Source organism: Pipra filicauda, unplaced genomic scaffold (genome assembly GCF_003945595.2).
Source record: "Pipra filicauda isolate LSUMZ 115617 unplaced genomic scaffold, ASM394559v2 scaffold124_size2119055_pilon, whole genome shotgun sequence".
Lineage (NCBI taxonomy): Eukaryota > Metazoa > Chordata > Aves > Passeriformes > Pipridae > Pipra > Pipra filicauda.
The window spans coordinates 482,105-733,476 of NW_024103707.1; the positions used below are offsets into that span (position 1 = coordinate 482,105).

The 251,372-nt window shown below is 41.1% G+C and overlaps 9 protein-coding genes and 1 long non-coding RNA gene across 26 annotated transcripts; 4 read left to right on the forward strand and 6 right to left on the reverse strand.

Annotated features, from left to right (window-relative positions):
- Nucleotides 1-2,935: 2,935 nt before the first annotated feature.
- Nucleotides 2,936-29,758, reverse strand: TMEM272 (transmembrane protein 272). 2 transcript variants are annotated; one of them, XM_027723189.2, is made up of 5 exons: nt 29,454-29,758; nt 25,762-25,841; nt 18,336-18,395; nt 12,163-12,245; nt 2,936-7,895 (listed from the first exon to the last, which is right to left on the reverse strand). In XM_027723189.2, exons 2-5 carry the CDS (start codon nt 25,817-25,819, stop codon nt 7,533-7,535), a joined length of 564 nt encoding a protein of 187 aa, XP_027578990.1. In that variant the 5' UTR covers nt 25,820-25,841; nt 29,454-29,758; the 3' UTR covers nt 2,936-7,532. The 2 variants fall into 2 exon arrangements, with proteins under 2 accessions (XP_027578990.1, XP_027578991.1); XM_027723190.2 differs by lacking the exons at nt 12,163-12,245; nt 29,454-29,758 and having other exon boundaries at nt 25,762-25,782.
- An 8,341-nt stretch (nt 29,759-38,099) lies between these two features.
- On the forward strand, nt 38,100-41,184 carry LOC120324799. Its single transcript, XR_005566397.1, has 2 exons — nt 38,100-38,237; nt 39,260-41,184. It is a non-coding gene; the product is annotated as an uncharacterized LOC120324799 (long non-coding RNA).
- A 24,307-nt stretch (nt 41,185-65,491) lies between these two features.
- On the reverse strand, nt 65,492-111,457 carry ATP7B (ATPase copper transporting beta). 4 transcript variants are annotated; one of them, XM_039389158.1, is made up of 22 exons: nt 96,913-96,996; nt 96,494-96,774; nt 89,117-90,344; nt 87,536-87,772; nt 86,249-86,412; nt 85,210-85,371; nt 83,389-83,465; nt 82,887-83,061; nt 82,084-82,317; nt 81,501-81,592; nt 81,254-81,381; nt 80,017-80,171; nt 79,705-79,839; nt 78,752-78,946; nt 77,078-77,260; nt 74,490-74,688; nt 73,229-73,375; nt 72,021-72,163; nt 70,682-70,885; nt 70,454-70,571; nt 69,602-69,704; nt 65,492-67,683 (listed from the first exon to the last, which is right to left on the reverse strand). In XM_039389158.1, the coding sequence occupies exons 3-22, from the start codon at nt 90,294-90,296 to the stop codon at nt 67,419-67,421; spliced, it is 4,296 nt and encodes a 1,431-aa protein (XP_039245092.1). In that variant the 5' UTR covers nt 90,297-90,344; nt 96,494-96,774; nt 96,913-96,996; the 3' UTR covers nt 65,492-67,418. The 4 variants fall into 4 exon arrangements, with proteins under 4 accessions (XP_039245092.1, XP_039245084.1, XP_027578957.1 ...); XM_039389150.1 differs by lacking the exons at nt 96,494-96,774; nt 96,913-96,996 and adding an exon at nt 109,918-111,457; XM_027723156.2 differs by lacking the exon at nt 96,494-96,774 and having other exon boundaries at nt 96,913-97,831.
- A 157-nt stretch (nt 111,458-111,614) lies between these two features.
- ALG11 (ALG11 alpha-1,2-mannosyltransferase) lies at nt 111,615-116,768 on the forward strand. The gene is made up of 4 exons (XM_027723159.2): nt 111,615-111,994; nt 112,975-113,208; nt 113,881-114,812; nt 116,374-116,768. Exons 1-4 carry the CDS (start codon nt 111,630-111,632, stop codon nt 116,643-116,645), a joined length of 1,803 nt encoding a protein of 600 aa, XP_027578960.2. The 5' UTR covers nt 111,615-111,629; the 3' UTR covers nt 116,646-116,768.
- A 3,245-nt stretch (nt 116,769-120,013) lies between these two features.
- On the reverse strand, nt 120,014-147,581 carry NEK5 (NIMA related kinase 5). 5 transcript variants are annotated; one of them, XM_027723133.2, is made up of 22 exons: nt 147,382-147,581; nt 146,214-146,354; nt 144,396-144,492; nt 143,278-143,375; nt 141,127-141,210; nt 140,954-141,024; nt 139,062-139,148; nt 137,969-138,023; nt 135,431-135,631; nt 135,263-135,344; nt 133,553-133,689; nt 130,123-130,322; nt 128,767-128,833; nt 128,311-128,430; nt 127,318-127,401; nt 126,320-126,400; nt 125,407-125,475; nt 124,448-124,571; nt 124,112-124,243; nt 122,929-123,066; nt 121,282-121,396; nt 120,014-120,863 (listed from the first exon to the last, which is right to left on the reverse strand). In XM_027723133.2, the coding sequence occupies exons 2-22, from the start codon at nt 146,328-146,330 to the stop codon at nt 120,665-120,667; spliced, it is 2,358 nt and encodes a 785-aa protein (XP_027578934.1). In that variant the 5' UTR covers nt 146,331-146,354; nt 147,382-147,581; the 3' UTR covers nt 120,014-120,664. The 5 variants fall into 5 exon arrangements, with proteins under 5 accessions (XP_027578934.1, XP_039245100.1, XP_027578933.1 ...); XM_039389166.1 differs by lacking the exon at nt 147,382-147,581 and adding an exon at nt 145,151-145,280 and having other exon boundaries at nt 146,214-146,288; XM_027723132.2 differs by lacking the exon at nt 147,382-147,581 and having other exon boundaries at nt 146,214-146,372.
- Nucleotides 147,582-149,155: 1,574 nt separating this feature from the next.
- On the reverse strand, nt 149,156-161,406 carry NEK3 (NIMA related kinase 3). 2 transcript variants are annotated; one of them, XM_027723141.2, is made up of 15 exons: nt 161,287-161,406; nt 160,390-160,483; nt 160,056-160,153; nt 158,955-159,038; nt 158,198-158,265; nt 157,992-158,078; nt 156,824-156,878; nt 154,835-155,035; nt 154,436-154,505; nt 153,796-153,842; nt 152,781-152,883; nt 152,228-152,350; nt 151,028-151,162; nt 150,270-150,396; nt 149,156-149,314 (listed from the first exon to the last, which is right to left on the reverse strand). In XM_027723141.2, exons 1-15 carry the CDS (start codon nt 161,401-161,403, stop codon nt 149,248-149,250), a joined length of 1,476 nt encoding a protein of 491 aa, XP_027578942.2. In that variant the 5' UTR covers nt 161,404-161,406; the 3' UTR covers nt 149,156-149,247. The 2 variants fall into 2 exon arrangements, with proteins under 2 accessions (XP_027578942.2, XP_039245125.1); XM_039389191.1 differs by lacking the exons at nt 149,156-149,314; nt 150,270-150,396 and adding an exon at nt 150,416-150,778.
- A 1,618-nt stretch (nt 161,407-163,024) lies between these two features.
- On the reverse strand, nt 163,025-173,446 carry CKAP2 (cytoskeleton associated protein 2). Of its 5 annotated transcripts, none has more exons than XM_039389205.1 (9): nt 173,344-173,446; nt 171,707-171,794; nt 170,881-170,950; nt 168,316-169,139; nt 167,138-167,324; nt 166,443-166,610; nt 165,816-165,888; nt 164,750-165,140; nt 163,025-163,873 (listed from the first exon to the last, which is right to left on the reverse strand). In XM_039389205.1, exons 1-9 carry the CDS (start codon nt 173,402-173,404, stop codon nt 163,636-163,638), a joined length of 2,100 nt encoding a protein of 699 aa, XP_039245139.1. In that variant the 5' UTR covers nt 173,405-173,446; the 3' UTR covers nt 163,025-163,635. The 5 variants fall into 5 exon arrangements, with proteins under 5 accessions (XP_039245139.1, XP_027578939.1, XP_027578941.1 ...); XM_027723138.2 differs by having other exon boundaries at nt 170,881-170,959; XM_027723140.2 differs by lacking the exon at nt 173,344-173,446 and adding an exon at nt 173,107-173,286 and having other exon boundaries at nt 170,881-170,959.
- Nucleotides 173,447-173,527: 81 nt separating this feature from the next.
- Nucleotides 173,528-194,603, forward strand: VPS36 (vacuolar protein sorting 36 homolog). 2 transcript variants are annotated; one of them, XM_027723142.2, is made up of 14 exons: nt 173,530-173,771; nt 175,486-175,554; nt 179,024-179,094; nt 180,943-181,057; nt 182,514-182,603; nt 183,910-183,996; nt 186,947-186,979; nt 187,094-187,171; nt 187,564-187,698; nt 188,585-188,650; nt 189,208-189,272; nt 189,742-189,826; nt 192,300-192,376; nt 192,460-194,603. In XM_027723142.2, exons 1-14 carry the CDS (start codon nt 173,676-173,678, stop codon nt 192,551-192,553), a joined length of 1,161 nt encoding a protein of 386 aa, XP_027578943.1. In that variant the 5' UTR covers nt 173,530-173,675; the 3' UTR covers nt 192,554-194,603. The 2 variants fall into 2 exon arrangements, with proteins under 2 accessions (XP_039245159.1, XP_027578943.1); XM_039389225.1 differs by lacking the exons at nt 192,300-192,376; nt 192,460-194,603 and adding an exon at nt 190,094-190,756 and having other exon boundaries at nt 173,528-173,771.
- Nucleotides 194,604-203,954: 9,351 nt separating this feature from the next.
- On the forward strand, nt 203,955-231,283 carry THSD1 (thrombospondin type 1 domain containing 1). Of its 2 annotated transcripts, none has more exons than XM_027723163.2 (5): nt 203,955-204,122; nt 209,936-210,074; nt 215,412-216,377; nt 224,428-224,586; nt 228,905-231,283. In XM_027723163.2, the coding sequence occupies exons 2-5, from the start codon at nt 210,017-210,019 to the stop codon at nt 230,278-230,280; spliced, it is 2,559 nt and encodes an 852-aa protein (XP_027578964.1). In that variant the 5' UTR covers nt 203,955-204,122; nt 209,936-210,016; the 3' UTR covers nt 230,281-231,283. The 2 variants fall into 2 exon arrangements, with proteins under 2 accessions (XP_027578964.1, XP_027578965.1); XM_027723164.2 differs by lacking the exon at nt 203,955-204,122 and adding an exon at nt 215,007-215,058 and having other exon boundaries at nt 210,024-210,074.
- A 2,937-nt stretch (nt 231,284-234,220) lies between these two features.
- Nucleotides 234,221-243,261, reverse strand: LOC113989008 (fibrinogen-like protein 1). Of its 2 annotated transcripts, XM_039389238.1 has the most exons (9): nt 243,210-243,261; nt 242,415-242,545; nt 241,866-241,950; nt 240,928-241,138; nt 239,705-239,864; nt 238,425-238,522; nt 238,256-238,344; nt 236,646-236,836; nt 234,221-235,673 (listed from the first exon to the last, which is right to left on the reverse strand). In XM_039389238.1, exons 3-9 carry the CDS (start codon nt 241,929-241,931, stop codon nt 235,484-235,486), a joined length of 1,005 nt encoding a protein of 334 aa, XP_039245172.1. In that variant the 5' UTR covers nt 241,932-241,950; nt 242,415-242,545; nt 243,210-243,261; the 3' UTR covers nt 234,221-235,483. The 2 variants fall into 2 exon arrangements, with proteins under 2 accessions (XP_039245172.1, XP_039245174.1); XM_039389240.1 differs by lacking the exons at nt 242,415-242,545; nt 243,210-243,261 and having other exon boundaries at nt 241,866-242,016.
- Between the last annotated feature and the right edge of the window lie 8,111 nt (nt 243,262-251,372).

A 251,372-nucleotide genomic window follows, 5' to 3' on the forward strand; every position in this document is an offset into this window, starting at 1 on the left:
TGGTGAAAAATAGCTCTCTGGCATTCAGCTGGACTAATATGAAAAATACACTTTGGACTTGATTCATCTTTGTACCTGTCAAAGAGCAAGGAGTTTTAAGCAAAGTGTTAATTATCTTGAACACAAAAGAAAAGTTGAAAATGCCTGTTGCTTTCAAGGGCTGTGTGTTTCAGAATGTTTCATATTTTCTTCCCAGGGGACAGATCTAAAAGGTAGACAGAGTACTCGAGAGCTGAAAACCAATTATATATTATACAAGATGTTTAAAGCAGCTTCAAGGCCATTTAGCCAATCTCTTTTATTATCCTCCCTTTTTTTTTTTTTTGAGGGTTTTTGTTGGGAGGCTAAAATCTCAGTCTGAAGAACAACTGGCTCCTTTGCTTGCTTCATGCCAGAGATCTGGCAGGCTGTTGTGCATTCTCTCCTTTCCTTGCAGCTACTAATTTTCTAATTAAGTCTCTGTGCCTGCCCCCATTAAATCAATCAGAACTGATTCGGTCGCCACTCACTGCAGTGGGAACAGGCACAGGCTTTAAGACCCAGATTTGCAGAAAAGTTCAGCATCTAGAATTGGGGCCAGGTTTCCAAAGAAGTGGCAACTGTGTGCAAGCCACTGTTGCTGTGGGAGCCACTCCCAACCGCGCTTTTGCCATGCTGGCCTCAGCTCTGGAGGCAGAACACTTGAGAACTCCTGCTTTAGAAACTAGCACTGCCCCAGTCAGTGTACCAGCAATTAAGAGCAGTTGGCAATTTGTGGAGAGGCAGTCGACACTTATCCCTTTACTTGGATGAAGCAGAGTTTGGTGAGTGCTTGAAGAGGAACATTCATGCCCTGAGGTCCCAGGGGCATGTCTGACGTGCTTATGGTAGTAGCAGGGTGAGAGAAGCAAAAGCTGCTCGTCCCGAATGCAGGGAGGGGTTAAGTTCTGGCCTGTGTGGTGTTTTTGTGTACAGTAGGGTGCTTGCTTTGTTATGTATCCCAGTCATCACCAAGATTGCCAGCTGCTGTCATCAAGTGTTGTTTCCAGTAAAGAGCTGGGCTTTCCCCAGACCAAATAGCCTTTTGTTACGGAGAAACAAATGTGGCAGTATGTCATCAGCTTAATCACTCCTTTTAGCTCAGGGGCCAGTAAAAGGAATCTCATACTGTGTCTTATCAGAAGTCTAGATTTGCTTAATGCCCTGGCCTCTGAGAGCCTGTAGGGCTTCCCAGGGTCAGATATGTCCTGGCAAGGAGAAGGGCTGCTGAGTGTCCTCCCAAAGTGAAAAAGAGTTGGCTGGGAAAAACAGCTAAACCTGCTGCCAACCTAATTAATCTCCAGTGTATCAAATTGTTTATGCGTGCTTAAGTATGTAATTTTTCTAAAAATAATACGAGCTCTCTAGTTGATATGCATCCTAGAAAATAATTTTTTAGTCAGTAAAATATAATTTTATTATTCCCATGACTGAAAAATTCTTTGTCGTTACAGTAAGCAACATACTTGAATGCATGTGTTTGTTGCTAGGGTGTGAAAGTGATTTTCTTCAGCTACCTGTTTTTTTCCTTACTACTCCTCTACTAGAACTTACTGCTCTTACTACCAGCTGTTGGACAGGAATGTTCATGGGCTTATTGACTCAGGTGACTTCTGCTACACTCCATTCTTTTATTTCTTATTCTTCTGCAAATCTTGCTTCTTATTAGCATTGATTATTCTATAGCAACTGTTACCAAGTTGCAGATGTTATCTAATAGTATGTATCCTCCGAGAGGTACTGAAAAGCAGGGTAACAATCACACCTCGGCTGACATGGTTGTTTTATGTTGTGCTCAAATACAAAAGGAATAGACTGAAGTTTTGTGTCTCCAAGCAGTCCACATACTGTTATAACAGAACCCGCAATGATGTGTGAAACTTACCCATGCAAAGCTGTGGAGCTAAGCCCTCACATGTAAAAAAGCACCACACTTGTTTAGTAAAAGTCTTATTTCACCTGTTGTACAGGACAATTTTTTTTTTTTTTTAAGTCCAGTAAAAATACTGAAGCAACTCGTTTTCTGATATATTCTGATAAATTATATTGATGAACTAGTATTGTAAAATCCATGCAGAAGTAGAATAGTGATACAAAAAGCAAAAGTAAGCAATGATAATAAAAAGGTGTTTTCTACAACAACTTGTGAATAAGTGTGCATAGTGGTTTTTTTTCCTCCACTGTTTGCACCCTGTGTATTCATTTTATATTGGTACTGAAAGGTTTGTTTGGGTTTTTTTCCAAAGGACTGAGAATCAAATCCACAAGAATCGTAGAATGCCTGGGTTGGAAAGGACCTTAGAGATTATATAGTTCCAACCCCCTTGTTGTGGACAGGGTCACCTTTCATTAGACCAGGTTGCTCAGAGCTCCATCCAACTTGTCCTTAAACACTTCCAGGGATGGGGCATCCACAACTTGTCTGGGCAACCTGTTCCGTGCCTCACCACCCTCACAGTAAAGAATTTCTTCCTAATAGCTAATCTAAACCTACTCTCTTTCAGTGTAAGTCCATTCCCCCTTGTCCTGTCACTTGTCCTGTCTTGTAAAAAGTCCCTCTTCATCTTTCTTGTACTCCCTTCAATATGCAGTTACCTAACTCATCTGGACATCAAGAGGACCTTGTTAAAAGAAAACTTTCATGTGTGTTGGCCTACAGGCCCACAGTTTGCATCTCAGAGGCCCTCTCACATTTGAGCTGCTGTACTGCAGGATGTGGAAAGGTATCACAGGTTCTTCCTTTGCTTGAGTGCTAATAATTGTACAGAAGAGTCACTATGGCTTAGATTCAAATCTGTGGGCAAAATCAGTCTCTGATATAACTATTCATCTAAGTGAAATTGCAGCAGGGTTGATTATAATTGGCATGACTGGTAAATGTAAAGTACCTTAATTTTTAGACTGCAGTCACATAGGCTCATGCACTTACACTTATTTTTATTCAAATAAGACATTTGGTAGAAATTCAGTATTACAAACACATATACATGATTTCTGAGTTTCATACAATTTGTTCAGAAACCTTGCAATATGACATTGTTCTTTTTAGCAGTTTCCTTCTACTTTGTTTTCTTGTACTATGCAATATTAGATGGCACTTGTCAGCCTTTTTTATTTTCCCTCAATATTGTACTTTCTAAAAATGTCTTCTATTTCCTCCCATGGGTAACACCTGTGGGACTTTCATCTACTTCAGTAGTAAACAGGAACCCGAAGAAACTTACACCAAGAAGCAACAGTTTAAAATTGCAGTCCTGATACAAAAATCCTTTCTATATCATATATAGAACATACATGGCTCCCCATTGTGATGAAAGGTCCCTACCAACTAAAATAAGGAGAAGATGAATACTCAGAGATAAGATTCAAGATAACTTATAGAAACTGATCTGGTTTAGAATGTTGTACAATATATACTAGTTATCACCGGTTTAACCTTCGTAGCCCTTTGCCTCTAAAGTCAAAGCATTTAGGGTCTTTTACACCAACTATTCACATTTCAGGATCTGAGACATTCAAAACAGCTCTTGGCACAGCTCAAAATAGCTTCTGCTTCTTTATTTTTTTTTTCTGCGCAGTCACCTTTTAGTTTTAAAGTCTGATGTCTTGGGATCTCATGAAGCTCATGAAGCAAGTGCTGTGTGAGAGATATCATCTTCTCTGACAGCACAACATTCCTATTTCCACTCCTGAAGAGATGAGGTCTTGATATGTCTGATGCTCTTCTTTTCTCTCTTCTTTGGGTCAGCAGGTAGAAGCCGTCTGTGTTCAACATTTGGAATGAAGGAACAAAACATTGCCTATCTGTCTGCAGCTTCTAAAATAGCTGTGGGAAGCTGCTCTCTTAGAGCTTTGGAATATTATGCTCATTGCTAAAGAAGGTGGAGTAGTGGGAGAACAAATATACTGTGGGCAATAAACTGTAATAAGTGCAACTTATTTAATGAGTACTATGATTGCATTTATGATATGTATAGAGTCAGTGTGTGCATACAGAATTGTCTTTGTATCTTTATATTATTAGATTTCTGTAGTACTCACAACTAGCAGTGAGCAGGCTATCTAATTCATTGAAATAATGTACATTTTTTCCTTTAAATGCTGGAAATAGACCTTTCTTTCTCAAGAAGGGGAGATGATTTAACTGAAACAGTTACAGCTGGTTTGAGTTCATAATAAGTAGCTTAAGGATATATTTTGTTCAATTTTCCTAAGAAATTTATATTACTGTGAAAAAAAAGCCAATGTTTTCAGTTTGTCATTTTAGTCTAGTGGCAAAATACTAAATATTTTAAGGTGTAGGCTGTATTTTCAGCCACTTGACCTTTGGGCTGTAATGACTTAATTCCTCCACACCTGCCTACTTCTCCAGGGACTGAGCATATGTCTGTAACACCATCAGTTTGTAGCAATTTAAAAAGCTGGTGCTTGCAAATTAACGTGCTGTGGCCCATGCACATGTTCCTGGCTTAACCCCAAAGTGAGATCAAGTGCCTCCAGCTAAACTAATAGGTTTAGGTTGCCATTGTGGCGACTCCAGAGAAACTATGCTGCCAATGGTATGTCAAGAGTGCTAACTTAGTAAGTCAGTGTAACTCAGTTGTGTGTAATCACATGCCCAAAACCAGGTGTCCCTGCTCCACATCTGCATGATTGTATAACTTCAAAGTATTTCACAAATACCTTTTGCCTCCTCTATAATTTTGCATTTGTACTGGCCAGGTACTGAACACTAGCACTGGGATTTGGCAGCACTTTTCCTAGATGTCAATGGATGCACTGGGTTCTCTTATCTATAGAATTAATCCTCCATGTCAGACTGTAGAGAATCAGTCAGTCTTAGCCTCCCATGAATTAAGCATAGTCCTCAGCCTTACGATTGTGTGGCTGAAGTTTGGTAAATCATTGCACATGTGCTGAGCTGCTGTAACTATGCTCACACAGGCACACAGCAAACACAAGGGAATGTGACTTAGCTTATGTCTCTTCTTCTCCGAGCTGAACTAAAATGATCTCATATTTGCTCAGCTAGGAGCACATCATCATTTTCTGTGGGATCACTGGATAAACAGTGACACGGGAATCAATTCAGACTTAAATCAAGAGTATTAGCTTTTAAATCCTTGTGATTAAGAATAATTCTAGCAGCATTTTGCAAGAACGAGGAAGTATGTACTGGAGTCCTGTGGGTGGAGTTACCTTCTTTTTAAATTTCTTTTGCATTATCAACTGAGTATAATTTTCTAGTTTTATGCCTGTTCCAAGCTTCTGGATAAAATTTATGTGTAATGATGAACAGCTGCTTTGCTGTGTTTGAGTGATGGATGGAGTTATGCCTGCTGATAGGCAATCTCTTAATCACTTTGGTATCTTAATGAATGAAAGATGCTCTCTGCTAAAGGTAAAATCCCTTAGATCAGTTCAGAACTGAAGACTGAAATCCAGGAGCTCAGTGCTGAGCCAGTGAAGTTTTTGGGGTGGAAAAGAGTTCTAGCATTTCACCATTGGCAGCAGTTATGTTTTAGAAAAGTAAGGTACCACTAGAGAGGCAGTCTAGAGAGCATGTAGTAGAGCAGCTCTTTGGGAAACAGAGCCAGTGATTTCTCCCAGATCCAATTTGAGGCTCACAAACAAAAGGAAAGTTTTCCATTGCTCATATCTCCTTACATACAACTGTGCATGGCCTAAGTCAGCCAGCAGTGTTAGTAATTCCTGTTCCATTGGTTTCAGAACAGGGGCAGCCTGACTGTGACTTCTCCTGAGGGGGAAGCAGAGCAGGGGAATGCTACACTGATGCTGCCCTCGTGTCAGATTGTTTCACCCTTTATTCTACCTTATTTCTAAGATTAGTTTTCTGGAAATAAACATTTCTTAAAGCCAGGGCCTGTATTAAAATCCTTAGGGACCAAATGCAGCCCTAGTTACCTATACAACAGCCCGTGAGATAAATGTTCATGGTTGAAGACAGGTGGTTCCCACTGTGTTCAGCCTCAGTCCCAGGAAGGATGGTTGAGCAGACCCTATTCATCTGTGGCATATTGTTGAGCTCTTTTACAGATCTCACCCTTCCACGGGCATTGTATAACCCTTTTAGGTTTCTCTAAAACATAGGCTTCAGCTATGTTTTAACAGAAAAAATACACAAAACGCACATCCACTTCCTGTGCCTGGGGCCACCCTTGTGCTCATCTAGAGGGGAGCCATTCCATTTTGACCATATTAACAGAAATGCATAAAAGCGAAAGCAGAAAGAGCACTTTTACACTGCATTCATCAACACATGAAAAAAACAGTCTACCAGAACCAGTTCTGGGCTTGTTCCATTGCATCCACAGACACAAAGCAGTTGTGTCTGTGCATGCTGGTGCTTTTAAAGCTGACGCTGCTGTTGACTCAAAAGCTGCTTGCGTTACATCTGTCCACTGAAGTATAGATTTCCACATGTACAGCACCAAGGTGAACAAATCAAATGTATGCTCCTGCCACAACCAGAGAAATGCTGTAGTGAACACATCCACCTGAAATTCTCACATCCCTGCCAATGTCTTACTTTTTATATATATATTTAAAATACCAGTATAACATCATGAGTTTTTCTATGGACTTGATCACAATGGTGTGACAGTCATCTTTGTGTTAGTGTGGTACTGACAAATTACTGCTTTAGAAAAAGTAGGAGGAAGAGTCTCCCCAGACTGAGAAATGCTGAGCCCTGGTTGAAGCACCAATCAGTAGAAGCAGACATTCAGTAGCTCAGTACCATATTCTACCAAAGACTTGCAAAGCAGCCTTGGCTCAGTTTGGATGTATTGGATGTATATAGATATATTCATGCTGCCTGTTTTAGCCACAAGTTAGATATAGATGCTTTCTAGGCCAAGTTTAGAAGAGACCTGAGGGCCATATTCAGGCTGCCTTTTATACATGTTTGTACTGCTATCATGGCTACTTCCTGGCTGATCTGACTGTGGCCTGAATTGCTCTCTAGCAAGCAGCTAACTTACTGTCAAAGTCCATGAACCATGCAAAGTGGCCTGAATACAGCCCTTTGTCTCCTTGTCTCACTCCCTCATCTGTATGTAATGCAGGGACAGAACAAATCTCAGCAAGGTTATGGAGATGCTCAGATTTCAATGAAGAGGACAATATGGCTACTTTTACAGGCAAAAATGTACTATGCTGTACTGTGCCGTATATACAACATAAGGAGACCTGGGTTTAGAGGAGTTCGCCATCTGCAGGAGCTTGCTCCAGATAGAACATCCAAAAGTTAAAAAAGGGATGTAAAAGTTAGCAAGAGTGCACCCTGGCATCTGTAGCAGCAATTTTACATAGACTATGCTGTATTCCAGCATAGCTATTTCCAGATGGCACTATATTTTACATTTTCCTCTTGCAGTTGACTGCTATCATACATACATATAGTAAAACAAAGATGTACATAAGGGTGTATTATTGCCTATTCTTTGTTGTACACTCTTGCCCGAACATCTAGAGCTTTATTTATGTGACATTTAGTCTTCCTCAGAAGAGAATCTTTGCCTGGAAAAACAATATATGCAGCAGCTACAAAAGATAAGGAGAAACAGAACAGTATGGCTAATAATGAGAACACCGACAGCAAAAATGTACAGGGTTTTGTCACAGTAATCCTGAGGCTGATGAAAAGGTGGGATGAAATTTGGCAGGTACACAGAAAAAACCCAGAAGTTCCCAAGAATGAACCAGAGAAAGAGGAAAAGGCTGAGGGTTAGATGGATGTAGTACTTGTGAGCATTCTGCCTCCAGGGATATTCGTCGTCATCATCATCATCAATCACAACAGACTTGGAAAGCAGCTGCCTCATCCTGGTTGAGTCATACAGCAGGAGAGTCACCTGGAGGCATTGGGGGAGAAAAGGGAATAGATAAATTGGCTGTAGAAAGTCTGAATGCCTTCTGGCCACTGCCAGTCTTTGGGCCAAATAAAATTCGGTGGGGGAAAATCATGTAAGAGAAAGCTAAGGAGCCACAAATGAGGCAGTTCCTGCTGGACAATAATGCATTTTTCCCTACAGTGTATTCACCAGTGAGATTTAGGTGAGACATTGGAAAAAACTTGCCAATGGTAAGGATGGAAAGGCATATGAGAACAGATTGTGTAGGGAGATGGCAGCAGCTCCCACACTGGAGACTTTTGAGAACAGATTAGAGTAACTGCTAAATGACTTAAGTAGTGTAGTTCCTGCCTTGTAGTGGGTGGATTTGTCTCTCCCAGCTCTGTTTTCCATGTCTATATAGGTAATTTATGAAGCATCTAGACTGTGACCTAAACCTCAAATAAATTGCTTCAGATACTGTTGTCAAGTTTTCTGCAATTAAGTGTCATTTTCTCAGATTGTTCCATTTCTGCTCTCAGTCAGAACTAACAGAGAAATAGGTGGAATACCACAATGCCGTGTGGTTAGGAAGGTCTGGTATACAGAGAAATGCAGTAGGACTCATCAGTGATGCTTAAATTTCTAGTTTAGTCTTGGCAATACGAAGAACATAGGTAGATTGCAGTGTAGAGAAGCTTTCATATTTCTGTCCCCTCAATGACCTTCTTAATTTCCGTAGATTTATAGGAGACGTATATACAGAGCCCAACAAGGATTTGGGCCAAATGTTGTGAAACTTGTGTTATTTCCTATACCTGACATGCTTGGCCCAGTCCTCAAGGTACTAGCTCTTGTAATTGCAACTCCCCTTTTTAGGTACTCAGGTTCCTGTGCAAGTCTCCTTGCAGTGAGCTGTGTCTTTGGGAAAGGGACTCCAAGAAACTAGCTGAGCAGGAAGCTGCCTTGGCCAACCAAGAATGAAATTTAGAGGTAAAGATAAAAGATGTGGTTATGGGGAGAAATGTACTGTCCAAACAGGGGTTCTCAGCCATGCTCTCTTTTACAGAATTATGATCTGTGCTCATTTTTCTGATTGAAATGAAAGAGAAAAGCATCCCTCATTTTACACTCTCCCTTCTCCAGAACACTGGCCAAGAGAAACCTGTTTGGGTATATGTTCTGTCTGGTTCAGATTTTAGTCCATGTGCCCCATTTTCAAGAGGCAAGGCTTAGCAAGAGAATCCAGGACATCCTGGGAAGAGTTTTCTCTTACTCTTCCCTGTAAAACTGTTTGATTATTTATAAATGATTAAATATTTGTCACAAACCCGACTGTTTTTCTAGCCCGGATGTTGCTACCATGTGAGAAACACAGATTAAAGTCCCCGCACCAAGACAGGCAAAAAAAAAGGTGTTTCCACTGGTTGTTTCACTTCCAGCTGAGCCCTCAAACCGATAGACTTGTTCAGACCAGCAGAGCATCTTCCTCTCAGGTGAACATTTAGCTCATGACACACAGGAGGGATAAACCTACTTGGCCAGTAGGTCTGCAGTTTCTGCATGGGGGGACCTGTAGGTCAACCTGAAGCCCCATGCAGCTCATTAGCTTTGAGATGAGCTCAGCACATAGGTAGCTGCCTGTACTCAAGTTTCACCAAGCTCAGCAATGGGAATGGGATTAAATGGCAGATGAGTATTCACTTTGAGGAAGTCAGAGAAACATCCCATGTAGATTTATGGATCTCAACTGCATCTAACCAGTTCACGGAAAGCACATTTAATTCTTATGGATATTGCCTTGCTAAGCTGTGATTGAAGCAATTTCTGTCAGTTGCTCACATTGTTACTAACTGCTGAATATACACTTATGGAGCAGCATGACCTGAATTCAACAGGCCTCTCTGGATGCCATAGAACGGTTCAGTTGCCTCGGTGAGCAGTTGTAGGTTGCCATTGCCTTTTGAAAGATTGGAGGTGGTAAAGAAGTAGATGAGGAGCCTATAAAACTGCACAGATCTGGGCCAGAATGACTTGCCATTAAATGATGTCCAACACAGGACAGCATTCATTCAGACTTCATCCTACACCCTTTCTCTGACCTTTTAACCTTCAGAGGTCAAGCGAATATATTGCTCAGTGAACTCGGTGCAGTCCAACGGACATAACAGAGGGCAGGGTTGAGACGGGAATTCAGCTTTGTTTGTTGTTCTTATTGTTCTGGTTGTACTGATCACTGTTACTTACTGCTGCTTACTGCTTTCCTTACTGTTCATATTGTTCTGGCCACTGCTTTGCTTGCTGCTCTTGTTGTTTTGATCACTCTTGGGCGAATCAGAAAGCATGTAAGGTGGTAAGACCAATTTGGGCTTGCTGCTAAGGGACCATGCAGCTGGGGGCAGGGAAACAACCTGATAGGTGGATGAGGACAACCAATGGACTGCACCAGAAAGCAAAGACTGCCTTTTAAGGAAGAAAAGAGCGAGGCCGGGAGTGGGAGGTGTGAGGGAGTGGTTATTTAAATCAAGAGACCTTAAAAAGGCTTGTCCCCTCGCAGTCAAGTGTGCTGGAATGAGGCCACGAGTTCGGTGCACCCGGCGCACTGTTAATAAAGTTCTTTGTTTCACTTTATTTGACCGTCTCCGTCTCCGAAATTTTAGAGATATTTCTCACATAATGAATACTAACTGACCCATTTACCACCTTACTTGGAGTGAGAAAAACTGTCTTTAAGCAAGAAATAGCTAAGAAATAGTCAACGTTTTTTGTGGAGACTTCAATCCATTAGCATCAAAATTTCCTTTAAGTTCTGCTGTAATCTTTTCTAAACCATTATTAAATGAACCTTGATTATATAGATAAGTCCACTGGTGTGATCGAATGACTAAGCATTTGTAAGTAGAAGTCACTTGTTACATTCCTTGTAACAAAATCAAGCACTTCCTTTGTTTCTCCATTTACTTATTTACTGACCAAAGGTCCTTGTGGGGATGATTCATATCCCAGTGAGGTACTGTGTTTTGGTTACCACTGTGAAAGTGTGCACGGAATGCAGAGACCTGCAGAGGAATATTCTTTCCCCATTCTTTCAATCCTGACATAGAAAAGAGGCTAGAATGTTATCAAAGGGGAACGTAGATAGCTCTTGTCTGCATTGTCTGCTGGCTGCAAGATGCAGTGCTGTCAAGTCAGACACTAGTACGTTCCCTTACAAGGGACAGGCTATGTGTACTGAAACATTAGGCCACAATTCATGAGGTCTACCCTGTCTGCTGGTGACAGGCTCCTGGCAATGTTGGCTGGGTGCCAGGTTGCTGCTGCCCTGGTCAACTCTGCAGAACAGCCAATGCTAGCAGTACAGATGGTCCTCCAGCAGCGCCGCTTGCTGCTCTTAGCCCTTCATGCCCCAGCGCTGCGGTTTCAAAGCTTCTCTTTCAGCTCTGACCCTCTTCCTTCCTTTTGTATGAACATCAATGGGACAGCAAAAACCAGTTGAGCAGCCTTAAAGAAGCTCTGCAGCTTGTTGTGACGAGGCTCTTCATGCTTCCTAGCAGCCAGTAAACACCGTCTGCAAAGTGACTGTCAGACCAGGGTGATCCTTCACCCTAGAGTCAATGCAGAGTTATAGCTTTATAGTGACCGGGGTGTAACATGGATATGAGGGTGTCTGTACTGGTCAAGCAGCTAGGCTCTGGCTCAGCAAAGATATAAGTGAGCACGGTCCACTAGAAGACAGGTAATTGTGGTTAGAAATTGCTGCTCCTAGATTGATAAGCCCTGCTGTGATGTAGGGATATGTTTACTCTGCTGCATAGTCATTACTTCTGGCCAGGTCAGAGTGGGAGTAAATTGAACTTGTGAAGGATTATGTACAAACACTTGTAGCTTTATAGTATTCCCAAAGCTAGGAGAGTAACTTAACTTTTTGTCCAGTCTGTGTGTGAAAATGAAGGCGAAAGGTTTGGCATGCTTGGAGGACTGCTTGTGGAAAAAGGACTCTATTTACCACAGGCATCCATGGTTAAGTAGTCATTTCCCTCAGTAGGGATGATAGCACAGATACTGTGATGTAGGAGAAAGTCACACCACAATGTGTGGGACAATGCTGAACTCATTAGCATCTCACTTGATTGAGGGGTGCTTTGGGTGCTGGAAAAAGCACAATTCAATCTCGATAGCTCTCTTCAGTACTGCATGCATGTGGCTGTCTGGAGCCATCATTATGTCTTAACTAGCAAGTCAAAGTCTAGTCACACAAAATATTTTTCGCACAAAGAAGGCACATTACCTTTAAGCTGCCAATCACGCCACCCACCAACAGATATAATGGAATTAGTGGCTGAACTGGGCAATCTTCCAAAAACTTCATTCCTGAACAGCAAAAATGAATGTTTGTTATCTCAAGTGATCAAATAGTGCAACAAGCTGTACAGTACAAACTATAGATGCTGTTAGTGAAGCATAGAGCTTACACCCAAGATTCGTATCCAGCATCTGTTGAAATGGGATCTGAATTAAAGGGGGTTTGCATCTCCCACTACAGGAGTGAGGGCCATGAACAAGCAAAAGGCAGTAGAAGGAGGAAAGAGAGCAAAGGTAACAACAGCATTACTGTTGTTCTGGCATTACTGATTGGAGCCACGTATCGAGGTCATTTAGCCTCTGCTCTTTGTTAAATGAACCATTGACTGAGCTGGACAGGAAATTTTCATCAGCAGTAGAAAATTCACTGAAAAAGAAAACTATGCATATAAGGAATTCTGATAAGCTTCTCCCAGGATTTTCCTGCTCATTAGCTCACGGGGGTGTGGCATGTCTCTGAGTGAGATGCCTCGGAGCTTGGGAGCCAGTGCCTGTGGGAGCACCTGGAACCATTTTAGCTTCCCAGGCAGCTGATAGGCAACTGCAGAAGCTCAAGTTTTCAGGCTGTTTGGGTTGCTGGAGGATAAAAGCATTGGTTGTTATGGAGGTGGGGATCCTGGCAACCCTCAGATCTGCTGCTAGAAAGAGAAAGCTGGATAAGTTTTAGAGGAGGGAGTGTATGGCTGCGTAAGGATGTTGCTGGCAGTAGAGACTGAAGCTTGTGATACAGGTCTGTGGCAGTGAAACTCATCTATCCAAATATAGATGTCTGCAATGCGGGCATCCATGTGTGAACTAGTTTCCTAGACTCTGTAGTCAATAGGGAGAAATAGATACTTGTAAAATTCAATTCATTTATCCTGAGATAGGCATTTGAAATGGGTCAGGCGAGTTGGGCCCTGAAAGAGTCTGTGTCTCTCCATGGCTATACAAAGAATCTAGACAGCCAGATGTAGGTATCTAAAGTTAGCTGGGATGAGTCCCCCTGCCCAAGTCTCTTACCTGGTGGCATCCTTAGAAATTTTAAACTGTTCATTACACTGTAATTTTACTGTTATTGTTCCCATGTTTCGGGGCTTTGACTGATCAGGTGCAGAGGGCAGGAAGGATTTTCTGTTTTCTTCTTGCTGTATAAGTAATTTTCAAGGAGATATTTTGACTTTTCTCTGAATAATTGGGGTTATCTCAGTGCAGGATACTGAAAGCAATGTGCTGGTCTTAGTGCAAAACATCTCTCATGCAGGAGATCTTGTCTGCATTTTCAAAACCACATTGAATAGGAGAAATCAGGAAAGAAGTACCAGGGTGTTTTGGTTTTGTTTGTTCCTTCGTTTGTGGGAGGTTTTTACCCCTTTCTACAGCTGTAATCCTCTTCAGCTTGTCAATTTGCCTACCAAATCCACTGGTATTGCTGGTCCAGAACATTGCTGATGTCCTGAATCTCTCCTGTGTTCTTTGCATAGCATAATACAAGGGTTCTGGATTGTGGTTGCTTGCTGTAAATCTATATTAGTCATAGGACACAGTGTTTTGTGATCTGCTGTGTGTGAGGGCTGTGGAGTCCAGTGAACTCTTCTGTACTAAGTATTTGTTAGCAGCCTTCTCATAATTGAAAATGGCTGGACTTAGATGGATTTGGACTCTTTCCCTTTTTGTCCCTACTACAAGGCTGTAATTTTTTGTCCATTTTGCCACTATGTACTGCTAAGACCTGCTCAGACTCCCAGCTTTACAGAGGTGGGCAGCAGGGAAATTGTCACAAAAATATCATTTTCAGAAAGCTGCTGTCAGGGTTTTCAGAGTCCTTGGACCTGTAATAGCCTGCCACAAAAGCAGCTGGCCAGGGATAACTGGGAATATATTTCAGTTTAAGAACCTAGGCAATTTCTGTTTCTAGTGTGTTGCTGAGATTTTGATTAGAGGCAAAAAAAAAAAAAATCAAGAAAAAAAGCCTTTTTTTTTTTTTTTGTCCTCATAGTTCTATGATTTTCTTTCCCAGACAAATCTATTATGGAGTCCTTTCATATATGTAACATGATGGCAGTCAGTCTTGGGAAGGATTTGAATGACAGGCAGTGGTACACTGTAGGTTTTGGGAGAATACTGCAGACAGATATGACAGCAAAAGAGTAGGTCAAAGCGAGTAATACAGTAGTAACTTTAAAAATACACCCCAAAGTGTGAAGAGGAAATATGGACCTACAGTTGACAAATGGGCACTGGTATTTGTTGCAGTGAAATCAGTGAATGTGCCATTCAGTTCTCACCCAGCATGTGTTTGATTTATCTGGAAACACCAAAACTAGTAGGAAAGCAGCTTCTTTCCCAGGAGCATCACAGAACAACACTTCAGCGAGATCCAGGACACAAAGTTCAGCAAGTGGAAAGAGCACTTGTGAGCAAACAGGATATGAGCTCTTTAAGGACACTATTTTGGGCAGTGTTGCGGTGTGGACCACAATGGATCACTACTAACCAAGTGTACCTGTGACTCATGATTATCCATGAGATGAGGGGTCAGGATGAATGAAAGTCAATGCAGCACTGGCCCCATTTTACCTGCTTTGCTCTTCTCAGCTGAAAATGGCTGAAGTGCACCTCACAGTAAAGGAGGGCTTCCATATAGCAAGGCTAATCTGGTGTTTGGTGCCTGCTCCCCACCTTTTCTTCCAATCGGAGGCAGAGGACACAACATGCCAGGCCATTTTCAGTTGTTTCTGGTGGGTGACTGCAGCTCTCATCATTTAGCACAGACCTCAGTCAAGCCTTGACTGTGAGCTTTACACTGGGATGCTGGTGCTGCATGGGTTTTATCTTAGGAATTGCTTTTGGGGACTGTTTTATCAGAAAGCATATCAGCAAATCAGAAGAAACAGAAATGGTGAGTGGCTGAAGGACTGAAACGCAAGGAGAGATTGTGTTAACAACTGCTAAAGCACAAGACTGGTTCCCACATGAAGGGACAGAGTATGAGAATAGGCTTCAGACAACTACTGGGAGCATTTGCGAGTTGAGGAATTATTTGGTGTAGATATGAGTGTGAGGAGTATTAGTAGGTTAAAATTGTACAGGGGGAAATTTAGACTGCTTATTGAGAAAATGATGTCATCAGCTTTCAAATGTGATTTAGCTACCATTGGGGAATACTGTGTATAAGGGTATTCTGGACAACATACAAGAATGTATTATTGGGAGCAATACTTTACTGTCCCAGAAACTAAAAAAACCAACCAAACAAAAAAACCCCCAAACTCTCTGTATTTTTGGAGTGTTTAGTGAAAAAAAGGAATCATCTCAGTAAGAGAGTTAGAAAGCTGCTAAACAATACATGGCTTAAATGATGTCACAAGTCTGGAAAATTTGCTGAGCTCCTTTTATATGTACTTGAATTGTACTGTGATTTACAGTATTATCAAATTTTAAGAGTATAATGTTAGTGTGTAATTATTACCAGAGCTGCCAGTCATTACTCTCTGAGTTTTAGCAAATATTATATCTCAGTTTTCCTCTGCAGAAAGCAGGACCCAAAATGAGTGGATGCACATCAGCAAGTTATTCTCTGAGATCATGGTAACAGAATATTATCAGAAAATCAGATTAATTTTGCCTAAATAATAAATATCTGCATTTTCCTTGATATTTCATTTTCCTAAAAATACTTTGCAGATATGTAGCTGCAGGAAACCAATATCCTCTGACAACACTATTACAGTGACATTATCTCTTAATTTCAGTAAGTTGTGAAAAAGAAAAAGGCTCTCTATCTGATTCAGGAGATACTGAGAGCTCCAGGCTAATATCTTACCATACACTTTCCACATCTCACTGATCTTAAAGATATTATGAAATATTCCTGAGAAATTATAAGTGGTCAGATTCCAGCCCTGAATTCATTTCCAGAAGTCTGGATGTCAATATGCATGGAAGTTGTGCCACATTTTGAATTATACCTTCCCACCCCTATTTCACAGCTCAGACATATTCAGCTTGGGGAAAAGCTAAAGCTAAAATCCTCTTAAGGGATAAATAGCAATCTTAAGTCATAGATAAGTATAAGAGCCAAAGTGTTGAGATGTAATAGTTCTGTCCATTTCCCTACTTCCTAATTGCTCCTTAATCCCTCATTAGAACTCCCTAATTCCTAATTAGGACATCCTAATCAGAATCCCATCATAGTTATCACTGATACCTGGAAGGCCCCAGATAAAGGGAACAACACTAACCTTAAGCTGAACATTTTTTGTGGGTTTGGCCAACTATACACACCAACAGATTAGGTCTCCTGACTGCCTTAGAAGTCACCTTGTCTCTATGCAGACATCTAAAAGGGTGTGGGACTCTCACTGTCAGGAGCACCCATTTCTTTTAGCAGCCTGCAAGGACGGCACATGGCACGCAGCTTGGTTACAGATGCATACAGTCCAAATCTAGGTGGGATGCATCTTGCCCACAGCATCTTCATGTAGAGTTTACTTGCACCATCTTTCATGAATAATGAGGCAGAAGGTGAACAACTTCTCAAGGACACCCATCTGGAAGGATTGTAAGTGCTCTTGAGGACGGAACTTAGAATTCGAAGTGATCTGGATACACTGGAAAAAGACATTCAAAATCTACACAATGACAGTCCACAAAGCTGAATGCTGCTTACAGGACAGAAAACTTCAATGCAAATAAAAAATGAGAAATGTCTGATAGAGAACAGCACTGCCAAAAACCATCTGGGCTTACAATGCACCATAAACTAAATTGGCACCAATGAGTTGGTGCAGGGAGAGCATCTTTCATTTTGAGGTGTGTTTACAGAAATCCTGCATGCTAAACAGAGGAGCTAATTATTCTGCACTGCTCATTTCTCAGGTCTCAGCTGGAGTCCTGTGTTCCATCTTTCATTTTTTTTTAATGGAAAAAAATAGTTACATTGGCCAGAGGCCAAAGGAAGGAGGCAAAAATAATAATAATAATAATAAAAACCAAAACAAACAAACAAACAAAAAACCACAAAAAAACCCAAATAAAAAACCTGTAGAAACAGTGACCTGTGAGGTCAGGATGAAAGAAATAGGGGTTTGAGATCTCTGGGGGAAAAAAAGAGAAGATGGAGAAGGGTTATAATAGCAGCCTTCAAACAGTTCAAAGGGTCTCTTGAGTAGGACAGTAACCAATCTGTCTTTGTGACTGCAGTGGGTAGGGCAGGCTGTAATCTGTTTAATTTGCCATAGGGAAGATTTAGGTTGGATAGGGGGGAAAATATTTTGTCTGTGAGAGCAATAAAATGTTGAAATAGGCTCCTTGGGAAGCTGTGGAATTTCCTTGAGCAAGGGCAAGTCAAACATCTGTCAGGGATGCCGTGAGCATGTGAGCCTGTCTGAAAGTGGAAGTGGACTGGTGTCTCTACTGATATTTCTCCAGTGGGGCTTGCAATCCATTGTAGAGGATGTGAAAGGCCCAAAAAGAGTAATGAAGTGTAAGAAAATACTCTATCAACAAAACATAAATGTCTATGTTAATGGTAAGGAAAAGGTGATGCTTAAGAAAGGAAGGGCCTTATGCAGTTTAAAAATATATAAAATTCTGCAGCTTAAAGGATTTTCCTTTCTTAAATATTTGATCTTGAAATGCTACTCACAAATCCAGCCTTTGAGGGGTTATACAGAGACAGATCAGCCAAAAACCAGGTCTGACTTTCAAAAAGGTTCAGAAATAGGAGCCTAGAGCACCTCTTTTTCCCTTTCAGCATTACGCTTCTAAGATTTTTACAAGGCAGTTAATACAGAGGGATCCTGATTAATGAAATCTTCTCATGTGTCAGATTCTGAACTTTCCCCCACAGACAGAACCCTGCTTTGAGGTAAGACACACTGGAGAGCTATTTAAGATAAACAGGCTCAGAATTCAAGTACTGCTTCCTCCCCGACATGCAGTGTAGGCTGGGATTCTGTCTGAAGCTAAAGTACCAACACACAGGTTTAACAGTTGGAAACTCTAGGTTTTCCAACTCCTTTCTTCCACCAGATGTGTTAACCTGCCATACAGTGCCAGGAAGTTTCTGTTTTCAAATTGTGTAGTTCCTACTTTCAAATTTAGAGGTCAACTTACCTACAAAAGTCATGGACAGAGGTAAGGCAAGGAAAGCAAGGAGCCCAAATATAAAGAATGCTGTGAATGAGAAAAGAAAGACAGTGTTATTTGAGCTGGTTCAAGTTTAGAGGCCAGCATTTCCATCCAGTTCTTTATAAATACTCTTTATCCATACAGTTGTGTAGCAAGAAATGCAGTGCACTTGATGGGGTGAGAATATTGTCTCTGTGGTGCAGCATTTGAGATGATGGGACCAGGACATGGTTTGTCACTCTCAGAGTGCAGTGAGAGATACAAACTGCTTTTGCAGCTATTACTCGTAGCTGTCTTATTGCAAGGGCAAGGACTTGGGCACTGATGCCTTTGCTTGCATCTGCTTCAGAGGCACTGCCAGGTGATTGTGCAGTAATAAGTAACTTTGCATCAGCTAATCCATGGCAATTGATGAGCTATATCTGTTTGCTAAGTAAATATCAGCTTTAATACCATTCCACTCAGTTTTCACTAATAGCTAAATAAACTGTCTTTATTGCAGATGTGAATAGTTTCTGGCTGGTCTAACTCCCTGACCCAACTTGGCTCATGAACACGAAGGCAGCAGCCCCGTTGCAAGGAGTGGGACTTGTCATTGGGATAGATCATCTTAAGCTGTGTGGAAAGATGCTCCTAGGGGTGCACATAGACTATTCCTGCAGATGAATGATCTGAGATGCTTAGTTACTCCCCAGAGAGCTGCTGGTGTATCTGAGCCCTGATATTTTCCCAGCACAGCCTGATGCTGCAGAGGAACAATGCTCACCTTTGCAGAAAGTGAGAGACAATAGCATCAATAACAGTATGAGCACTTGCACACAGCCTGTCTTACAAGAGTTGTCACCTCTATGCCTAATCATGAAGACTTGGCAATATTAAAGTGAAATGCTGCCCTGCAAAATGAGAGTAAAACATAATGAGGACATTCCGTGGCAAGTGTCCCTGCAGAGCGCTTTTACAAATGGCTCAGTCTGAAAGTGGATGCCTAAGGAAGCAGAAGGGCAGCTGGGCTTGGATTGCAGAGGGGTTGAGAAGAGCATGTACAAGAAAAGGAGTAGGATGTCTCCTCAGAGGCTTGTGGAAAAAAGTCTTGAAGCAAGCATTCAGGGTTGGTTTGGGACTAGCCCTTCCCCGGGCAAACTGTTATGTGCTTCCCCATGCCAGAGAACTGCAGCCTCTGCAAGGCGAATGGCATCTTCCTCACTGTGCAGGAGTGGGGACACTGCCAGCACCCTGCAGACAGTGCCACTCTTGGAAACTGCAGCACTGCCAAAACATCACCCTCAGGCTGCCTTAGAGAAAAAGGGAAGCATCATAGCCTCCATTTTACAGAAGGAGAAACTGAGACAGAGGACATAAGAGCAGTATCAAAATTCAGGGCAGATCCACCAGGCTTTCTGACTCGCAGACACTTTTCATGGGAACAAACCATCCCCCACACACTGCTCATGTTTTCTCTGCAGAAAATGAGGATCTTACACTTCAGTGCTTGAGAGACATCTTTCTCAGAAGCTTGTTATCTCTATGAATTGGTAGAGACTGAAGGTACTTTGAGCTGAAGAAAGCACTGCTGTTCCTTTGTGCAACCCCCTCCTCCTTTCCCTGTCAGCCAGTCTGCCTCTCTCTCTCACACACACACACACATACACACACATTTTTGCCCAGACTTTCCTATCTCTTGAATACTGCACAGTACAGAAATTCTTCCTCTGCTTGAATAGTGTCCCACACTTGACTAAGCTCTTTCAACTACTGACAGCCTCTCATTAGAACAACTCAGCCTAAAGCCTCCCTTTTCACCACGTCACATTTTGTGCTAGCTCCTTTTGCTGTTGCATTATCTAGACTATTCTTTCATATTCAGAAGCGATGATACTGTAGCTGAGTTGGGCTTCCAACAACACCTGCAAATTGTGCCCACAGCCTGGGCAGCTCATCTGTCTGGCACCCAAAGGAGTGCACTTCAGCTCTGCAGGCATTGCATCGACTGTCTGGCGTTGTCAGAAGTCCCGTCACTGCAGCGCAGCTCTCGGAGCGACGTCACTCCTCTGCCTGCAGTTTCTAGCTGCCTCCTGTTTCTGCCCTTGCTGCACGGGCAGGAGCCTGGGAGCAGGAGGCATCATGTAATTTCTCAGTTGTGCAGCACGTGGTCTGACTGACCCCCGGGGAGGGACGCTGCTGTAAGCTGTGTAAAAGGCTCAGGGGGGCCATGTATATGTGAGGCTCCGCATCTGGCACACAGGTGTCGGTGTTTGTTTGTGTCTAGCATCTACCCGATAGCTTGGTTTTGGAGGGGAGAAATGGGGGTAGGGACCACTCAGAGCTCAAGAGAAAAAGATAATGGTTCATTAATTCCCGTCCCAAAGGAGTCGCTGGGAATGTATTTACTCATTATCTCCTCATTCAGCTACAGTCTTTTAGGTCTCGAATTGGAGGGGCAGATGCATAGCCTGGGAAGGCTTCCAGATCCGTGTTTAACAAAGTGAGACTCTTCAACGATTGCCTACACAACTGGCAGGGCTCCGCAGCCGCTCTCAGTGCCGCTAGCAGCACTAAAGACTGTTTTCCTCTAAACGTGTGGGGTTTTCACAGAAATGCCGCTCAGCTGGGACACACACTCTCTGCCTGGATTTGTCTAGGCTGTGCTGCCCCATTCTGGTTCGAAGACAAATTGCTCAAGAAAATGGTACTTGCTGCAGGATAGCATAGCTCAGCAGAGAGGATGCTGCTGTCTAGGCAGTCCCACATGTGGGGCTTATGATATTTTTATGTCGGTGACATCGCCTCACAGGCTGGTCAGAGAAGCCCCTGGACCCATTTCTGGAAAAAGTAGCAAGAAAGTGCCGGTAGTCTCTTAAAACACAACAGGGTGTGAGGGAAGTGTTTCCGGGCATGTCTCAGAAGGGTATCTGCTCTGTGAAGCTGATGGCATGGCCTCAGGCAGGAGGACCCACTGCTCTGTACTACCAGGCAGCTGGGGCTCTGGTGAAGTCCTGCTGTGGAAGCCATTAGTGAGGAAGTCCTAACACACTGGGAAATGGGTGAGGGGAAGAGCTCATGTCTGGGATCACAACAGAGGAAGAGAAGAACAAGTGACTGTGTATCTTGCACATTCCTTGAAACCTGTGGTCACAAAAATCAGATTAGTGGGTGCAGATTTTGGTTCCTGCCCAGCAGGATTGTCAGCTTATATAAATCTGCTGTTTAGCTGAGCTGCTCCTGCCAGGGTCTTCCCACAGAAGTAAAGGCACTTGAAATTACTGTTAACATTATGGCTGTACTTCATGGTCTCTCTTCTATCTGATGCCTGAGCCTTTGCATCTTCCATAGCCATGCCCCTGCACTGCAGCTCTCCTCCCCGCCCTCTGCTACTCCCTTGTTTTCTGTCCCCAGTTACTATGTGCCTGGCCTCAGGGCACACAGCCTGTTGTCTTCTGTCATGTGGTTTGGATCTGGAGGCACTATTGCATGTGACACCAATTCACCTGTGGGCTCCTCAGGCTTTATTTTGCTGCCATGAGTTTTCCAAGAACTTGGAAGTTTCAGATCAGCTCAAGCTGTCCCTATTTACTTTGAAGAAAGAGAAAAGTTTCTTTTCTTTTTGGGTAAGTACAGTCTTCACATGATTTTCAGAAGTAAATTATGAGTGTAAATCTCTATCTACCTACTCTTCTTAGGTAGTATGCTAATACAGCTGTAGTGCAAGCTGCTCAGTAGAGTGTGTGGCAAGCTCTCTGATAATAAATACAGCAATAAATGAAGTTACACTACCATCACTTCCAAATGAGATTTGTTCTGTAGCTTGTCAGGTTCCTGATAAAAAAGGATTTCTTTTTTTAATGATATGTTACCAGCTTCCAAACAAATTCTGTGGTTACCCTGGGATTTATCTGCATGAGCAAAACTCTGGATGTAAACTCACAGTACACACTTCAGACATGCTGTGGAGACAATACTCTGAAGGGGGCTGACTCTCAGCAGTCTGGATGTTAGCAAATTCGTGTCAGTTGCCAGGGCCCCTGGCCTGATGATGCCCTGAGGTAGATGCAGATGGTAGTGCACTAGCTTAGCAAGCAGTGTCACAGGGTGCTGTACTGCAGCATGGATGGTGTAACAGGCTGGAATGCAGATGGGTGGCAAGTATTTTCATCCATGTTTTAGTCCTTCACAGTATCTACAGGCATTGCCTGCAGTATTGATAGGGACTTGGAGGAAAGAAAGAATGCAGCATGTTGGGGTGGCAAAGAAAGTCTCGATGGATCTTTCTGGGGAACCAGCTCCAACAGGGTCATATGTTTTACAAAACAAGAATATGTCTGCCTCTGGTTTTGGTAGCTGTGGATACTGGCCGTCTTTCTGTGCTTTCGAGTGACAGGAAAATGTCACTATCTCAGATGGGATATGCAGAAAAGACTTGAGCAAAATAATGTGAAGGAAAATAATTAAATCTTTTCAGCTTGGCCAACCAACAGCCAAAAGGGAGAAAATAACATCAGAGTCTGAGCACTCAAAACCAGACCTGTAAGTGATCCAAAGTATAGAGACATGAGATGAACTTGAGCATAAACAAAGATTGCTTTGTTTATGAGTCTAGATGCCGTAGCAAGGAGATATATTGATGGAATAGTCTCTTGGGACGAATGGTGGGAATCCCATCCCTGGGGTGATTTAATCATTTGACCAAACTAGATACTCAGCAGCTGGAGGATTCAGTGTAAGGAGCAGCCATTCCCATGAAGGTCTCTAGCCCCAGTGCAAAGCCACCATATGAGGCAGGGGAAGTGTGAAAAACCTGACTTGCAGACCAAAACCAAGCTCAGGGCCCTCTGCTGTTTGCTGTGTCCCATCACTGTTTGCATAGACAAGGTTGTCTTACTATGAAACAATAAACTTTGTTACCCAGATAATCTGTGCCACCATAACATCACCTAAAATTTATGTTCTAGATTCCAGCACTGACAACAGCAATGCTGCTCCCATCAGAAATGGTGTTGAATAACAAGATGCCCAAAATATGGGAACCTTCAAGAGGGGGAGGATATAGATGTAAATGCAGAGGTAAATGTAGATGTAGGTGTAGATATACATCTAGATGTAGGTGTGGTGCTTTGGGGGTTGGGCAATATTACAGAGTGTCTTGTCTGAATTTTATATTATGCCTCTAGCTACTGAACTACAGTTATGCCATGGTTCTAGATTTGTCCCCTTCTGATTAATTTGTTCCCTTCTGATTAATTTCCAGATGTAGAAGATAAAATAGGATTTTGGCTTTACATATAGAGCCACCAGTTTGCTTTACAGTAGACCTAGGGTAGTGGATTAGCCTTCTTCTTTTTGACCAGTTAATTAAAGACCACCCTAATGTTCTAAACTGAAATTGCTACACCAAGAATGAAAAGATGCTCTATAGGTGGGTTTACTCTTCAGAGTTATTTAAATATCAGGTACAAATGCGGGGTTGTGGTGAAACACTCTTTGAAAAATATATGCAAGGATGATGAGAAAAAGTGAAATTAAATGTCACTGCACTTTTGTGCAGGTTTTGTATTTTAATGAACAGAAAATCAATTGTGGATGCACTAGCTGATCCATAGCTATAGATGAGCTGATTTCGAACTTAAATGTGATGAAAACCTGAAGATAATTTTCTGGAATGGTGTTTATGAGTTGCCATACTCATGGGTAGCTTTTTGGGTACCTAAGAGGGTTCCTCTGGCATAGAAGAGCATAGGTGAGATCAGGACTAATCCCTATCTTTCAAAAAAATCATCAGAAGGATTAATTATTTTCTCTATCATCATTAAAGTCCCAGTGGTAATTTAATACTCACAGAGAATATTGGCATTTTGCTTGTAATCTCTAGGAACAAAAATCAGAGAAAATACCACTTTTGACTTTTTTAACTATGATATTCACCAATGGGTCCAGATTCCCCCTGCTTGTCCTTTCTGCTGGGTGCAAGGGATCCCACACCAGCTGGGTCCCAGTTCTGCTCCCAGGGGCTTGTCAGGGTGTAATGAGAGCACCACGTGCTCCACACCCCTTGTTCATCACTCCCCAGTCCTCCTTTCCCGTGGGGCAATGATCAGCATGAACAAGTGGACCAGAAAATGTCCTCCCCTACCCATGCCAGGTTTCTGCAGGGGAGCCTGGTTTGAGCTGTCTCTCCACCTAGCCTGATTTTCTCTGCAGGGTTGGAAGGCAGCAAGGAGTTAAGGGCCTTAATCATTAATAAAAGTTCATTCTGAACTTTGAGAGCCTTTCAAGCAAAGCAAAAAGCAGGAATGTAGAAAACTCCAAGGTAATACCTAGATGGGCAAATGCAGCACTTAGTGTGGGCAAAGTATCAATTATCATGAGTGGTCAAGGAGTTTGCTTCTCATATTTGAGTGGAATTAGAAATTGCTACTGCCTTGAAGTGAAAGCAAAAGGCACTTGCAACTCAGAGTGAAAAAGAGATGCAGTCAGCAGGAGTAAGCTACTTTAAAACCCTTGAATTTTAACCTCCTGCCAACAACACTTCTTCCCTGGTCCTACAAAAACCCACCCCAGGAGTGCATTTCTCCTGTGACTCTGTAGCTTGCCCAGCCCCAGCCCAGGTCAACTTTCTGCTGTGTTTCTTCTCAGAGAGCAAGAACCAGCCTGTTCACCCCAGCCTGGGAGCTGTTGTGTCATTACAGCCCTCTGCATCCTCCACCCTGGGTAGGAAGAGCCAGTTGCTTTAAAACCTGAGTGAGCCCAGCCTGTCATGTGAAAGACCCCTATACAGATAACTGATGCTTACAACCCACAACATGCTTACAGCCCACAATGTGTGGCTGCTTATGGGGGTTACCCATCCCTACAATGGCCATTGTGCCAGGGACCAGACAAGCAGAGGGAAGACCACCCTTTCCCAAATCTCACTGGGTGAAAGGGGGGCTGACCATACTCTGTCCCCAGCCTTGTGTCCCTGTGTCAGCACAGACGCTGGCAGCAGTTTTGCTTTGAGGAATTGCTCCTGGGAGAGTTTGTCCCCAGGCTGGCTGTGCTGCTCTTTACCAGATGATTTTCCCTGCAGATACTTCTGCTGGACTATGTGTAAGGTAACACTGGAAACAGAAGGCGAACACATTATATTGCTTAAGTTTTCTGCTGCAGCCCATATTAAAGTACATGGTGGTGTTTATGTTTGTTTGAAATTTTATGCTGGTCTGCTATACTTCAAATACTGTAGCAGGCAGCTGCTGTCGGGATAGAGTTACTATTGCTCACTCCACCAGCACTCAAAATTGTCTAGGAAAGGAAATATCTCAGAAAGGAGATTGGAAGATTCAGGTGAAACTTGGTACCATATTAGCTCCTTTATATACATGGCTTAGCAACAGGGCTGATTAAATACAGAAGGTGCTTACTACCAGAACTGCCTTACCATTGCTGGCAATTTTGGATATGCACCGATGGCAGGCTTTCTCCAGGCCAGCAGTCATCGTGATGAACCTTTCGGGGTGTCTGTGGAGACAGAGACATTAATATGGTTATGAGAAGTGTCTTTACCTTACTAAGTATCTTGACTCAGAGTACTCACACACCTTGGCAGGCTTTCACTACTCTCAAAAACTCAAAGCATTCACAAATGCAGACAGCAGCCATCAGTGTAGCATACCCAGAGGTAGGTATGCCTTCCAGCAGCTCTGGGCTTGCCTGCTCGTGATGGCAGAGCTCTGGGGTCACAGGGAGGCTGGAGGAGAAGTAAGTATTGATGACATCTTCCTGAAAAGTGTGAATGGTTCTGTCTCAACTTTGATTGGAGTTGGGGCAGAAGAAAGTCTGTTTAACTGCTATGAGAAAACCCAGTGAAATGGGTACGGTTCACTACATAAACCTCAACAAAAATTAATTAGTGAGCAAAAAATGAATTGAAGAAACAAGGAGGAGAGAGGATGAAAATAGTTTTAAGATCAAGGAAGATTCTGAAGAGGAATACAGAATAAAAACTTCAAACCACATGGAGCCGAGAACAAGATGCCTTTGATAGAAAAGTAGCTGAACTAGAAAGTAGCTCCTTGAAGAGAGGAATTTTTACAAGGTGAGGTGAGTGATGAGCAAGCAGCTAGGCATCTGAGGCTGGTCGTCAGAGAGCACCAGACAGTTAAATAGCATCCAATGTCAATGGGACCGTGGAAGGCTCACATGCACATACGCACACATGCACACGCGCGCACACACACACACACACTCTCCAAGCCTCAGCCTCTGGCCAGGATCACCACAAGTCTGCCACCAACAGCAGCTGTGTGATAGAAGAAGGTGTGTGTGGAGGAGGCTGGGAGGGGGAAGCTGCATTTCTGCACATACCTCAAAGTAGCCTCTTCAGATTTTCTAATGGTTAAGGACCAATATTTGAAGCTTAGCACTGTTCTATTCTGAGCAGACATGAAACCCACCCTGGCGATTTCTCATGTTATGCTGGGCACAGTCTGGCCCAGAGCCTACTAGAGACCACAGGGCCCCAGGCACGTGTTGAAGACAAAGACAGGCTTGTCTTACCAGCTAATATGTGGCCATACCCCTCTCCAAAGTCTGTCCAAGCCCTCCTAGTCATGACTCAGCAAAACTGGCTGTCTCCTGCGAGCCTGCTTTCTCCTGCAAGCCCAGATAGCAGCACAGGACTCTCTGCTGCCATGGGGAATGGGATGGGGTTTGCTCCTTGCACAATGGCATTGCAGTTTGTATTTCCTGGCAGTAACAGAGGCAGGTCTGTCTTTACCTGTTGGCAACCAAGCAAGTAGTAGAGGCTGAGGCTTTCACAGATGTCCCGCTATTTCAATAACCCTTACACATTGCAACCAGCTACCAAAATAGATATATCCATGTTTCTAGTGTGCATCAGGTGTCTCATGAATTTTAGCTCTCCTTCTCCAGCCCTCATCTTCGTACTATGCCACAAGCCTCATTTGATAGGTGTTACCGCTGTAATAAGCCTTGCAAATCCCAGAGGACATCTCAATCAGTACTGAATGGTGGACTGGAATGGAAATTACATATGAGTGCCTGACTTGTTGGGGCAACATAATTCTCATACTGGCCACCAAACCTTCTTCAGTAGAGCAAATACTGTGCCTTTGGACTGCAACTATTGATGAGTATTTCAAGGAAGGAAATAAGCACTGTTGCATGCTCAGGGAAAGCAGGAAGGAGGAAGGGAAACTGGTAGTTTCCACAATAAAATGACACATTAATTTTAAACTTCAAAATCTTTGAGGCAGATTTTGTTCCTAGAAAGTGCATAAAATGGGCATTTATTTTGAGTATGCTAATGACTGCCGACAAAGATGTTCTAAATTATGCAGAGATCAGGAATATTAGTCTTTTTATAAATGTTCATGATTAGAATTACTTTTATTGCAGTAATTCTTACAGAAATCATGTTAACCAAACCAACAGTGTATTAAAAATCACTTAAATATGAAATTATCTTGACCAGAACTGCGTGTGGCTGGGAATGCTGTATTTCCATAGGCAAAGGCTAAAACGCATGTTTTGTCTTTATTTACTGCTATTTTACACCAGAATGAAAAAGACAAACTGAAGGAGGATTTGGTATCTGGAAGCATATCACCATCTAGCGATGGAGCCCAGAAGTGACTGTGAATCAGAGCTCTGTGTGTGCAGTTTTAACAGGTGAGATAAAGAAAGCAAGTTCATAATGGCTGCACACAAAACGTGTTCACACAAGGACACAACACACATAACTACCAGGTGATGATTTCAATCCTTCCTCAGACATTGGCTTTGTCTCCTACAGGACTGACAAACCCCTCAGAGAAGTCATTATATGGTGCTGGATTGTTGCCCTCTACACCAGAGCTTTGGTGATTCTGCAGAAGCTGCTCTGGGTGTTATAGACAACTATTTTTCTGCATGCCAGTGCATGGGGGTGCTAAAGTGCAATTCAACATCCAGGCAGCTGCAGAACAGTTTTGTTTCCCAGCTGAAACAGGGAAACCATCACAGAAACTCACAGGAGACTGCAGGTGGTACAGTATGAAGACTGGTGGCATGCAAAGGCAAGGGGGTGTCTTGCCCCACTGTGAGTACTCCCAGTTTACTAGTGACTTGGGAAGGTCACAAAACAGAAACCTCAGCTACAACTAGGAAGAATTCAAAGACCAAAGCCAACTTCTGGATCTCCTCCCATCAGTCCTTCCCTGGACTTCCCTAGATTCATTTCCCTAAGCTAAAGGGACTGCTCTTGTTTTAGAAAGACCAGCAAGTGATGGGGACAAGCTTCTGAGCCCCTTGCAGGATGCTAGAACCTCTCCTTACAGCTGCTTTCCTGGGTAACAGGTTGCAACTGAGCCACAGCAGAGCCACAGCATCCCAATGCCTCCTCCAGGCTTTCCAGTACCTCCTCACTGAGTGCCCTCCCCACTGGTAGTCAGTGGCCAGGTTTGCCCACATGGCACACAGGCTGTGTCCAACACTGGTGCCTCTTGTAACTCACTTCCTTGTCCCTGAGAAGCAGTTGTGATAAATCTCTGTAGCACAGACCCTCCATCCTGTTTCCTTTGTTCGTTCAATTAGTTTTAGCTTTAACTATTTTTCTGATCATTATTGTCATCCTAAGTGTTTAGGTAATACAAGTCAAAAGAAGATGAGCACTTACTGACTGATGCGTCCCCGACCCACAGCAAAGCCAAAAGGCAACGTCATGCTGGTCCCACCATATGTCAGCCCAAACAAGAACCACCTCCACACTTGTCCTATGGTGTTCAGACTTCTAAATCTGAGCTCTGCCCTCTCCCATCTGCAACTGCCTCACTCTGTGCTGATGGACACATCAATCAGAATTTCTGGGACTTCCTAAGACCCCGTTTCCTACTCAATGGCTCCTGACTGCCACAGGATCCCTGCTGGGACACAGGAGGTGCACGCGGGCCAGCAAACCCCTCCAGAACAAGGTATCTTCTCTAAGTACTGCTAGAGGTAATGGTTTCTTTTTGTTTGTCTAAAATATTCAGTGCAAAGTCCTTCTCCAGAGCCAGTTTCCTAATGAACCACAAAGCCCCACACTGGCTTTTATGCCAGCACAATATCCACTTCCCAGCAAACCCCTCTTACCTGAGAGTGTCGTGGGTGCCAAATCTGTTCACCTGTGCATGAGGAGACCAGGCAGAGGAACAGCAAAATCCTTCAGTGAAAGCCTGCTGGGGGAGTCCTCTCCAGTGGGACCCCAGAGCTGTGCTCAGCTCCTTGGGACCCTGCCTGTGGAGGCACGGGGGGACTTAATGGCTTTTATTCCTCCTGGCTGTCGCTCTCACAGCTCTCCACAGCAGCACCGTGGGAGCTGTGGGATGCAGAAGTGATTGCTGGCAGAGCCCATCCTCATTAGTTTTCCCACTCCCACAGCTGGCTGGAGCCACAGCCCACCCTGTGCCTTTTCAGGGTGACAGCAGGGGGAAGCAAAGGGCCCCACACAATTGTGACTGTACTGGGGGAAGAAAAAAAAAATAAACGAAATGTCTTTAACTAAGTCTTCTATTTTAGAGGAAAAAATTTTTACATTTATTCACGAATCAGCATTGAGCAGTAAGTACTTAGTTCGTTCTTCGTGCAATTCGCCCACTTCCCTATTGATGCAAATGATAGAGCTCTTGGCAAACATATATCACCTTACTGTTGGCTCGTTTATATGTCTTGTGTCACACTAGCAGAGGTCCATTCCTTAGGTGGTTACTTGCTAGGTTGCCTTCCCATGAGCAAGTGACAATTTGATATCTCAGGTCTAATTATAGGTATTGATAATTTTCCAGAAAGCCCTCGTTTCTGTATGAGAAAAACTGGGTTTGAGGGAGCGCACCTCTGTGGGAGGAGTGACAACATTAATAAAGATTGATGTGTATTTTGAATCCTTTCGGAAAGGCTCCACAAGGAAGAAAAGGTTACCTGCTGCATTAGTCATTGGCAAGGAGCTAGCAAAGTGCCTGCTCTGGCTCAAGAGGAACAATTCTGCCTTCAGCTGTCAGGTTTGCACAGTTCATCACCAGTATAACTCCCAGTGCTAAGTGTTTTGCATTAAGAAAAGGGCATCCACACTGGGGTCAGCCAAGGGAAGGAAAATGATGGTATTTGAAGGCTAACTGTGCTTGCTGCTGGGTCAGCATGTGCACAAACACAAGCACACACTGGTTCTTATACTCTCCATGCTTGTCCCTGCTGCATGGTCACATGTGCTGGGAAAAGCACTGATCACATAGTGATGTGACTGCCTGATTCCCACAGCCTCACAGAGTGACAGAGATGAAACACTGAGCTCTTCTCCATTGCTTCATCTCGTGGATGCTCCTATTCTGAGCACAGGTAAGACTAGGAGGCAGAGAAGCTTCTACTGTGCTTGCAGCACTGCTTGCCCCATGCCTGCTCAGCCCGAATTAAGGTTTTAACATATAAAATGTAGTGCAAGCAAAACCTTTGTTTTTCCAGTTTGGCTGTTTAGGTCACATCTTTCACGTACATTGTGAAGTCTCAGAGAGACTTGTGTGGCTCAAGGAGACCCACTGCAGGTCATAGCACTGTGGAAAGACCACCAAATATTGTTAGATCTTTTTGATAAAATGGTGAGAAGTATCAACACTGAAAGCAATGGATCAAAAAAGAGGTCCAGCCTCCCAAACCTACAACTTGGCACTTTCATGAACTGTCAGCTCCATGTGAAGAGGTAGCAGCAACTCCTAGGAAGTGTTAGATGCAGAATGTGGGGTAGCAGCAAAAGCAAAATGAGGTACAATCGCAACTAAAACTGAATCTGCAGCTATAAAGCAAGATAATTTCAGAGAGAAAAAGATGAATTTTGCTGGTGTGTCTTCAGTTCCAAGGCTGAAAACCTGGAAAATTTTGGTTGACGAAGTTTGGCAGTGCAGCAAAAGGTGAGAGTATGATTTTCCATTGCACTGAAGGAAGGCTTTATTTGAGCACTTAAAGAGGGACCCCAGCTCCTCTGTATAGTCAATGAAGATAGCAAGGAGACACTTCTGAAGACTGTGGTGCTCTCCACTGGTGCTGGAGGAGACACAGCAGGAACAGACTGAGACACGCTGACTGAATGGCCAAACTGGACAGCTTGGCTTTCTGTACTTCTAGTTCTTCTTTCCTACGGTGTAATAAAGCTCCTTCTTCCAGCAGAGAAAGCTGCTCTTCCCATGGGTGTTCCCAGGCCAGTGCCTGGCATGAGACATTAACAAGGAGTTCAGTTATCTCCAGTATCACTACCCTCTTTTGATGTGCTTTTTCTCACCCTCAACAAAATTCTAAGGCAAGTGTTGGGTTACCTGTGCCTGATGAAGTGATGCCACAGGGTTACACATTCTAAGCTGTGGCCTTCCAGTTAGTGTGCTGATATCCTTGTGACTGCTGAAGTCCTGGGCTGAGCTGAGCAAAGGGACTCTGCAGCACTGCCACCAAAAGCACAAGCCAGAACATGCTCTCCTCAAACATAGCCCCCTCTCAGATCAAAAGGGACTTTTACATGCCCACATAACATGTATTCGGGAATCTTTCACCAGGTGCCTTTTTGGAAGCTGTTGCACCTCTCCATGGATTTTCCTGGCTAGGAGAATCGTTAGTGTGGAGAGGGAAAGGGCTATGCAGAGATGCTGTCTTTCCTTTCCGGTTTGTGTTTATTTTCAGCTTATTTTTCCCCCTCCATATAGGATGAGCACTTTCGCCACAGGGCCTTCTCCTAACTTGATGACTCAGAAGTCAAAATCATTTCTACATTATTTTGTTCTTTTCAAATTGGAAGAGTTTGACTGTTTTCTTAAATGCTGCAATCAGGAATGTTATATTTTCTTGTATAAATTATCCTTGTATATTGAAATATAAACAGCCCATGGGAAAGGAATTCAGTGTATATTTCATTTCTTCCGCTGTTCAAGGCAAAAAATATGTACTTATCTGCTGAGAAATACTCTGCTTGTGCAGCAGAAACCAATCATAAATACCAACTTACCAGCATTTTAATGGCTGCCTGTAGGGATCCCAGAAATTATAACATTCAATCATTACAAGAAGATCATGGCAAAAAATAACAGGGACAAAGAGTTTCTGTGGCAAGTGCAGGCGATGTTGACAGTGACACTTTAAACTACCATTAAACTTCTTGATTCTGGTGTTTCTGAAGGAAAATTTTAGGCATCTTTAGGAAGATAATGGGACTAGAAGTGCTATCAGTGCAGCAAGTCACTGTGTGCCCAGTCCAAAGTCCCGTGGGCTCTGAGAGCAAGGAGACGACCATCTCCATCCCCTGGAATGGTCTCGAGGCTGCAGAGCTCAGCGCAGGGCAGATACTGTGAAAAACTTTAGCCTACCAATACACACAAGTTGAGACCAGGTCCTTTCCTCTCACATGCATCACTGAGACAATGCTTTGTGTGGCTATCACAATAAATTACAGAGCCAGGTGAAGCCTGCTGTTGTGGATGTTTCAGTTCCATGGCTTCTTCCCACAAGACTGTCTTGGGGAAAGGATGTTTATGTGCCAGACTCCATGGCAGTTTACTTGGCAATGCCCAAGAGGTAAGATAGAAAATGAGAAAATATTAGACTGTCTGCTTCATGCTTCTCCTTACTCAGGATAATTTATCATAATGTAATCAAGGCCTAAGGAATAGAGAGACAAAAGGCAAACTGTACTGGATAACCTATGGGGAGAATAACTTTATTAAAGTCTAGTACAGGATAAGTGCTCATGGTGCAGCTTTCATTTAGTCAGGTTATTTAGAAGGTCTCATTTTGTACTTCAAATATTCATCACACAAGCAGAATAGGATGAGATTTTCCTTGCTTCTGTAGGAAAGATTACAAGATACAAAGGCATCAGCTGTGGCTTGGGACACCTGTGAGCTTCCAGCCCCAGATGCTGGAGGATAATCCTGGGAAAGTAATAGGAGTTGTTCCCTGGGTCCATAGCCATTGTCCATCCAAGGCAGAGTAATGGGCCAGATGTCCTCACCTCGTTTACTTGTACCTCTGAGCCTCCAATTACTCTATCAAATTCAGTCAAAATGAACAAATAGATACACAAGTTATTAGAGGCAACAACCAGACAGCAGAACCAAAAGCAATGAATACACGTGATATGTTTCCATAGGAAGCCAGGCTAAAGCAAAACACTAGTGTTTGAAAATGAAATTACTTCTTTAGGAATGTTTGCTGATTTCCTATAGGGGGGGAAACAAGCTTTATTTAATTTTTATTGAATGGTATTCTTCAGAGATTGTCTTCCACTGCTAATTCAGGAGGTCAACCTGTGTGTTGTTCTGTGTAAAGAAAATTTTCCTTGAAATAATAAATACATTTCTTTAAAAAAATCCAATCCTCTTTTCCCCTGCTTACCCACCAAAGTAACAAAATGTCCAAATTATTGTGAGCAAAATTTACCCACAAGCCCAGAATATTAACTGAGAAATTCCAGTGCTCTTGAAACTTACAATAAGAGAAAGTGGAATTACTAAAAGTATAAAAGCCAAAGCCCCCATTGAGGTCCATGTATTCTCTGTTTATGCTACTACAGAGTGTGCTAGACAAATGTGTAGGGTTTGCAAAATCCTTTGGGAATCCCTGAAAAATGAAGTGGGGAGAAAAAAAGATTAGCTCCTCACACAAGGGCATAATAAAGCTACTGAACATTTCTGTCTTAATTGTGCTTCATACTAGAGTATAAGAGAGAGTTACCTCAGCTGAATAAAATGCTAAACTCTCCTGGCAGCAAAATGCCTCCTTTAATATAACAACAGGAATAAACCTCTCACTTATAAAATACAGTTGACAAAAAAAGGCTAATAACTCATACAGATTTTACATACAATAGAAAAAAAAAGCCTCTAGAGTTACTATGCATGAAATATAACAATCTAAATCAGCAGTTTAATTTGCATTTCTGCATATCAGACTTAATATTCCCATTGCATACAGCCATAATAAAAAGTGCTGTTTCATTGACCACAGAAGATAACATTGTGTGGTTTTCTTTTTTTATTTCATTTTCTCTCTCCTAAAATATGCCTTTTACCACCTGTCAGTGCATTTGTCCTCCTCAGCGGGAGGATAGTAAACGATACTTGACACAGTATCTGGTCAACAGAATTGAAAATTTTAACCTTCAAAAAGGGGGGACCACAATTCCTACTTGGAGCCTTCTACTCATAGAAAACAGAACCATATGTTTACTGTAGAGTAACTATGGTCAATGATAATGAGAAAAAGCAAGAATACCACAGAACACACAAATGAGTTAGGATGGAGTTCGATGCAATATCGACATGTGTGGAGTGAAGAGTCTTCATTGGAGTTGCCTGATTCTGTGATTTTTGGGGAAAAAAAAGAAAAAAAAAGAAAAAAAAAGAGAAAGAAAGAAGACTGCTATGCAGCTGAACTGAAAAACAGGACTTTGTTCACTCTCACTAATGGATCAACTGACAGTCAAATAGAGGTGTCTAACTGAGAACTTCCATTAGGGTCTGTGGAGAGTGATGACTTGATGTAGTTGACCAAAAGCATCCCACTTGGACTGCTCTACATATCCCGCCTGGCCCACAATGTCTCATATCTGCCAGCCCTGGATAGATGGATAATTGAGGGCACCTCAAACAGTTCTAGAAGCCTATATTTATCTATGGTTTCATCTGCACTGTCATGTGGGGCTGGACACCAGTGTCATGTGTAGATGTCCGTATCTCTGACAGCCTCGTTTAGTTATCCCAAAGTCACCCCTGTGGTCTGTGCAGATGGGAAAGACAGGAGTTGGTTAAGTTTGTTTTCTTCTTCTGTAGGGTTGTGTTGGGAGCAGGAGAGGGGGTGGTATACTGGAACTCCCTGCACAACCCTCCCCACTCTGCATCTGGACATGTGTATATTTGGGTAATGCATTAAAATCTCTGAGATTACTGGGAGATAAAATGGGACCCTTCCAAGTCCCATAGACTAGGAATCACCCCCCTGACTCCTGATCATCATTGTCTGCCCACAAGGCTTGGTCTCAGGCTGCAGCTGAGAGATCCAAGGTGGGTGTTTGTGCTCATGGGATGCTTGTGAGAAAGGTCTTTCAGTGACAACCAGCTCACAGCCATGACTTCTCACAGCCATGTGTTTCCAGGCACAGAGCATCTTCTCATGGTTGCAGAAGGCGGCACCTAGAGCAGACCCTAAGAGCTTTGTAAAGAAATTACTTTCTTTAACAGTGACATTTCCTTCCAGGCCAGTTTCTATTTAAGCAAGAGCCAAAGGAAATTCCCTGGGGACCCCAAGATTTTCCTCCACAAAGGGGAGTTTTGTGGAAGAAGCTCTCCAGGCAGCTAATGCAGCATTGTCACAGCATAACAAATCTAATGTTGTGGGGTTCCTTTGGGTCTGTTCAAAAACTCTCCGTATCCTGGGCTTCAGGTTCCAAAGGACTCAATTTTAGACCTAGTTGCAGTGGATGAAGGCTAGGTTAGGAGCCTATCTTGAGGTTATAGGAAATCAAGCCTCTGGCTGATATCTGAACAAACAAACTCACTCATGCAAATGAGCCATTTTTTGTGAAATTACAGGCCTATCTTTGCTTCTCATGATGAAATTATGTTTCAGAGGTGTGCTGGGATTTAAGCTCAGTTTTAGATTTCACTGTCCAAAGCAGTTTGTGAGTGAGAGGTGAGGTTGTTTCTTTGGGCTGCACGGGTGTTTCACCAGATGGCACTGTGCTCAAGGACTGACTCTGGACAGAAACAGGGGTGGACAAGGTGTCCAAGCAGGAGGCGTGGAGGTATATGGCATGTAGATACACTAGCAAGTTCCCAGAATCTGGCTGGTGAGCTGCACAACATTAGCATGTCCCAAATGAGACTCCTCTCAAAAGTGGGGATGATGTTGAAACTATCCTGCTCCCTTGCACATTGAGTGTGCTCCAAGTGCCTCCAGCACAGCCCTTGGGGGAGGCACCATGTCCTGTTGAGCACACCAGATGGCAACACCATTCAGAAGGTGTCTTGTGTTCTCCTTGAGGCAGCATTTCACTAAGTCCTCTGACTGAAATGAGCAGTAAGACTCACAGAGGCAGCATGAGACTTAGTGCTGTCAGAGCAGAGCCTGCCACAGAGCTCTCCTCAAGACTGTGTCTCATGGAGTGCTCTGTGTTCTTTTTGGAATCTGCTTGGCTCAAACCCTGCCTCTGTGTAACAAGTACCTATATGTAGGTACCTCAACCTAAAACACAGGAAAAGGGTAGTTTTTTTTGTTTTAAATCTTACCATTCTGTGTGTTCCCCTTTGAGGTGTTTGAGTCAAACAACTGCATTGGAAGACATTCACAAGTTCCCTGATAACTTTAGGTTACTTGCAGCCTTTATTTCCAGGGAAGTTTGCCCATCCTTTTCCTGGTAAATCTGCTATTCAAGAACATCGGATCCACAGGAGATGTAATATCTATTAATTTTTTCCTTAATGCACCAAAGGTTTTGCTGTCCGTCTTGCGTGGTCATTTAATAGCTGTTAAGGTACTTAACTGATATTTGGTTTTGAGCCGTGACATAGAGGTGATAATGCACTTTTCCCCCCTCTACTGAATGTTTGTTTAGTCTGTTTTGGCTATATTCTCCAGGGTCGTCACTGTCCCATTTTGTACAAGTAACATGCAGCCTGAGTGCCAAGGCTGGTGGGACCACTGTGGATTAATTAATGAATAATAATAATAAAAACATATGATGAGTCATTTTAATTGACACTGTCAACTTTAATCATTTAGGAAAATGCCAATATTCATATTTGCTAAAAATTGTAACATATTTTTGTTAAAAATTAAAACAACAGTAGAGAAGAAGAAATTAAAAAACAAACAAAAAATTTAAAAAGGAAATAAATAAATTAAAAAAAAGAGAAAAGCCATTAAAAAAGACAGAGGTGTGGAGAATCTGCTTTTTCAGATGAATCTACAGGGTTCAGCTAGCTTAGCCTACTAAGACAAAGGCTAAGGGTATAGACTTAATCTTTGTAAATATAGGATAAAGGATTGCTTATACAAAATAATAATAAAAAATATTTAGAACAAGTGAGTATAAATGGGCCATTAAATAGGAGCTGATTTCTAACCATCAGAGCAGCAAGGGTCAGAAACAGCTTCTCACTGCCTATAGAAAATGTCTTTTTTTAGGCTGAGAGGACTACAAGTTGCATAGGCTCTTCATCTGGTCTGAAACAAACTGGTCTGAAACTTCAGATCATCTATAGTTGCTCTGAGTTTAAATTCATTAAATTAACCAACTGAAGGTCTTATTTTGGGGCTTGATGTTTGGTGGGGTTTTTTGGGGTTTTTTGGGTCTTTTTCTGGTATTGATGTGTTTGGGATAGGTTTGTTTAGACAATTTCTCATTATTTTTGGAGATGTGTGGCTGTACAGTGTGAGGAGGGTTATGTGCAGTGGTCAGAAGGCTGCCATGGAAAGGCCTCTCTCCATCATATTACTGCTTTTGTAAGGTGATGATGTGATGAAGCATCTGTGAGGGAAGGTCACTGAACCTGAGAACTCAAGAGGTCTTTTGCTAAAGCTGAGTCTTACTAAATGGAGTTGTAACTAAAAGTTGGCTTGTTTAACTACTGGAAAGTACCTGAAGTTCATTTCACAAAACATGTGGTATATATGGCATATGCAGGGCTTTGCCTAAAGTCAATGAACGTATTTTGGGATTTTGTATCTCCTGCCATCTTGTTTTCTCTCTAAAAATACCTCCTTCTCAGGTCCAAGGATACCTTTGCTGCAAGAGCACTTGCAGCAACAACAGATGGTCCCTCCTGTGCACAGAAACTTTACCAGGAACACAGATGCCTCCTTGAATGATTTAGCTCATCATGGGCAGAAATTAAAGCCTTTGGACAGGTGAGGAAATCTTTCGAACAGGTACATACATTGGTCAGAAAGTGATTGCTACTATTTTAGTGATAGATGAAGGATCACTGATGTAGAGCTGTCACCCACCCACTTTGAAGTTCCTGCCCATTGGTATGTAGTGGAAGTGGCAGAGTCACCAAAAAGCAAAGCCTTTCCTCCCTGCACAGACTCCTTTCTGGGAGAAATGAAGCAGCAAATGAAGACATACACACGTGTGCACATACAAAGGTAAGTGTTGCCATCAAATGGGTGGCATCTAATGATCTAGATATGGCATGCACTCAAGTCCACTTCTACTGGACTCCTGCCTGGGAATCAGGTCCAAATTGCAGACATGGAAATGTTGCTGTTGAGATGTCCTCTTAGCTGTCCTTGAGGCCAGTGGAGATCTGCTCTATACAGCCAGTGGGTCTGTGGTGGGATTCAAGAGGTGAAAATGGTTCTAGAAATGCTCATCCATACATAGAATCCATCCAAATATCCAAGTTCCTGTTATACTTTCCTCCCAACAAAGGCTGTTGAGAGCTTTCCTTATGATAGAGGTTTTTTACCGATGTGCCAGAGAGCAAAGTTTTATCCATCTAGTCCTTCCCAGGAAGTTTGTTACTGTTAGCAGTGATGTTGAAAGCACTTTTGAGTGAAATTCATCGCACATTACCACAAAATTTGTGTTGAAATGGGAAAGAATGAAGAGTTAAAAGCTGAAAGGCCCTTTCTGTCCTGTTTGGTAACAGAATTTATTTTGTGAGGAAGAAAGAAATTATTGAAGAAAACCAGAAGGGAAAGAAATAATATATCCTGCTGCTGCAACTTTACAAATTAATGGCAGGAGCTCAAATATAAAAAATTTATACCCAAAGTTTTTACCATGTCACTGCCACACACAGTGTTTATTGTGCTGTTTGCTGCGTTTGCATCACCAAAACCTCTTGTATAGGAAAACAATGTTTTGCTAAAAATTCAAAAAGTATTTGAGTAACAGTATTCTTCCCATCATTGGTGTTTTCCAGCTATAGTGTCAAACAGGGAGTTATAATGGGAACATGAAATCATTCTGGAAAGAAGAAACAGCTCCTGGAGGAAGGGAAGAAGCAAATTGAGAGAAGAAGGAAAAACCTTACCACAATGAAAGGCAATCCATTTGCAAAGAGGTAAATACCTCACTTGGGAAGAAGAATAACAAGAGGCTGGCCCAGGAAGCAAGACTTTCTTAATGAACAGGATTATACCTGTCTGAACTATTCCCATGTAAAACAAGTATTTTCTGAACTTCAGATGAGGAAAACATCAGAGACATCCCACAGGAAAAAGTATTTTGGTGAAAGCTGCTTCTCGCTCAAGTACTGGGACATTTGAAGGTCTGAAAAAGCCTTGAAACAGAAGAAGCTGGAACAGATTTCCAAGGGTTATCTCCCAGAAATCATGATGCTTTTTAATCCTGATTTCTACTACAGTCCTCTTGAAACATCTCATTCTTCATTCCTGTCCTCAGTTTCTGGCCGGATGATTGATTTTGTCATCAAAGAAGCTGGATCACTGAGATGAGTTTGGCTCAAGGTCTCACAGAGAGGTTGCTGTAACTCCGTGAAAGATTCTACAACCAAACCAAACCAAAACAGCCATCTCTAAATTTTAATACAATTTCAATAGAAAAATAGACACAACTTCTCTCAGTAAAGTGCCTCTCACATCCTGTAGGATGAGGGACTGAGTTGCACTAAATGTATTTACAAGGCATATAATTAAAATATTTGGCACTTACACAGAGAAGGTGTTCAAATGACCAAAATTTCAAAGACTAGGAATGCAAATCCAGTTTAAAATACCTACTCTAAAGACAGACCTGATTTTCTAACCCACTTATCCATCACTTCTTCCAAACACCTTTGGTGAGACCAACCCATTTAAAAAAGTCAGGATACTCTTCTAAAGCAAGCTTTCAGGTAGATTTACGATCACAGATTTTGTTTTGAAAACCATCTAGTCTTGGCTGTATCCGTGCTCAGCTTTAGCTCCATCAATTGTTTTGTTTCAAATAACACAAGGTACAGTAGCACTTACACTGGCTGACAAATTTAGTCATAGAACTGTAATGACATAATCTGAGAATGTGTCTAACATTTAGTGTAAGTACTATACATGTCTTCCAGATGGTTTCCCTAAGCCAGGAGGGGAGCTAGCGTGGGTAGTAAAACCTTTGGATGGGTTTTATTATGCTTGAGAAGCAACCAGCATGAAAATGAAGGAAAGTACCAGTTATGGCTCATACTCTGCCAGCAGCCCAGTGACTCCTTCCAGCTCCACCCAGCATCACCGGACTTTCAGCTAATGGTTCCAAACTTTGTGAAATTCTGTCACTGTAGGTGAACAATGGATCACAGTCACCACTGGGCATCAGAGACTCAGCTGTCATAAGGACTGCACTTCTCTAAGTGTTGTATCTCTGCTATAGAGTTTTAAAAATGCTAAGTTTTCTAGTAGCATGACCACAATTGCTGGATATCTTTGGAGATTTAATTTTTTGATGGTAATAGATGGTAACAGAGAAGAATAACGAGAGTCTCAACAAGTAAAGAAATATTTTTTTTCAAATTGATTTGAAACGGATCTACACCAGCTTCTGACTTGTTAGCCATTAGTTCTGCACTCTTAGAGATGTCTGCAGAAAACTATTTTGATGACAACCGAGAGTGTTTGCAGGCTTGTGGAACAAAATGATATAATTTAGAAATTTTCTGTGAGATAATAATGACGTTCTAATTGAAAAATGTACTCTAATTACCCTACATCTTTATAAGCCCGCCTCAGGAGCACAGTAAAAGAACAAGTGGCAATATTTTTACTGTACTATATGAGAAAAGGCTCTCAAACTTTTATTTGTATCACTTGATGCATGTTCAGGAGGTGGAAGTCTCATAAAAGCAAAATAATTTCCTGCTTTTGTCTGAGCCAAAGTGAACTTAAGCCACGTAAATTAGAGACAGACTTTGAGGTGGGACTCACGCACACACCTGGGTGCCCTGTGTCCTGGTATGCATTGGGATATCATCACTGACACCCATCATTCTCCTCTCTGTCAAGCCCCAGGATATGAGTAGAGGAGCTGGGCTGGGTCTCTGCCAATCTATCACTAATGAGCAGTGAACCAAAGCTGCAGTTGCGAGCTGGTGTCCTGCACTCCTGACTGCACCTCTGCAGCGGGTTGACCCTGGCCAGATGACAGGTACTCACTAAAGCCACTCTCTCTCTCCCCTCTGCAACTGGACAGAGGAGAGAAAAAAAAACAGCTAAGGGTCCATGAGTAGAGATAAGAGCTGGGAGAGGTGAGTTACTGATCTTCTTCACAGGCAAAACAGACTCACAGTGGGGATATTACTTAAATTTATTACTAACAGGATCAGAACAAAAGAGTGAGAAGTAAAATAATCTTGAAAACACCTTCCCCCTATCCTCTTTCTTTTCATGTTCTCCCTCGTACCCCGCCAGCGGTGCGGGGGGACGGGAAGTGGGGGTTACGGTCAGTTGTTGTTTCTGCCGCTGCTCAGGGAGAGGAGTCCTTCCCCTGCTCCCATGGGGTCTGTCCCACGGGAGACAGTCCTTGATGGACCTCTCCAGCGTGAGTCCATCCCTCGGGCAACAGTTCTTCACAAACTGCTGTCCCGTGGGTCACTCCTCCATGTGGTGCAGTCCTTCACAAATAAACTGTACCAGTGTGGGTCCCCCACAGGGGCCACAAGTCCTTCCCAGGAAAAGCCTGCTCTGGCATGGGCTCCTTTCTCTGTGGGCTGCAGGCCCCTGGCAAGACCCTGCTCCAGCCTGGGCCTCCCACGGGGTCACAGCCTCCTTCAGATATCCACCTGCTCCAGCGTGGGCTCCTCCATGGGCTGCAGGTGGGTCTCTGCACCCCAATGATCCTCCATGGGCTGCAGGGGCACAGCTGCTCCACCATGGTCTGCACCACGGGCTGCAGGGGCCACAGCTCTGGCACCTGGAGCGTCTCCTGCTCCTCCTGCACTGACCTTGGTGTCTACTTTGTTGTTCCCATGTTCTCACTCTGCTCTTCCCTGGCTGGAATTCTTTCTGTGCAACAACCTTCTGTTCTTAAATACGTTATCCCAGAGGCGTTACTATCACTCCTGATTGGCTCAGCCTTGGCCAACGGCAGGAAGCCTGTCCTGGAGCCGGCTGGCATTGGCTCCAACAGACAGGGGAAACTTCTAGCAGCTTCTAACAGAAACCACCCCTGTAGCCCCCTGGCTGCCAAAACCCAGTCACAGAAACCCACTACAACCTCCCACCAGCATGATCTCATCAAGAAGCTGCAGGCTGAGACAACCTCTCAGGAGATTCAGTTTTTCAGGACACAATGAAGACCTTTTGGGAGCAGATTCAGGGTTTTGGGGAAAAATTAGAGTCTTCAAGGTAGCAATCCAAGCTTTCTAGGTAGAAGAAAAGTCCATCTGGGAGGGGGAGGCTGCCTTGTAGGAGGAAGAAAAGGCTATTCAGGAGGACACAGAAGCCTTCTGGAGGATGTATCATGACTTCTGGAAGGACCATAATGCTTTCTGGAAGAGGGATAAGAAAAATCAGCTCCTCTGGGAGAAAGACAGGGTCTTTCTGGATGAGAACAACGTTTTCTATGGGAAGAAGAATCTCTGTGGGCAGATGAAACAGCTCTCCTGGAGAAGAGAAGCAGGCCCTTCAGGAAAATTAAAAAGCCTTTAGGAGGATAAAATATTGATCTGTGTGGAGGCCTTTGGTCCTGAGAGAAGATATCTCCAGGGATTCTACTGTCCACAGAGGAAAAGAATAAATTTTTCTCCTAGGCTCAGAAACGTGGAAAGACACACATACTGAAGTGGATACTTTATTTAAGTAGTGCTACATTTCAACCAGTTCTCTGAAATGACATCTGTTGTCCTTGGTATAAATTAGAGGAGGATTTTTAATGTGATTTGCTTTAAAGCCATTGCACTTATGTTTTCAAGCCATTATTTATTCTTTTGAGGTTCTGTAGCCTGAAGAATGGGGTACACCTCTGGTTTCCTAGCATTTCACCAGGACACATTTGGGAGGGTAAAGCCACAAGAAGGTTAGATCTTAATGCCTGAGATCATCTTCTGGAGCTCAGAGCAGCTCACCTAACTCAACGCAGTATATATCAGCTAAATAAGACATAATGGATAATAGATAAATGGTAGCCATCAGATCCCCCATATTTAAGAGTCACAGTTAACACTTGGGTCCTAATAAGACAACTTGTGCTGTTCCACCAGGTTAGGTGAAACATTTAACTTCCTGCTGCTCTTGGGACCGTAATGGGAACGCTGACCTGCTTGGGCGAGCCCTCCTACATCTGCTGTCTGACAGCAGCTTTGGCATCAGCCTTGCTGACATGAATAGAGGGCAGGGAAGAAGTGGGAAGGATTACAAAAGTCAGCATGGGAAGAGATGCAAGCCGAAGAGAAAGTTGGCAGCAAGTCCCTCAGCAAGAGGGAAATAAATTTATCAGTGTGCATATGCATCTGTGTGTGTAAGAGCGGGAGAGGGTGCACACAGGGACTGGAATTATTATTCACCTGCTGAGCTCCTACTGCCAGTGCGGGTACAGGATCCTCTAACAGAAAATCCTCAACAACTGCAGTGCAATGTGTGGTCAATATTTAGCAATATTTCATAGAGTCATAGAATAGTTTGGGCTAGAAGGGACCTTTAAAGGTCACCTAGTCCAATCCCCCTGCAATGAGCAGGGACATCTTCATGCAGATCAGGTTTCTCAGAGCCCTGTCCAACCTGACCTTAACCACTTGCAGGGATGGGGCACCTACCACCTCTCTGGGCAATCTGTTCCAGTGCCTGACCACCCTGATTTTATATGCTATAAGTACAGAACCAGCATCTTCTGCCACAGCTTGGCACAGGAACTGCAGTTTTCCTCTTGAGAAACCCAGTCAAATGCTTTATATTTTCAAAGGCTGAGCTGTAAAGGCTGTTCTAGAGACAAATCTACATTTGACCATCCGTACCTCTGAGAACACAGGGGACAAGAGCAACAGTGAAAAGTATGAGGCATTGAATTTTTCTCTGGAATGGCAGCATTAGTAACTCATTCTCCTTCTATATAGGATTTTAACACTGAATAGACTCAAGGACAAAATGTAAGAAGCCTTTACAATTGCTGTTGAAGAATCTGATGACTTCTGCAACTGTCAGGCATTCTTAGGCTGTCGCTCAAGCCTGTCACTCAAGTTCAGTCCTTTGTGATGAGCTGAAGGATAAGGCTGCCTGTCCTGTTTAATTTTGTTCAGGTTAAATTATGCCCTGTATCTTTCCTGACAAATCCATGAATATTTATTGTTCAATGAATAACCAGCCCATACAAAAAAAGGCCAGCTGTTTCAGATAAGGTAGGAATGTTTTGCAACCTTTGCCTTACATGGCAACAATAGATTAATAATAACAGAGATGAAAATGACCTATTAGACCATTCAGTGCAACTTCCTGCAAATTCAGGGCTCTTACACATTAGAGCTTTATCATTAGATGCTATAGAGAGAAAGAACCTTTCAGAAAATAACAGCATTCAAAAAGCGCTTGTCACTTAATAAATTTTAATGTCAAAAAGCCAAGAATTATCTCAGTTATTCAAATCCACACATCAAATTAACATCCATTTAAACTAAAATTAGGTATGCTCTTTCTTGCAAAGAACTTGAAACACATGAAATGCCATTAGGAGAGTTCCTAGTCACTTCTTCTTTCATGGTAGAGCAGAACAGTGTTTCTCTGGTGAGAGTGCTGTCAGTGACAATACAACTGTTGAGAAGTTTAAGGCATTACACAGTGCAGAACAGAGGAACCAGAAGCTTAGCCATAGAAAACCATATACCAATATGGTTTTAGATTGCTGGTAGCTCCCCCAAAAATACTCCATCCTACCTGGTAGCTTCAGAGTGGCCTTTGATTAGGTGGCAATGATGGAGAAAGACCATATGCTTTCCGGATCTGGGTATTCGAAGTGAGAAGTTAGATGCCACCTGCTCTGTGTCCTGCAGCTCTGGACTGAGGATGAATTTCAGTCATGAAGGAAATCTCTGCTAACTCTCTGGAGTTGTAAAGTAATGAAGGGAACAAATAAAATAATTTTTATAACAAAAAGCACAGTTACATTTATCACCTCTGCAATATGCATGTGGAGGCTGTCAAAATGTGACACTCAGAGTGAAAAAAATACACCTCCCTTAGAAGTTCAAGTCTGCTGATCTGGCACAGGTTGGCTATAGGGACCAGGAAAGAATTGTACATGTCTAAAGACCTGAAGATATTTGAAGCATGAACTCACCTAGAGTGGAAGGACCTACAGAAGCTTCCAAGCCTACCTGTGCCTCAAAAGCAGCCATACCTGTAGGGCTCTGTGCAACCACTTCTCTAAGCTGTTTTTCTTGTTTAATTCCCAGCACTAGTGTTGCACAACCATCACTTTCTCTCTAGGACTTTACTTGCATTGATTTTTTTCATGATGTCTGAGGTGAATCTCCCTAATTGCAGTTTTGACTTCTTATCTGTAGTCCTATCCAGTGTCTGAAGCCCAGTATTGTCTTCTCTATCCAAGTCTCCCTAGATTAACCCACCCCATCTGCTGTCCTCCTTCACTGACCAGGTGCTTTGGGTAACTGCAAGGCTTCTGTCCTCCCTTCTTCACCACCTCCCCTCTCCAAAAGACTGAAAAAACAAGGTAATTTGCAGCATCCAGACACCAAACCTGAAGATGTCAAAAGTCCAGGTCACAATGCATGTTTTGCAGAAGGGATTCAGCCAGGAGTGATACAGCTGAGCCCTTCAGATACCAAACATCAGTGCTGAGCTGCACTGCTGCTGGTGGGTCCTTCTACAGAGCGATGCCACTGCATCGAGTCTTGTCCTGCACCTCAGCATGTCTCAGCCCCTGTGAAAGCAAACCTGGGACTTACTCAGCAGCACAGAGTCAGGCAGAACAGCCACTGATGAAACTTCAGGCCATAACCAATCTTCCTGTTGTCGCTGAAATAAAGGGCTATTAAAGACAAAAGTGGAACAATTAGGGTAATTTCAAAGAAACCCAGAGATAAAAGCCAAATACAGGGAAACGTGGTGAATCCAAACAACCAATATATGTTGCCAATGTAATTAATTTAAGGTCAATGAGCTGTGCGCACTCAGGAAAGGTTTGAAGCCTTAGCAGGTCTGCACAGACTGATCTGACAATGAGATACAGAAATTTGACGGACTAACGGGGTTGCATGCCCAGAGATCACCTGCTTTCTGGTGCATGTGATGCAGTTCTTGCTTTCCTTCACTGGAAAAAAATATGGAAATACTATAGAAAATATCACAGAAAATATATGTCGCGGCAGGAAGGTCCCACTTTATCCACACTGAAAGGCAGCCCTGCCTCAGTCACAAGCCGGTGAAGATGCTGATTAATCTGATATACATATTTCGAGGTGATATTCAGGAGCCTTTTCTTTTAAAGTTTATGCTCAAGCAATTCACAGCAGATTATTTTCTGTTCAAGGCCACAAAAAAGGTGGAAGTTATGGACTGCAGCTTTGTGCCTCTAAAACCACAGAACCCAAAGTCTTACAGAGGGATGACAACTCCCACACAAAGCAATAAAGAGATTGAGTCAGTAGTGCTAAATTAGCTTAAATATTTGAATGAGAGAAGGAAATAGCTCCTGAGCTCACCTGCACAATTTTGAAAAGAAGCATTGTCATCAGAAAACATTTCTGACACAGCTGTGGAGCTAAATTGTGGGAGAAGCAGAACATGAAAAATGGCAAAGTGTTATTTAACTCTACTGACACGTCCAGATGCATCATAAACCAGAACTGTAAGAGTGACAGCTCTAATTTTCAACTCTGTGTGACAGTTATTGCATAGGAAAAATGTAGAAAAACTGGGAGGCAAGACTGTGAATAATGGGAAATTGGAGGTATGGATACCATCCAGGCACATATATAAATTCTACTGCTGTTCTGCCAAGAAGTCTGGCTGAATTGTTGAAAAGTCAGTGCAGAGGGTTTCCACAGAAATTGAAGGAAGAGATAAAGTACTGTGACTGAAAATACCAGATGGGAAAAAATAACTACACTTGCATCCTTCAGAAATTAACTTCTAATGTGGGTTAAAGAGATGAAACACAAAGAAACTGTATTTTTAAAACAACTGTATAATGCTGAAAATCTCTCTGTTTCTCCCTTTCTCTCTGTTTCTCCCCTCTTTTCTTCTTTTTAAAATATTTTATTTATTGAGTGAACTAAGAGCACGACCTACAGAGAGAGAGGGAATTCCAGATTCTTGACATTTGGGGATTTTTGGGAAGTTTTTGGTCTTGATCCAGCAATTCACTCAATCTATGTGGTCTCTCAGACCGTCTGAAATGTTCCAAAGTCCCATATAAATCCATATTCACAATTAAGACTGGGATTCTGCTATTGCTGGTTCACAGGTGGGGTGATGAATTTGAGCACAAGCACACATCCTTGATGATGTGGGCTTTTATCAAAATAAAAGACAATACAGATTTGTACCCAGGATCTTCAAAAACCACTGTGGCAGCCCTGGAGTTGTAAAGATAAGCACAGATTGTGGCTTGGATCTTCAGGTTTGCAATACATGAAACAGAACCACCGAACAAACAACAGTTTCCCTGGGCTGCAAGTTGTCCCCTTCTTATTTGTGATTTTCGTGTGTGTGCTGGTATGTGTGTGTGTACATACAGACACATACTAAGGAGGAAAAAGTGGCCAGGAACCAGTCAGTGTGTGCAGTACAGACAAAACACTGTGCTCCTGCCCTGTCACCTCCCTGCACTGCCTCTGTTATCAGAAGTGTTGTGTGAATGACTAAGAGCAGGAGCTGTGCAGCTGCAGACTTAACAAATGTCAGCGTTAAGGCTGTGGAAACAGGTGACCTCAGTGAAGGACCATGATGACACACCTTTCATGCCATCATCACCTTCATGAGCAAGAACTGCTCAAGAACAGTAAAAAAAAAATTAATTAAGGATGGTATTTCTTCAGTCCAAATGGAAGCACGACTGTTCATCCTCCACATTTTTAATGTGAGTTATAGCATCATGATTTTGTTATCCCACAGCGCAGCTTTCTGAGTGTTTTGGCATGGGAGCTTTTCAAGCAGAATTACTGTTATTCTTCTTCTTCTTCACATGAATGCTACATTTCCAGAGCTCTGCTACGCTAGCATGAGAACACCTAAATGGAAATTGCATTGAAAAGCTGTTATTTGGCTGCTCACACTGCCAGTAGATTTCCAATTCATGTATGGATTTTCTTTCCTGTTCTTCAAGATTTGTGGCTTGACTGCTGTACCGCAGGAGGGAGGAAAGAAGCATGAACCAAAGTAAAGTCTCACTGGGAGCACATTGTGAACATGCTCTCTCTCTCTGCTGATGTATGAAGAAAAAAAAAAGCAGCTCTCCCTGCATACTCCATTGTGATTTCAAGCTGCAGCCCAAACACATCAAGTTCCACTTGAGAAAGCTACACATCCCACGATTGCTTCATAGCTGTCATATGGACACTTAATGTACATATAAAGTAACATACCCTGGCTTTACATCATATCAAGATACACAATATTTTCTTCTTTTCAGAGGCACTGAGATTTGCATCTGTGGAATTAACAGCTATGTTTAATCTAAAAAGCCAGCCCAAGCAGCAGCCTGATGGAAAGTCGTTAATACTGTGAAATCAGGAGATGAAATTCTGTGACCTGATCTTTTGCACTGATGAGCTGCAGAGCAGAGATGCATTTGAGGGCTGATAAGAGGTGGAACTGATTAACAGGGCAGATACCACCTGAAGCATCCATCCTTTCCAAGGACGGGAAGAGGGAATTTGTGTCAACTGATATTCTTTTTAATGAAGGCATAAATAACAAAGCCTGCAATGATCCCTCCACAGGGAACCATCAGCCCTGCATCAGCCTGCTGAAAAGCAGCAGCAGCATGAAGCACGGTACTTTGCACTTGTAAGGCTCCTGCCATACATATCTCTGTGATAGATAAAAATGTGATGCTTTTTGCTTTTAACCCATCCTATTACTAGACATTTATCAATTGTGAACTTACAGTATATTGCAGATGAGCATGTTCCACCTCCTTAGTCTCCTGTTTAGACCATTAGTTTTGGTATATCCTTATTTTGCATTTAAACAGGTCAGTTTCTACCACTGATTAAAAATATAGCCTTTTCATGAGACTGAATCAATTTTTCAACATCTAGAATTTTCTTTTGCCAGTCCAAGGATGAGAGCTGATGGCAGTCTGCACTGGAGTTATGGTCCATGGCTTTCCCTGAGGAGTCTTCTCAAGATCCCTGATTTTCTGAGCATGGCTTTCTTGACTCTCAGTGAGTAAAGACACTTTTCTCCCGCAGCCTCAGCTCTGGAGAGGACCATAAGGTTCATGTGCATCCTTGGCTTTGTGGGTTGGGGCTGGCAAGGAGCAGCTTGTGGTGCTCTGTCTCAGGTCCCCACACCTAACTAGCACTACATAACATGCAAGGAATTTAGCACCCTCCTTTTGAGTTGTCTTCAGTATGATCTAAATTGTCATTTCAAGATCTCAGCCCCTACATTGAATATGCCCCCAACTACGTGCTGGCTGGAAATGTCCTGCCTTTGTCCATACTGAGTACTGTCCACTCAGGATCACACGTTTCTATGCAACCATTGCCTTCCAATCCCATGATTAACTAAGCCTTATCAGCCCTGTGTGAAGCCCAGCATTGGGTGCAATACATGTCATCATGCAGAGGAAGTCAGCACCTCCAGCAGGCACAGGTCCACAGCCCTGGTGCACTTAACAGGGATGGTGGAGGACCCCATCCATGGGCAGCATCATGCTGCAAATGGCACAGGTCTTGCGTGGGCAGACACAAGCGGAGTCAGCCTTATCCAGAAGTCAGGGCATGGCCATGACTCTGTATGAACAGATGGGATGGACTAACCCCAGATTTTAATGCCAGAAATGGATTCACCTGCTATTTTTATCATCTAACTCAAGAATCATATGGAACAGCACTTATAGACTACTCCAAAGAGAAGCTACCTTGTAGAAGGGCAAACAGATTTGGCTGCAGGACTGCAAACAAAGGGGTACCTGCAGCACCTGCATATTACCACAGGCTGCTCTCTTTGTATTGCCTCTCTAAAAAACATGTGATTCAGTTCCCATCACAAGAACTTTCTACTAGTGAACATCTGACATCTTCCAGTTTTACCCCACAACTCTTCTGTGTGGTCAGGACACATACTGTGTCAGTGTAACCGACTGGAAATGCAGGCACAGGGTCTGTGCTACCAGTGTGCATGGCCTGGGTGCATCCCAATGCCATACTGGGAGACTGTGCCCTTGCCCAGTGCCCTGATTTACGTGGGAAGGAAACAGAAGCAGACATGAGAGATACAGATGAGTCTGGATGTCAGAGGTAGAACTGCAGTCACACTATAAACCTTAGGGCTGGAATAAGATTCAGAGCTTTAAATGTTGATATTCAGAAACCAAATATGATTAATGTCACTGTGCATGAAAGTCCAGGGGCCTGGGCTCAGGTAGCCTGTCTGACAGCAGAAAGATGGCTCTCAGAGGGCTGATCCTGGGGCTTTTTCAGGCATTTCACAGATCACAGCTGCCTTCTCTGTTCCTTGCCTGCAGCCACGGTAGATGTCACAGAAACAGCAGCAAGAACAAGACAGTACTGTATAAAACTCATAAGTGCAGCACACTGATTTCCAGGCTCATGTTTGACCAAGCAATAAGATAACCCCCGACTTCAGACACTTCCAAAGCATTTAATTGTACACTTAACACCTCTGCAGCTTGTTCACAAGTTACATGCTCGAAGTCTTACTGTCATCCATGGGACAAATGTCTCCCATGACAACTGTAATAAGAGGAATTCTATTTTTAACCCAACTACAGATAGCACACCACAGATATTACAGAAAACCTGTGGGTTAGATTTCCTAATGAATAGCTCAGGCACCAGAGAACAGTGCTCACAGCGGTAGGTTATGCCACCCTCACCCCTCTGAGACCCACCTTGGCAGGGGGAGCCACCAGCCTCACCCTCCCACACCCCCTGCTACACTTTGTCTCTTGTTTCTGCACCATCTCTATCCCTTGCTGGAGCAGCGAGCCCTGCTCAACCCTAGCCCTTCCTCCTCCACACAGGATTTCCTGATGCATGACAGCCTACCTGGAGGCAAGCGGCAGATTATGATATAACCCATAGCTAGATGCTTTGAGGAAAGAGAAAATAAACCAAAATAAAGCATGCAGAAGTGCTGGCTGGAAAGAGAGGACATGGCCAGAAAATCCAAGTGAGTGGCAGCTATGGCCAGGACAACCCTCCTCATGATGTGCCAATTTCCCACTGAACAGCAAATAACTGTGACGAATACATGTAATGTTTCATTGCTAAAATTATTTGTATTTGGAGCAGAGATGCTGGACTCTTCAATTTAATGCTGGCATATGAAATTATCAGTTTGCAGCCTCAAGCACAGAGACAATAACTGGTGTTGCACACATTGTCAGTGCTGCATATTTTTAGACTCCTGTAGGCGTTTACAATCGTTTCAAAGTGCCTTGATGATTTTTTTTTCACATGTTTTTTCAGCAGGAATGAAGATGGTTTCCTGAGCTGGGATATAATGACCAGTGCGAAAAAAATGACTAAGTGTTTTCACTTCAGGGCAAATTTTGGGGCAACAAGAGCAATTCTGAGGCTGCACAGACATTCCTTCTGTTTCCTATGTGAAGGACTTTGTGATGCTAGCCAGAAATATTTTTCATTACTCTTCCCATTTCACCATGCTCTCAAGCAGGGACATGCTGCTCAGGGGTTGCAGGACAATTTCTCTCGCAGGCAGGGGCTCGTCTTCTCCCTTGCACTCCCTAAAGACATGCTGTCCTTGGGACCATGCCAATGCACCAATTTGCATTAATTTCATTGTGAAAGAAAACCTGTGAAAATTGTATTTTAGAGGGATAGCAGGCTCACAATTCCTATGAGATCAGCGCTGAGTCCTTTAAGAAATAACAGTTTTTCCACAAGACTCTGGCAAGGCTGATCTGAGCCCTGCAAGGACCTGGGTCCAAACTGCTGCAGGAGAGCTGGAGGGCAGCAGCTGGGTCCTTGCAACTCACCCATTGCAAGGATGCTCACATCCAACAGCTTCCTTGGGGCTGGAGATATGACTCTAAAATGATATTCCGATTACAGTTCAGATCTGATCAAATTAAGGTTTGTTGGGAGAGCAAGGCAGCGAGAGCAAGGGGTGACTCCATTATACATGAAGTGTTTGTCAATGCAGAGAAGCCTTTCAGCACCTTCCACCAAAAATCTTCATCTCCAGATTAAACAGTAACTGCATCAATCTAATTGTTACGTATTGATGACTTTTAATATCTATAAATATATGTATGTCTGTGCACTGACGTGTACAAATGTATATGTGCCAACAGGTGTCTCTGAGTGTATAATCACAACCACAATCAGATTCAGACCTGCCTGAGGCCACATACACTTTAAAAAGTGCTTTTTCCTAAAAGATTTACAAAGGTCTCTAACAGGTGGATGAAATTTCTAACACCTCTTCTGGCAGTGTTTGGATGCTTCTCATGGTCTAAATTTGGACTTCTTTGACAGGGAGAGAGATAAAGAGAGGAGCAAAACCAAACATTTTTCTAATAAAGTCAACCGATTCTTAAAACAGTCATGCATGCCTGGGTGTGCATGCAAATTGCAGGACTCCACTGCCCTCGACAAATTGTCCACATTTACTGTTGGCTAGTGCACAGGGAGACATGGACTTTAGGGAAGTGGTGTTGGAAGACAGTACAGGAAGATTTCAGCTCTCTAAGATGGTCTGTACAGAGTAGCTGGTACCACCAAGTTGGAAACATGGATGTGCACTGGGTTACAAGCACTGCACACTGCATTATAACTAGATGGGTCCAAAAGGCGCAGTGAGATCATTAAACTTAAACCTTCACTCCCCAGCCTGTTGGTTCATCTCATCCTTGGCTGTCCTGGGAGAGATGGCTGCCAGCAGTATGGTTCTGCTCACTTCTGCCAAGGAGACATTACTGACATGAGGGAAATGTGCCCTGTGAGGTTTGGAAAGAGCTTAAAATGTTCTCTTGAAAATAGCACATTGTCCCTGTTGGATAGGTTCCAGGATACATTTCTGGTTTTCCATTTGAGAGTTGTAATGATAATTCAGATGCATTTATAGTCAGTTTTCTGTGATTTAGCAATGAGGAATGGGAATGTAAAAGGCAGAGTCATGTAATTGTGCTTCAGAAACAATGAGTATGTGTGAGCTTAATGTCAAGGTGTTCCTCACATTTTCAGATGTCTATCCCTTTTTTTGGAGGATATCACTGGAAGATAAGAGTAAAGGCAGTGGGCAGTGAATTCCAGGGGCAGCTGGAACAGGGAGAGGGGCTGAGGTGCAAGGTGGGGCCAAGAAGAGGTGGGAAAGCCCCAGCCAGGGAACTGGGGAGTCATGGGTGGACAGAGCAGGAGTGCTCAGACCAATCAGCCAGGAAGCAGAAAATGTGGGACAGGTCCTGTACAGCTCAGCCTGAAAAAGAGGGGAGTGGAGACAGAAATGAAAAAGGTCTGTAAAGTCCTGAGAGGCACAGATGAAGCTACTAGTCTCCACTACTACAAAATTCAGGAGACATTGAAAGAAGCTAGCTGGGTTTGCATGAACAATATTCCCTGTTTTAAGCATTCAGCATTTCCTGGTTTCCAGAAATTTCCTTTCCAAGTCTTCAGAGGTTTGAAGTATGTGACCTTGAGTATCATGTACCAGAGGCAACTTTAACCAAGGTCTGCTGCAGGGTTTTGTGCTGAGTACCAGTCAACCAGCCATTTCCAAGGGACTAGAAGTATTTTAGCACCTGCAAATCCATCAGAGAGGTCCTGAATGATTTTTGAGTCACTGTACTGTGAAAATCCTCTCTTGCCAAAGGATAATTTATGTAATGGCAAGGGACATCAACACACAACCAGCTCCACTGTATGTCCAAAAAACAAAAGCCAGTGCAAAGCAGGTGAAGAAGGGACCATCCACGCAACATGATGCTGCTGCAGTGCACTGCCATGTCCTGCTCTCAGGAGCTCTTTCTAGCCTTGTTGCATTACTCCCAGGGCTGGCATGAAGCATGGCTGCACAAAGACAGTGAACACAAAAATATAAGAAACTCTTGGCAGTAGCCTGATGGTGTCTGCCCCAGGCCCTTCCTGGCAGCTTGGGTATATAGCAATCTCAGTTTCTCACAGCTACACTGCTAGACAGGCTTTTATTAGAGCCTTGTAGGAGCTTAGGTAAACCCATTTATTATTTTTATTATTGCCTCAGCAAAAGCATTCCCACTTTCAGCAAAGTTTTATGAGTTCATGTGGAAGAAACAGACCATGACACCAGTAAATTCTCATTATTTGGGTTATTATATGTCCTAAACAACTTCTTTGATGTCAGTATTTCTTGTGTTAGATGCTATCAGTTAGATGCTCCTCATTCATCAATTAATGCCCATAATGAAAATGTACCTGGCCAGTTTATCTCAATGAGCATCTCTGCTGTGGTTGTCATCATGGCATCTAAATGTCCAGCACTGCAATTGCAATCAGTGGTAGAGATCATCCATGGTCTGGTTTTCCTCTCATTCTCCAGAGACAGTCAGAAGAAAACAGCAGTGACAGACAAAATAACACTCTTGTTGCTTTTAAACATCAGTCACATCCTCCAAAGAGCTGGAGGAAAGAACCTCTCTTATTAGACAGTAAATAATTGCTGATGCCATGTCTAAAGAAATATGTTGGACTTTATACATGTTTTACTACATTAGACAAGCACCATCCTTTCTTTTCTCTCTTTTGTTTTTTTTTTTAAGCCAGTTTGACAAAATATGTGGATCCTGACTGTTCCTATCAGTTAAACTCTTCAGGACATGAGAAGCATGTCCTGCCAGTTGTGCCCAGCAGTCTTTCTATGTTAAGGAAGAGCTGCAGAGGTGGGATCCCTTCCCTACCCCAAAACAATCACAAGGAGCCAGGCTGGAAGCTGTTTATGTACCCTAACTAATACTGGTAGCTTCTGCGGTTGTTAAAGAGCTCATAGATGTTTTGCCTGAAGTTGGAGAAGAAGCCAAATATTTACAAGTACTTATTGTGAGGGAAGGTCCAGATGGCAAAATAATAGATCAGCAGTAAAGCCACACCACTAGTCCACTTGCAACACAGCTGTCCCATAACACAATTAAAAATATAGTAGAATTGGGATCTGATTGTGTTTTATAGGTTTTCTCAAATACCTGAGAATAGTAACTATGGTCACAGGTAAAGAAAGATTCTAGAAGAGTTTATAGATGGTCTTAAACCACTATTTTCCCCCCATTATTATTTGTATTCTTAAAAAGGATTTCAAGAATACCTAGTGTTTTCAATGCAGGCACCATCTGCCCTGAAGGCCTCCAGCAGGCATCCTCCAGGTCTGGCCATGCCATCCCAGAATTGTGCCAGAGGGAAAAAACAGGGGAGCAGATCATTCAGAAAGGGAATAGCAGTGCAATCCCTTTCTACAGTGAAGTATGCGGTCACCTGTGAAAGCCATTTCTTGGGTTTGCTGGTGAGTGTTAGAGAAAACCTGCAGCACTCATCATGGCAGTGTCACTTCTTGCTCCTCCATATTGTGGTGAGCACCAGCACAAGAGAGACAGGGACACACTGGAGAGGCCTGAACAAAGGGCCTTGAAAAAGACGAAGGTACTGGAGCATCTCTCCTATAAGGAAATGCTTGGGGAGCTGGGACTGTTCAGCCTGAAGTAGAGAAGGCTTAGGGTGGATCTCACTGAAGTGTATAAATGCCTGAAGGTGGAGTGCAAAGAGGACGGAGCCAGGCTCCTTCCATTGGTGCCCAGTGACAAGACCAGAGGCAACAGGCACAAACTGAAAGACAGGAGGTTGCCTCTGAACATCAGGAAACTGCCACTGTGGGGATCACCAAGCAATGGCATAGGTTGACAGTATTCAAAAACTGTGTGGACATGGTCCTGAGCAATTGGGTCTAGGTAGCCCTGCCTGAGCGTGGGAGGTTGGCCAGATGACATCTGGAGATCCCTCTTAACTTCAGCCATTCTGTGATTCTGTGAACCTAACTGCTCCCACCAGTGTGTGTTCTTAACACATTACTCTTTCACATCAAAACATTCTTAAAAATGGAGATGGAGAAAAGGTGACCTCTTTTCAATCCTCAGCTTCTGGAGGCAGGGACAAGCAGCACATTCCTGTATGGTGACACAAGTGGCTCTGGGAAATTCGTGTTCCCAACACAGTGTCACATGATCCTTGGCACAGCATCAGCAATGGTGGGAACAGCACATCTGCTATGGAGAGAAAAACAGGATGTCCACATGGGCTTTTGTGGCTGAAATGCATTCCCTAGCTTTCTGAGGCCATGGGAAATGCTAATTCCTGAATGTTCTTGTAGTCAAACCCGTCTTTCTGAGTAGGAAAGCCATCTCCCAGCTCCCTGGTAATTGCTTTTGTGGTAAATACAGTGGGGCTGAATAACACCAGAAAGGATAGGTTTTCTGCAATTAATTATTTTCAAAAGGAGCTGGGATTCAGCCAAACACTAATGAAGTCAGAGGGAAACAGGAGCTGGACCATCCCTGAAGCAATGAAAACGCTTTACCAGCAGTTTAAAAGCTGAATCATTTTCCTCACAAAACCAGACAGATATGTCTTTCTGTAGCCCTTTGCAGTCACTTTTCATACTTGTTTACCATTCCTTCTGTGAACAGTATCACTTAAATCCTGCATTAGTATTTTAAAAGAGAAACTAATATAAGATGCAAGAGTGCCATACAGAGGGAAAGCCTGAACCAGAACTTGAGAATATTAATAAAGTGAATGACAAATAGTTTTTTTAGTCTGAAATAACTTGTTTAGTGTGGAAAATAAGATGGGGAGAAAGGTAACATAAAGAAAGCCCTGGAAGAGGGACTGACTAATATTTTCTAAGCCCAGGTAGAAAAGAAGATGCAGGTACACAGGGGCATGCAGGGCTGTAAGTTGTGCTGTCATGACTGATCTTAGGATAAACAAATGAGAGAGTCTAATGGGTTTGACACTACACCCACCTGCAAGAGCAGCAATGAGCCAAGGCTGTGAGAACTGCTTGATCACATGGAGCTACTGGGTAATGGAAGGCAGGGTGAGTAGTAGACAGAATCCCCATGCTGCCACACTGCTAGTGACCAGGATGATTGGCAGTCTGTATATTTAACATGAGACCATGTGGACTGTTGGCTCTTTTTTCCCCCAAGATTTTTAATCCCATTTTGGATTAACAACCAAAATGTGTGGCTCATCTAGCACATGAGTATCTACTATCTGGCAGGCCAGGTTCTTGAGCTTTTGATGTATAGAAATACACTCGCCTCATCTTTATAATCCAAATGACTATATGCACCTTCTGTTAGGCATTAATAACACTGTCCCTTAAATCTTTCCATTCGTATACTGACAAACAACACAGAGGACTTGCCAGTGTCTCCTTTATATTTCAAGAAAGCTCAGCCATTCTCCTCTTTTCCAAATCATCCAGCCTCTATTAGAAACATCTTTTATTTTTAAATCAGTTGTGTGGAATTGCAGGGTGTTAAGAGTCCAGCAGAGGGTAAGACGGACAAGCTTGCTGGAATCAAACAGATCTAAAGTTTTAAAACCAGAAAAGGGGAAAAAAAAATCATGCTTACAATCTGTACAAAGTTATTGAGAAATAACTACTTGCCTTCATGCCACTTGACAGTGGGCTGCTATTAGCCCGAATGATTGTCATGATTTAACCTGGCATGTTAATCGGAAAAGAAAAAGAAGGACTAATGTTTTCCTAGAATATCGGAGGATAAAATAGCAGATGATGCAGGTGAGGCGGCCCTCTGGGGAAATGTGCTAGAACCTTCTAGGTATTGCTCTGATACTGCCCTGGGTACAAGTGATGGTGTCATGAGCTGGAATTGTTTAGAGTATCGTGGCTTGCTCTGTGCCCCAGCATCTCTCTGAATAACTCAGCAGATCAAAGAAAATGTATCATCTGCTGTGGTTTGCCATTTCTTTCTCTGGCTTGTTTGGTTCTTGTGTGTTAAAAGCACTTTTTTGCTGAAGCCAGTGCATGTGTTGCAAAAGTGCTGTGGCCACTCACAGCACCAAATGTGTATATGTACAGCACAGTAAAATAAATGGAAGTGTGTTAATACTGGTATAGGTGCAGTCATCCTCATTACACCCACTGCCATTTCTAAGCATGTATCTTAATTGATGAAGAAGTAAGTGGAAGGAGAGCATGCAGAGGAAGTGCTGTCATCAGCACAGATGGGTAAATGCGACGCACAAATACACACGCCCTTGGCAGAACTCTAAATCTGCTCATTTCATTACTCTTCAGGTCTCTTATTACAGGGGTTTCCAACATATTTATTTTCTGACTTACTCATACAGGATGTTGAAAATGATGAAAGAACTGATGAGAATAGGGAGGGTGAAAAAGATGTTGGGAAAACAGTCATATGTGTCTGAATCAGAGACCAATAACCTGTCTGCTGGCAAGTTATGTTTTTGCTCATTTGTTATGGCAAAGCTAGAAGTTAGTTCTTCTAAATTCAATTTTTATTTTTTTTTTTGTTTTTGTGGGATTTTTAAAAACAAGCCAAGTGACTGGGAGAACAAAGCAAGATGGTGATGAAGAGAGCTGAAATGCAGAACATCCTTGTCCCTGCTGAGTTCAGACACTGCTCAAGTCACTTCACCTGTGCCTTAGCTCAGCTTTGTGTAAGATGCAATCAACACTTTCCCTATGGCAGTGGCTTGACATTTTATTGCTGTAAAACTTTATCTCAGGGCTTACATTTAATAAACATACAGGGAGTTATTTAACAACATTATTAACAGCAATGACAGAGGTGTGCTTTTCCATAGAATTCAACACTTTTTGAAAGAGGAAAATAGCAAGGCTGCTTTGGGTTCAGCCTTGTTTCCCCCTCGTCCCCTGTCCTCTCTGGCCCAAGATCCTAGGACCAAAATCTCTGAGCAAAGCTGCTTTTCTTATTACTTTAAAAACATCTTGAGAGCAAGCCTATTTTTCTGCTGACTTATATTTGTCCAAGATGCTTATTATTTAAGCAAGAAGACTTTTTCCTATAGCTTAGTGTGTTCAGAAGGAAGAAGAACTCTGTCAAATTCCAATTTCCTCCGTTTTATTTAAGCTTGAGGAGTTATTGCTGTAACCATTAATGACTGGTTAATGGCTTTCTTGGGGAAAGGAGTCTTGATATGACACCTCTTTTAATGCAGAGGTGCTGTGTGAAACCTACCTTGGACTTGCAGGTTTTGGGGTGCTCCTGGCTCCAGCTGTAGGCTGTGGTGGGTGCTGGTCAGACCTTGACACTGCTCTGAATGGCTGAGGGTTTTTACCCTCTGGTATCCTCCAGCAAAGTGCCCTAGTGGCCTCAAAATCCTGGCGTTCCCTTCTTACAAAACCAATCCTCATGTTCTAGTTTCTCTCCACCCTGCACTTGGGTCACAACAGCCCCATGCAACGCTACAGGCTGAGGGAAGAGTGGCTGGAAAGTGGCCCAAGAGTGAAAGGACCTGGGGATGCTGGTCAACATTTGGATGAACGTGAGCCAGTAGTGTGTCCAGGTGGTCAAGAAGGGCAATGACATCCTGGCCTGTATCAGCAATAGTGTGGCCAGCAGGACCAGGGAAGTGAGAGCCCCTCTGTACTCAGCACTGGCGAGGCCATACCTCGAATCCTGTGTTCAGTTCTGGGCCCTCACTAAAAGAAAGACATTGAGGCACTGGAGTGTGTCCAGAGAAGAACTTAAACCTCACACTCGCCGCTGACTTTCTCAGCCCACTTGTTCCAGCTGTGGGTACCTGCACTAGCAGAGGCAGGCAACTGCAGGCATCTTCCACCAAAATCACCCTTCCAGAAGCTTGTGAGCTACTGGTATAAACCTTATCACTGCAACATGGCCTTGGCCAGAATAGCGTTGGCCAGGTCACCTTTACAGTCAAAATTTGCCTCCCCCATGGACATGAAGCAAGCAGCATGCTACCCAAAAGCCTTGCCTACCTCTTGTTCATCTCTAAGATGATGATATACTTAACAAGCTCCATGGTCTGTAAAGAGAGCAATCAAACAAAAGCTTCTCTGATTAAGTTAGTTGTGGCACAAATATATTGGCAGGTGTATGCAGTTTTTAAATCCTCCTGCCACTGTGAGAAGATAAAATTCCCAACACAAATGGCAACTCTGCAGCAAGATTCTAACATAATTATAGTAATTATATTGTCTCTGCACTCCCTTATAAATCAGTGACAGTATATATTTAATGAGCTCTTTCCTGTTCAGCAGGTTGCTCCCAACCACTCAGATTTGCAACTGCAATGCAGAGTTATCTTAAAATAACATTAACCCTTGGAAGTGAGGTCCCTTTTTGCAGGAATGCAGGCAAGTCTCTTGGAGCAGGGCCTGACACTACACAACCTTTCCTGCACCACTGGAACACATAAGCAGGCTTTGGAGCAAGCCCCCTGTGCAGATCTGATTTGCCTTGAATAAAATTTTGCCGGTTCTGCCTGTGTGAGCTGGATGTGGTGGATGTGAGCATTGTCAGAATGCATATAACCTGCATGCAGGTTACAAGCAGCTGAGCCCAAAATGGTTTATGTTTCACAGTCTGATGCTGTGTCCTGTAGGAAAGTCAAGGGATTTTCTTGTCTTTTCACAGCAATCAGATGTAGTCCATCGGCTGTGTCCATGCAGAGGCACTGCTGGAGGCACAGCAGGACACGTGAGGTGGTGCCAGTGCTCTCTTTACACAAGAGCATGCAGCTGCCCCAGGCTGCTTGGCCAATCCCATGCATCCCAGTCAATAGGGAGGTAACACAGGTTGCTCTGGGGACACGCTGCATGTGGGTCATCTAAAATCCAGCACTTGTCTGCAAAGAAGCCTTTTACATTTTCACTCCAGGCAGAAAGACAGTTAATCACGTCTCTCACTGCGTGCACATGATGAAGTAACCCCCTGCCTGGCAGGAAAGCTCACATGAACCTGTACACTAAAACACCTTCACTGCAAACCTGGATGAGACCCTTACCTGTGTCCTTTGCTTCATCCCCATAAACCGGCCCACTGAGACACAGGGAATTTGACAATTCTGAAAACTGAAAATGGGTGCACCCAAAATGACCACAACCAGTGGTGCTCAGTGCCCCCTGTGCAATGAATCTGCCCCCCAGCCTTTCCCAGCAGCAGGCTTGGCACCAGCTCCTGTTCGCATCCTGCTGGGACCTCCAAGAGGCCTGATGAAATCCACAGGCTCAAGCAGTGATGCTTTTTACAAAAACAGTGCACTGTGTCAATCTTAATAAGAGGTGGCAGCAGAAGAAAAACAGTTTGGCAAACTTCTTTCAAATCCAGTCTATTTATTCATTTTAAATACAGTTCTATGGATTTGGGGTAGCTCCCTAATTGTTTAGAAGCCTCAAATATTCAGATTTATGCCTAATTTATTTTCTGATATCAATCATGAAATACATGCAGCTTTCTTCAGTGCAGCTTTTCTTCTTGAATCTCAGCTTGTCAAAGGAAAAAGAAAGTAATTTCAGCAGATACCATCTGTGCAGCTCTGGATTTACTTAAGCATCAAATAATACAAAGTACCAATTCAGAGTTCAAGCCAAACACATGCTAGCCTAAAATCTGTTTCCTGGGCTCTATAAAGTTAAGTCAGCCCAAAATTTTAAACATGACTTAAACTGCCCCCTTCACATTTTTTCCCATTGCTGCTAACCAGCAGTGAATATATTTGATCTTCAGATGCTTTACAGATTAAGGGGTTTCTCTGGCTTGGGCTGGACCTGCAGTTTTGGGTCAGCACATCACCCTGACCCAAAACTCACCCTGATGCCAGGATGTCCCTGAACTGCAGCACTGCTCAGCGCTGACCAGCACAAACCTCCTAGGGGACATACCTCCATCTCAGGAGGCTGATTGCCCAAGTGGGGAAACACACCTCCTACCACATATCCCTTCCCCTGCAGCAACAGGAGAAACTTCAGAAACCATCCTTTTAAGCTTGAAGATAAACCAATCATGAAAATCAGATCATTGCATGGAGAGCCTGTGGATGGGCTGTCCTTGCCTGCAAAGCCTGAGTGCTTTTAACTCGAGACAAGGAGAGGAATTAATGTCTCCTCCTGTGCTTATGTGTGTTTGAGACCCACATGTGAGCAGGATGTTTTGTGCTTCACTACTTCTTTTGTTGTGACGCTCAAACAATTTCCCACTGAAAACCAACACGCTTGTTGTTGGTGTCTTAGTAGAGGAAATTAAATCTGACATTTCAGTGTTATTTGATTTCACATCCCTGTACACCATTGTATAATTTCACCACCTACTCATTTTTTTTCTTCACGCACAAATGCATTTAGAGAAAATACAATCCTTGAACGAATACTTAGTCAGAGAAAGGTTGTAATCAGCTGAGACAGAAATCAGACAGTTTATTTGCTTGAAAAACAAGGAAAGGAGGCGGAAATTAAATGGAATCCTTTCTTTCCTGTGAACTTAGGGCACCAAAAAATTGTATCAGAAAACTACAACATGAGAAGAAAAATAGTTGAAAACCTTTGCAGGCAACAGTGCTCCTGAGCTATTGCATTAAAAATAACATGAAGGTCGAAGAGCTGATTCATTAGATGTCTTCTGTGTTCATCGGAAAAAAAAAAAGCTACAGAAAAAGACTCACAAACTTTTCCGAGAGCAAAACAACTAGATGTCCCACGTAAATCATTAGATATATCAACATTTAGAGGTCAGATAGGCAGCAACTGAGTCATGCTGGGAGAACATGCAGAATGTAGACACCTAAGATCAAAACTGGGATTTGAAAAGTTCCTCCACACTGTCTAATCCATGTAAATACTCAGTCCTGGGAAAGAGGAGAAGTGTGGCACACTGGAAAGCAGCTGGCGCACCGAGCTTTTGAATTGCCTCAAGAGCCTGCCTTCTCAGGCACCTTCCTCCAGCTCTTTTACTGGATCTGGCTCACAGGGCAGAGGAACAGCAGTCACAGACCAGCGCCTTGCTCTGCCAGAGGGCTGCAGGCAGACAATCCCCGTGGAGACAAGGAAAGTTCATAATTATGTTATACAAAAATGCAGGTGCTGAGCTCCATCTCATACACCCCTCCAGTGAGTCAGCTCAAATTTAACAAATGCACATGATCACAAGTGTCAGGACTACCACCTATATTTTTTTTTTTTTACTATGTATAACTATTCTAACTTCCTCATAGGTATTTATACCTTGGCAGTGTTGGTTGACAAGAAGTTCAACATGACCCAACAACGTGCACTTGCAGCCCAGAAAACCAACCATATCCTGGGCTGCATCAAAAACAGCGTGGCCAATAGGTCGAGGGAAGTGATTCTGCCCCTCTACTCCACCCTTATGAGACCCTACCTGGAGTACTGCATCCACATCTGGGGCTCCCAATACAGGAAGGATGTAGGTAGACCTGTTGGAACAAGTGCAGAGGAAGACCACAAAAATGATCAGAGGGCTGAAACACCTCTCCTATGTAGACAGGCTGAGAGCCTGGAAAAGAGAAGGCTCCAGGGAGATCTTATAGCACCTTCCAGTACCTAAAGGGAGCTGGACAGGGAATTTGGACAAGGGTATGTAGAGATAGGACAAGGAGCAATGGCTTTAAACTGAAAGAGGGTAGATTTGGGTTAGATATTATGAAGAAATTCCTTATTTGTGAAGGTGGTGAGACAATGGCAGAGGTTGCCCAGAGAAGCTATAGATGTCCCATCCCCGGAAGTGTTCAAGGCCAGGTTGGTGGGGTTCTGAGCAACCCACTCTAGTGGAAGGTCTCCCTGTCCATGGCAGGAGGGTTGCACTAGATTAACTATAAGGATCCTTTCAACCCAAACCACTCTGATTCTAAGATTTATGCAAGTTTCACAGCAGTTTACAGTCTAAGACATTATACAAATATAATTAGCAAACCTTAACATATTTTCCAATTCATTTAAAGTTATTAAATAAGTCAAAGGTAACCTTTTTTCCAGTTCTTGGCACTTCTTGAGAGCAGGATAGTGTGATCAATCCTCTACTCTAATAATTTTCCAGTTCATAAAACATTCACAGAAATAAGAGAAAGCCCAGCTGGGGACAAGGTTAGGAGCTTGTCCAGGGCAGCTGCCTGACCCAAGGCAGGATTCACCTGTGGCTAACGCATTGTCATCAGATATGTGTCTGATTGCCATGCACACCCAAAGAATCCCCCTCTGCAACCTCTTCCAGTCCTCCACAATCTTTCCTGTTACACAATTCCTCCCTAATGACTAATCTAAATCTTTTTTGATTCAATAAGCCTATTATTTCTTGTTCTAGCCACCACCAACATAAAAGACACCAAAAAGGTGAAAGAAAGAAATCATTCTCTTCATTTTTGAGACTTGTATTTCCTTTGAGTATTCTGTAGGCAACCCTACTCAAACTCTTTCAATCTTCTTATAATTCTCATTCTCATATACTTATGTTCTCACGGTTTCTAGATTTTTCTTAAATATCACTGCTTTTCTCTGACCTGTATCCATTTTTCCTAACAAGCATGACATATAAAACTAGACCTGATATTTCAGCTGATGCCTCTCAAAAACACAACAGAATGAGGTACTTCATGTCATATGGATGATACAGTCTTTATAAACATCTCAATACTTCTGTTAATTTTGCAGAATCACTATGTTGTTAGAATAGATCACAAAGCGCATGCCAGACAACCACCTGACTTTTTTCTGCTGGGCTAACCTTTAATTCCTTTCTTTCTTGTTTGCAAAATTTGCCAGTTCTGTCCAATTTCCCAGGATGATTTTGAATCCTATTTCTACCCTTCAATATGCTTTTTTCCCTCCTATATGTCCTGCCCGAAACAGATCACAAAACAGTTGCAAAACCTTGTGCATATGTATTCTGCAATCCAACAATCACTGCTTATGCTCTTTTTTTATTCTGTACCCCTGAAAAAAAAGAAAAAGGAAAAGAAAAAGGAAAAGGAAAAAAGACAACAAAGAAAAAAGAAAAACAAAGACACAAAGTTATTTATTTGTTTGTTTGTTAAAAAAAACCATCATATTTTTACCATAAGGACTGGTAAGAAAGCACAGAACAGTGAAACGGCGGATCCTCTTTCCCACAGGGAAATGTATAGGCACCTACGGCATGTTTGAAAAGTGTGTGTGCTGTGAAAGTAATCTCTATTTATAGAGAGTTTTAAAACTGATTTATATATATATATAAGACAGTTCTGTCAATGTTTGCTAAGGACAGTTCAAATACAATACTGAGAGGAAGAGAGAATAGGAAGACCTGGCCAATGTTTTAAGCACAATTCTTTTCCTCTCTTACTTGTTTTTCATTTTTACATTAGAAGAAGCAGGATTTGAACCCGTGTTGGAAACAGCTTTATATTTAAGTCAATGAAAGTAAGTGGTTATTTTAGCAATAGTTTAGCATAGCATTTCCTCTTCTTTCAGTTTTTATTTTAGATTATAAAACTGTGGTCTGCTTACATTGGAGTCCCACAGTTGGACAACACAGCACTCCAGGACTGGATCCAGTGCACCAAAGCCATTGATTCCTACTGTCTTGACTCTCAAAAGTGTTAAGGGATAAATTTGACATTTATGGGGATAGAGTTACTGCAAGCTTTGGAAAAGATGTTAAGGCAAAAAAAAAGTGTTGTTCAGCACCTTGATTTCTCAATAAAATAGAGCAAAGAAGGAAACTAAAACCAATTCAAAACATGAATACAAATTTACATTTGCTATTACAAATCTTCTTAGTTCAAGTCCTCCTGTCATTTATTTAGATGTGACAGCAAACAGAAGCCTCACATTTTAAGGCCATTTTTCCACATTTGTCATTTAAACTTTGGACTCCATTTTAAGCAACCAGCAAGCTGGGGTTAACTTATGCAATAAACTCGCTCTGTTCTGCTATGCTGGAGTCCCACCAGTGATAGTTCTGCTCTCAGTCATAACATGGTAAATACCAATTTTGTTCACACTGACATAAATTCTTCAATCTGTCAGAGGAAAGAGACAGATAACTGCCCAACTGTCAGGAGCTTCCTAGGGTCCTGCAAGTATCTTGGATAACTTGGACTAGGAATTTTTCTGCCTTTGTGGACTTCAATAGGAATGGAAAAGTTCCTGGTGATTTAAAGGAATTTGTCCCAAACAGGAATATCTGTATACATAATAGTAATTATAGAAGATATCTTGTGCAAGGAAAGGAGAAAAAAGGGTTCATATTGAGCAAAACAGAAAATCTAGGAGAGCAGTGCAAATCACAGAACAAGTTTAGCAATGGAAATGTGCATCAAAATGATGCAAAACCTGAAAACAAGTGAAAATCTTTGAAAAAGACCCTTCAGAGAGTTATAGCCAGTGAAATAACAAAGCATTTTTGGTCCAAGGAGACATACATGAATCCTAAATACAAAGTGTTCTCACGGTGACATGACTAGTTAGGATTCTGTGTAAAAATTCAACTTCAGACCACAGAGATTCTTATGCCATTGCTAATTTCACTTAGAAACACATTAATATTTGGCAGCTCTGAAAATACTTTTGCTTCACGTGCTCTTGAAAGAATAAAGTTAGAAAGAGTGAAAAGTATGAAATTTGGTGCCTAGCAAAGAGTCACAGAGAAAGAAACTCTTTTAGACTCTGAAAATTACAATTTTACATTATTTTACTAACTGCTGTATGCAAAGAAGCCAGTTCATAGAGCCACAGATTATTTCCATAACTAGAAATAACTGGTGACCTGAAAAAAATCCATCATCTGTACAACCCAACATTGAGCTGGGTTGCAAGTGTCTTATGAGCTGAAGGAGTAACTTCATTTACAACCTTGAAGCTCTTGATGAAACAAGTCAATCCCTCCCAACACTGGTGAAGAGAAACATTTCTCTGTACTAAGAATGCACTGCTTCAGATGTACTGTTCCTCATCTCCTCCATTCATGAGCAATGACCACTTTCCCCCTTCCTCCTCAACAAAACCATTACGTCTCGGCAGCTTGTCTGAAGCCAAGGAAGAGAAAGACACTTGGCTAATCTGATCCCAAGGAGCCGGTCTGGAAGAATCCCTTCTTCTATCATCCATTCCAATATGAACACTGATTTGAGAAGGAGTGAGTGGCTTCATGTGGCCTTGAGCTCGAGCTTCATAACTTTCTGTGTCTGGCTTCTTGTAACTAAGAAGAGAAAGAGAAAAGATGTTTAATACCAAGAGGTCAACGTGTAGAAGCATCTTCTGCATTGGAACAAATCTGAAACTTCTGATAACCTAACTGTATTGAAAGTATCTCTATAGAAAAAATAAATTTATAGATTAATTACATATGTTTAAATTAACAGCTTCCTATCTAATAGCTCACAAATAATTAATTTAAGATGTGTGGTGTCAAGAATGTAACAGTCTCAAAAATCAGCTACAGAATAATAATTTTTATTACTACTTAATTTCTGAGCCTGCCAATTCTCTCAAGCCAAGACAGGCACAGAAGGATAGGGGGGATGATGGAGAAATGGCAGAACACCTCTTGAGATGCCTTTGATCTCAAGTTTTCAGTCATTCAAGGCCACATACCATTGGTTGAGCACTCTTTTGCTGCATTTAGGGACATGGGTAGTGGTGGCCTTGGTGCTGTCAGGTTAATGGTTGGACGCAACGATCTTAAAGGTCTTTTCAAACCCAAATGATTCTATGGTTCTATGCACTTCAGACACAATGTTAATGGCTAAGAGTACTTGTCACACAGCATAAAATATTTCAGTAGTAAAAGAGAAGGCCACTCAAAGTGAGGTTCCTCAAGAAAAATTATGAGTTTGCTGAACTATGAGAAGGTTCATAGTAGACAATTACAGATGAATGGACTTGACTGACTCAAAAATCACTTTCTGATTCAATTTATGCTATGTCAAAGCAATTGCACATATGCATGGTCTTCTTCAGGTATATATGTACTATTGTGTTCTTTGGAATCTGAAGTTCTGTTCAGCTGATCTGAAGCTTCAAGAAAGATTGTTGTCCTAGAGAATATACTGTAATACACCTTCCATAAGTCTGAAGCCAAACATTTTTTTTGAGGGGGTTCTCAATATCTACCCACAATGGTATGTGATACTTAATGCAATGTGCACAAGATCAAAAGAAACTGGGAATAAAGGAATCCCTTTATGGAAATTTCTCATCCTTTGGATAACTATGCACAGAATGATTCTAGGATGAAAATCCTATAGTGGTAGGGCTGGTTCTGCAAACAGACACAAGTATGTATTTAGTTTTTATTCTAGATTGTGGTCTCATCAAGCATTTGCAGAATCAGAAACATAGTGCAGTAACTGATTTCCTATGTTATTTTATACTATACTGTACTGTACTATATTGTAATATACAAAAGACCCCAGCCACATAAAAATATGTGAAGGTTTGGATTAATTTCAAACACCATAAAAAGTCTTATTTTTGAAAGATGTTTGTTCTCTATGCTGTTAAGAACAGGTCCAATGTAACTACCAGAAAGGGCACCCAAAAATGCAGCATTAATAAAATTAATAGAATTTGAAAAATCTTGTTATAGTTCGGAAAAATTAGAGAAAGATATCTGTAGCAAGGTGCAAAAGAATAAATACACTGCTTCTCTGTTTCTCTCTGGCTAATTTAAATAGACAAAAATAAAAACAAAACAGGTACAAATATTTTTTAAAAAAATCGACTGCTACATCATGGAGAATTATCTTTTGAATGACTTGTTCACCTGATATCCACAGCAAAACCTGCTGATCATTACCTTACTTGGTATTGAACTAGATTTGCAACACATGGGCTCAGGTGGTTATCAGCTGCTAGTTAAAGAATGCTCAGCACTGTCTTAGTCCAAGTGAGTTCATAATAGCAACATCTGTCTCTTTTGGAGCCAAGGATAAGACAGAACAACCCCAAGCTAAAGGACCGTCAGGCTGAAGTGCTGACAGCAGCTGCCACACCACCTGCTACAACATCAACATGACCAAGTCCATCTAGGTATAGAAAGCCCAAAGTGTGTCTCACTTGCATCCCATCATCAGTGTTGTCATGGTGCCCCAACTGATAAGTGTAAGACAACTTGCCATTTCAGCTGCAGGGAAGACAGCAGGACAGACATAGAAGAAGCTGCCATTGCAGCTGATCCCATCCAAGGCTCAAGCACAAGGCCAACAGGCATGAACACACCTAGAAAAAAAGATATGGACATGAGCCAGAGCCACCTGTCCCAACACAAGCATTTCCATTCCTTCATACTATGGAACAGATCAGCAGTTCTACAGCATGACTTGCTGAGACCTCCATAAACACAACTAGATCAGTATATATATTTACTCACTTATTTCTAAACATGACCCTTCCGTTGCAAGGGATGACCTTTGCACAAATACAGCTACAAGACTGTAGCCACAAGGTAATAATATTTGTCCCTTCCAGCTATTCTGCACAGATGAAACACAGCAAAGGCAACAGAAAGACTAGACAATCGTACAGGCAAAGGAAGAAGTTACTCATAAACAAAATGACGAATGCTTGAAGTAAATTTTAAGTAGGAATCTGGAGCATGTGGTATAGAGGATGCAAGTAGTAGAACGTGTGATTCAGGGTGAATAAAAGAGGGAGCACCCAGAAATGGGGTGGTGTATCTGATTAGAGCTGAGTTTGATTATATAGAAAATAATCCCCAAGTACTGCTATGTGAAGTAAGGGCATGGTTTTAATTTCATAGAACTACATATTCCTAAGAGTTTAAAATTTGGCGAACAAATATTTTTGTTCATATAAAAAAAAAAGTATTTATTTTGTCATCCTTCTACCAAGTTTTAAATAATCTAGGAACCTCTCTTTGGTTCCTTGAGCAGGGAATCCTACAAGATGCACTACAGAGTTCAAGTATACTGCTGCCTTCAACAAGATGAGCTCTAGCAGCCACATACCTGCTGCTATGGGTATTCCAAGCAGATTATAAATTAAGGCAAGAATTAGATTTATTCGTATTCTTCGAACTGTTCTCTTCGATAAATGAATACTGGCAACTACATCCAGCAAGTCATTCTGCAAGACAGAAGAGCATTGAGTGTTTTCCACATGCAGTCTTCAGAATACCAAACCAAAAAGAAGAGCATCAGGGATAAAAGAGGACAGGTTAAAAATGTAGTGCTCACTCGGATAAGAACAACATCTGCTGCTTCAATGGCAACATCGGTGCCTGTTCCAATTGCAATTCCAACGTCAGCCCTGGCTAGTGCAGGGGAATCATTGACTCCATCACCAACCATTGCAACCTTCCTCCTCCCATTTTGGAGTTCCTGAACCTTGGCAACCTTGTGAGAAGGAAGAACCTCGGCAAACACTTTTTTGATCCCAACCTATGTACAAAGAAAGACACTCAGATGGTGATATGCTTCATGCTGAAAGGAGAGCCATTTGCTGTTCTGGTGAAGGGGAAACACAGGAATATCAACCCAACTGATTCCAGTGAAGGCAACACTTGCAAGCTACACAGAAAGCTGAAGAGCACCATGCCTTTGGCATAAGAAAAGGCCTGATGAGAGCCCCCGCCATCTTTACTGCAGAGATGCTGGCAAATGATGCTCTGCCCTAAGCATCATGCCCTGCAGGGCTTCTGAAGCTCCACTATCCTAGCAATAAGGGTTTAATGGTTAAAAGAGGCAGTTTTCAGCTAACCATGCTGCGTGATGCACCAATAAAAGTTTCAGTAAAATCACAGAATCATAGATTAGGTTGGAAAAGACCTCTAAGATCATAGAGTCCAACTGTTAACCCAGCACTGCCAAGTCCATAAGCACAACATCCACATCTCTTTTAAATACCTCCATGGATGGTGACTCCACCACTGCCCCACGCAGATATTTTCTCTTGTCCTGTTGTTTGTTACTTGGCAGAAGAGACCAACCCCACCTGGTTTACAACCTTCTTTCAGGTAGTTGTAGAGAGTGATAAGGTCCCCACTGAGCCTCCGTTTCTCCAGACTAAACAACTCCAGTTCCTCAGCCATTCCTCATTTTGCATTTAGAGTTTGAGATCAGGGGAATCTCCTATAAACCCAACATCCTTTAAACTGCTATGCTTCTTAACAATAATTCATATTGTTACTACTATGTTACCCTTGAAGATACTGACAAATCTCCACTTCCCTTGTTGTGAACAGGACTGGACCTTCAAGGAACCTTCCTTCATCACTAACCAAACAGAACTGCCCTTCAGTGAAGGGAAGCAGAAGGCTTCAGTTCAGCAACTGATTACTGCAAGGAACTCTATACCTCTGGAGAAGACTGCATGTCTTCAGCAGCCGCTGGCCTTTACTATGCCATAGGACCTGACCTGATTTGCAGTCCAGTTCAAGAAATGTTAGTCTTCGTTTAACATATCCAGGGAAACTGGGATTCCAGGGAAACTGAAGTCCTGCTTCAAATTCAGTGGGACAAACCAGAGTTTTAAAACCTCATCGTATATTCTTTTGAAACACAAAGAAGCAGATACCTGAGTAGCAATGGCTTTTGCAGTTTTTCTGTTGTCCCCCGTTATCAGCACCACATCTATTCCCATGCTTTTCAGTGTATGCACAGCAAGGGCTGCCTCCTGCTTGACAGTGTCTGCTATTGCAATCATTCCACACAACACACCTGCACAAAGAAACGTCCTCTGTTAGAGAGAGCTGTAGGAGGCAAAGTGGCAGCAAGAGAAAGGGCTTCCCCTCTCTCACTCCAACACATTCTGGGCATTATTGCCTGCATAACTGTCTGCAGCTTTCTCATTTACGGTCTCTTTCTTTCCTCATTTATCTGTTTCAGATCAAACAGTAAACATCTTTGATATTTAAGGACCAGGAGTAAGGGGAGGAGGGTAGCTTTTAAACATGCCTGACTCCTATATTTTATGGTATAAATAAACATGATAGTGGGCCAGAGAAAGTTTTGGAGTTTGTGCCCAGGAGAAATGTTGAAGCCAATCCTCCAAGAGGAAGCACATAGAGTGTCTGGTTTTATGTCCCCTAGTCTTTCAGGGTTGGATCTCTATTAGAATTAATTACTTTCACAAAGAGGTGTTGCATCTGCCTTCCAACCCATTGATTTAAAGGTGTATCCATGTGCACATGCCTCTCAAAATTGCCCTCTAGGAGCACCAAGAATATTTGTACAGTAAATGAATCACAGGCCTCATTTCAAGATCACAGATGCACTGGCAATCTATGACCATTACAATCATTTGTTATATCAAGGTATTATCTGAGATCTCTTTCTGTATAGCACAGAGCAGAACCTCACTAGCAAAACTCATTGAGTCTAATTTATACTTGACTGATCTAATGAATCATCATGTTTATTTATTACATGTTTTGAAACCGGTGATGCAATAGGTTGGCCTGTGACCCCTAGGCGATGTAAAGTCAGGATTGGACATGGTACTGCACTGGTACTGCTTTTTTGAACAACAGCCTTAGACAACAGGGGTTTCAGAAATTATTACTTACATTAAAAACTACACAACAAAATCTTATAAACACTGCTCTATGGCGAAAGCTTCTTTTAAGAACACCTTGATACTTTGCAGTTCACAAGCAGTTCTGCACCAAAAGCTTAGTAGCTTCTTGCCACTAAGCCAGTGATCAGCTTCTCCAGAGTTTGCTTTTATCCCTTCCTCAGTAGGATTAACTGATATTTATTGTCACTCCAGGGAACAACAGTTACCATCTATAGCCACTAGTATGGCAGTCTGTCCTTTCGTTTCATGGTCCGTCATTGCATCATTCACATCATTTGCAATATTCAAGCCATTGCGTCGCATCCACTCACGATTTCCGATCAACACTGAGTATGTATGAGATGGTGATGGACCTTTGTGCACAGACAAAAAGAAAAATTAGCAACTCGAAAATAGTGTACACAAGCAGAGATGTTCGAGGATGACAAGTTGGGCATAGGCAGTGCCTGAAGACAGCCTCATGAAACTTTTCTCCTTCAAGACACAATCTGTGCCTGTTTACATACAGAAGTGTGTCATGAATTTAGTAGAGGTATTTGCCCGTATTTGCCTTTGTCAGTTGGCACTGTTTTTCTGAATAAGTGCAGTATGCATGTTTAGTAAATGCCATCCTCCTTTGTTCTCACAGCTAATGACTTCTTTCAAATATAAAGGCTATTTCTGACAAGAAAAAAGTAGTTTTGTTCTAATAAACAATGAACCTCATTATGAATTCAATCCAACTTCACAAGAGCCGTATGAGAAGGTGAGAAAATATTACATTAACACCATTTACAAATGGCACAGTTCTGATGATTAAAGTTCTTATTCTATTTAATTCTTCTAATAGCTTTCTCAAAAAGGTCAGGAGCACCACAGCCTTTTGAATAGAACTGATGAGCTTCTTAAGGAAGGTTTTAAATACCTTTACTTTCTCTCCTCCACTACAAAAGACCAAAGTGGCTTCTAGAGAGTCTGAAACAAACCCAAGTGTATTGGCCTAATCAAAAATGTCACACACTGAAACTCTGTTTTCAGATATAAAGTGGTATATGAACAGAAAACAAAAGGCCAAAGTTAATAAGGAACTGAAGGGTAGGATATAAAAAGTTGCACTAAGAAATATATGTTAAAGGTAATTGTTCTAAATGGGAAGATATCGCTAACTGGCAAACTTTGCTGTCTGCAGGACCATTCTTCTATCCAAAAGGAATATTGTGTAAGTATTGTATGTAATTTTCAAGTATCCATCACTGTAGCATCTAAATTCTCATTTAGATTTCTGAATTGCAGCGAGATCAAGAGTTGCAGAAAAGAGCTTCAATTTTTGCTAAGCCACATTTTGGTCCTCTTTGTTCTTTGCCTCCTTCTGCCACAAATCCACTTTTCTGTTGTTCCCAGTCCAGTAGGATTGGTTTACAACGGCCGGTACTGTTGATTCATCATCTCTCACATTGCCACTGCTGGTCACCTCAGGGGCAGACTTACCACGTGATTCCAAGAGCGTGATCACCGCGTTATCTCCCAGAGGAGCCCTGCTGTCCCCACTCCTGTTAGCATCCAGATTATCGAGACCCTGATTGGCTGTGCTGAGGATGGCCTCAACTCCTCCGACTCTGCAGCTGATACCACAGCCTGGGACTGCCTGGAAGTCGGTGCAGTATCCCAGACTCTGAGTGCCAAGCTCCTGTAGACATAACCAGAGGTCATCACCAGTCTGTGCTGCCCAAATGGGGTACAAACATTAGTTAACTCCTGCAAAAAAGAGGCCTCACTCCTCTTGACAATGACTGACCAACCAAAAACTAGCACAGAGTATTAGTAGCACAGAACTAAAAATAAGCATGTTTTGGATGTGCTGTGGCTTAGACTTCCAGAAAGGGACAGCCATACAGATCACATTCAGGTCTCAGCCCTGGCACCAGCAAACTATAAAGAACAGCTTTTCCTGGTAGCTTAAGCATGAAAAAGTTAGATTGGTGGTTCACGACTTCAGCCAAGATTAGGAATTGAAGCCACACACCTTCTGAAAAGATGCAACTTCTAATTAACCTCACAGACAACTGGCTGTGGTAGATCAGACCTTTTATATACACACACATATATATATGTATACATATATGTAAAAGTATAGTGAAAACCTGTTTCTAATTCCTAGAGTGATCTAGTTGGATGATAAGGAACTGGGTTTTCCTGTTGAGTTAGAGTGAGAAGCCAATGAGTACCTTCAAGATAAGAAAAGGATTACCAGGATCCTATCAGTTTCAAAAAGAATGGAGAAAAGATTTATCTATAAACAAGTTATTCTGGGTTGTTTCTGGAAGTTGGAACTATATGTATCTTTTAGTGACCTTCTTAAAACACAGGAATGATAAGATGGGTGGTAAGAATATTATCAAACAGTATAGCATTAAAATTCATATAAGCTATGATCCAGTAGTAACTGGTGCATGGGATAACTACAGAAGTATCAGGGTACTAAGAGAACTTGTAAATAGAAAATGTAAAATACAAGAAAGGCAACCAGTTAATTACTCATACTTCTAAATTCAGTGTTCAGTTCTAAATTTTATCAGTGAAAGATCTATCACTAATAAGTTTGATATATTCTTTCCAATTATTTTTTCCCTAAATCAATTAAGGACTTTTCTTAGCAGAAAGAAACAGTTTGTTTGAACAGGTTTCCTATTTTCATTATGATTTGTGCTTTCCATCTTTCTGAAACATTTAAGGAACACAATATATACAGGACCTCTGAGGATTTGTTAAATTTGCAAAGATTTGAGTAATCCATTAATTAATTTGTGAAACTCACAAAATATTACAGTTTAATATTCAAGTTTTAAATCTCTTTCCCTAATTTATTGAAATGAGCAAGTGACTAAGAGAAGTGACTACAGTCAGGTAACACAAGAAACGTCACTACATTTGCTTCACAATGCTATTTTAAGTATAATTATTGCTCCTGCACATATTCCACAATCCTTATTTTTCTATTAATTCAAGAAAAACTTTGTAAGGTCTTGCTTGAGAACTCCACAGTGTTACCAGAAAAGCACAGCTTAAAATATACCTTCTGGTAATGTCCAGACTAAGATGCACAACCATAAAATCACAGAATAACAGAATATGCTGAGTTGGAAGGGACCCACAAGGATCATCAAGTCCAACCCTTAGCCTTGCACAGGACCATTCCCAAGAGTCACATCATATGCCTGAGAGTATTGTCCAAACACTTCTTGAACTCTGTCAGGTTTGGTGCTGTGAACACTGCCCCGGAGAGCCTGTTCAGTGCCCAACCATCCTCTGGGTGAAGAACCTTTTTCTAATATCCAACCTAAACCTCCCCTGACACAACTTCCAGCCATTCCCTCAGGTCCTGTTACTGGTCACCATAGAGAAGAGATCAGTGTCTGCCCCTCTGCTTCCCCTCACAAGGAAGTTGTAATTGCAATGAGGTCTCCCCTCAGTCTCCTCCTCTCCAGGCTGAACAGACCAAGTGCCCTTAGCCGCTCCTCATATGGTTTCCTCTCAATCTTCATTGCCCTCCTTTGGACACTCTCTAACAGCTCAATATCTTTCCTATATTGTGGTGCCCAAAACTGCACACAGTATTGAAGGTGAGGCTGCACCAGTGCAGAGCAGAGCGGGACAATCCCCTCCCTCGACTGGCTGGCAATTCTGTGCCTGGTGCCCACCAGGACATGGTTGGCCCTCCTGGCTGCCAGGGCACTGCTGACTCAGATTCAACTTACCATTGACCAGGACCCCCAGGTCCCTTTCCATGGCACTGCTTTCCAGCATCTCATTCCTGTCTGTCCGTACATCCAGGGTTGCCCCACCCCACGTACAGAATCTGGCACTTTCCTTTGTTGAACTTCAATGTGGTTGGTGATTGCCCAGTCTTCTAACTTGTTAAGATCTCTCTGCAGTACCTCCCTGCCTTCAACCTCCCAGCTTTTCAGCCTGTTACTTTTCAGGCAGGCCTGTCCCTCTGGAACTTGATCCTTTTATATAACATTTCTGCATTTGCACAGACGCCTTCAGGCCTTAGATGAAATAGGAAGACTAAGTACCTCTTTGCAATATTTAGTGACTGCCACTCCTAAAGGATGCTCACTGCTGGCTTCTGCAGTGCCAATAACCGCCAGTACCTTCTTCAGGGAGATCACAGCTGTGTCTCCCAACAAAAGCACCCTCATGACTTTAGGAACTCCATAGGTGATGGTCCCAGTTTTATCAAACATTACAGTCTTGATCTGCAAGAAATAAACCACAGTTACTCCCTAAGCCCTGTGAGTAAAGGGATGCTCATATGTTTTTGGAACATAAATGCAGTCAAGACCTTAAAAAAATAGTTGACTATATCCACAAGAAGACAGAATAACCCTACAAAATTATGGATTTCTGTATGTACCTTAAACTATTTGTACAGTACATCTCCTTATACTTTCTTATTCATTCCCCATACAGTGATTTCACTCAAGCTACACCATCATCCTGTACCTACATCAAGATCTCAGACAACAGCATCATTGTAGGACTTAGATGCACATACAAAGGACAGTACATGTATTTTCATGCAAGACTCATGCAATGGCACCTTAATCACTTTTACCACAACCTATGTGATGCAAAGAGGGCTTTTATGGATGCTGTTCTAAACAGTTGACAATAGCACTGAGGAAAGAGGGCTCAGGAAGTAGTTTGGTGATAAAGAAGGTAGAGAGAGTGCAAGAAGCTGCAAGAAATTCAAGAACCTAAGCAAAATCAACATCATGCTAATTCAAACCCAGCAGTCACTTGTTAGCCAGCCCAATAGGTCTTGAGGAATCAGGAATGAACCAAAAAATACAGCCAAACATATAATGAAATCCAAAGCTAAAGTTAATTCTAATGCTGAAAATAAACACAGCAGAGAGAAACACAAGAACAAAAAAACTTACCAAAGTAGGCATTTTTTCCATTCCCAGCTATTTCAATACATCAGCCTTGCAGAATCCCAGTTTTCAAAGCCCTGACCCTAGCTTTGCTTAGATCCAAAAGGTAAAAAGTTCCAGCATTATTTAGCAGTCTTTTTTTTTTTTGTTTCAAAGACTTGGAACTTCTGGTCCAATAGGAACAAGAATTATCACTCTGACTAACTTGCTCTTACCATCCTTTTCCCTTAAATTGTTCTGCGTATGTCTAATACAGTCTATCATAGCATGGTTTCAATTCATATTCTTTGTGGACATGTCAAGCCTCTTCCTCCTTCAACTTCCTCCTCTTTTCATCATTTTCGTGTCTTTGAAGGGTTTTTTCTTCCTCCCTTCTATCTTTTTTTCTATACAACAAAACAGCTTCAAATAATTTGGTTTTTCTCTTACATCCCACATTTTAAACTGCTGATCATGAACAATATGCATTTCACAATAGCTCTCTGAGGAAAGAAAAAACCTACTGGATTACTGGGCTCTTTTGCAGAAGAGGTAAAGAAAGTGCAAAAGTCAGAAACCCCTGAGGCCATGCAGAAGATTAGCAGCCTCATAGTCATGAGATTGCAGGATCTGTTGGCTCTCAACACTTTGTTGTGACTGCTTTGAAGAAAGAAGGTCAGATTTGTCTTCTTTAATGAGCAGCAGTGAATTAAAAAAAAAAAAAGTACAACTTTCTGCAGTCTTTCTCTGGACCTGCAGGATTTCCTGGGAAATTATATTTCATGTAGCAATAGCTGTGTAAGATACAAAAGTACAGAATGAACTATTAACCTTGTGTGCCATTTCCAGGGGTTTTCCACCTTTGATGAGAATACCATTCTGTGCAGCCACTCCTGTGCCCACCATTACAGCTGTGGGGGTAGCCAGGCCTAAAGAGCAAGGGCATGCAATGCTCAGCACAGTGATTGAGGTTTGAAATGCAAACCTCAGTATTAGTTCAGCTTTTGAAATGTGTTTGCTCTGATTCTGCAAGAAGAAGGAAGACAAAGGGGAAAAAATTAAAAGATATGTAAGAGTGCTGACAGAAGATGTACAATCAGATGTACAATAAGATGTACAATAGAGATGTACAATCAATCACAGTAATATCAAAAAACACATTTGTCTGGAAGCCTCTAGTGTAGGAAAGCAATCTATTATTATTACCATAATGCTAAATAAAGATCAATGTTATGATTTGTTTATGACAGTATTTTCTGTATTTTTTGCTGCTCAAGCACACATATGTTTAACTCTGCTCTCAGGAGACAATATAACTTGTTGGAATTTCCTTTATAGCTTAGCAAAGGAGAACCCTATTTCCAGGTACACAGATCCCCACAGCTCCTGAGCACAGCAAATACACATCCTAAAGATTGCAGAAGCTCATCTTCTTTCTAAAGCCAAAACCACTATCTGCCATTAGGAACCGGAATATCCACAAATATTTCAGACATGACAGGAATGGCTCCTTGCAATGCAGCTATAGATCATGTTTAGTCCAGAAAGACTGCCAATAATTTCCATTTGTAAGAACCCCATGCATAACTAAGGGGGAAATGCAAAGGTATATTTATACCTGCAGAGAGATTTTAACAAGTGTAATTATCTGCTCTGTCTAGGAAACACCACATTGCACAAAAATATTTGCCAGGTTGTGACATAAAACCTATGCACAGAAAGTATGTTAAGTACACTGTAAGGCATTCTAAGAAAAAAATCCATCTCTTATAAAAATTACTTACAGGAAAATATTTTTTAATGACATCAACATTTATAAAACCAATTGTGACCCATACTATCAATGTCACTGTTGAAATGATGATGATAAATGGAACAAAGTATCCACTAAACTTATCTGCCAGTTGCTGGATGGGTGCCTATAAAAAAGAAAACCAGTTATTTGCATGTTTATGGTCAAAACAAATAAATATGCAGAGTTCATGACAATATGCAATAGTCTTTATCTATTTCTTTTTTGGAGTCTGGAAAAACACAGTTTGCTGAAAATATAGAATCTTTTGATTATTTAAGGTTTTCTTCTCTATTATTTTTACCTTTGACATTTGAGCTTCTTCCACCAATTTCACAATCTGTGCCAGAGTGGTATCACTACCAACATGAGTAGCATTAACAAGAACTGACCCATGTGCATTTATAGAACCAGCAATCACTGTGCTCCCAGGTTTTTTAGTGACTGGCATAGGTTCCCCTAGAAAGAAAAGGTAGGAATAAATGAGCCAATACCCCTAATAACACAGTCCATTAGCGTTCAGCTCATTGTTAGCAAACTCAGTATACCAAGCAATAATGACCAGAAATCACATACTGTGTATCTCTGTCTGGTGAAGACATGTAAAAGTAGTGTCATACTTCCATAAACCTTTTCGTAGGTTTAATTTCAAAGGAAATGCTGTTTCCTTGGTCTTAACTTTTCAGTATCGCATCCCTCAACAGGACCAAGAGCAAATTGGTTGGAAAAGGAACTTTTAGGAATTTCTCCATTAACACTTTGCCTTGTCATGGGAGTTTGAGCAATCTGCCTTTATTTCTACAATCCTCAGCTTTCAAAGACTAGAAAAGTTTTCTCTGTGGAAAAGCTCCTGTTCTCATGCTTCCACTCCAAGAACAGTAGCTCTACAAAATCTGTATTTTCAGGGTTAGTGATAACAACTGGTTCTCTTAAGTTAAGGCTGTCGGGGTTCTCAAGTAAAGTAAATACGTAACTAAAACAAGTAAGCCAATGTCAATGTAAACTTCTTCTATCCTTTACCTTATTTATAAGAATTGCACAATTCATTAAATCCTTACTATATTTATCAAATGAAATGAAAATTTCAGAAGCTGTGAAAAAGTCCCATGACCCTGAATAGGTGTCAAGTTATGAAGCTTCCTTTCCCTCTATTTGCTCACTGGAAGAGCCCTGTCATACATACCCCAGCATCTCATCAATATTTCCCCATTAACCCTTAGAAGTTATTTCTGAAAAAGTACCATCTCTACAATTACATTCCAGAGAAAACTCCAAACAGATCACTGGAATAATGACAACAGTGTTTAGACTCTACCCATCCCATCAGTACATTAGTAAGTGACAAAACTGAGTGGAAATTCTTCAGCTTTTTAGGGTGTTGCAGACACAGGATTTGAATTCAAGCTCACAAAGGTAAGCCACAGTATCCATTAAGGTGGGAGGTTATTCAGACAGCCGTGTTTGCGTTGGGTCTGCTCTCTTTTCTTGTAATAAAGAGTTCTAGAAGCTTTCACTTTTTTGCACAAGGTAAGGGGAGTTACCAGTAATGAGAGACTCATCTGCCATAGAACTGCCTTCAATGACCTTTCCATCCACTGGGAACTTTCCACCGGGAACAACTTTTATGATATCACCCCTTTGAACCAGTTCAACAGCTACCTGTTCCTCCCTACAAAAGACACAAGTAAAACAGACAGATTATTTATGCTATCAGCTTTCACGTTAACTGGATCAAGCATAGTCTGTGACCCAGGCAGGCTGAAGCGATTTTGGTTCATAAATATGTACCTGACAATAGAGTGGTCAGGTCCAAGAGTCACCACAGTGGCTTCTGTGGCTTGAAGAGACATAAGTTTAGCAAGAGCTTCTGAGGTCTTACTCTAAGAAAGAGAGATTAATGTTTAAGACATATTGAGATATATAAATGCTGATGTCTACTCAACACAATGAACTCTAAATGACCTTGTACAGTATAGGCTGCATCAGAAACATCTGACTCAAAATTCCTCTGAATAGTTTTATTCTTGGCCAGTCTTCGCGAGCGAAGATTTTTTGGGAAAGGTCATTAACCCTTCCAGCCTGCGCAGTGGATTTTTAGGTGAGACACAGCGTGCGCTGAACTGAGCCCACCCTTTAGTCCTGAGGTTCATCTGCCGGGGCCGAGCAAAGCTTGGACAGTGGCAGTGAGGTCCCCAGGATGTAGGTTTGTTTAGAGTGACCTTCTCTTAGGTGGATTGCCTACCAAGGCTGACGAGCTCCACCTGCCCAGGGGGCCGGGAATCGAACCCGGGTCGGGCCTCTGGTGGTCTAGTGGTTAGTTTTATTCTACTCCTATCATAATTAAACAATAACTAGCGTGAAGATGAGTTACCTTTGCTATGTGTTCCAGCCATCTGCCAAGTGCAATGAACACAAACAACATTGGAGGAGTGTCAAAGAAAGTAACAGGGCTTTCCTCTGCCTTTTCAATTATCGCCACTATCAGGATCACACAGGAATACACATAAGCAATCGTCGTGGCCAGTACGATGAGCACATCCATATTGGCCATCCTGTGCCTCAGCGATTTGTAAGCTTGTACATAAAAATACCATCCGCCAAGAAACTGTTGGTGTAAGCATGGACAGACTTGTATTAAGATCACAGCAGTAACCACAGCAGTGAATGGAGAGAGTACATAATACTGCCCATAGCAGAATTTAAAAAACATAGTAGATAAGAGAAAGCATTGCTGTCCTATGCAAATTTTGTACGGATATAATTTCAGGTCTCCTGGAAGACTGACTCCATTGACATCTCTCATTTGCCCTTCCTTATTTTCAAAACCAGCTAAATATCATCCTTTTCCTCAGCTATGCATAGTAAACAAGGCACAGAAGATGAAAGGATTTACCTATAGCTACCCAATTAGTTTGCAGGCCTTTTTTTCATTGTGACAGTACCTTCCCCACTCGGAAAACTATCTGATGCAACTTTGGCAGCAGTAAGTACTGTGAGTAAATACAGAATGGATAATTTGCAGAAAAGTGCCACTTTGTTCTGTAGGTGGTACAGACAAGGGAGAAGGCCTAATCCACTAAAGCTTTCCAGTCTCCTGTCTTTACCACATCAGATTACATAAATGAAATAGGAAATGAATAGAAACAAAACCCCTAGGACGTACTGTGGACATACCTGAACAAAAGTGCACAGGATAAAGAAGAGAAGATTCAGAATAGATAATCCAGGAATGAGGTTCCGTTCCAGCACCATAGACCCATGGTGCTCACCACTGGGTATTTGCATATAAATCATTATGATTAAGACAGGGATACCAAACAGTAGGCTGCACAAGAAAGATTTCTTCCACCTGAAAAGGAGAAACTGTAAATCCTTGGTTGTTGTATACTCTGCAGTACTCAGGCCAGTGTGCTCACAGTGCAGAGCTTTGGGATATTTGCAAAGATCCAACATTTAGGGACAGTTTCAGTGTCTCCTACATGTTTAACTGTATAGACTTCTAGGAGTTTAAAACTAATGAAAGTAATAAAAGTACTTGAACCAAATGGTGAATAGTAAAATTAAATATGCTTTACACAAGAATAAGCTAATTAACTGGGAAGAGTCCTGGGGAGAGATGAGTTACAAGATATGATCTAGACATGTTAATTAGTGAGAGAGAAAAAGAAATGCTTACTGCTGTATTTCCTTTTTATGATCCAGGTTATGTGCATTTGGATCTCTTCTAGCCACAGAAGCATGAAAGCCAATTTCCTTTTTATTGACAGAGGAGGAAAGATCAGTTAGTTTTGATTAAACTAACCCTATTACTTATAACATACTTAAATGACACTACTTTTAGAAGAAATGTCAGAAAAGGACACTGTTCCATATTTAAAAAATGCCGACTTCTTATTTATTTTTAGATCCTTCCAAAATGAGAAGATATTTCAGTCAGTACTCAAAATCTGGACTGATAAGGATTTCTGGTACCTATACATGAACATGGTGTATAGATGCAGTATGCGTCCCAGTTGTCTTAGGCACAGGAAGCTCCCACTGACAGCTGGAATTCTGTTGCTCATCCCCTCAAGGACAAGGTATGCCTGCCCTTTCACCTCCACTGGAATAATTATGAGAGATGAGACATATCACAAAGGAAGTAAAAATGCAGAAGCCACTGGGCTAGACAACCTTGTAAGCAAATCCTAAACATTACAGTTTAGCATATAAACCTGAAGTTAAAAATGGAAGTGTCTAAAATCCGTTTAAACATGTAGACTACAGGGCAAAGCATTCCAGAAACAAATATAAGCAAAAAGCCAGCTTTGACTGACACTTCAGTGAGTTACTGCAGTATAATCACAGAATCAATTAGGTTAGAAAAGACCTCTGACATCATCCAGTCCAACCTATGACCAAACACCACCTTGTCAACTAGACCACGGCACTGAATGTAACATCCAGTCTCTTCTTAAACACCTCCAGGGACGGTGACTCCACCACCTCCCTGGGCAGCCCGTTCCAATACCTAATCACCCCTTCTGTGAAGAAATTCTTCCTGATGTCCAACCTAAACCTCTCCTTGTTTTGACTCAGGACGTAAGGCTGTGATTGCAATCGTATTGTTAGGGCTAGAACTATGCCTCTCCCTCAAACACCCAAAAACCCAAAGCACGCTTGCAAGAACAATACATCTAAACTTCCTACCTGCATCGTGAAATGCTTCTCTGGCAATATATGCTTTACAGAACTTCTCTGCCATCCAGAACAGTCTACTAGTTAATATGTTAATAACTGCTGTTCCATCAATCCTGTAGTCTAGGAATTTTTTTCTGAATAAATCCTCTAGAGCACAGAGGGCAAACAGTCTCTATTGTCCTCCTGACTACTCACTGCATGCACCTCATACAGTACATTTTCTTCCCTTCTGGTGGGCAAAAAAGGAAGTTTTGTCCACATCTGGGCCACGGTAATGGCGGATTTTATGATCTATGTGATTACTGGTAAGCCAGGATTTTTTTTTCATTTAGTGGCTGTATCACAAGCTTTTCCAGTTTAAAAAATTCCACTCTATTGATGTGAGAATAAATGCAAGTGTATACAGAGATGTGTAATACTTGTGGTATGAGCTGTGGCAAAACTTCTTTTACAGCCTTTCACTGTCAAAAGAAAGTAGTATTTTTTTTATGAAATATTAAGACCACTAAAATGACTGGAAATGAGAGACACATGATTGTACACACAGAATTGCAAAGAATAAATATACTGGACTTTTATCACATATAGATAAAAAAAGGTTTCTTTTTGTAGTTTTTAGCATGTGTTTTTAGAGTAACAACCTGTGAGACTACACATGACTGTGCAGCAGAGCAGCTTCAGCACAAGAGCATAAAAACATATGGCAATAACTGTGTCATCTGCAAAAGTCAGTGAAACCTCTCAATTATCAGCTGCTCTATATCCTTTTAAATTTCACCTTATAATTGTCCATACATAAAAAATTCTTAAATCCTACCTTGATTATTTTTATAATATCTCGAGGTCCAATAATTTCAGGATCAAACTGGATGTGAGCTTTGCAAGTTGCAAGTGCAACTGAGGCATAAAATATGCCATTTGTTCTCATGAGTTTGGATTCAATATTGTGAACACAAGAAGCACAAGTCATCCCTGTAATCTAAAGAAAAGACAAATTTAAGTAGTTATCAATCCCATATATTCACCCAATATTTGTAGATGAACTTGAAACAAGGCCTCCTGATCTCACAGAGGTACTAATTCTATATGACTACTCAAGCTCTTCTGGTATTGACCCAAGGCCTCAGCATAAAGATTTTATAGAGTTGTCTTAAATGATACAAAGCTGAGAATACAGCTACCCACTTTTATTATAAAATTCTGCAACCAGCTGTTATAGTCACAGCTATGTATTTGTATAGCAGAACTCAGACGTTGTATTAACTGTAACAGCATAACTAATATAGTTCTATCAACAGCTATATTAACACCAGCAAAGCCAAATTCTGCACATGTAACTTCACGTTGCTTACTTAAATTTCCCTGTGGCTTCAACAAGGCATTATTCTGATTACTTCTGTTTTATTAACACAACTGCAGACTGTTATCTGTCTTGAAGTAGGTATCTGTCAGAAAATAAAAACTGACATTTGAAGAATCTGTCCTTCATAAAACAATTAACTAATTTTATCCAAAGTTCTTAGACCTCTATAAAAAGCCCCCAGCATTGGCAGTACATATTTGGTGACACATTCTCTATCACTCAGAATCTGTACTGTTGACAGAAAACTTCTGTTTTATTCCTGCTTGCTAAGAAAAGTCTAGTCTGTATATAGAACTATCACCTTTTATTTTAGTGCATTTGGATAGGTTCTTCTAAGACAAACGATCTTGTCTTTTCAGTAATTAAGAAACAATAACATCACCATCTAGAACTGAGCTGCTGAAGGTACAAGTGCTTAAATAAAGGTATTTTCAAGAAAATAAGTCTTCCAGACCTGACTATTCCTAAACCATGACAAATACACATGACTTACAAGAAGATCCACATGCCCTTCTGTTTCTGCATGATCTTCTATGATGGTAGCTTCAAAACCCAAATTCTGGATCAGCTGTGCTATTTCAAAAGGCTGTATGAATTCTGGCTTGTATTTTATCTCTGCTTTACCTGCCATCAGTGCTACCAACACTGAAACAATTCCTGCAGTGGCATAATAAAAAAATGTTAGATAATATAGCCCCTTTGAGAGAAAGAAAAATAAAATATTACAAGTGACTGTCAATGAGGACTGTAACAACTCTGAGACATTATAAGCCTAATGATTTCCTTCTGCCTCCTTCTAGTGTTGTTCCCTGGTCACAACAGCAAAGTTTTTACTGAGATCCAGCCACACTGTGGTTCCCTTTAGCAATGAGAGGAACATGGAAGGAGGTGAGTTTTTTTATGATCTAATGAGACAAAAAGGACGTTCAGAAACAATCTTTGCACTTATTGCTATGAGCTCTATGCTGGACTCTCTTAGTTTGGAAAGAGCCAAACAAACCCCACAATACAATGCTAGACTTTTTTATTTTCTTGTTTCCCATCTCCTCCTTTTTTTTTAATAAATAAAAACCCCACAGAAATCTACATTTAGAATTGAAAAGCAAAATGTAAAATTCATAGGTAAAAAAAATAGTTTTGAAGTGCTAATGGTTTCTTGGATTTTTAAATCAAGACAGTGAGACCATCACTGTGAGACTGGGGATGCAGTAATGAGTAAGCAAAACCCTCCAAAGGCATGCTGACACAAATGAAATCAGAGGCTGCCAAGGCTCATCTGTTCATCTTCCATATGGTCAGAGGAAAGGCAGCTCCAGCCTGCAGACTTCCAGACTAGCAAACACTGCTCTGCCTAAGCTTACCCTGGCACTGGAGCCATGCATTTGTTCATACCTGCTTGTGCAAATGCGCCCTGAAGGGTAAGTTTCACATCAAAAACATGCCAGAGCTCTCAACAGCTCTGGAGCAGATGGATTGCTCTGTAAAGCAACAAGGCCCTGAAAACTAAATGAGAAGCCTTTCTCTGTTCTTGTCTTACTTGAAATTACTTGAAATTTTTATCACATTGCAACAACTTACTGTTACAAGTATATCCATGAGGTTTGTCCACCAGTGCAGTAGGATAGTAAAACAGTGACATAGTTATATTAGCACTAAAAAGAGCATTAAGTCTATTTACCTTCAGATGCTGTACCACAACCTATTCCATAGAATCACACAGAATACCTTTTCCACCCCACAGTTCCTTATAGACCCATTATAGGAATTTTAAATTTAATACCGTCTTCTTTCTGCAGATTTCTTTCGATGGTAGACACACATGATGCACAGGTCATGCCTGTGATTTGCAAAAAACACTTTTCAGCTGTTGCTCCACTGAGCTGGTTTGACCCATCAAGGTGAGGACTGTCTGGAAGAGCATCCAAGACACAGCCTTGGTGAGGAGGCTCTGGAGGTCGAGGCTGCACTGCAGCTTTGCTGGCATTAGGCTGGTGCCTATGTTCTGCAGTGGAGGTATCTTGAATAAATGAACAAATACACCGAACAAACACTATTTACAGTGTGATTGGATGATGCAAAAGTTCAAACAAGTCACACGTATCAATCACACAAATCCTCACAGTAGTTTGAAAGGTGACCCAGTAACCTTGGTCTCTACATGGAAATAGTGTATATTATTCCTAGGCTTATAAAACTATACACTCACCAGTACCACTTGCATGATCATTTAACTCTACAGAACTAGTTCTCCACTTTCAGATGACAAATGATTCCCCTTAATTTCAATGCCTAGACCTGACATCTGCCTCCACTTGATAAAGATAGCTAGAGGGTCACTATCCAGCACAGAGAATTCAGTCCAGTCATATCCATTCTGTTGTTGTTGTCATCTATGCAGTACTCATAGCATTTCATCTCAAACAAGGAAAAGGACAAGTTTCTTAACAGGTTTCTCTTTACGGTGCAGTATTTACACTGCAAGTAGTGCAAAACGAGTAGTGGAAGCACCCAGGAGACCTCAACACAAACAGGCCTGTTGTAATCATTTTTGTTCTTTACCAGACATTGAACAGACACACAACAGCTCCAGCTATGTTCACAAGCTGCCTCCTCTGTGTAAAGGAGCAGGAGTTGCTTCTGAACGTGTTAAACACAGGGGATTCCCTCTTTTCCCACAGATGGATTGGGAGGTCTCGTACTAACAAATTACAAACCAAACAAATAATAATTAAATGCCACATACTGGCCCTGCCTCATTTGTAGTAGTACCACAGATTCAGAGGGTTTGGACGCATGAAAGAAGTGAATAGGATGTGGTCTGTTGTGATCAAACTAATCACTATTTCAAAGCAAATCTGTTTAGTTTGAAGCAGGTAAAAACTGCTACATTTGAAATTCACTAGAGAGGAGATTGTGCATCAGAGCAACTTCTTAAGAGGTTTTAGCTAGGTGAAAAGTGGTTTTAAATGAAAGAGATTTCATTAAGTTTGTAGGTTTTAGTATTCTGGAACATAAATGAAAACATTTGGTTTGATCGACCTATTTACAGCAGCCTGTAGACATAGTAGGAAACTTACTTCAGTGCGTAAGGGCATGAGCTGTTTGAAAGACCTTGTACCAACTCTCATTTTGGTTTCATAACACAACTCTTACAGCCATTAGTGCAGTTATGAATGCCTGAAACAAGGTGCTTTACAGCTGAAACCGCTCTCCCTTGCTAAGTGATGTCAGATCAGGCCAGTCATTCATAAAAGACAATGCCAATGTGATGCTTTAAGAGTTTCTCTCTAGAAGAGAATTTCAAAGCAGGTGTCACACAGCCCAGCCTGGCATGCTACCCACAGAAAAAAAACACTGTTACCTGTCAGCACTGAAGCATCAAATCCCATGTCTTCTATGGCAGCTCTTAACTCTTCGCCGTTAGTGACAGCTGGATCATAATGTATGGTTCCAGTACTGCCAGCTAGAGAAACTGCTACCTGTTGCACTCCTTGTCTCTCTGATATGGTCCCTTCTATGGACTGTGCACAAGAATTGCAAGTCATGCCATCAATCTTAATAACAACTATGCACGTTGGGTCTTGCAGCGGCTGTTTGATGAGATCACCTGTGAAAGCAGGTGATGGAGATGCTCCTTTATTTGCTTCTGAACCATTAAAGAGGCATACTTTAAAGTTTCCAGGTGGAAGGGATTCAATAGCTTGCTGTAGAGCTGACAGGGTAATTAAATTTGGGCTATACTCTACCACAGCACATTTTTGCTCCAAAGACACTTTAATACTTTTAATTCCAGGAATAGCTGATATATTTCCTTCAATGTTTCTGACACAGGACTTGCAGTGCATGCCTTCTATCTGTACAGTCACCGTAGCTGTGCTACTCATCTCAGCAACCAGTGGATCCAACCCATCACCCTCAAAACTTGCTGGTGTCTTCTTGGGGCTTGCATTCTGCAAGCGCTGGAGATCAAGGACACCCAGCTTCAAAGGGGCTGATTTACTTTTAATGGTGCAGTCATACCCCAGGTTATTGATGTGTCTCTTGAGGTCATCAGGCTGAATGATGTAAGGATAGTAAGCAATAATTGCTTCCTGGTTACCAAGTGACACCTTGATTTTTGCTACACCATGCAGTTTCCTAATCTTTCCTTCAATGTTGGTGACACAGGACTGGCATGTCATGCCTTCTACGTGAAGCTTAACTACTGCTTCTTTCAAGCTCGACAGATTTATGGTTGCTGTTGTCAACTTCTCTTCTGCTATGTTGGCATCAAAGCCCATATCCTGAATTTCCAGGCAAATCTGATCCGGACTTATTTCCAACTGCAGATACTTGATAACAGCATTGTTCTGTTCACGGGAGACTTTAATACTCACAATGCCCTTCACCTTGGAAATCCGGCCTTCTATTGCCTGCACACATGATTGGCAAGTCATTCCCACAATATTGATTGTCACAGTACGTTCTTGGGAAGATGAAGAGGGAGTGGTTTCAAAGCTCTCCTCGTAGCCCATGTTGTCAAAAGCAAAATTATGTTTCATTGTAGGCTCCAGCTCACAGCCAGGAGGAGAATCAATGTTTGACAAAGCCTAAGGAGAAAGAGGAGGAGTAAAAATAAATGCCTGTATCTTCAGCCCTGTATACGCTGCAATGGTCTGCATATGCTCTGAAGCACATGCTAGAAGTGTTCTCAAGTCAGTCTATAGAGCTGAAACACTTCACAACATTAACCCATGATGATGAATCAGGCCTCTGAAACATTTCTTGAGTAGCAATGTAAAAACTATTCACTAGGGATGTAAAACCAGAATTGATTCAGTATTCCAACCCCAACCAAATAATTTAAAACTTGAACTCTCTGCAGCAACAGGGCACTTCCATCACAAAGCCTGAGCCCTGCTCTGCAGAGCACACTGTCACTGGCACACAGTGGGTCACAGTAGAGTGTATGCTGACTGCCTCTCCACCAATGTCCTAAACTGCCTGAGTTTGGCCAATCTGCTCCTGCTCATCAGGAGTTCCAACCAAACCAAACCACATCAAACCAAAAAGCCCAAGAAAACAGAATCATGAATCTCCCAGAAGCTTGAAACAAGCTGGTGCAGGGAGGACCAGCTGCATGATATTTGAAGAGTATATGCATGCACAGAAAGGCCTGGGGTCTCTGCATATAATATATAGACCTTTTAAGTTAAAATCTATATCTGATAAAGATCTTAAAAGACACAGAACTATATGCAGATATTTCCACTATGGTTTAGTTTCATTTACCGACTTGTGAGGCACCTAAGAAAGACTATAAATTGAGCTACTCACTGGTTTCATCCAACACTGATTTTCAGGATGGCAAGTACTGAAACGGATCAGTCAGATCATGGGCTCTGCGGTACTGAAACTCTACAGTTGAATGCACTCAATTCAACTGAAAATGAAGTATTAAAAAAATAAAAATAACAGCAATGCTTCTCACAGAACAGGTATTCAGAGCACAGACTCTGTCTCCAGTTAGTGGCACCATGTGATGAGGAAGACTGAGAAGGGGAGTGACAAGTTCCAGATTGTCAGATTTCACGGAAAGAACATAAAAATTCATGTCCATGACTTAAATCAGCTTTAAATACTAAAGATCTAGATGAAAGCAACTATGATAAATCTATTCTCTTGCCAGCAAAGCTGTGGGATCTCCAGCATTCAATAAAACACCTGATGCTGGGCATTACTGCAGAGAGGGCCTGGAGAAGGGGCCAACAGATCAGGCTCAGTACTGCAAGTCTTGTTCCTATGACCCATAAGAAAACTCCCTCCTCAATACCACAGCATGGATGAGAAGCATTTAGGCTGCTTATTAACACTAGAATGCATCCAGTTCATTTGATGCAGAATTCAAAATTCATTAACTTGATTTTGTTTCATGTTTAGACAGCTTGGGAATAATGAGGTCTGAGGTCACAACCAAAACAGCAAAAATTTAACACAAGATATTTTCTTTCAGCTTTTCCTGTACTGTATTTGTTATAACAGGAGAAGGAATGAGCAACTTCAACTCTTCAGCAATTATGGTGCAGCCCCTCACTATCCCAACAGCAAGCTGGGGAAGTCTCACAGGAATATTTTAGTCCTGACATCCCCTTTTGCTTCCTCCTCCCACAGGCCTGGCAGCACCCAGGACCCATACCCCTCTCCTTGCACTTCCCTTCCCAGAAGTTACTGAAATCCCCAAAATATGTGAAAACGTGCAACCACACCCTCCTTTCAAAACAAAACATTAACAGTTAATCAGACTTCCCTGAAAAGATGGTTTCCTGTTTAAGCACGAAGACGACCAAGATGCTCATATTCTTATTTCCTTCTATCTGTGACTTCCCACAATTTGAAATAATAACCTGGCCTTGTATAAGGAAAATAAACCCATCTAAAAACAGTCTCTCATCCACCACATTTCAAATGCTTAGACAGCTCAAACTTTCGTTTATTGTAAAATCTGCCTCAAGAAATGTTTTTTTAATATTGTACCTCATCTCCTCTCCCTTATCCTCAGTCCCTCAAGGACACTTTGCTTGCTGTGGCCCCCTCTTCTTATCACAAACACCCAGTGAAGCACAAATCCGCATGAGAGTTACAGAAGCTCACCCAGTGCATTTATTTTGGCTCATATGACAAAGGCATTTGCCTTCTGCATCCTTTGGCGAAACAGAGCGTGAGAAATGGGCGAGACAAACATGCTCTGCCCTCCTGCTTCCCTTCACTGTGTTTCTGGCAGCCACTTGCAGATGAAACCCGGAACTATCAGTAGACTTATGTACTCCACTGTTCCCTCCACCCCCAATCTCACCAACTGTCTCACCTTTCCCAAGTACCCAGTGATATAAAAGCATTTCAAATTAAATAGAAAAAAAAAGATTAAAGGGTATTTCTTGTCCTCCAGCCATGTGCAAAGCATAAAAGCAAGGACTGGTTCTACTATTTCAGTGCATTGTAAGCCACAGAAACATCAAAACTTGGCTGCTGCTTTATATTTTGCATAAAAGGCTATTATCAACATTCAACGAATTGTCAAAAATATTTTGTTTGCTACTTTACAAAACCAGATGTTCTACAGGTCTGTAGAAGAAAAATTCCTGCACGCAAATTTTTAAATGACAAGGAAAAAATAGAGAGGAGACGTGGATATAAGAAAAATACAAAGCTTATTTCCCTTAAACCCCCCCCCCCCAACACACAAATGCAAAATCATTGAAGAATTTTCCCCCAAACGTGCACAGGAACAAATAAAGTATTTACAAAGCCTTTAGTATTGTCTAACAGCTTCAAAAAACCCCACAAACTGAAGGGGCATAAATACATCTATGTGTGTATTTGCAAGAGGAAAACAGCAGATTCATGTAAGGACACTAAGACGAGTGATATGGAAACGTGCCCATAGATTTCCTTAGGCACAGCTGGGTCTCAGAATAGGGTTTCCTGATGCCATACATATAAAATGGCATCTATGAGGCTGTATAGTAATTCAGACACCATCTGCAAGAGGATCAGAGAAGCAATCACCACCAAAAATGCCAAAAAAGGTGCCTGGGATTCCCAGGCGCTGCCCCTTCTGCTTGTTTCTGTCTAGAGAGAAATACCAACATAATAGTAGAAATGCTTCTGACTCTGCATCCAGAGGGGAATGTGTGAAAGAACTGGCCACTGTTACTATCTTGTCTCTCACACCAAAGGAGGCCTGCTTACTTTTAAGGACAGGTGTACACCAAGTATGTTGGTGCTCTACCAGTCTTATGCATAATTTTACAGTAGCTATGTAAAGAGTATGTAAATAATGAAACATAAAATGATGACAATTCTTTCCCTCCCTTGTTCTGCACATAAAAGTTGCAACTGACAATGCACAGCAGAGTGAGGCTCTAGTCTGAAAGCTAAGAATCTCAACATAAAGAAGCTCATATGAATAATATGGAAAAAAAAAACAGAAAAAAAATCAAGAAACTCATTGACACAGAAGCAGCAGTAGATGGAGAGAGCTTTAAAGGAAGTGTCAGAGCTGGTTGGAAAACAGTTGCATCTACAGGAGACAGCTCTGAACTAGACCTGAGATGAGTAGCAATTGAAACTGTTGATGTCCAGGAATATGGCATCTGAAGCCCAACTTCCAGCATGAGGATTTCAAGGCATGAAGAACAACCCCTGATGTCCTTGACAGGAGCTGTAGTACTCATGCCTGTCCAGGAGCAAAGCAGGGCTTATAGACTGCTGGTAGAGGCAGAGGCTCATGCTTCCCATTCTGACTGCCTCCAGCCAGCAAGAAGGAGAACATCCAAAGGGAATATGCTCTGGGGCTGGACTAACTTCTTGTGAAAGCATGGAGGTGGGACAGGGAGATGCTGCTGGATTGGAAGCACCAAGTCTCAAGCCCTCATATCAGAGCATCCAGAGCTTGTGACAGGTCCGATGGGAAAGGCAGTCACTGCATATGGTCTGTGTGGCTCCTGGGGCAAACCCCCCCATCGAGGGCTGCCCTCGGAGGCCTAGCAGCAGGCTGCTTTGCTGTCCCCCAAAATGGGCTATTCTTTTGGATATTCCCATTCAGATGTGCAAAGTCTAGGAGTTTAACGGAGCAGTGAAGGGATACATAATAAATGTGAGAAAAACAACTGAACTCAGAGGAAAACCCCAAGACAAGGAAACCACAGCACCAGGTGAGACTTTCACATATGCACATATGGTGACCAATACGCTGAGAATGGATGCAACTCCATGGCTGTGAACTAAACACAGCGTGTGCCCTCATTGGCTTCACGGCCCAGCCACCAGCCACCCTTGGCTGGGTCTCCATGCTGCCTCCACCACTGTGTTCCATGGGTCACCCTGTGGAGTGGTTTGTCATCAAGAAAGCCATCCCTCTACCCATTTCCCCTTCCCAAGAGGTGCAGCCACCTCCAAAATGCCAATGTAACACTCCTGTCTTCTGCAGCACAAGGCTGAGGTCGTGGTAGGTGCACCCCACAACCCTCTGAGCATCACCCACAGCAAGATCTGGCACAATGCTGCTCCTCTCTGCTCACCCAGCAAGGTTCTCCCCCCATGGCTGGCACTGCTTTCCTGTCCTCCTGTGTTTGGCCTGCAGGGATGCCAACTTTCACATCCTGAAATTCAAACACCAGACTCCTCACCACGATGCCAGGCAATCAGCCAGTGAGAAGATGGGGCCCAGCCCATCGAGCACCTCCTCCTCTGCCTCTCCCCACCCACTCATTTATAAATACCAGAGGTCACTGAACCTCTCACACACTATCTTCAGAGGTTTTGGGCTGCTCTTCTCCCTGTATCTCTGTGGGCTGAAACCAGTTATCGCTCTCTTACCTTTGAGCACACAACCACCAAGGAATTATCTTATCTGTGCTTTACCTTTCCTGCTTCCTTCTTTCATAACCCTCTGATTCATGGCTTTGGATTCAGGCAGGCAGCAACACACAACTGAAAAGCCACATTCTATTAATTAAATGCTTCAGATGTTTCCCAGTTTATTATAGGCAGGCAGTGAACAAAAAAATGAGGGCAGAGCAGCCACAAGAATATCAAAGGTCACAAGTCTTCAATTTCATGCCTACAACAACAGCGCTTCTGAGAGGGCAGACATTCAATCCTCATCCTCCTTAATAATTTTCAGTGCAACTTGTCCATCCAGCTCATTAGTGAATATTCTTTAAATATATTAGATCTTAACTGGTTGTTCTTCCTTCTCTCTTCCCCCAAATGAAGATTAACAAATGTCAGTAGCTACTATTTTCAATAACTACTTGTAACACAATTTGTTATTTTTCAAACAGTTCCTGAGTCTTAAAAGATGGAAATAACACCCGCTAAACCTGGATATCAAGATTCAGTGAGAATATTATTACAAAGCAGACTTTATGGGACTTTTGTTTCCAAAATACTAAATTAATTACCTTAATGCTTCTTCAAAGTGACTGCTACTCCCTATTTATGATCAGGTTTCTCTGTCAGTACAGATGATGGGGAAAGATTTAGGCAGTTAGAACTAGTCTTACTGAAATCACACCTACTGTAGGTAACAAACCTTAGAGACCTTAACAGCTACTTTTAAATTAAAGGGAGCTCTATAAACCACATGTGCTTTATGGGAAAGGGGAAAGCCTTACTGTATATGCAATGTTTCTAATTTAGAATTAAAACAATGCAAAACTCTCTTTGATGTTCTTCACAGCTCCAGTACAAGCAACACAAATATTCCAGTGAACTGAATACAGAGAAGAGATCCTTTGGCAGAACAAAGTCATTTTTGTCATGATTGTTTTCTAGCAAACATTTATAATACAAGAAATAACTCAAGGCAGAAAAAGCCTTCAGGTATATTTGGTCGGTCCTGGCTGTTATTTCATTCCAGTCTGACACTAATTATTTAAGCCATTCTGAGCATACACATTTCAAAGAACACATTTTTTCTGAGAGTTTCTTTTCCTTGAATATTCCCAATATTCACTGACCCAAACTACATTACTGCAGTTTATATACCTTTTAAACAGCAAAAACTCTTTTAAAAATAATAAACCTTATCATGTTTTTATCAGCGCTGATCTTTCTAAGCCTCTTTTTCATAGCAGTTAATCTACAAAAATACCATAGTTATATATAACACTGAATTTTAAAAAAAGTCGCCACAGATACATATATCACAAACTTTCACTAGCACCCACTTAGTAGATATAAATAAACTACTTACCTACAAGGACTTTTTAATGTTTCTTCAATTTCTGTTATTCCAGAGAATAAACTAGTATGAGCTTCTGTCAAACTACTCACGCAATTGCAGTTCAAAAGGAGAAATACTATGTTTCCTTCCTAAGAATCACCACTCTGTATTATTAGAGGTGGAGCTGAAACAATGCTCATTAGTTTCTACCGCATAACTCATCATTAACATCTGCTTTCAAAGATTACTTTCAGAGGATCTCCAGCGGACTTTGCATTTGTGTACTGCTTGCTATGGGGCTGGCATCCGTGCTGGGGATTGAGACAATTTAGATAAAGAAAGTTTAACGTCCTTTAATATACAACCCATATCCAACATGCTTTGTTTTAAATTCTCCAGATCAGAAACACTACTTCCCTCCCAACATGCGCACACACCAGCTCACTGACCTGTCTTTCAACTGTATTGACTTCTGGCATTCCCATGGAGTAACTCTGCAAAAGTTTCTCTTCTTTCTGCAAGTTACTGCTTGCTTTTACTGGAGATCCAGTCTTGGACTTTTCACCAATAATCAGTAGTTCAGGCACATCATGAGCTGCCTGCCGCTTACGAATAGACATCAGGGTTATGTTTCTGTCGTTTAAAGTAGCTAAGTAGGACAGTTCCCTTTTCATTTTACTGTCCTGTTTTCTCTCCATTATCTTTCTGGATTTTAAATATTGCAGCGCCAAACAAAAGCTTTATACGAGAGCGGTTATTCGGTGTCTTATCAGCCACGCTTCCTTCAGCTACGTTTACAACAGCCTGGAGAGTTCTGCCCGTCTAATCAACATACTCATTAGGCATTCATCACAAAATCCCAGATGTAACCTGTGATCCTTGTGTACACTGCTCGCTGCACTCAGCTACCTGCTTTCCCTGCCAGTTTAAATGTTTCCCACCAATTGGCATCCCTTGTGCTTTCCGAATTGCGTTCAGCACTGCTAATCTCTGCACACGGCGTCGCAGCAGGCTCAGCCAAGGCTGCTTTCACAAGCTAGTCAAACATGACCTGTGTGCAGCAAGCAAGTGCATAATCAGCCCGGCCAGACAGGCATTAGCGCCTTGTGGCCGTGAGCAACAATCACAGCTCCTACAGAGGGCAACGCTACTCCACTTCCTTCTATGAAATTGCCAGGGATTTCTTGGCTAAAATGTGGTCCCTTCTAACACTGAAAATGTGCCAAATTAGATAACGTACATAATTAGATAAGGCTCCTAGTCTAAAAGTCTTTCACTCATTCAGGGCATGAGAATGTTCATTTCTTGTTTCAAGAGGGAAAACAAAAGACTGAGTACAATATTTGTACTTTCTAAAACATGCCTCTTTACCATCAGCAAGCTTTACTAAGAAACAACGAACCAAACAAAATTAAACGAGCAATTAGTGCCAGAAAGTAAAGGGAAAAAAAATATATGCTCTCTGGCAAATTCAGTTCCCCTTAGATCCTCTGGGCAACAACAGGAACAGCCATACATATGATAGGTACCATCACTAGAAGTGCCTTGAGCCAAGCTTGAATATATTTCTCTGGGATTGCCCACAGCAAATGCACAGCACTGTGCTAACACATCAAGTGGGATCTCCAGTTCTCTAAGCCCACAGTAGTGCAATCCACTTCTGAAGGCACCCCTGAACAGGGACACTTAAAGAATGGCCATACAGGGAATTTATAAAATATAACTGAGGTGTCAGCAAGTTACACACTCCTTGGCTGTGCAGTGACATCAGTGCACATGCAAGCCTTAAAATAATTGGTTTAAATGTAATCAGAATTTCTTGGACTTGCTGCAAAAAGGCACAGATTTACTCCTATGCAGAGGTTAGCACAGAGGGTGAAAATGTCAGCATATCTCTGTCACCTCATGAAAACTTATGGGATAGATGACAGACACTCCACCTGTCCGGCAGGACAAATTCAGATTCTTTTTACTTCCAAAAGCAGAGGTACATCCTTCACACTCCTGCCACACTGACAGTGGTCCAGAAAGTCACCATGCAGGACATTAGCACGTTAACTTGTCTTTCTGTTCTAACTTCTCCACAAAGATGGATCCTCAGCTCTGCTCACTCCATCTAGTTCTTGACTCCACTTCAGAGTTAAGGACCATCTTTGGAAAAAGAAGGTCTTCTGACAATGAAGCGAAACTCAAAATACTGCTGTAGCACTATTTTGTATCATTGTCTTAATATACAAGATCGGTGATAATATTAAATTTTTAAAAAGGGTTATTTTGAAAACATTTTGAGAAATGGCTCCTCTAGAGAGTCACTACAAAGGCTAAAGTATCTCTTTGTTCTGTGTTTATCAGTGAAACGAATTAGAGCTATATCTGACTTCAGCTTGAACACTGTGCTGAAAATGCAAATTGTGTTAAAGGTGAAATACTTTCAGGAATTACTGATTTTAACTCATTTTGAAACAAGCAATTGAAAATCATACAATTTGACTTAGGTGAAAAAATTCAGTACAATGTCTTTAAATACTAAAGCTACATCTACATACTAAATACACGTATATAAAGTTAAAAACTAATCTTTGTCTTTCTAAAACAAAACAATTCTCTTCCCAAAAAAAGATATTTAGAAATTGAGCTCTGTGTTCTAATTCCAAATAACAGCAATTTCAAATTCTAGATTTCTTAGTCAACAGAAACTTCAGTTTCTGGACATCCCTAAAATATATACTCTCAATTAACTGCCCCTCTGGAGTTTAGGCTAATTGTGCCAGCTGCAAATTGAGGGTAAGTGTTTTAGTTAAGGCTGAAGTAGGAAAGGCAATGTTAGTCATCTCATCTGATAGCAGTACCATTCCTCAGTTTAAAGCTAGATTTTGCACAGCCTAGGAGTATCACCAGGAAGGATCACTCAGGCTTGGCAGCATGAGATTCAGATGGCAAACAGAAAACATGCCTTCTGCCTTCACAGCTCTCTGCTAGTGTTGGGCAAAGATGTTTGCATTTTCTTGTCAGAAAATGCAGAATATTCCAATAAAATTAAATCCCTTTGACTTAAGGCCTCAAGAGCTGGTAAAACTCCAGTTTTCCTCTTCATATTACCTGCTACAATCAGACTATATGATAAACACACAAGAACTATGTGTTTTCAGTTAAATTAAGTTTCCTGGGTTCATCAAGCATTCATCCTTGGCTTTATAGTATGTTCTGGCCTGTGTCTAATCCCTCTGGTTTCTTGCCCAAAGAAAGCATCTTAAAATAGTGCTAACAATGTCTTGAAAGATGAGATGCTTGGTTCAAGGAAAAAAACTGGGGAGCTGGAGGTAAGAGGGTCATATTGCTTTAATCTGTGTGGGGAAAAAAACCTGAAAAACAAAGTTCAGCAAGAAGGAGAGCATGCGTTGGCTACAGTTCACCAGGAAAAAACTGTCTGCACACCTTAGGACCAGAAACACTGAAGGAGCTTGGTATACCATTCTTAAGAGAGGCATGAAACAAGGGGTGCAGCTGAACAGAGCTGTTGTGGTCATGCTCTGTTTAAAACGATGCAGCTAACAGGAACTAGGCCACAGGAATGACCCAAATGGTGACCAAAAGCTGACCTTTGTTTCATTAATTCAAAAAAACATACTACTTTTCATGCCTCTGTGTATGCTAACAAACTAAAACCTGTACATGCTTTACATGTATGACTAAAGTCATTCAGACTACACCTAAACATGAAATGATATCAACTTTAACTTTTCTTTTTCCTATCTCTCAAAGAAAACAATATAAATGTAGCTTAAGTGGGGAAGGAGGCTAGAGGAGACTCCACTTTTGTATCCTGGGATGTTTGATGGGATGTACCTATCTCATTCCCCACAGGGATGCCTATGTGGTAAGACTCAAACACGCAGCTATATCTAGGGCTTCTTTGGAAAATTTAGAAAGCAAGGTTCTGCTTGTGATAAGACTTTTAGCATTATATAGTCATCTGGCAATTAAACGTATTTGCCACAGGTTATTATTATGTGTTTTATTTATTTATTTATACATTACTTATGTGTTCACGTGTGCTCCTGCAGATGATGTATTTATCACCAGCAATCCAATAATAATCTGCATTTCTGTTGCTCAAGAAACAATACCATCTTGTACTTGGCCATGAGAGTTACTGAACAGGACCAGACTTCCAATCTAGCCATGAGAGCTCGTTGGGCGCAACCAGACTTACAGTGTATCGCAGTATTTGTGCAACCGTAACCGTGGCAGTTCTTACCGAACTCAGCCGGAGTTACAGTGCTGCATTGGCTCTGCATTTCTGTTGCTTAGAGCTGAGTTGGCTGTCACTCAGAATCTAAGCCCAGCTGCCCCAAGCCCCTGACATCTGAGATCCACCTGGAACACAAGGGGGTTAGTTTCTGCCAAATCTCCCTCTCTTAACACAACAGTAAGGTTAGCCTTACTCTTAATTCGACAATTTGACAGACAAGAGGAATTGGTCCAGATACGTGCACTTTGTGTCAATGCAAAGAGGGACGTATTAGTATTAATACATCACTCTCGAAATCCAGTCTGCCTTTGAATGTTGATCATTTTTCTACTCTCCTCCTCAGACATCATTCTAAACTACCAAAATACAATCCATCCTGAGGCATACAAACAATGATATAAGGGTTAACCACAAGTAATTTCCCCTTTGACATATTCTGAGTTATTCTTAATTTTGTCTGCAGAATGCAATCAGCTAAAATGTTTGAATTTTTTCCCCCCATCTTAACAGAGTTAGATTTGGTTTTGGTTTTTACACATGCAACTGCAGGAAATGGAGCATTAAGTTAAAAAAAAAAAGTGGGGAGAGGTAGCAAAGTATTGCAAAGCTTGTAGTAATATCACAAACAACAGTGTTGGTAACTCACAGTTATCAAGAAGTTGTTAACAACATTGTTTGAGAGCAAACCTGTGAAACATCCAGCCCTTGTGTGAAACAATTATTTCTCCTCTGTCAGTGCCCTCTTTAAGCCAAAAGAGAAGTAGTTACTAAAGGCATCCACTTTTTCTTCAAATAAATCACTGTACTTGCTCAGTAGTCATTTTGCAGTCCTACAACAGGCAACACAAACCTCATGTTTCCCACATGAATCAAACAGTTGCAGCTGAAAGTTCAGTGGAAGCTTGGTCATATTCATGGTACATAACTATGTCCCTGACTTCTCCAAACTAACTGACATACTTATTACTGAACATTAAAAAAATGCCATACCTTTCTGTATGGAGAGGCAACAAAACTCTCTATTTGAATACATTTGTTCTTAGTTTTGAGCCATGAAATCGGAAAGAACTCTTTGGCCACGGTTCTAAGAAAACAGGCAGCAACTAGATACACAAGCGCTTCTATAGTATGAATGGGATACATATTTCTTGAAAGAGATGAAGAAGTGTGTCCATAAGTATTATTATTTCTTACACTGTAAGAAAAAGGGAAAACATACAGAAATCCGAAATACAAGTGATCAAATTCCTAGCCGCTATGAATAAAGTTGCTTAAGAGTTGATGACCTCATTTCAGATCAAATCAGCTCAGACTTTGGCTTCAGTTATTCAGGAAGCAGACTCAATCTTCTCTAAATATTTAAAAAAGGTTTGTTTGCTCGAAATCAGCAAAACTCAACAAAGCACCTCTTTTGTAACAGGGTCCCAAAACATGTATTGATTTTTTTCATTCCACAGCTTTTTGTATGATTGCAAATTGTGTGGACTTGGTACTTTGTCTGCTCTTAGCAGTGTTGGTTTCATTATGATAATTTCTGTTATCTGTTTATACTGCAGCAATTTGTTTTCAAGGACCTGGAAACTACTAGGCTGATCATATTACTATAGAAAAAGACACACCTTGTAGGTGAAGGTTTAAGTGCAAGGAACAATTGCAACCTGCATGAATTACTTCAAGTCAAGATTTCCACTAATGTTCATTCACCAAGCAGGTTAAGAAGGCTGGCAGAACTTGTCAGGCAGTGCCACAGCAAAACCAGTAATTTTACTTCTGTGTTTCCAACTTAATTTTCTAATGTTGTCCATGATTTTCTCTTGCTCAGAGGTGGTTTTGGCTTGTGAAGTTCAAGCAAAAGCTTTTTAGAATTCCATGCATAGAAAAAGGACCCATATTTTACCCATTTTAACTGCAATATTTCAAATATAACTTGAGAATGAGTAACAGTACAAAAGTAACTATTTTAAAAGGCTAATTTGAGAAGACAGAAAAACCTATTACTTGTGAAATAAATTTGTTATCCATATTTAGAAATAAGAAATAATTAAAGTATTGATTCAATTTTTATTTTGTAAATTTCTTAGTATTTTTTGTAGCACTTTAAAATTATCTCTTACACTTGTTCAGAAAAAAAATAAGTGATAAGTTTCTGAATTGTGATTTAAATAAATGGGAGGACTGATTTTTTTATTATTGTTTTTTTCCCAAAGTACACTGCCATTCACCCTGTAGCAGGCAAACTAATAGCAGACCCTAAGATGCCCTGACAAACCTGCAATTAAATTTTCCCCTATGCAGATCAGGAATGCAAGCCTATGTCTTAAGTGACCTCTATATATAATAGATATCCTGTAAACTGTCCCCAGCTGTAGAGTCCACACCATTTAGGTTTACTATCAGTTTTAAGAACACTCTCATGCCTGTATTTCTGGCTCTGTGGTCAGTGTTTAATCCCAAGCCAAACTGCTCAGCCTCTGTAATCACCTTCATTTCAAGAAAAAAAAAAAAGGCAAAGCAGCATCTTGTGTTTGCATTACAAATGCCATGTCTAAAATACAAACACATTGCCTTTGTCACATATTAAAGGCAGTTTCTCTTAACAGATATTTCTATCTTATCCTGGCAGGAACCACCTACATACACAAAAAGAGAAGAAATTCCCAAATCCGTAAGTAAGCTTGAAAGCTGAACTCCTCACCACAGCACCTGCGCTCCTCCAACACAGAGCCTTGAGCAAAGTCCTATCTGCTTTCTTGGTGATACAGGCAGAAGTCTGTCTGTGAACAGTTTCCACTTTCTACATCATCTGTTTCATTCTTTTACTTCTTTTTTCCCTCCTCTCTCTGTGGACTGGTTGCAGTTAGGGGTAGAAAAAGGTATGAGGGTGTTAGGGCCCTCCCTGTGACCTTACTCCTGCAGAGAGCGTAATCTCTCAGGTGACCCTGTCACGGGGCTCAGGCACAGCCCAGCCAGGGTGGCACAGGGGCCCTTCTCACCTGCCCTCCACTCCCTGCCCTTTTGGACCCTGCCACATGCTGCCAAGACAAGGCACAAGCTCCTTCCATGAGCGAACAAACCTGAGCACTGCTCATGAGCCTCTGATCATACGCCATCACCATGCATGGGACTGAAGGGAACAGGAGGGGCAGCAGCAGGGGCCTCCCTAAATACAGTGCTGCCCTTAAATGCATTTTTCTTCCCAATTGGAGGTGGATGAAGATCTGCCAGCTCTCTGGCTAACCTACTCTGCCACAGCAGGCAAGAAGTGAGGAGGGAAACTCTGATGAGAACACTACAGGCACATGGAGTAGAGGCTTTGCTGTTTCCAGCTGTCAGAGAACAAGATGTAATGTATCACAGAATCACAGAATATGCTGAGTTGAAAGAGACCCAAAAGGATCATCAAATCCAACCCTTAGCCTTGCACAGGACTGTTTCCAAGAGTCACACCGTGTGCCTGAGAGTATCATCCAAACACTTTTTGAACTCTGTCAGGTTTGGTGCTGTGACCACTTGCCTGGGGAGCCTGTTCCATGTGCCCAGCCACCCTCTGGGTGAAGAACCTTTTTCTAATATCCAACCTAAACCTCCCCTGACACATCTTCAGACCATTCCCTCAGGTCTGTCACTGGTCACCACAGAGAAGAGATCAGTGCCTGCCCTTCCTCTTCCCCTCACGAGGAAGCTGTGGACTGCAATGAGGTCTCCCCTCAGTCTCCTCCTCTCCAGGCTGAACAGACCAAGTGACCTCAGCAGCTCCTCATATGGCTTCCCCTCCAGGCCCTTCACCATCTTCGTTGTCCTCCTTAGGATGCTCTCTAACAGCTTAATATCTTTCTTATAAAAACTGCACACAATATTCAAGGTGAGGCCGCCCCAGTGCAGAGCAGAGCAGGACAATCCCCTCCATCAACCAGCTGGCGATTCTTTGCCTGATGCCCCCCAAGACACGGTTGGCCCTCCTGGCTGCCAGGGTGCTGCTGACTCATATTTAACTTGCCATCGACCAGGACCCCCAGGTCCCTTTTCCATGGCACTGCTTTCCAGCATCTCATTCCCCAGTCTGCACATACATCCAGGGTTGCCCCATCCCAGGTGCAGTGTCCGGCACTTTCCCTTATTGAACTTCATGTGGTTGGTGATTGCCCAGCCCTATAATTTGTCGAGGTCTCTCTGCAGAGCCTCCCTGCCTTCAAGGGAGTCAACACCTCTTCCCAATTTTGTGTCATCTGCAAACTTTCTTAGTAACCCTTCCAGTCCTGCATCGAAAGTCATTTATGAAAATGTTGAAGAGAACAGGGCATAAGATGGAGCCCTGTGGAACCTCACTAGTGACAGGTCATTAGTTGTATTTCTACAAAAATCCTGTCAATTAGTTGCTCTTCAGGGCTAAGAACTATACAGCACTGCACTGTCCAGGTCTAATATCGTGCACGAACTTACAGTTAATTCTCAGGCAAGAGCCAAAGGCAATGAGGTGCCAGTTTTTATCAGTGGAAAAAACACACTTCCAAGTGACCATGAAAATAAATGGAGTGTGCCTGGATAGAGTCATACTGATTCACTGCAGAGGCTTATAAAAACTAAGAAGAGAAAAAAGAAATAATATGAAAATATATTTGCTGCCATTGGTTTTTTTTCTTTCTTTCTTTTTCTGGAATACTTGATAATAATTCCCTATTAAATAAAATAACATGAGCAGCCTACAACAATTCAGGTAAGAATTCAGGTGAAAATGTCAGACCTTAAGCAACAGTCAGGGATGAAACTATCAACACAGGAAACTGTTACTGCTGCTGCTATGCAATCTCTTCCATACAAACAATTGCTTTGAAAACCATCTAAGGGAAATGGCAATACAGAGTAAACCTCTTTCTGTTTACAACTATTTTTATCTGAAATATTTAACACCTGGATTGAAATACACAGTTAAAATCCTAGTTTAAAATGCAGATGAGTTTTCTCAGATTGTTTCCTGTGGCAAGCATAATGGCTCATCATGACTCAAACTCACTGTGAAAACAGTGTCTGTTTATTGCACGAGGAATACCCAGAGGAAACTGGAGACATCTGATTCCTAAAAAAAGAGTTCCTGGGACCCTGCAATTGTGAGAAAAAGTAAACAAAAAACAACCTTCTAACTCTAAAACTGAGTTTTTTTCAGCTCTCAGCAATACTCTCATTTCCAGAGTTCACCCCAGTCTGTTCTCTAGGCAAAGAATGTTTCTTCCAAGGACATGTTTAGTCAAAACCAGTGCATTCTGCAGCTCACTATAAAGGCTGGTAACCATCCTGAGAGTTGCTGAGCAACCTTCTGAGACTTATTTACTGCCCTCAATTCCTGGAAAGCAGAGTTGTTAAGCCATGGAAATTCAGGCTCAGTTTATTTATCATTCCCACCTGGTACCTCTGCTTGCTTGAAAGAAAAGGTAGTGTGGCAAGGAACTACTTTTAAGCAGCCCTAGTTTACCATCCAAAAGAGAATCTTTGACTGAATCTACCCCATGGGAAAATCATTGACCTTCCAAGCTTTCCTCATCCTCAGAATAGAAATAAGTCAGAGGAGGTGACGAGGCACAGTGTCTGCATGTCTGGACTAGCCAAACAGTCTCCTCCAATAATTTTAACTCCCTTCTGTCCTGCTCTGCAGGCAGTTTCTCGTTCCTTTCTCTTTCTTAAGCAGTGCCAAGGAGCCAGACACGAGCACAGAATGCAAATCCTGCCTTGTCCTGGCTTCATGTGAAACAGTTTGGATTTTCATCTGAATAACACTCTCCCTTGCTTCCTGAAACAGGCAGAGAGGCACACAAAAACACGTGCACAAATGCACCTTGAACAACCTTTAAAATTTGATGATGGAAGCGCTTCACTCAGTGAAAAAATTCACAGTGAAGTTTTGCAGCTTCCTAAGTAGTTTCATAGTTGATTTAAACAGGTGTTAAGGTATGACTGTGAAAGAGGTGGTCCTTCATGATCCCCTTCATGCACATAATTTGGTACAGATGGTCCCAGATATATTACTATTTACATAAGGAAGAATGAAAAGCAAGAAGGGTTTGGGTCTGCTATCACAGACAGTCAAAAATGATCACCAGCTCCTTAAGAATCCCAAAATTCCACCTGAAAAAGCTGAGATTTAAAGTGAGCCTGCATGTTATTTTGCAAGCTTAGTGATATTATCAGTAGGGGTACATAATTTGCCATCTCATTTCCGCCTGTGCTCTAAGTTGCTTGAAAACATGTCCTCCACCCACCCTAAAAATGGCAGACATTTAGAGTCCATGGAATGTTAAAACACTCACCCGATCTACAGGATTAAACTCCAACAGTGGAACTGATTTGTTTTCCTACATGGTCCTTGCCAAACTGTAACAATTTGTGTGAAAATTATCTTCTGTTAATCAAAAGCTATGGGTTCAACCTGCTTAAATTGCCTGGTGATGCAAATAAACATGCTTTATAGGCATTCCTGCAAAAATTCTGCATAAATCCAAGCTACTTAATTCTTCATTGTTTCTGCCAAAAAAAAAAAAGGCCAGCTTTTGCTCACAGATACATGGTGCAAGCACCTGTGCCCTAGAACATGTAACTCAAAATAAAGGATGAGAGTGAAAAAAATTTTTTACTAGAATTGCTTATATTTAGCAACTTTAATATTACAACATATCAGTAAAAACAACCCCATAGCGTTTTTCCCTAGATATATCAATGCCACAATGTATTTCCAATGCTTGCGTTTTGCTTTACAAATATTTAGCATAGAACTGGTGTAACTTTATTTCTGCCTTCTGTTACTATGCAATGAAGAATAAATGTACTGTAACATTTAGCAGCCTATCACAAGATGTATAAAAATTAAAAACTTACTGTGTATATGAATGACCTAAGATTCCTTCTGCTAAAAACAGTCCCAGGCATTCTGGTAGCTAAGACAGCAGCCCCGAACAAGAGACTTGGAGCTACACAGTGAATGTTTCTGAAAGAAAGTAACTGTACAAGAAAATATAAAAGACCACATGACTGTCATATGAATATCCTTAGACAATATTAATCCAGTTTCTTTCTATTATTATTTGCCAGTGGTTTTATCTTACTAGGTTACTCATATGTGGAGTACTCAGCAAGAATGAGAGCTACAAAAATATTCTTTAAAACTGTCTCAAATGCATCGTAGGCTTGGGGAGAACACAAAGTGAGTGGATTCTGCTATTTATTCTGAATACCACTCACTTCAGAAGGCCTGTTTGCATGGGCTTTCTTTCAGAGTAAGGACCTTAATAAGGAAAGCAATTAAAACAGGCCAAAAATGCTTACAGAAGCAACAAAAGATTAAAAGATTGGTATGTCGCTGGGAAGATGAAAACAAAGCTGACTTCATGGTAAGACTAGTTTAATTTCGTTGGCATGTCAGCCTCATGGAATTTTCTACAGACAAGGTTTTGAATAGTGTTCTCACTGCAGGAGCGGGAACACCACAGAGAGCTCAGCGCTGCTCTTGCTGAAGTTATTGTCAATACCCTAAATGCATGCATACAGTATCGCCTGCCACACAGGCATTAAGGTGGGGAAGTCACTAAGCGGTGATGGCTCAATTAGTCTGTGTTGGACATTTGCACACTAAAGGTAAGCCTTGCAGTCCGTAAGTCTGTCAGCAACCTCAGAAGCTGAATACCCTGTGATTAATGAAAAGTTAACAAAATAACTGTTAAAAACAATAAGTCTGTTTTTAATTACCACTAGAGGGGCTAAGAAAAAAATAAACTATGATGATTAAGAGACTGGAGCATCTCTTCTGTAATGAAAGGCTGAGGGAGCTAGGACTGTTCAGCTTGGAGAAGAGAAGGCTAAGAGGGATCTCATCAATGTGTATAAATACATGAAGGATGGAGCCAAGATCTATCAGTGGTGCCTAGTGACATGACCAAAGGCGATGGACACAAACCAAAACACAGGAGGTTCCCTCTGAACATCAGGAAACACTTTTTCACTATGAGGGTGACCAAGCACAGGTTACCCAGGGAGGTTATGCACTGTCCATTCTTGCAGGTTTTCAAAACTGGACTCATTCCTGGGCAACAGCTCTAGAGGACTCAGTTTGGGCAGGGGGGCTGGAAAATGGTGTCCAGAGGTCATAGAATCATAGAAAGGTTTGGGTTGGAAGGGACATTAAAGATCATTTAGTTCCAACCCCTCTGACTGGTCAAGGCTACCACCCATTAGATCAGGTTGCTCAGGGCCCCATTAAACCTGGCCTTGAACACTTGCAGGGGTGGGGAATCCAGAACTTGTCTGGGCAGCCTGTTCCAGTACCTCACCATCCTCACAGGAACGAATTTCTTCCTAAGATCTAATATAAATCTCTCCTCTTTTAAACTGTTGTCCCTCGTCCTAACACTATCTGTCCATGAAAAAAGTCAGTCTCCCTCTTTTTTGTAAGCCCTCTTTAAGTACTGGAAGGCTGCAATTAGGTCTCCCTGGGCCCTTCTCTTGTCCAGGCTGAACGACCCCAACACCCTCAGCCTGTCTTCATACAAGAGATGTTCCAACCCTCTGATCATCTTAGTGGCCCTTCTCTGGACCTGCTCCAACAAGTCTACATCTTTCCTGTGCTGAGGACCCCAGATTTGGATGCAGCACTCTAGGCGGGGTCTCAGAGCAGAATAGAGGGGCAGAATCACCTCCCTCGACTTGCTGGTCAGACTGTTTTTGATGCAGCCCAGGATGCAATTAGCCTTCTGGGCTGCAAGTGCTCATTGCTGGGTCATGTCCAGCTTTTCATGCATGAGAACCCTCAAGAATCTGCAGGGCTGCTCTCAATGAGTTCTTCTCCTAATCTGTAGTCATGTATGGGATTGCATCGACCCAGGTGCAGCACCTAGACTTTGAGCCATTGACCACAACTCTCTGGCTGCATCCATCCATCCATCCATCCAATCAATCTCACCCAAGCTCAGCCATTCTGTGATTCTATGAACTATAAATTATTAGAACTGAGAAAACTATTTGATACTCTCACCATCATGCAGATTTCTCCCTACAACAAGGAAGTGAAACTCAAGAGCCAAATAGGTAGGTGCTCCCTCATTAATTAGTCTTCCTGCTTCCTGGAACTCTTCAGCATTATTACTTAAGTCTCATCTTAATTAAATCATGGCTAACCTGTGGTCCTTCGGCTTCATAAAGACATTCAGTTTAAGATTCATACCTTCCAAGGGAGTGACCTTGAGCTCCTTTTGAAGTTCATGAGGAGAAACACAAATTTCATCATCTAAAATAGACTGGACTTGTTCCCTGGAAGAACTTGCCTCTTCTCTGAACAAGGCAATAATCTTCAAATGCTGACATTACAAGAGAGGTGTCTTGAGTTGAAAGACGTGAATCCAGCAGAAATCTTTTCTGTAAACATACCACAGGCTTTTCAGGGACTGCTCTGTCAGAGAAGAAGAAAAAGATTAAGAGAGAGAAAACAATGCCTGTAGCACCCTCCTTCTGAGAGCTGTTGGTTCAGAAATGAAATGTATGGCCATGCTCACTGGACCTCCCAATAGAACTCTTCCAATTTACCTGCTTACATAAATGTAGAGATGCTCTGGTAAAACCTACAGTCAGTGGTATTTAGGACAGTCAAAATATTTAAATAAAACCACCGGTAAAATAGCCCATAAAACGTTGAGGGTTTGACATGTTTCCAGTTTCACTCCCACATGGATTGTCCTTCTAAGTGGAAAACTCAATCCAGGCAGATCAGAACCAAATAACCATTACCTAAGTTGGACTCTTCTCACTCCCACTACAGTAGAGACTGTGTCTCTCTGCTTCAGTCTGTAGCAATGGCCACATAAACTAATGATTCAATACTTTCCAACCAACATTCTTCTGATTAGGAAGACACAGGATAACCTTCACAAAAATCCCTACCACCTTTAAGACCTCAAAATGCACAGGTGGCTAAGATATGAAATGGATCATGCTGACCTCAAAGAGGCTGAAAGATCACAGGTTCTAGAAAAGTCTTGTTCAAAGAAACAGGGTTTAAAATTCTCTTAAATTTTGGACAGCCTCAACTCTGCAAGAGACTGGAGAATGAGTTATCTGGATCAAATTTGCCACATAAAGCATTTTATGATTTTAAAATGGAGAATGTGGTGGGGGAAAAAAGCATTCAGCAATGTGATAGGAGATAGGAAATATTTGGGATGGTTCTGCCTAAGCCCCTCCTGACCTACATAGTCTGGTAGTTTCACTCAACGCTTCCCAGCATCCGGGAGCAGGACAAGTTCCTTACATCATTCCAGGGAAGCTTTTTTAGAAATACGTAGTCTTGATGTAGACTAACACATCATTAGTAGCATTTTAAAAAACTGCCCTGTTCAGTCTTATCACTGCACTAATCCTCTGGTCTGTGCATATATTCCCCAATCATGACAAAATAGGACACAAAGCATATTAGACAGAGACAACCTGGACATCTTCCAGTGGAAACTGTCCGCAGTGAGCGCGTTCATGGAATCCCTTTAGAGCAGTGCCAGGCACAGGGTGTGCTGGACATCCTGCCCTCGGCCTCACAGCGATAACTTGGACAAAGTCGCACAGAGGTCCCTCGCTGTAAAGAGGGATTCACTAACAATCAGGAGGTTAAGGCTGGGCTGGAAGCCAGGACATGGAGCACCACCCTCTCCTGGCCAAAGAAAGGGCCAGCATTTACATTTCCAAAGGCAAAATCTGGACGTGATGGATTGGAAGAAAAAAAAAAACCTGTCCCCGGGGGGCCTCTGCCTCCTCACCATCCTCTCCCTTCCATCCTCCCCGCAGGATTGAAGGACGTCATTGTATTGCACTGAGACGCACGTGTTGTGTCTGACTAAGCTATGTCAGTGCCGTGCTGCTTTCCACTCTCTTCTGGCATTCCCGGGGAAGATGGTTTATGTAGTAGCACAGCGCTCCCAACAACCTACTGCACCTCACTTCTCTCACGGGGGTACGAGGCTCTGCGCTTGCTGTGGGGAGGACGGGACGGACAAGAAGAAGGAGGAGCAGGAAAAGGAAAAGGAAGAGGAGGTGGGGAAGGAGGAAGCAGAAGAAGAGCAGGAGCCGGAGGAAAACGCGGCGAAGGCACAGGCAGCGACGGCGCCGCTCCCGCCCCTCTGGCGGCGGTGCCATCCGGGAACCGATGCCAGTCTGGTCCCTCCCCTCGCGGCCGGGAGCCGCCTTTTCCGTCGGGAAGGGGACGCGGCGTTGTCCAAGATGGTGGCGGGAGGGTTGTGCCTGTGTGGGCTCATCAGGTACCGGGGTGCGGGGGCGGCGCGTCCTGGCAGCGGAGAGGGAGGGGAGGAGGCAGCCCCTTCCCGGCCGCGCTCCCACATCCCCCCGAGCCCGCCCGGGCAGAGCGAGGCGGGATGGTTTCTGCCCGGCTCCTCGCCGTGCCGCCTGCCCCGGATGGGTTAATGCGCTTTTCCGCTGCTCCCTGCCGAAAATGGAAGTGTTTCCTGACGTGTCAGTCGTGACGCGTGGGTGGCCGTGGGCAAGTCCTTTGGCGCCGAGTAAACGCTATTTATCATAAGGCCTAGCCCAGCGGGAGGAACCAGGCGCTGTCCCTGTGAGCCCCAGTGGGCCAGGAAGACACTCCTGTGAGAAACATCCCGTCAGTGACTTAGGAGAGCTGAGAGGGCGGCGGTGGAGAGCGGAGGGAATACCCCTGTCAGCCTCTCAGAGGCCACAGGAAACGGGTCACTACTCAGAGAAACTGCACGGCGCTTCTCTGGAGAGCTGACATAGCTCGTCATATCTCAGGGGAATGGAAAATGAGGCTGGAGTGGGAAATGGCTGGCCCCAGTAAATTGGCACCAAAGCAGTTCGCAATAAGGCAGGCCAAACAGGAACTTGGACTGAACAAAATTCTTACAGTAAATCTATTTAGAAATCACTCTGCCAGTTTTGTATTGCCCGATTCCTGAGGGCGTGCAGCTTTTAGTGTGTAGAGCATATGGAGATAGATACAGGTATATGGCATGAGTAAACAATAATAAATGATTGCAAGGTAACAGGAGGGGGAAAAAGTGATCTTTATCTAAACAATGTAGAGTAGCGGTTTTATTTCTGTAATTGTTGAAATGATACACAGATACTGATGATTTCTGACATTAGAAGAACTCAAGAAATTGTTGAACTCCTGTAGCTCTCCCTGTAAGCCCTTCTTGCTCAACTTCATACATAGTATTTCTTTAAAGCAGTTACGTATTTTAAAATTTCCGGCTTGTTTCAGATTGCTGTGCTCATTGTTAATTCCTGCATTATTTCTAAGTGGAATTTTGTGCATTTGCTTGGTGGTACTGCTGTGGGTAATACGGCTCTGGATACAACAAAGGAAAAAGCAGTTAAGCTCAGCAGGAAGAGATGGGAAGCGGCCATTGCTGGTGGCCTTTTTTCACCCATATTGCAATGCAGGAGGTGGAGGGGAGAGAGTCTTGTGGTGTGCTATAAGAACGCTCCAGAAAAAGTAAGCATATATGTTTATCAAACATCGTATTTCATTCTTAGCTTCTGATGGTGTTACTTATGCATTTTACTTAAGTAGGTATTATTAATCTACCAGTCCTATGTTTATATTTTACATCTGAGTTCCATGTGGTTGCACCATTCCACTTCATCACTTTACCCAGATTTTGATATTTTCTGCTGTGGCATCTCTCACTTTTTTCTGTATCTCCTTGAGAGAACTCCCCCAATTCTGGTATGGAACTTTGTATAGCCATAACTCATCAGTAGATAACTGATAATCTTGATACTTGCCTCTTGGTGCAGAAGACAAAAAAAGTTAATATCTGAAGTGGATTTGACATTGGCACATCCCCTGATTTACACAGTTGTGTGCATTTTGCTCATGCTGTGCAATAAACAGACATCTAGGGCAGTGTGTTCTTAAGTCTGTAGATAATGCTGAGCTCCTTTTACTCCAAAATAATATTCCCCAAGTCCTCAGCCATATGCTTTTCTGCAAATCAGGAAAAAACTGTGGAAGTATTAGGAAAAGTATAATTTAATTGAAGTAATTTCATAGCTATGTCAGACATTTGTTCTCACATTCTCCTTGAGTAAGTTTGAACAGATAATAGTTTATTATTAAAAAATTTGAAGAGAAGAATGTATTTCTTTTTCTCTATTCTTACAGGTACAGAAATGTAACGTGTGTTGTTTACACTGGTGACAGAGATGCCACTGGAGAAGAAATAGTAGAAGGTGCTTTCAGAAGATTCAACATCAAATTAATTCATCCTGTGAAGTTTGTATTCCTAGAAAAACGCTACCTTGTGGAAGCTTCTCTTTATCCTCACTTCACTTTGCTGGGACAAAGTTTAGGATCAGTGTTCCTTGGCTGGGAAGCTCTTCTAAAGTGTGTTCCTGATATTTATATTGACTCAATGGGTTATGCTTTCACACTTCCCCTCTTTAAATATTTAGGAGGTTGTCGCGTTGGATGCTATGTCCATTATCCCACTATCAGCACCGATATGCTTTCTGTCGTTAGGGATCGGGATACCAGGTTTAACAACACAGCCTTCATTACAAACAGCCCTTTCTTCAGCAAATTTAAGCTTGTCTACTACTACTTCTTCGCTTTCATGTATGGGTTGGTTGGTTCCTGCAGTGATGTGATAATGGTTAATTCTTCTTGGACGCTAAATCACATCCTTTCTCTCTGGAGAGCTGGGGCTTGCACTAGTGTTGTGTATCCACCGTGCGATGTCCAGACTTTCCTGGATATTCCACTGGAAGTGGAAAAGAGCACCAGTGAATATTCCATTGTTTCTGTCAGCCAGTTCAGGCCTGAAAAAGATCATCCTTTGCAAATCAGAGCCTTTGCTAAATTGCTGAAAGAGAAGCGAGTGGGGCAGCAGCCATCGTTGAAGCTGATCTTAATCGGAGGCTGTCGTAACCAGCAAGATGAAGAGCGTGTAAATAACCTGAAACGTCTTTGCGAAGAGCTGGGAGTTGGTAACGATGTGATGTTCAGGATAAACATTCCCTTTGAGGAGCTTAAGAGACACCTGGCAGAGGCCACCATCGGCCTGCATACAATGTGGAATGAGCACTTCGGGATCGGTCAGTACCTTTCCTCAGTTCAGCCATTTGTCCCTCGGCGTGTAGGCATAGAGGTCTGCATGCCGAGCAGGTGTTCAGCTCCCATTCCCATTAGAGCCAGTGTAGCTGCAGTAAAGCCTACAGGACCAATGCAGATGTCTAACCACTAGGTGCTACTGTAGTGCAAGCTGAAGCGCTGTAGTCGTAGACTGTTAATCCTGGGCATCCCCTGGTCACCTAAACAGACAGCTAGTCCCATCTATGCTGCCCAGGATGTCCTGCTGACCTCCAGCTATCGCCCTGCAAGGTCATGGGTCACCTTATGGTCCTTTTGTTAGGTTTGCCAGCCTTACACAGAGGCTTTCCAGAGCCCCAAAAGGCAGCAGGTACTTCTGATTAAGCACCTTAGATTGTGCTCCACAGACTGCAGGAGGAGCTTAGACACAGTTCGTGTGTAGATGTCCATGTGTAGAGATTTTGGTTGTATTTCACCTGCCTCAAATGCTGCTTGAAATGTCCAGTGTATGCCATGGGGCTCAAGCTGCTGTTTCAAAGGTGTGAGTCTCCCACAGATCTTGTCTGTTATAAATAAGCCCCATGTAGATGCCACCAGGTACCCTGGGCCATCTCATTGCACTATGCACCTGTGCTGACGCAAATAAATCAAGTCCTTAAATCAGTCAGTGTAGCATGGAGCAGAATTCCAAAGAGGAGCTGAGTCCTGGTTTGCAATGTGCTCTCATACAGAATTAAGGTATGGGGCTCAGTTTATTTGGATTAGTTGAGTCCTGACCTTGAGAGATTCCCCATCTGCCATAAATCTACAAGAGGGTAAGTTAGCAGCCAAGCAGATGGATGCCATACTTGGCTATAATGTGACTAAACTGCAGGCAGTGTCTTCAGACTATCAGAGTACAATTTAAATATCAGGAGTAGTAGTTTATGGTCTATAGGAACTTGGTATAAAAAATGTACACTGAAGTGTTTCCCAGAAGCAAGTGTAAAATAATGTGTTCTCATATTTTTTCCTCCCACAAAACTGTTTAATTAAATTTATAAAAAAAGTGATACAATCACGCTGTGATTTTGAATTTGAGCATTATTTCACCTTTATCTCAAGGGCTTTTTGCCTGCAAAAAACATGTTGCAAGACTCTGGAGCGTTATTTATAGTAGTCAATGTTTCAGCTGGGGAAACTTATGAAAATCAAATCAGAACTGAGTAGAATCAGCAATTAAAGTGATTTCTGAGGTCTGTTCTGGAACCATGGAGGAGAATTAAATTGTTATATACATTGTATGCCCTTACTATGCCACTGCTTTTAGCTGAGAAAAGCTTACTGATTTCCATTTCATTAAAATGGAAATTTCCATCAAAATACAGATGTAGCAATAACAATTTTTACTAGTGTCTTGCTGACTTGTCAAAAGCTGTAAAGATTTGTTAATCTGCAAAATACTGAACTTCTGAATATTATCTGATTGAAATGAGTTTTACTGTTGTTTTAACTTTCCAGTGTTTTATAGAGAGCCAAAGTACACGATGTGCACATTCATATCATCATATTTTGTATCTTTTACAGGAGTAGTTGAGTGTATGGCAGCTGGCACAGTTATCCTGGCTCACAATTCTGGAGGCCCGAAATTAGATATTGTGGTACCCTATGAAGGACACGTTACAGGCTTCCTAGCAGAAAATGAGGACAATTATGCTGAAACGATGGCTTATATCCTCTCTTTGTCTCCTGAAAAAAGATTAGAGATCAGAGAAAATGCTCGTCGCTCTGTGCACAGATTTTCAAACCAGCATTTTGAAGACACATTCCTGTTATCCGTGGAACCATTATTTAAATAAATGTATATAAAGAAAAATTTATATGAGTAAAATTAACTTTTTGTATTTGACTGTGTGGCACCTGTAAATATATCTAATCTATGATCCCTTGGTCCCATTCAATAAAGAGGTTTTTTTTCTTGATGCCAGGCTATCTACTGTATGTAACAGATTTTTTTTCTACTGGGAAAGAAGTGCTTCTGCATTGACTTCATGACAGCGTGGTGCACTTCAAAACCCTCTGGATTCACAAATCATGATACTGCTTTAGTAACAGAACTACATCAGGAAGCTCTTTAATTTATTGAATACTTTCAGTCTTCACCCATTTTATGGCTCTCTTCCCATAGTCACACTTTTTTGAAGCCAACACTTTTGTTTTATACCCTTTCTACTCAGTAATTTTTTTTCCCAGAATCTACAGCACATTTTCAATTTGATCTCCCCTGTTGTGTGGCAAAATTGTGTTACATAGGATTTTAATTGTAGTTCTGAAGATCTCTACCTACAGTGATTCCTTTAGGATAAAAATGTGGTAGTGTGCTTTCTATAAATGTAATAACTGCACTTTCCTGTGATCCTTATATTAGGTATTTCCTCATGTCCTTTCATGTATAACAACTTAATAGTATTTTTCCAACCCTTCTCCGTTGAAAGGTTTTCTGTTCCTAGGGAATAGAAAGGTCTAGATTAGAGGGCATAATTAAATGCTATGCAAACATGAATGTTAAAGCTCTAAGTGACTGCTTATTATAAAACTGAGAACAGTAAAAACTACATGGTCAGGAATTTGACACTTGTGTTTGTATGAAAATGGAAAAACACATAGCCCTTTTTTTAGCCATCAAAGCAATATTTTATATTTTAGCAAGCTAAGAGAAGTGCAAAACTTTAACTTAGCAGATGTCTGCTGTATATACAGTACAGCAGAGCAGAGATAGTCTAGGAGGTTCCTGGGCTGTGTGGAAGATAACTTCCTGACAGAGCTGGTGAGTGAGCCAACCAGGGGCGGTGCCTCACTAGACCTGCTGTTTGTGAACAGAGAAGGACTGGTGGGTGATGTGATAATTGGAGACCATTTTGGGCACATTGATCATGAAATGATAAAGTTTTGAATTCTCAGATAAGGAACAGGGTCAGCAGAACTGCCACCTTGGACTTCTGGAGGGCAGACCTTGGCCTCTTCAGGACCCTGGTTGACGCAGTCAGGGCAGTAGTCCTGAAGGGCAAAAGAGTCCAGGAAGGCTGGACATTCTTCAAGAAGGAAATCCTAAAGGTGTAGGAGCAGGCTGTCCCCATGTGCCAAAAGATGAGCTGGCAGGGAAGAAGACCAGCCTGTCTGGAACTCAGGAAAAAAAAGGAGAGTTTATGACCTTTGGAAGAAGGGGTAGGCAACTCCGGAGGACTACAAGGACGTCATGAGGTTATGCAGAGAGAAAATTAAACAGGTCAACGCCCAGCTAGAACTTAATTTGGCCACTGCTGTAAAAGACAATTGAAATGCTTCTTTAAATACATCAGCAAGAAAAGGAAGGCTAAGGGGAATCTCTATCCTTTATTGGATGTGGAGGGAAGCATAGGGGCAAAGGATGAGTAAATGACTGAAGCATTTAATACGTTCTTTGCATCTATCTTTAAGTGTAAGATCAGTTGTTCTCTGGGTATCCAGCCCCCTGAGCTGGAATACAGGGATAGGAAGCAGAATGAAGTTCCTGTAATCCAAGGAGAAATGATCAGTGACCTTCTACACCACTTACACATGCACAAGTCTATGGGGATAGATGGAATTTACCCAAGGGTACTGAGGGAGCTGATGAAAGCTCTCACCAAGCCACTTTCCATCATTCACTAGCAGTCCCGGCTAACCGGGGAGGTCCCACTTGGCAGGAGGTTGGCAAATGTGACACCCATCTACAAGAAGGGCTGGAAGGAGGATCCAGGGAACTACAGGCTTGACAGCCTGATCTTGGTACTGGGGAAGGTCATGGATCAGGTCATCCTGAGTATCGTCACCTGTCATATACAGGAAAACTGGGGGATCAAGCCCAGCCAGCGTGGGTTTGTGAAAGGTAGGTCTTGCTTGACCAACCTGATCTCCTTCTACAAGAAGGTGATCCAATTAGTGGATGAGGGAAAAACTGTAGATTTTGTCTACCTGGGCTTTAGTAAAGCATTTCGCACCATTTCCCCAGTATTCTCTTGGAGAAGCTGGCAGCCCAGGGCTTGGAAGGGCTGGGTAAAAACCTGTCTGGGTGGCTGGGCCCAGAGAGTGGTGGTGAACAGTTAAATCCAGCTGGTGTCTGGTCACCACTGGTGTCCCCAGAGCTCAGTACTGGGGCCAGTCCCATTTAATATCTTTATTGATGATTTTGACGAGGGGACCGAGTGCACCTTCCATCAGTTTGCAGAGGACACTGAGTTGGGTGGGAGTGTTGATCTGCTGGAGGGCAGGAAGGCTCTGCAGAGGGATCTAGACAGGCCAGATTGATGGGCTGAGGCCAACTGTTCAACAAGGCAAGTGCTGGGTCCGGCACTTGGGTCACAACAACCCTGTGCAGTGCTACAGGCTGAGGGAAGAGTGGCTGAAAAGTGGCCCAGCAGAAAAGCACCTTGGGGTGCTGGTTGACGACCACTTGAACATGAGTCAGCAGTGGTGCCATGGTCTAGTTGACAGGGTGGTGTGGGATCATGGGTGGGACTTAATGATCTCAGAGGTCTTTTCTAACTTGGTTCATTCTGTGATTCTGTGTGCCCAGGTGGCCAAGAAAGCCAACGGCATCCTGGCTTGTATCAGAAATAGTGTGGCCAGCAGGACCAGAGCAGTGATTGTCCCGTACTTGTCATTTGTGAGGCCACACCTCGAATTCTATGTCCAGTTCTGGGCCCTTCACTTCAAGAAAGAGAAGGTGCTGAGCATGTCCAGAGTAGGGCAATGGACTTCTGAAGGGTCTGGAGCACAAGTCTTATGAGGAGCAGCTGAGGGATCTGGGGCTGTTTATCCTGGAGAAAAGGCGGCCCAGGCGTACCTTATTACATTCTACAACTACCTGTAGCAAAGTGGGCATTGGCCTCTTCTCCCAAGTAACAAGAGATAGGACAAGAGGAAACGATCCCTACTTGTACCAGTGGAGGTTTCGATTGGATGCTAGGAAAAATTTCAACACAGAAAGGGTTGTCAAGCATTGGAACAGACTGCCCTGGGAAGTAACAGAATCACCGTGCCTGGAGGTATTTAAAAGATGTGTGTATGTGGCACTTAGGGACATAGTTTAGTGGTGGACTTGGCAGTGCTCGTTTAGCAGTTGAACTATCAAACTTTAGAATGTAGTTTTTCCTCTACTTAAGATTCACCTGGATTATATGAAACTTTTAATATGAAAAAAATACGGTTGGAAGAACTTACATCCCATGTTTTATTAGGAATTGGGGAATGCGCAATTTTCATGGTGCTAATAAACCCTTTTACTGCTACTATATTAAACTGCTGAGCAGTTGATGATACTATGTTGGGTCAGTACTTTGTAAATGAAACTATGGATTACAAAACTGTACTGGCAGTACAAAGAGATTATGAAAAGATGGAAGAGATTCTTAAAACTAGGAGTTGATTGAGCTAGGGAAGTAAAATATATAAACTAGGAGACTTCTTACATGATACAAAAATGGTTAAACAGAGTATGCAATCAGAAATTTGCTCAAGCAAGAGTTGTCAGAGATGTCCAGGTAGTTTAGAATAATAGATGAAAGTCCATTTCAGTCTGGATGAGGATTTTTCAACATTCAGACATCTGAAAAGTAGCCTGATTTTTTTTTTTTTGCTTTTAAACAAAATAACAGCCTTCTATTCATTTTATTTGAGCGTTTAACACTGTTGAAAAGCAGTCGATTTACTTGCCATTTAATGTCAGCTATCCTTAAATTTTGTCACTGATGTGGCTGAAATTTCAAGCAAGTTAAAATTTTGTGACAGTAACCCTGCTGATGTTCTAAGTAGCTCTTGCTTCCTGCTTGCCTTTTTCGTGACGTGTGTGAACACTAAATTAGCCATGATTATTTTCTAAATCATCATCAGATTTTCCAAGTAGTTTCTGAGGTAAACTCATCTTTTCTTCATCTGTTTGACCTTTATTTATTGCAAAGATGGGAGACTCCGTGGTTCTCTCTGCTGGAGAAGCTGCCAATTTTTCCAGAGATTCCTCTAGCTCATGTCTGAGTTCATCTTCAGAATCTTCAAAATTTCTGCAAAGTAAAACAAAATAATTATATTAAGTAAATATAACTTTGTTACAAACCTTTCTCCTTTCAAGGTCTTTTAGATTTTTTTAAAACACTTTATAAAGAATTTACATGCAACACATGTAATATGAACTGTTTCTTTTCTCCTTGTGAGATTATTTACCTGTATTTATAAAGCAAGAGAAAGGAGCTGCAAAGCCATTAATAATTAATCTTTTTGCATAATGTAATTTTTAATGACAGCATTGGCTGTAGCATAATAAATTACAGAATTATAAGTTAAATTAGCAGACTCTGTAAGTAAGCTTTTTCATTTATGAATTTAAAATAACACAAAAAAAAAAGCTTTAGGCAATGCAAGCTGCCATTTCATGAAAACTGTTCAGTTGTGTGGATTTTTCTTCTGATGTGCTTGACTTACGTGTCTTCATCATCCGATCTTGGCTCAAGTCTGCCTTCATCAACAGCAACAGCAGAGTATGTTTCTGAATCATCTTTCTGGTTTTCTTTTGGAGGCAACAGAGTTAATCTCCCTTCTGGAAAGGAAGAGAAACTTTCCTTCAGTTGTGTAATAGAAAACTGTAAAAGTGTGTAAAGTAATAGCAAATTAGTAAATGCTTGAATTGTTTTGTTGTTCAAATCACAACAGTGTAAATACCATGCTTCTGTTGATCATGTTTTAGTCAGTGGTTTGTAACTTCTGGTTGATGGAACCTAGTGTGTTTGTAGACCATAAGCAAGGGACTATTAAAGTTAAGAAAGGCAATCTGATGTTATTAGGTTTAAGTTCCCAATAGAGGGATCTCTATTTTCAGTGGAAAACTTAGGGGACTAGTGTTTGGGAAAGTCTGAAAATTACTACTTGGATGTAGCTATGGTTACCTAAAAATGCTTCCTTCCAAAGACTGAAGGGCAAACCTAACCTAAAGGTGTGAGAACAACGCTAAGAGTTGTTACTTTAGTATAAAGACTAAAATTCTGCATGTGATCCAACAGAAATCTGTCTGTTTGGGTAACACCGTGCTTCACAATGTCAGCTTGAGTGAAAGGGCAGAACTGGGTATTGAGAGAGTGCCATTTTTTAATAAATGTAATAGATAAGAACAACAGCAATTAGAATACCCATGTGACTTACTCTTCTTTAACCCTGTCAACTGTTAACAGTGAAAAGTGGTTTGACTTTTATTTTGGCATGGATTTTTTTTTAATGTGTAAGCAATAAAGCTAGTCTTAGGAGAGGGATTTAGCTAGCACAATTAGGTAGTTTTGCCCCCAAGATGGGGTAGTTTTAAAAGACCTTGTTGTGCTATGAGATAAAAGGTTTGTGAGCTATAATTAGCAGGAAAGGGCTGACTGCACAGTTGCAAATGAAAGATACTTCTGACAATACATTAAAGTTGTTGAAACTTGGGATGTACAGTTTGCTTGCTCAGAAGTCCTGTCATCCAATTATACCTTCAGTAGATTGGCAACTGTGCATAAGCCCACAATCTCCAGTTACATATACAGCATCTTTCTGAGGAAAATACTCTGGATTTTTAGCCAAGAACTTTGATGAAAAGTAAATGTAATTTTTAAAACAGTCTGTTACTTTAGAAAAGTGCACTGCAGTATAAGTGAGTTTGAATCCCTTTCAGTGTCAGCTGTATCAGCATGGACCATGTTGTAAAGTAAGTCACCACTGTCATTTAAGTCACCATATACTACAATTTACAGAAACACATGTGTTTGTATAAATGCTTTTTACAGGGTTCTTCAACCTCAACAGTTTCAAGGGCTAGATCCAGGTACCTGTCAACTTACCTCTGACTACCCAAGCAAACAAAAGAATTACACATGAAAGTAAGAGACAATAAGTAGGGCTTGCCCTTTTCCCTGTTATTGAAAACAGCAACATCCTGAAAGAGGTCTTTTAATGTTTCAGGACAGAGCATAGGCTCTGCCCATGTTTTTCTAGTTTGCCAACTGTTTGAAGTTGTTAGTTCTCATCACAGACCCCCTGCCAATCATAGAAGAAATAATACACTAAAGATGGACCTGCAGAATTTACAGTAAAAAAACATCCTACCTATTTCTTCTTCAAGACACATAAAGGAATCATTAGACAGCTCTGCTTCTGCTAAGATGTTCAGGAGAGTCTCTGGTGGTGTTTGTTTCCACTGCTTCCTGCTTTCTGGGATGTCTTCAGGCAGAATAACATGGTCAGCTGAAGAACAGAAAGGTTCTCAGGTCACAAAAGCATGACTGTAGCTTGGCACTGTCTTTTGTCAGATTCAGACTTTCTAGTCTTGACACAGATTTCTTCCTTTTTTTAATCCTGGAACCTATATATTTTTTTCCTTTATGAAAAAAAAATTGCTGAATTTTTTATAACTACTTGATCTGATTGATATTGTAGAGAAAAAATAGTTCGGACAATGTCTAACACCAGTTTTAATGCTTAATTAACTGTTTATTAAGCCCAGAATAGACAAGTGCAGTTTCATCGAGCAGTCCTTGCTCTGAAACTTATTGGCTTCTGGGGGCTGAAAAAGCTTCAAAGAAGTTCTTCTTTCTTTTGTGGCCTGTGATCTTTCATCTAAGGCAGAATGAACAAAAGGTGGTGTGTTCATAATATTCTGCTTTGTCTTCACCGTGCATGCAAACTCTTCAGGTTATTTTTTATGTACCTGGGGAGTTTGGATCATGCTGGAAGGCTAGAAGAGCTCCTTGTTTGCAGCAACCAGTCACTGGAGATACCGGTCTGCCTGTGAATATATGCACTGGTACCGTAAGAAGCTTAGCAATTAGCCTCTTCTGAAATGGAGTGTCACTGCAGCCACCCCTGGGTGAGCCTGCACTTGTGCCTGGGTAGCACCACTGCTGTGTGCAGGGGGAAAACAGAACTCTACCAAACTACGGGTTATGAGTTCACAACTCACTGCCCTAGTTCTTGTGTGTCATCAGCTCAAGGCCTGAGAAAGTAGTGTTGATTAGTTGCATAGACTGGCATTTTTAGCACTTGTTACCCAGGCCACAGAGTAATTCATAAAGTGCACCCTTAATATGTAAAAGCAACACAGCATGATTACAATGACAGAGGGGGAAATGATGACTGTATTCTGTGGCTTAACATGTACAATAACCTCTGTTATTATGAAGTCCTGCAACTAAAAGCATGCCAGATCATGTGAACATTCAGGTATGGATGAGTTCAATCTGGCTGAATTTTAGAAGCTCACTACTTTCACTGAAAGCCAAAACTTTCTTACCAAGTTCATCTTCAGCCATAGTAGGACATAGAGATGTGATATCAGCATCAGCTAAAAAATTCAGTAGTGTCTGAGGGGCTCCAGCTTGCCAATGTTTCCTGGGTTTTTTTGTATCATCTATGTCATTAGACTCTTAAGGGTAAGAAAAAGAGGAGGCAAAGTTATTTCATTTTTTTTTAAGTAGATTTCAATGTGATTATAATAGTATGTGACATAAAGAGAGAGCTCATCAGATAAACTTGCTATAGCCTGGAGTTACTGAATTTACCTAACTCCTACGTAATTTTCATTACATTTGAGTATTAATACTCAGCATTGCATTTCCCCAAGAAATACCTGTTTGGTATCCAGACAGCTCTTCCAAAGCTCTGTCCATATGATTTTCATGAACTTCCACCAATTTCTCCTTAAGATTCTCACCATCCACAAAACTTGAAGTCTCACTGAGTTTATCTAGTATCTGCAAAAAGCAATAGGTTACTCTGGAACCAGAACACAAATATGGTACAATAACTAATCACTCCTCATTTTACTGTGTTTGCCAAACAACCTCATATATGCACAGGAAAATTGTGTAACAAAAAGTGAAGCAGCAGAACTCAAAAATCACCTTGTGATTTGGGTATCAGAGGGCTTCATGGGGCTCTGCAGAGATGTGAAAAAACAGAATGACAAAATAGTGCTTTATAAATTAAAAATATAGATACTAGAAATATCATATATTTTCTAAGTTACCATTAGAAATATTTTTAAAAATTTAATATACTAATACAAAATTAATAGGTAGCTATTACATGATCAGCCACAAATGTCATTCTAATAAATGAAATCACATAAATGTTGTCTGTAGTCTCTCTCCTACTTTTTATAAGTAACAGATGGTTCATGTCAATGTTATTCTTGCTTTGTGATACAATACTAGTGAAAAGAAACAGAAATGTTCCAAAACAACTTACAAACCAAATTCAGCATTTGCAGACTAACTCAATTTTGAGATAATTTCTTCCTCTCAAGCTCAATTTATGAAATATAAATACCTGTAATCCTTCATCTTTTACCATGATTGACCCAGATATCACCCAATCTTCTTCTAAGCAATTATCCTCTTGAAGAAGTTCAGATATATGCAACACGTCAACAAATCCTCAATAGGAAGTTTATATATATGCTTATATATATACTGTTATAATGATAGCAAAGGTAGAGGATGATGGTAATGGAAACAAATCTTAGATTATAGAGCTGCCATGGTTTCAGTAACTACTGTAAATTATTTGAATATAATTACAGTGTACCTCTGCTTCTTGAATGCTGTCTTCTTCAGGAACACAAACATCTAAATTAATTTCAAACTTTACTCCTCCCTAAAGAAAATTCACATGCCATTAATTTAGTTTATGGAATAAAAACATTTAATTAAAGGTACACAGTTTATATGGAACTACAAATTTGAAAATTATTCTTCTATTGAAAATAACATTTATTCAATAATATTTTCCTTCTATTTAACAAGATCAAAGTTGAACAAATTGGTCGAAAATAGACTTCTTAAGTATAGATTATTTTATTTTAGTGATATTTTGAAATGATTGCGTCCAGTTTTGATTTGAAGGAAGAGTGTCTTTGATGATAATTTCATTCACATCCTTGCATTACACAGACGTGGTTCCTACAGCTGGTTCTCAACCAGCTGTAGGAAGTTGAGTACTGTACTGCTTCCATGCAATATTTCACAAAAGACCTTTAGTCCACTTCACAATGATCTTATGGTCAGAAACCTTCCTGATATCTTATGTGCATTTCCACTCAATTCCTTTCTTTCTTCTTCTATAATTTAAAAAGCACTATAGAGAACAATCTTTTATAACAAAATGTTTAAAAATTAGCAGCCTGACTTGACTTCGCTTAAACTTTAAATAAACATGAGTTCCCATGCACTACTAATACACTTTGATATAAAAAGGAGTAGGTAGGGATTGATTACTACATAGGAATATCTAAAGAGAGTCTCCCTCAAATGGTCAGAAAAGCTCATTTATTTTCTTAGTGATTCTGTCTTCTCATATAAACTTTTAACAAACTGTAGACCAGCGTTCTCAATTGACTCTCAGATAATTTGATTTCCAGAGCTACTATAATAATACAATAATTTGAAATGCACAGACATAAGAAGAAAATGGAAAAAGGAATAACAATAAGGATGGATACCTTTCTGTTATGTTTTTTTTCTAAGATTTTTTGGTCTTGCTTATCCTGGACTCGGACTTGTTCAAAGTTTTCTTCCCTGTCCTGGAAGGAAAGAAAAAAACCCCAGCTTAAAATACACTCTTTGTAACCAGAATATGTGTATACCCTGTAAAGAAAGAGGCTTATTTAAGTAACAAATATAGTCATTAATCTGCTTGTATATATATCTGTAAGAATATTCCATTCATTGCCAGTTCTGACTTATCTGGCAAAAAGAAAAACAGAAAATCTTGCATAAAGTGCAAACCTCTGATTTTTCAAAAACCTATGTTTGAAAGATACAGTACTGTGTCAAGAAATAAATAATACATCTTTTTTTTTTTATGATCACATGCAAAATGACTCAGGGTCATTCTGGAAGACTTTGGAAGTTATGAAAATCAATATTTTAGTGGAAACCTATGCCTATAGAAAGTATAGTCATGTTTCATAGTATCTTGTTTTCGGGTAACATCTTAAATACATTTAATGACTCCTTTTAATATTCTTATGTCTTCTGTTAGGACAGTCAGATAAAAGCAAAGTAAATAATAGTATACAGCTCCTTCAGCGCTCTGCGGTGATTAGCGTATGTCTTCAACCTCAGGCAAAACCACAACATATCTTACTTTATAAAAAATCTACGCAGTTTCTCCAGTAGATGGAAAGCCCAGAAAATAAGGTGACATCAAGCAGGTCCAAAATCTAATGTTTCTTTTTCATTATCATGCATTTCCCCTTAAATCTCTTGGAATATAATTTCTCCCCTAACATGACTCTAGCTGCCCACTTCATCTCATCAAGTGGTATAAATTCATTTTAGTAAAAGTCAGATCCAGGATCACTGAAGAGGATCCTTTGGCAGGTTTGGCTGAAGTTCCAGCTGCAATAAGGTAGTAATGTCTGTCACTGGCTAATGTGTTCTAGCATAAAAAAGAAAAAAAGTAAATATGACTGCCTGTGTGTTTGAGCTTTGTTACCTGGAGTATTCGGGCTCTAAATCTGAATTCTTTTATATGGCTGTGGTATTCTTCACGAATTTTCTGCAGCTGTTTCAGGTACTCCTATTAAAGAACAGTACAGTATTACAAATACATATAAAGATAACAGTAGCTAAACAAAATATTCTATCAAATTCTGTATATACAAGAAAAGAAAGGGATCAGTGTGCCCTTTATTGACAATTTTAAAGAATGCTTGATACTTTCTGTTAGAGGACATTTTGGGGTTAAAATACTTCCAGACTTATCCTTTAAGCTTTCCAGACTCTTTCATGCTTTTCTATAGAATTTTGTCTAAACTAGCTAAGAATAACCCAAGGACTGTCTGAGTAAAGATGCGAAGGTTGCAATCCAAATATAGAGGACTAGAAATTATGAAGACAGAAAATTATCTAATATTTGTTGTATGGCAATTTGCTACCCATAACAAAACGAACTCTGGTAATCTTTTCTTGAAGTACCTTCAGCATTCCTATGCTTTGAAGCAAAAACTTCAAATTTGGCCAAAATATAATTTTTCTGTTAAGGACACCTCTGTTATTGTTTATATGAGAGTCCATCCCAGTTTGCCTACATTACAAATGGACAAATCTGTAAAATATTTTTTTTTTCATATTTAGTACAGACTTTGTGGAACTAAACAGCAACAGTTTCTGGAGAATGTGTAAACGATGAGTATGTTATGTAAAAGTTAATATATTAATATTTATTCTGACATTTTTTAATAAATCAAAGACAGAAAGATTAAATTTATTTACATATGCTCACACAAGAAAGAAGTGTCAGTTTGTTTTCTCTGTCACCCAAAAGCAAAACTACAGAAGTATGTTGTTTCTCTATAAAAAGATGGGAAAAGAATCAATGATGGAAAAGAGAATCTGATGAAAAAGAATAAATTAATATGCAAAGATTACTACTACTAAGGAGTGTAAGAAGACAGCTTTAAGCAGCTAAGGAAGAGATGACATTTACCTGTTCTTTCATTTCATTCTTTCTAGATATGTCCTGCTGATGGTTTTTCAGATCCTCTTCCTTTATTTTCTGCTGCTGTATTTGGTCATGACATGGGTCAGCAGAAGATGGTCGCAGCCCCTGTGGATGTACAAATAAATCCCAGATAAAAGGAATTGTCATTTAGAATCCTCTCCTTCAGTGCTCACTCAGTGCACTCTCCCTGTTCCACTGAAGAACACAGTAAGGCAAGTGTACATTTTTAGAGGAAAAAGTTACAGTAGAATTTTAGATTGTTACAGTTTCATATTAGAAAATAAAACCTCAAGATGAGCATTGCAGAGCAGAGCAGGGAATTTGCTAGAGCAAAACCTTCTACCTGTCAGTTAGTTTGATATTAGAAAGACATCAGTTCATCTTTGGATTTTCATTCACTTCCTTTTACAGATTTTATTCTGTGATTCAGTATTTACTTACCAGCTGTTTTTCCGCTTTAATCTTGTACTGTTGAGCTTCAAAACGCCTTTGAAGAAATTCTGCAGTCCTGAGAGAAGAAAGTGATGTTCATATACAAATTTTATTTCACAGACTCTGCTATCTTCTGCACAAGTAATTCTCTGTATGTTCTATCACATATGACAAACAGAGCTCTCTTTGTACTGCATGAATATATAAATATGGATAAAATACATGTAAATATGGCGCAACAGTAAAATGAAACATATACTCTTCAGGCATGCCCCTTCCTTATTACTTCAGTTACATTAGCCTTCTGAAGAGTGCAGCAAAGTCCTTCACCACCTTTTATTTGTTAAATGGCATATCAAAGTGTTAATGAAAATAAAACTGATTTCCCTGATCCCCAAAATGAGTGAAAATTGTCAGAATGGAGGTTGTATATTCAGCCACCCTTTTATTTTCTTTCTCCCCTGTGCCTAATTCTATCAGTCTAACTGTATTTGTGTAGTTTCTAAACTTTTACTTTGTTTTTTGATATAATCATCAGTCACTTGTAAGTTCCCTGTTTTTTATTTAAATTTTCTTGTGCCCCAGGGAGCCAAACTGAATTGACTTTGTCCTTAAATAAGGCACCAGAAACTCAGGTCAGAAAAGATGTTCTAAAACTGACGATCCCTAACTAAAACATTCTGAACACTGTTGACATTGAATGAAAGTTAATGATCCAGTCAACCTTAAAGGAAAGCTTTGAAAGTAGGCTGTATTAAAAGTCCCTCCTCAAGGTTTTCTAAGTTCATCCACACCTAAAGTGGCCAGTCACAGAATGGACAGGCAATCTCCTAAGTAATGAAAAGGTTATATCTCTGCTTTTTAAGAGAAAGACTTTGAAGTAAACAATCTGCTGGAGAAAGGGTCTTTATATCTGAAACAGAAATATAAGCTCTGCAGGAAAAAAACCCAATAATTTTCATGGCCTGCCTCTCACTCCTGTTCCCTCCAGTGCAGAACTTTTAATCTTTATATAGTTCTGATCCTGCTGTGAAGCAATGACAGTGTTTATGCTTGATCTGATCAGAAAGTCTACAAAAATCCTGAGTTTTGCTTCTTGCCCAATAAAAGACTGGGCTTAGATTCAGGACACATTTTGACAATGAAATGTCAAACACCAGAACAAGACATTCAGAAGGAATTTCTGGACAAACAGGAACAGGAATTGTATTGCTGTGTAACAAACTTAGGCAAAAAAGAAAAATCAAAGACGAAGCAGAGAAGGAAGTCTACTAAATGAGCTACGTCCAGTGTTACCTACTCAGGAAGGCTGATAGGTCAGAATATGCATGACAGTTCACCACTTATAAATGGAGTGAAAATTACCAGTCAGGGGGTGGCGGTGGAGGTGCAGCTTGTCTTTTCAGTTTACAGTATTCTTCAACTCTTTGGCTGATATGAGAAAGGTCATCATGTGCATTAGCTTTCCTCTGTAAGTTGTCAAGCTTCTCATAGTAATGACCATAATGGCCACATACTCTGATACTTTCTGGCCTTTCTGCCATATTAAATCTGGAGGTCTGTGGCTTAAAATACAGTAAATTATGTTAATTTACCTGTTTTCATTTGTAACAGTACAAGTTTGAATTTAATTCCTGTCCTCCCCAGCCTGAGCTGCATGGTAATATAGGCTGTCTACAGCACAGTTAGTGTAAGTTTTCCAAATCTTTTCACATATAACCCAGAAACGTCCTGACTCCTAAGAGTTTATGTAATCTACCATTGTCTTTTCCTTTTTCCCTGTTCCATCAGCTCCTCCCATTACGCAGCAGCCCAAATCATTGTGCAAGTCAATCAGCATGGGGCTTTGTACTCTGTATACTCTGTAGTATCATTGTCCTAGAGTCAGTTCCTTGTTCTGAAGCCTAAAGTGCTAAATTATTTCCAAGAGAGTCTCTTTTTGACATGTGGTAGCCAGGGAAACCTGGAATGTAGTTTTGGGCAGTATATGCATTGATTGCTGCTTTCAGAGGAGCACTGTGCTACTTCATTTCACATCTCTTTGATTATGTGCCTGCAGGAGTTTGGCTTTCATTTCTCTAAGTCCTTACTGTGATGAAACATCCCTGTATTTCTCCTTTACTACAAGACTGTAATTTCCATTTCTTATAAGGATAATGGAGAGAAGACCATTGTCTATCTGCCACTGCATGATATAAGTGTGGTCAGACATCCACCATTTTTCCATGGTGGGAGACTATATAGTGCATGAGAAAAATGCTGAATTTTGCTTACTTTCTTACATAAATGTAAAAGCATCTAAGTATCTGTTCCACAGATGGTAAAGTATTTACCTATTCCTTCCTGTTTTCCTTCTTAGAAACACTGAAAATAGGCTTATGTACCTATAGTATACTCCAGATTACAGTAAAATATAAATTCATATCTGTATAAGAAGAAAATTTTCAACTGTCAGCAAAGTTGCCAAGGAAGAGGTAACCTCAAAAAATGTTTATTGTGTTCCTCATTGAAAGAAGTTTTACAGTATGGTATCCAGAAATATGGCAATCCTAAGAAATAGGGGGAACAAATCAGGCCACCTAAATGAATGTCAGAGTATCAAAAACTGTGACTAGTGAAGCAGACACCAGGAAGTCATGCTTGACCAACTCAGTAACATTCTACAGTCAAATGACTGGCTTGATAGCCAAGGGGAGAGCAGTGGATATTTCCTAGAGGCAATTGCCTTCAGGGAAGCTTTTGACACTGTCTGCATAAGGTCCTCATAGAGAAGCTGATGAAGTATGATCTAGATGGGTAGGTAGTGAAACTTATTGAAAACCAGCTGAATGCCCATGTCAGGAGGGTGGTGATCAAGGTATGCAGCCCAGTTGAAGGCCAGTAATCAGCAGTACATCCCAGAGGTGGGTCCAATCCCATCCAACATATTCACTATCAATTTGGATAATGGGGGTATTGGGGCAGAGTGCACCTTCAGCAAGTTTGCTTATAACACCAAACTGGGAGTGGCTGATACACCAGAGGGTTGTGCTGCCGCCCAGACAGACCACAACTGGCTAGAGAAATGGGATGACAGAAACTTCATGGAGTTCAACAATGGAAAGTTGTAAGTCCTACACTATGCACCAGTACATGCTTGGGGGCCACCCAGCTGGGAAGCAGCTTGGCAGAAAAGATCCTGGGGGGCCTGGTGGACACCAAGTGGACCACGAGCTAACAATGAAGCTAACAATGCTACAAAGAAGGTGAATGATATCCTGGCTTGTATTAGACAAAGTATTCCCAGCAGGTCAAGGGAGGTGATCTCTCCCTTCTACTCAGCACTGGAGAGGCCACACCTGGAGTGCTGTGTCTAATTCTGAGCTTTTTGGTAAAAGAGAGACAGGGACATAATAAGTCCATTGAAGGGTCACAAAGATGATTAAGGGTAAGGGACTGGAGTATTTCTCCTGTGAGGAAAGGCTGAAAGGTTTGGACTCTTAAGCCTGGAGAAGGTTCAGGTGAGATCTTACCAAAGTTTATAGATACCTGAAGGGAGGGTGCAAAGAGGATGGAGCCAAGGTCTTTCCACTGGTACCCAGAGACAGAAACAGAGGCAATGGGCACAAACTGCAGCACAGGAGGTTCCCTCTGAACATTCAGAAAACACTTCTTCATTGTGAGGAATGACTGAGCAGTGGCACAGGTCGCCCAGAGAGGTTGTGGAATCTCCATCTTTGTTGAAATTCCAAAGCTGTCTGGACGTGGTCCTGTACAACTAGATCTGGATGACCCTGCTTGAGCAGGGGTATAGACAAGGTGATGTCCAGAAGTCCTTTCCAATCTCAACTATTCTGTGATTCTGTGAATCCTGAAGCAATGCATTCAAAGGTATGACACTATGCAAGTAGCCCTGCAATCCTCAAACTTTTTGCTTCATGTGGATGTCGAAAGAATGTGGGGACATTCCCAGTGCAGGTCAAAACACTGTGAACGAAATTCTGCCTTTGATGACAGCAGTGCACAGTGAAAGGAAACTTAACGTTTCTAACTTAATCCATCTCTGGATTCGTGTTGGATATGCACAAATGTAACTATGAGGAAAACTAAATCCTATATTCTGCACAGGGCCAGTGTTATCCATAGGTAGCGTAAGTGATTACGGTAGTTAAGCTACCGTAACTACAACGTGCAGATCTGGGAGCTCCCAGATCCTAAAAGTGCTTTGCTTATGTTCGCCATCATCCAAGGCAGTACTACATGCTCTTGAAGATAAACATAAAAGTGTGAAGTGATTCCAAGTAAGAGGCTGGACAAAGCATACAGCTGATATCCTGCCTGCGAAAAGAAGGAGGTGAAAAACAAGTGAGAGATACAAGTGGTTGTGAAAAAGTGGGACTTGGATTTGGGAGAAGGCTGTCAGTAATAAGTATCTGAGACAAGTGCAGTGAGCGCTAGTGGTTTTGCCCAAGAATGGGCTCTCAGAAGGATGGAAGGAATAGGATCAGTGTATTTGCTTCTACAAAAAAAATTGCAATCACAGATATTACTTGCCTTTGTGCACACATAAATGCAAAGCACGTCCAACTCCTTTTGTTATAAAGGACCATACCAAAGCAGCCTATATTCAGTGTTTCCTACTTAGGCTTTCAAAAACACCTCTTTTGAGGCTTTAGGAGCAATGAACTGTCTCTACTGACTTAGAGTAGGCACTGAGCTAAATTTAATACATCTTAATGAAGCCATTTAAAGGCTAAGAGCAGGCATTTGCCTTCTGAAGATGATTATATATTATAGGAATGTGGAGGCACAGTACCTGAAAAATGAGCTGTTGCCTTCTTGAAGGGGGTTTCCATTCATTTCTTCTAAATAATTCTTGTTTCTTGACATGCATCACCATTCCAGATTCCAGAGAGACTTGGTCCTGAACTCTTGTTTTTTGAAGTTTATATGCTTTTTAACAGTAAGAGATTAAAGTTACATTCTGTGCTCTCTACGTGATTAATGATCATGTGCTTTCAAACCATAGCAACGTGTCTACGCCTAACGGTGACAGGTTGGGCCAACAAACACTCCTTACATCCTTTCATCATTATCACCACCATCACCATACTTCACACCTCCTAGGCGTTCTGCTTTTCATTCTTAGAATGACATGCTTTTGAAAAAATCATTGACATTCACATAAAGTGGATCTTACTGATTAGTTTTGCAAAGCACACTGAATAAAAGGGAGACCTCTGTGAGCTAGAGTGCTGATTTCATGCTAGTACCAAGAACGAAAACAGGAGATCTGATTCATAGGCTCAGTTTTCATTGGAGGTCAGGTCTACCTTCTTAGGCATTCCCTTCCTAAACCTAGCCCTCGGTACCCCAAAAATCACTAGGTAATGTTGTAGTACTTGTAAAGTTTGAAAAGGGCTGAAAAGTGAAAAATCTACATCATGAGTTCCCTGTGTAGGAGAATACAAGTACATACCATTCCTCTTTGGTCAGTCAGTATTTTGCAAGTATCTTAGCTGCAATAATGAAAAGTGGTGTCCTTTCTAGGATTAAGTAGTTTCTAAGTGAGTTTAAAATCTTTCCCGAGTATTGACTGTGAGAGGATCATGTCTCAGAGATAAAATATATAAGAAGTATGAGCATATGACTATAGATACTTTTTTAAATGCTTAAGTTATTTAGGTGTTCAGGTACTTCCGTCCAAATTGCATTGGTCCTGCAGAGGCAGATAAATTTCATTGAAAGTCATTTCCAAAACAGCATAGGTTCCTACACTACTGAAGAACATCTTCTGGGGAGGAAAAAAAAGTCCATAGCATAGTTAAGTAACTACATAGGTTTATTTTCACAAATTTGTTTAAAACGCCTTAATACTTCTAAAGCTAAATTGAAGGAATAATTGTGATATACCAAAGAATATAGAATTAGGAAAATGTTACACTACCAGAAGCATGCCACATCTTCAACAGTTCATACAGACTTACCATTTAGTCTCATTCGTGTTTTCTAAGAAAGGGAATACATAATCTGTTCTATAAATTAATACTAAATCCAATATAGTTCATTGTCTCTCGCAATTTAATATAATTAATAATACTTTATAAAATACATTTTTATTATTTTGTAAAATACCATGGAACATGTTTTGCAAGATTGTGTTGTGTTTTTTTTCACATAGCTTGGCAAAATTAAGTAAGGTTGTTTTTATGTGATGGACCTAAACTGCATCTAAGACCAAAGGCTCTCAGTTTTGTAAATTCTGTTCTTAAAAGAACTAAGACTGTTTTCTATGGCAGCTTTTCTAGCTGAATGTTGCTGATGAGCTGGTCTTCTCCTGAAAAGAGCTGTCTTTTCTTGAACAGGGTGAATGGTTCTGCTGTTGCATTTCTCTCCTCTATTTATTTTTAACTTTGTGTGAAAACCTTCTATCCAAATGTACAATAAAGACTGCCGGAGAAAGTTACAGCCACCACTTGTATCATAACTAACAAATGTTACTGTAGAACAGTATTATTGTCATTACCTTGTATCCGCCTGGCTCCAGATTGTGGCGCTGAAGGTCTTTTCTTATGTATCACTGTGTGACTGAGTTCTTCCTGTGTCATCTATCAGAAAAAAAGGTGTCTGATAGAACTGTTTATAGTACTTTGATACATATTTTCTCTCAGCAAGCATCAGTATTTGCACTTACCTCAGGGGGCAAATACTTGAGAACAAGTTTCTGCAAGAAGGGCTTCCTTAGGATAGAATTGATGGATGGTCGATCTCTTGGCGATATTTTAAACAACTGGGAAATTAATATCCTCAGATCATAGGAATAGTTGGGAGACACTGGGTGAAAACGTCCTCTGCAAATCTTCAGCACCAGCTCGTGCAAATTATTGCCTTCAAACTTAAACAATGAAAACAATAAAAAGAGGACAGTAAGTACTGCTGATTGGCAATGATGAACTAGACACTCCAACTTGAAAAAAGGTACTTGCTGACACAGTCAGAGAATCATAGAATGGTTTGGGTTGGAAGGTACCTCACAGATTGTCTAGTTCCAATCCCTGCCATGGGCAGGGACACCTTCCACTAGACCAGCTTGCTCAAAGTCCCATCCAGCCTGGCCTTGAACACTTCCGGGGATGAGGCACCCACAACTTCTCTAAGTGACCTGTTCCAGTGTCTCACCACCCTCACAGTAAAGAATTTCTTCCTAATATCTAAATTTACCCTCTTTCTCTTTAAAGCCATTTGCCCTTGTCCTGTCAGTAAATGGCCTTGTAAAAAGTCCATTCCCACCTCCTTTAGGTACTGGAAGGCTGCTCTAAGTCTCCCCAGAGCCTTCTCTTCTCCAGGCTGAACAGCCTCAACTCTCTCAGTCTGTCTTCATAGGAAAGATGTCCCAGCCTTCTGATCATACTCGTGGGTCTCCTCTGGACTCATTCCAAAAGGTCCACATCCTCCTTATGTTGGGGGTTCCAGAGCTGGATGCAGTACTCCAGGTGGGGTCTAACAAGAGTGGAGTAGAGGGGGAGAACTCCTGTGCTATGCAATCCCTTCACAAATTCTTTCTTACTAACCACAGTTCGCTGAAGAAAATTAATATAACCACTTTGATTGTATTTTCTGGTAATGTTCGCCCTGTTTCAGCTGCACAACTGTAGCAGCCAGCATGAGAAACAAGAAGCCTGACAAAAGTCTAAGATGATCTTGTTTTGTTTTCTTTAGGCTGTGATTTACTGCCCAGAAACAAGCTCAGTTATTCTGTTTGCATTCTTGCCATATGTGGGTGTAAAAAGGAGTTACCTAGAGCTCCAGGTTTTGTGTGTGTGGTGTGTCTGTGTGTGATAGGCCGGCCTGCGAGAGTGATGGATGTGTGGCTTGCAGCTGTGCTGTCTTGGTTTGCTTAACCATTCCCAGCTAAAAGTGAATGATATAAAAACCCTGGTCATGGAAGAATAAAGCTGATTTCTGCCCATCAAGTCAGGAGTCTGTGTAATATTCCATTCTGTCTGACACACAACTTAAAATATCCATTAGCTTTTGTACCCGGAAGAGTTTTATTTGTACTCTGCCATCATACAGTAACACAGAAGCAATTTTTCCAGAATGAAACAATTTATTTTGCCAAAAGTTGTTCACAGAGACCTGCCTACATATTGTCTTCACATTGTTCACCTTCAAAACTTCACACAACAGCTTCTCAGGAACAAAGACACAATCCTAATTTTTTAACAACTGATGCCAATCAGATAAATTTAAGTCCCCTCAGTTCACTAGATCTCTTAAAAGGCCAGCATCAGTACAATTTCTAGGGGCTTAGACAGGCAAAAATAATTTTGAAAGCAAATTCTTCCTAAAATTACTATTTTATTTACGTGGCTATTTTGAAGGTGGTGTGACCAAAAATTGCCTTAGCTTCACTTGCATTTCCCATCTACATCTGCATTGAGTCCCTGCCTTCACACTGAAAAAGTGGGCAGCAATACAGAATAAAACACCTAATATTTATACGAAGTAACATTAATGTTTTCTCACTTTGTAAAATCTGAAATTTTCCTTAGCAGTATCCCCCTTGCTCTTAGCTCAGCACAACTGCTCTCCCCATCAGTGCTGCTCTACCTTCTCCCAAATCCAAGCTCAGCAAAAGATCAACTTCCGATGGGCCCAGGAAACTGATGCTTTTTCTCATCAAGAATTGCCAAGATTAGTTTCTGCTGTGTTCCCTTCTTCACATAATACTCACAATCTGAGGATTGTCTGAGGCTTAGATCAGGGTGAGGACAACACATAACCTTTAGGAAAATACTTCTGAGGACTCAAACTGCTTTCTTGAAAAATGTGAGTTTCAAATTCTTTAGTAAGTATAGATTGATATTTTCAAATCTAAATGAGTAAAATTATACGGCTAAGCCTAACCTTGAAGTCTGGCTTTAATTCTTTCCACTGTTCATCTGCCTTTTGAAAAGGTTTAGTACTTTTTAAAGAGTAAATATATGTTCAAAGTGTGTACACACATGCATATATGTAAGTTACAGGAATACAGCATAATACATTTTATTATGCACAAAACAGACACAATATGAAAAAATAAACACTGGTAGTCATTTTTTAAAGATCAATAAATAAGCTGAAAATACTTCTATTAGCTGACTATCAATACTATTATTACTACAGTTTTTCCAAGCTGTCCACTATATTTTTAAATACTATGACAATGATCTGATCATACAGTACTTACAGGATGCTTTAGTGCACATAGCTCATAAAGCACACAGCCAAGAGACCAAATATCTCTGTGAATAAAAAGTAATTAAAGTTTCAGTGAAAAGTCTATAATATTTCCATACATGAAATCAGTACCTCTTCTCAACTGTCAAATTTATTATTATTGCATTTTTTTCTCAAGATGCATGAAAAAGAACAGCTTGAAATTTCTTTTCAGTTGTGGCATCAATGTTTCTATGATACCTAACTAGGTATTATAACTGTAATTGGAAAAAGAACATGACAAAAGAACGTCTGCTTAGTATTTCTAGCAGCATGAAGGACAAAGCTGACTTAATAGTTAAGGAGACAATAAGGGAGTAAGTACACTTGTGTGAATACCATGCCAGAGCTGAGATGTTAGTCTGGGCTCCGGAGCATTGGGTCTTCATCACATCCCCCACACAGAAGGGGGTCTAGCCCACTCAGCTCCTCGCTTCATAGTGCTTCTCATCTGGTATTTTGTGTTAAGCCTGAGTGAGCCTTTGCAATTCTCAGACCTATATGTATTTTCTGGAGGTAGCTGCTGCAAATTTCCAAAATAGGCAACCTAGCAGCTTTCATTTTAGTGTATTCTTATAAATGATAAATGAGTGTATCAAAAATTCATAAACTTGGAACTGGAAAGGTTCATTGGTAATCACATGTTGGAAACAAGAGAAATTTAGTATTTGATGGAGAAGCAGATAAAGCTAAGGGGAAAAGAAATCTGTTTTACATTTACCACCACTACTAACAAGAAGTATTAAAAGAGAGTTAGAAGTACAAGTAATTTTATAAAAACAAAAAATATAATTATGTTAAGCCTGTAGATTAATCATGGCAAAGTCATGATGACATTCTGGACACTGTGAGTCAAAATACTACTGACATTGTTGTATAGTATAACGTAGTTGTTATCTACAATGATGCACCTAATTATTGTACACAAATAATATAAAACTTCACAACAGGTGACACGTGAAATTCCTAGTGCCCTGCACAAATACAGATTTAAACCACGGTATTACTAAAATGAGTTCTTTCATGCCTACACACAAGCATACGAAGGAAAGACAGAGACTTACGTTTTGTTGTTATATGGTCGATTTTCACAGATCTCAGGTGACAGGTAATAGGGGGTCCCTACACATGTATGGGCAAACTCCATAGTACTAATGAAACATAATGAACAAAAAGGAGCACTTACACAATGAAAACGTTTACAAGAAATTTAACTAGAGACTTCTCTGTCCCAGGTTAAAAGCCTGTGGGGTACATTATTTCTGCTCTCCAAATAGTTGAATAAAGGAACATCACATGAAAAACTACAATATTTCCCAGTTCTGTGTAAAAATGACCCGCTATTCTAATAGTGTTTGTACTTCAGTGGAAAGTGCAAGAATTCCATGTCCTTATCTTAACCCATGAGCCTTTCATTATATTTTCTCTCTTCTCTCCAGTCGAGGAGGGGAGTGACACCAGACCTGGTGTCAACTCATCACAGAAACTTAATTTGCTAGTTACATGAGGAAAACGACTATCAAGCTCTAATTGTAAGGTTCTATAAGGCTACTAAATAATTTTTTAAATGTCTGTACTTGGATATTCAAATTCTGAGGTTTACTTCCTATCTGCTATGTACTATTCTGCTGTGTAGGTGCAATCCTTAAAGCAATTATCTCCACAACACTTGTGAAGGCAGGCACCTTCTGCACAACTAGTTTACATGCTGAGAGTAGGTCTGGGCTCCACAAAGGAACACACCACAAAGGTATGAGAGCTGGCAGAGACTGCAGCTAGAACAGCAAGATGGCATATCCCTGGAGATGAGCAGGCTTCAATCAAGGTACAAACCAAACATGCTTAATCCAATGTACTCCAACTCTTCAGCAAGAATTCCTAGCTCTGATGCACCACTGAACTTGCAAGGTTATGTAGGCCCAAATCCAAAGCCAAGCTGATGGGGCCTTAACAGAAATTCCATGGGCTGTATGCCCATGTGAAGAATGCACACAAGTACCTAATATATGTAACATGGTTTAAGTACATCTGAAGAGAAGAATCAAAATATCTATGTTGGATAAAGTTCTTGGTTCTCTTTATTGATGTTGTATAGACAGAAATGTGGCTAAACTTACACTGACTTAATCTAGGGTTAGGAAAAATTTTTAACAAGTGAGGTGCAGCAGGTAAACTACAAAGCTACTGAGAAGAACTGACAGTAGAAGGACAAACTGAAAAATGATCAACAGATGAAATTACCTTTCCATGGAATACCTTGTTAAATTGTGGACCTTCTTTGCCACAATATCCTCCCAAAGATATATCAAGCACAAAAAGACATCAAATTTAAGCATTTTCCTCCTGTTAGCATGATCCCTGGTATGTTTTGGCCACACCTGGCCACTACATAGGATAGGCCAACCTTGTCCACAAAGTCAAGATAAGGCCGCTCTTGTTGGGAGAACAGAGATTAGCCATACAGATGCAAGCCATGCCATGCCTTGCTCTCAGGTCCAGGAGGTGGTTCTGGGTGTTTTTTAAAAATCAGTATAGGCTCAGTCTTGGAGGAAACACAAAGAAAATCTGTAAAAACTCTCTTCTTACACTCTTTCTTTAGTTTTTAATGCTCTTCATTTTGGTTAAATGAAGCAACAGAAGTTATTATCAACAGCTGCATAAGCAGGAACTGTGCCTCCAGAATCTCTTTATGGCAGTTCCACAGAGAATAGGGAAAGACTGTGGCTTCTCCTATACCTAACAGAAGTCCAGTTACTAGGCTAGACACATCTTTGGTTCCATGCAGGATGGCGTGTTTTAGGATAACAGGTTAAAAAAAGCAGTGTCAGACTGCTTGTATCTCAGAGCTCTTGAACAAGACAATCCACAAACAATTTGCACATTCAGGTTGCATTTTGAACATTCACAAACAGTCCTGTTTGGTGTAGGTCACAGACTAATTAAAAATGGTGCTTACCTGTTCAACTGTCTTGCTATGCCAAAGTCCCCAAGCTTTGCTACCTTTCCATTATTGCTAAGAAAAATGTTCTGCAAATAAAAACAAAACTGGTGTGTGAAAATGAAACATGGTTTTTTAAGCACATTTTTCACGGGACAAAATAACCCCCTCTCCAGTACCAGTTTTATTACCTGTGCTTTAACATCTCTGTGTAAAATCTTCTTGTCATGAATATGCTTCAGACCCAAGGAGATCTGCACAAACCAACTGAGAATCTGCAGGAAAAGTTAAAGGAAACAGATACCTATGAATTTGTGTGACTCTAATGTCCAATGAGGTATTTTACTAAAATATATAAAATAAAGACTACAACAAAATCTAAAATATGTAAACCACATGCAACGTAAAATAGTAAAAAAAGTATTTTTAAAATTAATGCCATAGACTTTCCCTTTCCAAATAGTTCTATTACAAAACTAAATGGTTAGATACCTGCTCCACTTTCCTTATCCCCATCCAGTTTTCACTGACTGTGACAGGATATGTACTTGAACGATGGCTGAAAAATCATGCCGAAGGACAGTAAGAATACTAGACCTTTATTTAGAAATGAGGGATTTCAAATAACAACTAAGACAGAATTGGAAAGTGTCAATCCTCAGTGATGGAAATCATACCACCCAATTATAATACTTGTAGTACTACTAAATGTAGTCCAGGAGAAAAAAAAGGTGATGGTCTAAAATGTGGTGAGAAGGGAGCTATGAAGAAACTTGCATAATAAGTAAGCACACAGGTTTATCCTTTATCCTTGACCCAGTACAGCTTTTAAACACATATTTAGCTTCAAATATACATGTTTTCTTGAATAACGGCCTTTGTACTTAATCCAGAAGTAAAAGGACAATGTGCTTTTATGTATCTCTGTTTAGGAAAATTCATGGATGTGAAAGGCTTTGATTCAAGTAATAATCTTCTATTTATTAATGCTTCATATTAAGTAGATGATTTCCTGAATAGGGCTGGTGCCACAAATTAGACTTTCTTAGGCATACATTTGAAAATATATTTTAATAATGTTACATTAAATTGGGTAATTTGCTTTCTTTTCTTGATTGGCAGTTGTATCTTTAGTTTCTATAATCCATTCTTTTGTCTGTATTTCCTTTTCCTTTCTTTCAATATGTGTTATTCTGTGTCATTGTCAAAGGACTTGTGTGTGTTGGGTCTTTCGTGTTTTCATGATCTGTGGGTTTGTCCTCTCTTTATTTTCTTTCATGTTCTCTCTAGTATGACTCCCAATAGGATCTTAAAATTCTTTATTACTGAACCTATAATTCACTTTCAACTGAATTCTACACTAAGGAGTTCCTCTTTTCCTACTAATGCAAAAAGAAAAGTCACAATACTTTTTTTTCCCTTCAGTTCTATGCTTTAGAGTATATTTCCACTAACAGGTTGGATACTATCTGTCTGGTTTCTAAGCAAGATTTCATTGTACCTGCAAAAGATTATGCATGATTAAATAATCACACAGTTCAGTACACTAATTCCTTACATAAGACAAAATTTCCTTCAGAAAGCTAAGAGTCAGCAAAAAAATAAAGGAATAAATAAGGAATAGTGGGAAATCCTATTTCTGTGAATTGCAGTACTTATCATACTGACCTATTTACAAAATCAAATATACATGAACATGGTTCAAAAGCAGCCAGACATCTGGGCTTGTTTCCTGTGCTGGTTTAACAATTTAAATGGAATCAGAGAAATTTGACCCAAATTAAATAAATGAGAGCTTTACTGTGGACTTCAGTATAAAGCAGGATATGCCTTGATGGCCAGTAGCATCAACAAATTAAGAATTTGTATATAATATATACTATTGGGGGACATGTTGAGACATGTTTAAACTACAGTAAAACCTTCTGTTTCCATAAGGTTTGAGCTGTTTTCCTCACTAGTCCTTCTCTGACAGGACTTTTTCCATACTGTATATGGCAAGTTCATTGCCACAATATACACTCTAATTTGAAAACAGTATTTAAAAGAAAGTCTTTATGGCTTAATAGGTATACTACCAATATAATAAAATCTACATCCATGATGGAAGGAGCAGTGGGAGAAAGGAGGGATAAAAAATGTCATCATACTGCTAATGAATTAATTTCAGATCTTAAAGCAGTGTTAAAAGCAAACTCTTACACTCCTACTAAAATTACCGAAGTTTCTTTAAAAGTTCAATCATTTTAACAGGCCAGAAAAGAAACAGTAGCTAGTACTGGATAAATCAAACCACATGTTTTACATATTATGTCCTTTCCTCTCATGATAACTTCTTTCACCTGGTCCTCGTCAAACAGCACTCCATGCTGCATATTTATCCGCTTCATTAAATCTCCACCATCACAGTATTCCATCATAATATATAGCTTGTTTTTTTCTGAAAGGAAAAGTATGATTTTTCCTTTATTTATTCATTACACAGCAGTAAATTATAGTTATTTTGTATGGTCTTTCTCTCAAAGGTAGTAGTTAAATTCTACCTACTCTATTTCAAAGAAAAACTGAAAAAAATGGATATTTCCAAGTGAAACCTGATGCAAAACTAAGACGTGAAAATATATTTAAATAAAGATTCACCAAAATACTAAATACATGACAAAACCCTCAAGAGACCCCACTGATAGAAAGAGAGATGTCCTTACAGGAATACTTAGCAGAATGCTTCATAGTTGAGGTCTTTTCCCAAAAAAGGTTAGTACAGCATTATGAGCTTGATATTGGATCATTGAAAAGACTGTGCTATAACAAGGTTTGAAATAACCAATGTTGTTTTTACATTCCAGATGATGAAAGATATTTTCAGGTTTACTAATAGCTTGCATTTCTATTTAATGGTCTTCTTCTGTGCTTGCCTGTTTTGTCTGTGTGTGTATTTATATGTATACATATGTATGTATATTAGTATATATGTGCATATGTATATAGGATGTATGTATCATATTCATATAATGTCATGTATATGATGTGGATAAACAAAATATGAGGAACATAAGGTTGATCTGATTAAATGATCATTCTATTTCTTGCCTATTTGATCAGCCTTTTGTCCTACTTGATCAGTCTATTCCTTGCTGTACTCAAAAGCTCTCTTCTATTGAAACACCTAGAAAGTTTCATTGAACTCTGGACCCCTATAAGAGATCAAGACTTAAGTTCAACTTATGCAGTACAGGCACCACAGGATCTAAGATTCATGCCACAGTACCCACTCACACACATGAAGAGGGCAACTGATGACTGAATTTGATGCTTAGTGTCCACTTCTAGGACTTGGGACTTGTTAGCACTTTTAAGTAAGGGCTTAGAGACAGGGCTAAGGTTGGTCAATATTAATAAAGTAGGTTTTCTGCCTTCCACTCCTTTAATCACAAGTAAAACACAAGAGTTAAAAGTAAACCTTGCAATGAAGCATAGAAGGTTACAATATTTGCATGCTTCATCTTGGCCAGAAGAATGACTTCTTTCTGAGAGGCTTCTTTTTCTTTCACAGGCATCTACAAAGAATTAAGAAACTATATGCTAGCAATGATATATTTAACTCTTTTCAGAAATTTTTACATCATTATAAAACTATTCCCACAAATAAAAAAATACTGTGTACCAAGGTGATACAGAAATATAAAATACGATCTATATATAATGTAAAATATAAATTTGCAGTGTATGCTTGGAAATATATTACTGAAGTCAAACCAAATTATGAGATCTTACAAACAAGCAAATGTATACCTTAAACCTTTTTACACAAATGCTATCGGTAAGGTAGCTGACGAGTAGAGTTAAACTCTAATGTTAAACTTCCCTTAAGTATTTGAAGTACATGGGTCTTGATGATTCTCTATTCCTACTACGGAGGATCACGAAAGAATAAAGCAAAAAGGGAAAAAAGGCCTTCCTTTTAGTGGTGTTACAAGTTCTTGCAATATTTTGGGCAAACTCTTTGCCCTGTTACATTAAATGAACACTTCTATTTGGTTCATTGTGATCACATTTTCATCAATACTACTTCTTAAAAATAATTTATCTGAGTATCTATCCATCAAAATATTTTCTTGTATTTATAAAAAGGAACTTATCCTCATTCTTAGCAAATATTTTGAAATGTAATCCTCAAAGATTCAAAAATAATAAAGTGAATAAAACACATCCTACCATATAAAAAACTTTAGGACTTCAAAGTAGTAAATATCTGTATCCAGCTCCTGATTTCTGAACAAGTGGGATCCACAGTAATATTTCATTAGCTTCCATTTTTCTATTTTGTGAACATCAAAATTTAAGACTGGAAATGCATGGGGTTTGAGAGAAATGCATGCAGAGAGAAACTGTTTTTGCATTTAGCTGTCATTACTAGCATATCAGTTTTTCTGGGTTTGAATCTGGAAGTTATACAGCTCTTTCATTCTTCTACTATAATTCTGAATATATTAAAAATTCACTAATGTGGCCTAGAATAACAAAAGGCTGGTCAAAAGCATGTAAGCACTCACTGAAATTGACTGTTAAACCCCAGGGATTTTAATTGCCTTTCTGGAACTAGATATAGCAGTGTTCCTCTGATACCTGAGCAAGTGGCCCTAAGCTGCCTCTGCAGTCAACGGGAAGAGAGAGAGCAGTTTTATGGCCAGATGCAGCTCTTTCTTAAACAGAGGTCTAAAACACACATAATCAACAGCTTCCTTCAAGTACCTATTTCTCTTGTTCTCCTGGAAAGGGAGTCTAGCCAAGCAGCTCAGATGCTGACAACAACAGAATGGAAATTTAAAATTAGATGAGATGAATCAAACTGCCATAAACACAAATGAGAATTGGAAAGGCACCGTTGTGAATTACTTATGTCTGAAAATAAGCACGTGGAAAAAAAGGAAATTAAAAGCTTAAAGAAATGTATCACAAAATCATCATTTGTTATTTCAGTGGCAATATTTTCATTGTAGTTGAATCAACAAACATAAAATTTGCATTAGTCAGTGTTACACAAGTAGGTAAAGTTTTGAAAAGAACAAAACTGCAGTAAAAAGTAAAGAATATTGAAATACATATTTTGTTTATGCTTGTAAAATACTAAATTAGCTAAGACTACAGTCTTTGGAAAGTTTAGCTCCATATAATTGAGATGGAACTACAAAGGAGAGAAAAAATAACCCAAGTTCATATCCTAGCTAAATGCAAGTAGCATAATCCAGTAAATATAAATCACAGTTTTTTGTTTTACCTTAGTTAAATTGATCTCTTTGATAACACACGGCTCATTATCCATTTTTCCTTTTGCCAAGAATATTTTGCCAAAAGATCCTTCTCCAATTTTTTTAATTATTTCATAATTATCCATGATGTCTTCAACTTAAAACAGTGGCTAAAATAAAAAGTGCCCAAATTAGTATTGTATGTAGTCAGTGCTGCAACATCTGAGGTGGTGCTATTGAAAGAGATACTACCTTCTAAGACTGCCATTTTTATCATTTTTTACTATGTTTTATCACATTTTTATTACTGCTGCTGCTTCTCCCTACAAATATCATCCTCTGGAATTATGCAAATTATTGCAGATCTGAACTTTCAATAAGCAGCAAGTTTATGAGTGTCTTATAAAGAAAATCCTACCCCCTAAAGTACACCCTAAAGTTAATACATGAGAATGCAGTAGACACGACTATGTAAGATTAAGATATAATTTTGGAAAGTGTGACTCATTATCTCTTGAAGTTAACAATATTATGGAATTGTTATTTTAATGGAAAAAATAGCTTTAATCTATTTCATGTTGATTTAGTTTATACTAATGTGATCTAATATTAGCAACGAAGTGAAAAGCCACTGCATTTTGCAGGAGATCATGGCCAAGTGCAGTTGGACATTAGCAAACATCTGTCAGGAACAGCAATGTCACTGGGTACCTTGCAATGGTTCCATAAGCATACTTCCACACATAAATACGAGCAAGCACACATAAATACGAGCAAACACTACAAAACTGTTCTTACTATTTGACCTGAGTTTCAGCAAGAGAGATTTGTTCAGATACCAGACACTGCCTGCCAGGCAGGCCAAGGAAGCTCTGCAACAGGCTCCCTTGGGAGCCCGCATGGACTGCATCACTGGCTGTCACCAAAAACCACTCTGGCAGTGCAAGTAGGGTGACCTTCGGGCATTTATAATTTCGACGTTTGGGTAAAAGCCAGCTCCCGTTTCCAGTCACAAGTGAGACGGGGCCACTCGGGACAGATGAGCCTCTCATCCCGGCGCGCCGAGCTGCCCCGGGCAGGGGTGCGCTGCCCGCTAGGCTCAGCCCCGCATCCACAGGCGACACCCCTGCCCCCCGCTGCCCGGGGAGGGCAGCTTCGTGGCAGGGGCGCTGGGGAGGGGAGGGCAGCAGGACTTACACGGACTCACGGGTGGTGGTCTACAGCCCTGCTCGGGGCCGGGGCAGAGGCGGCGCGGGTGCCGCGGGGAGAGGATGCCGCCAGCATTCCCGCCGGGGCACCGCTCTGCACCGCCCTCCCCGCCCCGGCTGTCCTGCCGTCCCCATGGCGACGGGACGCGCCGGCAGACAGCCCTTGCCGGTGCCTCGCTCCCCTACAGACCTGCTCGGCCCAGCCCAGCCCAGCCCGGCCCGGCCGGCCCCAGCCTCGGCAGCCGCCTTGGGCGCCGCGGGGGTCGCGGTACCTCAGTGCGCTCAGCCGCCGCCAGAATTCACCAAAATTCACCGCCCGGCCGGGAGGGGAGGGGGAGGAGCCGGCCCCGCCTCCGCGCCCCCGCCGGAGGTGTGGCGTTGGCAGCGTCCTTCGGGAGCAACCGGAATCATTATTTCCCTTACGCAAACCGCTCTCTCCGCCTACAAGAGACTTTTGATTTGGGTGGTCAGTAACAGGAGTGGCCTGAAAGCAAATCTCGACTGCATCAAGTTGTTGAATCCTTGGTGGAAACTCAAGTACCAGCCTACGAGCAAGAGAGGAGGTGCAATAGGAACTGGCTCCGTACCAAATCTACCGATGTCCTAAAGCTTTCTTTGGGTATTATTCTCCGATATTATTTATTATGTGGACATTTTCTGGGACGGCCCCAGGAGAACTCTGCTGAGAGTGTTTGTGCTCTTCTCTGCCACACTTGCCTTGCAAAGTGTTTAGTACCCAGTAGCCAGCACAGAGCCCAAACACAACATTGCCCATAGCACTCTCTGAAGTGTAAGTTGGAAAATTTGTCCTTATTTATGAACAAATTTGCTTCCTTTCACACATGCAATGGCATATAAAAAACTCTTTTCATTGAACTAAGGCAAAAGTTCAGTCTCAAGACTTTTCAGGGGACTAATTGCATGAACCAAAGCCTCAAATGTTTAGCATAGCTGTTTCCCATAACAGGCCCTTCAGATAACATCACTTTTACTATGTATGTATTGGGTTTGTGTGTCAGCAGAGAGGAGTTATAGGAGTGCCTTCGGCAAGAAGCTTCCCCCGTGTCTGACAGAGCCAATTCCATCTGGCTTCAACAGACCCACTGATGTCCCTGTCAGCGTTCTTCTCTCTCCCCTCCTTTAATCTGTTGATGCAGAGGCACTACTACCATAGCTGCTGGGCTCAGCGTTGACTACTGAAGTGAAATTGAGTCTGGGAAGAAGGAAGGGGTGGGAGGAAGGTGTTCTAAGATTTGGGTTTATTTCTCATTACTCTGCTCTGATTTGATTGGTAATAAATTAAACTGATTTCCTCAAGTCACGTTTGTTCTGTCCATGACATTAATCGGTGAGTGATCTCTCCCTGTCCTTATCTCCTCTCTCCCTGTCCTTATCTCCACCCATGAGCCTTTCATTAAATTTTCTCTTCCCTGTCCAGCTGAGGAGGAGAGTAACAGAGCAGCCTTGGTGGGCACCTGGTATCCAGCTGGGGTCAACTCAACACAAAGCTGTTAATTCAGTATGTAGTCAGGAAGAATAACTTTACACCTTCTCATAGTGTTACACCTTCTCTTTGAAATATGACAAGAGGATGATTTGAACAATGCTATTATTTGACTGATCAATTCTGCAAAGCTATTACCAACTCCAAATACCTTTAATATCCGTACTTGTTTAGTTATTTGCAAGTGTTCTATCTGAAAAGGTTTGTTTGGCATTTTGCATGCTCAGTTTTGCGATACAGAAAACATGCCCACTCGGAATTTGACTTTAATTATTTTAATAACCAATTATTAACAACTATTTTGATTATAAAGACCAGCACACTCCACTTATCATAGGTAAATTCAAGTTTTCAGTCACTGTGTTTCAATGCCATTTTCAGTTCCGACATCCAGTCTGGGTCGTCTTCCTCAAAGTCCCTAAAAATAGATTTCAAAATGTTGTTTTGCAAAGCAAAATACAACTTTATAAATCTTTGCCTTTTTTTCCCCCCGTGAAAAAATTACCCAATAACTAGGATAAATTATGTTAAAAATATCAGTGCAAGAGACATATTTCCTGCACTGTTGTGATTAAGGAACCAAAAGATGTTCTCTTTGGAATTTACTAAAGTAATTTTTATCAAAACCAAAACCAAATTCATATACTTAAGAGACTGAAAATGTGTTGATATTGACAGCCTGCAACTGAACTACAGAAATACATGCCTAAGTAGTTCATCTCTAAGTGCCACAAAAATAAACAATGATATAAATTGAAACTCTGGGAATCCAAGAACTACCCCCAAAACATACACACACCTGTAAAACACAGTATTTTTGTTCAATTGTGTTGATTTTTCACTCCGCTCTTTCAAAAACACAAAGTGGGTCACTAACATAATCAGAACACAGAATTTAAAAGGTCTCTATAAATATGTCTCTATAAGTAGGTTCCAAAGAGATTTTATTGCATGACACATGAAAATTTAGGAAGAATAATATACAAATGCAGCAAACATACCACTAGGCAAGTGGTTTTGCCACTGGTTATCAGATTTCAAGGTCAGAGTACAAAGATTTTCATACAAGAAGGTTTTGCACTTTACTGTGGATCTAACTTCAGCTCAGGCTTTCATTTTTTTCAAAGTCATCAGCAAATTATTAGCGTATCTGCTAATAACAAGCATCCTGTTTAATCTTCAGACCGTCAGTAACTATAAATATAGCAAATAAAACCTGTAAGATAGCAAATGCTACTAAATTTCATTATGTAGGAGAGAGGTGGATTTTAATGCTGAGAATAAAACTTTTTTTCTCAGGAGAACATTGTTTTGGGAAAATCACTTTGAGGAACCAAAGAAAACAAAAATACAAGGACATCATTTGGACATACGTGTCATCTTCATCAGATCTAGGCTCAAGTCTCTCAGAATCTATGACAACATCTTCATGTTCACCATCTACTTCATCAGATGCTTCAGTTTCATCAGAAAGTGGACCTCTTAATATATTTTCAGAAGCTTTGAAAATATAAAAATTAAAATGTCACCAAAATATTTTAATTTAAAAAATAAACCTATTAAAAGTATTAATACTATGTAGTCTTTCTAATTTGTCCCCACTTTGTAGTAGATTCCAGGTCAAGTTGTTACCTGTTTTAAATGCAGAACAAGTATCTGTGGCTGTGCACATCTATAGGCTGCATCTGTCTTTAGCTGTACCATTTTACCATCCTGCCCTCAAAACAGGGCATTGCTGACTTAGTGGAAGTGGATTTACCTGATAGGGCTGCAGTGTGTTTATTGCACCCCCCTAACAGATACACCAGGCCACTCAGCAGGATGGAGGACACTTGGCTCTACAGCATCTGCATTTTGGTCACAACTTCATTCAGCTGTTGAGCTGCAAGTGAAAGTCCCTCATAAAGAGCTGTAATGGAGATGTACAATCACTCATGAATTCTAATCCTGGCTTTTTGTAATTCCACGTCTCGTTTCATAAACTTAAAAAAAACCACCCAACCTATTGTGATATGAATTCGAGTGCACAATCTCTATATATGGGGGCTATGTATGAAAAAAAATAAAAAGGGAAAAGTCTTTATTAATAAACCTGTTTGTATAAATGTTTGCCCACAAACTGGGGATTTACCTGGCTTATAAATTGTGTAGGTTTTAAATGCTAGGCTGACATCTGCATTAGTGAGAATGTTCATCAGGGTCCGAGGGGTTTCCTTGTCCCACTGCTTACGTGGCTTTTTTTCACAGTAGTTTATAACACCACCACCTGGGTAGAAAATATTCATAAATACTACTTAGATAAAATGGTATTAGCAGTGTGGATTACACTGAAGATCACATTCAAGAGAGAAACAAAGGAAGAAGAGAGTCTAGGTATTTCCATCTGTAGCACCACTGACCTCTCAAAAAAATGAGGTTGACACTGTCAGCATTAAAAGGACAGCAAGTTACAGAACGGTCACAGTGGAACTTTTTGCTGACAGGAAGCTAGCAGAAACAGGCTGAGGGGTGTGAGGAGTCAGAGTCTCTGCAAGCTTATGTGGTGGCTCTATGAATCTCACAAAATGGAGCCTGAGGCCATTTTTGTGCCTTTTAATAGCAGAACACCTAAATACATGCATTCTTCTGTCCTTTTCCCTTGTGCATATAATTATCATGCAACATTCCTTCCACAGCTGGGGAATTTTCTGACTACTTATATTTTGACTATTTATTTCCACAGCATTTATTCACAGTTCCTTACAATACATATCTATAATCACATTAAATAATTATAACAGTTGCATAAGTGAGGGGCATTTTAAAATTGAAACATTTTTCAGAAGAAATCTCATGTTAAGTGTTTTAATTAAAAGCTGTAGATGTGGAAGAAAAATTTATGCCTCACATGTTGAGGTCATAATTGATAGTTATTGTCATTGACCTTATCTGGATGTTAATGACAACAGAAGTAGAGGTACAGATGTTCTATGCTCCCAATAGTATCCCGTAGTTGAAAGATGGGCAGTTTCATTCTGCATCAAATGAATTCCTCATTGTTACCTCCACGAACATCATATTAAGAGGAGAATTGTAGGGTAATTTCTTAGTCATGATTACAATTTTAGGGTTGCTAGCATTATCTGTGGTTTTCATCACTCTTTGCAATTCTCCTGTCACACAAAACTACAAAGAAATTCTCTTCAGCACAGCGGACTTTTTAGTTGTTAATAAAATATTTTAAAATTAATTTTACATCATTTTAAACATGTCCTGTAAAATTTTGGCCTTTAAAATCCATAAAGAATCACTGATATTACTTGAACTAAAACCACATTTAATCAAATCTTACTTTCAGTCTCTTCAGGTGTAAAACTTGAAGAAAGCAAGGATGCATTTTCCAGGACATCCAGGACAGTATTGGATATCCTTTTTTCCCATTGCCTCCTGTGGACATGTGACAAATCAATATCTCCTGCAAGGAAAGCAGACGTTTCTATTGTAACTGTAACAAAAAAAGGACGATAACAAGCATCTAACTTGATTCTCTGTCCAGATTGCCCTGTCCAGGCCAAGCAGTACTAAGAGTACAGCACTTAACTAGCAGTGATGTTTGATTCTATGGGTACAAATCCGACTTGGTAAGAGCTCCCCATGCATTTACTCTATTCCAAATGTTTTCAAACAAATGTTTTAATAATTTGGCCAAGATAATTTTTAAAATATTTTTTTTAACATCTCTGAGGAGCAGTATCAATCAATGCAACTGCAGAAGTAAATGGTGGTGGAAAGGTTTTCTACAGCTTCAGGCTTGTTTGTGCTACCTGTTTAAATGGCTGGATCATTGACATGCAGGTATCACTACACAGAAGGAAGTGCATCAGCCTTAAAACTGTAAAACTTACCCTCTTGCTCAGACTTCCTTTGTTCCTTTGTGCCTTCACTCAAACCCTCAGTAATATTTTTCCTTTCTAAGGGGCTACGATTGCTACTTTCATCTTCTCTTCGCTTTAAAAAAATAAAGACTGCATTAATCATTATCCTTTGTTGTCGAGAAAAAACAAGCAGTAATATTAAAATAACAGTTTTGCTATAAAATTGCTGGCCTAAAGATCTGAAGACCTGAAAACTAAACCACTGACGCTATGAAGCCAGTTGCAATTGCACAGTATCTATTACTGCACAGCATTTCACACTGCATGCCTTTTTTTGACAGACCATCTCAGTTTTTGAAGCTAAGCACACATGTAGTTACTTGATGCAATTTGTGTTTTGTTTTGGTTTTTTTTTTTACATTTAAGAACAGAAGCAATATAAGGATAAATTATTTATATTCCCAGGGAAAACAAGATGCACCCAAATATTAAACTTCTCAGACTGACAGGCCTATGAAAAGGAAAAAAAATAAGCCCCATGGCAACATATTTTTAAAAATATACCAAGTACAGCTGAGTCAGGCTGTGCTGTAATGTGCCCATAGGCAATATCTTGGCTACCTGTAACTTAATTCTCCTCACCTCAAATCTCACATGGGCCCTAAAACCTGGTGAGAATTATGTTCAGACTAGACTGTTTCCACGGCAGCCTGTTCTCAGTGTTCCCCTGAAGCAATGAAAATGCATAAATTTTTGCAGAATCCAAGAACTTAGAAAAACGAGAGTGGATTTTTTTGTTTGGGTTTTTGTTTTGACAGGGTTATAAGGAAATGCACATTGGAACTAAACTAAATATGGGAAAAATCAAAAAGTTAGAGTGGTGAAAAATGCACAGGAAAACTGCAATTTGAACACAGATGACAGCTGATCCAGTAGACTGATCCATGGTTTAGTATACTAATAATTTTCCATAAGAACTTTTCTATCATGTAGAACATTCTAAATTACTAAAATACAAATATTAGATTTATATTTGGATACTTACCCTATTTTCTTTCCTATTATTTGAGCTTCCACCAGCCATGACACTACCTGATACATTAAGTAAGAGATTGAAGAGTTAACACCTTTAGCAAACATTTGTAGTAAAGTGGCACTCCAGAGGTATGACAGCAATGCCACTGAACCAAGCAATGAAAATTATGTGATAGCTTCCTCACACTTCTGTCAACAGAACTCATTCTCAACAGGGAGTCCCTCTACTATTCAGTTCTAAACATGTACAAATTTTGGTGTAGCTTAATTTATGCAGAAGAAAAAAATCCAACATTCTCTCTAAAAACTAAATAGTGAACGTAACTTGCTTCACCATATTTCGGGAAAGAAAGAACTCATATTTAAAATACATGCAACAGATAAAAGTTTTGCTTATTTTAAAATTGAATTATTTCTAGCACAAGTCTTATGCCTAACAATGTATATATTGCAGCTTTGCACTCTACTTACGTTGGAATATAATTTACACCCTTCAAACATTTTCTATATAGCTTCAATAACATTAGATTTTGAAATAATTAAAAGTAGATTTGAACATATAGTACTAATGTTTTATAGCTATTTTTAAGATCTTACATTTCCTAGTCATTTTGTCATTCCTTACATCAACAAAAATGTTGTTCACTTACCCTTTCGTCTTGCTGCACTGCCTTCATGTTTCTTGGTTTCCTTTAATACCTGCTCAAACTCTTTTATCATCTGGAATGTGTATAAAAAGATGGAGGTACTGTACCATTTTTAACTTCCTCAATTTTTATGTTACATTATTTTTTAAAAATAGTCACTATACAAAACAGCTGCAATACCTAATTTCAGCTGCATCAGGTCAATATTCAACTTTAATTTTCAAAACAAATCGTTTTAAAAACTCAGCTCTCTGAGAAGTCTGCAACTGTATTTATGGCTTTTAGAGTAGGACCTACACAACACATTTTATAGTTATACACTAACAAACTACAAAAAAAATGATTTCGTACTTAAAATGTAGATACCATTGCTTAAATACAGAGACAAAGAATATACTATACCTCAGAAGGCAAACAATTTTTTATAAGTTTGGTTAAGCAACCTCTTGAAAGAATAGTACTGGCTGATGGACGATCCTGAGGATTTCTCTTAAACATCTGTTTTATTAAGTAATGAAGTTCATAGGAGTAGTGAGATGGTAGTGGATTGTAGGACCCTTTGCATATCTTAAGGATGAGATGTTTCCAGCTATTGGCTTGAAACTGCATTAAAAATAAATGAACATGAGAGCAGAGTTTAAGCATAAGGTAAAAAAATGCTGAGATGATTTAAGAAGAGCTTTAATATTTTCTATATAAAAATGCATAGTATGTATTTTTGTAGGCTCCCTTACTACCACCTGATTTGGCTTCCAGTTTGACAGTTTCAGAGGTGTGAAAAAACAACACTAGGAACTTTCCTCTACATTTTGTAGGGCCGTTGCATGGGCATTTAATGATGTCAATAATGACAGAAATTTACTGAGAATGAAAACATCACAGTGACTAAAACCAGATCATAATGAATGCTGCAAACAATAATCTTTACAACTGGAAAGCAGATGAAAGAGTTACTCCCATAAATTTAGGATTAATCAAATTTTATTTTATAGGAATCAAATTCATCATCAGATTTAAACTGCAAGAGTGAAACAGCAAGCTAGGAAATACACAGACTCTGACTTTAAAAAAAATTATCAAAAGTAGCCTATAAAGGCACAAATACCTTCTTGCAAATCTAAATATTTGAGAACTTCTACCTCCACGCAGGAAGTTTTCTTTGGGTACACTCTGCTGGTTTGGCTGCAGAATACCAAACATCCACAGTGTGTGGCATCACCTCTGATAGACGATGCAAGAACATGTGTGACCATCACACAAAACCAGACACCTAACACTTCAATGCTGCTAAAAAGGGAAGAATACTCCACTCCTTTGAACCCCAGCTCCGAGCTCTGCCTGAATAGCTGTGACACTGCCAAAGCCTTGCCACAGACTTACTTAGGCTAACACACCATGCACAGACTCCTTTATCACTCAGTCAATACACTCTTGCACAGCTAGCAGCTGCAGCTGTGGAGAATCTTTTGCTGATATGCAGGATTTGAACAATGCTCTCAGACACATGGTATCATTCTGGGGGCTGTTCTGTGCAGGCCCAGGAGCTGGACTTTGATAAACCTTGTGGGTCCCTTCCAAACAGAATATTCTGTGGTTCTGTGATTTCAAGGTATAGTATTACCTCAACAAAAGGAAACTGCTGCTTATAAAAAACTACGACAAAATCACCTTCAATTAGGATCTCATTTTCTTGCCAAACAAAAATATCCTGATGAGGGCTCTTCTGTTACCCATGTGTCTGTATATAGAAGCCAGAGGAAGTTAACACATAAGAAACACAGCATCAAGACTGTAAAAGACAGTGTCCCAGGAATGACAGAAAGACAGAACCATACATCAAGGCTCCCACGGTTCCAAGAGGAGGACAGTGCTTTGACAGTGACTTCTTTGATTTGAAGAATAAGCAAAGGTATATCACTGATGCGAGATACAAAACTGCTTATTGCTTTCCACCTTTCACTGTACTTGCACACAATATATTCTCATTAGTAAAGATTTTGAGAGTCATTGCCTATATCTCCTGTGATCATCTTGATCCTGTAAAATGCAATGCTCACTGCAATATCCCTCCAGATATCTGGAACCTGCCTGGCAATTGCTGGACTCCTTAATAAGTCCCAGATCACTGATATGGAGGAAAGTTAACCAAGAAAAAAAAATTGTTTTCTAACAATTTTGAAAATTGAGTCTTCTACAGAAGGGTCCAGTAGGTCCCAAGAACTGCTGAAAAACAGAAGGCACATAGTGGAGGAGGTCTGGGAAGGGTGGAGCAATACTTCCCTCTTTTGGAAGCGGCAGCAAACACATCAGTCAAATCTACAGTACAGCTAACTGCTAATTAAGTGTTAAGGAATTCCAAAACTTTTCTGATAGCAATAAAGCTGTACTTACCGGATGTTTTAGAGTGCACAGCTCATATAGAATACACCCCAGAGACCATATATCACTGTAAATATAGACAAAGATGAAAAATTTTGAGCCAAAAATTACAATTTAATATCCTGCTTCGAAAAAGTGAGATTCAATCTGTGTAACAACTTAATTGAATAAACTAAAAATAAATGTAAGTAACTATAAAAGACAACACAATTATGCATTTAACCTCTCCAGTGGAAATGTTTTTGCTTATTTTATCCTACCCTGATGTAAAAAAAGATGACTGTCATACAGTTGTAGTTGGCTTTTTATTCCTAGGATGTCTCTTAAACAATTTGCTGCAACAACAGTTATCCTTCCATCCTTTAAAGTCTTTGTATTCCATAGCCCCTAACATCAGATGGCAGCCACACAATCCTAATTCTGAGAGCTGGAATTCTGGCCCTGCCAATAAGAACTCTCCCACTGAGAAAAAAACCATCATTTTCCATCAAAAGTGAGTACTGCCACCTGCACAAGAAGTGACTGATATCTTTCTTCCAAGAGGAGCAGAAAAAACCTGAAATTCTAGAAGGTTTCTTCCCTCCTATGGAAAACCAATTGCACAACTAGGGTCACAGAACAGATCTAGGGGAGGGAACATAATATGGCTTAGTATTTGGGAGTCTGGGAAGAAGCTGTAAAAACGGTACTATCAAGATGCTCTCAGAAGTTCTTGCATTAGGACCAGAAAAACTAGGCTCCATAAATCTAAGTAATCCATTTTGTGCCATTATCCCTACATTATAACCAGCGTGAAGAGCTTAAAAAATATGATGAGTCAAAAAAAAAAAAAAAAAAAAAGACCAGCAAAAGATGTAAAGACATACCTATGTATTTGCACAGATAGGTAGGTATTTGTGTGTATGTTTGTATGCATATATTTACTCTCCCAAACAAACAGATGTCTGCACAACAGTTTTCAAACTTCTAAGACTAAAGATATTGTGCTCTCAGTTACATAACTAAAGAGGAATTTCTGCACTTTCATCTTAAAAAACCTGTAATTACCTCTTTCTAAAAACACTTCAGCTCAGTATCTTCTCTAAACCAAATACAGATAAGCCACAAAGCCAGATTGAGACAGCAATAAAAACCCCTACATCAGTCAGGCATTATTTGTGACCACTGAAAACACAAGTACCTTTTGTTGTTGTATGGCATGCTTTCCCATATTTCTGGAGGTACGTAATAAGGAGTTCCCACATATGTGTAAGCGTATGACATCGGGCTATTGAAACAACAAAGAAGAAACACCAGGTGGAAAGCCATGATTTAAGAACTCTGTACTATTTGTCAATGGTAAAATAAAACTTGACACCACTGAGATCAGTGGGGATGTCCACATACTGTGCAAGAAGGCGTGCAGATCCAAAATCTCCCAATTTCACTTTCCCGTTTTGAGTGAGGAAGATGTTCTGCATTTCAAGAGCATAGATTAACATACTGAAATATTCTTCTAGGAATCATTTCTGCAGTTTGTATATGCAGAAAACATGGTGGCAATCACTTCTAGTATTTTATCTTTATATTTCCTTTTACTTGCTTCTCCTAATACCTCTACCAAAAAAAAAAAAAAAGCTAAGAACTATGTCATGTTCTTTGATTCCATGACATAGAACTATGTCCAGGGAAATGGAAAGCTTATATGGGCCTAACCCAGCATCATTAGCAGAGGAAGAATCACAGCTTAGAATTGCCTTAATCTCTATGCTGTACTCAAACCAATAAGGTCACACTTTCTTCTGAATTTCCCTCTTTCTGATAGGTAACAGTAACAAAGAAAAAAATGTGAGGCAAGACATTTAAAAACTGCATAATCTATACACTTTTTTTATACTTCTGTTACTGTTTTAAACTATATGCAGTCTGTCACAAGCAATTGGTGCTATCAGCAGTTTGGATATGAAGGATATATCTATACTTAGATGATGGTTACGCCTGCAATATTACATCATCCCATGCACTCAACAGTTTCATTTACATGATATTCTTAGGCCTAAATAAAAAACACAGAACTTAGCTGTCACAGGAAATTATGAAAGAGGGAGTTTAACTTTTACATGCAGAAGAGATCTTTAATGGCAAAAAAACTTGCTCTGTTCACCTTGGATTTTATATCCCTGTGCAGCACACGTTTATCATGAATGTGGTTCACCGCCAGGCACATCTGCACAAACCAGTGAAGGATCTGAAAAAGAGTAACTAGTACTTATAACAGCTCAATGCTGTATGTAATGAATACTAATAGATAAAAAAAATTAGGAAAAGAAAAGCATGTTCCGAATATTTGGGAGTTAAAAGTACCTCTAACATAATGGCCTCACATCAGCATGAAAGACTGAGTTCAGGATAAATTATATTTTAATATGGCAGAAGAAATGTTTATTAACTGTGTCTAGAAAGCGGTAATAATACATAACAATGATGAAGGTAGGGAGTTGCTACATGGCATTTTATCTCACGGTCATTTTATAAGCAAGTTAATTACAGTTTCATAGTAAATTAGCAAATAAAAAACCCCACCCACCAAACAACAAAACAAAAACAAAACCCATGGGGAAATAACACACAGTTTCTAAAAGAAAATGTGTTCCTTTTAAAGTACAAAAGAAAACTCCTAAAGATGCAAACACGCATAGAAAATCTAAATATTCAGTTAGTTAAGATTTCTGGTCCTTTCGTTTTAACTAACGTGATGCTTCTAACTGTGGCAAGAAGCAGCTTTCATTCACTATAATGTCCCTTTGAACTTTCTTCTAAGTAATTTTATAGCCTCTCTGATAAAAGGAGTTAATGCCTGCTGAATACTTTAAACATTTAATTGCTACATGGTCTCTTGGCTAGCTTAATTTATCTTTGCCAGAGTGCTTTGTTTACTTTTCATTTGCAGTACATCTTACTGTGCCTTAAATTCTGTCTGAAGTTTCTGTAAAATTCTTATTTAATTGCATACAAACCTGACTGTTTTTCCCACTATCTGCACAATTCCCAGATACAGGCAGCAATTCCTTTTTTAATCAATTCTTGCCTTGTTTTGCTGGAAATTATAAAAGAAATAACTTTCCTATTCTATCTGTAAGTGCCTTTGTTTTATTTAAGGTACCTCACGGTGTTTGCATATCTATAATTTGGTTTATGCAGCATGTTTCAGTTTACACGAAACAGGATTTCTGGCTCCCTGGTTCAAAACAATGTCTTTTCTTACCATATCTTCAGGGAACAAATTTCCTCTTCGGTGTTTAATCTTTTGCATTAGATCTCCATCGTCACAATATTCCATCACTATATACAAATGTCCATCAGCTAAATTTTAGGTAATTTAAGAATAGTTAGTAGTTTCATTAGCAGAATAAGTACTTTTTTTACTGTAAGTAACACTTTTTACTATAAAGCTCTGACTACATGCTATGTGTTATATGTTACAATAAATATGTATTTTGTTTATAACATGTACTGTAAACAAAAAGAAGAAAGTAATCTTGATCCCTGAGGAGCATGCAACTAGAAACAAATGAAGGAATTTAAATTTTTATATTTACCTTCAAATGATTCTTTATAGGCAACGATATTCGGATGTTTCATTTTAGCCAAAAGAACTGCTTCCTTCCTAGAGTTCTCTACACCAGACGAAGACTGAAAATATAAGTACACCTGTATAAATGTCACACTAATAAATTTTCACATAGACACACAATACACTTCACTTTCCAAAAGGAAAATATTTTTAAGAATTATTTTTCAGTTATTTTTAAAAGCCATTTAGAACCCCCAAGGCCCCGTCTTTTTAATCTATGGTTTATTACTAGCTGAAGACATCTTTGAGCTTTTTAAGTGTTTGGATTTTAATATTTCTTTTTTTTTTGAGAGGATATTTTCCTACTTCAATTAATGACTTTTTCTATTTTAAAAGTGCAGAACTATGTAACAAAGCAGCACACACCAACTTTGGAACAGCTGACAGTCTGCATGAACTCAATATAAAGACAAGAGCCCAAATATTAACTGAACCGCAGGCTCCAGAAAGCTGGTGTCTCCCATTTAGTGATTTTTTTGCTTATCTAGATGCAGAGAAGATAATCCAAATAAGTGATTACCAGCAATAATAATAATTTTCTCATTAGGCACTGCAGGTGAAATCTGCATTCCAGTGAAATCAAGGGCATCGGGGAACAGGGATTTCATTGAAAGTGTCTTCCTATGTGCTGCACTTCCCAAAATGTAACCATGCACTTTCTGAATTGGATCTTCCTACTTTACTCAGTACCAACAATATCAACTCAGACATAGTTATACAGTAACCATACCATGCAACTGTCTAATACATAAAATTTGCAGCAAAAGTGTTCAGCGTTTCAAAAACACATCCTCAATTATGATTTTTTTAAAATTTTACTTTTTTTAAGCAGTGGGTGAGGTGGCGTATGTGTCACACTTACCATGGGAAGTCTTATTTCCTTCATCGCATACTTCTGGTCACTGATTCCATGATGAACTAGGAGAACTCTGCCAAAGGATCCCTCTCCTAGTACTTTCAACACTTTGTATTCTTCCATTTTTTATAGTGTAATTTTTATATTACACTTCTCTTCAAAAAAATCCGCAAAATAACAAGAATGACTGATGAACATGGGTACCTATAACTTTCCAGCATTACCATAATACTTCTACGCACTGCTACATGATTTCACTGAAAATGAGGCCTCCAGAAAGTAAAACTCAAAGCTTGATACAGCATTATTGCTGCATTTTTTAATTTCAAACGCTAAAGCTCTTTGAAAATGTAAATTGCAAACCTACAACGTTGCATCTTCTTTTTGTTACCTGCGCTCCTGCAGGTGGTTTCATAACACTAAAGAAAACTCACAGGCACAATAACATAACAAGCTTCAAGCTTCCGGTGACAATTCTCACTATAAGCAGGATCAAACTGGTAAAAGTTACTACACATCGACTCCAACAACTGGAAGATCCAGAGTATTTTAGTTAGAAGGGACCTGCAATGGTCACCTAGTCCAACTGCCTTACCACTTCAGGGGTGACCAAAAGTTAAATCACATTGGTAAGGGGATGGTGCAAATGCCTTTTAAACACTGACAGGCTTGGGGCACTGACCACCTCTCTAAGAAGTCTGTTCCAGTGTTTGGCCACCCTCTCAGCAAAGAAATGTTCCCTAGCATCCAGTGTAAAGCTCCCCCTGGTTCAGTTCTGAGTTGTTCCCAGTTGTCCTATCACTGCATTTAAGCTGTATCACAGAATCACTGAGGCTGGAAAAGACCTCTGAGATAACCAAGTCCAACCTTAAGACTGATGACCACCTTGTCAACCAGACCATGGCACTGAAGTGCCACATGTAGTCATTTCTTAAGCACCTCCAGAAATGGTGACTCCACCACCTCCCTGTGCAACTTGTTCAACCTTAAACAACCCTTTCCATGAAGAAATTCCTCTTGCTGTTCAACCCAAACCTCCCCTGACACAGTTTGAGGCCATGTCCTCTCGTTCGGGAGAGGACATGGCTATGGAGCTTAATCCCACACCACCAGAGAGCTCCCACAACTGCTCAAAACTCCCGCGTTCCCATTTTCTGCTAAAAATGCTTCTCAAGCATTTCACACACAGCAGTGACCTTTTTTCCCAAAACGTTGGTGTTTTTAAGTTGGTTATCCACGTTCCAAGCATCCCTTTATGTATACACTGTGCACACGCTGTGTTTTAACGGGCTGATGAGCTGTTTTTGAAAAGCATCTCGGGGCTTGTTTCTACAGCTCCTCTAGCCTGAGGAGGAGCAGCCCCAACCCGCCCCCAGCCCCTCAGGCCCGCCGGGTACTCACCTCGGCGGGCCGCAATCCCGCCGGGCGGAGGCCCGAGCACAGGCCCTGGCACAAGCCCAGAGCTTGCTCCACAACCTCCCCGCGCCGGGATGGGGGCGGAGGATGGGAAGGAGAACGGAGCTGCCAGGGAGGGAATGCCCAACCCGCGCCTCTGAGGCGGAGCCAGCGGCAGAGAGGGCTGTCCCTCGGAGCATGACGAATACTCATCACACTGCGTGTGATGAGTGTGGAAAATTGAGTGTGGAAAATATCAGTATTCTGCTTTGACACTTCACCTTCAAGAACAGACTACATAGTTTACAGCATATAGCCTATAAATAAAGAACAAAAGCAACTCAGTTGATAAGTTTAATGTCTACTGTATTAGAGACTAATGCAAACCAACATTAAAACAGTCACGTAAGTAGTGTGTCAGACCTCATCTAAGATTACTTGATAATGAACAATGTCAGTAACTAAAGAGATTAAAATGTTTTGTTGAAACACCTCTAAAACTCAATAAAAGTTTAAATTTAGCCTACACCTTACAAGCTGGCTTCAGTTTTCAAAACTAGACGATGTAGTAGACATTGACCTATTAGAATGCCTACATTACTGTTTATTTTCTTAAATTGAAAGGTTCCTAGGAATTCCTTAGAGTTCTGCAATTGCAAGAAGAGTAGGTATTAGCAATATACTACAACATGAAGCTTTACACCTAGTCCTTAGTTTGATATTTAATGAAACATAGTTAAACACAGACATCAATCTAGTACTAAACCAGAGCAGATTTATTACAATTTTGAAAAGGCAGAAACTTTAAAAGTTTATTTAGTGACTCAGGCAGTCAAATTTCACCTTAAGCCATTCACATGAGTCTTAGATAGATCCTCTCTCAAAGCTGCTAAAAACAAGTCCCATTCAACTCTCCTTAAAATCAAATCTTTAACCCCTATATAACAGTAACACTAGTTTTTACTCTTCTATTTCAGCATTTGTTTCTTGGAAGGCATTGCTCTGTTTGTGGATAAATACAGTGGCTTTTGATTCCAATTCTTCCAGCTGTTCAAGTGAAAATACACATGGATCTTGATCTTTGCCAGTATCAGGCAGCTTGCACATTTTGTCTCGAATGCGTTGAGAATATCGCAAAGGGGTTACAATTTTCAGATCTTTACCACTGGAGTAATTTGCCTCATGAGACATCTTCACTCTTTGAGAAAGAAAAAAAAAAAATCAAAAAAAAAAATCACTAAACATAGGCACACCGTCATACAAGTTACCTTTCTAGCATCTGGCAGAAACAGCAAGTCATGATTCATGTTCAATTCTTTCCCATTCCCACAATCAAAGGAAACAGGCACTTTCCCATTCATACAGTTAGAATCAGCTATGCAACTTTTCTTTGGCAAAATATTTTAACCCAGAGAACCTCCTGAAAACAGTTCCCAAAGGAAGATCCTTCCCTATTCCATCAGGGGCAAATTGGTCTTCCTGCTATGAGGGATAGTGGACAGCTGCCAGGTCTCCAGCTTCATCAGATGTCAAAGCTGAGCACAACTTTCCTAAGTCTGCTATCTTAGAAGAAACTTTGTGGTAAAAAAAAAAAAAAGTCAATATTATCTGGTTTATACTGAGGTTACTACCCAGGTTTTTGCCTCAAGATAACCACTTCAGGACAGTTACATCTTGTTCAGTATTTCTATGTTGTATGACATACAATCACATCTGCATTTGAAAAGGAGAGGACTGTTGACACCTACTTTCTCTTTACCTAGCTTAGTGTAGAACTGCTACTGTGATGTAGGCTGTGGGAGGGCATCCCAAACATGGAATTTATGTCTCTGCCACAAAAGTCTGGTTACTCTGTAGTGAGGCATTCACAAAGCAAAACAGTTTGAGTAAATAGAGAAATTTATTTTAAAATACTTCCTTCTGAAGGAAGAGGAAGCAATCCTAAAAATAAAAGTTCTTGAGAGCTTTTAACTAGGTATTCACAAATGCAATGCCTCCCTGTTCCAAAAGGACACAAACATTATTGTTTCTCCAGACACTGCAGACTTTCCATAGTTACCTGAAGTAATCTTACCTTTCCAAGTATGGTGTGGTAGGAGGATTGTATTTCATTGAACAAGATTTGTCATTCCCCTTCTCAGGAGAATTAACTGCTTGAGCTATATCTTTTGTCCCATCCTCATGCTGTTCTGTTTCACATTTTCCTTTCTTTTTTGTACGTTCTTTAGCCTTGTGCTTTTTGTTCTTTTTTGGTAAGATCTCTTCCCTTGGTTTTAAGTCTAAATCAGTTTCTTCTTTCTGGATAGCTTCGCTGTTTGCCTCTGTCTTCTTGTTATCACTCTCTGCTTTTTGGACATCATCAGAACAGAAATCCTTGAGGGTTTCCTGAACTGGCTCTACAGATGAATTTGGTTCCTTGCTGACTTCCATTAACTCACTTAAATGAGCTTCTATCACAGTTTCCCCTAAAAGTAAAATACAGAAGAAAGTACAGCTGTGATTAGTTACGACTAAGGAGAATGTTTTAGAGAGATCCCTGAAATCTTGGAGCTTTACATGAGAATGAAAGTTAAGTAAGCGTTGAGTCTGAGCCACAACAATTTAAGTTACTAATAATTTTAGTCACCTTTGAGAACCTGCAACCTGAAAACTCAGATTAAGTACACGTCCTGAGAAGTCATTTTGTTCCTTTCCAAGTGCAGCAGCTCTCAACAAATATTTCAGTTTCTGGGTTCAAATACTTGTCAGGTTATGTTATATTAAAGGGGAATATTTATAGCTACTTTACTTCCAAAATTAAAATATTTAGAACCTTTAATTGACGCTCTGCCAAAACACAACCATGCTTCTGGTAGTGAAGGAGTTTGTGTCAAAGGGGCATTGATCAGGCTGAAATAGCTTTGATAAAGTTTAAGTAGAAAGTTTGAATACAAGAGCATCTCCAATCATTCTAACATGCCCACTATTGAAAAGTATTTGTTTAGTCAAGATTGTTTTCAAAGACAATTGAGTACAAAATTATCACAGAAAATTTTCTATGAAATAAATCTTAATATCAACACAAATAGTTTGTCTTCTGTACACAGCTTGTGTTGCCTGTTAAGTCACACATTTAACTAAAATAGAGGTCTCAAACTTACCATTCTCAGACTTAAAAAGGCTTTCATTATTTTTCATAGTATCTATTAGTGTGTGTCGTAGTTCTTCTTTAGGCTGAAAAAAAGTTTTACTGTTTTAGAAAAACAAATCCAAAAATAATCATTGTTTCAGCTTATTTGTTTCATGTAATAGTTACAGGGAAAGTGGTACAGACCATATGAGGCTCATCTTAGAAACCCTTTGTTTAGTGCTGTTCAGACATAAGTCAGAAAACAAGTGAATCCTGTATTTTCTGCATTTGGTGCACTAAAGCTGTTATTTGATGCCCTGAAATCTTACTGATATTAAGGCACAGAAGTGAAATCCATCAATAAGTGTAAAATTAAGTTATATTTTGCATTTCTAATGATACTAGAAGTCTCAATCCTTAATTCCTTCTAGGTGGAACATCATATGGCAATTCAACGATCCTAAACCTTTTTTCTTCAAAGTAGTATCTACAGTGGTTACAGAGGAAACTAAATCCATTATTTTAATGTTTAAGTAAGTCACATGGCTCTCCTTCAACCATAACAGGATTTAATAAAATCAGAAGCAGTTGTATTTTACATGCCATACTTTCATGCCTCGCTAATTGTTAATCTCAAACTTCAAGGAAAGCTGCTTACCACTGCTCCTGCCAAAATGGCCTCCTCATAGACAGCAATAAGCTTTTCAAGAGGGCCCCTCTGTTCAAGACGAATACAGCAGTTCCAATATTTTGCAAGCTTTTTAACCCCAGGAATGCTCTGTGTGAGGTCTTCCAACATTGCACGTATTTCATCACCTCGACATCCCTAAAGTCAACACAAAAGCAGAGATTTAAATGCAGTTAACACATTTAGGTGCCATAGTTTAGCTGGTTTTGAACTAGAAAGCAAATAATTTTTTCTTTCTTTGGCAGAAGAATTGTTATTCCCCTATTCTTCCAAATAAGAATTATTTATACACTATTGTAAGTAAAAGGGGTAGTAGAATGTATAGACATCTTCAGAACTACCTGAAACAGACTTTTTCAGAAGTACAGACAAATTTCTGCAAATGCAAACTTGTTTTAGATTAATTCCTTCTAGCTACCCATTATGTTATAGCTCTTCTACTATTATAGCTCTACTATTATTACCATTATTGCCTATTCTTATTCAGTAATTCAGTAAATTGGTAAAGCTTAATTTTTTCAGGTGTTGGCAAAAGCTATGACATTGCTTAACTTGGGGAGTAATTAGTCCCCTGCACCCGATTCACATGGGTCTAACACACCTGTAGTACTTGTGTGTTGTCGGGACCTATATGATCAGAACTCAGTAGGCAAGGGTCCAAATACCTGTTCTGTTAACTGCAGGCATTCGCTGAGAATCTTGTTGACCTTTTCACTGTGTAATATGTGCTTTAAAGCATCAGCAGAAGAGTATTCTTGTTCTTCACTTGTAGACTGGGATCCAAGAAGCGCATATGTAGGAGGTCGTCTCATCACTTTTCCTCTAGATGCCCTCCAATCTTCCAGACGAGCTCTGCATTTAAGAATATTGTTAGCTGAAGTGACAGATATTTTATAATTTTTGACATTGACTGACACTAACTAGGCTAAGTCATTCAAAGATATTCTTTCTGGATAGTTAAACTCTTCTCCCTGTAATCCCAAAAGGAATACAGCTGCCATTTAGATCTGCATGGAAATTTCAGAACCGTACATATCACTGTCTGCTTTAGGTATCTGTCAGGTCAGAACACTTTAACCTCTTCCTTTCCAGCAGACTTAGGTTACAGACCTTTGTTTTCAAAAGAGGGTAAAAAATGCTTCTGAGTTGTTTCTCTGTTTCACCTTTTTTCCCTAATCCCACTTCAAACCAGAAAACTAGAAGCAATCTCTTAAGACAAAAAGCATGGAGAGCAGCCCAGAACAACCCTATCACACAGTTTTTAAAACCTGAAACCGATGTGAAGTATAATTCAGTTTTCATGTTTCATTTCAATCCCATCCCCCTAGACCATCAATTTCTAGTAAATGTGAATTTCCACAAGGACCTTTATCAAGAATATTTAATAACTTTTAGATTATGAATCATCTTTCCCCCATTGTCTAAGCTGCCTTCACCTAACTGAAAAATGTCATTGATAAGTGCTCTCCATCAGTCTAAGTTGTTCACTTCCATATACATCCAGCAGTCATTTTTTTTTTTTTTAAGCATGACATGCATGTTAAATTGACTTACAGGATTATCTGTCGTGCTTAAGGCTGTCACAACACTTTGCCTAAAAAACAGCTCTAGCAACATCTATTTCCTAACTGCACAGGACAAGCTGTAAGCCTGGAGAGCTGCTGCAATTAGTCCGAATCCTGATTTCTCACGAGTCTACAGTTTTAGATGCGCTTGGGCATCAAGTTTAAATGCTCAGATTTTTTTTTTCAATGTATCTATAGCAAGAAATAGGCCGAATTAGATATTCTTGGAAAGAAGGTAAATAACCTCCAAGATCAAGCCATGAGAGTAATACACTTACCTTCTCTCTTCTGCTGACTCTTTTGGCAGAATAGAGTTTCTGTGGCCATTAGTTTTAGAATTCTGCCCCGGTTTTGTACCAGGAACAACAGGAACTGGTTTTGCTGGAGCTTCCGGTCTTGCACCTTCACAAAAATCTGCACATTTCTTCACACCTCGCACTCTATGGTCAGGATTGCTATAAGCAGCCTTTGGTGGCTGTGGTCCCCTTGCACCAACCAGTTTTTGGACTGTTACTTTCTTTGGTGCTGCAGCAAATGTCGGTTGCTGTTTCTTCAGACCAGGCTGTGAGTTAATAGCAGCTTTTTCAGGTGGCTTGCTGTGAAATGGCAGGGCACTATTCGATTTTACAGACTTAGGGTTGTTTGTGACTTTGATATTCTTCAGAACTGCACTACAGCTTTTCGTAGACATAGAACTTCCTGCTTGTTTGGTGGCAGAAGGAAGAAGCTTCTTCTCTGGCAAAGAACTTTTTTCCCCCTCAGTTTTTACTGGTTTTCGGAAGGAATTTATCTTGGATGGGATAACTTTGCCACGGTATTTGCCGAGCGCTGGTTTCTTTGGTAGGTTGATACTTGCATTTTGTTTTTCTGCAATCAATTGCTTCTCTCTTATTTTTTTTATTTCCAAGAAGGCCTTACTAAGTGATGCATGCTGAGATTTTATTTCAGTAGCTTTGGCCTTAGAAGCTTGATCTTCAAGATTCCAGTTTGTCCCTGATAGGTAACTTGTCAGTGGGATTGTGGAAGAGTTTAAAGTAACATTTTTTTCTGAGCCTACACTTGATTGGTCCCATGACAGTTTATCATCATTCTCTTTATTTTCCTGAAATCAAATGCAAATCCACAGTAATATTAGAAGTACATTCATTCTGCATGTTGTTTCTAAAAATGCTTCCACTGATTTATAGGACTGAAGTGATTAAAGGTAAATGCCACTTAAAAAGTACCTACAGAAGCAGTGTATAAATACTGAGTAGAATATTTGTCAACTATTATTGCAGAATTCACGTTAAAAAAAAAAAATCAAATAAAAATTGCTTAAATCCTGCCTTGGAAGTAAGAAACAAAACTCTCAAAGTAACTGCTGGCTTTTAACTGCCAAAATTACCTTCTAAGAGAAGTTGCTTTAGACTGTATGTAGTCAAAAGCAGTATCTCTACCTACCTCATCACTTAATGGCAGCACCATTCCCCCACTTAGTGTGGATAGTCTACTAGCAGGAGGTAGTGAGTAAAGCCTTTAATTAGGGTAGTAGGAGTAACCAGAAGAGGGAGAATTTTTCTTACTATTGAGCTACAGGATGCTGTAAGTCAAGAATAGTTACGTTAGTTTCATATGGATTTATTACTCCCTGAAACTCTCAGCCATATGGTCTCAGCACAACCCTTCATGAGAAGTGGGATCTAGTATTTTCCTCCAAAGAAGATGCTCTACAGCAACTAATTCAGCATTGTCCAAGCAGCAGTTTTGAAAGAGTAAAATATCTAAAGGCAGGAAAAAATCATGAATGACACATGGACCTCTGCAGAATCTGATACTCTTTTATTTAAGATGCCCTCAAACTGTAAAAAAAACCTACACTGCATCTCATTTCTTGGTCTGTCGTTCAGGCGTAGAAGTTAGATTTGACCTATTTGACTTCTATAACTAGAGCTTGAGTATGAGAGTTGTTATTTCAAGAAACTACGTAGCTTAACTTCACTTCAAAATAACATGAGACATTTATACAGAACAAAATATGTCCCTTCAGGAAATTTATAAAACACCACCTTTGTTCTAACTTTTGGAATTTTTCCCCGCAACATTCTGTTTTGAAGTTTTCAGGTTATTGGTTTCCTCCCCAAATAACTCTACGTCTCAAATCTTTTGGAACTCAAATTCAAAACTGTCTAACACTAACCCAGGTCTTGTGTCTATTTTTTCCTCACCTTTGCCTGAGAACAAGTCTGGAGAAGAATATATTTTGCTATTTCTAAGCAGCGCAACTGTTTGCATCTTAATTTTGGAAAAGTGACATGAAATTATATAGGGAACACATTCTATTAAACTCTGATTGGGTATTGGCACCTACTTCTGATTACATTAGATTTGCCAGTACACAACTGAAAAAGCACGCTCAACAGTTAGTTTTGTTAATGATTTGGTTTTCTTCCAAGTAACAGAGTACAAATAGAAGACTTCTCTACTCTGTCAGAAGACCTTAATTAGATTTTAAATTAATTCCCTGAAGACTGGAAATATGTAAAACAAATTCTGAGATTCTTAAGAAAGTTGTTAAAATGAAAGCATTATTTCAGCAACAATAGTATCCTCTTTAACTCCCTCCACCATCAGATACAAACTGAATATCAATATGATCCATTACATACTGTAATGTGACAGCTTTCCAAAAAGCATATAATAAATAGTGACTGAATAAAGTTTTAACAACCTGCACTTCTGCACCTCAAAACTTCTCATGCTCTGGAAGTCATATAACATAAATATGATTTAAGTGAGTGGAATGTTGTAGCTGCAAGAAAAAAAGAGTACCATCAGTATTTAAATATCACTAAAAAACTTACCATTTCTGGCTTTGGAGATGTTGAGAGCTGTAAGTTGTCTTGCAGTTTATTGCTAGTTGCTCTCAGAGTTCTGCTACGGCTTAAAAAAAAAAATCTTAAATCACGAAACAAAGAAATGTATTTTTTGTCCAGTTGGCAGTCTGCCGGCTGAACTCACACTGAAGTATTTCTGTTTAGCTTGTAGTATTCTTCCAGCAAAAAAAAAATTATAAGCAATCACTGATCATGGCCTAGACTGCAAAATGTCCCGTCTTACACCACAAAGAGCTGGCTAACAGATTGGAATTGACTGCAGGTGTCATTCTCATGTTTAAGGATGAGCACCAACTTGTCTAGCCTGATGCATTTGCTACAGAAGTTTAAGTTTCTAAATGCTGCAGTTGAGGGGGAAGAAGGACTAGCACAAGGAGTCGAAGCTACTGCAATCATCAGAGCCCAGACCATTTGAGGCGAGTCTGAACAAGGAGACATAGTTTCTACCATAGTGACAGGTTCCAAAACCTTCAGTCAGGCACCAGAGTTGGCATCAGACTACCCAGTGAGTTACAAAACCACCAAGACCAGTATTGTCTCCTAGCAACTATGAAAATGTATTGACAGCTCAGAAGAAAAACAGCTCAGCTTAGAGTTACAAATCCAAGTTCTTCCTCAGATGCTTCGTGATGCATTATAAGAAACATGTGGCACTACTTCATGTGACTGAAAATGAACATTCCAGTTCGCAGATGGTATCTGTGCATCAGATGATCTTACAGAAGGCAGCTGAGATGAAAATGAAGGTATATTAGTGAATATAAAGAAATTTAAGCCATAGCAGAAATACTACCTGATCGATGTCTGGTTTTCTTGAATGGGCACACCAGAGAAAGTTTTCTTTCTTGATAAATATTCTTCGACTTTTTGTCGCCTTTGTTCTAGTGGGTTTTAAAAGACACACTTATTACATTTTCAGCTAAAATGGTAATGACAAACTTTGATTCTTAGTAAAAAAAGGAAATGCAATTAGAAAAGCATCAAGACATTATGAAATAGAGACATTATGGATTAAGAAAGTTTTTAGTTTAATATTCACATCACAATGTCTTACACATTTATTTCTTGAGAAAGGCTATATTCAAGGGTCACTTGAAGTGTAATTTCACAGCTCTACAAGTTAGTTGTTTTGCTGTGTTAACCCAAAAGAAACACAATTATTTGATGGGAAGAAGTCAGGCTCACTCTTATAAGCACACTTTGCATCTGTGGCAGTAACAAGTATAGCACACATGAAAAACACCATGGACATGAACCGAAGTGACCATCTGTAAAATCATTTGCTTATCTTCCACTGTCAGCTGGGCATCAGTACAAATGTTGGACTAACAGGAGTGTCAGTAACAGCACAAAGTGATCCTGAATAGGTCCTAAGACAGCTGGGACTGTCTCTCCAGGGACGGTGCCTCCACCACTTCCCTGGGCAGTCTATTCCAATGTCTAATCACCCTTTCTGTGAAAAAACTCCTTCTAACGTCTGACCTCCCGTGGCACAGTTTGAGACTATGTCCTCTCGTCCTGTCACTAGTTGACTGGGAGAAGAGGCTGACCCCCACCTGGCTACAACCTCCTTTCAGGTAGTTGCAAGGAGTGATAAGGTCCCCCTGAGCCTCCTCCAGGCTAAACAACCCCACCTCCCTCCGCCGCTCCTCATGGGACTTGTGCTGCAGACCTTTCACCAGCTTCGTTGCTCTTCTCTGGACAAAGTTTAAAAAAGACCGCGTACACCACCTGCTTCTGAAGACGCTACAGCAGAAATGCACCTGCCAGGAGATGCTGCATAGCAGCAAGCATCCCAAAGCCCCCCCAGCACCTTCTGCTTTGGAAACTCAGCTCTCACTGCCCTTCGCAAAAACAGCAAAGCTCCATTCAGAGCAACTCTGTTGCTTTAACTTGCAGAAGCCAAACCGTTCAGAAAGTAAATAAACACAAGAGTACGGATCTAGATCAGCGGCACATTTGCTGGTTTCAATGGGACGCTCTTACGTTAGGGCGTCTCTTTCGTCATGCGGGAAGGCTTCTACCCCGGGGCCCTGCCTGGGGCAGGGGATGGGATGATAGGGTGAGGTGTGGGATGCGATGGGGTGCGGTCCGCACCGGCCCCAGCGCTGTCAAGGGAGGGTGAAGTCTCGTACGCCCGCTCGCACCGGCCAGAAGCTCTAAGACCACGACAGCGAGCGCTGCTGCTAAGACCTGCCGGTCGTCGACCTCGCCTGGGACGCCTTCCCTTGCCTCCGGCTTCTCGGGGAGAGGGACCAGCTCCCTGCTCCCACCGGCTCCCCCGCCACCCGCCGCGGCCACGCGCGGGGCCGTAACGACGAGCGGTAACGCTCAGCCCCGCGCGGCCGGCCGGTACCGGGCAGCGTGTGTGCGGGGGGCGGCTCAGCCCGTCGGTGCCCCTCTCCCCCCCCCCCAGTATCCCGGCCGTACCTCGGAACGCGGGCTCGGACCTGCGGCTGGCCGGAAGTACGGAAACCGCGCGCGCTGCCATGGCCGCCGGCAGCGAGCGTTTGAATCATCCGCCGCCCGGCAGGGCCGTCCTGATTGGCCGGGCCGCGGGACTTGAACTGGCCAATGGCGAGTGGGAGGGAGGAGTGGGTGCTGCCTTCCCGTTCCGCCACGCGGCGGGGGAACATGGCGGCTGCTCCCCGAGCCGCCGCCAGAGGGCGCGGGCCGGCCGCGCACGGTGCCGACGCGCCTGGCGGCTGCGGGCGGGGAGCGGCCGCCGCAGCTCGGTGGGGCCGACGAAGGGAAGGGCGGCCATGGACAGGTTCTCGTGGACCACGGGGCTGCTGGAGCTGGGGGAGACGCTGGTGGTCCAGCAGCGCGGCGTGCGCCTCAGCGACGGGGAGGAGAAGGTGACGGGGGCGGCCCCGCGCGGTGCCTGGCGGCGCGGCAGAGCCCGGGTGGGGAGGAGGCCGCGGGCCCCGGGCAAGGGGGCGGTAGGGCCGTGAGTGTGGGTGGTGTCGAGCGAGGGCGCAATATGAGGGGTGTGAGGGCCTGGGCTGCTGGCGGAGCATCGGTCGGGGGTGTGGGAGGACATTCTGCACCAGGGTCTGGCGGGGTTTATGTCCGTGAGGAGATTGTTAGGGCGGAGTTCCAGGCTCTGGGAGACTGTGCTAGTCGACAGCCGGCTGAACGTGAGCTAGCAGTGTGCCCAGGTGGCCGAGAAGGCCAGTGGCATCCTGGCCTGTATCAACAATAGTGTGGCCAGGAGAATTAGGGCAGTGATTGTCCCGCTGTACTCGGCACTGGTGAGGTCCTGTGTCCGGTTCTGGGCCCCTCAATTCAGGAAGGACATTGAGGTGCTGGAGCGTGTCCAGAGAAGGGCAATGGAGCTGATTAAGGGTCTGCAGCACAAGTCCGATGAGGAGCAGCTGAGGGAGCTGGGGCTGTTTAGCTTGGAGAAGAGGAGGCTCAGACCTTGTTGCTCTTTACAACTACCTGAAAGGAGGTTGTAGTCAGGTGGGGGGCGGTCTCTTCTCCCAGGTAACTAGTGACAGGATGAGAGGACGTAGCCTTCAACTGCACCAGGGGAGGTTTAGGTTGGATATTAGGAGGAGTTTCTTCACAGAAAGGGTGATTAGACATTGGAATGGTGGTGCAGCCACTGTCCCTGCAGGTGTTTAAGAAAAGACTGGACATGGCACTCAGTGCCATGGTCTAGGTGACATGATTTTGGGTCATAGGTTGACCTCGATGATCTCAGAGGTCTTTTCCAACCTAACTGATTCTATGATTCTGTGAGAAAGGCCTTGGACAGTGTGTGCTACATGGAGGGAGGGTTGGGAAGCCCCACAGGGTGTGCTGGCATTGCTGTCACAAAGCGCTGTCCACTGCTCGAGCTGTTAGGGCTGAGCCTTCCCTGTGTTGCCCTACACAGCGACTTTGGTGTCATGTACGGGGCCTCATGTACAATTCACACTGGAGTTGTCCTGGTAGCTGTAAAATGCACTGGCGCTCTGGTCATCACGGGTACTGACCCTTCACTTGTCTGAGCCAGCCTGCTTATTGCTTCGTTTTACTGCTGAACCGACTCTAGATCTTTTCATTTTCCACACCACAGTAGTTGCGCGCTCTCACAGGAAGCTGTAAAAGTGTGCATCAGATTTTACAAGTAGGAAGCAATTTGCTAGCAGAGATTTTCCACGTACTGTTTGCTGTCTGATAAATAAAGAGCTTTTCAACAGTAAGGTGGATAGAAGCAATACTCCTGTGTGATAGAATGGAAGATTTCAGACTGTGTGTAGCATCTTCTTAGTAGGTTGTTTAAATGTTTGTATATCTTGCACAGTATATGGAGGGGGGATCCCTTAGGATTTCCAGGGGACAAAGTTTATACCCATTAAAAAGGAAGTTTGTGTATATCTATCTAATCCCTTTATACTTATTTTTTCCATTGTTTCCTAAACTTCATGTATTTTGATTTCTGAAAAAAGGGGAGGTGTTCTCAAAATATTGGCTTGTTGAATCTGATTGTTATGTCTAGTAAGGTGTAATGTTTCCAAGATCAGTATTTATGCAACTTACCGGCTAAATTTGTTGTTGATCTGTTTTATTTTTCTGGTTTAGGTGAAATTTGATAGTGGGGTTTTACTGCTTAGCACGCACAGACTGATCTGGAGGGATCAGAAGAATCATGTAAGTCCCACTTTTGTCTCCTGTATGTCATTCAGCTGTAAATTCCGTCATAAACTACAAGTAGCTTGCAATGAAAAGACTGCACACAAAGAGGAGATTTTTCCTTCCTTTGTGCATGTTTTCTTTTACAAGTATAGTCAATTTTTTGGCTCACAGTGGAAAGAAAATTATGTAGAGGAAAGTTCTTTGACCCAGTTCTGCTTTACTAAAATAACCATGCAGACATGAGAAGGGATGTGAATGAATCCTATAAACTTTCCTTTTCTTTGGCACAAAAATAAAGGAGCAAAGAGCCTGGTATTATGCACTAAAAAACATTGGTTTTGAGACTGAAGTTCAATGTGTCAGGCAAATCATAACATGAAGTTCTCTCCCATGCTCCTTGTCTAGGAAGACCTTTTCTTCCTCATTGGTTTCAAGTTCAAGTTTCCCTGTCTTCTGCTCCCACCATATAGTCCACAACTGTGATTTGATAATAGGATGTGTTTGGTGGCAGTATTATTTTGCACAGGTCTGGCCCTCCCAGCTGCCTGTTCCTGTGCTGAACCGCCTCTTCAGTAAGCCAGAACATTTGTCTATACTGCTGTGGACAGTTAGTCCGAGGTTAAGTAGCACTGTCAGAACTACAGTGTGGTAACATTGCTGCTGAATGCTTTGTATCATCAACCCAGAGCCTGAGATTGCAGGCTGGAAGTAAGTGAGAAAAACTACAAACAGATACAAAGCTCTAAACATAGGCTGTGAAACATGCACCACACTACAGGTGCAATTGAAGGAGAAGTTGAAGTCGTCAGACCAAGTTGGGTTATGCTTGTTTTGGACACAGTAATTTAGAAATTTAACCCAGGAAGCCAAAGTTTAGACAGCACATTCAGGTGACATCTTTTCAAAGGCGAATTATATTCTACTGGGCTGGTTTTGTGCAAGGGTAGCACAAGCACCTCTCGCACCCAACGGCTGTTCCCTACCAAGTATGCACATCCTTGCTCCAAAGCAGGTAGCGACTAAGAGCCTTCTGAAGGCAGTGTCACCAAGAATGTTCTTAAATTTGGCAAAACAATATTTTTTTTTCTCTAGGGTTGTTTGCAGGAATAGCAGAAATATTTTTAGTACAAATGTCTCAAAATGCCCAGGGTGGGGTTACTGTTCACGAGTCAGGAGTAGATTGTCCGGTTTGTGAGCTCTTCTGTATAAATTAACTGTGCTTTTTCCACAGTCTACATGAGTTTGTGCTAAACGATGTGTTAATTGCTTCTTATTTCTTCATTAGCATCTCTTTTTGAGAGGTGACCACATACTGCAACATGCACTGCTAATCTTCTGACTTGCTTGAAGTAACATTAGACATGATGACTTCAGCAACTCTTAGAACTGATCATATCTGTATTCTATCCTTTCCAACAAAAGAGTGACATCTCTCTCTTTTTCCCAAATTCTCCCTCTGCTCCTAGGCCACACGATTTCCTGTACTCTTTCAAGATCATTGAATTTCCTAAATCAACAGAGGAGAACCCTGGAGAATAAGGAAAAAAAATTATTTTAACTACTTTAACTGAGCAAAGATTCTGACAAGCTCCAGGCTTGATTAACAGAAGGGGCAAAAACATGTCCCGGAGGCTGACAAAAGTTACCCAGTTCTGATTATGGAGATGTAATTAACTTTGTTAGTATGGTACAGAAAGTTGACTAATTTTTGGGCTCTCGCAGCTGAAACATGGGGAGCAGAGTGTCCTTTTATTTTCATGGTGAGCTGTTGCCTAAGCTCAGCTGTGGTGTAATATCAGACTTAGAAACCTTAGCTAGCTTACCCAGAATAAACTTGTAGAGAGAGTCCCCTTCTATTGTGTCAGCAAACTTTAGTAATAAATGGGGCACTTATCCTTAGGTGAACACAGCAAACCTTCTTACAAACACAGACAGCTGTGTTTTACAGGTGCTGTTTCTATATACCATCTGCAGTTGAACAGGATAGAAAATACAGTGATTTAAAAAAAAAAAAAGGAATTCTGTAACATTTGTTACATAGATATGTTTTGTACAGCATTTTAAATGATAAAATCATGCATAATGTGAGCGTGAGACATTAGAAAAAAGATTTCCAAATAAACACACAGCATTTTTAACACATTTCTATTTTTGTATTCCTTTGTCTAGTTCTCTAATGAGGAAGGAGTCATTGTAAGCCCTTGTACTTAAAATGAGTTCATAACTTTCTAGATGTGAACTAAATGAATCAATCATTTTGACAGTGTGCATGCTATATATAGTTGAACTTTTTGTTGTTTTCAAATAGTTTTTTTTAACAGAAGTATCATATCGCGTGTCTTTAAGGTGTCCAGAATTTTGGGGGTGTTTTACAAACAGTAACTGTTCTACATAATGGCTATAGAAACTGGAGCCATAGAAGAATCTGGGTAACTTTGCATAAAGAGTTTTTAAGAACAGGAAGTACAACCCATGTTTTTTGCCGATAAGAGATCTACTTATTAGTTGGAGTTCCTTCATGTATACTTACCTGATCTCCAATTTAATGGTTATTTAATTATTCCATGTAAAGAGGAACAATTTTGGTAGTAGGGGTTGAGAGGCCCCTCTTACAATGTTCATTGTAAAGTGGTGCTAGGCACACCCTCATGGCAGGTGGAAAAGAGAGGTCCAGAGAGGGAATGCAACCTGTGTTTCCTTTATTCTGTGTGACTGTGTCACTCATCAATCTGTTGTGTGGAAAATTACGTTCCCCAAAGGATGTTCACAAAAACAAGACCAGGCACCTACTTAGATGCTTTGAATCATTCACGTAGCAATTTCTGTCTCAGATGCATATTTTAGCTTAGTCTCCGACAGATGGATACAGTCTTATTTCTTGCTCTTCTTTGTTTTGTCTAAAGCACAGTCCAGTAAATGTGTGTTGAAATGCGTCAAGCGCTGGATTCAGTCCTTCAATGTAGGATAAATGGAAAAATTCCTATTGCACTCAGACAGTAGTCTAGTGTTTCAGAGATTCAACATTTAGAAGGCTGCTGATTTTGGATATTGTTTTAGCTCCCAAATAAAATCAGTGCAAAAATGTTAAGAACCTATGAGTACTGTGCACCTACAGGGATAAGATGCAGTAGTGGGTCAGTTTTAGTGTTTAAATTTTGAACTTGGAAATTTAACAAATCTTCAGATCTTAGTCCACTTATGAATCTACTTTAAGTTTTTAAAGTTGACTCACTGACACTTAAATTTGTTGGTTGTTTTTTTTATTGACTAGAACTCAGTTTCAGTTTTATGTTATTTTTCTACATATATTTCTCTTTAATAGATTGTTTCTATTGTTACCATCATATTTCATATCGAGTGCCTCAGGCAGCACCTGTAGAAATCCCTACTGTCTGTGAAGTGGGGAAAGAAAACACCTGGGTTTAGAGATTGAGTAGTCAGGATATAGCTTTAATTTCACTTATGCTTGTGTTGTTTGTTCCAGGAGTGCTGCATTGCTGTACCTCTGTCTCAGATCGTATTTATTGAAGAGCAATCATCCGGGATAGGAAAAAGGTAAGGTGGTTGTCGCAGTCCTTTTCAGATAAATACTTTGCATATGCATATTATGTGAGGTGCCCAATATTATATATTAATTCGTGGTAAGTTCCCTTTGCAATCTAAATTTTCAGATTGACAGCCACAATGACCTGCTTTCCTCATTTGAGGTCAGATGTGTAAGAGAGTCATGACAAAGCACTGTTTGATGTGATTTGTTAGATAACTGTCTTGTAATCACGAACGAGTATATGTTTTAGCATGCCATTATTATTTGATTAGTCATAAATGACAACGGTGATTTTGCTGGATCTAAATTTGAAAGCTAATATTAGCCCTTTGTGCCACAGAACTCTTTGGGAATAGCAACTTTGACAGATTCCATATTATATGACTTCATAACTGTATGATTGATTTTGAGCATGGAAATGCTAGTGATGGTTAGAAGGAACTCAAGCGTTTCCAGTGAGTGAATAACTAATTCAGTAGGTATGTGTATAAAGGAGTGTATAAGCCAGCAGTGTGCTCAGGTGTCTAAGAAAACCAATGGCATCCTGGCCTGTATCAGGAATAGTGTGGCCAGCAGGGCCAGGGCAGTGAATATCTCCCTGTACTCAGCACTGGTGAGGCCACGCCTTGAATCCTGTGTTCAATTCTGAGTCCCCTTCAAAAAGGCATTGAGGTGCCGGAGTGTGTCCAGAGAAGGGCAACAAAGCTGGTGAAGGGTTTGGAGCACAGGTCTTATGAGGAGCGGCTGAGAGAGCTGGGGTTCTTTAGCCCAGAGAAAGGACACTCAGGGGAGACCTTATTGCTCTCAAGTAACAAGTGACAGGACAAGGGGAAATTGTGTCAAGTTGTGTCAGGGAGGGTTTAGATTGGATATTAGGAAAAACTTCTTCACCCAAAGGGATGTCAAGCATTGGAACACGCTACCTGCGGAAGTGGTGGAGTCACCATTCCTGGAGGTATCTAACAGATGTGCAGATGTGGCTTAGGGACATGGTTTATTGGTGGACTTGGCAGTGCTCAGTTAACAGTTGGACTTGATGATCTTAGAGGTCTTTTCCAACATAAATGATTCTATGATTCTAAGTTTCACAAGAAAAAAAGAGAAAAAACATTAACTGGAAAAATATATACATAGCTGACATCTGCTTTCAGCCTACAGTCAGTTTGGTATGCTGAGGATATCCAGAAGAAATCAGGTAATTCACTAATGCTGGAGAAGTCAAGTAAATATGGACCAATGCAAAGAGTATCAGGAAAATGAGATGGGAATGGCCGGCTTGCAGTCATGTTGTGATAGGAGTCTGTTAATGTTCCTAAAATAATATTATCTGAAAGTTTGTTTTGGTGGTGTCATTTTAGACTGTTATTTCCATGCATGTTACCTTTGAATGTTGGTTTTGGACAAATTCACATACAGTGTTCACAAGTGACATATGCCAGTGGAATAGGTTAAACATAAAATTGAGACCTTCTGTTTTCCTGTGGCAAAGATAGTGTATTTTGGCTTTTAACTTGCAATAACTACTGACAAATGGAATGACAACAATCAAATCTGTCAGAAATTATTACTTGAAATTTTAAAATTTGTTGTGCTTATTTCTGAAGAACTGATGGTAGGTACATTTTAAATTTGTGAGATATTGCTGTTTCAGATGGTATAGCAGTTTTTATGCAAGATCTGCTTAGTCAAAATATTTAAATGTTGATGGACAAATGTAAAGCATTTGTTCACGCACTTTAGCTCTTTATGTGAGATAAAGTTAAAAGAGGTTTTGATGAAATGGTTAACTTTGATTATAGAAATAATTTTTTTAGATATTACAGAGATTTCTTCTCTTTCCTTTACCTTTGTCTTAGTGCCAAAATAGTAGTTCATCTTCACCCTGCTTCTTCAAACAAAGAGCCTGGTCCATTCCAAAGCAGCAAATATTCCTACATCAAGCTTTCTTTCAAAGAACATGGGCAGATTGAGGTAAGTTTTATACCATGCAAGCCAAGCACATCAGATATTTGGACATGCTTTTCTCCTCTTGCTGTGTTAGTGATAATTTTCCGTGATCTTTCTGTGTTTACTTTTGAGGTGGAGCTTTTTCATTACATCCTTTTGGAAGACAAACATTATAAGTCTTCCTTATTCAATACTGTGGTTAAATGATGCAAATAGAGTTCAAAAAATGTCAAGAGCCATTATTAGGCTTTATCTTTACTTCAGTGGTTTTAGTATAATCTTATACTTCTTTTTTTTAATCTAGGAAATTGGACACAGGATTTTCCAAAATGACATCTCTGAAATCTGTTAAATGTTTAAGAGTAAAAGATGTTTTTGTGTAGCTACATCTCTACTGAACAGGAATCAGACAACTTAGTCATCTCTCTAATTTTATTGCTGAACACTTTTTGTTACCTCAGAAATTTTTCATTTTATGCTTTATAAACCTTTTTTTTTTACCTACACCAAACCTCAAAGGCTCTGAGCATTCTAAGAAAATTTTAATATATTTTTAAAACAAGTCTCATCCTAAAAGACAAAGAAATTACACTCTGTAAAGAAATTTCACAGTGTAAGATCCTCATTCGAAGAGACTGAGAACTTTAACTTCAAACAATGAAAAAAGCTGTACCTGTTCACTACAGAAAATCAGATTTTCAACTCGAAGTAATTAAAAATGCCTTATGAATGCATGTGTGTGATCAGACTCACTTTCATTTCTTTATGAGCAGTTTTCAGATTAACAACGGTAGATTTATGCATAGTTGTAATTGTATAGGTGTTTTGCCTAATCATAACCTTATTTATTTTAATGTTAGTTTTGTGTCTGAAAATTAAATTTACTATGCTTACTGGTTCCCAGCATATCAATTACACCCCAGCTTTTCTTTATGACTTCAGAACACTTTCCTGTGAACCTGAACAACCATAAGAATGGAATAGATTTTCTTTCTATTTGTTGGTCAGTGGGATACACTAAGTGTTAAGTATTTAACTAATGCCACCTTCTGGTATTAACAATAAACATATAAGTGTAATTGATCTGTGTGGTTGTTTTTATATTGTTGAATTAACAGATCAGTAGCGATTGGATTGTTCAACTTTCCTTCCTTTAAAAAGCATGCCTTTGAGGAAACCTTGACATTTTTAACTTTAGCATGGTTTGGAACATTTTGAATATCTGAAAGAAATATTTTACAATAGAAATACTTATATGAGTTGGACTAGTGATTACATGGTTCCTACTCTAATATGTGTATTTTTGAAGACTGGACATTAAGAATTTCCAGATAATGGATGTTGTACTATGGGTATGTAGGTGTTACCACATTTTATCTTATAGTGAAGTTTATTTTATCTACCACCGGGATGCTAAAAATACCCAGATGTACACTGCACAGTTTATGGAATGTCTGTTGTCCCTCTTTAATGTTTGCAGTTCTATAGGCGATTATCAGAAGAAATGACACAAAGGAGATGGGAGAGCATGCCTACTGGTCAAGCCATGCAAGTTAACAAGGATACACAGGTATGTGCAGAGCTTCTGAGCAGCATCTGTATGTAATTTCTTGTTTCTATTTCTTGCTGCCCCCCTATACTGCATCCAGCATGCCTCTCTTACCAACATGATGGGCACGTGGGAATTCAGCTTTACTTTGCCTATTTCTTCGCTGGCATAAATTAGTTTCTACTTTGTAGTTTTCACCTGATAGAACACAGTGGCCTCTCGAGTTTGTTTAGACTAGAGTAGTTGATCAGACATGCATACACATAGTTATGCAAATGCAATATATCTACTTGCATATAATTTTATTCAGCATGAGACATCTAATGAAGCTGCGAGATTTTTAGTCTTAATTGCAATTTCTGGGTTTTTTTTGTGACTGGATATCAAATATATAATATGTAACTTTGAAACCTATGTATATTTGGTTTAAATGAATATTCTAAATGGACAGTTGTTATGGAAAATGTTAAGTGGTTAGATTACCCTCTTTATCTGTCTGCATACTTCTAGGTTATAAACTCTGATAAACATGTAGATGTTGTTCCTCTATATGAATATGTTGCATATATGGACATATAGTACTGTATGAATGGAATAAAATGATTTAAAAATTGTTCAATGTCAAATCCCGTTGGTACTCCTTGGCAAATGTAGTACCTATAAGCACAATTGCATTTGGACTAATGGGGAAACCTGTACCCTGCATGAAGAATCTAATGAAAATACCTTACCTCTTGTTCTTAGGTCATAGCAGCTCATTAACAGTGCTAAGCCTTGCAGTCAGAGATTTGAGGGCTGGCACCACTGGTACTCAAGTACCAGCCCTTATAAAACGCATTTGGTATCTAGTAAAAGTTTCACCATCACCTCCGTGCTGATACTTCTCAGCAAGGTAAATTAGACTGCACTTAGCATTGTGTTTCTATGTCTGTGTTTCTTCAGGCTTGATTTCTTGAGGTAATCATATTTAGATACACTCAGGCATTTCCACAGCTCTAGTAATGTGTGTTCACATGGACTTGGGAGGCTACAATTGAGATGAGTGGGAATACTCTGTCTGGATCAGGCTATTAAATTTCTTCATATTAATAACTTCAATATAATAATGTAATTTTCTGTCTAGTATAGCAAATTTGTACATGTTTCACACTTATTGGTTTTTTTTTTCACTCTGGTTTAAAAAAATACTGTCAAGAAATGTATGAAATATTGTATGAATGATATCTGTTCTTTGGGGGAACATTTCCTGTCCTCTAATTTTCACAGCGAGGCAGATGAGAAAATTTAAGATTTCCTATTTTGATTCCTTCTTATTTTTTTTTTTTAGGCAGGAAGAATAAGGGCTGTAGGAATTGTAGGGATTGAAAGGAAAATAGAGGAAAAAAGAAAAGAGACTGACAAAAACATTTCCGAGGTAGGTACTTCTGAATTTTCAAGGTCAGCCACCTGTCTGAACCATTTACATTCATTCACACTTTCTTTTAGGGGCAGGAGCATCTGAGACTATTCATTTCTTTTTGTTGAGAAATCTGAATTGATTGAATGTATTATTTACATTTACTTACTTTGTTTAACTGGTTTGTCAATGTAACTTAAACAGTTCCTTTCAAGAAGACTGTTCTTTGAAACTAAGTGTCTATTTATAAAATTAATTTTGGTAGAATTAGAAATCTGAGTTCAGTGACTGTTCTTCAGGGAAAGAACACAAATACATGTCTAGAAAGAGTCTGTACGTGTCTGAGGGGGGGTTTCTTTCCTTGTTTTTTTTTTAACACTAATTTTGGTTTCAGTTGAGAATTTAATATATATTAAGAATATGCTGGTCCAAGCATAACTGTGGTGAAGTTAGGTTTTCATCTTATACAAAGTAATTTTTTTAGAAGTTAGATTTAGGATTATGATTACAGTAAAACGATTGGGAGTCCAGGCATTGACAAGACATTACAAGTATATTTTGCAAAACACCTGGGCTAGATAGAGACCATTATTTTCCCTAGAAACGGCACAATAGTTGAATTCCAGATATCATAACTGATGGACAACAGAGACATTTAATTTCTTCATATATACGTGAAAGCAATATCCTCAAAAATAGTCTGATTCTGCTTGGTGGTAGAGATTAATACAGAAGTACTCATAAACTACATGCAACAGATTTGTTCTTGTTGCAAAGCAATATGGGATTCAATGTGCCATGAGAAAAAAGGCCATTCCCTGCTCTAATACCTAAGAAAATGATTTTACCTTTGCAGACCATGTGCTGTTTCTGATACTGGTAGCATTAAACTTTTTTGCTTTCTGTCTGTGAGGAATGTAATGAATGAAGTTTTGTGTAGTTCAAAAGGTATTGTGGTTACATGCATGTGTATATAGTTCAAAAGGTATTGTCTGCTTATTTTTTCCTTTAGTAGCTTTGTCGGAGACTAAAAGAAATCCATTTGTATGTGTTGCATGAACAGAGGAAAGCTGTGACTTGTAAAATCCTGCCTTCCTCCAGCTTTAAATGTTATAAATGACTTAATTTAAAAAATGGTGCCCTGGCTTCCAGGAAAAGGCTTCCTGCATCTGCTGTTCAGTGCTGATAAGAATCCAGTTCTTTAGCCTTTTGTTTATCTGAGGAAGTTCCTGTTAGGTGTGTGCACATTCCCCTTTGTTTCCAGGCCTGCCCTCTGTGAGTCAGGCAGAGGAGGAGTTAGACACAGCCGTGCTCTTTATTTAGCTAAATCAAGGGTTCTTTTCATGAATGATGTTTTCATGCAGGTATAGAGATTAGAAATAAGATGGGAAAAGCCTTGGTAGAAAACTTATTGTTGATACCATTTACAAGTACAGTAGAAGGACGGTGATTTACACGAGAGATTGGGAAATCTATTGTAAATTACTGAATTTGACAGATTAGGGAGTGAAGAAATACTCCAAAGAGAAGCTCTTGTTCTCATAGTGGTAAATTACTGTTCTACGGTGGTATATTTTCTTTTCTGCCCTTGAACCTAGGTTTGTCCCATTAAACTTTGGACATTTAACTCAGGTACCAAGTCTTAAGAGGCTGAACTTCTCCAGTCAGTGGAGAAACACTGGCACCATTAGGAGGTGTTCAGATCAAAAGCAAACCCTGTCCCTTCCTAGAAGCATCTCCTTTTCTTGTTTGCATGTTCAGTCTCAGACCAATAAGCTTCTAAGTAAGGCACCTAAATGCAGATGGGAACAATTGAGTCAAAATGCTGCTAATATGTGTCTTTCTAGTGGGGGATTAGTCAGAATGAGCCAGGAATAACACAGAAGCAGTGACTAGAAGCTGTAGGCAAGATAGGTATCTGGTCATTTGACATACTCTAAGTGAACAACCTTCTTTTCTTGTGGCTGGAGGGCTTGGTGCTGCTCTCAGGCAAAGTTTAGCTGAAAAGGTTCAGGAATTTTTCTCACATCAGTTGTTCAAAAAAGATTGTTTGAAAAGGTTGACCACCTGGACATGTTGTCATGTTTGAGAGAAGCGAGTGGGGATGCTGAATGTGTGTTGATGAGGATGGGAGAACAGAGAGTCAATTGTTAATATAGGTACATTAATGGAGTTGTTAGGTCTTTTTTTTTTAAACGTGAATTTTTTTAAAGCTAGTTGGTTTTCATTACTAAAAGTTTTGAATTTCAGTATACTTTCAGCTATTTTTAAAATATGTTTTATTTAAGCCTAAAATACCCTTTGTGTGTTGTTGTTGGAGTTGTATTTGAGACCATAGCAGTTTACTGTGATATTCAAATGAAGAGATGTTGCCACACATTTTTAGAGGTTTTCTCCCTTCAGTTAAGCGTACACATGAAAACATACACCCTCTTCCTTGCTCACTTGAAATTACTGTTTCTTATTAACTTAGTAACATCTACTTACTAAAGTAAAATTGTCTTGTCCAGAGGAGTACATCTGTATATTTACATCTGGCTTGCTACCAGAAACAATAGATCTCCTTGAGAGTTACCTGGTAGAAGAAAACTTGCCATCATCACCAAGAAACATTCCCCCAGCTTATACGAGAGCATAATAAACTTCAACAGTTTAATCTTTTCTCAGTATCTCATTGTTCCTTCCTATTGTGGACTTCATAAATCATATTGAACTACTGTTTGCATACTGGAAAAATGTGCAATTGTTTGATTCTCTTCTTCATTCTCTGTTGTTTATGTTTATTTTAGTTAAAAGACCTAACATAAAATAGATGCATCAACAAATTATATATGATATATCATACTGTAACATACTAACCTAAAGGGATAGCAGCTCTTATGAACAGCTTGGATAGGTGTACAATGGCAACTTCCTGTATCCGTGAAGATAAATTACACTGATCTGCACTGTCTGCTTTTTGTTTCAGGCTTTTGAGGATCTTAGCAAACTAATGGAGAAGGTATGTATGGCATGTGTCACTTGTCCAAGTAGACTTATGCTTGTTTTCTCAGTTTCAAGCATGCTTTTCTCCTTTGAGCTGAAAGTTGATTTATCTATGTGTCTTTCTTGATAGGCTAAGGAAATGGTGGAGTTATCCAAGTCAATAGCTAATAAGATTAAAGAAAAACAAGGTGACATTACTGAGGATGAGGTAAATGAATTTCATTTTTAAAGTTAACAGAAATGTGCCTATGACAAGCAAAAAGCTATCCATTTAGTCCATGTAATGTTAATAAAAACCACTTCCTGGTTGGTTTCTTTGTGTTTTGGTCCCTTATAGAATTTATTTGTTTAGTGTTAATTTTTCTTTTAATGCTTTCTTTTAATGCTTCTTAAACGCAAGGATTTTACTGATTTTGTGTATTTTTTCTATTTTTTTACCTCTGCTGGTCAAAAAAAAATTGTTAGCAATTTACTTTTTTGGTAGTAAACTTAAGGATTTATTCACTAAAACTGCCTTATAGTAATAAAATCAAAGACTTTAAAAAACCAGTATCATTCACTAGCTGATGTACTTGTAAATTTATTTGTTTTCTCTTTCAGACTATTAGGTTCAAGTCCTATCTACTGAGTATGGGTATAGCTAATCCAGTTACTAGGGAAACATATGGATCGGGTACACAGTACCACATGCAACTGGCAAAGCAACTAGCTGGAATACTGCAGACACCATTAGAGGTAAAGTACTTCATTTTGCACCAGCATTTTCTCTGTGTTGCTGAATTTCAGTGTAAACATGTTTTGGCTGTAGTGCTGTGCCTCTTTTTAAAGTCTCAGATCTTGCGGCACAGCCTCATATTCAATGTTTATGGAAGGAATATATATCCTCTTTTTGAATGTTTAAATATAAGTAAGAATTTGCAGAATTCTTCTATTTACAAAATATCAGTGAGACTTAAAAAGTTGTACAAGTGCTCTTTCTTCTATTTGAACAGCCCTGCATTCATCCCTTGCTGCAGAATATAACGTTTTTAAAATAAAGTGAAATGACACTGACTGAAAATACAAGTAATAAGTCTTTAAACTGCTTAAAATTTACATATTTTGCAAATGTAAGACAGAATTATTAAGTAGATTATGTGCCCTTAGTAATATCTCCTGGTTTAATTTATCTGAAGCTATTACAGAATTCAGGATTCTCACCAAAAAGTTAGATTTCATGTTGCAACTTAAAAGGCTATGTTCCTACTGAAAAACATACATATTACAGTACTTTTGTGAAAACTCTGTGCTGCCTACTGTGATCAGAATGGAAAACTGAGTTTGTTTGAAAAGTAAAAATGGTAAACTGATTGATAGATTTACATATTGAAATTTCTTGTTCCTGTTTCATACATTTATTCTTTGCTTTAAAAGCAAAGTAATTCACAGTCTTTGGGTGTAGTGTTACTGTTTAATATTTTAAACTGATTAGTGAAAGATACGATTTACCTCTTTAGTTTTCTCCATTCAGGCCCATCACATAGCTCCTGTGTTTTACCTGTTTATTCAGTCACGTACGACTAGAGATACTGTGTTTACTGGATTAATGCTTTTGCTCTTACCAGTCTTGTGCTTAACACAGGAACGAGGAGGGATCATGTCGCTCACGGAAGTGTACTGTCTGGTGAATCGTGCGCGAGGGTTAGAGGTGAGAAACCGCTTTTGTGAAATATTTTATAAAATGTACTTTAGTGATAAGGTAATTAAAGAAAAAGGGTAAAAATGTTCCCTAACAATTGCTCATTCTACCTGTCTAAAAGCAAGAAGCGATCAGCCTTTTATTAAAATTAGGCTGTTTTTACCTTTCTCCTTCTTCCATGTTATATTTATGTATCCTTTACTAGTTGTGATAATGTGTGCTGCTTTTTATAATACTATGTAAAAGGAAAAATCCATCCTTATCTGAAAAGGAAACTTAAAGGACAGAAACTACTGAAGAATGGTGAATGTTTTGGAGTTTTTTTTACAAAATACAACAATTCTTTCTGTAAACAAGGCAAAAGGATTATTATAGAACACATAATAAAGGAACAGAAAGCAGCATAGAAGCCAAGAAAATAGACTGCACAAAAGAAAGGAAGAAAATTAACAATAAGTGTGGCCTGGTGTATTTTATAGCTGTAGTTATTAAAACTGTTTGTTTTGGTGTTGTGCTGTGTACTTGAAATGCAAGCTGTGAATAAATATGTGTTACTATTTTAATAGTTGCTGTCACCAGAAGATTTAGTAAATGCTTGTAAAATGCTGGAATCACTGAAATTGCCAATAAGGTAAGAGCTTTACAGATTTATTTATGAAACATGGCACTCAGAGGTCAGACCATGATGATTTAATATTTTACCTTTTAAAAAAAATACAACAGCAACAAAAATCTACTACAAAGACATTCTTTGCTTAAAGGATGCTGCTGTATGCACCAATATCCACTTTACATCAAAGTACTAGTTTATAGCTATGGCTCACTTCACTAGGAAGGCATTATTTTTTTCACTTCCAATACAATTTTTTCAGACTGGGAAAAGGGTTTAACCAAGACCAGACATATAGTCTGGTCTTTTCAGTCTGTTTAGATTTTGAAGATGCTATTAAGCTTAAGTTCATTTTACAGCTTTTGTTTGGGGTTTTTTGGATTTTTTTCCCCTTTTGTAATGTGGTTATAGGTGTGGATGCATTAGAAATGTGACCACAGGTGATGTGCATGGGGTTTTTAGTTACTTTGCTTCTCTTTTTTGATTTTAGGCTTCGGATATTTGACAGTGGTGTGATGGTGATTGAACTCCAGTCTCATAATGAAGAGGAAATGGTTGCTTCTGCTTTAGAAACAGTAAGTGTACTTCATTTCCTTCAGTGTTCTGACCGTACTAGGGAAAATTAAATACATTAGGTACAAAAACTCGAGGTACAGAATTTCCTTTTGAGGTTTTGAAGTACAAAATATTCCACTTCCATATCTTCTAGAGTAATACTTAAATAGCACTTCTCATCTTCAAAGTTCAGTGCAGGCAATAACTCTAGTCATTGCTTTCTCTTTAAGGAATGAATCACTTTTCCATCTCTTCTCAAACTTTATTAACCTAAAACCTTCCTTCAGATCTTTTGTGCTGTAGGATGAAATTCGTGGCAGGTATTGAGCACCTAATTTAACAGAAGCCCATTTCAGACACTGAACACGATGTGCTTGAAGGCAGTGGAAGCAGCTCTTAAAGGTTGATATAGGTAGTTGTTTGCTTTGGCTTTATTTCATAAAACAGTACACTGTATGTGTAACATCTTGCACTGAGTTTGCTGCTGTGATGAGCACTCACTTGGAGAATATTGTGTATAAAATTAAGCTAGCTTCATCAGGAAAAAAAATTGTATAAATTGCTCAGTGTTATAAACCTTTGTGGTCTTGCTGCCTCTGGACACTTTAAAGTCCTGTTATCCCATTATTTGATGCATTTTTCTGTGTCTTTTTCAGTGGAATGTAATTTTTTGATTTTCACACACTTGAGAAAAGGCTAATTCAGTGTATCTCAGGTTAAATATGAAAGTCAAAGAGGGCTTTGTCTTGGGCAGTCGAGAAAAAGTAGAGCTATTGCAGACAGCTTCTCACTTGATATGAAGTAGACTCTTCAGTGCATTTTCCATCATTTGTTACCATATAGCTTTCACTCATCAAAAATATTTTTAGATAAGAGAAATGTATATAGCCATCTAAAAGATTCCATTCTAAATTAACAAAACTAAAATGCTTAAATCTTTCAATATATGTTAATATTTTCAGTTTATTTCCTTATATTCGCAGAAAAATACCTACTCTATTTTAGAGGTTTTTTTCTGATTGGTTTCTAAATATTTGTTGCCTTCAGTAAGAGTACTTATCTCTTTGAAAGGAAAGGAAAAACCTTTCTTGATAACAAAGGAGGTTGACTGGGAAAAGTTAACAGATGGTGAATTTATTACCAAAGTGCCTTTTTTCTGTTATTTTCCTAATGTGAGACTTTGACTCCATAGAAAAATGTAAGGGAGAGGCTTCAAATGAGGAAGGCTAGCCCATAAGGGAACAGGAAGATGAGATCAGACTCGTGGCCAAAAGCACCCTGTACTTTCATGTTACTGTACATTATACATTAAGTTCTGAGAAGAAGTGAAAGGTTTCAGACAGGAGAGAGATGTGATTTGAATGGCTAGTGAAGACAGGAAATGACATGGATGTCAAAGGAATCCAAAGTCACCCTTGATGAGAGTAGTGGTTTGGGAAGGAAAGATAATTAATCATCAATTGTATAGCTGACTTCCATTACTCAGATTTGATCACCTAGCTTCCTAAAATCTCATGTTAGGACTAATTTAATCTGAGTTTCTGTAAAATGACTACTGCTGAGAATGATGCACAATAGACCCCTTCCCACCCAGTTATGTGGGAAGCAGGAAATGGCAACTACATCCAGAATTACAAGTTTGCATGAATCTACAGCAATGTAGAAATGGAAGAATTAATTAATTTTTGGGAAATAAAACATGTTTATCTGGGAAATTCAATGCAGCAATAAGTCTAGACTTCATATCTAATATTTATCTAGCGTTTCAAACATGCATATGTCCAACATGTGTGAGAAGGTTTCATTTTAGCATGTATTAAGTAGCATGGTTGAGACAAAGGGGCCAAAGTATGGAGTCCCAAGACTGAACCAGTCCTTTGTATCAACTGAATGTGATGGTGGCTTTTACTTATCCCCCTAGTATGCCGTAATATCATGTCAAGTACTAAGGTTTGGGGATTTTCCTATAAGGAGTGGTTATATTTTAAATTTTAAACTCAAATTCTTCACTTCTACCTGAGATTACTTCAATTTCTACATTGATGACCTGCCCTGAACAGGTCTTTTATTTCCTTATTTAGGCTTTGGTGTTTGCAGAATCACTTAGTATAGTTGGGCTGTGTAGATACTTATAGTGACAGCATACTGCTGTCTGAGCTATTCTGATTTTTCCATTCATTTTATCCCAAGGCATCTTTTAAAAAAAATCCAAAGAAAAGGGTACCATACATTTTTTTTTTAGAGATCTAACTCTTTTCGATGTTCCTTTTTTATACTTGGCAATTTCCCCCAGGCACAAAATAGATATCTTTAAGGGGAAATAAGTCATAATTAGTTGTACTTTTTAAAAACGCAAACAAACTAGTTTTCTTCCCAAGGGATTTGCTACCAATTTTATCACTTCTCAAGGCTAGACCTGATTCAGTAGCTGAGAGAACTTTGTTGTTCTTTTAATGCTGTAGTTGGTTTATTTGTGTATTTGGTTTTTGACAGGTATCTGAAAAGGGTTCTCTCACAGCTGATGAGTTTGCTAAGCTGGTGGGGATGTCTGTTCTCTTAGCCAAAGAAAGGTAAGTAATAATTGCTGTATTTAATACTTTAGTTACCATGTTGTCCTCAATTAATACAGCATGTCTTCTTTTGCTTTCTCTAGGCTGCTTCTTGCTGAAAAGATGGGCCATCTTTGCAGAGACGATTCAGTGGAAGGCTTGAGATTCTACCCAAATTTATTTCTGACACAAAGCTAATGTCATTTGTGTACAATTTTTTATGTAATGGTTGAGAGCAGAGGGCAGAATCCTTCCAAGAACTGACTTAAATATTTTATTTTGTTAGTCAGCTGCAACAAACACGAACATTGCAATGCTTTACAGTTCTCAGGTATTTCAAGTGCTGAATCCTCTTACATGGAACTGAAAGGAAATAGAAATCACAAAGTCAGAAGCATGTCAATTGTCTCAAGCCAACTCGCTCATTTTTCACATTTTATTTGATGTGCTCTGTAGTTTCTCATTTCAAGAGAATTCAGATGAAGATTCCACACAAGTGAGAGTGGAGAGAATATCCCTGTAGTCTTCCATGAGGGTCAGCACCCAGAAGACAGGTTACTGCGTACTCCAATCGCAGTTTGTTTATGTCTAGAGCAACAAAGCAGACAGATGTATCCGCAGTGATAAGAAAAGTCACTTTAATGTGTACTGAGGTGTAAGGAACAAACCAGTGTAGAATAACCCTTTCTCCCTGAAGTGATGAACAGTTTTCTAAGAGAGGATCTTGGGGATCTATACTTTGATACAGAAAGAACTTGCTGCAGGAGAGATTATTGTATTTTATGTGAATCTAGAAATCATGGTGTTTATTTTGTCATATTTTATGCTAATAGCTCAGATAGAAACACTGTTAGGACAGACTTCCTCCCTTCTCTTTCCTTGCCATCCTCCTTCCTGTCAATTTATGTTGCACTTTGGGTGCCCTTTCTCTGTCTGCTCTAGTGGAGTGGAGCAGCCTCTTGTCACTCTTCCAGTCTCTGTGCTTTAATGGGCTCGATTTTTATCTTGTAGTTTTTACAAAAATTTGTTTGTTTCATCAGCCTGTCACCTGTTTTGGGGAGACAGTTGGTTTGCTTATCTCTCATATGTGAAAATTAATATGCTTTCACTATTGAATGGAGGAAGAAGACTATCACCCTGTGCTTAATAATCACAAGGTATGATATTGTTTGGTATTCCTCACCCTGTGTTCACACTGAATGCAATTTGATAGCCTCAGTTTTCATAACTCCAGTGGAGTTGCTACACTACTTGAAGATCTTTTGTCATGATAACAGTTAAGTGGGTGTTTATGATCCACATCACCTAAATTTTTGGCATTTTGAAGAGACGATTTTTAGTAAATAACAAAATTAATTCAAGGTATGGGCAAGGACAACATATAGGTAACTGCATTGTGGTTGTAATGGCCAAATCAACATTACAAAAAAGGACAAAAAGGCTTTTAATAAGAGCCTGAAAATATTTTCAGAACTATTTCAGTGTTACCATAGCTTAGACATGAGTTAAGAGCCTGCCAATAAGGAGTAAAGTGCAGAGATCCCTACAGTGATGATGCCTAGGGTTTGTAGGATGCTCATTTAGATTCAGCGAATTGTGTCTTCTTGTCACAAGCAAATTTTAGTGCAGTGCTCTCTTTAGGGCAGTTTTCCTCTGCTCCAGGAGGGTGCTAAAACTAATGTATTTGACACAGCTAAAGGAACCAGTTCCACACTATTCTTACTGTGTTAACCCCTGGTATCATCTCTTTCGGGGCCTTACAGCTTGCTGTTTTTCTTCATCCTCTCCACAACCCACTGAATGTGAGGTACACTAAGATGACACTTCTAGGGAGGGACTGAAAAATTAGAAATTCAGATGCAAAAGGTTTTTGTGACAACTGTCTCTTCTGCCCAATACCAAACCTGTCATGGGAGACCAATGGTTTGTGGGCCTGAACCTCTCCCCACAAGGGGGCATGTCTTGTGCAGAAAGAATAAAACCTGAAAGGAAATGGCAAGTGTACACTCCCAGCCTCTGTTCCTCCAACCTGTTTCGTTATCTTAATTAAGCAATAATAATACAGCCTATTTACAATAATGGTACCTTGTCAAGCTTTTCTTTCCCAATATTTTTCCTTGATTTCTTTTTCTACAGAGAAGAAATCTATCGGGTAAATTGTATAGCTGGTTTAGAGAAAATGAGAAAATGACACATAAGAAAATGACTACCAGGAAGTAATAAAATTAAAACATTTTCTTAAACAGACTGTTCTGTTGAGTTTTTTTCTTTCTAAATATTTTAAGCAGCTTTAAAACCTTTATACATCAAAATCTTGTGGTTCCGTGGGGCAGGTTTTTAAAGCACAACTAACTTTTACCGTCTCACTTTGTACTTAAAAGAGTGCAAGATAGTTTTGATTTAAGGGCAGAATTAAATGTAATTAGAATGCCCTGGTTCTGTTGCTGAGTAGCCTGTGACCCATCCAAGCCAGAATAGTCAAGCTACAGATGCCTACAAAAGCACCACTTTCCTGAGGGAACCAGTCTGAGTTCGAGCCAGGCATTTCACTGGGAAGGCGTTTGGCACATCTAAATGTGTTCTCCCAGCTGACGTACAACAGAAATCATGTACCTGAAACCATACTGAGAGCCAGCTGTTGGGTGAACAATGGAGCGAGATGTTTACAGGAGTGTAGTTCCATGTTAGTACATGACAGTATCCTAAACTGTCATTGTCCAGTCCTGTTTCCTAGCAGGATTCTAGAAGAGGGGAAGATGTAGGAATTGCCATTCCTACAGATGATACTAGTTTAATACAGAGTGTGCATATATGAACCTTTCCTGGTTTGATTATTCCTAGGATATTTGTATCACAATATATGACCATTACCTCATTTTGCCAGGGCTGCCCAAATACATGGTCCTTTGAACAGAAGTCTGCTCAAAAAGTGCTTGGCTTTTTATGGAGCAGTCTCGAATGATGATTATGTTTTTCATTTGAAAACATGGGCTTTTTTATATCTGACAGGAAAACGCTCCTCAGGAATCTGTACACCTTTTCCGTTTCTCCTTTGCCTTTGTTTTCAGGAAAATTATATTCAGCCTATGGAAACATGGATCTCCTCTGGACCATATCTAAAGTGCAGATTTTTTCCTCTGAAAAGTATGCATATATGTGTATTTGGAAGTCTTCAGAAGTGTATCTTTAATAATCATTACCGGGTGCATATTGATTAGCTAAACTCTTTGATGCTCAGTTCTTCTAACAGGACTTTTATGGTTTGTCCAAAAAGCCTGACTGTGCTTCTTCTTAAATTAGTGTGAGTATTGTCACTGAATTCACGAGGACAGTAGTGGGAGACAATAGGAGCCTGTTGCCAACAGTAGAAGTTCCTTCTTCCAGAAGCTAGGGAGGCTCTCCTTTGCAATTGGACAGTTCTTTCAAAATACGCACTGAAAAGGCAGGAATGGCCAATTCAAAGTTACTTGTGGATTTGATCAGAAACCATTGTTTTCTCTGGGAGGAACTCCCTCTCTAATGTATTTTCTGTTGAGCTAGATTGACAAATCTAACAATTACGTTGCTTCTCCTATTCTTGCAGCTCCCATTTCATCCTGATTCTCAGCCCTTTAGGCATTCATGTGAAATACAAGACCCTGTAGTTCCAGGTCATCTTCATCTGGGAAGACCTCAACTATCATTTTTTTCTCCCAAGACTGAGCTACAAGTCCTCAAGATGAGAGAATATTCTGGACATGTCTGTTGGCAACATTCATCTGTACTTTAAGAATCTATTCAAATACTTTTATTATAGCAGAGGGCCAAGTGTCTGCCATACCTCCCAGGTAGTTGTCCTGGCCAGCAGGCTTGAGAGTAATTTTTCTTTGGGGCTTAGAATTAAAGTATTATTCAAATTAAAACAAAACAAAACAAAAACAAACAACATGGAAACACAAAAGTTTCAGGAGTGACTGAGACAACTTCAGTTTAAGAAAACCCCATAGCCTGGAAGTTGGTACATGCTCATGAGAGGTATACCTGACAGGAACCACCCTGCTTCGTATCCCTCCTCCAGACCAAAGACCAGGTAGGCTCCTGGGTCTCCTGCTTTCCCACTGGACTGCGAATGCTGTGACTTCAAATTTCTACTGATGAAAGAGCACATTAAACCTTGCTCTGCCATGCTGACAGCAGAGCTGGACAGCAAGTTCAAGGTAAAAAGGGGAATAGTCACAGCACTGTTGTGAATCTAGTAGTCCTGCTGTGATCATAAGGCTCAGACTATTCAGATGTTTTACGTTATTAAACTATTTTATGTACTTAAATTATCATCAAAATTATTTCAGTAAGTAAGTAAAGGAGGGGACTAATAATCTAAATACTGTTTCACTGTATTTTTGAAGTCAACCATTAGACAAATTGGTGCTCCTGTGTCACTTGCTTCATGCGTGCAGAACATTCCCAGAAACTAAAAGACAGGATTTGTTATTTTATTCTAACCAAAAAACATCGCAGGAGGACACATGCTATGTGAAGCACTCTCTCTTTGCAAAGAACAATAAAAGCAGCACAGTTGCACAGAATACATTCGTGTCTGTGGCTGGTATGGTATTTGTATAGTGGCTATTTAGTGACCCACTTCATGTAAGTAGAATTCTTTTCAAATGTTGCCTAAATATAACAATATTTGACACGATATATGAGAAACGTCTGTTCTTTCAGCCAGACTCAGCAGCTGTGTGTGTGTGTGGCATAATTCCTCTGAGTTTCATTTTGCATCGGATGGAGGATTTGAGGTGTGTCCTTAAATTGCAAAGATACTCTGGTTTGATCCACCCATTAGATGAGAATGGCAAAACTCCCACCGACTTCAAACCCAACCTTTGTTATGATTATCAAACATTGACTAGTTAGCAGCTCTGGAAATGGGTGTATTGGGCATGGCTGACTCTGGCAGGAAGAACGAAGATCTTAAAAGACATTCTGCAGTAAAAATCAAAATCAGTAGAAATACCAGACCAGACACAACTGTTGCAAAGTGACTATTTCTGATCTTTCTGCATTTCTATTGTTTTTTTCACAGTGTTTTGGGAAAGCCCAAAGATAAGGATAATTCTTTTTTTCCACTGGGACTCTAATCTATTTATAGGTTACAAGGCCAGAAGAGAGTATTATGACCATCTTGCATGACCTCTCGGGTAACAGAGGCTGTAAGACTTCCCTTACTTAATTTGTGTTTGAAGTAGAGTTTCTCTTTAGAAACAATAAGAGGTTGCATCTTCTGGGAAATCCTACTGCAGCCCTTGGCAGATTATTCCGGTGACTATTACCTGTTGGAAAAACGTTTCTGGTGTACATAATCAGAGTTTGTTTAGCTTTGGCTTCTGAGCACTGGACCTTATATTTAATAAGTGCTTTATTAAGCCTGAGTTCCTGTCATGCCTGGTGTCCTGGAATGTAACTGTTTCTTAAACATAAATCATTTGGATTCTTTTTGCCCACCACATTGTCCTTTTTTCTGCTTTTCCAAAGGCTTTTACCTAATAACCACCTTAAGTTGTGAACACCAGCAGGGGCCCAGAGAAAGCTATAGTAAAAGTCCTAACTGCAGAGGTAATTTGTTCCTCCAGTTTTTATACTCACAGCCATCACACACAGACAGCATGTCCACGCTATCAAACATGTGCTTGAACCTATGTTCGTGCTCGTTCACTCCCCATCCACACACCTCAGATGCAAATATGACTTAGACTTTTTCTGGACTTTCCTTCCTGTGGGCATCTTAAGAGGGAATGTGGGGTTTGAGGGTGGTCTTCTGAAAACTGCACTAGACTAAGTGCACTGCAGGCAGGCTTCCCAGTGGGTATCCGAAGCTAGACTTTTCCTAAGCACAGTAGAAAAACTATGAGCCTGAGCCTTAGTGGGTTTATTAGCCAACAGTGTAGATGGAAAGGTTTCATTCAGCTTCATCCGATTAAACCTGCCCTGCAGCTTCCTTGGCAGCTTACAGATGCTTTCCTGCAGGTTTGCTTCCTCAGGGCTTGTCATGCGTGCTATGGTTGTGTGTGATTATTTCTCACAGTGACAGTTGAAATTTCACTTGATCATCTCTTTATTTTGATGCCCATGCTAACTACTCTCTCTGCAAGTGGTTTTGTGTTTCCTCATAGGAATCTGGTCAAGGTCATATTTCTTGTGCTTTGGCAATAATACTTTCAGGTGGGATAATGGCAAAAGACTTGTCAAAGTAAGGTGACATTGTTCTCTGCTCCAAAATTGTGGGCAGCAGGACAAACTAACTGGTGTGACAGTGGGAGCTCAAAATTAGATAGCAACTCAGTATGATCTCCAGATCTGTGTAATGAGTCCCCAGGAGGGAGCTGCACATCCTGTAAAGCATGTTCTGCAATCTTTGTTCCAAGATGTGTAATTTTATGGGAGCTGTATTAAAATAAGTATTGTTTGCTAAAGCCCAGCTTACTCAGAGACTGCTTAGTGGTAGTGACTTTTCTTCAGAACCTACCACTCTCCCAGTTTGTGTGTTACCTGAAAAATTGAGCAGTTAGATGTTAGATCCTCTTTTAGGTCTTGATGAAGTTTTAAATTGCTAAAGACTAATCCACACTTAAATCTTTAGGCAAATACATCCTGCATGAAAATTACACATTAAAAGGACATTTTGAGACCAATTAGTGAACACTTAATCTTTTTAAAGCATACTGTGCTAATTCTACAGAAGCATCCTTGGTGGAAATGTCAGGGGTTACCAAACCAAATGTTCTCTGGAAATGTAAGGTATTATTACATTATAACATTGCTCCCTTTACTCACCAAACTTGTAACTTCATCTAAAATGCATTTTCCACCAACTTATGTCAAGTGGCATTGGTGATGGTGCTCTCCCTTTTGATTATCAGCTTTTGCATCCCTGTGTCTGGCATCAGGGTAAGGTTGACAGCTCTGTATCAGCCAGGGCTGCTCTTTTTACAAACCAATCAAATCAATAAAAACCCACAGATGATAATTCATCCAGTGGTCTCAAAGCTCCACAGCATCTCCAGAACAAGTGATTGGGCAAATAACATTTACAAACTGTTGGATGCAAGTTTATCCAGAGATGCAGACTTTAAGTTCTTTAGCTGGAGCTGCTCTTATTTTACATTCTCAGGCTTGCATTGGTACAGGAATTATTTTCTTACCAACCTGGAACATGGCTTCATCATCTGTTTTTCACCCCCAAACCAGAACAGAGCAATTTACTGTGTTTCTTTTGCATTCCAATGAAAAGCTTTTTCACATAACAGTAGATCAGTTGAATAGCAACCATTCTTTTGTTTTAAATATATATTAAAATTACACAAATACCTTATCACTCAACATTACTGACTGCAGATCTCATCTTCTTTTAAGTTCTTTACCAGCTTTATGCTTCTAATTTTGAACAATTTCTGACAATTTTACCTTTTTTTTCTACTTATTTTTATTAATTTAAATGCCTTTGGTCATTCAATTATTAATATTCTTGTCAGTTTTCCAATCAAGACAGTAGTCAGGCAGTGCAACATTTCTCTCTCTCTTTTTTTTTTTTTTTTAAATAGATCGAGAAATTTTCCTGAACAATGCAGAGGTATCATTTAGGAAAGGACATGGTTCAGTTTCTTCCTTTTTTCCAGCCTCCAGTTTCCAGCTTTTTTAAGTTTCTCCTGAACCACCAAATATTTATATTACCGTTTTGGCCCTTACCTTGATCATCCATAACAGATGACTATCTTGTATCCCAGCCAGCACTGCTTTGGGGGTTTCACAAGTAATTCTCCTTTGCCAGTGCAGATGAAGGCGAACAGAAATTTCTTTGGCTCACATGCTTCTCTTTCTGAGTCAGGATATTATTACTGCTCCCGTTGGGAAGCTTGAGGTCAATTTCATATCAGCAAGAGGAGGGTTTTAGCATATTTTGCACAGATAGAAATCACACATAGTGTCACATCTCTTCCCCCCTACGCAGAGCAGAGAGGGAATTCGGTAGCCAGCCATTCTGCTTTCACACCTGGTGGTCTGTAGACAATATGTGCTACTACATGATCTTGTTTTTATGCCAACAGAAGAAAAAGACATTTTCTTCCCAACCCAACTGTGCTGGCAGTGGGGAAACCAACAGAGCACCTTATGCCCACTGAAAACCACCAACACAGCCAATCTGGTGACGGTGCCCTTCTATAAGTACCCGTAACTTGCTTCGGGTAAAATCAAGCAGATCTGTTTCAGCTTGTGGCTTGGAGTCAGCATGGCTGCCCTGGCCTGGCTGAGCAGGGGGCAGCTGCCCACAGCCCCTGACACCGCCCACCACTACATGTGCAAGTGCTTTCTGCACAGCTGCCAGCAGCTGGAAGACACGTAATCCCATTTTTACAGGCCAGGATCCTTTTTCCTGCCTGACCTTCCTGCCATGGCTGGCTTTAATGTTTCATCCACACGGGCCACCTCAGCAGACCGGCTACCTGGAATCTGCACGCAGGTGGGATCCATCTGCATGCTCCCTGCTTGTTTATTGCACTAGCGGCTGGTGCTATGGATCAGCAATTAAAGGTCACTCTCTCTTTGTATTCTTCAGTGTCTAAATTAATTTTGTTCTCAACATTATGGTTGTGGACTAAATGAGTATTCATCTGCTCCCTTGTTCTCCTGTCCCTTCTTTATTAGTTTCTCCCTCTCCAGGGAAACCAGCTCTAATGGCAAGGAAACCCAGCATTTTATCCACTGCCACTCAGATGCCTCAGAGACCAGCTCCATTGAAACATTTTAATGAAAAATATGTTCCTGATGAAATTTGGATGGCACGTTAACAAAGACAGATCTTAGTCCTTAGTATCAGAGCAGGTGTGTTATGTGCAAACATAATCCAGTGTGCTTCAAATGGTTTAATAAAGTAGCCTGTGTATTTTTCCTGAGCTCATCCTTTTGTTATCTAGGGTCTTTACAATTTTTACCATGTAAACATAGGGGCAACTTGTGATTTTGAATCACTATTTTTTTGGACTCTGTTCCCTTTTGGAAGGCGAGATGGGTCTGAAAGAAGGCACAGAGGAAGAGCACAGTGACCTGAGCTGCCATCCTGGCTTTGTTTCTGGCTTTACAGTTTGAGCATAATCTCAATCTCAAGCAAATCAGTTTACTCTGGCAAAAAAACCAAGACAATGCCTTTTTCATCAGGATTGGGAAACAAAAAGATCAAAGATCACTCATAACTCATAAAATACTCTAAGGCCATTGGATCAAAGGCACTATAGTAAGTGCAAAATACTGCGATACAAGTAAAACATCTTGCCACATGTTTCAGTCTCTTTCCTGCTGCGAGGATTTCTTTACTTTCTCCTCTGCATTACAACAGAGGAAAAAGATTTTTTTCTTAGTGATTAAAACTTCAAAAGATTGTGTTCATTGGGGAAAAAAGCCTGGCAATACACTCACCAATGTAAGATTTTTCAGATGTTAAATATAGGCAGCAAGTGAGATTGGAGTTTCAGTCCTGGGACTTGAGCAGACATTTCAGAGCAGGGAGCCATTCACCTCACTCTCCTCTGAACTTCTCCATCATCTGGAATCTACTTTTAGTATTATTTTCTTTATTACCACATGTGATTTATTTCCTGTTTCATTCAAACCAAACCAGTACCACGTTGCATCCGCTTGGAGCTCCTGGCACAACTGTGCACCTCTGTACCTTAGCACCTCTACAGTGGCACTCCCTGGAGCCAAATTCTTGCTGCCAGAGTCACACAGACCAGGACTGGGCACAGAAAGCTCCTAAGCATCCAAAGGAAGGGTTGAGCAATCTGACCCCATGACATATAACAGATTGTGTAGCTGCAAGTGTCTGGTGGCAAAACGCAGTGTCCTTCACTTATCAGACTGGATACACACGTGTGTATCCCTTGCCCTCCAAAACATCAAACATAATCTTACAGACACCAAAAGACAGCTGAATTAACACAAAACTGTACACACCTGTATTAAAACAAACCAGGAAAATACTAGGAATTTGAATTATTAAAATTAAAATGTTTAAAAACAGCCTGGAATAAATGAATAGTTCACTTTTTGCTGTTCAAAATACAGTCCGAGTTTCTCAATGTTTATCTTGCCCTCTTGAAGGTTTTTGTCAGTACTCCAGATGGCAGTGTGCCTGTGAATCATTAACCACCGCAGACCTCAGCTAGCATACGGAAAAGGGTTTTAGCGCAGGTTGATCAGAGCCGAGTGACAGCGGTGGGTGGCTAATCAGCTGTTTGGTCTCAGCATTCACTTGGGGCATGTGGAAATTGTATTTTCTTGGTCATATAGATGATACAAGTTAACTAGGAGGGACATTTTAATCTCTTTATAGTTTTGGACACCAAAACTTACTTACATTTACTTACTCTTGGGCCTTTATGTCATGCCCACACTTACTGCAAATGAATTAGGAAAAGCAGGAAGATTCATTACATGTAACATTGCCCGATTTAAATGCTCCTTGAAACCCTTTCGTAGCTTGGTGGGTATATGGGTATCCATTGGTCTGTATTTAAATCATAGACTCCATGTCAGTGAAATATCTGAGTCTGTTGCATAAAAACTGATGGAAAGGTTTTTTTTTAAGAAAGATCTGCAAGAGCATAGTTTTATCATGTAACAACAGTTCCTGAACATTATTCATAAACACTGGACGTGACAAATACCCACATATATGTAATGTTTGGCACATTAAGGAGCTGGTGCTGCTCTTTGCCATTTGATGTTCTGTCTTCACCACTGAAAGCTCACTCGCTGACCCTGGACATCGGCCTCCCGCCTGCCCACTGCTCTCTTCATGTCAACAACCAGCACCAATGTGCAAGCTTGTGCCTGGGCAGGTGCTGAGTGGCAGGAGAGTGATTTTCACAGAACATCCTGAGTTGGATCCCACAAGGATCACTGAAGTCCAGCTCCTGGCCCTGCACAGGACAGACCCAAGAGTCACACCATGTGCCTGAGAGTATTGTCCAAACGTTTCTTGAACTCTGTCAGGCTTGGTGCTGTGACTAATACGCTGGGGAGCCTATTCCAGTGCCCGACTACCCCCTGGATGAAGAACCTTTCCCTGATATCCAACCTAAACTTCCCCTGACACAACTTCATGATATTCCCTCAGATCCTGTCACTGGTCACCACAGAAGAGATCAGTGCCTGCCCCTCCGCTTCCACTCATGAGGAAGCTGTAAATAGCGATGAGGTCTTCCCTCAGTCTCCTCTTCTCCAGGATGAACAGACCGAGTGACCTCAGCCGGTCCGCACGGCTGCGATGCAAACCGCACCGCACAGCACCGGGGTACGGCAGGGCTTTCATCGGGGCCGGCCGCCGGCCCAGACCGGGGGTGCACACGGCCAAGGCTCTCGGGGCGTCCTCCCCTCGGCGGGCGGCCGCGCCCCTCCCCAATGCCCTCTGCCCCAGGGGCCGCCGCAGCTCGGCGGGCGGGCGTGTGAGGGCGGTGCGGCCCGTCAGGGCAGGGCCGGGCTGGGCTGGGCAGGGCCGGGCAGCGCCTCGCCGCCAGGGGCGCGGGCTCTTCTCGCTCGGCGCCCGCCGCGCCCCGCGCCCCGCTGACAGCCGCGCCGCCATTCAGCGCTCCCGCCGCCGCCGCCGCCGCCGGCGGAGGGCAGCGAGCGCCCAGGGCAGCCCCGGCGGCATCTCCTCCACGGGAAGGATCTCTCTCTGGCCTCATCCCGCCGGGCGCTCCGCCCGCGCAGAGCCGCGGGCAGCGGCGTGGAGGTGAGCGCGGGGCGGGCGGAGGGCGAGCCGAGCCCGGGGGTCGCGGGGCGCGGGCACGTCCCCCCGCGGCGGCGGTGACGAGGGGCTGGGGCGGTGGGAGCCCCGGGCAGACCCGGGCGCGGAGCCGGCCGGCCGGCGTGTGGCGGCGCGGAGCCCGGTGAGCACAGGCAGGGCAGGACAGGGCAGAGCCCGTCGGTCGGTGCGAGGGGCGCGGACGGGACCGCGCCGTGACGCTCGGTTATGGGGGATTTTAAAAACAACCCCTGTGACTGCAGGTCCTGGTTTTGTCCCTGCCCGCCGCCCAGATCTTTCCTATGTTCGCCACTGTCCAAGAGGCACGGGCCGTCCCGCCCGGAGCCCCGGTGTTCCAGCGCTCCCGAGGTGCTCGGAGCACCGGCATGGGGAGCGACTGCACTGGTTTCTCATCAGTCCATGATAAGTAGGATTAATTTTAGTGTTTTTCACTGTGTTCGGTGGTTTCTACTTTGTAACAGTCGCTAGACCAGACGAAACCGTGTGAATAAACGCTAAAACCAAGGTAATCCGTAGGAGAAAGCTTCCCAGTTCTCTTTTTAACACGGATACTTCACGATATTTCAGACTTGCTTCTCAAACGTACTTCTCAGTGTTTCAGCTGTGCAATATGTATTCCCCATACTGTGATCTTTAAAATAAACTGCACTAAAAGGGGAATTCCAGAAACAGTGTACAATACATATTTTAAAAAAAGGAAAACTCTCTAGAGGGGGAGGGAAAGAACGGATGACTGCGTTCCTTCCCTTATGCCATAAGGTCTGATCTAATATATTTAATTCTTTGCATTCTTTATTTATTATTTCTTGGACACCTTCCCAAATCTCCTTATGCTTAGTAAGCTTATTTTCGCTGTACGTTTTCGGAAGTAAATATTATCCATATATTCTATCTACTGTAAGCCCTTTGGTTTCAAAGGACGGATGTTGCTGGCCAGCTAGCTCATGAATTGCTGATTTATTATCAGAACGGGGCTGAGAAATCCCAGGATTTTGTGGGATATGACCCCAAATGTTAATGAAAATAGGCTTTACCAGCTAATTATTATTTTTTTTCTGTGTACACAGGGGATCTGATGCTGTCAGTTTCAACCTAGTGAATTTAGATGCATAATTTTAATAAAGTCATTATCTGATAACAATGTAAAATTGTTGGATGTGTAAATAAGAATGAAAGATGCCTTTGAGGATGTCAGCTCTAGCCCCCTGCTGTGGCAGACATCACATAGATATGTTTCTGGCTAAGCTCAATATCTTCTGAGAAGTGGCATATTTTTGCCCTGACCACTCTGACTGGTCAGCAGTGATTAGATTTTGATAAAATGTAATGCATACCTGAGGTGTTCCCTCTTTAATGTCAGAGGAGAAAGATTATATGAGAAGTTCTGAAATTCCCAGCAGGTAGTAACACTTCAATAGCTGCCTAATCCCATTGCAATAAGTGTATGCTGGTTGAAAATAATTAATCTCTTTCCTGCCATACAGATAAAATACCTTAAATTTGAGGAAATGTTGCAGATACACATTTCTTTTTGCTGTTAGTGCTGCTTGTGAAATGTAGGGAGGATTTAGGGACTTTGAGGCTTTTCTCTCTCTAGCCTATTTTACTGTCAGCCTCTCATGCACAGCCAGAATTGTGCAGATTTTGGGTTGCAAATACAACTGAAATACGTTAACTAATGGACAGCTATTAAGGACATTGTTTTTCATCCCCCAGCATTCTGTCAACATTTTGCTTGATTTAAATTCCAGTAAATACCTTTATTTTTCTGACAGCATCACTCCAGATGGCTGGCTGGCTTCTTGGTGGGTCTGTTGGGGTGGCTGGAATAGGTGCTGCTGCTTGGGGCAGTGCTCGTAGGGGAGGCAGATTGGCTCCAAGAGGATTACTTCTCAACCTGACAGCCCCCTGCACACACACTTATTCCTTCCCAAGCCCTTCTCCCACCTTGCTCTCATGTGTGCCCTAAGTTCTGTGCCATGGCTGGGTCAGCCTTCACTTGGGGCTATGGGGTCTGGGGGACAAGGAGAAACCGGGGCTGTGCTCAGAGAAGAGATGAGCCAAGACAGGCCTATTACCAAAGGAGGATTGGGCTGGGGCAGGGGAGGGCTCAGCTCATGTTGGACGTTTGCAAAGAGGAGGAGGACTGAGGGTGCTCATGGGTAGGGGGAAATATGGGATCCATCAGTGGCACTTCCCTTTGCATGAATGAGGCTCCAGAGCACAGAGGTGTCGAGTGCCATGGGTTTGTGTTCTCAATACACTCAGTGCTTGGATGGAGGATCTGATTAACTCCTGATGTCCCTTTCATAACTTCAAGGCTCATTTCCCTCTCATCCCCCTTAGGATGTGGGAGTAGGCACTGAATGCTATACGGTTGCAGCTGGCGAAGGTGGTAACTGCTCAATCAGCAGGTGACAGCTCTCAGAAGATGTGGCAGGTTTCTGAAATGTCATATCTGTACTGTGGCCTTGGGTACTGCTGCAGAAAGTATTGAGAGTCATAAATCAAGATGGCTTGGGGCTTGTTTTTGATTTGGGCTAGTTGATTTTAGGAGCTTTTTTGTGAAACCAAAATGATCACAAAATACTATATGATTTTAATGATGTAGAGAAATAGGGGCATTATTTGAATAGAATAATATATGTGTTTCTAATAGACAGTATATGTAACCTATTCTGTTACTTATTTGCAAAAAATATTGTAAATAAAATCTTAAATTTCATGTTTGGCTCTTACACAGGTCATGACACTGTGGTGCTTGCAAGCCTCACAGTTGATGTGGATTTATTCCTGTAATACCTATACCAGATAGTGAGGTACTGTCTTCAATGGAGAGCTATGCCACAGGAAAACTAAGTGATGTGACCAAGATCGCACAGGAAATCTGTTGCAGAGCAGGGACTCAAAGTTTTCCTGTGTCATTTGCGTTACACATAAGCCTCTTGGTCTTCATTTCCAAGGCACTTTATGGCTTATGTCCTCCTCATCTGTCATTTCAAATTCCTCTTGGAGAGGAAGTCTTCCACTTCCAGTCAGTCCATTACACCATCTCTTGGAAGAAGAAAGCATCTTTTTATGTTGCTGTGCTTCTGCTGCATCTCACACAATAGAGCCTCAGTTCATACTTGTCCACGGGAGCAATAAATTAAAAAAGCCAATTATTCCAAGTCTGATAGCCTTCTCTGTTCAATCATTTTTCATCTCATTAAGTTAATGAACTTGAGGTAGAAGATCTGAATGGAGTAGAAGCCATTTCAGATGCACTGTCTGCCTCAAAAAAGAAAAATTTTATGTATGAAAAGTGGAAAAATAATAGAACAGGGGGGAAAGATGTGGTGAGTTTGGAAGAAGACCTAAAAATGAAAACAAATCTAGAAAGAAGTTGGCTTAGGGAAGACAGAGGAGAGAGGAAAATTCTGTAAGGCCTGTCCAAAACTAAGAGGAGGCAAAAGGAGGGAAAAACTGAAGGAGGGGAGAGGAACAAACCTGTGCAGAAGGAGAGGAGAAGGAGAGGGGCAATAATACACCAAAAATGGGCCAGCAATTCTTACATTTAGAAGTGCTATTAGAATTGAGCTAACAAAGGTGCAAGAACTCAGGGAGGGTTCGAGGAGAGAGTTTAATTGGAGCTTTGTTCAAAAGCAGGGCTGTATTTCAGCCAGTAGCCTAAAGTGGCTATATGTGTGTGAGGTGGGAGGGCTCCTGCTGCAATCCAGTGATGGCAGAGGTGTGCAGAGGGTGAAGTAGCCCCGGGCTAGGCTTCCAGAGGTACCTGATCTCACTAATTGAAAGTTAGTTTTGGTACTGTTTCAAATACTCCAGTTCTAGCCTGAGTTCTAGCCCACACTGCATGCTGGAGTCTTTTCCCAAGCAAGCCAAGATAACACAGAGGAAGGGTGTCCCTTCCATAGCTTCACTTCCTCCATGTAATGTGTCGCTCATTAGACTGAGATTAGGATTATTTGAATTTCACCTGCCTGTGTGTGACTCTCTGAAAGAAGTATTTGTAAAAACCATTTGAAAAATACACAGCTTGGAAAGCTAGAAATGGAAAGGATCCATTAAATCATCCAGCGCAATCACGGTTGTGGCCCACAAAGTAGTTTTTCCCCTCATTATTTCAGAGCAGTTTACAGCAATGCCACATAACTTCTACTATTTTCCTTGAGCAGCTGTGCTAGAGGCCAAGGCATCTATTGCAATTATTTTTTTTAACTGAAACCCGCTTTTTTTTTCCTTGAGCTACCTCGATTCTTTGTTTTGATTAACTGATTAATTACCAGGAACGATAACAGGCTAGGAATGGTGTCCCCATGTGATGCTGTGCCTGCTGCCGGTAGCCTGGGACAGTTAAGGAGCGGCTGCTCCAGGAAGCAGGCTGGCTCTCCACCACCCTCTGCTAGCAGCCTGCCCGTCTCTTGAGGCATAAGGTTTGTCTTCCTGTAATTTACAGCGTATGAAGTGAAATTGTGGGTGGTGACGGTATCACTGTCCCTATCTAATACTTTCTGGAATCTTGTCAAGTTCATGGGCCAGATGATGATTATTCCTTTCAGATATGTACAGCTATTATTGTAATGGGCTTTTACTGTTAGTCTTTTCCTAGAAATTATTCTCTCCAGCCACTTGGCACAGAGAGCAGTTCAAAAAGCTTTCAAATAACACATCTGCTGCCTCTTAGTTCAACAAGTCGAGCAATGTAATTGTTGTAATACCTCATTTGTGATTCCTAAAGGTGTACCTGATTTTTGCTGTACTTGGTTCCTATGTTTTACCTTTATTCTCCACAATTTTGCTCATTCCTAACTTCTGCCTGCTCCAGTGCCAGATTTCTCTCATAAAATTAGGTTGTAAACTTAATGGATCAAGACCTTTCTTGCATGTTTGTGTGATGGTTAGCACAGTAAGACTGACCTGCAAGTGCTCCTGTGAAACACAGAAGAGCAATTCTTATATTTTGAGAATGGCCTCTGAGTTAGAACTTCTCTTTTTAGATTCCCTCCTACTTATGTTTTTGAAGCAAACTGTTTGGTTTTGCTGCTATCATTGTGCTTCCAACCTATTTTATTTAATTGTTATGAGACTCATAAAGACTAGTTTAAACCACATGGACATAAAACTGGGAAACTTGCCAAAAAGAACTCTATGTTGGCTTAGCCAAGGCTGAATGTAAACTTAAAAAATCATGGAGGAAAAAGTGAAAGTTAGCACCTTCTCCATCTGATCAGTCTGAATGACATGAAACGCAGTTATAGGTCTTTTATAAATCTAGTAATATCACTAAATATATTACCAGACCTGAATTACAGAGGAGTTTGAGGACCAAAAAAGTAGTTTGCTACTGAGCTTCTTTCATGCCTGAAAGCAGTTATGAAACGAAGCCTGAAGTGATATGAATTGTGAAGCAGCAGTAAATCTCCAATATTGACATGTGCTGAGATCAGAGTTATATTTTGTATAAAATATTCATTATTTTGCTATCGTGAGCCTTGGTCTTAGTATAAGACATGCACAGCAGCAGTTACTTCAGTGCAGTGTTGTGATCTGTCTTTGTTGTTCTGGCTCAGGAGCTGACATTTCAGGAGGAAAAATTTATTGCATAGTGAACTGTAGTTGTGCTTATTCAGATCCACTGATACAGTGTTAGTAATTTTAAGTAGATGGGGGAGAAATGTTGATTAATAGGTTTTTTTTCTTTTTATGCTTATTAGCGGGATGTCTGTCTTCTTGTATTTTGTGAAACAAAGTCGAGACAGCTGTAATTTTTTAACTTATAGGTGTTCTTGGAAAACGTGCCGGCACTTTGGAGCTGAAGAAGGACATGAGGAGTAAAAGAACCTGGGATCTCACTGGTCAGAATGAAACAGATGTTGAAAGATTTTTCAAATCTATTGTTAGTAGTGCTCTGTGACTACGGTGAGTATTAGAGCTGTCAGGGGAAAACTACACTATGCGCATTCACAAGATAGTTTTGGATTTATGTTTCCAGGTGATCTGTTGAAATCAGATGCTACAGAAGCTACCACTGATATGCACAGAAGTTAGATCTTATGCAGTATTTAGGTGGAAAATGCAACTTGCGTAAACTGTCCCTTTAGATCAGAGTGGCAGGAACCTTTCCTGCTGTAAATTTGCTCAGAGTATTAAACAAGATAAATGAACAGATTTCCATGGGCATCAAGGGACCGGCTGTGATAGAAGCAGCAACTAGAACTGTATTTGCTTGTAAGACTTATTTTTCATAATATTTAATGAACATCGTGGAAAATAGACCTGGTTTAGGTATCCGTACTAGGATGGGCAGAACTGCGCCACACAACTACCTATTTCTCTCCATTACTGGAAAAGGAACCTACTATGGTTGGCTGAGATGTAAGCATCTACAGTACAGGCAACCTGCTATGGCTGAGTGAGCCCTCACCTGATGGACCTAAGCTGCCACTTAGAGAGCTTCTGAGAACAACAGAAGTGTTCTTTCTTCTGACCATGTAAGAATCGAAAGGGTGATATTCATAATCATTCAGTGTTGGTCACATAAAATTAGACAGGTAGTCAGAGACAATCAGTCTCGTTTGAGTAGTCCATGCACAAATCAGCACATATTGAAAGCATCTCCTACCCATCTGCAACAGAGATGCGTAGAATGAAAGAGCACCTCCTTCTCACCTTCAGCTGCCAAGGAGGGAGGTTAGACATCTTAAGTTTAGTCAGACAACTGCAAGATGTCTACAAGCTGAGGGGCATCATATGCATAGTGTCTTATCCTTTTCTTGAATGTAATAAGTAGGAAGTAGATTTGCAAAGGGAATTAATTCCTTATCGCACAGGGAATTAGAAATGTTGAAAATGGGACTCTTCGTTCCTAAACAATACATATGTTTTAGAAATTTGCATTCCTAGTTTAAAAGCAGGCATTGTGACAGCTGTAGCACATTGTCAAACCATGCTAAGGATTAAGCTTGCACTGCTGAAATGTCTGCAATATGGAAAAATGGGAAAAGGAGTGGTTAATCCCCACTTATGAAAAGAGCTGTAGCAGCAGGTAGTTCATGCACCAAAGAGCTGAAGATACCTTACGAAGGAGAGAAATGGACCAAAAATGTACGCAGATTGCTCTTCATATGTAAGTGAGAAAAATCTGATTAATGACTGAATGCTAAGTGTGCTATTCATGCCTCTGTGCTTGCTCCATCTCTGCTCTAGAACAAGGGATCACTAGAAGATGTAAAGAACCTGTAGAAGAATTGCCATCTTTTAGATGAATTTAGTTCCAGTAGAAGTGGAGACACTTCTCTATGCCTTTTAGTACCACTTCTTACTTTATTAAGACAAAGTTAACCAGCCCAGTTAGGAATACTGCACTGAGCGGGTAACACAGTGAAGGTAAGTATTAAATTCACTGAAGTCAAAAAGTGAGATGAATGATTGCAATATGCACTGTTTCTTAGTGAGCCAATCCTGTAGGCATTCACAACTAGTTGACTCAGGTAAAAGCTATTATTCCTGAACTGTATAGAGCATAGTGCAGTATGTAATTACAAGATGCAGTTAATGAGCTAAATCTCTGCTGCAAACTTTAGGTGCATCAACCTTTGCCTTATTTCCAGTTAAAGGGCAGTCCATAATTCAGAAAATTACTTCCAAACAGTTCTGCATATACACATCTTTGAGTATCACGTGTACATGGTTTTTAGATAGCTATTTCACTCATGTAGTTCTCTGTTTCAGACAAGACTATTTCCAGTATGCTCTGGAAAAATTACCGTAGTGCTAAAAAAGCCCTAACATACAACAAAATAGTATTCTCATTTCTTATCATTTTTACTGATGTTTTTGTTCTTAGCTCTGTGCTACTGGTGGCTGACAAGCCAATAGCATAACCCAAGTTGGCTTAAGCACTCTTAAAAATAAGTAAGTATCCAAATAGCTTCCTCAAGTAATTCTTCTTGCTCTTCAGTCACAACAAGGAGTTTTCTTTTGATCTTTCTAAGAGTGAGTTCTTACAAAGACTGCTCTGGCAGATTGTTGGCACCACATCCAGGCTTCTTGCAGTGGGAGACCATTGTAATGACAAAGAAAAATATACAAATGCATTGAAAGCTGCCTCTGACTGGCTGTCCAAACAATTGGGACTAAGTTTTGGCACGTGACACAGTCATGGGCAAATGGTAGGCTGGAGGTCAGCTGAAGGAGCTTGTGGTGGAAGCTGGCTGCTTCTGAGAGGTGCCTTTGGGAGCATCATGAAAAAGTGCTGTGTGGGCTGTCCAAGAGTGCAAAGTTCTTGTGCTGTTTACCAAACATGGGGAAAAGGATGCTGTGAACTGTGGTGCACCAGCCGGAGCTCTCCGGTGCTGAGCTCCAGTAATGCTCACTTTCCTCACTTCCTAAGTGATCTACATTGGGGTTGATGGGATATGGCAGTTCCCTGCCCTTCTCTCCAGTCCTCCCACCTGCATGCACTGTGCTGTTACTTCTTGTCTCAGCCATTCCAAATAAAAAAACAGTGCAAGAGAGTCAAGACAGTTGTAAAAGAGAGTTAGAATGCTAAAGCAGTAGGTACAAACATCAGTGATTTTCATTACTTTCACTTGAATGGTTTTTTTATAAGTTTAAAGCTTAAAATTGAATTTTTTCATGCTGGGTTTTTGCCATGGTGTGATTTCTTTTTCCTTTATAATGTTTCAGCTAAGTGGAATCTAGCCAATTACTTTGTAGAGAAATGCATCTCTGTAATTTGTAGAGAAATTGCCCACTCCCAGAGAAACAAAACCCCAGCGACTCAACCACTTCACTGGGAAGCTCTAACATAGCTGTGAGAACTTCATCTTTCTTAGTGCTCACAGGGGCCTGGAACATGCTTTCTGCTGTCCTTATTAAGAGTTGCCTAGATCTGGTACAGATCTAAATCCTTGCAGATGAGTTAGTAATGAGGTTCTCTGAAGGGTCAAGTGTGCCCCAAGCCTGCTGGCTCCTCTTGCCAGCCCCTTACAACATGCTTCAGCCCAGGGCAACATAGTTCCCCAATTCGGTTGAACACTAGAGTTGATTGTCCTGTGCTCCCTGATGTCATGCTAGCAGTGAGTAAGGAAGGTGGGAATGTGCTAGAGTTAATAGCAGGCCCAAGGAACCGTAGAAGGTAAAAGCTGTATGGTAAAGAGATGAGGGCAGGAGTTTGGAGAACTGTGATAACAGTAATGGAGTTAGGCTGGTACCCAAGAGATATTGACGGTAGATGATGGTAGGAACAGGGCTGTAAAAAATGGGGAGGCACACATGGCAAAACCAGAACGCGAAGAGCAAGGAGAATGTGTTGCTGGGCAATTCATAGAGACGTTTTTCACAGGCACTTAGGGTCTATTTCTTATTCTCTGAGTGTCCAAGTTGAGATCAGGTTTGCTGGGGTGCCATGTGCTCACCAGAGCTGGAATCAGTGGGATCCTGCTTTGGATGTCTGAGGGACCATTGTATTTAAAATCAGGTCCTCGCTTTCAGAGAGCATCCACAATTAGTTAATACTTGACAGTTTTCACCTTTGTGCCTGTGCCTTGGTTCCTAACACACTAAACAAGGTAGTGACATCCTCTCATCTTGCAGGGATTTTGGAAGAACAAACTCATTAATATTTCTAGTTCACTAATATACTATAAGAGCACAATAGAAGAGTCCATGGGGGAAATGAATAATTCTATGTTATCAGGATGGATTTTGGAGTCAATAATACATAGGACCACCCATGGAAGAATGAATACAAAAGAGCCTTCTGGTAATGAGCACCATCCATCTGCCAAATGAAGCAGCATCTTGTGGAAATGCAAATGAAAGACTGAGTTATAGTACATATATGTAAGAGTATATGCATTATTTATATGTGTGAGACTGTGCATGCCACCTTTATTAGGACTTTATGTGTGTGGTTGGAGCTGGTTATTTTAAGGGCATGTTATAGCTGATGGTGAGTAATAGGCTCTTTTTTTTCTACTGCACACTGCACCCCACCCTGATGTAAATGTCTGTAGCCAGTCAGATGAATTTCTTCCTGAATATTTTCCCTGCTGAGAAGAAAGTGAATCCAAGGTGACTAACTTAAATTGAAGCTTAGAGTGGTAGGCGTCTAATATTATGTGAGATGAGTCCTGCTACTCCTGACTGCTGAGTGCTTGCCTTGGCAGTTGCGATGTTTTTCCAGCAAAGCTTTCTTTGAGGTAATCTTAAGACATGTGTAACAGATTTAACAAGTCAAAGTATTGTTAGTTGATACTACTTATGAAAGGATTGCTTTAACTGAAATTTTACAGTTCCGTAGCACCTTCCATCCAAGACTCAGAAGCTTTTTCCCAGACAATTAAATAAAGATGTCTCACAGGGCATTCTGTATCAGGAATAGATGTATGCAGTTCCCATTTTTCAGATAACCTTTCTGTGTCTGAAATCCTTAGGTTTCAGACAACACAGAAAAGCTAGCTGAGCTAAGAACGGAAATGGGATCTTCCCAGTTCATTGCTTCAGATATCATCACTAGTTACAGCCTGTCTCAGGATAATTTGGCAACTTGCACAAACATGGTCGTGAAAGAAGTGAATTTGAAAAGACTGCGCCATTTATAATGAAATGATGTCATTTAGACATGTTGCACCACATTTGAGACAAGAAAAGTGCTGCAGTCACCATCACTGTTATTTTCAGCTTTCACTCAAGTGTCTGCAATGCAAATGAGCAAAATGAAAGATTCATAAGACAGAGAAAGAGAAGAGGCTTCAAAAAGCATCATGCAGTCTTTTATTTTATTTGGGGGACATTTTTCATGTTTCTGTACTAAGAAACCACTGTTCTTTTTTTGCTAAATTATAGCTAAAGTAAATGGAAAAACAGCTGGCCTCTGTGAAGTGGACTTTAAGAATCTGTAAGTGAAAGAAGTTGAGAGGTTTGAGAATCTATCCTGATAAATTAAGTTTTCTGTGAATCTTTTGGGTGGTTTGTGGTTTACTTTAAAATACTCTTTTTTACCTTCCTGAACATGTTACTGCAGTGGACTTTGAGCTGCTCCAAATCACATCCCTGCACAAAGGAGAGGTGTTGAGCTCTAACTGCAGTGGCTAGAACTTTTTTTTTTTTTGCTAACTGATTCACTTGAAAAAGATTGAAAACCGCTTTTTAATATCGATTTTTAAAATATTTGTTTTCTTCCATAAGGTAGATAAACAATCAGTTGTCTGCTTGGTTCTTAATACTGTTGTGAAACTGTTTTCCTTTCAGTTCTTGGCGAAGTGGAGTATCTCCTGTTGGAGCGCCCAGGTCATGTAGCCTTCAGCAATGACACAGTGCCTGTGGAATATCAGTACTATAATGGTGGTAATGTGACAGCAGAGTATGCATCCATCCTTTTGCTGGATGCCAGCACCAATGAGATAATTGCAAGAAAACAGCTTCCAGCAAATCAGTCCCAGGGGACGGTAGAATTTGAGTGTTTCCATTTCAAGAGTGCTGGTGATTTCTTGTTCAGAATGGTCTCTCCCAGTGATAACAGCAGTGCTGCCCAGTGGAGCAGAAGCAGCGTGTCCACCCTCCATGTGGAATGGCCTGTGTTTCACATTGATTTGAACAGGAGTTCAGAGGTGTTTGGGAGCTCCCTTCAGGTTGGACTTTTTACAAATGAGCAGTTGTGTGCCATGAACGAGACTGTGATTTCGCTGGATGTGATATTCACCAGCACCCTTTATGAATTCAGAAGAGTAAGCTCGGATGAGACTCTGGGCATTAGAACTAGCAAAGGAATCCCACTCTCTAGGTCCCAGTGGGTAAAGTTTGACTGCCCACCTGTTGGTCAAGAAATATACCTCACTGTGTTACTCACATCGTTAGAAACACATTCCGTCATTGCCTCCATAGGACCTGTAGATCTTCTGCACAAATTTGGATGCAGACTGGTTGTGGCAGCAGAAGCCACATGCAAAACTTTGGTTCAGGTCTTCGTAATCTCTCCACCGTGCGCTTCTATCAGTGGAAAAATTGTCGTCTATAAAGAGGCTCTCAAGCATCCAAGTCAAAGAACAACTTGGCTGTATGAAAACGCCCTTCACCCAGGAGACAACAGGACAGAATTTAACTGCACTTTGTTTGATGTGGGGAAGAACAAATACTGCTTTGACCTCTTTAATTTCTCAAACCGAAGCTATTTCCCAACAAGAGTTAAGGAGTGTATAATGATCCAAAGGAATACGGGTTTGTACTGATGTTTTTCCTCTTTTAGCTAAAATCAGCACTCTTCCCAGCCAACATGGTAAATAGGTTTGATTGTGGTGTCCCTTACTGAATAGGTACTTTTTGGATCTCCTACACCAATCAAAATAGTTGTAATGTCATATGCAGGTGGCAACACGATAGACTGTTATGTAGAGGTGTACACGAGGATATCTGGTGGTAAGTGCCACTGTGATAGCTTAAAGCTGCACTAAGTTAACGCTAAGTACCAACCAAAACCATTTAGGGCATTTTGAATGTTTTATATATCTAGTCTGGCTGAAAATGAAGCTTGTTCCTCTCAGTGACTAAAGAAGCTACTGCTGTAGATCTGGTCTGTGGAAGACTCTAAAGGTAGGATTAGTCTTACCTACATTTAAGTGTATAAAAGCCAAAGGTCCAACACTAGATAGTTGTCTAGATTTTTAGTCAAGGCGTCTCACAAGGGTGATTCATGGGTATAGAAAATACATGGGCTGAATCCTCACTTGGGTGTCTTTTTCTCTAGCCCTGTTGCTGTGAAAGTTTAGAGCCCTACCTGTTAGATGCACAAATTTTGGTGAGATGAATCAGGATTTGGCTACAGCTGTCACTTGGACAGCTTGCAGGTTTTTCAAGCAGCCTTTCAAGACATGTCTACTGCTTAGAACAGACCAGGGTGCATTTTCTGACCCATCAGGCCACCTGGTAGATCATGGGTCACATTCATATAGCTAAAATTTTCCTTAGAGGAAAGGATAGAATCATACAAGCTGCCAGCTGGGGATAGTCTGTGGTCCATATAGTCCTCTGGACCGTGGTCAAACGTGGCAGAATGCTCGTTGGCAGAAGCCATAACTGTGCCCAAGAGTATGAATGATCATGGTCAGGAGTGATCACAGTTAAGTACACAGGCAGAGCTTGAGCCCATTCCTCAGACCTGTTTAAAACCTTTCTATCCATTCTATTTTTATATCTTATGCAGCTGTAGCATCAGAGGTGGCAGTCCGTGGTTTGACAGAGTCTATGAATCACAGTTGCATGGCAGAGGAAGCAGATGAGCTAAATATCCTTCTCATCACTCATTTGTGAAAGGCAACCAGTGTGAGGGGTGGGCTGTATGTGCACAAGGTAATTGGGATTGGGTTGGGTTAGGTTGTCGTGCCTGCACCGTGGAATGTAAAAGTAAATGTTCCCATTTGGAGCAGGCTTGTGTCTATAGGTAACAAATCAATCTTTCCCATCTGTACACTTCAAAGAGTGGGTTGAAAGGTTTGAGATGTGCGCCACTTTCCTCACCTCCCCGGCCTGGTCTCCCTGAAAAGGAAGTGCAGGAACTCTAGCCAAAAAATGGTCATTGCACTTCATGGGCAGGTATCTGAGAGGCATCATGAGGAGACCTAGAGTGTAGGACATGCTCCAGAGCACACGGTGCAGACACAGCCTACCTTAATTAGGTTCATAGCTTCATGTGGTCTTACTTGGTACTCTTTCACAAATTCTAAAGCTGTTAGCTATTTAATTAACACTCTGTACTAAAAATGACCTCTGTTTTCAACACATGCCAAACTCAGTACCTAGTTCCCTTCATCTTAACTTCCCATCTGCATTCTCTGTTGGCAGTCTCCCTCTTCCTTTGGCATAGAAAAGTCTATCTAAAAATAAAAGCATATTATTTTCGTAATGGAGATAATTCTCAAGGAAAAAGGAAGAGACAATTTTTCCTCTGTGCTTGGGTGGTGTGTTACACTGATATGATCTACATAATTGCCCTGACAGATAAATACCTAGCATATAATATAGATATGTTTCTGTGCCCAATATTTAATTGTTTTAATTGATGAGATCTGCATTAAGGAATGGCTTCCTGCAATCTGCTCTGTTTCCTTGGGTTCCCCAATAGCATCATCCTTACAACTACAGTCGAAAGAATCAGGCTATGCCTGTGAAGAGCAGAGTTAAGTCAATAGCTGCCACGATAATAATATCAACTCTATAAAGCCGATGAAAGCAAAACCACACCATGTAGTCGTAAATAAAATGTCAACCTGAAATTAATTAGACTGCAGCACATCTGACTTCTTGTCTGTATCTGTGAGACTTCAAAGCCTGCAGGCGACATTTGAAAAGAGTGGGGTGTTCTGGGAGGGGCGCATCAGCCTGAAGCCACGACAGACAGAGTGAACCTGTGCTGCCTGTGCTGGCTATCTGCCTCCTGGATCCTTTGGAAAGTGCACTCCTGAGCCCTCTCACTCTGCTGCAGGGCACTGTGCAGTGGCCTCCATAGACTCAGACCCCTTAGTAAAACATGCGACTGCTACACAACAGAGACCTCGCCTCAAGTCTCTTATTCTCTGCTTTGGACTTCTTGAACTCAGTTTAAGGCAAGGAGAAGTGATAAATACCCTAGTCTGGGCTTCTGTGCAGCACGGGCCCTCATTTTTATTCAGTTACCCTGGTGTTGAGTCCCAAGAGTTATCCAGTTTTTTATTGAAGACACCACAAAACAGAGACTTTTATGGTAATTTTTCTCAATCTTGTGCTCTGATTTATTTATTCTTTAAAAAGGGAAACTCTGTGTTTCATAACTGAAGCTTATCTAGCTTCATCCTCTGGTGACTGGCTTTTACTCTGTTGCTTTCTGATAGCTGTTTCCCATCCACTGTCTTCCCTTCATGAAGACGTTTGCACATCCAGGTCATCTCAGTCCTTCCAGATTATCTCAGTGTACTGAGATAAACTGAAAAGATTGAGTCTTTAATTGGAAGACATTTCTTCAGGATTTGATTAATTTATTGATTCTCTTTGGCTCCCTTTCTGTTATTTTAAATACTCACTTTTATTTGATGTCCAGGGTACTAGCTTTGGGTGCTGTATTCATCTGTCCCTCCTCACTGATGCTGCTTGAGCAGTAGCACTCCCCCTACCCCTACCTCTGCTTTCATTCCACCAATTGCATTAGGTAAATTTGCCATAACTTTCACCCTCTAAACTCCTCTTGCACTGTTTTTGTGTATGTAGTCCACCATCCTGCAGGTGCAATTTGCATTCCTTCATTTTTCATTCTGCTGATTTATGATCTATTTTGTTTGAATTATCCTAACTTAGCCAGTACCCTATGGTGCTCCACACAACTGCACTATCTACTTTTGTCATTACAGGAGTGACATATTTTCTCAGTAATGGTTTTATATTTATTTTCATGTCAACTAGGGAAGCATTGGACCTTATATTAATCCCTTTGGAATCTCTCCAAATGGATTCTCACTCGGTGATGGTTTTCTGTTGACAGTTGCATATCCAATCTGTCACTCAGCCAGTTCTTACTTCATTTTAGCATATGCTCTATTGTTTTGAAGAAGAGATATTGTTTTGTAAAATATCAAAGTTCCTAAATTATTAAAATTATCTTCATCCAAACCACAGAGGATGAGATAAAAGAAGATATTTTGCCACGTGTATTTTCCATATATCAGACATCAGTTATATTCCTGATCCTTTGTCAATCCTGCTCTTTACTCCTCATCCCAGCCAGGTTTAGTACAGCCTTTTGGAACAGGAATCTGGCTTGTGCTTGAAGCAGGAAGGAGAAAGCTCCCAGTGGCCCTGACCAGGCCAGGGCAGCAGGTCTCCCGGCCCAGTCCATCAGCCTCAGAACGAGTGTCACAAGAAACCCTGTGCTATCTAAGACTGTGAATATATCTGTTAAAGGTGGGGAATACATCCATTAAACATGAGCCAGCACTTGTGCAACTTTCTGTAGACTCTAAATGGAGAACCTGTGAAAAAATTAACAATGAGATGTGAGTCACTTAATTCATCTCAGTGGGCTCTTCACTGTTTGACACAGGTGACTTAGAGTCATGCAGCTGTTTTTTTCCTAGTGTTTGACCCAATTATTTGGATGTCTGAGGTAGGAAACTCTGTTAGACCATCTTACCCAGCAGCAGATGAATTGCAGGCTCATTCTTTTCAATGCTTTATCCTGTGCTTTGCTCATCTGGGTTTTAAGCGTCCCCAGCAGTGAGACTTCTGCACTCCTTAGAAGGATGTTCCATGTCCTAGCCTGTATCCTACTTGAAACATTTGTGATGAGAGGGATAAAATTATTCAGTAACGCTAAAGCATAGAAAAAGGCATATTTCCTTCAAATTTTTGCTGTTAATTAACTTTCTTTTCCAGTTCTTAGTTACACTCCGGAGACCAATTTCAACTTTAGTGTGACTCCCAGTGAAGTCTCTTGCACTTGCCTACAGCAGAGATGAATTTTGTTCATCTGACTTTTGCTAGCTGTCAGAGAAACTATCGGTATGTCAACAGGGCATAAGAAATGCAGCTGTTGCCAGAAAAGGGAAAGAGGAAGTCAGGGGAAGACCTTCTGAAGGGAAAAGTGGTCTGTAAGGGAGGAGAGGAGTAAGTGGGATATCTGGGGGTTAGATAGGGGCATACAACTTCCATCAAATTTTTGTTCCCTGAATAAAACTGTATGAATCAGACCTGCTTGTCTGGGAAGCAATTAGCTCTACAGCCTAAATCTGCACCTGGCTTGCATTTATTTAGAAACAGGCAAATGCAGGGGATCTGGGAATGGGCTGGTTTGTACCCCATCCACTTCTGTGTCAGTTAATGCTTCATCTCTACACAGTAGGAATAAATCAGGTGTTACAGAGTCACTGAGCTCTTAGCTTCTGGAAAAAATAATTTTTAGGCTGTGCCTCTACAATTCTTAAACATGCCTATTTGTGGGGAAAAGACTGTAGTTTTCCCAGGCGGAGTCTACGTTTTCTTCCTTTAAAGAGATCTTTGTCCTTTCATTGTCCAAATTAGTAACTTGTTGGAACATGCCGCCGTTTCGGTGTACCCAGGCTTCATATCCATGGAAGGCTGAGAAAGGTGTTTTCCAAGATCTTGTCCAAACACCCATATAATGCATGTAAACTGATCTCAGCTTCCAAAAATAGCTTGCAATTCCCCAGGTTAGCGTAGATGTTTACGTGAACTTGTAAATAATCAGTGATTTTGTCCCGTATCACTGGCCTTGTCGAAGTGCATAGGACTATCACGTGCATCAGGCTGGAGGGATGATGCTGAGTGTCCCTTGCTGACTATGCTGATGGATAGCACTGCATGCACAAAGTCTTATGAGCACAGAAATTTGAGGGGAGGTGTTTATGCAGAGCAACAATTAACACAGTTAATTGCATGTATCTTTTATGTTGGCAGACCTGCCAACTGTCAGCTGTTTCAAACTAACTTATCAGTCTTCACGTTGATAATTGATTCCTCAATTGTATGTGAAAAAAGTTCACGCTTATTAGAGCTTGTTTGCAGTGCATACCTTCTGGTTTTCCCCCTGGCACTTTCAATCTGTTTATCTTAAATGGAGGTTAATCATTTGTTTTCTTGGGGGAGAATAAACTATGCTTCATTTTCTTTTACATTCTGGTAATTGCAGGAGGTTGCAGAGCAAGTTGCAGAAGTTTAAATCGCCCATCTTTCATTGCAGCTGGAGCATTTCTTGCTCTCCTATTGCTTAAGGCACATTTCTTAGCCCCAAAGTTATGGATGCCAAGTGTTTTTGCTAAGGAACTCTGTGCCTTTAGCCAAAGCCCAAGTCAGTGAAAAGTGCCTGGGAGCAATGGGCACATCTTAGGTTTGACGTCAATGTGAAAAAATTACTCCTGCTAAGTGTTCTTGTATGTTGGAACCCACAGGCATCAATGTGGAGACTGCCGAGCACCCTCCACTATCGCCAGTGTTAGCACTGGAGGCAACCAGAATCTTTCTGAGTCTGGCTCTATATCTGACTCTAATTAACAGACGTTTAAGCAAGCAGGGAATGTGGAGAGAGGGAAATGAGTTAGCTCACACACTGGAAATTTTGGCAGGAATTCACCAAGCTGCTCACACAAAGTAGTCTGCAAGGATGTAGGTCCTTCTCCAACTAGCCCCTTTGCCAGTGGTGAGGGACACTGCTGGAGTCCTTCATACTGATATGAAGAAAAGTGTTGTGAGATCCCCAAATAGCGTAATACCATGAAGTCCTTTTTTGAGGAGGGATCAATGAGTGCTTGACTGACTACTAATTATCAACATTTTTTCTTGCTGCCCTCACTAATAGCTTTGCTTGCTAATTGATGTGATTTTGCAAACTGTCCAGAGCCTGTACCTTTGTGGGGCTCCTTACCCCAACAGACTTCCTCTGTTCCCTCCTCCTTGACATCCTCTGATTCCTTTTTGTCCTGACATCACCAACCATCTTCCTTCGTTTTGCACTTTACAAGGAACTGGCATGGCTGCAAACTGAAGGAGGAGTGTGAAAGCTCAGCCTGCTTTTGGGCTCTCTCTGGTGTTGCAGCTCCCCAGCTCCAGAGACAGAAGGGTGAAAGCAGAGAGGTGTGCGAAGAGCACAAGTGAAATACAGCATGGGATCACGGATATCGCAGTAGGGTAGTGGAATCAGTGGCAAACAGCTGGGAAGGTCATTTGGTGTTGTGTGGGCTTAAAACCACAGCACCACCAGGGTGTCTCACCATGCCCATCTCCACTGTGGATTAGGTGAGGCAAATGCACTGGAACGTGCATGGACACAAATGTTCTTGAGTATGTGCCACACCTGCTTTGCAGCCTTGGCTGACAGCACAAGTGTAAGCTCAACACATTGGTGCCCCGTCCTGCAGTGCAGGTGAGTACCTGCACACGGGAGAGCAGCCCTGCTGGTGCTGTCAGGCTACTCGCATTAACATTACTCATACTGGCATGCTCACAAAAATTTGTAGGACAGGGCCCAAAGCAGTTAAAATTTCATGTTTATTGAAACACAGCTGTATTTATTTTTGTTAGAGATACTTAAAAATAATAACACACTATGAACTGTGCAGCAACCAATATAACATGAAATCATAAAGCCATTTTCAGTCATGCAACACTGTCTAGTCCTGTAGCATCGTAACTTGGTCAAGGGCTCAGGGGCATGTTAGCAGCAGTACTAAAATTAAAAATCATGGCCTGTGTTGGCAGTAGCAGCACCATAAATTATTTAAAAGAGCAAACTTTGAACAAACCTGATCTACTTTAAAAAAAAAGTTATTCAGATATTTTTCTACTTAATCTGCGAGCAGTGAAATGGACTTAAGTAGTCTATTGGTTTTTTTCCTGCCAGATTTCAAAACTAGACCACCAAGTCAACTGAGCCATAGCAGGGTCCCCTGGGGTTTTGTTCTTTAAAATTGTACCTGAACTCATGCATTAGTTTGGAATTTAAAGTTGTGATGCTGCTTCAGTGTCACAGCTGTCAGAAATGGGTAGGAATGGTCCCTTCTTTCTCTCTCTGGTTTCTTACTGCTATAAAGTTTGAGTGTTGAACATTGGATGAGGATGTAGTCTTAAGAAAAAGAGGGATTTTATTACGCATTAAAAATGATAATGTTAAGGTAATATTAGAACCTCCACTAGAAATAAATAAGTGCACATGCAAAATTTCATCTTGAGTTAATTGCATAACCATAAGCAATAAACCAAAGAGACCTGCAAACTGTCAAATAAATGATTCAATAACATGTTCATGTGCTGAGAAGATAATAAAGAGAAAAAGCAACGTTGCCATTTCATTAGGCCTTGTAGGCTTATCCTCCTGTCAAAGTCATATAAATCAGCAGTAACTATACTTAGGTCAATGAAGTTATCCTGCTGTAAATGCACTGTTTGTCAGGCAGGAATTGGATTAATATATAAATTACCAGCCCACTCCAAAGGTCTGTGGATTCATTTCCTTTTGCTATTGTTCCAGGCAGAACTTGCTTGCCAGTTGACTGACCACTGTGTTGCAGGCTGGGGCTTGGGGGGAAAAAAGGAAAACAACAAGTGGAAGCTTTGGCCCAGACTCTGATGGGAACAGGAGCAGGTTCTGGATGCTGTGTGCTCTTTTGGTCTTGCTGTTTGCATTTTTTAGTTAGTTATTGCTGTTTTTCTTAAAAAGGAAGACAAATGGCTGTGTCTTTAAAGGTAAGGATGCAGACACACTCCTCATTGCTGTGAGCTTTTTTATTTGTAGAAGCATGGAGCCCGTGGCAGCCCTGGAGCCCTTGCAGTGTCACCTGTGGGGATGGCATCCGGGAGCGCTTCCGAGAGTGCCTCACCTCCTCGCCAGCAAACCCAGGCTGCGCTGGATCACCGAGGGAGGCTTCCCTGTGTTCGCTGGAGGAGTGTGCGTGTACGTACCTCTGCTGTCCTCTTCCCCCTGGTCGCATGACTGCCCTGGCAAAAGGAAAGGGCCTGTTGTTAGAAGGGCTGTGTCAAACAGAAACATCTGCTCTCTCCTTCAGTCACATTGATTCAGGGGGCTGTCACATTCTTGTGCTTGATGGAGTAGAGTGGAAGCCTCCATGCATTTGTGGGACAGCTGGAGATAATGCTCCAAGGCATAAGATTTCTGAATGCTGTGGGTGCCATGGAAGCAGTTTAAAATCTCCATCATGGCCAGAGGGTGAAGAAGCGCTGAGAGATCTTGGGACTAGCAGAACGTGTTCAGTAGTGAAAGCCACTCCAGGCAGTGGGAATCTCTTAAAAAGTCTGTTAAAAAGAGTACTGGTTGTAGCGGTGACCTGTGGTGTGAGATTCCCATTCTGTGAGTTTTTTGAGGTGGCAGTGCCAGGACTGCCTGTGCACCAGCCTGTCACTGCTGTTGGTCCATGATATTGCAGGCTGGCTGCTGCTGGTGAGTGGCAAGTTGGTGAAGTTACAAGAGATCTGAACCTCCTGTAAGACGAGAGCGGTGTTCCAGCAGCTGCACAGCCTCCAGTGAGGATGGATGAGGCTGTGCCAGCACCATAGTCAGGTGGTTATAGTTACCATGAGGGGTATGAGAAGTGCTCCTTTTAGCAGGGTGCTGGTGCTGAGTTCATGCAGAATTTCTGCTTCTTGAAAACTCCCTGCTGAAAAAGAGTGTGCTGATGCCAAGGGTCCCCAGAGATCCATCTCAGAAAGTTGATCTACAAGCTCCCATGCTTTTGTGTCCCACAGGTGCCAAGGGTTCAGGGATGGGAAAGGAAAGGTGCCCAGGAACTGTGCAGGCTCCTGGGCTCTCGGGCTGTATTTTAAAAGGTATTTTAAGATATTAAATAGTGAGCAATGCCTTACCCTTTGCTTTGGCTGCTTGCATGTACTTCCTTCTGCTTGCACAAGTGCAGTGTGGAGAACTGGAATGGAGCCAGTTAAAAAATAGACAGTCTGGGGATGTGGGGAAATTGTTTAGCATGTGACCACTGCAATGCTTGTGCCACTGAAAAGGGAAGGACAGCAGGGGGAGAGAATGTGTAGCTGGAGCAAGAAGAGGGCAGGACTACGTTTTTAATGGAGGTGTTGGCTTGAACCAGCCTCAAGGTGTCTGAGGACGAAGGCCTCAGAAGTATACAGGCGGGACTGAAATGTGTTGTGGAGCACTTTTAAGAAATGGGTTGTATTGAACAAAAGTTTGGGTGAAGTGAAAATACTAAAAATTATATTCCATCAAGCCAGGGATTGCGTTTTGTGCAGTACTTGGAATGTTTTAACAGGTCTGATGTTTTTAATGACTTGAAAATGCTGGCCATGTGGGTTTGCTTATTTTGTAAAGCTGTAAGTTCAAGCAGAGAGGAACAACTCAGATGTTTTGGGCTCCAGCTTAAAACTAATGTCCTGCTTTAGAGCTAGTTTTTTCCCTATGCCAAACTCTTATCAGACTGCTGTTGGCAGTAATGTCACCATCAAAATGCAGTGGGTGGTTAGTGTTTTTCTAAAGCTGATGTTGAGCTGTGCTATTCCATGCCTCCTGTTACCTGCTGGAGAGGTATGTCTGTGAGTACATAATTTGGTTTGGCTCCTTGCCAGCCAGTTTCACAGCCCTCCTCTGGAGCTCAGAGAGTAGTCTTGGTGCACAGAGCTCCCCAGAGAGGGGGTCTGTGCATGCAGAGCATGTGCTGGGCACGTGATTTGCGTGTGCACCTTGCTTTACATGCACAGAGGTGACCTGCCTCTCTGGTCCTTCTCAGAGGTGTCAGTCTTCCCATGCAGGTGTGCAACTGTGCAAGGTATGTGATGGTTGCCAGAGAGGTCAACCTCCTGTGCATGCACAGTTCACAGGCCTGTGGCAGTCTGCTTTGAGTTACAGTATGACAGCACTCAGCAGGTCTGGACAGTCCTCAAATTCCAGTGAGGTCTCTGGGTTAATAAAGAGGGTTTATATATATATATAAAATCAAATGCACAGGAAGCCTGCATCTGTACCCTGTGGAATCATCTGGAGGAAAAACCTCGCTTCTCATTTGCACATGGTTTCTAATCCTCCTGCTCCCAGCTTCCTTTACAGAATCACCTATATGATTTTATCCCATTGAATCTTAGGTTGCTTGAGAAGTGACTTGACAATGTGACTTTACAGTGTTCATCTGCTCCTGATCTCAAGCTGGGAGTTTGACCCTTCCCACCTCTGCTATCTGCAGCTTTACAAAGCAGACAAGCTTTGTTTTCAGCATAACTCTGCAGTCGTTAGTCCAGCAGATGGAGCAAATGGCTGTATGAGTGAGACCAGCAGAGTGTAGGGGCAGGGGACGATGAGGTGCAGAGAGAGGCGATCCACAGCGACAAAGTCCTGTTTTGAACCTCGCCGTTTGCTAAGCTATTAGCTGTCTGCTCCAAATGACGCAGCACAGTGTGCATTACAAATGGAGAACAGAGTATTTGGAAAACAGCCGTGAGCAACAGGACTGAGAGAAGGATGAGAAACGAACGAATTGCTCTGCTGGAGTTAACAGAGCAAATACTGGTCCTGCTTTCTTTCCTGAGGTCAGCTTGTTCACTCCATGATCAAGCCTCCAGAACAGCAGTGCTCTGGGCTCTGGCATGGTAGCATTGGGCTGAATGCAAGTTTTAGAGATCCTCCTAAAAGATTCATCAGTCTTGTTCTTTAAGCTGCTTTCAAGCTCTCAGAGTGACACAAAGATCAAAGTTTATTCATTGGCAGGATTTTTTAAAGGGCTTGGGGATGTCAGGTAGCTCTGAGTCAAAGAAATGGACCTCCTGCCTAACCCAGCACCCTGCATGTCTGTTTTTAGCAGCCTGAGACTTTCTGGCCTGTGTTTATCAGTGCATTTATGCGTCCTGCACACGTAAAAGCTGCACTACCAGCTTGCCGTTGAATATTTTTTTTTCTGAATTATGGGAAGTATGTGGTGTCTACTTCTCATTATTCTGCAATTGCATTTCCTATGCCTGGGCAGTCACTGTGGCTCAGGCAGGAGCACCTGCCGAGTTTTACAACTGACTGTCTATTGCTCTTATAGAAGGCTTTGGCTTCTGGATAAAGCAAGAGACTAGGGCAGGGTGGTTCAGTGGTTCAGTTTGAGTTCACAGCTTTATGGCCAGCTCTTGTCAAGTACAACTGACCAGCCTTGCTCTCCAACAACATTTTCGTGGCTTTACAGAGCTGATGTCTGACCCCAAAAAATTGGGGAGTGCTAACAGATACTAAAATTAGCTGCTGGACTAATTAATCTGCTTTCAACCATGCTGTATTCTGCTTAAGGCTGCACCTGAAATCCTAGAGACCTCATTCAAAAAAGAATCATTAGTTTCTTATTGGTTCGGCTATCTGTAATGTGGAGCAGTGGGCTGGTGAGAGGTTTAAATAGGGATGTGGACAGCTCTGAAATGTTCTCATTACAGAATCATAAAATATCTCAAGTTGGAAATGACCTATAAGGATCACTGAGTCTAACTTCCTGTCCTCACAGGACTTCCTAAAGCTAAACCGTATGATTTAAGAGCATCATCCGGGCGGTCCTTGAACTCTGGCAGGCTTAGTGCTATGACAGTTTCCCTGGGGAGCCTGTTCCAGTGGCTGGCACCCTCTCAGTGAAGAAAAGTTTGCAGAGTGTCAGTCCTAGAATGCTAGGGACACCAGAGCAATGGCCTTTTCAGTTGAGAGCTTGCTGTGACATGTTCAGTTTTTGCCCTCTGGGGCTATGGCACCAGACAGTGGTGGAAGAAGCACCCTCAGAAGAATGCTTAGAAAAGTTACACTGTCTCTGCTAGCGCTGCCTCTCTGCTCTTCAAACTCGTTCCAATTCTCACACCCACTTAAGCTCACCTAAAAATAAAGTGATACCTGAAGTCCTAGCCTCGGTTGAATTATTTTTTTCCTGTTTTATGGCACTTTTTATCAGGCAATCTTAAAGTACTTAATAAAGAAGGGCAAATAGAGTTATCCCATTTGACACTTATTTAGGAATGCCTTATGGAAATGGCAAAACAGGAAAAAGTAATGGCTGCATTTAAAAGGTCCATGGGCACCTTGGTTTAAAGTAAGTAGATCTTTTTGGGCCAGTTTGAAGTCATCTGTAGTAAGTCATCTCCAGTGAGCACATTTTAATGGCAGACAACTTCCTGTACTGTATTAATTGCTTATTTTTTCTTTGTAGTAACATATCCATCCTCAAGTACCAAAATGCTGATGCCAGTGCAACTCTGACAGACATGTGTGCTCTCTCTTACAGCTGTCAAGCCTCCCACCCCGCCTCCTGTCCAGCCAGGAGAGAACCGGAAAGCAGATAATATAGTTACCATCACAGGTATTTCTGTATGCTTGTTTATCATCTTTACCACCATTCTTATCACCCTCTGGAGGAAACTCTGCAGAGCTCAAAAATGCAGTACCGCTGTCCGACGAAACTCTGTCCATTCCCCTGGCTTCCGGAAAAACTCCGACGAGGAGAACATTTGTCAAGGCAACAAGCAGCGGGACAGCTTTGCTGAAGGAGGGGATGCCCTTGTTAACATTCCTCTGACCTATAGGCGAAGCCTCCAATTTGCCCAAGAAGATGATGCCTCTGGAAGTGAAAACTTGCAGCCAAATGCCCAAAAAATAATCCCTCCGATTTTCAGCTACCGCCTGGCACAACAGCAGCTGAAAGAGATGAAGAAGAAAGGCCTGACGGAGACCACTAAGGTGTACCATGTCTCTCAGAATCCCCTCACGGACACAGTTGTTGGTGCCACCGCGATGCTTCCCCTGAGCCAGGAAAGCCAAGAGGAGGTAGCAGCAAACAAATTTCGGATCAAATCTCCATTTCTGGACCAGCCAGCCAGTCAGCACAAATTCCTGGGGGAAAGCTCTCACCCCAGGCTGGATTTTCCATTCTCACAGGCCAATCCTGCAGTGAGCCCTACCCAAACCCTAGTAAGAAGAGCTCATTTCAAGCACCAGGATAACAGAGCAGACTTGCCCGAGAGGGGCTGTCACAGAAACTCACAGTTTAGAAGAACAGCCAGTTTCCATGAAACTAAAAAGGCCAGGCCTTTCAGAGAGAGAAGCATGTCCACTCTCACACCCCGACAGACTCCTCTCTACAACTCCAGGACCAGGACATGGGACCAGAGCTTGGAGGACAGAACACGGCCAAAATCCAGAAATGCTAATCCAGCGTGTGAAAAGCTGGATCAGCCCCACAACACTGTGCTGGGGTGTGAACCACAGGGCCATGGCACAAAGTCCCACCACAGGGCAGGTCCCCCAGTGAGGAAGCTGGACCTGATCACTGACCGCCAGCCTGCTGGTCAGGAGAAGGCAGCTGAAAAACCTGAGCCCAGCCGAAGTAAGAGGGGCCCTTCACCTAACCCCAGAGGCATGTGGCGGAAAGAAACGGGCTCAAATGGCAAAGATAATTCCCAGAGAGGCCTGAGTGTAAGCCCTGCCCAGCACCGTAGGGACAAGTGCCAGAGCTTCCCCTTGGACCCTGAGTTTGCCTTTTATGATAATAGTACTTTTGGCTTAACAGAGGCAGAGCAGCAGATGATTGACCTCCCTGGGTATTTTGGTTCGAATGAAGAAGATGAAACAAGTACTCTAAGCATTGAGAAGCTGGTGATCTGAGTGACTCATTGCGGCCCTGCAGGAGGGGCATGCGTGGTAGAGAATCTGCTGGATCAGTTGGCTTCTGGTAGAAGAAGCAACAGGAATCACGTTACCTTCACATGGAGCAGGAGGGAATAATGCCTCAGATCTGGCTTGTGGGATACATATTCCTTTCTAATTACTGAAAAGTGCTTTCATATAATATTTTTTTGTATGCACGTGTGTACAATACACACAAAATACGCTGGGAAAGCACATGTTAGTGAAGACATGACCCAGGAATAGCCAATAGATTTTATTGCCTAAAGCAGTCATGTTTCATGAATCAAAGATGATGAGTGCCACTGATCTAGCCTTTCACACCTTGTGGACTCTGTACTAGTAGACTGTGACATACTGAGGCATCCATTGTACGGCATCCTCAACCATCTGCCCTGATTAATGAATGATTTCCCATTTAGAAAGGACAAACTTCTAGTGGTGAGCAGTTTTTATCATTTTTCTGGTTAGCGTCATTGAACTGTTGTAGTTGCTCAAATAAGTCATCTGGTGAGGGTTTTTTAGCGGGTTGCATGGAAGTGCAAACAATTGATGCTGAATACTTGGAGTGAATTTAAAATTGAGGAGGCATTTTTCATCATTCAAGACTTTGATATTTTCTTTCTGTCAATATTTATGCCAGGAAAACAATGATGTACAGATATTTGCAAGAAATTTTTAGAAAAGGCATGCTACAGGGAGGGCAAAGAAAACAGATGATCAGATTTTAGTCCTTGCAGAAATGTTACTGCAGAATGTTACCTGTAAAAAGCACTGAGAACTGTTGAATCATGCATCCTTTCCATAATTATCCTTTCCTTTATTAATTTTTTTAAATGTAAATATATTGACAACAATACTACTACAGCAAGATCAAAATAAATTAAGAACAAAACCAGCAAACAACAAGATTATTGGTTAATACCTGTTATGTTAACAAAAATTAAAAATAAAATGACAACATCTGGTGATTCACAGAGAATCTTATAGACTCATAGAATCATTTAGGTTGGAAAAGACCTCTAAAATCATCAAGTTCAACCATTAATATAACACCACCATGTTTACCACTAAACCATATCACCAAGTGCCACATCCATATGCTTTTTGAACACTTCCAGAGACCGTGATCCCACCACTTTCCTGGGCAGCCTGTTCCAACACCTGACCACCCTTTCAGTGAAGAATTTTTTTCTCATATCCAATCTAAACCTCCCCTGGCACAATATGAGGCCATTTCCTCTGGTCCCGTGACTTGTTACTTGAGAGAAGAGGCGGACCCCCACCTTGCTGCAAGCTCCTTTCAGGTAGTTGTAGAGAGCAGTAACAGTGAAGTACAACAGCCATGGTGGGTTTATCTGTTGTGCTTTAAAACTAGAGATCACAAATTTGCCATTATACGTTGCTGCAAGTATTCAGAGTTGGGTTGGAAACCTGGTTAACAACAGTGTCAGAGCTCAGGCCAGAAAGAATGACTTAGAGACTTTGCTTGCCATTTGTTGGGATAGCTGTCTCTCCAGGGTCTTGCAAAGAGCAAGGTGATGCTAGTGGGCAAAAGCAAGAAAAGAGGAGGTGCTGCCCATGGAGGTAGGTATGAGAGAAGATAGATTTAGGCGGTGGACTAAATCTTAAATCTTAGGCGATCAGTCTTAAATCAACTCTCCCATAAGGAGCCAACCCTACATGCCTTTTAACGTGCCTTGTGGGTGTGAAGGAAAAAATAGCATGTGCTCTGTTCTCTGGAAGGAGGTGCTGTCTTTCTCAAAATGGGCTTTCTGAGCAGAAAGATAGGTTTCCCAATCCCACACTTCTCCCCTCCCCCACTCCCCACAAAGCAACAGCAATTTTAAAGGAAGAGCAGCATCACCGTGTGTCAGCTGCCAGTTATGGCACCCCACTGAAGTGTCCAAAGCATGCACAGGTAGTTTGACAGGCACACAGTGTCACTTGCTGTGACAACCTAGGAGCAAAAAGACTCTCAGCATTTGGCCACCAGAATCAAACCTGGCTGTTTGAATGGCCTTTTTGATGGGTGAAGTTTTGAAGCTGCTGCTGGAGTAGCAGATCCCACTTGCAGGGTGATGTGACCTCCCTCCTTCCCAGGAGCTGTGCCAACAGGGCACATTGGTGTTCAGCCTTTGGCCCAGCCTGGCATTTGTACTGGTTATGCGTTCCCACAAGCTGTCAGCTTGAAATGCTGTTTAAAGCATGTAAGAACGTGTTCACGCTTGAAGAGTTATCCAAAGGCAGTCAAATGTAATGAGTCTTTAAATTGACTTAAATGAGCTGGAAATCAAACCTCTGAAGCAATTGCTGCTCAGGTTACTCACCACCCCTGTAATAAGGTAAACTTTGCAGTATGAAGCACATTCACCCTGAAGCAGAGATCTGTCAGGCTTGGAGCTGCAGGGCTACAGTATCTTTTAAGCTTTGTTGAGCCTCTCAGCATGGGAAACCCTGGAGAAACAGATCAAATGTACAGCGCAGCAACATTCAGCAAGCATTCCCCTAACCTTTAGTGGGAGTGATTTGAGCTTGGCAGTAGCCTTCAGATCAAATAAGTACTCAGCTAGTGGCATTTTACCCTGTTTATTGAGATAAAGGGGGTTCTGAAATGCTTCCTGGAGTTTGCTGTGGGAGCTTAAGGCTCCAGCACAAAGCCCTGTGACCTCTGCATCTCCAAGGGGGTCCCCTGTGCCACAGGAGGGCAGAGAAGGGGGAGTGTTGCTCTAAATCAGATGCTGCTTCCTGAAAACTTCCCAGTGTTGGGCTGTCTTCAGAACAGCTCCTGTAATGCATTAAATGTGCTTAGGTACATTTTACAAAGACAACAAGGCAGAGCCCTTCCCTCCCAGCTTGTCATACCTTGTCCCCTCTTTCTCTCTCAGAGACAGAAAAAAGCACCATAACATTGATGCTGGCTGAAGGCAGTCCAACAATAACGCCTGCCTTTCCATACTGACATAGAGGGAAACAGGCTCCATAGTCTGGACTTTATATCACTCATTGCTCATTCACTGGGGAACTTGACCAGGTGGCAGTTGTCTGACTAAGCCCTGCTGACTTTATTTCCAGCTTGATACTTCATTATCAGATGGGTTATTGGCTGCTTAATGAACTGTGAAATTGCTAATGCTGTCCCTTCAGTGCTGTAATTTCTGCAGTCTGTAATCTTTACCCTGTTTCCTTAGCCCTCTACTGAAAAATGGGATTTAGCATCACTGGCCAGAAGGCATTAACTGATTTCACTCACATTTCTCTGGGTCTTCAATGTAGACAAAAGCCATCCTTAGTGCCCTCAGCACTTCATCAGCGGCCACACAATTATAATCTGTGCCAAGTCATTTCTTATGTTCCCAACATGCAGTTACAACCTTGCACTAAGATTTTACCCTAGTAAAACACAGAAGTATTGATCAGAAGGGAAATAGCAAGCGCTAGCTCTTTGCAGCTCTTTCTTCAAAAGGGCAACCTCATTTCAGACAGGTAGGTGCACATTTCATTCCAAGTGGGTATGCTTGGGAAAAGGGTGAGGCTGCAGTCTTGTGAAGGGCACAGACTTTAGGAACATGGCTCCCTAGAGTGCTGCCCACTGCACTCCAGTGTTCACATTTGTAATCACTGAGATGTCTAGGAAGCAGTGAGAGCAGGGTTTACCTCTTGACAAAGCAGAGTAACCAAACCAAATTTTATACTGAACCTTCACCACGTGTCTCTGCATTGTCTCCTGGACAGCTTTAGCCATGGAAATTAAACTTACCTTGCAGACCCTCTCAATTACCTAGGACAACAAGTAGAAAAGAATTGGAGCCAATACCAAAGGAATGCTTTTCTCATATTATGACCTTTACAAGATTTTAATCCAACTTTCTGCTCAAGTTCCTACTGTTAAAAACCAGATAAAAAGTATTAAGTCCTACTCAGCTGGTTTTATTTCGTTCTTTATGGATGTACATACAAATGACAATATGTATAGATCTAAAAGCCAATAAATGGAAAAGAGCTACCAGTTAAAAAAAATATTGTAAATCATAAAAAAATTAGGCTTACTCTACATCACAATAGTTAAATGACTTGCATCAAGCTGATACTACTGTTCATTTTTAACCGTTACTGTTAACAACTTGTGGAAAATAAACTTTCAGTGTTCCATTTCTTTCAGTCATTTGTATCGCTCTTTTGCTTCACTCCAATGAGACAATGAAAGTAGTTTGCCCTGTGGTTCAACCACTTTCTACTTTCTAATTCCTTTTCACTAACTCAAAGTCATCTGGTAAATTACAGGAGAATGTACAAATGAATCATGTCTGCATTTTAGGAACTCCTAAGAATATCTGTGCTCAGCTAAATTTAGTAAAATCTGCCTAATTTTAGTCTGGGGCTTAAATCTGGTCGGCAGGGTTGTCTTTGCATTAATGTGTTGCAGTGTGCTGTAGCAGTGGATCTCCAGCAGGAAGCTGTTGGCAATGGAACCCAGTGCCCACATTGTCCCTATTGTGGAGGTTTACTTTGAAATGGTCTTAGTCTGGATGTACGTTAGCAGCTGGAGCACATCCATCCACGTTTGGTTTCACACACTCCAGAGGCACTCTGATACTGAAGTGTGGCAATTTAGAACCATAGGGAGAGTTGCTTAGAAACATCTCCTGAGGCAGAACAAAACGCTGGTAAAAGGCACACCAGATGAAGTCCAATTTCCCATTGCTTTGTTCTTTCTGTTCTGATGTCCTCATAATTGAAGCGCTGATGTTTAAAATCAAGATGAGAAAGGTTTAGACCTCAAAGAGTATAGATAGATTACAGGACATGCTTAGAATCATAGAATCAACTGGGTTGGAAAAGACCTCCAAGATCAAGTCCAACCCTTGATCCAACACTGCCATGGTTATTAGCTTGATCATTCGAAGTCCAGAGAGCTTTTAATAAACATTTTCCAACAAATTCCTGAAAACTGCTGAAAAAGAAATCTGTGGTTATCCCATGACTGAGATCCATATGTTTTCTGTTAAATTTTTGTCTGGCTATGCTCAAACAACTCTTGCTGTTAGCTTCAGGTAGCAGAAGCAGGTGCAACTCCAGTTATCACAGTGCAGGTTTGGCAATTGGCAGCAGCAGAGAACCAGCTATCAACTTATACAATTCTCTTCAGCCTGTAGTTTTCCTCTTTCCAAAGCAGCAGGTTTCAGCTGCCCTGACTGTTCTCTCCATCTCCACTCTCAATGTCAATGAAGAACGGAGCCCTGATTTTCATGGCTGAATATTTCAGCGAGTACCACATCCCATGCCACGTAGACCAAACCATGCCATCGTCATGGGAGCCCTTGTACCTTCCTCTTCTGTAGTATCGTCCATTGAGGTTTGCGGCATGGCACCTTGTGATGATGTAGGAGAGGGAAAAAGGGAATTATGCTTAGCGTGGGAAGATATTGCATCATTGCAGTGCAGTACAGTTTTCACACAACATACATCTAGAAATACCAGGGTGGGATGGAAATGTGGTTAGTGCACTTAGTGGAACCCAAACAAGTATATGGGTCATACTAAAGTAGACGCCTACACTAGTCACAGAATTCAACCTGTAGACTCCTTCAGGTGTATTAATTATGGACATTATAACCACATTGCCTAAACAGAGGGGTGTAGTGCCATTTGTTAGGCTCTAGCTCAAGTGTAGGCAGCTCCATATTGACACTTAAAAATGCAGATGTCTTTTAATGAAGGTGAATCCTACTATTGATGTAGCTTCACTGATTTCAATTGTTATGTGATGAGGGTCTGGCCAAAGGGGCTCATCCTGCAGTAAAGCAGAGAAAAACTGAGAGTGGTGTGTCCATGGTCCCAGGGCAGGTGAACCTGAGTCCCTGCCCACTGATGTGTGACATATGCCCAACTAGCAAATATACCATCACATCTGTTATGGGATAGCTCACCCCCTAGACATGCTCCACAAGAGAGAAATGTCCTTTGTACATGCTTCAGGTTGCTATGGGTACAGTTGTTTTCTTTTCTGGAGTATAACCCAAAGCACTTTTAGGAATTTTAACTGGGCTTTTTTCCTTCCAGGTCATTGGCCCCTATGCATTTGTTCTGACCCATTTTCCTAAAGTGAATGCAACTTACCTGTGGCCCATTTCTTAAAATGAATTCAACTTACCTGCTTTGCTATAATGAAAGAAGCAGTTTGCTTTCCTTTGAGGATCTGTAGGTGTGAACATCTTAGGTTTGGCTGTGCAAGGTGGCAAATGAACACAGCAACCTCCAGCTGCTGTAAGGCAGGCAAGTCCTCTCAGCTGTACAGCCACCCACACTCGACTCATCCGAGAGGAATCAGCTATTTTCCGTACCTGTTAAACCACCAACCGCCCTTATTCTCTGATGCACAGTTGCCTGCCAGGAATCGATCGTGATCCTTGTCAAATGTGGTGAACTGCATCCCTCTATGAGAGGCTGACCACTGATCTTCAAAATTGCTCCCAGCAGACAGAGCGTCGCCAGCGTTACCAGAATACGTGCCAAACCATAACCTGTAATTGTCCTGCAGGAATATGTGACACATGTCTTTGATATCAGCTCATTCTGTCCTTCCTCCCATTTTTGAGATCAAATTTGCCCTGGCCATTTTATCCACTTTTGAAGTCAAGGGTGACTTTTGTCTCCGTGCTTTAATGATCCTAGTGCAGATCAATGAAGGATTTAAACTTCCAGAAGGGATTGCTAATTACTGCTGCTGCTACAAAGGGCTTCAGGTTTGTCGTGGTTCAACAACCACTTCATACACTCTACAGCAAGATGAAAGGCTCTTTCTAGCTGACCAAGAACAAACTTAGCAAAAAACTCTGCCAAGTAGTTGCCTTCATAAACTGATCAGTTGTTCAGCTAGAATAAATTCTTAGGCATTTTGCTCTTCCAAGGACTAGAAGTCATCTGATTTCTGGCTAAATGGTCTGGTCCTGGTGGGAATAATTAGAATAATAGTTCCATTGTGCACAGCTAACAGGTCTAAGAGACATTTGATATGAGATGGATGATTAGTTTTGTGTTGTGGGCTTTCTCCTGTCATTATAGTCCTCCTTTCTTTATGAAAAATGGCAATAAGGTATTAAAATGAAGCTGTTCTAACTTTTAATAAGAAAGCTCTAATCACAAACTGAGCATAATGTGTACATTTCTGGAGCAGTGATGGAGTTGGTACTAGGACTGGTCCATGCAATGGAACTCATGTCCTTGTTTATTTGGGCTACTTGTATGTGGTGTTCAGAAAGGCAAGCCTGCAAAGAACAGCACCTGTATGGAGCAGGATGCTGTCTACAGCTAGGAAGCAAACATGGAAATACAGGATGTTTCTGTCTTTGGGCTTTCTGTGTCTGTAGCATGAGGTGTAGTGCTACAGGTACCTCTTTTCAAGATAGGAACTTACAACTGCTCTTTCAAGGCTTTGATTAAAGTTCACTGTTTTATTTTAAAACAAGGTAGAGAGGGTTTGTTCTGGTGCTTGCCTTTTATGTGACAGTCTGAAACACTCCCTTAGGAAGTAGGAGAATAGGGTTCCATTTTGTTGCAGAGGTTCAAACCCTAAGGGTCTTCTCACTCGCAGCAGACTTTTTTAATCATGAGACTAGAGGCAAGAACATATCTCTTTGTGCCCTGCAGCAGAGGGATGCACTACCATAGAGCTGCCTTCAGTGCCGCAGCAGAGATAGCAAGAGAGCATACGCACATGATTCTGTCACCTGGTGACTTCGACACTCCACAGTTGTAAGGGAAAGATCCCAGGCTTATGTCCCTGCTCCCAGGACTGTTTGTCAGTTAGACAAACTAGGAAGCCCAGGGAACCACAGAAGATAACTTTTGCAGAGCTGTAGTTACAAACCTGATACTGGTCTGATGCTGCAGATGCAGATGCACCACCCTCACAGACCAAAACAAGCAAGTCATGGCTCTCCCCCTTTCTTACCTGCTCATTTGCAAGTTGGAAATTTTCATAGACCGCGTAACGTCTTTCCCCATGCCAGTCCATCAGTTCAATCTTTAATGAGCTCTCTCCTAAACATAAAGTTGTGTCCTGTTAGATGAACTATCTAATGCAAATTACAAAGAAATCTGTAGAGGAAAAATACTTGGACCTCTAGCAAGCAGGTCATAGATGTGGTCATTGCCCAGCCAGTATTCGTCATTCTTGCCCTGGAATCTCCCAAATCCCAGTTTGTATTCATCCCATTTCCTGCAGTGAGATACAAATATCAATTTCAGCATGTGAGGGAATTAGGCAGTTTGTGACACTTAGATATGGTAACAAGTAAAATTTCACCTGTATTTCTAGACACTGTTTTCTGAAAGTATCCGACTCATCACAAGCTGAGCTGAGATTTGTCACTTTGCCTTAGAAGTAAGTACAACTCACAGCTTACTTTTTCTCCTTCTAAACCTATGCACACATATATTGGGATCAAACCTTCAAACTGGCAGATGTGATGCTCACAGAGTGAGGTTGTCAGTTAGATGAAAAGGGAAAGCAGAAGCTGTCACATTGGTCTTCAGCAAAACACCTGATATTGTTCTTCACCAAGTCATAATTCACATTATTTATGTATTATCTTTGATATTCACATATACTTCCTGTGTATCATCATTTCCAGTTTTAGTAACCCTGTGTTTATTCCCACTTTCATGTTGTTGTTATGGATATTGAGTCTACCTGACCTACATATTAGTCAATGCTCCTCTTTGGGATGTTTTCCATTCACTTGAACTGCCATGGCCAGTAGCTATCACTCTCTGGGCAAGCCAGCTTAGAGCCAGTTGAGGTAGCTTTGCAATGGACTGAACAGACTTTAAGAGGCACTAGATAATCCCTGAAATTGTGTGTGATGTGATAGTGAAATAATCTGCATGGGGACATTTCTTCTTTACTGTGCTACCAGAGCATCTCTCCTCCTGTAAATTTCTGTGTGAAAGTCACCTCTCTGGGACTTTCCATAGAGAAAGGACAATCTGGTTTGGCATCTTTTTGAATTATCTAAATACGGTAATAAATCTTACAACATGCTGAACATAATTCCTGATATGGAAACAGGTATGTTCAACAAATCTCAGTCTATGCACTGGCAGCAAATACCTGCCAGTTTGGAGCTTTTGACAGTCTCCAATAATGATAAAACAAATATGCATTCAAATGCAGAAAAGCTATGGAAAGGATATGATAGGTCCAATTTGAAAATGGTCTCTTACTGCCAGTAGGTACCACCAGATTGCTCTAATCTTAAGTAATCATCCAATATGCAAGACTAATATATAGTCTTGCATATCCTGCTTCACAAGGGTGGGGGTTTGTCAGGCAGCAGGACAGGAGTGGGAGCTGTTGGCCTGACTGAAAGCCCTCTGGATGCAACTACGATGCACCCACCTGTTGAAATTCTCCCTGCCGTTACTCCGCCGTTGGATGACCGTCCACCCCCCTCCATCAGACATGTCACAGTACACCAGGAAAGGCTCTCGGTCTGCTCTGGGCCTGATTCGGTAGTAGCCACTTTTGGTTTTCTTCCGATTATACACTGCAGAGCAATCTAGGCAGAGTGGTATCTGTTTGTTAAATGGTGTGGTGGGAAAGCAAAGGGATAAGTGCCACCAAGAGAAGACATCACTGAGAGGCTGTGTGGGACAAGAACACTTTGGCTAGCCTGTGTATAGCTATGCAAGCCCTGGAAAATTAAAGCAAATGGTTCAGCAATGTAGTAGCAAGGCTATTTTGCAAATGGCTGGGCCTGACAAAGAGCAGTAAGGCTCGAGAGCCTTTACAGCCATGCCTTCTGAGGGAATCATTCCCAAATCTTTGGTGAGATACAGGACAGCTGCAGCTTAGGCTGAGGCTATAACATTATAGTCATGCAGGACTGAAACCATCTCTGTCAGCAAGATCATTCACAGGGAAGCTAATTTCCATGTGGACAGTAAGGTAACCTTAGCTGTATTTCAGATAGAATCAGGGAACAACAATTCTAAAATAAGAGGCTAAGCTTCGGTGACCAGCTCTACAAGGGCTGTATCAGGACCTCAGTGTTCTGCACTTTCAATGTAATCCCCACAAAGGATAAAATCTTGGCCACAGGCGAAGATGCCATTTATGACCATGTTCTCAAAATAACACCAAAGAACATGCATGCCTGTTACTCTCCCACAGAAGTGATGAAGGAACTGAGGAATGGGGAGGCTTGGCTCCTCTAAATAGGTTTCAGTGCCTGCAGCTGAGCTAGGCACCCTGAACTTCCCTAAGTCACTCAGGGGAAATGGGTTCTTCAAGAGCAGGGCCCACCTTTTCCCAAAGCAGGTGCCTAAAGTTAAGTCTAATGGAAAATGTGAGAGGTGGCTGTTCCTCTCTGCAGCAGAGTCCCAAGTGAGAAGCCCAGCTTCAAGTGTCCATGTTGTGCTTGGATTGTAGCTGCCTAAAGATTGGCCAGCTGACTATTTGCTGCTACCAGTACCACTAGTCAGCTTTTCTCCTTCCCATGTATCTGCATTTTAAAATACAATCCACTTAAAAAAATTTAAAACTTTTAGCAGAAATAAAATATGACACATGAGACACTGCTGGGAGAAATTAACATTATGGCATGTTACTGCAAACTGTACCTTGGTCATAAACTATCAAATTTCCACTGGTTGTGGGTAAAAGAATCTCATGCTGCATGCTCCTGTTGCCTGAGAACAGCCCACTTTTTGTTCTGTGGTAAGTGTTCTCCAGGATGTCCTTCAGTTGCAGGTCGTATAAGTAAAGCAAGTCTTGAAGTTGTTTTAACCTTTGTCTTAAATTATTGTTGTCTAGGAGGCAGACATCTTTGTCCTATGGAGAAAATGAAACAACCCCCCCCATGCTTCAGTCAGTGGTAAGTACAGAGAGGCAGAGAGAGGAGTATCTGTCTCCTCTTGACCCTAACATGTCACATTGCCACTGTGGATCAAAATGATTTGATGGTCGTATCTTGCTAAGATACACAAATCTTGCACAGCATGAGCTGTTAAGTTGAATCCAGTGAAAATGGTGTTTCTACAACAACCTTGGCATTGATCAGAGCATGCCAGAATATGATCAGATGCACAAAAACTTACTTTGGACAAAAATAATTTGTCTTGACCCCCATTAAATGAGCTCAAAGGGAAGGTTTGCAGACTACGAAAATGCTCAGATTGATAAGAGGGAGAAAACTCGGCTCTTGCACTGCAGACAGGGCAAACCAGCAAGGTTCCAGAATCATCTTTGTGTAAAACTGGAAGATAAAAGAGCTGATATTTTGGCTATAAAAATATATATTTTTAAAAAAGAGCTTGTTGTTGTTTTTAATTCTTAGCAATGTCAATTCTGTCACCCAGACAGCTGCACAGCCCTTAATGCTGTGAAAACCCTGTATTATCAGTACAAGAAGAGTGACATTCCTTTAGTTGCAGGTAGATGCTTTCTTGCTCTACTCTTACAGATCTCCATCCCTCTTGTGAGGGAACATCCATCTCTGTATGACTGGGAATGGCGAACCATTGAGAGATTGTACAGACGCTAACTGACAGATACTCACGGAAAACCTGGGTGCAGGTGAGCTGAAGCTGACCAGGAGAAGAAGCAGCAGCAACCTGTGCATCATGACACACACTTCTTATCACCTGAAAAGAAGCCATAGATAGGCTGCACTGGAGGTTTCTTTAGTTCCTTTCACAACCTAATCCCCCTCACGGTTATGTTAATTCCCCAGAAAATGCTGTAGGATTTGTTAAGGAGGTTGCTTGAAACTACAGACAGGACAAAATCAGAGGAAAGATGCATATTAAGGCGAAGCTAAAGCACCAGTGCAGCATGCTGACAGGGGCATTGAGCCTTAGGTCTGAGCTCCTGATTCCCTGTAGAAATAAAACCCTGTGTGACTTTCCAGCAGCCTCTTCTCCCAAGTGTCCACACAGTTGGGAAGTTACTCAGCAATCACACCTCCTTGGAGCACTCTTGCAAAAATCACACAGTGTTTATTCAGTTCAACCTCCCCAAAGTTACGAAGAATTTTACCTCCTGGGTTGAGCGACCATGGACATTGCCCCTCCTCAGTCCCTGGAGTGGTCTGTCAGGATGGGATTACCTTGAATGCCAAGGGCAGAAGTCACACATATGACAGAGTGGAATGGGATAGTTTTCCCTTGGATTTCAGTGGAAAAGATCTCTGCTGCCAATCTGCCCCAACACACAGATGTGACTTTCATTGGAGAAAAGCTAGAAAAAAATGATAAGTGCTGACACTGGGAACACGCAGTTGAGTGTGAGCGAACAGTACAAATTGTTCCCAGTGCACTTGCATGATGCTTTAAAAAAAAAATTAGAAAAAAAATATCTGAAAAATAGGCTAAAACCAACCCCCCTGCTTCACATCTGGAAGTGCTGCAGAAACTTGGCTACCCAGCTCTATTCTCTGAGCGACGTGCTTTGTTCCAGCTATGGCTCTACTAGCATCTTTGCAGCGGCTGATGCTAGAGCTGCTTCCAGAGCCAGCAACAGGGGACTCCTCTGCCAAGATGGGCAGGCAGGGCCCAAAGCAAGCCAAGGGAAGATCTCCATGCAAGTCACCCATAAAAGATGTTGTGCAGAAGGATGTCCCAGTACATGGTAATTTTTCAGCTCATAGAGAGCAGAGTTCAATATTACAGCAAGGGATCACTGCCAGCCCACGACCACTAGTGCTGTTCACCCACAGCCATGCCAGTGCTGCAGCACTGGTGCTGAGGTCAGAATCAGGCTCCACACAGAGCACAGGGGTAGAGGCAAAAAGCTAACAGGAAGGATGGGTTTGAGCGACAGCTCCTGAAAACTAGAGAGTGCAGAGCAGAGAGAAAGAAAGCAACTCTATCCATGCCTTTATCAACACACGAAATGAACATACCTGTAACTTGCCTTTCTTCAGACCTCCTTCTAATAAGGTTATTGTCCTTGAAAGTCAACTGTGAAAGAAAGTGATCATAAACCTAGCTGCTTTTCTAGAGGTTGATGAGATTTCCCTCTCCAGAAGGCCCACATCAAGGGCACAGATGAAGAATGTTTCACAGCACCCGGCAGTTTCACAGAAAAGATACTCGCAACTCCTCATGGGAAAGTTAACCAAATCCCGGGTTTTCTGTTGTTACCCAATACTCATCTTGCTGCTTTCCAGGGACAATAAGCGACAGTAGGCTGCTATCAACAGTGCTCTCCAAAGGAAGGGGGAGAAGGTCTCTGCTGCTTGTGTACTATTACCCACCTTATTTGACTAGGAAGCTCAACCAAGGCTGACTTCTTTAAGTGTTTGTATGAATCACTCAGTCTAATGCTCCCAGTGGGAATTTTAGCTCATGTTTTAACACAGCCAGGCTCATTTCACCAAGTCCTGAAAGGTAGAAATAACACAGCTTTTCCATTCAACATTCCTTTTGCTGTTTAATCTGTTTTATAAGAACACAGCTGTAATGCCAAAGGAGCTGCAAATCTGAAGCAAGAAGTGAACACGGGAGTATTAAGCAAGATTTGCTATTAGACTGAAATCTCAGGAGGTTTGTAGTTGCGTAACTCTCCTCTGAGCTGGATGATTAGATTTGTCTGTTAACACAAACAAAGACATTTGTGGAAAAGAGAAAAAAAACCCCAAACCAAACAGATGGGCGACTCCCTTTGCATTAAGGCCAAAGAATTACAGATTACTTTAAAGAAAACAGCAAGAATGTTCCATTTTACAGAGTGTTTTTCAGAGGAGAGACCATGGGGACAAAAGACAAGGCATATAAACTCACAGTAAATTTCTGTGCTACTCTCAAGGAAAGCAGGACTATCCAGCTACTACCTAGTACAGCAATGCTGTTTGTTTCTTAAAAACTGAATTCCTCTTCTCCCACAAGAACCCTGGCCCATTTCACTGCCAAAGGATTATGCAAACAGTGCTTTTCTTCTCACTTCTTTTCTACCCCCAGTTTTAGGCTGGTGTTGACAGCTATGAAATTAAATGAGCGAAACACCTCCATATCTCCTCCTTAGTGGGTACTTAGCCCTTTCTTCTGTTCCTTTGGCCAGGGACTGCAGCTTACAGCAGGGTACTCAGTTACCTCCACTGGAGCACAGGGAGGCTACACATCATCCGCCAGGGCTTTCATTCACACCAGCATCTTTCGTAGCTGGACACATCCAGACAGCACTCGAGATGCTGCACAACAATTTATGCTCTTGCCTAGGAGACCAACATTCTCACTGGCCCGTAAGCACCTCCCGATCCCAGATGGGATTGCGGCAGGGCTGAGTTTGTGGTGGCAGTGTTGGAGTCATGGTGTGGGCAGCATGGTCAGTCCCTGCAGCTGTCTGCAGGGACATATGGTTAGGGAGCATCAGGCCTCATGTCACTAAGTCCTGCTGGTCCCTGAGTAGGAGGGAGAGGTGAAGCTACAGTGCCAATGAGACTCATACATGTATGTTATGTGACTGCAGCTTTGCAGGAACAGGACTCAATCTCCAACCCTTCTTCAGTGACTGCCAAATCATCTCTCAGAGCGAAGATGTCTGTAGCATTCTCATGCTCTCTGTAGGACTCCACTTAGTGTTGACCTCACCAATGTCTGCATGTGAAAATCCAGTCAGCTAGAACAGGATTCTTGCATACCTGCTTCATGATTAACTTTTTTTCCCAGGCTAGAGGAAGCTTTAGGAATATCTGAAGCACAAGAGAGAAGTTGCCATGAGGCTAAGTTCACGTGAGGTGGGTCTAGCAGGAGGGTGTGTTCATGTACTGCTTCCCCTGGCTTGAAGCTAAAATAATCAAGTCATCATAAAGAATGTGGACACTGTGATCACTGATGTTTCTTCACAGATATTGAAATCCCTAGTCAACGCAACTGTAAATGCTCTTTTCTTTTTCCTGGAAAACACATGCTTCACACATATTCTGCAGTGCAAATTCCTGTTTAGTTACTTGGAATGAGGTCAGATTCCCTTTTCTTAAGACAGTCAGTGATTCTTGTCAGCAAATACTAAGTCTCATTAAATAAAAAACTCCCCACCCTGCTGTCCTCCATCTTCCTTCCAGCAAAAGTATTTAGGTGCTGAATAACAGTCACAAAAAACTATTATTCACACATTAAATGCACAGCCAGCACATGCAAACTGGTGGATAAATGTGACTGAAGAGAATGGTTCTGGGGTAGCTCTTGATATTCCTACAGTCATTGGACACTGGGGTCCCTCTGAAAAATTGGCTTGGGATGAAGACATGAAGATGACACCTGAAGGATACGCACACCCCCAGAGTCCAAAGAAACATCACTGCAGATGGAAGACAGTTGTGGGATCTCAAAACTCTTCCAAGACCAGTTTCTTGTTGTCTGTTTGTTATGAAAGGTGGAAGGGAAGAAATGAGGCAGACTGCTTCAGGCTCCAAAGGAGGCACAGAGACTGAGGATTTCAGAGCAAGTCTCACTGCCTACCTGTGCTCTAGGAAAATTCAGGGTAGTCTGGACTCAGCTCAAAGCAAAACAGATCATTTGCAGTGAATCCAGGGGCTCTATGCATTTGCATTATTTTTATATTTCCCTATCAAATCCCACCATCCATGAACATCCTGCTCAATGGCAGAGACTGCAGATCATGATCTTTTGCAGGCACTGCAAGTGTGGAGGTACCTACCAGGGGCCTGCAGGCCTTTGATGCGTGAGCAAGTATACATCTTCTGTAGGAATCTTGTGCTGCCAGGTTTTTTAAAACAAAGTTAATATATGAGATCTGAAACAAATATTTACTGGTTTTTAATCTAACAATAAAGGGTTTCATCAAAAGTAAGATAAATTTAAGAGATCGGGATGACATCAGAGACCATAGTTTCAATTTATGAAATAACCGAAACTAGTATATGCACATGAGAAGTCTGTGGTTTTTAAGCAAGGAGTAACCACAGAAATCTGTGTACAAAGAAGAAGTAATAGTGGCAGACCATGAAACATGCTAGATCTGAATGTTTTGATAACATTCAAAGAGCACATACATAATTCAGTTTAACTAATGAGTCTGCATGCAGCCTATGAGTATCTAATGGGTTGACACAACAAACATAATTAGTTTGTAAGTTCCTGAGGGCAAGCACAGGTCCCTGCGATCTCACATCGGGAATAGCTGTACCAAAGGGAATTAGTCACAAGACTAGAGGGAATATGTAGATTATCTGCATGATCTTCTACCTACCTCAGGTCAGAGAACTCTCCTGACCTAATTCCCTCCCATTTGAACTAGAACATTTCTTTGAGAAAGAGACATCTTAAATGTTGAAGAACCAGCCACAAACCTTAGCAGGCTTCTCCAATTGCTTAATTATTTGCACCATTAATTATTATTCTTTTTTTGCCCTGAGTCTAAATGTGCCAAGTCTCATCCTGCAGCCTTTTAATCTCATGAGGCCTTATTCTGAGAAGGGGAAGAGCCCTCTGCTGCCAAATGTCTTTTTCCCTGCTGAAGGCTAGGTCTAGGTATATGCAAGCTGTGTGCCTGCTCCTGTCTGGGAACCCAAACCCCTGTTATCTACTTCAGCTGCAGGTGAAAGCCAGCAGGGTCATGGAGTGAGGGGTTGCATGGAGCTTTTCCTAGGTAAGGCTGAGAACCACAGCACAAGCGCATTACACTAGTGAGTAGGGCACTTGGCTGGCATGGGGAGGAACAAGTGATTTCATTCAGGGCTGTTTGATGTAGAACGTGTACATCGAAGCGAGAAGATTTGTGGGTGGTGTATGACAGTGTGTGGTGGAGGTGGTCTCAACGGGCATGTTGAGAGGACTCCAGGGACTGCAATCCTCTGCCTGGATTTGGGAGCCTGATCCAGTCTAGGCAGGAGCAAGCAGCAGGGATATGTGGCCAGGACATGCACAGGAACAGAACTGCAGGTTCTGGGGTGATCACTGCAGCCCAACAGAGAGGTGCCAAGTCAATGTAGTTGCCTCAAGGGTTAGGCAGTTGCTGACCAAATACCTTTCTAAATCTAAATGTTGTTGGTGTAAGTCTGCTTACCCACCTTCTAGGGCACCTAGATCTTTTTTCAGATCCAGCCTTGATTGACTTTAAGTCACTGTCCTGATTTCAGCTAGGGCAGAGTTAATTCCTTCTCAGTAGCTGTTACAGTGCTGTGTTTTTGATTTCGAATGAGTATGGTGTCAATAACACACTGATGTTTTGGATTTTTGCTAAGTTGTGTTTATCCGAAGTCAAGGACTTTTTTTTTTCTTGTCTCATGCTCTGCCAGTGAGGAGGTACACAAAAGAAACTGTGAGGGACCATATCTCGGACAGGTGACCTGAACTGACCAAAGGGATATTCCACACCATAGAATGTCATGCCCAGTATATAAACTGGGGGAAATTACCTGGAATGGTGGCCAATCTAGACTTGGGAAGTGGGTGGTGAGCAATTGCACTGTGCATCACTTGGGTTTTTTTCCCTGTTTATTATCATTATTTACCATTATTATTTCATTTTACTTTATAATAAATTACTAAACTGCTCTTAACTCAACATACAAGTTTTACTTGGATTCTCCTCCCCATTCCACTGGGGTGGGGTGGGGGGAGAGAGGGAGGATTGAGTGAGCAGCTGTGTGGTGCTTCATCTTCAGCTTGACGTAAAAGCATTACAGTCAACCACATTAAGGGCTGTGTAAAAAGTACAAGCAATATTTCCAAACCAAAATCTTTCCTGTTTGTGGACCCAAGGATCTTGCTATTCCTTTTGTCACAGACTTACGTGCTACATGTCACTCGCTAATCCCTACTGTTTGCTCCAGGACTTTTCAGTGTTACCTGTCTTCATCATAGTCACTGATGCTCCAAGTCTGACCTGCACGGTGTTACTCCCTGTAGTCAGGATGACTGAGATTTGCAACACATGAGAAGTTAGTCCAGAAATGCTTGCCAGCTTTTCAACATGTACACACATATGCCACGCAGGTGGCAGTTGCCTTGCAGCGAATTAGTGGGACTGTAAGTAGACTAAGGATTTTTTGAAAAGATGTTGCATGGTCCTTCAGGTACTGAGAGATGAAAAACATCATCCTGAGGTCTTTTGTTCTGAGATGGACAGTGGGTGTAAATTACAATTTACTCAGTGCTAGGCAGTTGTTCTTAATCTATCCATCCAACCACTGTTCCAACCTTTGTGTCCGCTGCAAACTTCATCACTCAGGTTTATATCTGGGCCATGGTTTAAAACAAAACAACACATTAAACAGTGTAAGACAACACCCAGTCCCTCTTAGGAAAACAATTGCTTAAAGATGGTTCCTTTTTCAGTTATTTTAAGACTAGTGTGCCTGGTTTACACTAATGTGAACCAAATCGAGTTTATATTCTTCTACTTTTTAAATCAAAGTCATTTTCTAGCCAGCTGGTTGCTTACCATTTGGAAGCAACAAAATACTTTTATTTTAGCAGTAAAACTTGCCATCTTGTTTTAGAAATATGTTTGACACAATTACTTTCCTTAATCCCATGTTGATTTGCAGTAATAACAATAACAACAGCAACTACAATTATTATTATTATTACTACTACTACTAAACTTCTTTAATATTTTATTAATCAAACCCCTCTGTCTACTCTGTTCTCGTTTCTCCTGGGAGCAAAGCCAAGCTGATAATCTATCACCATCAGGTTATCTGATATACCTGCTTTTAATATTGGCAGAGAATTGATTTTCTACCCAACTATCTTCATACGTCAGCTATTCCAAGACTTAATAAAATTATAATTATTTTTCTTGTCATTCTCTCTTAAAAGTATCAGATACAGAAGAGCCATACCTACCAATTTCAAAATCTGTCTTCTGTTATTCTGTTTACCACCCTCTCTGTTATTTTTGGAATGTAAAGTATGTCATCAGTGCTCTGAGAAAGGCATACTTAATCCTACTCTTTACCCACTATGTAACTGGATTATTTACTGAACATTTCAATCTTTTCTGCATTTTTTTGAAAATTCTGCTATTTTACACTGATGAATAATCATCAGAGGATCAGAAATGGATTCTAAAGGGTTATGAAATATCAGTATCATGAGTTAACCAGCAAAATATAATGAAAATTATTTAAAAGTCTTGAATTTAAAAACCACAATAGCTTCAATGCTTCCTTTTTACTTCTAGCTTTATGAATCTTAGATCTTGTTCCTATGCTTTTCTCTACCAGCTGAGAGCTAGAAGTATAATTTTATTAATAAAAAGGTGGTGTTTTTATTTTAGTCATCTGACTTCAGAAGTTAGAGTTTTAAGAAAAGAGATCAACCACCAGGAAACTCATGATGACACATGAGAGCTGGCAAATTTTCTACAGCATCACCAATGCTGTAAGATTAGTGACATTGAAAGGAGTAGTTAGTGACAATCAGTATCACTGGCAATGGTTAAAAATGGGAAAAACTGGTTTTCCTTTTAAAGTGCATCTGCAACCTTTAGAAAGCTGAAGGCCCTGGCATTCAGTCTGGTTGCCAAACTGGAAGCCTCCCACCTCCAGCCCCAACTTTTACTGGTTGTTACAGGTTGTTCTGTGAGAAGTATTTGGACAAGGCTCTCAGGCACATGGTGTGATTCTTGGGGTGTCCTGTGCAGGGCCAGGAGTGGAACTTCAATGATACTTGTGGGTTGCTGGCAATTCAGGATATTCCATGATTCTATGTTTCTATTATTTGCTGCCACTGTCTGTACTAGCTATTTACCCATACATTTATATATATATACAGATTTAGAAGGGAAAATTTCTATTTAGTCTGCTGCCCAGAAAGGCTTCCTATTCTCATCATTCATCTTAAAGATTTTACTTCTTTTGGGCAGGGAGCATCCCGAAAATCTCCTGCATCGGTTAACCGCATCTCTGCAGACCAAGCCCCAGCAGCCACGGGAGCAGGCCCCAAAAGCTCGCTTTGAGCTCCCTCTGCTGCCGACCATCCTGCAGAAGGCCTCTCCAGCGCAGCCCTGGCCTCAGAAGCAGGAGCAGCACTTGTACCGTGGGATGATCATGGACTGCTTGTCACTTGGCTGTTGGAAGCGATGAGGTAGGCGTGAAGCCTCTGCAGAACACAGGGTAACACGCTGCATTCTGGAGGCTCTGATTCTGCAAAAACGTAAGTGCTCGATGCTGTGTGAAAACCCCAAGTGCTCAGTGTGATGCGTCTGCACTGGATGGGAACAAGTGGTGCCACAGGCTGTGGGGGCCTGGCTGGCCCACAGCCCCTGCCAGACCTCAGCCAGCCCTATGCTGAGCGCAGCCCGACAAAGCTGCCGGTGATGCGGAAAAGGCATTAAGAGGCATCAAACCACAGCAGCAAAGTTTACAAAATCCAAGTGGCCAGGGCTCAGAAGATGGAGGATGGCTCTGCTGGAGCGGGCTGGATGGAGTTTGGTGGGCCAGGGGCAGCATGGCCCCACACAGAATCATACAGAATCAATTAGGCTGGAAAAGACCTCTGAGACCATCGAGTTCAACTTATGACCTAACACCACCATGTCAACTATACCATGGCACTAAGTGCCACGATCAGTCTTTCCTTGAACACCTCCAGGGATGGTGACTCTACCACCTCCCTGGGCAGCCCATTCCACTCTTTAATCACACTTTCTCTGAAGATATTCCTCCTAATGTCCAATCTGAACCTCCCCTCGCATAGCTTAAGGCTATGTCTTCTAGTCCTGTCACTAGTTACCTGGGAGAAGAGCCCCCCCACCTGGCTACAACCTCCTTTCAGGTAGTTGTAGAGAGTGATAAGGTCCCCTCTCAGCCTTCTTTTCTCCTGGCTAAACACCCCAGTTCCCTCAGCCACTCCTCACAGTACTTGCATTCCAGACCCTTCACCAGCCTTGTTGCCCTTCTCTGGACATGCTCCAGCACCTCAATGTCCTTCCTGAATTGAGGGTCCCAGAACTGGACACAGTACTCCAGGTGTGACCTCACCAGTGCAGAGTACAGTGTGACAATCACAATCCTGCTGGCCACACTATTGCTGATACAGGCCAGGATGCCACTGGTCTCCTTGGCCACCTGGGCACACTGCTGGCTCATGTTCAG

Excerpts from the sequence above, each read along its gene's own strand:
- TMEM272 (XM_027723189.2), bottom strand. The coding sequence starts at position 25,819 with ATGACTGCTGGCCTGGAGAAAGCCTGCCATCGGTGCATATCCAAAATT. Across the intron at positions 18,396-25,761 it reads ATCCAAAATTGCCAGCAATG|CATTCTTTATATTTGGGCTC; the intron begins GTAAGGCAGTTC and ends TCTCATTCACAG. Across the intron at positions 12,246-18,335 it reads TCTGTCCATGACTTTTGTAG|GAATGAAGTTTTTGGAAGAT; the intron begins GTAAGTTGACCT and ends TTTGCTGTTCAG.
- ATP7B (XM_027723156.2), bottom strand. The coding sequence starts at position 97,161 with ATGGAGAGAAAACAGGACAGTAAAATGAAAAGGGAACTGTCCTACTTA. Across the intron at positions 90,345-96,912 it reads TCAATACAGTTGAAAGACAG|GCTTTGTCAAACATTGATTC; the intron begins GTCAGTGAGCTG and ends CTTTCTCCTTAG. Across the intron at positions 86,413-87,535 it reads AAATCTGCAGAAAGAAGACG|GAATTGTTTCAGTGTTGGTA; the intron begins GTATTAAATTTA and ends ATGCCACTGCAG.
- ALG11 (XM_027723159.2), top strand. The coding sequence starts at position 111,630 with ATGGTTTATGTAGTAGCACAGCGCTCCCAACAACCTACTGCACCTCAC. Across the intron at positions 111,995-112,974 it reads TGCCTGTGTGGGCTCATCAG|ATTGCTGTGCTCATTGTTAA; the intron begins GTACCGGGGTGC and ends GGCTTGTTTCAG. Across the intron at positions 114,813-116,373 it reads GAATGAGCACTTCGGGATCG|GAGTAGTTGAGTGTATGGCA; the intron begins GTCAGTACCTTT and ends TATCTTTTACAG.
- NEK5 (XM_027723133.2), bottom strand. The coding sequence starts at position 146,330 with ATGGATAATTATGAAATAATTAAAAAAATTGGAGAAGGATCTTTTGGC. Across the intron at positions 135,632-137,968 it reads TATGTGCACTAAAGCATCCT|TTTGAAGGCAATAATTTGCA; the intron begins GTAAGTACTGTA and ends TCATTGTTTAAG. Across the intron at positions 135,345-135,430 it reads TCAAGTATTTGCCCCCTGAG|ATGACACAGGAAGAACTCAG; the intron begins GTAAGTGCAAAT and ends TTTTTCTGATAG.
- NEK3 (XM_027723141.2), bottom strand. The coding sequence starts at position 161,403 with ATGGAAGAATACAAAGTGTTGAAAGTACTAGGAGAGGGATCCTTTGGC. Across the intron at positions 155,036-156,823 it reads TGTGCACTCTAAAACATCCG|TTTCAAGCCAATAGCTGGAA; the intron begins GTAAGTACAGCT and ends TTTTTAATGCAG. Across the intron at positions 154,506-154,834 it reads AAAATTGTTTGCCTTCTGAG|ATGATAAAAGAGTTTGAGCA; the intron begins GTATAGTATATT and ends TACACATTCCAG.
- CKAP2 (XM_027723138.2), bottom strand. The coding sequence starts at position 173,404 with ATGGCAGCGCGCGCGGTTTCCGTACTTCCGGCCAGCCGCAGGTCCGAG. Across the intron at positions 171,795-173,343 it reads GTCCGAGCCCGCGTTCCGAG|AACAAAGGCGACAAAAAGTC; the intron begins GTACGGCCGGGA and ends AAAACCCACTAG. Across the intron at positions 165,141-165,815 it reads CCTTTTTAAGTCTGAGAATG|GGGAAACTGTGATAGAAGCT; the intron begins GTAAGTTTGAGA and ends TTTTACTTTTAG.
- VPS36 (XM_027723142.2), top strand. The coding sequence starts at position 173,676 with ATGGACAGGTTCTCGTGGACCACGGGGCTGCTGGAGCTGGGGGAGACG. Across the intron at positions 183,997-186,946 it reads CTGACAAAAACATTTCCGAG|GCTTTTGAGGATCTTAGCAA; the intron begins GTAGGTACTTCT and ends TTTTTGTTTCAG. Across the intron at positions 189,827-192,299 it reads TTGCTTCTGCTTTAGAAACA|GTATCTGAAAAGGGTTCTCT; the intron begins GTAAGTGTACTT and ends GGTTTTTGACAG.
- THSD1 (XM_027723163.2), top strand. The coding sequence starts at position 210,017 with ATGAAACAGATGTTGAAAGATTTTTCAAATCTATTGTTAGTAGTGCTC. Across the intron at positions 210,075-215,411 it reads AGTAGTGCTCTGTGACTACG|TTCTTGGCGAAGTGGAGTAT; the intron begins GTGAGTATTAGA and ends TTTTCCTTTCAG. Across the intron at positions 216,378-224,427 it reads AATGATCCAAAGGAATACGG|AAGCATGGAGCCCGTGGCAG; the intron begins GTTTGTACTGAT and ends TTTTATTTGTAG.
- LOC113989008 (XM_039389238.1), bottom strand. The coding sequence starts at position 241,931 with ATGATGCACAGGTTGCTGCTGCTTCTTCTCCTGGTCAGCTTCAGCTCA. Across the intron at positions 239,865-240,927 it reads TTTGATAGTTTATGACCAAG|ATTGCTCTGCAGTGTATAAT; the intron begins GTACAGTTTGCA and ends CACTCTGCCTAG. Across the intron at positions 236,837-238,255 it reads TCCAACTTGCAAATGAGCAG|GACAATTACAGGTTATGGTT; the intron begins GTAAGAAAGGGG and ends ATATTCCTGCAG.